The 238,754-nt window shown below is 39.7% G+C and overlaps 35 protein-coding genes and 1 pseudogene across 56 annotated transcripts; 20 read left to right on the forward strand and 16 right to left on the reverse strand.

Annotated features, from left to right (window-relative positions):
- The first annotated feature begins 12,622 nt into the window (after positions 1-12,622).
- On the forward strand, positions 12,623-35,130 carry LOC145897245 (sal-like protein 1). 3 transcript variants are annotated; one of them, XM_082985441.1, is made up of 17 exons: positions 12,623-12,753; positions 13,709-14,230; positions 28,631-28,707; positions 28,776-28,809; positions 29,048-29,185; positions 29,309-30,763; positions 30,831-31,094; positions 31,415-31,907; positions 32,053-32,188; positions 32,394-32,550; positions 33,147-33,214; positions 33,376-33,480; positions 33,572-33,655; positions 33,743-33,925; positions 34,117-34,270; positions 34,505-34,617; positions 34,775-35,130. In XM_082985441.1, exons 2-17 carry the CDS (start codon positions 13,765-13,767, stop codon positions 34,781-34,783), a joined length of 3,936 nt encoding a protein of 1,311 aa, XP_082841567.1. In that variant the 5' UTR covers positions 12,623-12,753; positions 13,709-13,764; the 3' UTR covers positions 34,784-35,130. The 3 variants fall into 3 exon arrangements, with proteins under 3 accessions (XP_082841567.1, XP_082841569.1, XP_082841568.1); XM_082985443.1 differs by having other exon boundaries at positions 34,514-34,617; XM_082985442.1 differs by lacking the exon at positions 12,623-12,753 and having other exon boundaries at positions 13,702-14,230.
- A 533-nt stretch (positions 35,131-35,663) lies between these two features.
- On the reverse strand, positions 35,664-42,560 carry LOC145898176 (uncharacterized). The gene is made up of 12 exons (XM_082986607.1): positions 42,296-42,560; positions 41,782-42,072; positions 41,499-41,647; positions 41,133-41,277; positions 40,954-41,056; positions 40,134-40,279; positions 37,294-37,647; positions 36,661-36,951; positions 36,410-36,552; positions 36,044-36,185; positions 35,884-35,986; positions 35,664-35,802 (listed from the first exon to the last, which is right to left on the reverse strand). The coding sequence occupies exons 1-12, from the start codon at positions 42,501-42,503 to the stop codon at positions 35,664-35,666; spliced, it is 2,214 nt and encodes a 737-aa protein (XP_082842733.1). The 5' UTR covers positions 42,504-42,560.
- An 8,519-nt stretch (positions 42,561-51,079) lies between these two features.
- Positions 51,080-52,989, reverse strand: LOC145898177 (uncharacterized). The gene is made up of 6 exons (XM_082986608.1): positions 52,380-52,989; positions 51,975-52,265; positions 51,715-51,860; positions 51,506-51,653; positions 51,344-51,446; positions 51,080-51,260 (listed from the first exon to the last, which is right to left on the reverse strand). The coding sequence occupies exons 1-6, from the start codon at positions 52,987-52,989 to the stop codon at positions 51,080-51,082; spliced, it is 1,479 nt and encodes a 492-aa protein (XP_082842734.1).
- A 1,344-nt stretch (positions 52,990-54,333) lies between these two features.
- Positions 54,334-58,014, reverse strand: LOC145898178 (uncharacterized; annotated as a pseudogene).
- Positions 58,015-60,511: 2,497 nt separating this feature from the next.
- LOC145898179 (uncharacterized) lies at positions 60,512-62,408 on the reverse strand. The gene is made up of 6 exons (XM_082986610.1): positions 61,799-62,408; positions 61,398-61,688; positions 61,182-61,327; positions 60,983-61,130; positions 60,820-60,922; positions 60,512-60,692 (listed from the first exon to the last, which is right to left on the reverse strand). Exons 1-6 carry the CDS (start codon positions 62,406-62,408, stop codon positions 60,512-60,514), a joined length of 1,479 nt encoding a protein of 492 aa, XP_082842736.1.
- A 1,137-nt stretch (positions 62,409-63,545) lies between these two features.
- On the reverse strand, positions 63,546-65,412 carry LOC145898180 (uncharacterized). Its single transcript, XM_082986611.1, has 6 exons — positions 64,836-65,412; positions 64,449-64,739; positions 64,201-64,346; positions 63,992-64,139; positions 63,829-63,931; positions 63,546-63,729 (listed from the first exon to the last, which is right to left on the reverse strand). Exons 1-6 carry the CDS (start codon positions 65,410-65,412, stop codon positions 63,546-63,548), a joined length of 1,449 nt encoding a protein of 482 aa, XP_082842737.1.
- Positions 65,413-66,028: 616 nt separating this feature from the next.
- LOC145898181 (uncharacterized) lies at positions 66,029-68,456 on the reverse strand. The gene is made up of 7 exons (XM_082986612.1): positions 67,829-68,456; positions 67,466-67,756; positions 67,257-67,402; positions 67,036-67,183; positions 66,872-66,974; positions 66,573-66,771; positions 66,029-66,226 (listed from the first exon to the last, which is right to left on the reverse strand). The coding sequence occupies exons 1-7, from the start codon at positions 68,454-68,456 to the stop codon at positions 66,029-66,031; spliced, it is 1,713 nt and encodes a 570-aa protein (XP_082842738.1).
- A 922-nt stretch (positions 68,457-69,378) lies between these two features.
- LOC145899082 (uncharacterized) lies at positions 69,379-71,885 on the reverse strand. Its single transcript, XM_082987793.1, has 6 exons — positions 71,045-71,885; positions 70,631-70,921; positions 70,374-70,519; positions 70,140-70,287; positions 69,755-69,857; positions 69,379-69,656 (listed from the first exon to the last, which is right to left on the reverse strand). Exons 1-6 carry the CDS (start codon positions 71,832-71,834, stop codon positions 69,455-69,457), a joined length of 1,680 nt encoding a protein of 559 aa, XP_082843919.1. The 5' UTR covers positions 71,835-71,885; the 3' UTR covers positions 69,379-69,454.
- A 1,436-nt stretch (positions 71,886-73,321) lies between these two features.
- LOC145898912 (uncharacterized) lies at positions 73,322-75,529 on the reverse strand. Of its 2 annotated transcripts, XM_082987576.1 has the most exons (7): positions 75,349-75,528; positions 74,830-75,271; positions 74,480-74,770; positions 74,265-74,398; positions 74,025-74,172; positions 73,864-73,966; positions 73,322-73,799 (listed from the first exon to the last, which is right to left on the reverse strand). In XM_082987576.1, the coding sequence occupies exons 1-7, from the start codon at positions 75,388-75,390 to the stop codon at positions 73,622-73,624; spliced, it is 1,338 nt and encodes a 445-aa protein (XP_082843702.1). In that variant the 5' UTR covers positions 75,391-75,528; the 3' UTR covers positions 73,322-73,621. The 2 variants fall into 2 exon arrangements, with proteins under 2 accessions (XP_082843702.1, XP_082843701.1); XM_082987575.1 differs by having other exon boundaries at positions 74,830-75,529.
- Positions 75,530-75,913: 384 nt separating this feature from the next.
- On the reverse strand, positions 75,914-80,976 carry LOC145897251 (formimidoyltransferase-cyclodeaminase-like). 4 transcript variants are annotated; one of them, XR_014402371.1, is made up of 13 exons: positions 80,414-80,790; positions 80,199-80,327; positions 80,018-80,112; positions 79,462-79,635; positions 79,271-79,408; positions 78,781-78,974; positions 78,521-78,650; positions 78,171-78,376; positions 77,831-77,969; positions 77,449-77,544; positions 77,123-77,216; positions 76,588-76,729; positions 75,914-76,159 (listed from the first exon to the last, which is right to left on the reverse strand). XR_014402371.1 is itself a non-coding variant. In XM_082985452.1 (12 exons), exons 1-11 carry the CDS (start codon positions 80,649-80,651, stop codon positions 77,130-77,132), a joined length of 1,626 nt encoding a protein of 541 aa, XP_082841578.1. In that variant the 5' UTR covers positions 80,652-80,790; the 3' UTR covers positions 75,914-76,729; positions 77,123-77,129. The 4 variants fall into 4 exon arrangements, 2 of the variants coding, with proteins under 2 accessions (XP_082841578.1, XP_082841577.1); XR_014402372.1 differs by having other exon boundaries at positions 77,108-77,216; XM_082985452.1 differs by having other exon boundaries at positions 75,914-76,729.
- On the reverse strand, positions 80,848-81,740 carry LOC145897252 (uncharacterized). The gene has a single exon (XM_082985453.1). It carries the CDS (start codon positions 81,649-81,651, stop codon positions 80,848-80,850), a length of 804 nt encoding a protein of 267 aa, XP_082841579.1. The 5' UTR covers positions 81,652-81,740.
- A 3,252-nt stretch (positions 81,741-84,992) lies between these two features.
- LOC145897727 (uncharacterized) lies at positions 84,993-100,567 on the forward strand. 2 transcript variants are annotated; one of them, XM_082986135.1, is made up of 19 exons: positions 84,993-85,166; positions 85,274-85,432; positions 85,623-85,685; positions 85,959-86,130; positions 87,551-87,768; positions 88,158-88,209; positions 89,196-89,309; positions 89,525-89,602; positions 90,157-90,309; positions 91,123-92,334; positions 94,652-94,683; positions 94,941-95,034; positions 95,664-95,783; positions 96,709-96,888; positions 97,903-98,001; positions 98,354-98,458; positions 98,711-98,765; positions 98,930-99,049; positions 99,247-100,567. In XM_082986135.1, exons 1-19 carry the CDS (start codon positions 85,075-85,077, stop codon positions 99,285-99,287), a joined length of 3,159 nt encoding a protein of 1,052 aa, XP_082842261.1. In that variant the 5' UTR covers positions 84,993-85,074; the 3' UTR covers positions 99,288-100,567. The 2 variants fall into 2 exon arrangements, with proteins under 2 accessions (XP_082842261.1, XP_082842260.1); XM_082986134.1 differs by having other exon boundaries at positions 98,711-98,761; positions 98,923-99,049.
- A 713-nt stretch (positions 100,568-101,280) lies between these two features.
- On the forward strand, positions 101,281-108,757 carry LOC145897500 (uncharacterized). Its single transcript, XM_082985816.1, has 16 exons — positions 101,281-101,515; positions 101,884-102,168; positions 102,736-103,002; positions 103,079-103,160; positions 103,227-103,315; positions 103,741-103,800; positions 103,881-103,935; positions 104,004-104,060; positions 104,165-104,339; positions 105,256-105,360; positions 105,876-106,009; positions 106,379-106,509; positions 106,677-107,174; positions 107,515-107,702; positions 107,856-108,046; positions 108,201-108,757. Exons 1-16 carry the CDS (start codon positions 101,467-101,469, stop codon positions 108,283-108,285), a joined length of 2,451 nt encoding a protein of 816 aa, XP_082841942.1. The 5' UTR covers positions 101,281-101,466; the 3' UTR covers positions 108,286-108,757.
- Positions 108,758-109,135: 378 nt separating this feature from the next.
- LOC145899571 (septin-2B-like) lies at positions 109,136-116,114 on the forward strand. Of its 3 annotated transcripts, XM_082988415.1 has the most exons (11): positions 109,928-110,049; positions 110,155-111,225; positions 111,404-111,463; positions 112,222-112,327; positions 112,504-112,714; positions 112,847-112,981; positions 113,212-113,431; positions 114,134-114,279; positions 115,011-115,103; positions 115,175-115,217; positions 115,433-116,114. In XM_082988415.1, the coding sequence occupies exons 3-11, from the start codon at positions 111,404-111,406 to the stop codon at positions 115,520-115,522; spliced, it is 1,104 nt and encodes a 367-aa protein (XP_082844541.1). In that variant the 5' UTR covers positions 109,928-110,049; positions 110,155-111,225; the 3' UTR covers positions 115,523-116,114. The 3 variants fall into 3 exon arrangements, with proteins under 3 accessions (XP_082844542.1, XP_082844541.1, XP_082844543.1); XM_082988416.1 differs by lacking the exons at positions 109,928-110,049; positions 111,404-111,463 and adding an exon at positions 109,136-109,621 and having other exon boundaries at positions 110,155-110,162; XM_082988417.1 differs by lacking the exon at positions 111,404-111,463 and having other exon boundaries at positions 109,932-110,049.
- A 41-nt stretch (positions 116,115-116,155) lies between these two features.
- Positions 116,156-121,199, reverse strand: LOC145897218 (pre-mRNA-splicing factor CWC22 homolog). The gene is made up of 14 exons (XM_082985412.1): positions 120,911-121,199; positions 120,517-120,645; positions 120,282-120,450; positions 120,003-120,125; positions 119,775-119,912; positions 119,442-119,646; positions 119,181-119,255; positions 118,965-119,116; positions 118,815-118,892; positions 118,632-118,742; positions 117,922-118,091; positions 117,698-117,799; positions 117,356-117,477; positions 116,156-117,225 (listed from the first exon to the last, which is right to left on the reverse strand). Exons 1-14 carry the CDS (start codon positions 121,105-121,107, stop codon positions 116,333-116,335), a joined length of 2,664 nt encoding a protein of 887 aa, XP_082841538.1. The 5' UTR covers positions 121,108-121,199; the 3' UTR covers positions 116,156-116,332.
- A 347-nt stretch (positions 121,200-121,546) lies between these two features.
- LOC145897080 (GATOR1 complex protein DEPDC5-like) lies at positions 121,547-137,263 on the forward strand. Of its 4 annotated transcripts, none has more exons than XM_082985248.1 (32): positions 121,547-121,643; positions 121,805-121,911; positions 121,979-122,095; positions 122,439-122,579; positions 122,947-123,129; positions 123,462-123,526; positions 123,620-123,789; positions 124,011-124,178; positions 124,404-124,554; positions 124,917-125,029; positions 125,308-125,477; positions 125,833-125,991; positions 126,433-126,603; positions 126,836-127,021; positions 127,621-127,760; positions 128,183-128,346; positions 128,951-129,043; positions 129,877-130,009; positions 130,442-130,689; positions 130,956-131,079; positions 131,155-131,326; positions 131,770-131,897; positions 131,975-132,095; positions 132,434-132,676; positions 133,228-133,340; positions 133,629-133,761; positions 133,963-134,068; positions 134,332-134,552; positions 134,834-134,992; positions 135,841-136,009; positions 136,273-136,339; positions 136,816-137,263. In XM_082985248.1, exons 1-32 carry the CDS (start codon positions 121,580-121,582, stop codon positions 137,243-137,245), a joined length of 4,929 nt encoding a protein of 1,642 aa, XP_082841374.1. In that variant the 5' UTR covers positions 121,547-121,579; the 3' UTR covers positions 137,246-137,263. The 4 variants fall into 4 exon arrangements, with proteins under 4 accessions (XP_082841374.1, XP_082841375.1, XP_082841376.1 ...); XM_082985249.1 differs by having other exon boundaries at positions 128,189-128,346; XM_082985250.1 differs by having other exon boundaries at positions 124,050-124,178.
- Positions 137,264-139,997: 2,734 nt separating this feature from the next.
- On the forward strand, positions 139,998-142,157 carry LOC145898182 (monocarboxylate transporter 2-like). Its single transcript, XM_082986613.1, has 4 exons — positions 139,998-140,329; positions 140,382-140,522; positions 140,585-141,376; positions 141,446-142,157. The coding sequence occupies exons 1-4, from the start codon at positions 140,101-140,103 to the stop codon at positions 141,601-141,603; spliced, it is 1,320 nt and encodes a 439-aa protein (XP_082842739.1). The 5' UTR covers positions 139,998-140,100; the 3' UTR covers positions 141,604-142,157.
- Positions 142,158-143,337: 1,180 nt separating this feature from the next.
- Positions 143,338-145,445, forward strand: LOC145898436 (monocarboxylate transporter 6-like). Its single transcript, XM_082986880.1, has 4 exons — positions 143,338-143,662; positions 143,732-143,872; positions 143,969-144,760; positions 144,828-145,445. Exons 1-4 carry the CDS (start codon positions 143,434-143,436, stop codon positions 144,980-144,982), a joined length of 1,317 nt encoding a protein of 438 aa, XP_082843006.1. The 5' UTR covers positions 143,338-143,433; the 3' UTR covers positions 144,983-145,445.
- A 1,942-nt stretch (positions 145,446-147,387) lies between these two features.
- LOC145898859 (monocarboxylate transporter 6-like) lies at positions 147,388-150,006 on the forward strand. 2 transcript variants are annotated; one of them, XM_082987497.1, is made up of 5 exons: positions 147,388-148,047; positions 148,096-148,215; positions 148,294-148,434; positions 148,551-149,336; positions 149,393-150,006. In XM_082987497.1, the coding sequence occupies exons 1-5, from the start codon at positions 147,987-147,989 to the stop codon at positions 149,545-149,547; spliced, it is 1,263 nt and encodes a 420-aa protein (XP_082843623.1). In that variant the 5' UTR covers positions 147,388-147,986; the 3' UTR covers positions 149,548-150,006. The 2 variants fall into 2 exon arrangements, with proteins under 2 accessions (XP_082843623.1, XP_082843622.1); XM_082987496.1 differs by having other exon boundaries at positions 147,388-148,215; positions 149,393-150,005.
- Positions 150,007-150,577: 571 nt separating this feature from the next.
- On the forward strand, positions 150,578-154,146 carry LOC145898916 (monocarboxylate transporter 6-like). 3 transcript variants are annotated; one of them, XM_082987585.1, is made up of 5 exons: positions 150,578-150,714; positions 152,420-152,708; positions 152,787-152,927; positions 153,049-153,837; positions 153,895-154,146. In XM_082987585.1, the coding sequence occupies exons 2-5, from the start codon at positions 152,480-152,482 to the stop codon at positions 154,047-154,049; spliced, it is 1,314 nt and encodes a 437-aa protein (XP_082843711.1). In that variant the 5' UTR covers positions 150,578-150,714; positions 152,420-152,479; the 3' UTR covers positions 154,050-154,146. The 3 variants fall into 3 exon arrangements, with proteins under 3 accessions (XP_082843711.1, XP_082843712.1, XP_082843710.1); XM_082987586.1 differs by lacking the exon at positions 150,578-150,714 and adding an exon at positions 152,308-152,319; XM_082987584.1 differs by lacking the exon at positions 150,578-150,714 and having other exon boundaries at positions 152,324-152,708.
- A 2,383-nt stretch (positions 154,147-156,529) lies between these two features.
- Positions 156,530-158,622, forward strand: LOC145898437 (monocarboxylate transporter 6-like). The gene is made up of 4 exons (XM_082986881.1): positions 156,530-156,856; positions 156,931-157,071; positions 157,177-157,962; positions 158,032-158,622. Exons 1-4 carry the CDS (start codon positions 156,628-156,630, stop codon positions 158,184-158,186), a joined length of 1,311 nt encoding a protein of 436 aa, XP_082843007.1. The 5' UTR covers positions 156,530-156,627; the 3' UTR covers positions 158,187-158,622.
- A 779-nt stretch (positions 158,623-159,401) lies between these two features.
- Positions 159,402-161,076, forward strand: LOC145897362 (monocarboxylate transporter 3-like). Its single transcript, XM_082985617.1, has 4 exons — positions 159,402-159,742; positions 159,813-159,953; positions 160,062-160,856; positions 160,913-161,076. Exons 1-4 carry the CDS (start codon positions 159,511-159,513, stop codon positions 161,074-161,076), a joined length of 1,332 nt encoding a protein of 443 aa, XP_082841743.1. The 5' UTR covers positions 159,402-159,510.
- A 127-nt stretch (positions 161,077-161,203) lies between these two features.
- LOC145897363 (uncharacterized) lies at positions 161,204-163,880 on the reverse strand. Its single transcript, XM_082985618.1, has 8 exons — positions 163,650-163,880; positions 163,477-163,594; positions 163,205-163,407; positions 162,877-162,916; positions 162,483-162,577; positions 161,981-162,171; positions 161,738-161,924; positions 161,204-161,680 (listed from the first exon to the last, which is right to left on the reverse strand). The coding sequence occupies exons 1-8, from the start codon at positions 163,836-163,838 to the stop codon at positions 161,555-161,557; spliced, it is 1,149 nt and encodes a 382-aa protein (XP_082841744.1). The 5' UTR covers positions 163,839-163,880; the 3' UTR covers positions 161,204-161,554.
- An 869-nt stretch (positions 163,881-164,749) lies between these two features.
- LOC145899774 (SET domain-containing protein 9-like) lies at positions 164,750-165,744 on the forward strand. The gene has a single exon (XM_082988677.1). It carries the CDS (start codon positions 164,838-164,840, stop codon positions 165,600-165,602), a length of 765 nt encoding a protein of 254 aa, XP_082844803.1. The 5' UTR covers positions 164,750-164,837; the 3' UTR covers positions 165,603-165,744.
- Positions 165,745-165,976: 232 nt separating this feature from the next.
- Positions 165,977-167,829, reverse strand: LOC145899773 (protoheme IX farnesyltransferase, mitochondrial-like). Its single transcript, XM_082988676.1, has 6 exons — positions 167,416-167,829; positions 167,223-167,347; positions 166,907-167,042; positions 166,680-166,847; positions 166,311-166,584; positions 165,977-166,248 (listed from the first exon to the last, which is right to left on the reverse strand). The coding sequence occupies exons 1-6, from the start codon at positions 167,741-167,743 to the stop codon at positions 166,092-166,094; spliced, it is 1,188 nt and encodes a 395-aa protein (XP_082844802.1). The 5' UTR covers positions 167,744-167,829; the 3' UTR covers positions 165,977-166,091.
- A 449-nt stretch (positions 167,830-168,278) lies between these two features.
- Positions 168,279-171,359, forward strand: LOC145899772 (uncharacterized). Its single transcript, XM_082988674.1, has 8 exons — positions 168,279-168,291; positions 168,583-169,092; positions 169,152-169,304; positions 169,646-169,888; positions 169,967-170,118; positions 170,540-170,605; positions 171,008-171,101; positions 171,241-171,359. The coding sequence occupies exons 2-8, from the start codon at positions 168,586-168,588 to the stop codon at positions 171,289-171,291; spliced, it is 1,266 nt and encodes a 421-aa protein (XP_082844800.1). The 5' UTR covers positions 168,279-168,291; positions 168,583-168,585; the 3' UTR covers positions 171,292-171,359.
- Positions 171,360-171,537: 178 nt separating this feature from the next.
- LOC145899771 (NADPH:adrenodoxin oxidoreductase, mitochondrial-like) lies at positions 171,538-174,360 on the forward strand. Its single transcript, XM_082988673.1, has 13 exons — positions 171,538-171,626; positions 171,683-171,783; positions 171,980-172,075; positions 172,133-172,255; positions 172,462-172,506; positions 172,568-172,636; positions 172,715-172,816; positions 172,985-173,092; positions 173,149-173,242; positions 173,420-173,604; positions 173,676-173,844; positions 173,905-174,072; positions 174,222-174,360. Exons 1-13 carry the CDS (start codon positions 171,563-171,565, stop codon positions 174,350-174,352), a joined length of 1,455 nt encoding a protein of 484 aa, XP_082844799.1. The 5' UTR covers positions 171,538-171,562; the 3' UTR covers positions 174,353-174,360.
- Positions 174,361-175,082: 722 nt separating this feature from the next.
- Positions 175,083-175,693, reverse strand: LOC145899775 (ER membrane protein complex subunit 4-like). Its single transcript, XM_082988678.1, has one exon. The coding sequence runs from the start codon at positions 175,635-175,637 to the stop codon at positions 175,098-175,100; it is 540 nt and encodes a 179-aa protein (XP_082844804.1). The 5' UTR covers positions 175,638-175,693; the 3' UTR covers positions 175,083-175,097.
- Positions 175,694-176,075: 382 nt separating this feature from the next.
- On the forward strand, positions 176,076-178,021 carry LOC145898905 (co-chaperone protein daf-41-like). Its single transcript, XM_082987566.1, has 6 exons — positions 176,076-176,225; positions 176,292-176,478; positions 176,633-176,728; positions 176,859-176,954; positions 177,128-177,212; positions 177,733-178,021. Exons 1-6 carry the CDS (start codon positions 176,173-176,175, stop codon positions 177,786-177,788), a joined length of 573 nt encoding a protein of 190 aa, XP_082843692.1. The 5' UTR covers positions 176,076-176,172; the 3' UTR covers positions 177,789-178,021.
- Positions 178,022-178,186: 165 nt separating this feature from the next.
- On the reverse strand, positions 178,187-184,828 carry LOC145897821 (uncharacterized). Of its 2 annotated transcripts, none has more exons than XM_082986269.1 (15): positions 184,557-184,828; positions 184,209-184,375; positions 183,800-183,914; positions 183,616-183,739; positions 183,314-183,479; positions 183,078-183,234; positions 182,701-182,793; positions 182,445-182,635; positions 180,612-181,189; positions 180,331-180,406; positions 180,162-180,272; positions 179,757-179,883; positions 179,570-179,690; positions 179,414-179,494; positions 178,187-178,842 (listed from the first exon to the last, which is right to left on the reverse strand). In XM_082986269.1, exons 1-15 carry the CDS (start codon positions 184,709-184,711, stop codon positions 178,636-178,638), a joined length of 2,469 nt encoding a protein of 822 aa, XP_082842395.1. In that variant the 5' UTR covers positions 184,712-184,828; the 3' UTR covers positions 178,187-178,635. The 2 variants fall into 2 exon arrangements, with proteins under 2 accessions (XP_082842395.1, XP_082842396.1); XM_082986270.1 differs by lacking the exon at positions 180,612-181,189 and adding an exon at positions 181,412-181,944.
- A 5,848-nt stretch (positions 184,829-190,676) lies between these two features.
- On the forward strand, positions 190,677-209,897 carry LOC145897265 (partitioning defective 3 homolog). 5 transcript variants are annotated; one of them, XM_082985470.1, is made up of 31 exons: positions 190,677-190,822; positions 190,963-191,102; positions 191,484-191,588; positions 191,661-191,787; positions 192,024-192,128; positions 192,765-192,859; positions 193,015-193,413; positions 193,966-194,123; positions 194,243-194,341; positions 194,883-195,009; positions 195,405-195,522; positions 195,590-195,722; positions 195,824-195,959; positions 196,020-196,104; positions 196,163-196,269; positions 196,351-196,485; positions 196,567-196,684; positions 197,105-197,608; positions 198,178-198,330; positions 198,492-198,662; positions 199,628-199,750; positions 200,180-200,407; positions 200,865-200,998; positions 201,254-201,353; positions 202,173-202,287; positions 202,731-202,859; positions 203,211-203,264; positions 204,166-204,247; positions 204,822-205,054; positions 206,733-206,782; positions 208,316-208,454. In XM_082985470.1, the coding sequence occupies exons 2-30, from the start codon at positions 190,983-190,985 to the stop codon at positions 206,767-206,769; spliced, it is 4,230 nt and encodes a 1,409-aa protein (XP_082841596.1). In that variant the 5' UTR covers positions 190,677-190,822; positions 190,963-190,982; the 3' UTR covers positions 206,770-206,782; positions 208,316-208,454. The 5 variants fall into 5 exon arrangements, with proteins under 5 accessions (XP_082841596.1, XP_082841592.1, XP_082841593.1 ...); XM_082985466.1 differs by lacking the exon at positions 206,733-206,782 and having other exon boundaries at positions 208,316-209,897; XM_082985467.1 differs by lacking the exons at positions 200,180-200,407; positions 206,733-206,782 and having other exon boundaries at positions 208,316-209,897.
- A 787-nt stretch (positions 209,898-210,684) lies between these two features.
- LOC145897498 (zinc finger and BTB domain-containing protein 8A-like) lies at positions 210,685-213,490 on the forward strand. The gene is made up of 7 exons (XM_082985813.1): positions 210,685-210,840; positions 211,161-211,381; positions 211,438-211,571; positions 211,652-212,061; positions 212,389-212,581; positions 212,923-213,054; positions 213,195-213,490. The coding sequence occupies exons 1-7, from the start codon at positions 210,771-210,773 to the stop codon at positions 213,340-213,342; spliced, it is 1,308 nt and encodes a 435-aa protein (XP_082841939.1). The 5' UTR covers positions 210,685-210,770; the 3' UTR covers positions 213,343-213,490.
- A 37-nt stretch (positions 213,491-213,527) lies between these two features.
- On the reverse strand, positions 213,528-215,778 carry LOC145897499 (metallophosphoesterase MPPED2-like). 2 transcript variants are annotated; one of them, XM_082985814.1, is made up of 7 exons: positions 215,409-215,778; positions 215,237-215,346; positions 214,924-215,113; positions 214,736-214,861; positions 214,496-214,611; positions 214,325-214,438; positions 213,528-214,257 (listed from the first exon to the last, which is right to left on the reverse strand). In XM_082985814.1, the coding sequence occupies exons 1-7, from the start codon at positions 215,489-215,491 to the stop codon at positions 214,109-214,111; spliced, it is 888 nt and encodes a 295-aa protein (XP_082841940.1). In that variant the 5' UTR covers positions 215,492-215,778; the 3' UTR covers positions 213,528-214,108. The 2 variants fall into 2 exon arrangements, with proteins under 2 accessions (XP_082841940.1, XP_082841941.1); XM_082985815.1 differs by having other exon boundaries at positions 214,169-214,239; positions 214,305-214,438.
- An 870-nt stretch (positions 215,779-216,648) lies between these two features.
- LOC145899028 (volume-regulated anion channel subunit LRRC8E-like) lies at positions 216,649-218,979 on the forward strand. Its single transcript, XM_082987739.1, has 8 exons — positions 216,649-217,198; positions 217,261-217,413; positions 217,618-217,716; positions 217,778-217,959; positions 218,075-218,179; positions 218,242-218,334; positions 218,409-218,545; positions 218,776-218,979. The coding sequence occupies exons 1-8, from the start codon at positions 216,707-216,709 to the stop codon at positions 218,904-218,906; spliced, it is 1,392 nt and encodes a 463-aa protein (XP_082843865.1). The 5' UTR covers positions 216,649-216,706; the 3' UTR covers positions 218,907-218,979.
- A 472-nt stretch (positions 218,980-219,451) lies between these two features.
- Positions 219,452-224,314, forward strand: LOC145898839 (ATPase family AAA domain-containing protein 5-like). The gene is made up of 11 exons (XM_082987473.1): positions 219,452-220,070; positions 220,131-220,301; positions 220,468-220,622; positions 220,728-220,851; positions 220,907-221,028; positions 221,288-221,446; positions 221,833-222,304; positions 222,623-222,985; positions 223,355-223,511; positions 223,683-223,835; positions 224,068-224,314. Exons 1-11 carry the CDS (start codon positions 219,584-219,586, stop codon positions 224,171-224,173), a joined length of 2,469 nt encoding a protein of 822 aa, XP_082843599.1. The 5' UTR covers positions 219,452-219,583; the 3' UTR covers positions 224,174-224,314.
- Positions 224,315-226,252: 1,938 nt separating this feature from the next.
- LOC145898183 (von Willebrand factor-like) lies at positions 226,253-237,284 on the forward strand. The gene is made up of 24 exons (XM_082986614.1): positions 226,253-226,335; positions 226,501-226,635; positions 227,909-227,991; positions 228,101-228,246; positions 228,446-228,644; positions 228,911-229,029; positions 229,367-229,444; positions 229,666-229,810; positions 229,891-230,019; positions 230,382-230,496; positions 230,561-230,666; positions 230,725-230,879; positions 231,201-231,393; positions 231,943-232,159; positions 232,449-232,756; positions 233,187-233,408; positions 233,767-233,978; positions 234,335-234,491; positions 234,750-234,809; positions 235,583-235,715; positions 235,998-236,229; positions 236,348-236,448; positions 236,677-236,855; positions 237,255-237,284. The coding sequence occupies exons 1-24, from the start codon at positions 226,253-226,255 to the stop codon at positions 237,282-237,284; spliced, it is 3,537 nt and encodes a 1,178-aa protein (XP_082842740.1).
- The last annotated feature ends 1,470 nt before the right edge of the window (positions 237,285-238,754 follow it).

Here is a 238,754-nt window from a genome sequence, read left to right on the forward strand (position 1 = left end):
ACTGTACATAAACAGACGTTTCTAAAACGTATTTGTGTGTATTGTATTTGGTCGCTTACTTAAACCATCCATTTTTATTGTCGTTTTGGCACTTTAAAATCCAATACAAACCACGAAGATGCCGCTTACACCATTTGTTTTATGCCCTTTTGTAACTTTGAAGTGTGTCATGGAAAAACATGTGATCAAGTTAAAACGCTTTTGCCTACAACTCCACCCTTTTCTTTGTTGGTTCAAAAAGTTATCTGATCAAAGTAGAATGCTTAGATATCATTTCGCATCACCATAAAACAGTGCTGTGTAAGATTTAGCAACATATCTCGTCAAAATTAAAGTGTTTTTGTTGCTCAATCCTATTTCATTTTCCCCGACGAACAAAATTTTCTTCATCCCGCCTCGGTACTCGCTCAGAACAAAGTAGTTTTAGAAAAGTTTTGAAGTGTATAATTGCTCTATTTTATATTGCCGTCCTTTATCGCAACCTACCGTTATTTCGTTGTAACATCCATTACCATCGAAGTTCAAGGGACAAGACAAATGATGGCGTTATTGAATTGTAGTTTTATGCAACGTTTAGTTAACATATGGCGCGTTACTTGTTTCTCGAATAGTTAACGTGCAAGTGCGAGTTTGCCGAGGGCAAATGCATCGCGACGGAGCCCAAAGAACAAATTTGTTGTGTTATTCTCGTGCTTGTATTTGAATATATGCTGCGCTGGTGACATATGTTTGTACGTTTGTCTCGGGGCGTGCTGTTCAACTTATAAGAGCGACTAGTTGGCAGCGTCACCACGTGAAAAGATAGATCAAAATTACAATTCGCGTGGTGGCGCTCCGTAACCAATACTTTATTATCTATTGTGTTAGCGCTTTTGTTTTTGACCACAAGCACGAAAACCGTCCATCAAAAGTGTTTTGTAAATATAACTGTATATACAAATTAGCACTTGTTTTGCTAAGCACACCTTTTTAACGTTCTTGCTTTCACAATTGTGTAACACATGCCATGCTTTATAACGCAGAAAGTGCTTCTCTTAGCCCGCACCGATGTGATAATTTTTTATACAATTAAACTTACTGTTTGCAAAATAAAAAAAATCCTAACAAAAAGATCGAAAATTCTGCGTTTTTTAAGTCAGGTATTTACTCTATTTGCCAGAAGACAAGGTTGTGGCATGTTGACCGGGAGATTTACAATAACCGCCGAAGCAAACTGAATAATTCACAAACAACTAGTAGGGAATGGTATGGTCGGGGCCCTGGGTTCAAATTTACCATGTCAATTGAAATATTCAGCGTAAGGTTTAAATTGTAACGTGCGAAACATGTTCTTTGGTCAAAAAGAATATATATATTTTTAAAAACTTTATGAATGTAGATTTCAACACCCTTTTTGAATTCCACATTATCGCAACAATGATGTAAACAGTGATTTTTTTTTAGTTATTCGTTATTTGAAATCCCGGGCAAATATCGATCAGAGGAGACGAAACAATAGAATTTCTACATCCGATGCAAAAATTCAAATTTGATTAACGTGGCCATCTTTTGTGGGAAGTTATTTGAGGCGACAAAAACAAACATGTTGGAACTCAACGAATGTACCTCAGCGTGTGTGGTAAAATTATTCCCACGCTGATGTTAATGGCACAAGGTTGAAAGTGAGACGATCACGAATTATCATTAATAGCTTGCGACAGATGTAAGTGACCGCGAAAGAGGATTCGATTTATTAACGAGCGCAGGTGCGGATCAATAGCACACGCCCGCAAGGGTCTGTTGCTCACAAATTGAATATTCCCCTAGCTCCGGTCCACAACGATTCGCGTGGGCTTCGAGAACTTGCCGATTCCCCAGTGCACCCGTGCGCGTGAAAACGGCACGAATTGGTGTTGTTTCGTGTGGCGCGTTATGCAGTCTCTACGACCCTTGCTTCGGTGGGTTGCATTCGATCGATTCGCGGACCGCGCGCGAAACGAAATTAAAACTTTCGACATGGGCAAAACATAAAGAGCTGGTGGAAATTAATCAAGTTTGTTCCCGGCCGACTTAGCGCACACCGGAGCTCGATCGATTCCATTCCTTGTTATTTCATTCGGAACATCGCGCATCGACCGGTCGCGCTAGGGGGGAGATTTCCAATGCCAATTTCCTCTTATGACATAAAAGTTTTATCACGGAGCAGGGGACACCGCAGGGATGTGCGGCCGCAAACCTTGCACTATGACGTAACTAATCTCCTCTGTCGCGTCACAATGCTTTTCAGGGTAATTGAAAATCGCCAAATAAATATGTTTTTCTCACCCTTTATCTTGTTTAATGGAGGGCTGAAATAATATCGCAATGTTAGAAGAATTGATAAAGCTTATGGGAGGCTTGAAGCTGCTGATCGACTTTTACTATTTCGTGTTATTAGGTGCAAACCTTGTGCGCCACCTACTGGCTCTTTGGTTGATTTTAAATTTAATGCTGGGTGCAACCAACTTTACTCCACAAAATGATGATGAAAGCAACGTGATTAGTGAAGCCGACACATGGGTGGACGTAAACGAGTTCAAGCAATACTTGGTCGATCTCTCCAGCTTTCCAAGTCTCGCTTTCGACGAAGTAACGTGGACGGCGAGACTAAATTGGAACGTTTCATTTGCACTTACATGAAATTGAAAAACTCTTTACGCTTTATTCAACAAATTCTTACAACGCACAAGTGAGTTAGGTACCTTACACTTTTGGTAGAAGGTTAGTTCTAAGTTGCGGTTGCAACAAAAATAAAATGCTATGGTGTTGTTTCCTCAAACAAGCAAGCGTTGGCTCCGAGTGTCCATCGTGCAAATCGCTTTATAAATCACACTTTTGAAGTGAAACTTTGGACAATAACAGATGAAAACATGCTAGAAATTGATCCGCCACAGTCAGTTTCCGTAGTTTACAAACTGGTAATAAATTCGACATTGGGTCGTTGCATTACCGACACCGCAGAAGGCTCGAACGCAATTCCCGCTACCCACCTTCCACGAAGTCCAAGGTTCCATTAGGATGTCGACGACACCCCCTGTCTTGACCCCTTCTAAATGGCACGAGACAAACACGACTATGTGCATTGTAATAGATAACAGACAAACTCTAAGTTTTCAGTCACACCAACGCCCGCACATTTTCGAAAGCTCATTTTATCGAATCATTGGCGCGTCAAATCGATACAGACGAAAGAATTTCAGTTTTCCTGTCGCTCACATTGAGTTCTTGTCGTCGCCTTGTCAAATTGTCGACGGCGCTATTAATTTTCTGTACTACGGCCCGGCAGATTTTTTGTGCAAACCTGGGGACGAAAATAAAATCTAGCGTCGACGCGAGGCTTATTTTTGGTCGCTGAAAAATTTGCGAAATGGCCGAATTTGGCGCGAGACACGTCGATGAACAAACAAATGCAACAAAAGGATTAGCGGTATTTGTTGTCACGTAAATGGCCGGAAAAGGAAAATGTCACTGTACTTCGCTGAAGCTGACTTTGGCTTTGTCAAAACAAGGTTTATAAAAGTTTCTCTACTTATAAAACAAGAATATTAAGTTATTTTCACATGAAACAAAATGTGTCTGAATGTTATCTGTGACCCATGTTTTTTAAACTTGCACTAGCAAATATTGTATAAAACTGCGCAGTAAAAACTTCGAAGCAATCCAAAATATTCTTGTTTAAGGTTGCACCCAGTTCAGCGTCGGGCGAGGTTAAATTTTACAGTGGTGGGTGTCAAAACTCGGTTATAACAACACACTCTGCTCTTTAATGAAAACGACAAGATAAATATAAAATATTCTCTCCTGCTCGGACCAAAGGCGTTTTGGTCCCATAATGACGTTGTTTGGCTGCTTCGCCAATAAGACCATATGTTTTGTGTCCAAGACCTGTGTTCCATATGTTCAAGGCCTGTGTGTGTCCAATTCAAACTGGATCAGCGCCACAAAAGTTTATCCGGTCACGTGCCACACATTTGTGTTCAATTAAATTGCTGGTATTTTAAAAACGACCTTCCTATACACGTTAAAAAAGCACTTTAAAAAGATCGTGAAAGATTTTCAACGCGTTCAACGTAAGTATATAAAGCCATTATGAAGTAGCAAAAGTATTGAACGCAGTTTAAGCTTTTCCGCTTGAACTGTGTTGTGCACCCATGCTGTAAATAAATAAATACTGATAATTAAAAAATGTTGGAAACCATTCGGGGTCATGAGCAAAGTATTCCACAAATTTGGACTCCTGGAAAAATACGTTACAACTAATTTCTTACTATATGCATTAACATTTTGAACTTAGGTTTAAAAAAACTATTAGGGGTACTCAGTGTTAACGTTCTCGTAAGTTCACATCCAATTATTCCTACAGAACATTGCCAGCGAATATACATAGCACAACACTCACCGACAGACGAAACCCCTTACCCTCGTTACGTCATCAATCACGTGACCACCGAATCGCAAAATGGATGCTCAGCGGGGCGTGATTATCGACGACAATCAAAACAGTGTCGTTGTTCGCAAATGGCACAATAAACCCGGACGATTGCAATGTGCGACTGTTGGTTTGTCCATCGTCTGGGGTGCTGTATAAAAATGCACAATTGTAATAAGGTCGCCTATAATGTACTCGCCAAGTTGAAAGCAATTATCCACGCCATTTCGCCACGAAATTTTAAATTATGCATCCGCTATAAAATCATTAGGCGTGGGCGCGGGCATGCGTTATTGACCGACACCGGGTCCTAATGTCGAAGTTAGTTCAGTTTTTCGCCGACCACTTATGTCATTAGAACCTTGTTGCAGTCGCGCGACGTCTGGAAAAAAGTTTCCGATCGACGAGCGAGCTTAATTTTAGCCTCGAAAGGGTCGGGCGGGGCATTTTTGTGAACGAAACCGAATATGCATCGACACGACGAAAATAAAGTCCATCAGCAAACAGAAATCATTGGCAACATCGAAGGCTATTACACGGTAGTGGCGTACGTTTTAACAAAAATACCCAGCGAAATAGTGTTCAACTTCCTGGCAATGGCAAGCACCCAGTGAAAAAGTTACTTGAATCTTGTTTGAATTTTCATACCTTTCGGCGCTAAAGAGCATTGGTGCAAGTGCCACAAAAGAATTCTTTTATTGCATGGAAACGCGGACCTTGTTATGTTGGGTTCACCTCTGTCATTCCCACCCTACATAAACGCGTATTTTGTTACACGAGAGGTAAAAATGTGCGCCCGAAAAAATGTATGTCAGCCCGAAAAATGTACTTGGGCTGACATGGGTAAATTGTGAAAACACTTTATTCCGAAGTGTTTACGAATCAGTGTACCCTCAAATAGTTAATTTTTCTCCTGGGATGCTTTCGGTTTGATAAAATTACAGAATTTCATCAAGTGTAAGAAACAAGTTCGTGGCCAATAGCTATCCCTGCTGGATGCCACGACGCCGACATTGCACTGACAGTGTGTTTGTAAATGCATGACCCAGGGATCAAGCGCGTTGGGAAAAGCGCGATTTGAATTTGGTCTCCCACGTCAGTCGGGTTGTCACTGGGAATTGGTTCGGTGTCGGAACATGGACGAACCTGGCGATCAATCACTGATCGTTTGTCGAAGGCAATTGTTTGAATCAAATCGCACTGTGATCAGATACGGTCGCGTTTGTGACAGATTAAAAACGCCCACCCCCCATTATTGGCTCTTGGTCACGGATAATATCGATATGCCGTTCATCGAAGACGTTGCGCGGGACCTGGCAGGTCGACCGCTGTTTGGCCGCAATCAAAATTCCATCCCTTAAACTCATTAATTTCCGTGACCGACCGCGACCCGAACTGCCAAAAAAAGAAACACAAAGGCCAAAGAGGGGGGTTGTCGGTAACGGCTTAAACGAAGCATGAATAACGCGTCGGTTTTCTGCGACATACGGCATCGCTACGACATAACTGTCATAAAATTTTTCTTGCGGTTTCATGAGGCGAGGTCCCAGTGCGCCAAGCTCGTAAATACGTCACCCACTCTCGGGGTTTATTGTGAAGCATGCTGCGTCATAAAGACACGGGCAATCATGACGTCGTACGCGAGATGACGTCGCAAGTATCGACCTTGATGTTTGACCTCGGCGCGTGGTCGCCGTTAACTGTTTTAAACACATCTTATCCATGATGTGACATGATAACTGTTACAATAAACATCGCCTATTCCACGTTGATGTACAGAAGTAGTATTAACATTGTGAAGCAAAATCTGAAATCCATTTTGGGATCAATCCAATATTTTACGCACAGAAGCAGTCAACGCGTTTTATGTGTTTTGAAGATATTCCTGATCTGTGTTTAGAAAAAAATAAAGCTAATTGTTGGATATGACAGCACGTACGGCTGTTTTGCAAAAACAGTACATCTCGTTTTCCCTGGGTCGAGTAAATATGAGGTGCTGTACCTTAATTTCACGTTTTGACTTAGTAATATCTTGAAGCAACAAGAAGAAGCTACAGGTTTCAAAATGTTTTAATTTATACGATCTTTTTCGACGTGTTAACCACGAAAAACAAGTAGCAACATTGGCAGTTTTGCACACGTCGGATTGCAATTTTTCCGGACAACTGTTTCAACTTGCATAACCTTGGCGGTTTATAATAACAACTTTACAAGGATTTTCGGTGGGCACGCCTTTGCCGCTAGATCGCAGTGCAGCTCGATTTCGTGGAAATCGTCTGAAAGTATGACATTTCTGAGAGGTATATGAACTCGGAAACAAAATGCCAAAAACCGCCGCAATGTACTTTTCAGCATTGCCTTGAGTGTATTGACTCCGAATTTCGACACATGGAAGTCTCGCAGCTTCGTTGTGGAGACATAAAGCCCCTAATGTGTTTTGACTTAGATTGCATTGATTTAAGTTGCCAGATGCAAATCTTCCTCCCACGTATTGGCGCGGAACGGCCTGGGACGCGTCGCCGAAGGAACCCAAAACGTTAGCATAATGATTTAGAAATGCATTAATCTCGCAACCGCCGGCCATGCGCGGTCCACTGCGGTCATTTATAATTCATAACAAGTCCTTATTACGTTAATATCGATTGGTCAGCGCGTCCAGGCAGCAAAAGTGCCCATTTATGATGACGAATATTCAGTGGCGGCATATTTGCAAAATCGCCGCATGGCTGAGTTGCCCCCAATGGCCGCGGGAAATTGGGTTTTGGCCATCCGGTAATCTTGTTAGCGGCCCGCTCGGACAAAAAATACCGGCACTCTGATGGCACTTGCCTCGAAAGTTTGTTGGCGGTTTAGGCGGGCCGTGCCTGCTTATGACAGGCGGCGCAGGTTTTATATCGGGTTTTCGCTTTTCATTAGCGCAACATACGTGTCCAAATGGAAGAGTTATGAATCTTTCATGCTTGTCGAATGCTATACCAAAACCGCCAGCGCCGTGCGACTGTCATCAAGAAATAACGTCAAGTTTTCAATAATCGTGAGTTTGACGGGAGAACAGAAATTACGTGACACAAAAGTTACGGTGAACACGTTCGCTATGAACATTCCTCAAATGTTGTCGCAGATATTCAATAAAAAGTTCGTTTGACCTACATAGGATATGTGTAGCAAAACTTTCAAGCTCTTTCTGTTGAATGTTTCCCATTGTGCTAATACAAATAATGTAATTATATTTGAATAAGCGTGTTTTCTGGTGATACTGGTGTTGCCGAATCTTAGGCGAAATATGTATATATAAAAGACAAAGGATTAAGATAACATGTAACCTAGTGTTTACACTTGTACAAAAAAACACTTCGCGATTGAACAGGCGTGTTTAAAGAAACATCGTTGGGTATATTGTACCTTCCAATACTCTTTCTCATCTTACGGAGTTTTGTAGTTTGCAGTACAAATTATGCGGCTGACTCATCACGCTGATATGATTACATGTTTTCTTTTATTTTATCCGTGTCATTGAAGACAGCAAATTTAATTACAGCCATGATGTACACGATTCAAGAGTGTAAATGTTTTGTAACTATCTATTTTGGGTTGGATTTTAACACCATTTACGTAACGAAAGACAGACGCAAGAAAAACTTTTCGAACATAAATTGTAACCTTGTCCATCTGTAAGAGTTATTGTTAGCAAATGACGTATTATTATCAGTATTTTCGCAGAACCCAATTCTCAACCGTAGCCATCGGGCAATTAGTCGGCAACCCGATAAATTGCACCTTGGAGCGAAAATTCGCCCCAGCTTTAGGGCTTGCAACCAGGACTGCGGGACGACGCCGGCAAACCGAGCTTCGTTAATCGAGTCCAAAATAAAGATCTAGATGACAGTTAATTTAACTGGGGCGGCCGGGCTCGGGCCCCGTTTTAATGAGGGACATGCGAGAGCGCGAGTTAGCACGCCCAACCAACAGAAATCGAATCGCACCCAATCGCTTAATTCTATTATTGTGACGTCACGCGCACCGAATCGTTGTCAATCGAATTGTCGGGGCGGTGCGCTCCGCTAGTTGTGAGCGAAAAGTTTTTTGGCGGCATGAACACGCATCGCAGCGAGCGAGCGGTTGTAACAGATTTACAGCGATATTGGGTTTGATCCATTTCTGATGGGCGGTCGAACTGGCACAGGTGGTCCGCTTCCACGCTCCATCAATATTAATTATGACGAAACAATGCATCGCTATTTGGTCGAAGGCTGCTCTTCAATCGCAACGCGACGAGCGTCTCTTTATGCAGCAGGCAAGCCCAGTCTAAAGCATGTATGTGAGGGGATAATGACCCCACGCGCACTCGTGGCTTTAAATATGCAAGTCGCTGAAAGGTTTAAATTGCGGAAATTATTTTATTATTCTTCAGTTTCGATTGAAGGAATGACGTACAATATCAGTCATTATAATGCTTTTAGCCTTGCCGTGAGCAGGCAACAAAGACACAGACAACCGCGTATTTGCAACGTCAATCTTGCACTATGTTCACTAACGTTGAATTAAATTTCATGCTTAATAACCCTGAAATGCCTTTGAAAGTGAATTTTCTATTGTAACCAGGTTATAAAAGTAGTGACCTCACGGTTTTGCAATGCGGCAATCCCAACGAGACACCTGTGCCCGCAAAATTACACCATCAAAGGGCTCATCTGAAGCGTCCAATGTCCACAGCAAGGTCCGAAATGTCGTGTATCGGCCAGGATCATCATCACACCTGCGCTGTCGTCCATCAACGATATAAGGAAGTGTCATGCGATAGCGGTGCGGTGCAAGTTATGAAAACACGCCGCTGCGCGATTGGTCACCACGCGACAAACGACCAACTGCACGCAAGTGTTTTTTTCTCGTTTTAACGCCTGCGCCTTGTCATTGTGATTAATGCGGTGCGAAATCGAGAAAATGGAAAGTGCCCTCTAAGCGCAGTTACGAGAAATTGGAAAATCTTAGTGTCGTTCATAAGAGGTATAACCAATCGTCCGGAAGCGATACCTCACATGTTGAGCGAACGATGGTAACGCGGTTGGTTTGTTCTTGGCTTATATTTACCTCAACACGAACATGCATTTGCAATGAAAAATTTACTTGGAGGGACTTTACAACACTGCATTTAAGCAAGCAACTTGTTGGACATCAATTAAAATAAAAAAAAATAGTCAAAACTACGATAGTGGAATTGAAGATCTATTGCGTTAGTCTGTGCAATTTAGGTCGCTTTACTTTTGTAAATTAGCACTGCAACTCATACGGGCATAAAATCTGATATTAAGGTCGCAAAAGCAAAACAAAAAAAAGTACTGGAAAAGCAGTTTTATCCTGTGGAAGTGACATGCATGAAAACCTCTTCTCCTCTCAAAGCAGAATTTTCCTGAATCATAAATATTTATTTGCGGAGCCTAAACGTTTATCGTAAGTGTGTTGGCTTTGCATGCCACATGAATGTGTGATCGCATTGAACGAACACGCAAGTCGCACACAATAAAACCATTTACGTCATTAGGATTGTTTGTTTTAAAGCGGGTGTTTCGTGTTATTGTTGGTTTACGGTATGCCTTCAGCCTCGTATAATTGAGGCAACCAAATGGTTAAAAATTAAACCAAATACCCATTAAGCTATGTTTGTTTGCTTTTTACAATTAATGCTTAGGTAAATTAGAATGACAGGTTTTGTTGAGAAATAAAACAACAGTGATAAGCTGCAACGCATTGGCATAAACACTTTGCTGGGAGCAGACAATATTTACCGGACAAAATAGTGTATAAAGCCATTAATCCAAAGCCTTGTAAGTAGGATTAAACCTTGTTTCACTCGTTACTCCTTTGAGTTGTCTTGTAGTTTAACATTTGTGGTTATTATCATGTTGGCCCTGCAAAAAAAACAAATAAGTAATATTTCCTTAGCTGCAAGATCATAAACAGTTAAGCAGCTACTGCTTGTATCCGTCAAATAACAGGGTTATCAAATCAATGTTTAACTCTTGAAAAAAACTAAAACAGTGGCTCTTAACCCAGGGGCGCGATATCTTTTACTACAGGGTGTGTGTGGATGCTGAATTATTAGAGTTGGTTGTGTCAATATATCAATACATTTTAATCATAAGGTTGGTTTGAAAAAAAGTTTATTTCAAGGGATTGCCGACAACGGATATAGTTGAGTATCGCCGATCCAAAGGAATGCTGCTTATTCACAAAGCTTCTTTCACTTGGCATGAACGTTACTTTGTGTCATTACAGTGCGCTTGGTTCAAGCATCATTTAAAGTTCAAAAATAACGACAACATCATGTGTTTGCCCAACTGCAGCATTAAAGGGAACAGAGTCGTAAAATCGTTACGGGTTAGAGCTTTTATGAAAGGCAGTAACTCGGTCAGGATCGCTGGTTTATATTTTCGTTCACATGGCAATATATGTAATCGCACAATAAGCGTATTTAATGGTCGCCCGCGACATAAATGTATACAACCAGAATTAACGGCCTTATGCAACGACCAGGTCGTCAAATAAAAATTCCGCAAATACTGGCTTGTCCACACCCTTCACTACTGTATTTGAGCATTTATGCCATTTCCGAAAGTGACATCTGTACATCTTAAGATGTCGCTCTCGACTTTTCTCAGCGGGCTATTTTTTCCACTCTCTGCGGCTGCAAAGACCTTGGCCGAAGAGTCATAAAGCCATAAAGATCACAAGCTCAATCGACGAAAATGGTGATTGGGTTTAATACAGTTTTAACAGCACTTCATTATACAAGATCTAGGATTCGAGCCTGGTGTAGGATTCCCGAAATGACTTAACGACTCGCAACGACAATGGTTCCCAAATCATGTTCGGCACAATTCGAAACCATGTTGTTAAAACTTTACGGCACGTCGTCTGTTATTCTCCTGTCCCTGAGCCTTAACGAGTGAAGTTAGGTGCACTTAATGACAGGATTTATGCTCTGGAATGACGGTGTCCTACCCAGGATTTGACGAGCGTATTGTTTTGTCATAATACGGTCCTATGTCGTTACAATCATAAATGACAGAGCTGGGTTGTAAAGAAGGGTGAACGGCCCTGCACGGCGCGACGATCAACTATAAGCCGCCGCACGCATAATACGCCATAAGCTTATCGTAAAATCATTACGAAATTTAACTGCCGTGCGCTCCGCCCGTCACCATTATTCCCTTTATTTACAGAAAAACCGTAAAAAAATCCATAAAAATTTGTATCGATAGCAACGAACCCGGTAGGTTCAACAGCCCACATAAGAAATGCTAAAACCACGGTTAAGATCAACAGCTCTAAGCACGTGATATAAAATGAGGAGCGAAATTCCGTTGCAGTTAACATTTATCAACTACAAAGAAATGTTTATGTCATTAGGGGTGTGTTCACTTTTGATCAAGATTGTTAATATTACATTGCCATGCCACTATCCTCTTTTCAATTTATAAATACCAATTTGAAGTATTGGCATCAATTTAATACCAACCAATAACGAATGCTCTGAAGGTACAGTCATAAAAAGAGGGTTTTACAGTTGCTTCAATGTAAACAAAAGCATTCACTTCACCATTCGCCGATTTCAGTTGAAAAAATTCCGCCAAGCAATGCACATTATATGAAACATCGAACAGAGCTTGCGAAATCAATGGGCGGCTACGTTGCGGACAACGGTGATGAAAAATAAGCCAAGAATTGTTGGCATCATTATGAGCCTCTGGCTTTGCTCTCTTCCACGCCAATTGGCTGCACCGGGGCACTTCGTTTTACAGCACCCAAATGGGAATGTTAAGGACGTCTGTTGGACAACGTCTCGTCTATGCAGGACGGCGTGGAGCGGGCAATATTCGAGTTTTTGCATTTTTTCGACGATTTTTCGCCAAAATTCGTGCGCGCGACGAAGCGAACAGATGTCGTCGCGGAAAGTGGTTTAGAATTGATTTCCGTCGACCGCTTTTCAAATTTTCTACCGCTCGGATTCTTGAAAAATAAAATCATTCCCAGGCGTCTCGGCCTGCCTGCGCGTCTTGCTGGTTATTGGCCGTCCAAAATCGTTAGTTAATATCAAAAGAAAATAGCGGGAAATTTGTCAGGACGCATCATGACGGAAAAGCGTCTTGAGGAAAAGATGATCTGGGCGGTAGAAGCCAGCCTCGCTCCAAGAGGGGCCGGAATTCGATGCTGCCAACACGGTGGCGAATGCTATTCGAACACCGACTATTTGTTTGGGGTTTTCCGTTGCAAAAAATTTAAAAAAGACTATTGAATCACAAAAGCAGGTAAGGTTTTTTGTTTCATATTTTGAGTGCTGTATAAGATTTTGCGAAATGATGACAGTATTGCTAGTTGCTTTTAACGAAACAAGTAATTCAAAGTTGCAACTACGTATCCCTTAAATGATATATAAGTTATATCCAACTTGTTTCCCTGATGAAAATTTAAGGCCCTGCGTTTAATTGCAAACGCTGTGGAAGACTCCTCGTTAATCAATCGCGCAGCTAAAGTTTACCAATGATTCAACAAACGTATTTCTGCAAAATACTGGACAAATAATTTCTAATATTTAGAAACGATGGGAAATATTTGATATGTTAACTATAGTTGTTGCCATATAAAGCTGTAGCTTTGCGATACACAAGGCACGTTGTGGGTTTGGATTCTTTAGTTGTGACTTGGCAGCCGCGCCCACGTGACAATTTGTTTCGCTCCCATTAGACAATGGGACACATCGATATATTTGCGCGGTCTGTGTGAGCGCGCGATTAGACCGAGCTTCTTCTTTTTCCGTCTCTTTGACGCGCGCCCCGCGAGCGAGTATAGCTGCAGAACGATTAGCGCGTTGTTTTTCTTGCGATGAAACTTCGCCAACGCTTCTAATCGCTGAGCGCTCGACCCCAACCAGTCGCGTTTTTACCCATTCTAGGAGGGTGCAAGATTATACTTAGGATCCAACAGAGTAACAAGTTTGTTGATGTTAATGGACGGAGTGATGTAAGTGTGGTGGTTGAAAGAGTGATCATTTGTATTTTCGCCGTAACAGACTGAGTGTAAGGGCGCTTTGTTCTTCGCCCAAGCAACTATAAGTGTGGCTTGTTTGTGACGTCACGCTTAGTGGAGTTTGTTTTTGAGTTGGTTCGGCGCTTATGTAAAGTGCCTTCGCGCACCGGCTTTGATTTATTACCAGACCGCTGAACTTTTGATTTGTGCTTACGCAGAACGCCCTTTGCTGTTTAGATGTTTTTGTCCTTGCGTGGACCTGAACCTGACAATTGGCGTTGGGCCAGCGCGCTATGTCTCGCAGGAAACAGTCGAACCCCCAGCACGTGAACGAACCCCCGATCGCGGCGACCCAATCCGAGTCCACGACACGCCCTGAGCTGTCGGAACAACTTTCAAAGGCGGTTGTTTCTAGTCCGGACGAGCCGGGCCCGCACCAAATGGACGCGAACGAGCAGCTGATGACGTTTGAGGGAGACCAGAAAAAGAATTCCATACGCGCGCGCTTCTTTGAAGGACGCTGGGCAACGGACGCTGCGTCTGCCGAAGAACGGCGCCGCCATTCCGGTGAATATTCTCATCACATGTCGATGTATCAGACTCCCGACGAAGGCGATGGCCATGAGGACAGGGGTGTGCCGAATTGGACGTCCGCCAACCGCAGACAAGCTAATGATGATTTTGTCAACAAAGTAAACGAAAACATGGCAGTAGACGTTGCAAGTCAAAAGAAAAATGGCGACCCGTCAATGAACTACGGTTAGTTTTTTGTTTTCTGGTTGTAATCTACACATTTGTTTTCAACAAACGTTTTGTTGTTATCTTTGAAGTTTATTACTGACGTGTTTACATGCGTTTGTCCCTTGCGACAGACTATTTGTAAACTCAAAGGCGGCGCGATTGACTATTTAACGAACGCCATGCATATAATCATTACGTTCCAGCAAAAGTGACGTACGGCTCGGCTGGATTGGGCGGTTGCCAGCATAGCGCCTTCCCTAAGCACGCCGTATATATTCGATCATATTTGACTAGCGCGACACCGAAATGCATGCGGGTTTTTGCAATCTTGTCGATGCTAATGTGATCAAAGGACAGCGATACTCCGTGTCAGAGGTGCACATAAAATAATCCATATTCATTACAAGTTTTGCGGCATACAAAGCCCAGCCATTCCTAAACCGGCCGTGACGTGTATATGTATTATTTTGCATGGAAATTAAATTTGTTTGTTAGGGACACTTCGCTCATGTAACTTGGTGACCCCGTGGCACTGAAATGCCGTCAAACAGGGAACGTTGTTTGCATGAGTTTAATTGCATTGGACTATTAATTTAATATGAATTGAATTCATTTCAAATTACCTACCTGACTATGACTAGTTTTTGATCTATGTCACGCAAAATAGTTCCATAGGAAAAGGTCAATTGCATTAGACATGATTAGAGGAAATTTTAGAGGAAAAACATCTGTCTGAACATACATGAGTGAAAAGGTCAAATTTGTTTTTGGCAGGCTAACTATCAATTGACTTTGTCAAATTAATTACATTTTTGTTCAAAGTTTAACCCATTTAGCACAAAAACATTAAAATGCACGTAGTCCATTCTTTTTCTCGTACCTGACCGGTAACCCGTAAACATCCCAATCTCGGCGCATAGTTTGACGGAGAGCCAAGATCGTCGTGCGATTTCACACATTACATGCCTAGCGAGGTACAATTGACCGCACCGGAGCTAGGTTTGCGATAGGTGTTATCGCTTTGGTAGCCTTTTTACTTACTCGGGCGCTGGTAATATGCAATCAGCTCGGGTCATCCGATGCGCAACAGCCACTTGCTTCATCGATCGTACAGGAACACCGCGTGTTATTTTGATAAGTTTGCCTGTGAGAATTCGAAGTCGCGCGATCGTCTTGACATTTTCGCCGATGTTTTGGCAGCCTTATAATATGTCACAGGATGGGCGCTTTAAGCGATCAACGAGTTGGTGGCCAAATGACCTGTTATAAGTGTTTGCCAGCGCTCGACCGCAAAAAAAGCAGAAGACATAACATGAATATAGGCATATTTCAGCAAAAAAAGACCATTTGTTATGATATAGTTTCGGCTGCCTTAACAGCAAGTTATCACAAAGGCAATGTCCAATATGGTTTCGATGTTACTGTCAGTAACTTAGGTATATCGCATCTGCGATCACCTGGGAGCGATTTGGTTACCGACGCCGATATAACGCGGAGATGGGCGCTGTAGTTTATCAAAAGGTGATTCAATATCGGCGTCAATTGACGAAACATGTCGCTATGAAATTGTGAATCGTAGCGTCGCGACACCAGTGATGACGCCCGATGCCGCCAATATGTACACAACACATAGGGAAGCGCTTCTCTTTAACGCACCCGCGACCATGTTGCCCCGTCGGCTCACTGGTCGAAATCGAACGATCGGCGGGCTACGATTCGGGTAGAAATGTAACCCAAGCTGACTCGGGCCATTCACGGACGAAACCCGGTACGCCTGGGACCGGCGGCGGGTAGTTATTACAAAAAACTAGTCGTGCATCGTCAAAAACTCGCCTTCGGTATATACTTGTCATTGCAGATGCCGCATTCGCGCGTGATCAACAGTAAGGAATTTCCTCCAAGGGCGCCTGTCTGTTCGTGCAATACTGTGCCAACAATGACGCGTTACCCCCGAAACCCCGGCGGGTCGGATTTAATCGAGATAAGCATGGGGTTGAGTGTATTAGCGCGATTCACCACGAGTAACTTAACACCGGGCTCTATTCAATTATGATAACGGTTATCATTCGACGGCGCAACTCGAAACCATCTTGCGCCTGTTAGCACTTCATCTAAGCGATCACTGCAACTTGTTAGGAGTGTAAGCGATTGGCGGGCCGCCATTTTTATTCACGACGCGATGATGGCTTGCATTGATGACACGCAAGAGCGCTGACCCGTTGTCGCGAGTATAGTTACGCGGTATCGAGTATCTTCTATTAAGTCGCTTTTGCGCCTTGGATAGACACGCGATGCCCCGCTAAGTGGATTGCTAAAATTAAAACCCAATGCAAAGTCTATATTTGATGCGAAAAGCCGGGTTTCAAAAAAGGTTTATAATATTTATTAAAATGTAAGGTTTTACATAATCTTTTTCTTTCAGAGTACAAAAGTGTTTGTCTGAAGTAGACGTGATGCAATTATTCCAATATTTGACGTTTAATGATACCCGTAAGGAGCAATTAAAATGCGCTTGGCTTTGATTTTGTGCGGCCAGATTGCAACACAGACTAATCAACCAATGACCTTAATTACTCACAAGTATTTGCAGTGTTGCAAAGTCCGACTTCGAGTTGATCCAATGTTCCTGTTCAAACCGACTGTGTTTGCATTGACAGTGGAGGAAAGGGGACTAAAGCTCATTGATATAGGGCTGTAGGCCATCAGCCTTGAACTTATCCGTTTTATGACGGTCCTGAATTTGTTTATCCCTTCTTGTCCCTGTTTCCACGCCGAGGTGCGATCTGAGCTTGTGGGTCGGAAGCATATTATTAGCACCTTGACACTGCACATAACGCGGTGGAGCGACCGCGCATTATTTCCTCGCAAAGGTTAACAATCTTGCATTGATTGCGTGTAGAAATGTCACCACCGCCACGCGGTGCGCTGATTGGCCGCGAATTCGCACTGGCTTGCCTGGGGTCGTTCTGTGGCCGTCGCTGGCGCTGGGAACATGCTAATTGTGACCGCTGACCACTCGGCAATAGGAAACAGCCTTATGATATCCAGCGCATCGACACCAATGCGCAACACATGCGGCGCCGCATAATAGGAAATCATAACATATCCGGCAACCCGAACATGCACGAAAGCGCGATCGGCCCGCTGAGCTTATTGAAAACGCGCCCAACACGCAGTTAGCGCTTGAAATACAACTGAGCGTTTTGCAATCCTGTCGCTGGCGTTTGACATTTCACGGCCAAGGTCACAACATAACGAGGAGCGGTATGATTTATCCCGCAGTAATAATAATCATATAGTTGCGCCGCCCTGTGATTGCGAGCTTGGTGGAAGGTCAGTCGCGTCTGCCGGAATATTCCACCAGTCGCCGGGCGTCCGATGAATTGATTGTCGACATCAAGGTGTTGTGACCGACCCGGTAGCTGGTAATTGTAATGCGGTCGACTCCGCTTTCGGCAATTGAACTATCACGTTCGGATGCTCAGTATCTTGCTACATTGTCATAGTTATTGTGTGCGTAATGCGCGATTACGCGCCTGGGTTCGCTTTTGGACTTTCCAGGTTTCCCGTCCGGTGAGTTTTTGAGTGTGGGAATCCATCGCAAGTTGTGATTATCCGCCAGACTAGACTAGGCATAAAATTCAAGTGTATAAATGCATACGTGCCCATTTAAAGGACTGAGTATTTTGTTACCAACGGAATGACATCGTGATTTAACTGGGTTGCCCAAAGTTCCGCGTTCCAAAACGTGGTTTGAATTGATAAACAACAAGAGGTGCATTTTGGGAGAATGATATGACCGCAAATTCTTCTGCGTGCGTGCTTGTAGGGTTTTCTGTCTGCTTCGCAAAAACGTCCTCAAACGGGCTAGACCAAAATAGCCCAAAATCTCCACTTTCCAGTGTCACAAACCGTAAAACAAACGAACTCCCGAATACATGGCGATTCGCCACAGCGAGTAGAAGTCAATCACGAGCGCATCAAAACGCCGCTTTCCGAATTGATGAACGCCGGAAGCTTCATCCAGCCGTCTTCAATGGGCGACATAGCCACGACCCAACTCTCCCATGAAAATGCACAAAGACGATAGAGCGCGTATGACAGGGGATGATGTTGCGTCAGAAATGTTCAAAGCATGACCGTGGGAATCAATCGCATAAAAAGCATGTATGATAGACTAATACGTTATTTTAAACGCCGAAAACAAAAGAGGTTTTCGACTCGTTTAATTGCCAGTTTGTTGCGCGTGTTGCAAGGTTAGGGATCGCGACGCCTGCATTTGTGCGGATCGACTTTACCTTGATGTGGGTCTTTGGGAGGCAGAGTTTTGTTCCGGATCGCATGTTCTCGGGTTTACTTCACCTACTTTACGTTTCGGTATTATGATAACGTTTTACATTGTTCACTAATTGCTGTTGGTAGTGCAATGGCGCGTGGTGGTATGAATTAGGATAAACATGTTACGTGTGTTATGTGTAGCTCTGACGTATTTGAGACCTACGGCTAAGTGTACATGTTATGCGATTTAGGTTCTTTCACTCAATCCAAGTTGTTGGTAGATTGTTTTAAGAAATGGGAAATGGAAAGCGAAAGTTTTATTTTTCGTTTTACGTCGCGCTCGTGTGAAGCAAGTCTCAACACGAAACGCGTACATTTAGCCATGCGTGGCGAAACAAAACACGTGTTTTCGACTTCGTGCCGAATGCTTTCGTTGGCGCTTGTGGGAGTGCATTGCTTCGCCCGGCACGTGATGGTTTTCCATGCAAGTCAACTGGAGCGTTATCTGAAAATTTCTGTCAAGTACGTCTTGCGTTTGAACCCTTTTGAAACCGTTTTGTTTTGAAAAGGAACGAAAACCATACACGCCAGCCTCGATAGAAGTGTTTTGAGTGTGTTCTCATGAGAACAGGTGTGCAGTAAGCGAAAATTACGCCCTGGCGATCCTTTAAATCGTGTTGACACGGCCGTAAGCAAGAATGTTAAGTTAAGCTGCACCGGGGCACTAATGGCAGTGCCATCAAAGCACGTGATTCGTCACGCTCGACTGCACCCGGCGAGCGCGAAACACAACACGGGAAGCAGGAAGGTGGAAGGTAGTCTGAAGCGCCGGGATTAATAACCAGGATGGCCTTGTTTTAGTCACGGCGCATTGGACGCATGTTGTTTTTGGCCAGTGGCGGGACCGAGCACATATGCGAAAGCTCTTGTATGGCGCGAATCATAAGAGGCGGAACAAGCGGTGCGTTTTGACAGCAAACTAGATTTAATGGCGTTTTGTGGCATTAGGCGACACCGCAACATCGCCGCAGGTATATATAGTCGCCTTCCGGGCCTAATTTGGATTGCCTGAACAATGCGTGGATTCAAATCTCGCATGTTCGCCCTATAATTCTGACAAGATGTTGGTCAAAACGTCCCCTCAAGCGCCTATTGTGAAAACTCTGACTTTTAAAACAACGTCAGTTGTCCACAAATCCACAGAAATATTTTTACCTACTTATCTCTGAATATACGTTTAGTCGAAGTATTTTGCATGGTTTTAAACTAAACTTGGTGCCAAAGACATTTCAAAACTTTTCACGGACACCGAGAATGGTGAGACCACCCAAGCCAACACAACTTTATCCATCAGCAAACGTCCCAGAAACGAATTATTATAAGCCATCAATCGGCAGATGCTTATCAAAAGGGGTTTCTGATATGTGCTTACAGAGCCCGAATAACCCTGTTCTGTTTCACTCTTATCGGCGCATCGGACAAGCATAATAAATTAGTGTGATGACGGCTGGGATGACAAATGTTGTATTTTCATGTCCAACCTGCAAAAAGGTTGCCTTTCATATTCATCGCGTGAGGAATTATAAGCGGGCCAGAGATCGATCAAAGGCCGTAAGTTTGTAATAGAAAACAAACGTAATAGAAAATTGATCCTAAAGAAAGTTCACGAGCAAAAAGAGACTTAAGGTTCGAATCATCGCAATAATCTGCCACATACAAACTTAAATCTGCGTTCCATCACCTAAGGGAGTCAGTTGAAACGACAGCTACGTACAAAAGCGGCAGATTGTCGGGGCATGATTTTTGCCCCAAAATCGCACGGCCTTATGTCGATGTAGCCTTATCGAGGGATTCGACGTCATAAACAAGGCGATTGTGACGCTGAGCAGGCCGTCGCACAATCGGGCGCCATATTTCCATGACGTTTATGACAAAACAGGGCTCCATTAGCTCGCAGAGGCACAGCTAGGTGGTGGCCGCACATCGACCCACCCTGATAAGCGCCGCGATTTCTGCGATATGCCACCAAAGCGACGAGAGACGCGAAAAATTCATTTCGCGTTGTGCGGTCGTTTAAGGGCTGCGAATATTCGGAGCATTTTCCTCCTAATAATGAAAACGCGGACACACAAACCGCCAAAAGTGTTGTCATTTTTCCAGGTCTTCTTGTTTGTTCCATTTTCCTTTAGTAGCCCAACTGCGTTTAAGTACAAAGAGGAGCAACTGATCCATAAAATTTCCCAGTGCATCAGCTTGTCTTGCACCCTCGTTATGCCACATGGGTAACACGAAATCTTTGTGGTATCTTGCACCTGCGACCCGCCATTCACACATCATATGCCTTCCTGTTTACGGTTGCAACTGAGCCCGTTCTCCAAATTGCACCCGGGACGCATAACGCAAATCTAACACCGAATTCAAGCGCCTTCTGACCCCGACGGGTTCTCTTCCAGAGCGCGACTTTGCTCCCCAACACAGAAAACGGGACCCCAGCTGACGAGGGTAATAACCGCGAAGACGGGTTATAACTGAAAGATCAAACGCACGCGTTTAAAGTGACGTTTGGCAGCATGGTGATACTTGTAGGCGGTTCACTTTGATGTTTTTTCTCATGTCGAAGCGAATCGGGGGCTACTTAGTGTTTATTTTCGCGCCTCGGGATGCTCTTCCCGGGGGAAATCTTATTACCGGGCGGCCAGCTGAGACGTTACTTGAAGCTCGCGTTTTAAGAGGCCGCTTATGTCACAATGCAGCAGGTCGTCGAGTCGAAAGCTCGCGTACTCGCGCATATTCGCCAATGACTCGAGTATTTGCCTATCTGTCGCTTGATGGGCACGCAGACTTCGAGATCTGTGCGGATTTAGCTGATCCGCAGGGCTGGGGCCCTTAAGAAAGGGGAGAGCTGGCCACTTATGTCTTGCCGCCGAGTACTGGACCCTAATTAACCATATTACCGAAAAACTTTCATACCAGCAATTGTTGAATGTATGAGGCAGGAAAGTTAGTTCACTCGTACTGGTGTTCTTGGGAACTAAACGCATTTCAATCGTTGTGAGGCAACTCGCACTCGACGGTAGCCGCGATCATGTCGACGATACTCGACGGAATGTTCGCGAGTACTCGAGGACCAGCTCGCGGCATTGTCAACAAGATGTGACCCGGGCTAATTATTGAAGTGTATATGATTCGCTTTCACTACTTGTGCACGAGTCCTGGAGCAGATCGGCTGAGCAAACAAACACAATTTCTCTGACGCGTCCCCACAACTTGATATACGAGGAATGGGAACATTTCGTTTCTTCGCACTTTGTTTATTCTCTCTATCCCTCGTCATATGAAATTTTGGCCTCTACTGGTCAAAACTATTAATCCAGCCAAACTTTGTATGTTCTGGTTGTTAAAAAGGGGTTTCTTCGCATTGTACAAAAATCTGTGATTTTGAGAACAATTTTTGAGAAACAATTTTACATTGTTTTATTTATCTTTTTGTCTACAAGGCTTGATATTTTCTTGAAATGTAAGTGGGATCAACTTGACAAGCTTGTCGTCGAAAACATATTTTTGTTTCTGATATGATTCGTTCTTTCTTTTGGTTTCCATTGGCTTTTGGACATTGTAATTTTTCAGTGAACCACTGACCTGGCCCATGAGGTCGTGAAGGAGAGTTAAAGATAACGAGCCGACCTTGTGTCTCGTTTAGGAGAACATAGGGTGTCGCTGATTTATGGCACTTTGCCAAAACAGCCCTCCCCTCCCCAAGCGGGAGTTCCTTATAAGGTCACGTTGCAGCAGAAGACGAAGCGATGTTGAAGACAAAGCGAAGGAGGCAGCAATATTCTAGCCTGTTCAAACATGAGGAAAGGTACGCTAGAATGAGCTGCCGTCATCGCTCATAGGGCAGGCATTTTAAGCTGACGGCCCTTCACACGAAACTGACCACGCCGTATCGCCAACGCAGGCTGACCAGCGCCGGTTGAAGCACGCACAACGTTGCCCCACGGGTTTAGCGCCATGAAGATCTAACAGAACGCGATTCGCAACCGCAAGGAAAACTTTGCAGTGTCCTTCTTCGCATGTAAAATAGACGTATGATACAGAGGAATTATTTTCACTACTTGGGCTAAGGTGACGCACCGGTGAAAATAACCCGTCGATATTATTGGATCCAATTGAAATCGATTGTTTGTACACAACGATTTTCGGACCGCCCTCTGAACTCTCCGGGTGTTCCAAACATGTTCAGCCGACGGGCGCATGTAATGGTCATCCGCGTCTGATCACCATGAAACCTACGGGTGGAGTCAAGCCAACTCGTCTATGGCTCGCTTCACACCCCATAATCCACCAGCACAAAAAGTCTCTCCGCTGCAATTTTCTGCGTCTTATCGCCGTTATGGCACGCATTGTTGAGAGGTTATATGGGAAGGCTTGGGCGCAGGGTTGTAAACCAAGCCGAGCGCGCGGTGTACACCTAATTTGACACCTAATAAGTTAAACCCGCGCAGTGAGCGGTCAGTTAATACAGCTCATTCACGGTGGACTGCATCTGTACGACGCAGGAACGCGGCCAGTCCTCGCGGCGCCTGGCGGTATCGTCGGACAGGCTCTTCATCTTCATAACTCTCCCTGGCATCATGCGAAGGATTTTGCCTTTCGTTTGCGATCGCTCGCTTTATCTATTCTAAGCCGTCATACCTGGGTGAGGATGCCCCTGTTTATATGTGGGCCAGAGGGACAGGCGAGCTATAAGCTGTGCGCGCAATTACTGGCAGCGATGATGGACGTATGCCCACGTCGGGTCGAATATTTCGGATGGCAAAACCCTTTCTTCTCTGTCTGTGTCGATACCACACAGGGGGGATGTCATAAACAAGGTTTGGTTTGGGTTTAGAATAAACCCCTCTTTCAATGCATTCGGATATAAATAGAAGAAAACGATGCATCATAAAATTTTAGATAAGGTATTCGGCCAAAAACCTTCCGTTATTGAAAAACTTAACATACAAAAAGTATTGTGTATCAATTGAATGGAATTATGATTGCCATATTACCCAGCTTTGGGTATTAACTTTTTTTGCGGCAGGTAAGGCAGGTTTAAGGTTTGGAAACAATCGAACTCGTGTATAATTCTGGAGCAATGTTCTAACCTTTCTTGTTGGAGTACAAAGTCTTAGACAGCAAGCAACATGAGTCGAAACTCCATATGAATAGCCAAATACACTCAAAACATTTGCAAATTACCATGTACAGGTTTTGTACACTTGACGCCGACCTTTTTCTCCAAAAGGTTGACCACTTTGTTCTATGAAACTTGGAAATTGCTCACACAGTGAATCAAAAACGCACGTTCGCATTAAAAAAAAATGCCGGCATTGTTGTTGATCCCTCAACGCTAGAGTCAGCCCGGCCCCGGCAGCGAATTTTTTATTATGTCATAACCTTTTTCGTCGTAATTCCACCACTCAGAACCTGACACCGAATTGAGAGCGGAACGCAATTAAATTTTGCGACCCACCAACGTTGACGCCGACAATATCTCCGATTCCTCATATTTTTGTGTCATCGATTTTTGTGACCCCTCTACCCTTGTGACGATCCGAGTCAAAAGACCGCTCGATGCATTGGTGCATAAATCCTTCTGTTGCGCAACAAGGGTCCGATTGTGATGTCACAATGGTGCCGCGCACCGTAGCGAGATATGACTGTTTGGTCAGCAGTGACTAACAATGGGGGAGGGCGACCATGCTGCAGCGACAGTTATGGATGCAAATAGTTTTTTATATGGATCGATTTACGAGTCCTTTCAAGGCTTTGTGCGTCCGTTTTTATTCGCCAACAAGTAACGTCAGAATTTGAAATGAGTTGCAAATCGCTGTTGGAGGACGCGCATGACTGAAATGTGGCAATTGGTTGACTTCAAACGACATTTTAAATGCTTACTTACAAATGCACTATTCAGTATAGGTTCGTTATATTGCGCACAAAAATCGATAAAGCCGTTCACAAAAAAATTCGCGAGCAAAGGGCGCGCTTTATTTTTATTCAAAAAGACAATGCAACATCACAGTCAGTTTAATAAAATTTCAAAGCGTATTCAAAATTAACTGCGAGAATTCCATGAACGACAGACAGCATCTAATGGAGGCAAGCACGTACGACCATTGGTGAAATCCCAACAAGCAGCAAATTGCTACAACATATTTTCTCACACCGACACTTCCTATACTACGCCACATGCGGTTAGAGGTCGTATCACGGTTCAAGCTGACTCGAGTGGCAGAAAGATCCCGAGCTAAGCGTCAGCTCCAACCCTGACCTTGGCCGTAATGAGCATTCGCATCATATATAAGTGCATGGTCCGGATTGACATTACAATTGCGTAGACTTCATCCGTAGACTCAAAGTTAGGCTGGACCTTAAGCCTTTTATTGACCTTTATAACCCGACAAATTCCCGTCTTGGAAATGGATTTGCCAGCAGATAATAGAGAGATCGTGGCCACACGTTCTGCCCCAGCCATTCTTGTTCAGCCATGCCATAGACTTATGAGTCGGTTTACCGCAGAAATCCGACACTGGCGCGGATTGATGATGGCATTTCTCGACCGTTAATCACCGACACCCGTTTGCGCAACTTATTACCGTCTGATAACTTGTTTATCTACGGTTGTTCCTGGGCTCCCGGGCGCGGGATGGGGTTTCATTTGCTTGTCGATATGTATTTAGTGATTCCACTCTATATTTCAAGGTGGAATAATATGATCAAAGTTTTATGACAAAGCAAATGAGTTGCTTACGTATCAGTCTTGTGCCTCTAGAAAACACCTTTGTGCTAACGGGACACAGTACGTGTTGAACCCAAGACGCCAGGAACACTGCAAAACAGCGCCGGGCGATTTTGGGAGATTATTCTCCGTATAAAAGGAAGCAATTGCGGGTGGGCAATTGCGACCCGCTGTCGAAATAACCAAGGCCCTTTCACAATGCAGAAACAGGGAGATTTCTGTCTCAATTAGTCAATCAGCTTCCGAGTGTTGCTGACGCGCAATTGTGGGAAAACGTGGAACATAACAAAGTGTTTTTTTCCAACGTAGCCAATATGAGAAATTTAGCTCTGTTTTAGGATTCGTAAATTTTGAGTCCATTCGTGCTGGAAGGCAGTGTGGTCAATGACTCAAAGGGTCAGACCGGTTTGTCATTGATTTTGATCTGGGTGGGGTAACGCGGGCGTTCCTAGTTTACCTGTGCGTTCGGGGATGGCGCTATTTTAAGTCCACGTCAACAGGACGATCCTTCATCGTTTCAGTCAAACTGTGGTTTCAATTACAAATGCCTCGAGTCAACGAGTTTGAGTGTCTTACCCGTTTTTTGCGGCTGCCGTGAGGTAGAACATATGCATTAAAGAGCTCTTTTTTTAATTGCATTAAAGGTCTCTCGAGTATAAAGACATTCGTTCTCCTTGAAATTGTATATTCTGTGACAGCAGAAATCAGCTCGGATAATAATCAGTCAGCAGATATTCACCATAAGGAACGATAATATTTAGACAGAAGGTCAAAAATACTAGAAAGAAATTTGACTGGAAAATAGAAGAAGTTGGCAGCATGGTAACGTTTGTACGCAGATATCGCATGCCAACAGTGGGGTTGTTTTTGCTTACAATAGACGCCAGGCTACAGAAGCAAAGTGCTGACCACATACAAAAATTAAGTATCGTACAGCAATGACGTGAGAGGAATCAATTAAGCTTGTCGGGAACAGGAAGGGCAGGAGTCAGGGGTACAATTTCAGATACGTTGACATCTACAAAGTGAACGCTGCCTCCGACCCCGAGCTCAAACAAACACAACGCAACAGTGCCTGTCGCAGGCGATCCAGTTCAATGATAATCCGAACTTTTGCGTGCACAACAACTCACCAAAGCGGTTTCGTCTTTCGCTAGGCCTCGTTGCGTTGAAGACGAATCGCTTGTTCCTTTAAAGCGCAGCCAAGTCGCCGCGGAACGCCACCGACTGACAGTTGGGGAGATTTGGCCGTTGGTCGTTTACAGAACTCGGTAATTGGCGCGCACTGGAACCCGCTCGCTGCCCTCGTGCCGGACCAGTTAAACGATGAAGTACGAGTTACGATTGTTATTCTTTTGCAATGTAGTTCTATATGATTGGCAAAGGTATGCCGCCGGACGCCCGCAGTTGAAGAGCTCAAGAAGTTTTTGAGGGAAGTACAAAGGTGCGCTTGGAGAGGGTTTACGCCAGCTCAACAAACCGCCGCAAAATAAACCGCACGTTGTTCAAGCTAATACGCCAAGAAAAATTACCACCAGTAGTCTGATCTACCCCCGCTTGCGGATTCTTTACAAGGCAAGACAAAATGGGGAAAGGTGAAATCAAAATGGCTTCCGTGATTGTGAGAAACGTGGCGTCACCGCAGATCTATTATAGAGGAGTCCAAAGTTTATTGGTGCACCCGTCAGACAATAAGCCCACAGCAGCATATGTCATACGGTTTAACAAATATCAAATACGACATTAAGCTGGTTTGTTGAAAATGGCATTTGGAGGATGCATGTACTTTAAAGTAAATATACATAAATAGAGCAGAGTGTTATATAAATGGCATACAGGTATAAGCGCGATGATTCATACGGCGGCTTATCGCATTACATCGTTGAACTTGTCGATGCTTATGCAAAACCAACAAACAGTGCAAAGGTCATGTTGCCTGCAGGACAGAAATTATAGGTCAGGGCCTTAATATGTAAAACGCGACCTAAAATTGCACCAACCTTCTCGGCATTTATTTATTTACTGCTGAAACCGTAAAATCGTGGCGAAAATATTAAAGACTGGCGCAACTCGTTTATTCGGTTTTCTGTCGTCAGTCCTCCAATTCAAAAAGTCAACGTCGAGTGCGGGGAAATGTCGAATGTGACCCGCGACGCAAAAGTTTCTAGAACATCGGGCGCAGCTGCGGCAGAAACGCACTTCAAACGAGGTTGCATCATATTCTGCCAAAACCGAAACGAATTTCGCGATGGCGAATGTTTACGGAGTTGCGCTAAGTGGTGGCTTTGATGCTCAAAAGCAAAACAGTGCGGACACAACCATAATGACACACGTTGTTTCGACGCGCCCAGACCCTTGTTTCACTTTACGCCGCGCTCCGCCGACTACGACAGTCATTTAGATTTGCTCGAGTGGAGCGTCGCGATAACTTACATGATGATGTGCACATTTTTGTCGCCCGCACGCGGCCCCGCTTTGATGCCTTGGTCCCCGTTCTGCCAGAAATCCCATTAGCCGGCGGCATGCGAAGTTTTCTTAGGTTAAAAGCGGAAAACATATGTATTATTGTATATGCCACTTGTCCCAACCAGATGGGTAGGATTGGTCGACATATGACGAAATGACCGTTTTTGGCGGTTCTTGGAGGCGCTCAATTTAAGCCCGGCTTATGGGAAATTTCACTTTAATAATAATATGGAGCACGGTTGTCACAAGTGCTTGCAAATATTGTTTCAGGAACAAGACAAGATAATGGCATATTGCAAGTACAGCGCAAGCTTTTATTGAAAATGTTTTGAACTGTGCTCGTTACGCTTGTTGCTTCGGGTCTCTTGTTTGTGGTCGAATAAGCTATCCCTCTTGAAAGATATTTCTTCGTCTGCAAAGGCCAGAACGAACCTGAAATGTCAGGCCGTTTAATTATCGACGTCTTCCTTAAATTTTTTGGTAAACGTCCTTTTCCGCCCTCTCATCATTCTGCGTTTCAGGCAGTCGCTGGGCAATTTACGACAGTTACATTTTGTTTCGCGCGAAAGCCGAAGTCAGTGACCCCGTTTCAAAGCATCTTCGAAACCGATGTAAGTCGCGCGCGCACGAGCCCTTTGAAACAGCGCCGCAAAATATGCAACCATGCCCTGGCGAGATCTGTAGTTTGGAAACGCACGACCGACTGTGCGAGACGCAAACAGTCGCCACACCAAGGCCATGTTTTTGTTTGCCTCGAAAACACGCGACGATTAATGTAACGACCGACGATTGTGACGATTGCTCCCATGACGGGGCGACGACATTTACGGGGTGGTCGTGATTCGTGTTGGAGGATTCTGTTTTAATTCGGGAATCTTTGTGTGTTTTAGGCTATAGCTGTACAAGCGACGAAGTTAGGCAAATGAGCGCAGATTCAAACGCGAGCACGGATCTAACGGAGAACATGGTAAGGAAAAGATAAGTGCTTGGTACGTTGAAGGTGTCGAAACTAACATTTTTGTCTGTGCAATTCAGGTCCAGGGTGTAGAAAATAGCAGCGTCGATGGAGGTCAGTAAAATCTTTTTGTCTTATTTGTGTTTGCAATCTAAAATTGCTCTACGAAGTTACGCAAAGAATTATTAGAAACACCTGATTGATTAATTCCGCCTGAAACTCTAAACGTGTGCAGAACACAGAAGAGTAGTTTTGCGTCTATTTTAGAAAATGGTTTATACTCGTAACTTTTTTGTTCTGTTTGTGGCCGAAAATAAACCTTTTTGTGTAAACAACTCGTTACTACACGCAGGTTCCCAAAGTCCTTCTGGCGAAAACATTGCCCGACATCTTGGAATTCCACCTCCCATTGTCGCCGAAAGCGGTTACTGCAATCGCCATCGAAGCAATGACAGCAGCACTTCGTTAAAAGATGATGTCGGAAATCAAGGTAAAACATATTTCAAGCCGTTGTTTGTTACATTAAGGGTGACTAATACAACAACACAAAAGACGTTGAGGCAGACACGTTGATCGTGCACGAAAATATCAAAATTTTGAATTGCATATACAGATGATCATCGAGCGACAGAAGAAGTTGTTCCAAGCCCGATGGAAATGCAGGCTCCCAACTATAAACAAGTTGCTGAGTATGAGGAAAGATTACGTCAAATTGCCGAGCAAAACCTGCTGGAGCAGCAGCGTAACAAGCAGCATCGCGAGGCAGGGGAGACAGAAGATAAAAACGAAGACATCAAGGAAATTGATGATATTAAAGACCAAGTAAGGCGCCTGCAACAACAGCAAATGTGCCAGATCCAGATGCTCAACTATCTCCACTTTCAACTCGCCATGTTCGCGTCTTCAAACCCACAGCCACAACGCCAGGCTCCTCTTTTCTTTCCAGGCGCGCAGCAAGCTTTTTCCGGCCTCAACGGGATGCAAATACAAAACATGTTGGCCAACGCAATGGCCAATGGACCAACTGCTCTGCATAACGGCTTACCGTCGATGCCCAATCTACCGGCACAACAGTATGGCGAACTCTTAGGGAAGAAGGAAGCTTCGGAGCTGGGCGATGACGACGAAGTTACAAACGAACGATCTGCATTATTTGAACAAAAACGTATTCCTGGGAGTCTTGAGTTTGAAGCAAACGATAAGATGCCAGACTGTGAAAGCGGCACCACAACTGCAAATCGACTCGACAACGACGATTCGACCACAAGACATTTGTGCCGGTATTGCCAGAAGGTTTTCGGGAGCGAAAGCTCGTTGCAGATCCATATGCGCTCCCACACCGGAGAGCGTCCCTATAAATGCAACATCTGTGCCAACCGCTTTTCTACCAAAGGCAACTTAAAAGTCCATTTCGTTCGGCACAAGGCGAAATATCCGCACATTGAGATGAACCCCCATACAGTACCCGAGTACCTCGACAATATTCCAACTGATAACGGTATCCCAATTGGTATGTCAGTGGTCCCTGACGAGTCGGATGTACCCGGCAACAACGACGGTAGTGACCGCGGATCACCCAGTGAGTTCCTAGAGGATAAGCAGCAACTAGAAGGAACACAATTTCCTGCATCCCAAAATCACAGAGAAGGGGAGATGGGACCTCCTGCAGCGGAAAACATCAGCACGAGGGATCAGTATGCATTGTCCACAAACGGAATGGGTGTTGAACCAAGCAATCCGCCTCCTATGTTTGCATCCTTCGCAATGCATCCAAATGGAATTAATGGTGAACATCACAGTGAAGAGGGAAGGAGTTTTTCGGAGACAGTTTCCCGGTCTCCGTCGGAGGTCGACAAGAACGAGAAACCTTTATCCAAGACGCCCAATACACCCATGGCCATGACACAACCTCAACAATCTAGACTTCCGTCGTCAGACACCAAAAAGCTTGAAAACTTGGTAAATCAAATTGACCGCGGCAAGGATCTGGAGAAAAATGAATGCCACATATGCCGTCGAGTACTCAGTTGTCAGAGTGCCCTCAAACTCCACTATCGTACCCATACCGGTAAGAATTAACAACTTGTCCAGTAATTCTATATAAAGCAGCAATACATTTGTGCGTTTTATCGCAGGCGAACGTCCCTTCAAGTGCGATTTGTGTTCGAGAGCTTTTACCACCCGTGGAAACCTTCGTACCCACTACAGCAGCGTTCACAGACAACAGCTGAGACCTTCGCCACCACAAAGCAACAATGCATCCCGCACCAGCGTTTTGCAGTGCCCACTATGTGGCAGCCGCTTTATGGACCAACAGTCGCTTCAGCAACACATGCAAATGCATCTGTATATAAACAGTCAGCAGCAGCATCAGCAACAGCAGCACCACCACCAACAAAGTAGGTTGAAATGCTTAAATATATTCATGAAAATAGACAAAATCTTTGGACATCGAAATAAATAGTTGCTATAAACCTCATTGCTGAATACTGCCCTTTTCTCAACGTAAATAAAATAAAGTTTGTTAGTAGGGCAGTATTCAGCAATATAACATGCCTGGCAGCATGAGTAACTTCTTATTTAGACTGAAATAAATAGGTTTATATTAATTGTTTTTCACAATAGACTGTAATTATCTTCTGACCACTTCGTTGCGAAACTTTAAAATGTGAAACTCCTATTTGAAATCAATTTTTGACGTGCAAATCTTGTTCAACAGTTGCTCGTCTAATAGCCGGACAACAACCAGGCGTCGTCAGTCTTCCAGGCTATCCACCAGTAAGCCTCCCTTCCTCCAAGTTAGATAGGAAAAGCGTGAGTCCAGCTACAAATGACAACCAATCTTCAGTCGTCAATGAATCCAGTGATCAACCAGAAGATGAATCGTGGCGCAACAACGACGTGTTCGAAGAGCGATCGCCGGCCCCAAGCATCGGTGCCAGAGGCTCCCCAGAACAGAATGGGCCATTACCCGATAGTGCCCCTAATGGATCCCACACACCTCCGCAATCGGCGTCGCCAAGAAACGAAAGTGGAAAATTTGAAAGAGGAGCTAAGCAGCCATCGGCTCTTGATCTCACTCGTCAGAACTCTAACACTCCAGTTGAAGGTGTACGGACTCCAGATGATGCGCAAAACGAAATGCAAGTCGTTTCTCCCATGAAAAGTGTATCTAACCCGTTGAGCGAGCTAGCGCACTTGGCATCCAGTAGGTAAGCGAGTATGCCAAACCAAATAACTTACTGTGTACCCAATATTCAAATTGTTGTCAAAAAACAGTACTGTTTCAAGTTGTTTCAACTTAATTGCGCACTTATTTATGTCCTTTTGCATTAAACGGCATATTTTGTACTACAGTGCTATAATGCGCCCTGGTGGAATGGCAATGATGAGTTTGCAAGCATCCCCACCGAGCGACGATGCACGTCAGAGAAAATTGTCAACGGCTTGTGAGATTTGCAACAAACCGTTCACGTGTCAAAGCGCATTGGAGGTATTTGGAAAACACAAGTTTATCACAAAATGTGCTTTTGGCTGTGTGCAAGTTTAATCTTCATGACTAGCTAAAACGCTTGAGGGCGACTTTTAAAAAATGCACGGCCTTTTACTGACCAAGTAGTATGCTTTTTGTTTTAGAATTTTGCATCATTTTTAAAAAACAACTGATATTTTAAAGTTAACAGCCACTTTTTATACAGATTCACCTACGCAGCCATACCAAAGAGCGCCCTTACGTGTGTCGTATATGTGAACGCGGCTTCACAACTAAAGGAAACCTAAAGCAGCATCTGCTAACCCACAACATCACGGAAGTGGACGACGACATGTTAGAGCCCGTTTCCAGCCCTGCTGCAGGTACACGGAAAAGATAATAGGCACCAATGAGCAACGGCATTAATTGCATGCATAAATTCAATATTGCCCCAGGGCAATCGTACGTAAGCGTATCGTCGAGATTTGAAAATGTCATCTTGAACCAGATTTACAAGACTTAAGTTCAAAACATTTAGTTGGCCGAGAGAAAGGCAAGCGCAAGTGATCGTTAACATTATCGACTTGGCGCCCGTATGGGCTGTAAATCACTGCTTGGCATACACAAGGTTTGCCTTGGGATCGTCTGGCTTGGCAATTTGGGACAAAACAAAATGGCGTCTAGATCGTTGTTTCGAAGGAAAACTTTAGCAACTGTTAAATGCCGTACGAATGACACAAATTATACAGTGAGCCGTATATCTCCTGTCACTTCTGCTCCTTTCGAGTATTGTTTATTTCAAGTAAAGATGCGAGTACCTCACGAAAACTTGCGTCAATAAAGTTTAAACAAAACGTTTTTCTCAATATATGTCAATTCACTACCTAGAAGCATAAAAATGACGAACTTCAACTATTGCCAAATACTGTAAATAAAAGTTGTGTTTATTTCGTTTAATTATGACATCTTTCACGTGCAGTCTCGATCACGGAAAGTCCAGTCAGTTCACCGTCCATGACCAACGGAGTGCAAAGCAACGGAATGAAGGTTAGCGTAAAATCTATGTTATATGGTACATAATCGGTAAGACGGCACTCAATGATACAACATACAAATATAGTATTACCATTTCGAAAATCGATATCCCCTATGGATCGCCGTGTATTATTATCGTCGACGCCAATTTTACCTTAGAAATTGATTTTTAGCGTCCATTGGAATCGACGCAAACACAGCCTTCAGCCAAGCGGACGTACCCAAGGCATTGGTGTCACATCTGTCAGAAACAGTTTTCGTCCGCCAGCTCTCTGCAGGTATTTACGCCGTAATCACTTTAGAATCTGAAAAAGGGCCGTGTTGTATTTTTCGCTTGGTTAAACATCAATACATTTATCAACGTTGTAGATTCACAACAGAACACACACCGGGGAAAAGCCATTTGCTTGTAGCGTATGCGGACGCGCATTTACGACGAAGGGAAATTTGAAAGTAAGTGTCGCACTTATAGTTGTCGCCCTGCCAAGGCTTGTGGTCTCTGTGTGGTTTTGTATGATGGTAAATGTTTTTTTCTTCCAGGTTCACATGGGTACCCACGTTTGGGGAGCTGGAGGATCGAGAAGAGGACGTCGCATCTCGATGGACAACCCTCTCATCTCCCCGTGGATGCAGAACACTTCCAACACGGCCTCAAACCCCGGGATTCGACCAAGGGCACCTCAAGCCATTCCCGGCGTACCGGATCCCGCTATTATTTACCAGGTAAAAAAACTCTTAACTTTGTCTCACACTGCGGAAATTCAACACGCCAGATTGACATTATCAAATCACGCTCTAATAGAACTTAATTGTTTGCGTGCCGGATAAGTTTTGCCTTAACTAATGCAATAAAATTTATGTAAATTGGTACCATTTAACTGATATAATCTAATAACTTGTCAATAATTCCTTAGCAATATGCTGCTCTTGCCTCCGCCGGCCTCATGGGGGTCAAGGCCACCGCCGATCCTCGTTTCCATGGCAGTGGTATATTAAATCTCAACAACTCTGCTGCTGCGAGGTTGCTGCTATCGCCTGGAAATGGACACGTTACTCCACCAGCTACAGGTAAAAACATGTTTCCTTTGAGATTCAGTGGTTCCACGAAGGACATTGTGTTTAAGGGCAACCTTTTTGTGTCGTAAAAACTGCATAAAAAGTAATAGTTGTCTTTTGTCAAACCTTGTCAACAATATTTCAACACAAAATATTCACAAACCCAGTTTATTTCATTTATGGATTAATTCATCTGTTACTCAATTGAAAATAGTTATTAAGTATCAGACAAATATTTTCTGTTAGTTCCATTAGTTGGACAAACGCTCAGTGCGATCGAAGCCATGAAGGCCAACGACAACAAAAACGTATCAGCCGCCGAATGGTTTTGGAAGGCATATCAAAGAACGCAAGAACAGGTAAATGGTTTGTTTTTAAAACTGATACTCATATTGGTCAATGGAAATGTCACTCAATTAACTCATACAATGTCATTACAATTTCGTTGAAAAATAAAAATGGCTAAAAATGAGACATTGTAAATTTTTTTATATAAACAGAGGTTTTTCTTTTCAGGTGAACTAACCACCTGCTGATTGATTGCTAATACGTTTACGCGGGGATGTTCATCAAATTGATTTTTTTACCCTTCAATTCTTCAATTTACTTCAACGTCAGTTCGCTAGCTTGCTTACCCTTGTAGATGCTGTCTAATGTGTTATGTTGTGCGAAAAGCATTTGCGTTGATAGTGCGTAGATGCTGTTGCTGCTGACAGCCAGACTGTGTAGTTTTCGACAAAGTAGCGCAGTAAATACACATTTTTTCCACAATGCCAGACTTTTTTTGTCGCTCAACGTCTCCTATCAATGTAATGTGATTTTGTGCGTGATATCGTTTAATATTGCAGGTCGTGGCATGTTGTCATTTCATGTACCGTCGTCAGATTAAATAAACCATTGATGTGCGTTATCAAGTTCTGCAAGCCTTTTTAAAACCTTCGTACAGGATAAAGTAACAGTTACATAAGAGGACGATGAATTTACAATTTAAACAACCATGCACAATGAGAAAAGTGTGCTTGTTTGCCAGTAAACTATTTTCACTGCAGTTATTACTTACAATGGCGCTAATTTTATGGCCACATTTTAAAGGAAAACATTGAAGGCAGTCAAAGTTGATGGAGCTCTGATCACAGTGATATCAGAGGCACAGTTGTTTGCAAAGCAAATTCGTGTGGTGCTTTTGTTGTTGTTCCAAGTTGAGCACTTGTCCGTTAGTTTCGGTTTGTTTTATTGGAAAGCAGCAGCGTTCACCTTGGTATTTTTCAAGATGAGCATTGATAAATTGTGTTGAGCTAATCATCAAAAACAGAAAAAAATGGATTGGAAATAAACAGGCTTGAAACAAAGAATGTTGAACGATCACGGAATGTCTGTTAATCAAATGGCAAAGTGTCTTTCCTGTTTAATGATGACTACTGTTTTGTTGCCTCATCTGAAAGGAAATTCTATCTTTCTTTACTCTGCATGCAATGTGGAAGTAGTGTTTCACCGCCTGACGAAACGTATCGTCGCGGAAGCTGTACACCAGAACATTAACCAAGCTGCAACGACAAGAACATTGCATTAGTTAAGGCCAATATCACTGTAGATCTCTAAAATAGGCTATTCGAATTACGACTGACCTGTTGGATGTGCTGAAGTAGAAGCATGTTGCATATGGGACTGAAAAGTTGTTGCAATCAACAACCCCATTGTACGACAGTAGAAGCACAATCACGATTGGTACTGTAATAAATACATAAAAAATGAATAAAAAAAAAATTAAGAAACGATTGCACTCACATAGTGTAATAGTGAAGCCGGTTTGCATCAGTGCCAGTGAAACGAAGATGCGTATCTCACGTTTGTTGTTATCCTTAACTTCCTGCCACTTTTTTGCCAGTTTAAATCTTACTATCAATGCAGTGGAAATGGAAATAATAGTCTAAATCAAAACATAAACGGTGTTGATTCTGAGTGCAATAGTTATTTACATTTTGTTGAAAAATATACTGTGAAATAAGGTTTACCAGGCTTAGCAGTCAAGTGGGGCGATCCCGCCTTGCTATGCGAAAACATGGTATTATACTTCTGCGTATACTGTGAATTATATTCTTAAGAAGCACATAAAAACACTTTTCAACACATTCCATAGGCCTATATTCTCACCATGATAATAAAAGGCGAAGCGTAAATGCTGAGAAACAAGTGCAAAAGTTGCTTATAACTGCTGTCTGAATAAAGTGCCAGAGAAGCGCTGTACAAGAAGATTGGACTGGAATAAACGAACATGTAGACGTTCGGAAACCACGCTAAAATTAAAAGTGCAGGAATTATGGTTTACAATTGATTGTTGTTGAACAATTCAAGTTTTATGGCCGGTTAAAAAACGTTGTGACACAAGGAGAATTATTTCTTACCTGGTGCAGTTGATGAGATGAGAGCAGATACCCACACAAACGCCAGTAAAATAAAAATTGTCCTCCACGTTTGCAGTCTGTACCCAAGCGGCCATCGTATTGCATACAAGCGTTGTTGGCCCATCAGAATCAAGTGGTGAAGGGACGACGTAAAACAAAACACGTAGAAAATACCACCAAAGTTTGCCTCCGCTGAACCGCACAATTGAATAGCTCTGTTGTTAAGTTGCTCCGGAGTCGAAACAAGTGACCATACAAAGTTGAACATGACCATCGTCATAATCTGGATGCCTGGAAAGATTTAGTATAGTTGTATAGTTTAAGACAGACAAAATTCATCTAAATGACATGGCGGTATATAGTACCGTACAAGAGCGGTATATAGTACCGTATAAGCATGTATGCTATAATACGTTTTCGCTCTGTGGCCCTATTTTAACAAAGAAATTTATATGCGAGCGCTAGTCGGGTAGAAATTATGTCCCAACATTATGTCAGATAAGATTTTTGTTTCTTTATCCACATGGTTTAAGAGGTCTTGTGGCGCAGGTGACTATTCAAATGGTTTCTAAACAAACACAACAAAAAATAAGAAGACAGCATTTAATGTGCTACGTCGGTTGTTTATTTTACCTGAAAGAAAATCTGCAACTGCCAAGGATGCTTTGATCGCATTGTGTTGCCCCGTAAATCCAGTTCTTTTCATTGCGGTGCAGAAAATGACGAAGCCATTGGAGATTAATATGGCTAAACCAAGCAGAAACACAATCACACCAAAAAACGCAGCTCCAACCATGCTGCATCTCTGACATGACCCCAGGCTCACGTTGGAACAGTCTGTGAAGGCTGAATTGTCACAAAAGGGCGGAACTCCACACAGAAAGTAAGTGTTGTTGGTTTGATTTTGGTTACCGACAGATGAATTTGCTCCCGGCGGTTGGACGAACAGATAGAACGGTGAATTCGGCTGCATTTTTATTATATTGACTGAAATATTATCAACCGTTTTACCAAACCTACTGAAAATATACGCATCTTCAAACCACCAAAAAAAGCTTTTATCTAAAATAGTTTTCTAACTTTAGCATGCCAAGATTTATATTATTTTTTGAATGTACAAACTAACATTCTTACTACCTTGGTTGCCCTGTGGTAAAGTTGATGTCTACACCTCTGCAAGTATGATATTTAACATCGGGTGCTACATCCAGGACGTTTACTGTATTCAAAGGTGCATTTTAGTTTGTGCCTGGGGTGCCAACACAGGATGCAAGATAGTTAGTCACACACTTCCTTCAGCAAGTCGTTAATCAGACACCACGGCCAAAGTGCCAACTAAGACGCGCACACCCCATCACCAAACACCGCGTTACTTTTTTTTGCATTATCGTGTCCCTAAATATATAGACTAAAGCTAAACTGGTGCTGGTAACCGGAGTGTACAAAACAAATAATTTAATAGCCTATCAGCCTATCAGCCTATATGGCTTGTAATGTGAATTGGTTATATTATTACAAACTTAATAAATAAAAATACAACGTGGACATATAGGCTAACAATATCCTACGTTAAAATGACCGCTTTTGCGTCCTGCGCACGCACCTTTTGTCTTATACAGATAGTCAGTCTATAGAGCAGATGTCACCAACCCTAATGCCCGGTTGCCGTTGAGTTTTCTCTTTCGCTTGTGGGACTTCTTCTAATATAATAGCAAGTTGTGTTTGGGGTTCGCAAGGTGCGCTTTATGTACATTCTATTGAAAGTAATGCAACACGTTTATCTAACCAACTTTGCACCACTCTTTAATTGATCTTGGTTTTAGTAACCCATAACATACAAATGAACATCATAAATCACCTCTGTTTCCTTCTCGGAACTAGAACATTCACGGAACCAGATTGTAAATGCATTTGTAGAAATAACGAATCATAAACGAGCTCAACTATTGGTATCATTTTTGTTGTAGGCTACATATTTTGATGGGATTATACTGTTCATAAAGTGGCCAAATATAAACAACAGTGCAAGCAACCAGAGACAGATATCATTACCCAGTATTTCAAATTAACTGCGTGGTATGTTTCAGATGGTGATACATATGGACCTGGCGTGGGCGTTTACCGCAAAGAGCATTGTTAGAGAAATACAGAAGTAAAATATACTTTTTATGCAAATCAATTTGAGTGGGACGGTCGAATAAAGGTGTTCTATGTACATGTCATCGCCATGGCTTTGATAGTTTTGCTGCTTTTCATAGTTTTGCTTTCCATACTTGCATACTTCGTAATCAAAAAAGTGAAAATAATATTTTCTGTACCAGCAACAAGTCATCGTCAAGACATGTACACAGAACACCATCATTACAATGAAGTTGTTACTGGTTAAATTGTTAATGAACCCTACTGTGAATCATTCAATGACTTTTATGGTTTCAATGAGCAATCCGAAGTAGACCTTGTGGCCAAACCAACATTACCAGAGAAAGAGGATTATACTTTCCACTTGAATGAGAGGGACGTACTTTGCTACAAGTTTTTGTGAAGAATAAATGTAACACATATTTATTTGTTTATTTCTTTTTCGAATTTCCTCAAATATAGAGGTTTGGTAATTACGTTGGTGAAAAGGCATTTAGAGTTGAAAAGTGTTGCCTTTAATATTGTCCACTTGCTTAAATATGTTGTTCGCTCCATGTGTTCATTCAAAATGCAGTATATGTTTGTTTATTTGTTTGATATTAAATTGGATTTTTGCTTGCTTATTTCCTGTTAGAACAAAGTACCACATACTGCTTTTTTTTATCCCAGCAGGCAGTAAACGCACTGTATGCGCACCAGCATTGTCAACACGACTGTTGTGCAAGGTTTATTTTTAAAACCATTTGATACTCACGATTACAAATTAGAATATAATAAAAAAAAACTTTTGACCGGGTCGCTGTCTGCGTGCAACATAACCCATGCATTATGTTATGTGCACAAGTAACCCTAAGTCATAATCATACTAAAGGCTTTCCTATCGTTGTTCCGATAAACCATTCGACAGCTGTGTTGGTAGCCCCCAAACTCCACTGTGGCGCACTAATAAACGACGCTCCTCAATGCACGTTACTAAAAATAAAACGCGCCAAGAAATGCGCGGCAAATGTGGAAAACAAAGATCTTAAAACAGGATGTTTATCAAATGTCAAAACAAATGTCGTGCAACCGCTTTTTATTTTTCCTACACATTTAGGAAATAATTTTGCATAAATTCATGCCAACTATTTTAGCTTCAACTGTAGTTTTTTTAAAAAATTTTGACGCCATCGTTGACAACATAAAGTCCGATCTGTAAACTTCACAACGCGAATTGAGAATCATGATTTTTGCATGTTGCTTCTCATATCACACATTCGCTTTATACAGTTTTGCAGTATATGCGCAAAACAAACACAAAATATTCTAAATATAAGTTGTCTGTTCTTTGCGACTGCTGGGTCTGGAGCTTGATTTGTTCGGTGGTCTCTGTAAGGCTCCTATCATCTCATCTTTCTTATTAATGCACATCTTCCCATAATAACGAACAGCATTACGGAACTGGTTGTCTCTCGCGCTGTATATGACCACGTTCACAAAACTAAAATACAATAAACACAGGTGATTTAATAACACATATATTTAACTAGGTCAAGAAAATGTGGCTTGGATTCAGTTTGGCTGCGCTGCCACTGTTACCTTACAACAGGGCCCACCAAACTTACAAATCTAGTTAATCCGGCCAGTCGGCCTTGTTCCAAAAAAACAAAAAAAACGTTGTTTACACAGCATCGCCAGATAAATCCCTTGTGAGAAATTTTTCTTTTTGTTTAGATCCTGCTTTCTTGACACTGCAATTCTATATTAATGCTTTTTCAAGGAGACCATTGTAGTAAAAATTATCTTGTATTGAACGATTATGCGCTCCCCGATTGTCGCTGTTTACATCTTTATGACCTGTAATAAAAGATTGATTCCTGCCTTATATTGAGGCAAAAGTACGCATTTCGCATTTGAAAGAAATCCATTTTACATAAAATTCGCTGCTCTTTCTAATCCAGTCTTCTTGATAAAACAATAATCAATGCAAGCCAAACGGGGCGATAAGGCGATTTATAAAGCGGAATATATTTACAGATCAGTAAAGAACTAACGCTGGCCTTTAGTGGAGAAACATATAGAGTACAAATGATTATGTGACATCTAGATATAATTGGCAAGCTGCTTAAGAGAACTTTAGGTTTTTAAACTTATTTTATGTTCTGTTGCAATTACCTGTTAGACACACTGAGGTAGAAACAGACTGTATATGGAACATTCAACTCGCTGCAGGAATACGACTTGGAGTAGAGGAGAATGGTCACAACCACGAGTGGAACTACAAACAAATTTAAACCAATATATGAGACATTTTGCCACAAGAAATAAGTGAAATATTTTCAACAACAACCTACCAAGAGTGATGGTGTAACCGATCTGCATGAAAAAGAGGGTATAGTAAACCGACTGTTCGCGTTGTTGATCGCTCGGGTGCAAGTTTTTCCATTGCTTCGCTAGTCTTGTTTTCGTAAAAATCGCTGTAATGATTGTGGTGAGAGTCTGCGAATGTAATGCGAGTCGGAAATAAGTGTCAGTATTATCGATTGACTACACATTACGACCCAATTAAGTTGGTTGTTTGAAATAAATAACAAAAAAGTTTCTTTCCATTAAGTATGTAGGTTCAGATTCAAGTCGATTTTCCGCCTTGTGACTTGCAAGCATAGGCAATGGTTCAAACACTTAATACAAACACAGGAAGGCCGTTGGAAGCTTCTTACCATAATAGAAAAGGGGACCAAGAAACAGCAGATAGCGAGGAAAAGAAGTGCAGTTGCATTGGCCGTTTCCAAGCTTTTTGCATAAACAGCAAGCCCGAAGTTGAGAACTGATGGCATGAAGTTAGTGACAAAGTATTGAGGAAACCACACTGCGTGCAATATAAGTTCATACGGAAATGAAACACGAAATTTTGTATCGACAGTTTACAATTAAAACCGACCTTTACATATAGATTTAGATATTTAGTAACATTTTTGCCGTTGCTTTGCACGTAGTTCTTACACATAGCAGAAGCTGTTAAAGTTGATAAAACCCAAGTGCATGCAATCAGGGCGTATACGGTTCTCTTCTTCTGGAGTTTGTACTTCATCGGTTGCGTGATTGCGTAGAGGCGCTGGGTTGCGAGAAGAAGAAGGTGATCAAGGGAAGCACAGTAACCGAGAAAATGTAGGAAGCTGCCAAATGAGACCGCAGGCTTTCCGCGCAGAAATATCTCCTGCTCTTCGAGTTGGCGGGATGTAGAGTTGATCGACCAACTGAAGTTGTAGACAATTACCATCAGGAGTTGAATTCCTGCAAAACGTTAAAGGGTTCAATATTTTATTTCACTGCGATATTTATGAAACTTTATAAATTATTGTGTTACAAAGTCCACGGTAGCGTATTGGCCACTGCTTTCTCTCAATCACAATGTTTAACAAAAGTGAGCAGTTGCACAAACGCTATTCATCATTACCTTAAACATGATCAAAGCTGATGGAAATTAGGCGTCATTTAAAAAAAATATTCTACAAACCTGTGATCATATCAGCACTAGCAAGGGAAGCCTTTATTATGCTGTAATTGCCTGTAAATCCCGGCCTTTCAACTACAGTACAAAATATGATAAAACCATTGGCAATTAAAATGATAATGCCCAACAGTATGACTATAATCAAAAACAATGAAGCGGCCGCCATACTGCATGCAGGGCAGTATTTCAAGGTAATATTTTCGCATAGCATTGAGACATTTTTCTCACAAAACGGCAATCTTCCACAGTGAGGCAGAACATTTGAGTTCGTTGGATAGACGAAACCTCCTGAGGTGTTATTAAAACCCGCATGATGTACTATAAAAATTGAATCCATTTTGCCTAAAACATTCAAGCAGCACAAAAATGAAAGAAATTGTTATTACTTTTACTTTGCGTTAATATTTTTAATTTTGCAACACACAAACTTTCTGATCTAGAGTTCAAAGTTAACTTTGATACTAAAATGTTAAATTGGCGTAAATTCCTCAAGCGGTAAACTTTGATAGTACTCCAGTCTACTAGCACGCTATTTAACATTTTACAACATAAATTTTCTTTTCTTTGAAACTCCACTTTCTCACCTAAGGGTCGCGAATAAGTTTGTAGCATCCCATTTTGTTACCCACAGCTGTAAACAAACGACTTAAACAGCGAATACAACATCCTTTATTCTACGACAAATAGCAGTTAGTGATTTACAGTTTTCGTGCTAAGACAAACTTCCGACAAGGATGTTCATTGACGTAATACAAACAACAAAATGTCCTTCCTCTTAAAAGGGAACTAGACCTTCCCCTTTAACGAAACCACAACAATCTTTATGATTTGAGGAAGTCAATATCGCCAGTAAAACCATGTAATATTATTGCGTTGTGGACTCCCGTATTTGTTCTTGGCCATATATAACATACGAACGGAAACCTTATACAATAACGATCAAAGCAAAGTGTGTCATTTAAGTGAGTGAATATAGACTGTAACTTAATATACTGTGGTTAAACAGAGAAACAATGATTTTTTTCAAGTGCCATGTACGGATTAAAGGGCCACATGCACAAATCACTCAAATATTGCATTGAATCGCTTTACTCATATCCCACAGAACGCTTTTGTAGAAAGAATGGCTGCTGCAAAAAGTAAACACCAAACAAATGATCAGTATTCACACGTGAAAAAACTAAACATATCTGTTAACGTTTATTAATAACGATATCACTATAAAAGATTGGATGCACTTTTTTGCCTTTCGATGTTCGACCCTTCGGGATGTTGATCGTTTACTGGTTTTGTTTTCCCCTTTACTCCAATCTTTTCCCTCTTCGGCAAACACTTGTGAATGTAGTAAATTATTGCTTCTCGAAACCGACTGTCCCTTGCACTATACGTTAGAACGTTCACCAAGCTGTAATCAACGACAAAAGGTATTTTAGTGAAGAGGAAGCAATCAAGTTTCTGTTGCGACCGAAAACATGATTGGTGAAAACTTTATCCCAAAATAATTATTATTCAATATGGTCCTAAGGCCCTAAAGCAGATATTAAAGAATTCAAACGATCTGTTTAGATTCAGAAGACACTCGAAAGAAAAATTGCATCCTATCGTCACATAATATTGTAGCAAATATTTCCTGCATACATATTTATTTTGTATTTTGAGGATACAGGAGGTGTGTTTATTTCATAATTGTTCTGAGTAACTAACCTGTTTGTCATGCTCAGGTAGAAGCAAACAGTAAGAGCTCTGGTGTTTCCATTGCAGATGGTGTTGTAGGTGATTAGAGCGACAATTAAAATGGGTACTGCAAACCACAAAAAATGTGATTGGTAACTTTCTGGGAAATAGCAAAGTATTTACTAAAACATGCAACTAACGCCGCGTGATGACGAATCCGATTTGCATCAGAGCAAGTGTAATAAAAACAGACAACTCGCGCTTTTGTCGGCCAATTCTCATTTCACGAGTTGTCTTTGCCATTTTTTTCCTCAGCACAATTCCAGTTGCGACGAGTATTGTTGTCTGCAATTACACAAAGAATTGAAGGCTTTGGAAAAAATATGATATCCAAACAGCAATGAATCGCACAATAGAAAATGGACGTATATTATACCATCATGATGAAAGGAAGCAAAAATACAAATGTAAACAGCAGGAAGAGCAACGTCTGGTGTGCCTCCGTGTTTACGAACGCAGTGAACCCGTAGAGAAGTATAGGTGGGGCATATCCAAGTATTAACTGATTAGGAAACCAAACTAAACACAATGAGCAAAATTATAAAACAAGACTATTTTGTAAACACAAATTAATATAATAAGTGATGTTCGACAATTAAATTGTAAAATATATTGCAAATTATCTCACACAGAACCGATGCGGTGACGACCGACATTGCCCAGAAACCTGCAATCATGAGGTAAACTGTTTTAATGTTTTGTGCTCGGTACTCGATTGGCCGCACGATGGCGTACATGCGCATTCCCGCCATCAACAAAAGGTGGTGCATGGTCGAGGTATGACCAAGAAGATACAGAAATGTAAACATCGCCGTTTCAGCGCTGCCTGTAAGTTCGGCACGACGTTTTGCGAACTGCAAAGCCGTCAGATTGATTGACCAGGTGAAGTTGTAGAGCACCACAACCAGAAGGATTACGGCTAAAAAAATTAAATATCCGTTTTGCTATATGTGTACTTAATGTGAAACTTGTTGCTAATTTAGTGTTAACTTATTCTAATTAGGATACATCCTATTAAAAGTCTGGTCGATTGACTTTTTATCTAAATATAGCGTAAAGTTATTCTAAATGGGAGGCAGAGCATTAAAAGTCTGGTATTGTCTAGTAGCTTTTGATATGGATTCACCACTGCGGCAGTGCAGCAATTTGCCACCTTTCTGATTATTTTTCAATTCTTTGTGACCGATATAATGTTTTCAAATCAATTAAATCACATTTCAGCCAAAATCTCGCTTCCTTCCCACCTGTGATTAAATCTGCTCCAGCCAACGATGCTTTGATGGTGTTGTAGTTGCCAACGAAACCTGGCCTTTTCATCACGGTGCAAAACACAACAAAACCGTTGCTAATCAAAATCGCAAGACCAAGCAAGATGATAAACATTGCAAATCCCGAAGCATCCGCCATGTTACATTCAGAGCAGTGTCGTATCGAGATATTTTCACAAACAGGAAACATTGTTGATTTGCAGAATGGCAGGTTACCGCAAAAAAAGGAATAGTTGAAAATGGTTGAATTGGTTGAAGGATCAAGCACAAAACCCGTGCCAGGTATTATATTATCTATGTTAGCCATGATCTAAAAATAGTTCATTTAACACGTTTGTTTCAAATAAACATCATATAAACCAGATAGCATGTTGTCAATATAAACTTAACTATAGATTTTGTTTTTAGATATGTCCTTCTGGCATTACCGGTACATAGATTTTATTTTAACCGTCGTATTGTCTGTCATTCGGCGAGTCTTCTTCCGGATTATAATATCTACGCAACTTTTATGCCAGGAGGACTGTTCTTTTAAAACTATAACGCCTGTCAACAAAATCACTATAAACATTTTGTGTTTCAAAGTTACGAAACTGGATAAAACAGATTTTTGTTCCATTGCACAACAGATCATTACGGATACAAACTTTATATCAGATGGATCTCCACACATAAATACCCTCCAATTTACATTTAAAACAACAAATCGTATCAGTATTGACTGCTCTTTTCTAATGCTTGGCTTGGCCAAAAATAAATGTTACTTGTTTCATTTAACCGCAAAGCCTTTTAACCTGTGTGCTGTTAATCCATGAAAGTTCAACAAAAATATCCTCGTGCGCTGGCCTGAACACAACAGCTTCCGGAATAGTTCACACAGGCTCGCTTTTTTTACTTGAGTAATAGCAGATTTACATCCGCGAGTCTCGCAGTGAGAAGCAAGTATGCTTGGGAGTTTGAAGGCTGCGCCATGATTCACTTCTTACGTCACTCTCATGAATGTGACGGGGTAGTCCAAAACCGGGGCTACGAAAGGGAATAACAGTTTGCGTAAGTAAATGTGTAGAGTAATTTCGCCATGTTTATGTAAACGCCTGTTGTTCGTTTTGCTGTTCGCACATTTTGTTTGTCTATCTTTATTCTTACCTCACCTCTTTGTTCACTTATACTTGTATATTTCTTGTTTATTTCCCAAACCTTTTGTTTGTGATTAGTTGGTTCACCCAGCATTTCACGTTTAGTTTTAAACGCCTGAGTGCTGATTGGTTGGTAGAAGATGTGTGTCACGCTGATTGGTCAGGATGCTGACAGTCAAAATATTCAGTGGCATGCCCCAAACTGGCGCAACGTTATCACAGCACGATATCTTAATTCACGATTAAGCGTTAAACGTTGTACGTAATTTCGCTTGAAGATAAATAGTTAAAGGTCGACGCACGCTAAAACCAGGCTGCAATTTCTTAGATACCATTGCCTTTTTTTTCTTTAACACAATTCCTTGCGATGAGTACCATTGTCTGCAAATACAGAATGGAAAGGAGGTATCAGAAAAGAATCAACGCAAACTTAGCGCAATAGTGAATTGTTGCAGGAAAAGATACCACGCAAATAATGAACATTCAAATGTGCAAAAATATATCACATGTATCAAGCAATTACTGACAATTGTTAAAGGTTAGATATTTTTTGTTGGTTTTCCATATTTAACCCTTCGGGATGTTGACCGTTTACTGCTTTCGTGTTCCCTTTTGCTCGGATCTTGTCGCTATTTGGAACACACTTATGAACATAGTAATATATTGCCTCTCGAAACCGACTGTCCCTTGCACTATACGTCAGAACGTTCACCAAGCTATTAGTAACAACAAAAGGTGGTTTCAGTGTTATTACATTTCGGAAAAGTCAGCATGCGAGAAAAGTTACAAAGGCAATAAATAACAATTCGATTTGTCACGTCCTGGAGTAGACCATTGCTATTGTTATTTAACTTAAGCCGAGGCCCTAAGATCCAGTGGAGGTTGCATAAATAAGTAGAAGTCAATGTTAGGTAAGATTGATTTTATTCGCATTTCCTGGGTGTAGGAAATGCGTTAATGTTGGCGGGCCGGGCGCTCGTGTAATGATAAAAATATATGTGGAACTAACCTGTTCGTAGTGTTCAGGTAGAAGCAAATTGTAAAAGCCAAGGAATTGGCACTGCAGATCGTATTGTAGGTGATTAGAGCGGCAATTAAGATGGGTACTGCAAAAACCACACAAAAAATCTAAATAGTTGCGTTGTGGAAAATTCGAATATTTTCAATAAAAATACAACTGACGCCGTGTGACGGTAAATCCGATCTGCATCAGAGAAAGTGTGATAAAAACAGACATTTCGCGCTTTTGTACACTGGTTCTTATTTCCCTGGGTACATTTGACATTTCTTTCTTTAATGCAATCCCAGTTGCGATGAGTAGTGTTGTCTGCAATCACACAAAGAATTGAAGGTATCAGAAAAGTTATGATATCGAACCAGCAAAGAATCATTCGTCAAAAAATGCATCTTAAGTAAACTTAAACAAAATGCACGTATATTACCATTGTCATGAAAGAAAGCAAAAATATGAATGTAAACAGGATGAGCAACGTCTGTTGTGTCCCCGTGACGCCGTTTATGGACGCAGTGAACCCGTAGAGAAGTATAGGTGGAGAATATTCAAGTATTAACTGATCAGGAAACCAAACTAAACACAATAAGCATTAATGTGCAAAAATCATTTAAATTTAATAGTACTTCACAAAACCACCTTATCTATTAAAATTAACAAGCAAGTTGTGGAGTCCAACACAAATAACAATACCTATAGTCGATGTACTGACGATCGAGATTGCCCAGGTAGCTGCAATCATGAGGAAAACTGTTTGATAGTTTTGTGCTCGGTACTCGATTGGCCGCACGATGGCGTACATGCGCATTCCCGCCATCACCAAAAGGTGGTGCATGGTCGAGATGTGACCAAGGAAATACAAAAAAGTAAACATCGCCGTTTCAGCGCTGCCTGTAAGTTCGGCACGACGTTGTGCGAACTGCAAAGCCGTCATGTTGATTGACCAGGTGAAGTTGTAAAGCACCACAACCAGAAGGATTACGGCTAAAAAATTAAGCTTTAGGAAGTAATTCGTCTCTTTTTATTTTTCCGACGCTCTTGCTAGCTGTGTACATAACGTGAAACTTGTTGCTAATTAAGTGTCAAATTATTCTAATTAGGATACATCCCATGAAGAGTTTTGTAGATTTTATTATTGTTAGATTGATGTGGCTTGTCAAGCAACTTATTATTCAATATCATGTTACTCACCTGTGATTAAATCTGCTCCAGCCAACGATGCCTTGATGGTGTTGTAGTTGCCAACGAAACCTGGTCTTTTCATCACGGTGCAAAACACAACAAACCCGTTGCTAATCAAAATCGCAAGACCAAGCAAGATGACAAACATTGCAAATCCCGAAGCAGCCGCCATGTTGCATTCAGAGCAGTGTCGTATCGAGATATTTTCACAAATAGGAAACATTGATGATTTGCAGAATGGCAGGTTACCACAAACAAAAGAATGGTTGAAAATGGTTGAATTGGTTGAAGGATCAAATACGAAGCCTGTACCGAATACTATATTATCCATGTTGGTCATGATCTGTGAAAAAATTTATTCAGCGTATTTATTTTGCTGTTGTATTGGTCCAAACCACATGAATTAACATGTTAGCCTGGCGTCATTATCAACTGCACCATAAATTTTATGCGCATAAGAGCCGTAATAATCAACGAGAGCTGCAGATAGGGTGTATACACGCACTGTTTCGACCTGTAAGGTCTCATCAGTGCAGCAGTTGATGTGGCACTGTGCTAGCTGGTAGACTAGCAGGCACACAGATTTCCACTTTGTGGTACCTTTCGGTCAATCATCGATATGTTGGTTACCAAACTAGGCAACAATCAACACAGACGAGACCTTACAGGTCGAAACAGTGCGTGTATACACCTGTCTGCAGCTCTCATTGACCATAAATTTTGTTTTTTGATGTTGTAAAAGTGTTTTAAATGTTTTTGTTTTTATTGTGTACAATTGCAAACCATACGTTAAATCAGCAGTGCGGCTCAGGTTTATGAGAACAAACATTCCTGCGTAAATAAACTGTAAACTATGTTTTGCTTTATTTCCTGCAAACATCGAACCTGTCACTCTACAACACACACGAGAAAGCTGGGTCAAATAAATGTGTGTTGTATAGGAAATTGTTCATACTAAAGATTAATGCAATATTATTTATTTTTAATTTTAACTGTGGCAAATAGCTTAACTTATAAACTTAAGTGTAACCTTATTAGAACAATTGAGCTATACCTGATGTAAAGCAATTGAGCTATAGCTATACACAGTGGTGGGATTCAAAATTTTTTGTCAGCCGGTTTTATTACAAAAGTCGTAATTTTCTGCAGGTTCTGTTACAAAAAGTCTTATTGACAATAATCCTAACCAGTTCGCTGATCGATTCTATAAAACCGGTGCAAACAGGCTGAATCCCACCACTGGCTATACCTGATGTTGAACAATTGAGCTACATTTAGCTATACCTGATGTTTTAAATGCATATTCTTATATTAGTTTTGCCCAACCTTTCAGAAAACAACTTCCACTGTCTGTTGTTACCCACGATTATTTGACCAACACTTAAACGATCTGTTAGACGATACAGCTGATCGATCACTTCTTCCGACATAATAGTTTCCGATACTATCTACGTAACTGCATGGATTGTTCGTGTTTCTGCGGGCGGATTTTAAACGCTTGATGACCCCTAACATTGTTTTCTATTTGTACAGTGTTGGGAGGGTGCTTCTTAGTGTAAACCATGCAATGTACATTCTTGTATTTTTTGTTGTGAAACAAAAAAGTAAAACTTCTGATTAATCTAAAAACAAAATATTTACTGATGCTGTACAGTTGATGTTTTTAGGTGTTGCATTATGACAAAAGAAGAAACCCGTAACTGTTGCAGCTTACCGAAAAGTTTTTGTGTAGTAGGCTATATTCAGAGAACAATTACTTACGTTACTCACGTGACTACAAATGAGCAGTTAAAAGCCATGGTGCAAAACAGCGATCAGGTGACAGTTTGCGATTTCGCCTTGTCCATACTAAGTTCTTTCAAGAGTGATTTTTACAATATGCCATTTTGCTAGTATTTGTGCAATTAACAAACACAATTTTATTAACACAAGAAATTTACATTTCGCCTTATATACAACAAATGCAAAAATCTTTTTCATGTGTAATATATGCTACAGAAAAGAAAAAAATTTTGCCTGAAGGTAACAAGAAACAAAATGCATGACTCCTTACATAGATCGCTGTAAGTCATGACGGTTAAAAAAGGTTATTTCAGGACAACAGAAAAGCAAATTTATCATTAACGTCATTTCCGAAACGACAAAACATACTGACGCTGTGTAAGCACGACGTTTTAAGTTGATTTAGGATTACAACGTTAAACGTCGTCCGTCATACCGCGTATATACGTCCGTATTTGCTGTTACTCAAATTACTACAAATCAAAAGATAGTTCCGGGTGCACGTGCATTTTTCTGTTCTTCACGATGACTTTGCAAAACCAATGCTAAAACAGAAACACAACAGGAAATTCAAAATTCAGAAAAGATTTACAACCTGGAATGTTCAGGAAGTCACCACACTGCACACTCATCTGTGTATGGTGTAAGACCATAGAATGGATCTAATTTTGCACTACACGCTCTCCATGTCCGTCACTTTTCTTGATATAGCTTTCTTCGTATTCTGCTGTGAAGCACGTCCAGTGGTAAACTTCATACGTTCGCGCACACTCTTGTGACATGCGCAGAATAGTTCACTCACCGCTTTTCTAAACTTGCTATCAATAGTGCTGTACACCAGTACATTTACCAAGCTGAAAAAGAACAATTTTTGACTTTATTCTGCAATGTACCCTACTATCGAATAATAAAAGTGACATTACTTGAAAAACCGTACCCATTTGACATGGAGATATAAAAGCAAACGATGTATGGAACTGATATATTGGTGGGGTTCAAGGCTCCGGTGTAAGTCATTACCACTACCACGATGACAGGAACTGGAAACAAGAACTTTCCGCTACAAGATGGTAGCAAACATGGCATGTCCTATACTTACGAAGAGTTATGGTAAACATGATTTGCATCACAGCCAAAGTGACAAAAACCGTCAGTTCGCGCTTATTTCCAGATGCAGTTGATCTCAGTTTGTTTGATTTCTTAACATGTTGTGATACGTAATATCCAGTGAGAACAGAAAGAAACATCTACAAATACCTTCCTTAGCAGGCAAGATTGCAGTCCAAAATTACAATACACACTACTTACCATGAGAATATAAGGGATTATAAAGACCACCACTATCATTGCGATAAATGGAGAATAATCTGGCTTCAGGCTTACTTCGGTCAAGGTTAGGTTATAAAGAAAAATCAGATGTTGGTAGCCGAAGCTGAAGACTTTTGGAAACCAACCTACAATATTATGAACGTTGAACTTCAGTCTCCGCACTTTGTGAGGAAAAATTTCCCGTTTAAGTTATGCGCGTGTTTATAACGACGGCGTGCAATACTGGATGCTTTACTCACGTGGGGACACGGCACAGACCACAGCAACAGACCACACTACGGCTAAGCCAATGCAAACGTTTCTCATCGGCTGATGCTTGTACAATAGTGGCCACTTAATGGCATACAGCCGTTGCTGTCCGAGGAAGACGAGATGGTAGAGTGATGAAGTGTAAATGAGAAGATAGAAAACACCTCCTGCTGATGCAAGCGATGATCCTTGGAGTGAGATCGCGTACAGGAGGAGTTCATTTGCAGTGGAGTTGAGTGTATTGAAGATGTTTGGCAGAACGATGACAAAAAGAATCACTCCTGCGTTTATTTCCATAAAACGATCACATATTAGAATGACTTTATGAAGTGCCATTAACAAAAGTTTATAACCTTTCAAAACTATCATAGTATTGTAAGACTCTGCTGATTTACCTGTGAGCATGTCCGTTACCGCTAGAGAAGCTTTAATTTTACCATAACTCCCAATGAAAGAGGATTTCTCTCGAGCGAACAAGACAACAACCAGTAGGTTGCTAACAATAATCGCCAACGCAAGAACGACTACCACAAAAATTAGAAACCCAGCGCCGACCATGCTGCATTGGGCACATTGGTTCAATGGTGTATCTGCGCACACAACAGGAGCTGAGTTTGAACAAAATGCCGGAAACCCGTAGAACGTCCGGTCGATTGCAGTGTTGGTATTTACACTCGTGTTCCCGATTGCGTAAGCTGTGCTGTTTCTTAGCTTCACTGTGGAGTAGTTCGAGGCTGCTGCAATCTTGGGTATGGACCCAGGGTCTGTCGATGGCATCGAGATGCGTGTTGAGTTCAATTCTGCTAGTTGCCAACTGGTTACAGAGTTTAGCTGAGTTCTTGGATGAAGCAATGTTGTTGTCGTTGTTGGTCGAATGGTTGTCCGTTTACTCCAGGCCAGATTTTGCTGTGTTGCTAGTTTAAAGTTTTGTACGAATGCATTTCCTGGCTTTCGAACTTGAATCGTAGGTGTTGCATTTACAACCAATGGAATAGTGGAGTTCATGTTTTCTAATTTGCGGTTCGAAGAACGTTTATGTTACGTCTGCAGTCCTGTAAGTTAAGATACTAAATCTTAAAATCAACATTTTTTCTTGCTCATAATTATCGCATTGATAAGGATTACAGGTTTATTGCAACGACTGTAAGTAAAATATTAAAGACTATGTGACCGTTCTATATATTGGCCCAATGTCTTTCATAGGTCAATTACAACAAAAAAGCAACAGTAATTAGTTTGTTGATGAGTCGCATCCTTCCTCACGTAACATTGTCCAGTCTTTATGAAATAAGATTGTATTCCTGCTAATCATTTTTATGTTGGTTTGGTAACGTTCAAACGTTTACATAAGCTGCAAAAATGCCCTAAGATAACAAAACGCTTTAATATTTTTCTCTTACATATGCAACGCGACCCTGCCTATATCCCGCTTTGTTTCTAAAACTCAGGTGGAAGTCAAATGCGCTTAACGGTTTTGTATATTATGTTAGCTGCATCATCACCCAAACATCCCATAGCTAAAATATAGGTTGTCACAAAACTTTGATAACCGTCTTCCTGTCATGAGTAACGTAGCTTTTACGTGTGTGCCTGAAAGCTACGCTGCCTAAGGTCAATTTTACTTCCTCAGTTAATGTATTATCGTGCAACAATGTTAGTAGTCAAACACGAAATCAGCAGATTATACAAACACTTGCGGCACCCAATAGCGAGTCCACGAGTATTCGTATCGAATCTTCGAATCTGTGCAGAAAAATTGATGTTGTCTAATTCGACGCGAATTAGCGTAAAATGTTGGCAAATCATTACCATTTGCAAAAAGTGTTTGTTTAAAAAAAGTGATGCAAGAGTGCACTTTTCCACACCAAGCGTGATGAGAAGAAAATGTGACTTTTTTTTAAATTCACATATAATTTTGGTTTTCTGGAACAATGTTTGATAGACCATGGTTAGTTGACTTCTCTGCGAGGTTTGTATCGGGCGGTGGTTGCAATATACGATTATAACATTTCTCATCATTGTCCCCGGAATATCCGCACGCGTTTTCGCCACTGACACAAATAGAAAACATACAACTTCGAAAAAGTAGAAAAGAGGATTTGGGTAAAATGTCACAAAGAAAATAAACTAAGTAGCAGTTGCGAATTTGTATTGTTTTAGTTAAATGCCTCAATACTGCAACACTGCAACACTGCGTTTTCCAACAGCATTCTATGCAATGCATCTTTGTGTGGTTTTGAACAACAGTAAGGAGAAACGGTTGCACTACACGCTCTCCATGTGCGTCACTTTGCTTGAATCAATTTTGTTAAATTTCTGATGCAAACCAGTTCCAGTGGTCAATCGCTTTTATGCACGAACAGTTGTGGGGTGACATGTGTAGACTAGTTCCCTCACAGCCTTTCTAAACTAGCTGTCCATAGTACTGTATACCAGCACAGTTACCAGGCTGAAACGAAAGTATATGCACTTCATATACCGGCACATTAACCAGGCTTTTTCATTTATGAATTGAATATCACACAAGACGTTACTTATACAACCGTAGTTGCCAACAGACCCTGGTCTTTTCATCACGGTGCAAAACACAACAAAACCGTTGCTAATCAAAATCGCGAGACCAAATAAAAAAAACAAATATTGTAAATCCCGAAGCAGCTGCCATGTTGCATTCAGAGCAGTGTCGTATCGAGATATTTTCACAAATAGGAAACATTGATGACTTGCAGAATGGCAGGTTACCGCAAAAAAGGAATGGTTGAAAATGGTTGAATTGGTTGAAGGATCAAATACGAAGCCTGTACCGAATACTATGTTATCCATGTTGGTCATGATCTGTGAAAAAATTCATTCAGCATATTTATTTTGCCGTTGTATTGATTTAAAACCATATGAATTAACATGTTAGCCTGGCGTCATTATCAACTTCACCATAAATTTTGTTTTTTGATGTTGTAAAAGTGGATAAAATGTTTTACCTGATATAGCTATACCTGATGTAAAGCAATTGAGCCATAGCTATACCTGATGTCGAACAATTCAGCTATATATAGCTATACCTGATGTTTTCAATGGACATTCTGATGTTAGTTTGGCCCAACCTTTCAGAAAACAACTTCCACTGTCTGTTGTTACTCACGATTATTTGACCAACACTTAAACGATCTGTTAGACGATACAGCTGATCGATCACTTCTTCCGACATAATAGTTTCCGATACTATCTACGTAACTGCATGGATTGTTCGTGCTTTTGCATACAGATTTTAAACGCTTGATGAACCCTAACATTGTTTTCTACTTGTATAGTGTTGAGAGGATGCTTTTTTGTGTGAACCATGCAATGTACATTCTTGTATTATTTGTTGTAAACAGAAAAGTAAAACTTTAGGTTAATTAAAAAGAAAATATTTATTAATGCAATACAGTTGATGTTTTTAGGTGTTTCATTATGACAAAAGAAGAAACCTGTAACTGCTGCAGCTTGACGAAAAAGTTTTTGTGTTAGGCTATATTCAGGGGACAACCTACACCTGAGCCCTGTATCGAAAATCTATTGATTTTTACGTAAAATTTATGCTTGTCAAGTTGTCTGTTCGCTCGTATCTTGCACAAATACAGCCATTTTGCACCGAAGTTGGTTTTACATGAAAATTCATTTTGTTTGTGACGTAAATTCTTAAAAAAACATGCAGAAATAATCGTACATAAACAAATTGGAGGAACGTTTCACTTCCTGCACTTCGTGATGTGCTCCAATTTATTGTATATGGTTCATTGATTTTACGCGCCCAAGAAAGAACACCACCCAATCTCTTCACTGCACTTTATTTCGAAAGGATCGGATATTTAGTCTACGGCTAACAACTCAAGAAATGGCCCCAAGACGTCAAAATAAGACAGGAAAGATAACGCGCATCAAAAAAAATTAAGTTTCTTTAAGTTCTTATAATAAACAGTCATTCAAACGTTTCGCTGTGTGATTTTGTGTGAACCTTTGTAGTTTTATGAAGGACCGTCAATTTAGATTTGCTGGAAGGTGGCTTTGCGTGATGTGTTCTTAATCTTTCATTCCAACCACAGAAAAGCTGTTTGACGGAATTCCGAAACTTGTCGTCCATTGCGCTATACACCAGCACATTCACAAGACTAAAATACACTTTAATTGTAGCAAAACTTCAAAAACGAACCAAAGGTAATACCTGTTTGCCATGGATAGATAGAAGCAGATAATATATGGAGTTGCAATGTTCGTGGAATTAAGTTGTCCTGTGTAACTCAGTATCACCACAACAATCAGGGGAACTAAAACAAAGGTTGGTTCAAAACCAACAAGAATATAATTTGGAATGTCTTTAGGTTCTGATCACGATTTACCCATGGTCAGCGTAAAACCGATCTGCATGGTTGCCATAGTAGCGAATACCACGAATTCTCTTCTGCTGTCTTGGTCGGTAGCTTTCATTTTCGCGGACTTGCGCAAATGCTGGTATACGTAATATCCGGTCACAAACGAAAACAAGGTCTGAAACAGAAATAAACGGACACTTTTGTCAAAAGGAGTCCAGCAGTGTCTGTTACGAAAGCAATAAGGCAGTAAATGTACTGTTGCATTGCTTACCATTACGACGTAAGGCAGTATAAATACGATGACAACCATCACCACCAGTGGAGTGTAATCAATCACAGTTGATGTTGTAACGAGGGATAGATTGAAAAGGAATATCAAGTGTTGATAACCGAACACGAACGAAGGGAACCACACTGTGAAAACAAACAGCGAAAATAAATGCTTTTTGCAGACAATTAGAGAAAAAATTACCACTAGGTGGACTAGAAAGGTGTACGTGCTACACAAAAAATGCGCCAGACCCATATACTAAGACGAAAACCTGATCGGGATTCGTAGCCAAAAAATCCTGGGTTCAAATCGCGGTGTGGTAAAAAAAAACAATATCAGTCGATGAAGATGGGAAACAGCCTTTCTCGCACTTGATACTTACACGGGGAAACGGCACAAAGAACAGAGAAGCCCCAAACGACTGCCAAACCGATGTACACATTTCTAGAGTTCTGCTGTTTATATCGTATCGGCCACCTGACAGCGAACAGTCTTTGTTGGCCGAGAAACACCAAGTGATATAAGGATGCTGTGTGGATGAGGAGGTAGAAAAATCCTCCTGCGGAAGCAAGGGGTGATCCTTGAAGCGAGAGGACGTATTGAAGAAGTTGATTCGATGTTGCGTTGATTGTCCAAAAGAGGTTTGGAAGAGCAACGACAATTAGAAGCAATCCTTTAAAAAATTCAATAAATGGAGGCGACAAAACATTATTTGATTGCTTATCATTAGTTTTACTTTAAGATTTTCATTTTAGATATGCTAAATGTAGTCGTTAATCATTACTGCATGTTGACATCATAACATTTTACGTAATTTATACTATTTGTCATCACATTGCAGATTCGTTGGATAGCCTAAATTAAATTCAGACATTTGTAATGTGATAACTATTTTACGAGAACTTTGCAACATAAATGAAAATCACCACTTGCTATAAATTTAATAAGGGTTTACAAACTACCTGTAAGCAAGTCCGCGACCGCCAAAGAAACCTTAATTTTTCCATAGCTTCCTTTGAATATCGATTTTCCTTCGAGGAAAATAACAATTACCGAGAGGTTGGCCAACACTATCGCAAAAGCAAGCAACAGAGCAAAAGCAGCAAAGAAACCAGCACCGACCATGCTGCACTGGTTGCAGTCCTTCAGGCTGGCATTAGAACAAGCCGATATCGCCTCTGCGTGGCAGAACGCTGGAAAACCGACCAATGTGTCATTGGTTGTGTTCAGTGCTGTGGCATTTGTGGTTCGAATCACATTGATGACGAATTGGACTGTTTGTGGTGGAGTAATTGACGGTTCTGTCATCGGTAACATTATTGTTGTTGTTGGAGTTGTCGTTGTAGGGACCAGATCGAACGGAGGTGTTTGAAGTGGTGCCATAGAAGTGGTGGTACTTGATCTAGACATAATTATTCCTTCAAGCAATTTCCACGCAGTTTCAGCAAATATTGCCAACTTCGATCCCTATTTTCTGGAACACAGCAGGTCAGTTGGGTTCGGTAAAATGGCTGCGTTTTAACTACAGCTGCAATACATTTCTGTACAGAGCTACCTACAACACATCAAAATCATGGCAACTTGTGTATAGCTGTTTGCGATTTTATATAGGTTTCAAAATGGGTTTTAAGTGGTGAACAGCTATACAGATTCGCCCTTTATTACATTTGCCGTGTTGTTTGCACTCATGCATTTTATCCTAATAAAGGTCAATTGTATGACGACCGAAACGTCTATCAAATAAATAGTTTATTTTGCCAGAAGAGAGTTGACACATTATTAGGCCTGGAACCGCCAGCAGCAAGTTGTACAGGTTCGTGCTAAAAAAAAACAGCATATGCCTGAGGGAACGGAGAAGCAACGGTCATTTAATGCTTGGTTCATCAACTTCGCGCTCTCTTACATTTACCGTGTTGTTTGCAACCGTCGGTCAAATAAATAATTTATTTTGCCAGAAGAGCTATAAAATTTACCAAACTCAACAACAACATACGAATGTAGTGCTGACTACCTTGTTAACTGTATGTATTGATTCACACGGAGGAAACGTCGCTTTTTAAACATACAATGTGTTTAAGCGCGATGCTCATTCATAATTCATTCATCGTTATTCACTGCTACCGTTTACCGAGGTTTTATGTTGTACTGCAATATTTGTCTAAACTTTCTAACTGTTGCCAAAATTGTTTATCCGCTGTTGATCTGCAGGTTGATAAATTGGCTTTACTGATTACAATACTGCCTGCATTTATCACTTGAATTGGTCTAAAACGATGTTATTTGTTTTATTTAAACAAAAAGCTTTTCAATCTTTCATGACCTGTTCAGTCACGACATCTCCTCAAAATTGCCCCAAGCGCTGGCCTAAACACAACTGCTTCCGGACCAGTTAACACAGGCCTGCTTTTATTAGGTGAGTAATAGCAGATTTACAACAGCTCGTCGTCGCATCCGCGAGTTGCTCAGCAAGGACAAAGTAGGTTTGGGATTTAACGTCATATTCGCTTCTTACGTTACTCACGTGACTACAAATGAGCAGTTAAAAACCATGGTGCAAAACAGCGAACAGGTGACAGTTAGCGATTTCGCCTTGTCCATAGTATAAGTTCTTTTGGAAGTGACTTTAACAATATGCCATTTTGCTAGTATTTGTGCAATTAACAAACACAACTTTATTACCACAAGAGAGTTACATTTCGCCTGATATACAACGAATGCAAAATCTTTTTCATGTGTAATATATGCTACAGAAAAGAAAAAAGTAATATTGGCTGAAGGTAACAAGAAACAAAATGCATGACTCCTTACATAGATCGCCATAAAGTAGGTCATGGCGGGTAAAAAAGGTTATTTCAGGACAAGAGAAAAGCAAATTCATTAAACGTCATTTCCGAAACGACAAAACATACTGACGCTACGTAAGCACGACATATTAACTTAATTTAGGATTACAGCGTTAAACGTCGTCCGTCATACCGCGTATATACGTCCGTCTGTGCTGTTACTCAAATTACTACAAATCAAAAGATCGTTCCGGGTGCACGTAAATTTTTCTGTTCGTTACGATGACTCTGGAATATTAGTAAATAAATATACAAGCAAAAGCAAAAACAATTGTAAAACAGAAACACCACAAGAAATCTAAAATTAAGCAAAGATTTACCAAATATAATGTTTTTGTTGCTGCCAGGCATATTGTAACTTAATAATCTGTTCTACTGGCATATATAAAACGTAACTTTATTCACCGACGTTTCGCCTGTTATTCAACAATGCTTCCTCAAGTTAATGAGACAGGTACAGCACACAACTAACGCCAAAAAACGTGCCAACACGAAAAAGGGGATAACGCTAACACCGCTTGTGAAATCATGTGATGTATAAAAAATGGGCGGGAAAACTACAGTTACAGTAAGTTGTTATACAGCACCGGGAAGTAAACGCACTGTTCCCTATCATTAACACAGCGATTGTTCTTGTGGATGTGGAGCGCTTCTAGGAAGAGGCGCTTTGTATGATCCACCTCCTTTTCCACAAGAACAATCGCTGTGTTAATGATAGGGAACAGTGCGTTTACTTCCCGGTGCTGTATAACAACTTACTGTAACTGTAGTTTTCCCGCCCATTTTTTATACATCACATGATTTCACAAGCGGTGTTAGCGTTATCCCCTTTTTCGTGTTGGCACGTTTTTTGGCGTTAGTTGTGTGCTGTACCTGTCTCATTACCTTGAGGAAGCCTTGTTGAATAACAGGCGAAACTTCGGTGAATAAAGTTACGTTTTATATATGCCAGAAGAACAGATTATTAGGTTACAAAGAATTACCGACTGTAATGTTCAGTAGGTCACCACACTGCACACTCATCTGTGTATGGTGTTAGACCATAGTATGGATTTAATTTTGCACTACACGCTCTCCATGTCGGTCGCTTTTCTTGATAGAGCTTTCTTCGCATTCTGGTGTGAAGCACCTCCAGTAGTCAATTTCTTTTGTTCGCGCACACTCTTCTGGCATGCGCAGAATAGTTCCCTCACCGCTTTTCTAAACTTGCTGTCAATAGTGCTGTACACCAGTACATTTACCAAGCTGAAAAAAAAACAGTATTTGACTTTGTTCCGCATAATGACTCAATAAATATTGAGTAATAAATGTGACGTTCTTTAGTTCATTTATGAAATCAACATCACACAAGACGTTACTTAAACAACCGTACCCATTTGACAAGGAGATATAAAAGCAAAACATGTATGGAGCGGATATATTGGTGGGGTTCAAAGCTCCGGTGTAAGTCATTACCACAACCACGATGACAGGAACTGGAAACAAGATCTTTCCGCTACAAGATGGTAGTAAAACATTGCATGGTCTATACTTACGAAGAGTTATGGTAAACATGATTTGCATCACAGCCAAAGTGACAAAAACCTTCATTTCGCACTTGTTTCCTGATGCAGTTGATCTCAATTTGTTTGATTTCTTAACATGTTGTGATACGTAATATCCAGTCAGAATGGAAAGAAACATCTACAAATACCTTCTTTGCAGGCAAAATTGCAGTCTAAATTGAATACTTACCATAAGGATATAAGGGATTATGAAGATCACCACTACCATTGCGATAAATGGAGAATAATCTGGCTTCAGGCTAACTTTGGCAAAGGTCAGGTTATGAAGGAAAATCAAATGTTGGTACCCGAAACTGAAGACTTTAGGAAACCAACCTAGAATAATATGAGCGTTGAACTAGAGTCTCCGCCCTACGTGAGGTAAAATTTCCCATGCTTTACTCACGTGGGGATACGGCACAAAGCACAGCAACAGACCACACTACAGCCAAACCAATGCGAATATTTTTCTTCGGCTGATGCTTGTACAATACTGGCCACTTAATGGCATACAGCCGTTGCTGTCCGAGGAAGACGAGATGGTAGAGTGATGAAGTGTAGATAAGGAGGTAGAAAACTCCTCCTGCTGATGCAAGCGATGATCCTTGGATGGAGATCGCGTACAGGAGGAGTTCATTTGCGGTGGAGTTGAGTGTATTGAAGATGTTTGGCAGAACGATGACAAAAAGAATCACTCCTGCGTTCATTTCCATAAAACGATCACATATTAGAATGATTTTATGAAGTGTCAACAACAGTTTATAACCTTCGAAAACTAACATATATTGTAAGACTTTGCTTATTTACCGGTGAGCATGTCCGTTACTGCCAATGAAGCTTTAATTTTACCATAACTCCCAATGAAAGAGGATTTCTCTCGGGCAAACAAGACAACAACCAGTAGGTTGCTAATAGTGATCGCCAACGCAAGAACGACCACCACAAAAATTAGAAACCCAGCGCCGACCATGCTGCATTGGGCACATTGGTTCAATGGTGTATCTGCGCACATAACAGGAGCTGAGTTTGAACAAAATGCCGGAAACCCGTAGAATGCCCGGTCGATTGCAGTGTTGGTATTTACACTCGTGTCCCCGATTGCGTAAGCTGTGCTGTTTCTTGGCGTCACTGTGGAGTAGTTCGAAGCTGCTGCAATGTTGGGTATGGACCCAGGGTCTGTCGGTGGCCTCGAGATGCGTGTTGAGTTTAATTCTGCTAGTTGCCAACTAGTTACAGAGTTTAGCTGAGTTCTTGGATGAAGCAATGTTGTTGTCGTTGTTGGTCGAATGGTTGTCCGCCTACTCCAGGCCAGATTTTGCCGTCTTGGTGGTATAAAGTTTGGTACGAATGCATGCCCAGGCTTTCGGGTTTGAGCCGTAGGTCTTGCATTTACAACCAATGGAATACTGGAGTTCATGTTTTTGCAATTGCGGTTCGGAGAACGTTTATGTTATGCCTGCAGAAAATCAACTTTTTACCTGCTCATAATTATCACATTGATAAGGATTGCAGTTTTATCGCAACGACTATAAGTAAAATATTGAGGACTATGTGACCGTTCTATCTATTTGCCCAATGTCTTTCATTGGTCAAATACAACAAAAAGCAACAGTAGGAAGTTTGTGAATAAATGTATGCTTCTTCATGGCACATTGTCCCGTCTCTATGAAATAACATTCGTATTCCTGCTAATAGTCTTTTCTTGGGTTTGCTAACGTTCAAACGTTTGCATTAGCTGCAAAAATCCCCTATGGTAGCGAAACACTTTAATATTTTTCTCTTGCCTTTGCACAGCGATACCCTGTCTATACCCCGCTCTGTTTCTAAAACTCAGGTGGAAGTCAAATGCACTTGACGGTTTTGTATATTATGTAAGCTAATCACCGCACAAACATCCTACAACTAGCTACGTTTTGTCACAAAACTTAACCGTCTTCCTGTCATGTGTGGTGTAGTTTTAGCTGTGTCCCTGAAAGCTATGCTGTGTAAAGTTAATTTTATTTTCACACTCATTAAATTATCGGGCAACAATGTCAGGAGCAAAACACGAAATAAGTAGATGATACAAAGACATTGCAAAATTTGCAAAAAGCAGTTTTAAAATGCGTTTGTTCCAAAAATGAGTTTCTAGGGTGCATTCTACCGCACCAAGCACGATGAAAAGAAAATGTAATTTTAGTTTCACATACATATATTTGTTGTCTGCTGGAACAATCCACAAAAGACCATGGCTAAATGTTAGTTCCTCTGCAAGGTTCGTATCGGGCGGTGGTCGCAATACACGATTAAAACATTTCTCATTCTTTCCCCCATAACATGTGCACGTATTTTTCGCCACTGACACAAATACAAACATATAACTTCAAAAGTTCAAAAAGAGGATTTGGTTAAACTGTCACAAAGAAATCAAACAAAGCACTAAATCTTAGTTCGTAGCCAGCAGTTGCGAATTTGTATTGATTTAAGGTCTCAACACTGCAACACTGCGTTTTCCAGCAGCATACTATGTATATCTTTGTGTGATTTGGAACAACAGTAAGGAGAAACGCTTGCACTACACGCTCTCCATGTGCGTCACTTTTCTTGAATCAATTTTGTTTGATTTCTGATGCGAACCCGTTCCAGTGGTCAATCGTTGTTGTGCACGACGAGTTGTGGAGTGACATGTGTAGACTAGTTCCCTCACAGCCTTTCTAAACTTGTTGTCAATAGTACTGTATACCAGCACATTCACCAGGCTGAAAAGAAATTTTTGCACTTAACACACTGGTAAATTTACCAGGCATTGTTCATTTATGAAACGAATTTCACACAAGACGTTACTTAAACAGTCGTACCCGTTTGACATGGAGATATAAAAGCAAACGATGTAGGGAATAGATATATTGGTGGGGTTCAAAGCTCCGGTGTAAGTCAATACCACTACCACGATGACAGGAACTGGAAACAAGATCTTTCCGCTACAAGATGTTAGTAAAACATTAAATGGCCTATACTTACGAAGAGTTATGGTAAACATGATTTGCATCACAGCCAAAGTGACAAAAACCATTGTTTCGCGCTTGTTTCCCGATGTAGTCGATTTTATTTTGTTTGATTTCTTAACATGTTGTGCGACGTAATATCCAGTGAGAACAGAAAGAAACATCTACAAATACCTTCCTTAGCAGGCAGTATTGTAGTTCAAAATGACAACGCACACTACTTACCATGAGAACATAAGGGATTACGAAAACCACCACCATCATTGGGATAAAAGGAGAATAACCTGGATTCGGGCTTACTTTGGCCAATGTCAGGTTATAAAGGAAAATCAGATGTTGGTAGCCGAAGCCAAAGACATTCGGAAACCAAACTACAACAAAATGAACGTTGAACTTCTGCTTTTTTTGTACACAATAAATCTTTATTTATACAACCAGTGTTGTATTCGTGGAATGTAAATTGCTTTACTCACGTGGGGACACGGCACAGACCACAGCAATTGACCACACTACGGCCAAGCCAATGTAGATGTTCCGCAACGCTTGATGCTTGTATGCCATTGGCCACTTAACCGCATACAGTCGCTGCTGTCCGAGAAAGACCAGATGGTAGAGTGATGAAGTGTAGATGAGGATGTAGAAAACTCCTCCTACTGATGCAAGCGGTGATCCTTGGAGTGAGATCGCGTAAATGAGGAGTTCATTTGCAGTGGAGTTGAGTGTTTTAGAGATGTTTGGCAGTACGATGATTAAAAGAATCACTCCTTCGTTTAACAAATAAACTTGTTTTATAAAGTTAAACAGACAAAGAAACTATATGTTTAAAAAATGTCACAATATTGTCGGGCATCATTACTAACCTGTGAGCATGTCCGTTACTGCCAGTGAAATTTTAATTTTTCCGTAACTCCCAGAGAATGAGGATTTCTCCCTTGCAAACAAAACAATAACCAATAGGTTGCTAACAATGATCGCCAACGCGAGAGCGACCACCACGAAAACGAAAAAACCGGCGCCGACCATACTGCATTGGGCACATTGGTTCAATGGTACATCAGCACATATAACATGAGCTGAGTTGGAACAAAACGCCGGAAACCCGTAGAACGCCTGATCGATTGCAGTGCTGGTATTTACACTCGTGTTTTTGTATGTATTCGGTGGTAAAAAGAATTGTATAAAACCAGTGCCTGGCGATAGCATCGGAAAGCGCGTTGAATTCACTGCTGGTGTTTGCCAACTGGTTTCGTTTGCAAGAAACAATGATGTCGTTTCTGGTGGAATGGTTGTCTGAATGAGGAAGGGATCTGGTGGAATGGTTGTCTGAATGAGGAAGGGATCTGGTCGCCTGATGATAAAGTTTGGTATGAATACATCCGCAATTACTGGCATACTCCCAGTTGTTGCATTTTCAGTCAATGAGATTGTCGAATTCATCCTTTTGGATTTGTGGTTTATCGAAAGTTTATATTGTGTCTATTAGCTCCTGTATCTTAACCAATGAACTGACACATTAACGTTTCCTGACTGGCAATTTTCCATAGTTTACTTACACATTTCTCTCATCTTTTCAACTCATCATCACAGCTCGTTATAACAGCATTGATAATGACTGATAGTCATAAACGAAACGACTGTACGGAGAGTATAGGCATTTACGGTACACTTGTGCTGTGTATAATCTAAAACTATACGTTTCATATTTTTATTCTTTCGTAATGATACAAACGTTCGCAACAGTGTGTGCCACTCTTTAAATTTTGTTCTCTTGGCCTTGCACGCCGATACTATCTAAGCGCTGCCAAAACGGCAAGGTTTAATAGTTTCAAGTCAAATGTGCTTGAGGATATTGTGTATCACGTGTACTACGCAATTACCCTAAACATCCTTTTAAGTATATGTTGTTTATTACACCAAGCAGCTTTGATAACGACTTCCTGTCATTCCTGTGTGCGTGGCTTTGAGACACATCGCGTTGTGCAAACAAACTGAGATAATTTATGTGATCGTATCGTTGAAGTATGTAAATTGCTGTCGGTAACAAAACACAAAATTAGCTCTTAAAAAGTTTGAACTTTGCTGGTTGGTCAACACCCCCTATTTTTAAATAACATTTTCCGTTTATAACCAAGATAAGGCGGTTCTTGGTCATTTCATCATGGTAGATAACGGGCGTGCTAAACGCATCCATTTCACGTTGGTCCCGACCTACGAAAAACCTTCCATCAGCGCTAATTGGTGAATAAAACCCCTTTGAGAAACGTTTGTTTCAAAAAATATGCGCTAAGCATTTTTTCGCAAAGCAGTTTTGGTATAATCTCTGTCCCGGTAATGTGATATAGTGGACAAGTAACTGGTGACTTCTTAAAAACAATGTTAACAGCACAGTAACTTAATGCATATACAAAAGGTGTTTGGGAGATTACACATACATAATAGAAAGGCACTTACTGCACTAAAATACCAATTATACAGAAACCAAGTAAAAAAAATATGTTTGTCCACAATTCGCCTGCGTATGCTCACTGGTTTTGTTAAATCTGTGAATCAAGGAGTGTGACGATCGTAACAATAAAACAAAACGAGATTTGTCACACACTGGCGACTGGTGAGGATTTGGAAGATTGGCCTTTCTTGGACAACATAGTACTTTGCGTTGGTTTGTGTCCGTACGTTCCGACGGACGATTCTGCAACACGCTTGCGGATGATTTCCGGGCAGCAGGCACAAAACAGTTCCTTCACCGATTTCCTAAACTTCTTGTCCACCACGCTGTACACCAGCACGTTTACCAAGCTGTAAATTGGGGGGGGCATGGGTAATAATTTGTTTTAAACGAAATGGTGCATGGTAGGTAGACGTTAGGTTTCTCATAAAACACACATTATGTCGATACCTGTTTGACATGGAAACGTAGAAGCAAATGACGTAGGGAGCCGCAATATTATCAGTATTTAAGTCACCACTGTACGTCAGTATCACCACCACGATGAGAGGGACTGTGTAAAAAGTATAATTAACCACTTTGTTATCATTTACTCCAGTTTGACCGAAGCTTACCCAGAGTTAGAGTAAATCCGATCTGCATTGCAGCCAAGGTGGCAAACACCATCACTTCCCGGTTTCTCGCGGCGGAAATCGAGTGAAGTTTGCTGGATTGTTTCATGTGTTCCGCTACTTGACATCCGGTAAATGCGGTCAGAATTGTCTTAAAATATAAAGGATGTGTTTAAAATGGTGCGATATAAACTATCGTGGTAATGTAATTTTGGATTACTCACCATCGTCAGAAAAGGGAGAATGAACACAAGAACGACCATTACAATCAACGGTGAATAATCGGGCGAAACGGTAATTTGGGCCAATGTGAGATTGAAGAGAAAGATCAGTTGCTGGTACCCGAAGGTAAAAAACATGGGAAACCAAACTGCAATAAAGCAATAATCACGAAAATATTTCGCAATAAAAAAAATGTTTCCAATCAACTTACGGGGTGATACAGCACAGGTCCCAGCAATTGCCCACACTGCTACCAGGCCAATGTAGGTGCTGCGCATAGACTTTTGCTTGTAAGCTATGGGCCATCTTACGGCGTAGTATCGCTGTTGGCAGAGGAAGGCCAGGTGGTAGAGTGATGAAGTATGGATAAATACGTAGAAAACTCCACCTGCTGAAGCCAGTGGAGATCCCTGGACTGAGATGGCGTACTGGAGGAGATCGTTAGCCGTGGAGTTAAGCGTCATAAGAATGTTTGGCATTGCGACGCCCAGCAGAAGCACTCCTAAAAATGTTGAATTGTCAATGCAACAGGATAACAAAATTCACACAATTTATCACATACATCTTTTCTTACCTGTTAGCATATCCGCAACAGCTAGAGATGCTTTGATTTTCCCGTAACCACCAGTAAAAGCGGATTTATCTTTGGCAAACAAGATAACGACCAGAAGATTGCCAAGGATAATTGCAAGAGCCAGGCCAACCACAATAAAAATAAAAAACCCGGCAGCGGCCATATTGCACTGGTTGCATTGATTTAATTGCACGTCTGCACACAGCACGGGTGCCGAATTGGAACAGAACGCAGGAAATCCATAAAACGCCCGATCAATTGGTTGATTTGTCGAAATAGTTGAGTTAGGTGATGCTGTGGCGTTATTTGTCGATGCATATGTTTTGTGTGTCGTCTCAAAGTTTGGTATGAATCCAGGAGTTTCAGGCAGAAAAAAAGCAAGACTTGGCTGGGATGTAGTTGTCGTCAGAACGGGTGCAGGGAATTCCAGAGGCGTCGCGGGTGTTCGAGTTTTTTCGGTTGTTGTTGTTGGTAATGCAGTTACCGGTACCGCATTTTCGGGCGCCATAAACACCGGCCCAAATCCAACAAAGTTTTGAATGAATGAATGGCCTTGGTTGGAAATCATTTCAAGGGAGATATTTAAACTGCTGGCGTTCATCACTTTAGTCGTAGCAGAAATACTCATGCTCCTGGTCTTTAAATGCGTTTCTTAGAAGCAGTCTGCTGGCAATTTTGCAAATTCTGCTCTCCTAAAATAATACACTTGTTGCAGTGATTTGGCAGCAAAGATAAAGTTAATTATCAATTAGGTTTCTGATGGTGTCACGCACATTTATGCAGCGTCGCTAAAACTAAAATTGCAAAAACTTTCGTCAGCCTCGCTAAAATGTAAACATATCGAAACAAATCTTTAGTCTCATTCTTTATTTCCAGCTTATACTGCGGTAACAGCTCAACGAAAACATCACGCTCTGCCATAACATCCCTGTGTTCCTTGCATTTAAAGCAAACCAAATGCATGTTGGGCAGCACGTAGTCATATAGAGATCTGGGGTCGGAATGGGTTATACGCATGACCCATATCACGCACCCACAAGTAAAGACAGAATTATATAAGACTGTGGTTTGTTATTGGCTTCATGCAATGTTTCTAACAGGCGATCTGTAGTAACGGACATAATATTGTTTTACTGTACACCTTGTATTTTTCTAGCAATTCCTTGGAGAATTTGAAAATGAATGGTTTATTCACAGGGTTATATTTTGTTTTCTTACATGACAGTTGCTTACATGACCAAAGTAAAAAAAATGTATAGGGAATAGATGTGCTACAGTAGAATACAGCGGAAGGCAAGAAAAATAAAAGGAACGTGCAACATAAGCAGCAACCAGGATGTATTTAGAACAAACAAGTCGTTCATCATCCACGCGTGATGTCATGTAGCTTCTTCGTCTGGTTGCTATATGCAGCCACGTATATACGTCATTGCAAAAAACGTTTCTACGTAAAAAGCCCCGGTAATACGTTTCTACGCAAGTGGAAACTCACCATTTGTAACTACAGATATTAAAGTTCGACGATTACAAAACAAACCCAAGACAATGACTAAGGGTTCGCAATGACGTATATATACGTGGTAACATACGTATATGTATTTATATACAGACGATATAGTTGCTCCGTCACACAGTGTCGGCTTGGGAAGATTTCGACACTTCCTTTGATTTGTTGAAAAGGGTACTCTGAGTCTTTTTGACTCCTGACGATCCAGCGGTTGATTCCGTTTTTTCACGAAGAGCTTTCGGGCAGCAAGCACAGAAGAGTTCCCTTACCGAGTTTCTAAACTTTTTGTCAACCACGCTGTACACTAACACGTTTGCCAAACTGTAAAAAAACGTGTAAATAAGTATGTCGTATCTCGGTGAAAATTAAACATTGCAAACCAAAAATACCGTAAAAAATCACGGATTTAGTTGTCTCACCTGTTAGACATAGAAATGTAGAAACAAATGACGTAGGGCGCTGCGATGTTGCTTGTGTTTAGCGCTCCCGCGTAAGACATAACCACAACCACAATTAAGGGAACTAAAAGAAAAACAATTTTCAATATCGCAGACCAAGTAAGTATAGGACTTGTTGAATGTTTATCCAACGCACAAACTAAATTTGCACGAAATGAGGATTTTATGCATGGATTTGTAGTTAACGTAATACTCAGGACAAACCACCAAAGAGACTCCAGGAATCAGCCTGTTCAGCTTGGTGGTGATCGACTAATAATTCTTTAATTCGTAAAAAATACTTAGGTTGTTTGTTGCTGACAATGGAAAAACATTTTGTAAAAGTATCTTCCCTTTTTTGACTTACCCAGAGTTATTGTGAAACAAATTTGCATGGCAGCCAGCGTAGTGAATACCATCACCTCACGGTTTCTCGCAGATGAAGTCGATTTCATTTTGCTGGACTTTTTCAGGTGACGTGCGACGTAGCATCCAGTTAGAACGGAGAGAATGGTCTACAAAGGAAATGCTGCTACACCCACTCCACAATTTGTTTCTCAAAACATATTTTTCAGCATAATATAGTTCGTTTGTAACTTACCATAACAACATACGGGACAACAAAGACTACGACCATCATCGCTATAAGCGAAGAAAAGTCGGGTGTTCGACTGACTTGGGTCAAAGTGAGATTAAACAGGAAGATGAGATGCTGATAGCCAAACGAAAATACGTTAGGAAACCACACTGTAAAATAGAAATCGAACCATCACAAAATAACAAAATCTGAATAAATTTTAAACCGTTTGTTGAAGAAACAACTAAGAAATTGCGAGAACAACAACACTTATTACTCACGTGGGCAAACAGCACAGAGCAGAGCAAAGGACCACACTACGGCCAAGCCAATGTAAGTGTTGCGCAACGGTTGCTGCTTGTAGGAAATCGGCCACCTAATCGCGTACAATCGCTGCTGTCCAAGAAAGACAAGATGATAGAGGGATGAGGTGTAAATGAAGATGTAAAAAACTCCTCCTGCTAATGCAAGCGGTGATCCTTGGAGTGAGATCGCGTATTGGAGGAGCTCATTTGCGGTGGAGTTGAGTGTTTTGGAGATGTTTGGCAGCGCAACGATTAAGAGAAGCACTCCTGCATATGCAAAGCACTACTTCAAAATGTTGCCTAATTGAATTTGTTATATGCGCCCAATTTTGTGTTTCAAAACTATCATGTATTTTCCATGAGCTTTTGGTCTTATTTAAATAAGCGTACCTGTCAGCATGTCAGCCACCGCCAGAGACGCCTTGATTTTGCCATAACTCCCGGTGAATGTGGATTTGTTTTTGGCAAACACGATAACAACCAGGGCATTGCTGAGAATGATTGCCAAGGCAAGAGCCACGACTACGAAAATGAAGAAGCCAGCCGAGGCCATGTTGCACTCCTGACAGTGACTAAGAATTTCGTTAGCACATGAAACAGGAGCAGCGTTGGAACAAAAAGCAGGAAACCCGTAAAATGCTCGATCAAACTTTCCAGTTGTCGGGAAACTCATGTTTCTTGCGGTGAAGGTTGCATTGTTTACCTCTGGATCAAACTTTCCAGTTGTCGGGAAACTCATGTTTCTTGCGGTGAAGGTTGCATTGTTTACCTCTGTCATGATGGTTGAGCTGACCGTTGGTGAAAAGTTGGTAATAAACCTCGAAGCGGTAGAATTAAAATTTGTAGCGCCGTGTGTTGAAGTGCTACCTGGTGTAGATAATGGTGATGATGAACTAGAAGCAGGTATCGGGACGAAGTGGGGGATAAATCCCTGAATATCTTCAGTTTTTTCAGTGGGCGGTTGCTGCGTAATTGTTTTTGGGGGCTCTGTTAACAGAAGTTCTGGTATCGCAATATCCGGCACAAAGTATTCAAAACTAGGTTCTTCTAAGGGTACGAAAGTTTGAATGAAAGCTTCGGCAATAAGTGGTTCTTCAACCTCTAGCCAGGGTGCCGTAGTTGTAACATTGCCTGATGTACCGTTTAGAAAGGTTGCAGACGCTGTTGAAAAGTTCATCATCTCTATCTTTTTTCTTCAACCAAAGCACAAGAGTTCGTTCAGCTACTAAACCTTATACCTAAACAAATATAACATAGTATTATTTCTAGCAGTAAACTCAACCAGTTGTAATCTGCTGCTAGTTTAAATGTCTCTTTTTCTCAACTGGGCCTGTCAAACACTGCTACTTCCTCATAACCCAAGCGACGAAACCACAAACGACCAAGCGCCACTCAGCTGAAAATTCAACTTAATCCAAAATTGTTCACAAAGCCCATTTTTGCATAGCCATGGAAAACCCTGGTATAAATTAATCAAAAATATACCAAAAAACGTGATAGCTGGCACAAGATGCATGTAAGTAAATGTGGTTAAATCGTGTTGTGATTCACGCCTAAATTAAAAAAATTATGAACCCTGATTGCCCGACACGAGCTTCTGTTAAAAATTTCGTGACTAATCTTCTGTGTTGGTATCAACAATGTAAGTGCAAATACTCATTTCAGATTTTACATCGGTCAACTCGAGACAAATGTTTGCGTACCTTTTCAAAAAGGTCCAAACTGTTTTTGTGTTTTAATCTATTTGCTCTTTTACCCGAATAAATGGACGTGAAAGCTAAGGTTACCGCAGGCGCATGATTGGTCATTCTAAACATTCTAAACAGTTGTCACAGGATCCCTTTCTTGTTTCAATCAGCTTTTCTTGCCTTGAAGGCAAGAATTAATCTGGAACGCAATCGTGCGAGATAAATTAGTCGGAATATACTGATGTGGAATGGTGAACGCATGTGAAACTGGCACGGCCTTTAAAGGATTTGGTGTCCTACATTTGCATGCACCGAAGTTTTTTGAGCAAAACCTAACTAGACCTAATTATTTTAAATATAACACATAAACACCAGAGGCAACGATAATATTCACCAATCTCATCACCCTGTACAGTTAACTCATGATTGAGCAACAGCCCCAAACAACTAACAATCCATTGTTTTATAGTATAGACGTACAAGTCTATGCACATATTTTTGTTACACGCGTACAGAAGCACTGCATGAAATATGTTACGCTTGAACCTTTTATGTCTGCCACCTTGATGTTTCAAAGTGTGACGCACGTCCGAAGCATAGTGAGCAACGTACGGAAACTCTGTAGGGATAACTTCATGATTGATAATTCAAACAAGGACGTACTTTACTGTGTGTATATTACGTCACTTGGAAATGGGAAACAGGTGTTCAAAACAACCACTGAGGCGAATTTATATTTAAATATTACGCAACATTGGAAAATCTTTGCCGTTATGCATCCTCCTCTGTTTACTTGCTTGATCGAATCACAAAAACAACAGACATTTTCATTGGTGTATATGGACATTCGAGCCTTTGCACACACCTTGTACAGAAACATGTCTGTGATCTGCTCAAACAAAAAATAGAGTTCGGACAGCCTGGTGTCACTTCGCATATGTAATATTTTCAACTATCTTTACAAACATTCTTAACGCACTACCACTAAATTAATCTTCTCATGAAGTTAGACGAACAATAAAAGTAGGAACATTTGCGATTGCAGCACATTTTTTTGCACAACACGCATACATTTAGATACAACCGAAAACAAACATGTCTGTGGTTTTCAAGAGTTGTCAAAAAGTTATGTACACTTTTCTGGTCTTGGTAAAGTTAAAACTACAGATTTTTAATTTTTTTCTATCGCTGCATCAAGTGTTAAGCACAACCCTTGGGCTGTTTTGCCACAACAACACTATGTACACAAAAAAGCAAATGCACACACATAAAAAAAAGATTAGGGAACGTTGACTTGCGATGATTTGCTGTAAACCCCTTTCCTTGATTTTTCAGCCGCAGTGCTTGAAGTGTTGCTTTTATTCTGTTTTGTCTTTGGGCAGCAAATACAGAAAAAATCCACGACAGATCTTCGAAACTTTTGGTCCGCTACGCTGTACACCAACACATTCACCAAACTAAAAATACAACAATCAAAACAATGCAATCTCGATTGTCATAATTTGTAATGTATCTCCGTACCTGTTAGACATGGACATGTAATAGCAAGTTAAGTAAGGCACTGCCACATTGTTGGAATTCAAAATGTCGGCGTAACTCATGAATACAATCACGACAACAGGAACTGGAAAGAAGATATAAACGTTACACCAAGAGCAGCATGTTATATCATTAAGAGGTACCCAATGTGATTGTGAATCCAAGTTGCATCGCTGCCAAAGTAGCAAAAACTATAACCTCCCGCTTACGTGCGGACAACGTAGATTGGATTTGACTTGATTTTCTTGCATTCTTGGCTACGTAATATCCCGTAAGAGCAGACAGGATCGTCTAAAAATATATTGATTGATGTTTCTAATTATTCGCATACATGCAAGGTGTTTACTTAATTAATGCTACATTTACACATGAAACACGCTTACCATTAAAACGTAAGGAACAATAAATATAGCCACGAACATTGCTACAAAGGGAGTGTGATCGGTTGTAACCAAGGTAACATTAAAGAGGAAAATTAGATGCTGGTACCCAAATGTCAGTAGGTTTGGAAAGCAAACTAAAACAATAAAAAATATATGATTGTTAGGCCTACATTATTACGGAGGTTGTATTATTCATAATTTTTACTGAAACTTACGGGGTGACAAGGCACAAAGCAATGCTATGCTCCAGACAATGGCAAGCCCAATGTAAGTGATGCGCATTGGCTGATGCTTGTATGATATCGGCCACTTGATGGCGAAAAAGCGCTGCTGGCAGAGGAAGGCCAAGTGGTAGAGTGATGAGGTGTATATTAATAAATACAAAACACCACCCGCTGAAGCCAAAGCGGATCCTTGAAGGGAGATTGTGAACCGAAGGAGATCGTTTGCAGTAGAGTTGAGCGTCATGGCGATATTTGGTAACGCGATACATAAGAGTAGTAATCCTGTATATGTAAACCAAACTAGCAACGCGAAAAGTCGAATGAAATGGTGAATTGCTTACCTGTCAACATGTCAGCCACAGCCAGTGACGCCTTAATTTTGCCGCAACTACCGGTAAAAGAAGACTTTTCTCTTGCAAACAAGATCACAACTGCCAGATTGCTGAGTATGATTCCCAGCGCCAAAGCTATAATAACGAAAAGGAGCAAACCGGCCGCTGGCATGTTACATTCCTGACACTGCATTATGGGAACGTCTGCGCATAACTCTGGTGCCGAGTTTGAGCAGAAAGCTGGAAAACCGTAAAACGCCCAAGCAAACGTCACGCTTGGTGTGCGACTGCCGTTTGCCATTGCAAATCTTGTGAATGTTGAGTTGTCTTTCAACACACCATCGAAAGTCTCATCAACGTTAGCTAGGTTTTTCACTCCGAAAATATTGTCCACAATCGGATGTGTGTTGTTTTCCATATCTGGGCTTGGAAGCAAATGTGATGTGTTTTCCTGCGGTTTTGGGTACAAATTTCCCTCTGACTTTTCGACGGGAATCAAGTTTTCCATCAGAAAATAACTATACATACCAGGAAACAAACCTGACGACTCCTCCATATTTTCCATGCCATCGGTGTCGTTGAAACCACTCATGGTTTCCGTCGATTAAATACGTGTGATATAGAATATGTGCTTCGTTTGATTACGTCACTAGTTGTGCAGAATATTTAACTTTGGTTTTTATCGCTGATTCAAGTAAACGTAAATGCTTTAAAACTCAAATGTAAAACAAGTTATTATAGGAACTAAACTGTCGATCGTGAACCTATCGCAAGCAGTAAGTATCTATGTTAAAGTTCAAAACGTCAGTCGTTCAGAATCTAGCATCTTTCACCAATCCAGTCGCAGAAACTGACGTCTGAATTAAATCCCGTTTTTAAATTTGTGGATATTTACATCAACTTTTCACAAGGGGAAAATTTATCACCATAGTAAAGCAAATTATTTTTTTGTGTTAAGCACAAAAATTTAAGAGGTAAATATGATAAAAATTCAAACTTATAAACAGTATGTTATTAAAATCGACAACATTACGTCTTCTTCATGTTTTTAAAACTATTAAAAACCTACTGTATTGCCCAAGCGTCACCACGCATATACCTACCACGACTTGCTTATATGTTTAAATCTAAAACAGACTCCTTAACATTCAGTAATGTAATGCATTTTTTTATCTCATGCATTTGTCCAAAGATGCGACAGGGCCTGATTACTTCTGCACTAAATATAAGGAAGGAAAACTTTGTGCTGCGAAGTGATTTGAGAGGAAGCAATGCAGCCGAGGAAGTGTGGTGGTTGTCGCTTGTGATTGACATGCAATTGTTTTAATACTTAGGTCGCCTAAAAAGCACATGCAATATTTCCATAATCATCGCCAACAATATTTCATTGGAGATTGGGGAAAAGGTATACGTAAATGTACGCAAAGTGTAAAATAAATGTTATTTGTGTTATTACTGCGATAAATGTGTTTTTATTTTTTTAAACAAGTTGAAATAGAACTTCCGAGGAAAATGGCTGTCGTACTAGTCGTTGTAAAATAATTCTCCAAAATGTTGTTTGATAAAAAAGAGAATTTTAAGTGCACAAGGAATCGAAGCTGTCAATTTGAAATAAAATTACAGGACCATTTCTCATGCAAAGTTTTTCGCAATGACAACCAACCTCGTCAGCCGATACTTTCCTGGCAAACGCCATTAATGTCAAGTAAACTAGTGGTAAGTTAGTAATATTTCAGCATAAACAAGTGTGCATGATGCCACTACCACCTGCCCTGGTCCATTGGATAACTCTCGCCCCAAAGCAACACGGTTCGTGCTGCTGTCAATCGAGGGCGACAGGAAATACCACTGGGCATCAAACTATCTCTTACCACAACACGTCAATCTTCATTCGGTATATCGGGTTTTGCTGCATGACAAAAAAAAAAAAATTTCGTAGGAACCAACACAGACCCACCAGTTTATTGGGAAGTAGGAGTAAACACACCGATATATATTTTGCATATTAACAGTCTAAAAGCTAACACCTCACACAGAAAATCATGCAGCTTGCACAACTTCATAATTATTGCACGCACTATATCGAAAGGACGGTGGAACAAGCACGATCGAAACTTGCATGATCAGCACATATTCCAACATAAATTATGATTGTAACGAAGCCTTAAAACAACGTAAACAGTTTACTGCGCAATTGAATATAATTCTTGCATATTTAAGAAACGCGTAGAGCAAAGCATAGGCAAATAGTTAAAACCACAGGTAAATGCATACGAATAATACAAACCCGCTGTAAGCGCACTTAATATCTAAGAATTTCTTTTCTCCAAGCTTTCCAGCACATCCTTGCATGCTTTCTCGGCAACTTGCATTTTTTCATGACATTCCTGTTCAATCTGCAAGAATTAAAAGATGTTTCAATTGTGTTGATGACGCTTCAGTGCATATTGCTAACTCAACTCATAAAGCTCTTGTGGCAAACATGTTTTGATCAACTTTCGATCGTAAGCCAACCGATGTACGTTAGGACCGGAAAGTTGATTACAATGAATAGTTTGTTTGCCAGAAGTGCTTTTTAAGTTATGTTAGGAAGAGAAACAGTAAATTATTCAGTTAGCTGCTACAAACTTTTCTTTTTAAGTTTTCATCATTGATCTGTGGCAGATTGATCAGCACATTCTGCAAGGCTCCCCAAACGCCAAGCTCCAAACATCTTGCTCCAACCTGAAAACGAAACATACTTTAAATAGGTGGTATTACACTATTACTATCCATAATACTAATACCAAGCTGAAATATTAAACGAACCAAGAACGTCATGCAAGAAGATATTAGCAAATAAAATACAAGGTAAGATTTGAGGGATTTTAATGTAAAATTTAAGACACAATACTTCTCAATTTCTAGCCTGTACAAATTTACTTTGTTTCAAAATTTGCAATGTATTGCAATGTGTTAGGTGCCACTGAATATTTTGTTACTTGCCAGCCTGAACCACAGAAACACAAACCTGTATGTCTGAAAGGCAGGTCTTGTTTCCGGATTGAGCGATCTCTTGCACTGCTTGCCAGGCCTGGTTAGATGTGGTCATTACCTGAAGAGGAACCTCAATGGCTTGCAGCATTCCTTTCAACATTTCTTCCTCCCTTCTAGAATAAAGAGCGTTCACAATTTTAATCCGTTATACTGGGATTGGTTTTATTTTACAAAAATCTCTCGTTGGTAACATAAAATCCCAAATGAAGTGTGGAATTCATATGCATTTTAAAGCAATATGGAGCCAAGGTGGAAAGAGTGGCCGACTGTCCGCAGAAAACATATTTAAGTATTTTTTACTCATCAAGTTGTACATTTTAATTTCTTCATCTGTTCCCTTTGGCAGCTTCAGAGCCCGCATGTAGGAGTTGAAAGCAGTGGAATCACGGTCAATCATCGGCAGAAGTTCCATCATACAATCATACACAGGGGGAATGTTTTTTCTCATCACATTCTCCACAGACTCCCATTGCTTTTTACCATATGACAACTGACCTGCCATGGTACACAGTGCAGCACCCTTGCAACAAAAAATGGCGTTGGATTACACAATATTTGCTTCAAAATTCCAAATAAAAGCTACACGAAATATTTTGTATGCACAAATCAAAATTTAATAAACTTAAATGTGTTGCAGCGTGTTTGCAATAATTTACATATTTACCAAAGCAGCAACAAGTGCAGATACAGACCCGCCACCAGGGGCAGGTGTTCGACTTCCAACAGATCTGACAAACTGCTTGACGGTCTGTGAGACCAATGGAAAATCTTTGGCATCATTGGCAACAGCATACCTAAAAACAGAACAAGTTATACAATTGTTTCATTTCAAACCAAACACATACAAAGTTTCACTACAGTAGTTTGTATCAAAAGGATTTTTTATCATGTAAAATTGTAGAGAAACAATATTTTACATCTTACTCAATGATCTTCTTTTGTGGCTCAAATTTCCCAAGTGAGTCCAGACCAAGTCTACTAATGGCAAGTTGTACTTTTGAAGATTCATCCAATACAAATAACTTTTCTTTCTCGATATAAAACTCTGCTACTTCCAGGATGGCCTGCAGTGGAACAAGTCCAACAATCTGGGACCCAACCACTGGAAGATTATATTCCTTAAAAAGACACAAGACAAATGTTGCTTGTTTTACTCTTGTGACATATGCAGTGTACCGAAGTGTAATTCACAAAATGACTGCACTAGGAACACATTTACAAGAAAGGTTAAGAAATAATACATCACACTTGTATTGACAATATTTTAATATATATTATAAGGTAAGTTTGGTGTCTGCTTTGATACTTACTTTTTGTGAGCAAAAGAATATGTTTAAATGTATATAATAACCAATTCACATTGACTAGAATAATAAACCATGTTCAATATTTTGTATCTCACAAACTTCCCCACCTTAGCATCTTCACAAACTTCCTCATACAGCTCATGAACTTTAGTTTTACTGAGATCAGTGATATTGGCCGAAACTTGAGCAAGATTGTGTTCACCCAAATACCACCCAATTGCCTGCACACTTTTAAGTCTTCCACGCTGAAATATAACTACATTAAACATATAATGTAAAAATAAATAAGCTTTGGTACCAGTTTTGGTCCTCTACCAGTCTCTCGGACATTGAGTGCGATTTTGTGAGCTTGCTCTTTGGTGCTAATCAAGTTGATGTTGTATGCAATTAGAAAGTTACGCGCCCCAACGGCTGTGGCTCCCCACCTTGGCACAAATTCCACTTTTCCATAATCAGGAGACCAGTTTGGGTCCTATATCAATATGATGAATACATTATTGTTTCACTTACAGTACTCTTTAAGTAGGTAGCTCAAAAGAGCAATAATAACAAAATTCATTTCCATTTGCTTTAATGTTTTGCCACATCAATGTTTAAATTTGCTGTACACATAAACATAGAAGTCTTGCTGTATTGTCGGAAAAACTATGGTTTGAAAAGCATAAATCGATTAGGAAAAGTACATGAATTGAGCATGCTATACAAAACTATGACTGTGTGGTGGGCATATACAAACAGAGCTAATATACAGAGATAACAAAACACAAGTGCATATACCAACTGTTTCTATATAATCACACAACTTGTTGCCAATATTTAAAATGTTTCCATTACCACCATTAAAGATTAATTACCATCAGTTTTTGTGGGAGGTTTTCATACTCTCCAGAACGAATATTAGGAAGCAACTTTCTTTCATCGCATCTAGCAGCTTGTGCATACAAATAAACTAAAAAAATTTCAATTGGATTATTTGTGAGTAAAATAGAATAATTTATGGGTGGGCAGGTGTGATTTTTAAGTCATTGTGCAAACCTGGAACTTGAAGTAAATCCCCCAATTTCTTGGCAAAATTATTAGCACATTCTATGCATTCGTCCATTGTGGTCCCTCGAACAGGAATAAATGGACAAACATCCATAGCCCCAAACCTGGGATGTTCACCTGGTAACAATAAAGGTGGAGTTACTTTTGTAAGAAAACATGAAATGGTAGCTTTTACTAATTTAACATTCCACCATGTGGGTTACCTTTGTGTAATGACATGTCAATATTGTCATAAGCAGTTTTTGCCGAATTTAAAGCGCCTTGGACCACACTAGATGGACTTCCAACAAATGTGTACACAGTGCGGTTTGTTGATTCCCCAACATCAACATCAAGCAAATAACAACCATCACTATCACGAATGCTTTTTGCAATTGCTTCTATCACTTCAGACCTTCGCCCCTCCGAAAAGTTCGGAACACACTCAACTAGCTTTGACATTGGAAATTAATTTTGTAGTAGATTCTAAAAGAAAAAGTGGTTCAGCAACAAACATCTCCAAAACTTTTTGTGGTTTAAGGTTTGAACAAAGATCACTTTTCTGTTGCAAATAAAAAGTAACCACTCGACGCAATTCCGTAGTGTTTGAAAAACATTAAAACAATAATGAAAAAAACATAACATGATCGCATACTGTTTACAAATTTGGTGGCACTGGAATAATAGAACTCTGCGACACTGCAAGTGGGTTAACTATGCTGGAATGAGTGTTAAGCTGATTAATCACTTCTTCTTCATCTTCTTCAGCAGCATCAGCCGATCCCTTGATTAAATATAAGTAAGTTGAGCGAAGATTTTTTCTTAAATCATTATCATCAAGAGATTTAATTTGTTCTGTTAACGACTGCATACACTCCTCAACTACTAACGCTGAGACTGGAGACAAATCAGGCAAAGGTTTGCTTGCAATGGCACATGCCAAATATTTGTATATTTCTCCATAATCTGGCTCCGGAAAGGCCTTGCTTGTATTTGATTTTGGTGTTAATTCGGGAACATCCTCTTCTATTGCCGCCATTATTGTTGAAATCAGCTGCTGTTCCACATCAGTGTGGTCTGGAGTTACTGCATCAATAATTTCTACCCATTTATCTATGGGTGTGTCATGTCGTTTTCGGTAATCCCGGACTTTTCCACAGTTTTGTTTCAAATAATAATGAATTCCCCTTTCGCCATGGGAGATACTGGGAGCAAGTGACTTAATCTTCTTCGCAGTTTCAATACTGACGCCACTGTTACTTACAAAGTATCCAGGCTTTAGTACTTTTTCCATTGCTGAACATAATTTTTGTTTATCTTGGACAGTCCATGAATTTTGGTCGAGCTTGTTTATTTTTCGTCTGAGTTGGTAGGGGGCAATGTTTGCTTTCGTCTCAGTGGAAAGTAAGGCACTGTTTGAAGTGCGAATCGATTTTCTTCCTTTTTTCATAGTTGTTTTCATACTTTAAGAACCAAACAACGCCTACTTTGTTCCGTCAACACTTCTTGTAGCTCTGCGAACAGTGCAAACAGCTATAGGACATTGGCGAATTGGCGATTGTTTTGATTTTCTCTGGTGCCAGTGGTGCCGCGCATGTTTATTTGGCCACTACACGATGATAGAGCGCCATAAAAAAACTTTACACTTATTACCTTTATTTTACAAAACATAAGATTCTTTGAAGGGTAGAATCAGTTCAATCTCTTTGGCGCTACTACTCGTTTGCAAAACAATGCGCTTACAATTTAATGAAACTATTAATTTTGACGATAGTATAAATAATAAACAAAGGTAATATTGTGACTCTCCCGTTATAGCGCCTATAATGTAGAAATATAGGCAGCAGCAAGTTCAAATCCAACAGGGTTAAATAACACGAACGCCGGCTTGTTTGCCATTTCTTCGGCGCAAACGGGGGAAAATGAATGATGTTTCATTTCCGAAAGTTGTGTTTCAAATTTCAAGTGGCGTAAAGTTTGTTTGGATTCAGCGCATTGTTTGCAGGAAAGTGGGTTTTGTTCAAGTGTGCTTTTTAAATCAGTCGGTGTAATGGTCGACGTTGTGCTGTAATGTTGGAAATGGGTATGGCTGTATGTCATATTGGATTTCGAGTCTGAAAAATGTTTGCCAGATTTTCATTCTAGCTCTTGAAAATGTTGCCTTACACTGCATAAGTTACGATGAAAACCTAAACCATGTTATTTTTGTCAACTTTATCGGAGATCAGAGCATGTAAGTAGTCGATTTGCTTGTAATTTTGATTGTGTAGGCTATAGATTGTTGTCTGTTGTATTATTTGTTATTTCTCGTAAGTAAGCCATGCAAGGCCTACTACCCTGTTCTTCCCAAAAAATCCCAAAAATTGCAGTTCATGATTTTCAGCCATGGTTGTATAGTCTAGCCTATACGTTTTAGTCTTACAACAATAGCTTATAGAGCTTCCTGCTTTTATTGTTTCAGTAATTAGTAATAGCCCAGAGTTGCTCTTCGAGCTTGCGTTTATTTTTGTTGGATACGCTTTTGTATTGAATGTGGCAACATAGTAAGAAAATACGTGCCAGCGACGTATGCTCGATAAACGTATATTTGCGCTACACCTTGAAAACTACGTTGGAGTTTTTTATTTGTATACTTGGAGCATTGGCAGTAGTTTTTTTGCCTTGCGCAGATCGAGCATTGCTCGCAGCATACTTGGCATTCTTTTCGCTTGACAAAAGCGTCTAGCGATCATCGGCGACGAAAAAATAAGGAAGATATAAGTGAAAATGAGGCGCTCGTCGAGCACGCCCGCTTTTGCACCGAAAAAGGCAATTCGTTTCGCTTCGTCTGCCTCGAACCCCTCTGGTTCAATTTACGAGCACTTTATCACTGCAGAAGAGAAGATACCAAGTTTCAACGACGCTCTGAGCATAACGTTTTAAGGCAGGACTGCCTGAAGCTATTTTGTGCTGAGAGGTGTGCTGCAAAAGTTTACTGTTGTGTTGGCGTGTGGGCATCAAAATTTAGCGCCAGGCATAAATTAGTTCATGATCGATATTGTGTCAACTGAGTGCGGAAATCGATTATCTGCGAACGAACTTAAGGCGGTGACGTAATTTTGTGGCAGAATGGTTGAATGACCTCGAATTACACATCCAGAAAAAATGCTTCCAGTGTTCCAGTTTCTTTTGAGGCTTCTCGACTGTGCCGAATATTTTGTGTAGTCAGGTTGTTTTGTGTTAAAAAGCTTAGTGTAACGCTATAGTGTATGCAATGAAGCATCCGGAATCTTGTACTCTTATCCATCGTGCTGTGACGTGCATTAATTGACATGTGAAGCACGGCGTTGCAGCAGGAAAACAAACAGGCTGCATTACATGCGGTAATAGCCTACAAGTTGTTCGAGTAATGTAAGCAGTTTCGCAGTTGTTGGACCTTCAAGTAATTGCCCAATTGAAGAGTAACAATGAACGCGTGCTGTGTACAAGAACAGATTAGTTGTCTTGGCAGTGCAGTGCATTTTACATTGTAGCCTACTAGAGTTATGTTATGGAAGGGATAATCAAGATAAGACCGGAGGTGGGCTGAAAGGAAATGAGACACGCATGTTAAGCGTGCGTACGGTACAGGAGGTTTGGCCTGTGATTGTTTTGAAATATTACTAGAAGTGCTTCAAGCGCTGCTTCAGCTTCCGCAATATTTACCAGAAGAGAAGTTAACCTGATTTTATTTGAGGGTAAATTTCTTCACAGATTTGGTAAGGATGAGATGTTGTGTGCATGACTGCAATTAGTGATTCACGGAATATCACGACAGGGTCCATTTAGGCGAGCATGCCCATAGTTTTGATTAACGATGTCGTTACGAAGTCAAGACAGGAAACTGCGGTTGGAGGTCCATAACGTTATGTCTCGAAGCCACAAATTTCTCCAAATCCCTCGGGTTGAAACTGCGGCCCATTAGTCCAGAAAGAAATACAGTGGAGTTTTTATTTTAACGTTTCAAACTACTGTTTTGGAAGTGTGCAGACTTGTTTCGATATTCCTATGCCACCACTCTGGATTTTGAAATAACGCAAAAATATCGGAATTTGATGACGATTATGTAAAAGTGCCAACCAACATGTTCTAGGCCTACATGTTTCTGTTTGTGTATCAGAACTGTGTGTTAAACTTGGCTGTGCCTAAAAGAGAAATGTGCGACATTTCCGGTCGCGCCTAGCACTTCGATTGCGAAGCGCTTTAAGCAGTTGTGCGCAAGTAGGAAATCACGTTTAGGTGCAACGTATTTAGCAACGCGCACAAACAGCCAACTGCGCGCTTACATGAGTTCATAACGTGCAGAACAACAGCGGTTACCAAGCCTAATTGATATACAAGTGACTTTAAATACCGCAAAACGGCCACTTGCCCGTTGCACCGCTTGTTTCTGACTCTCATGTTACACAAGTGCTCGCCACACGTAACCTGTGCAGCAGAGCGAAACGAAGGCAAAACCTGGCCTTTTCATGTTGCGCCGTGTTTGCTTTCGTATACGTCACAAGTTTACAAGCGTAGCCCAGTTCTATGCGGCCTTGTAGCGTTGTTAATAGTGGCGGACAACCGCGGGCGGTTGGCGCTGGCATCGTTCGAGACACTCGAGACGCAGCGGCAGAGCAGTAGCGTCACCGCTGCTGACTGGAGACAATTGAACAAGTTTCTTATGGGCCCGCCCAGTTGCCCGAAAGTTAAAGCAATATTCGCGTGAAGCGTGTTCATTGTTTGCACGAACTGTTTGCATTTGTTAAGACTCCTCGCATTAAGCCGTGGCTGTTTTTCAGGCCCTGGATGTAAATGAGGCTGGCATAAATTGAGGATAGTAGACAATAAAGCCCCTTTAGGTCAGTTAAGATAGTAAACCACAATCATGACTGATGTAATGGACGACTCGGTTTCTTGGGAGCAGAGACGTGAAATGAGAAGAAAAAAGAGACAGGAACTTCTTGCTGAAGCAGACAGGTAACATGCATGGACTTTGTCTGTCATGTTTTACAAGCATACATCATGTAATGAAATCAATAAATTACCATGCTTTATGTTCTATAAATAACTTGTAATTGGTGTAGATTGGTCAAGAAGACAGACGATGTGGCCTCCTCTAACACAACTTCAAGATATTCCCGTGACAATGCACAAATGGATGAAGAAGATGACTTTGAAAAGGAAAGACAGCGACGCAGACGTGAACGAGAAGAAAGGCGAAGGAAGGAACGAGAGGAGCTTGAGTATGTTAATTTTGCATTGTGTGTAAACTGAACTCCTTTGTATTGCTTATAAAAATATTTTGTAGTAACTCCATAATGTATATATTATATAATGTAAAAAGTTTTGCTACATAATATGTGCAACATTTTTTGTTTGTAAGTATATGCATTGAGATTATACACGAGTATGTAATTCAGTGTTGAATTGCAGGAAGCAATTGAAAGATGAGGAAGAATCAAGACTGGAGCGTGAAAGACGCAGAGAAGAGAGACGGTAAGAGGCCCGCTACAGTTTTACTTGCCTAACGTACAGTACAGCCTTGCCCTCACCAGAAAGGTTTGATCAAAAAAGTTGCCTGTTTGTAAACGAACTTCTCAGGTTGATCTAAAAGCCAGTAACATGAAATCTGTTAAAAGTGATCAACAAAAGAGGTAAATCAGTTTGCGTTGTTGCGAATTTTGAGCCGAAATAAATCAAACTTGATGTTAAAGTCAGCTACATGCAGTGACAGTGAATACAAGTGTGAACTTGTATTTAACTTTCTAGGCGTCTTCGAGAAGAGTCCGAGCGAGAGATAACTGAAGCTCATGTGCCAACCACAACATACACCTCAAGCACTGTGATTACTAAAGAGGTGGAGTCCCATGACGACTACAATGGGGATGAAGTCACCACAGAGACAACTGAAGTTGTACAGGAATACACAATTACACAGCAGGTATATTGAAAAATTGGAATTCATTCCCATTTAGTTGTGCTGATTTGTGTAATTAATGTTGTTGACATGATGTTTACATGGATTTATTGGACCAATAGAGAAGTAGAACACCAATGTTATAGTAACAATAAACGTTTTAATTTTATTGCCCCAGGCCTGTCATTGCATAAAATGGTATTTTACTACAAATTCATGGACATAGTGCTGCCCACACTTTCACTTTCAAAAACATAAAATAGAGAAGAAATTAAAAATGTGTTGCTGTGGAAAAAAGATTGATGTGAAGCTTGGGTGATGTAAAACAACTGGCACATATGTGCTATATTTGCCTAAAGTGCAATTAACTTTTGTTAGAATACTAGTTAAATGTTTATTTGTGTGGCTTCAACCCCTTTCCGATGAAAAAATTCTTACCAGTTTTTTTTAGTTTAAATGTACTTGGACAAAATAGGATTTTTAGTAACAATGAATCCATACAAAGTTTTGTATGTATAATATACCTTTTCAAGTTTCGAGCTGTAAACTGTTCAGTACATTCATCATTATTACACAATGTTCCAGCTAGGGATGGGCAATTCAGAATAGTGAATCCGGAGGATTCGAATCTTAAACTATCCGAATCCAAATTGTCTTCAAACCGAATAATGGGTTGCGTTATTTACCTTCTATGTACGGTAACTTTCCATATTTGCACATGCGACGGTGTTAAAAAAATAATTTAAGCTGCACTTGAATGCAAGCCGCACGTTTATGTTAAAGGCAAACTTTGGTGCCCTACTATAATTGTCAACAAATCTGTTGTTTAAAATGGTCAGGTACACTGACAACTGTGTTTGATAAAAAACGTATTGATACGGCAGAGCGAGTTAAAGATGAATTTCATTAAAACTCAAAACCGTAGACAAAATATCATCGCGACATTAAATAATGCAAGCCGCCCTGTATTGTAAGCATCACAAACGGTAGGTTAAACATCTTTATAAGCTGCTGCTTACTATCGAGTAAATATGGTGCTTATCTTTTTTCGTCAATCTTCTGCTGCGGTTGTGATGTGCAGGTTTGACAGCCACAAAATTACGTTGTCGTTTGGCAGGCAAGCACATAGAAAGCCTAGATACATTACAGTGCAATATATTTTTTCTTTGATTGTGCTTTGTTGTTGGAGTCATGTAAAAAATTTTTATATGTTTATTGTGCTTCAGTGTACAAGCTAAAACAAAAACAGTATAGGATTCAGTATTCTGGATTCGATTTAACTATTCTAGAATGTTCTAGAATAGTGTGTTATTCTATATTGCCCATCCCTAGTTCAAGCGTATGATTCTGTCAACTGTGACAGAAAACATCATTTTTGCTTGAAGTAGTGTGTCTCAAATATAACATGTACATTTACATTGGAATAATATTAAATTTCTGTTAGAATGGGCACTATGAAGAACCTGATCAGCAAAATGAGGAAGCTGAAGAAGAAGAAGAGGCAGAAGATCTTCACAATGGAGTAAATGAAGATGATGGGGCAGAGGAAGAAGAACCTGAAGAAGAGGAAGAAGAAGAAGAAGTAGAAGAACCTGAGCCAGAAGTTGAAATCAAACAGACATACAAAAGCTCTGTTACAACTGTTACTGTAAAAAGCAAACCGTAAGTTTAAAAATTCTTATTTTAATGCTTTGATGATATACCAGTCTGAGTGTCTTTTCACATTAAGTGTGTGATCCTTTACATTGGTTTAATTAACTGCAGTTTTTTATGTGAAATTTTTGTCTATGTGTGAAAATCCTGTCATAGGAAATTCTGCGGCCTATTTGGAAAGGATTTTTTTGGTTTACATATGTCTATTATGACGTAGGATTTATGCTAAATAATACTGTTATGGTAAATTTAAGAAATTTGGCACTTTTGAAATTGGAGGACCTTTTACCACCATGAACCTGATTTGATTAATTCATTAACATGTTTTAGGGACTGTTCATGCCTGTGTATTATTGTTGGTGAATTGATTCTAAAAAATGGCAATGTGTTATGTGCAGAGACCATCACGATGAAGATAATGAAGTGGATGAGGTGAAACAAAAGCTTGATGTAAGTATTTTGCAACATTACTTATAAGCAGGGTGTTGATTTATGCCTTTTTCGTCGTTTAATTTTTTTGAAATTTGTATTTCGCGTCACTATCAAACAACAGCATTTAACTGAACGGTTACGTAGTGTTGAAAACTTGGCATCATCGTTTGGGATCCCCACCCAAGATAAATTTGACTGTTTAGATGGCTAAATAAACGCAACCGCAATAAATTTTTGGACCAAATCCATGCAAAACCAGCCAGCACATGCTTTAAGTTCAGCGAATAAGCACGTTAAACTGACCATTGTTTCCAAACATAGTGCATTGTTACCGAACACATGGCATTGTTACAAAACAAGTACTATTTTTCGTTCAATCAAAAAGAGACATAGCAGCCTCTACAACATGCATGGTTTTTGATTGTTTTGTCATTATGCCAACATGTACAAAGTAAGTACAAGAATCATGTAATCTAAATATGGTTGTTCTCATGCTTTAGTTACCAGATACGACATTTTTACTATTCGACACGCACAACCATTTTTCTCAAGATGTCCGACACGCAATAAAAAACGACGCCCTGCCTATAAGTAACTGGCACATCAATTTGCCTTGTTAATGCATTGTTATGATGCAAATATGCATGTGCAGTATCCACTAGATTGTGCAAGAGATCAAAATTACATGTTTTGCTCATCATAAATGCAAATTGTCAAACTGATCGCTGGTGTTTACAGAAATTAAAAGCACATTGAATTACACTCCCTTGTATGAATGTATTAAATAAAGTACACCTTTCTTTGCAGAAACTTTTCTCTTTCATTCTCCAATATCTTCTCTTTTTCACAATTTCTTTTCTTCTGAAGTCTTGTTGACAAGAGGTCACAACAGTCTTGGTATTTGTAAAATTATGGTAATAAACACATTTTTTACACTTACAATGGTATACTTGTGATTGTAACAATGGTATACATGATTAATATACAAGTTTTTTATTGAGCAGGAGCTAAAACTCAAAAGGGAAATGTCGGACAAACATCGATATCAACCAAAAGATGATTCTGATGAGACAGCAGATGAGAGAAGCCAAAGACTTCAACAACTTGAAGAAAGGAAAGTAAGTAGCATTGTGCAGTTGTATAAAATATGAACTCTATCCTCATTTTTTGCCCATAAATGTTTTCCCATACAATGTGTGGAATTATTTATATCTTATGGTTTTATTATTGGGATGGATAACATATCAGTAAACTGTTTCCTTTTCTTTGCCTGTTGACTGTTGCCTTAAAGGTGGCTTATCACTCTAACAGTCTCCTGTAATTTTGTTTGCAGAGAGTAAGAGAACAGAAGAGACTTGAAGAGGAGCAGAGAGAAAAAGAGGAGGCAGCCAAGCGTGAAGCAGAATACCAAGTAAGGCGTTGTGGCCTGGTTGTAAATTTAGTTATTGCTGAATAACTCTTGAGATTACTTACATCAACACAACTGTCCTATGGGTCTCATTGTACCATATATCTGCCACTTCAATGCAGGGATTTTTAAAAATTACACTAACCTAACAACATTGCCTGGCATACTATTGTTTGCAAAGCAGGCGAACTTAGATACATTATTGTTCATTCAATGTTTTGATGTAGGAAACTTTTTATGTTGGAGAATTTCTCATAAAACTTTTGTCACCATTTCTCATAAATTCTAAACAAAAACAAAAAATTTATAAAACCCTTGACCCACCCCAAGGGTAAAATTGTTTCAGATAAAACTACTGGTTTTGTTTTCTTTGTTCCATTTTGAAACATACTGATGAATAGAATTTATAAACTATCAATAGTGTTCCTAATTCCAACTATTTCTAAATGTTTTATTGTGTATGTTTTTCAGGCACAATTAAATTTATAAATGATAGGGACCTGCATGTTTAAATACCACCAAAAATATATTTTAATATTGTTTTTAAAAAATTGTAGGAGCGATTGCAGAAGGAAAAGGAAGACAGAGAACGGCGACGTGCAGAAGCCGAAGAGAAGAGAAAGGAGTTCAGAAAAAAGCTTTCCCAGTCCGAAGAGGAGGTTGCTGGTCCTCTCAGTCCTAAAGTCCTTACCTCTCCACTCGTGTCCAAGGTTTTTTTGCATGGCAGTTAAAGTGTGTTTTGCATAAATTTCAAAAACGGTGTTTTAAGGATGTTGTGCTTGCATGTTTTGTTCTGATGGGATATATGTGGGGTTGCTTCTAAACAGTGTTGTGCTGGAAGTCAAGGACCGGAAGAGTTTTTGCAGTTGTCGCTGTTTGGTTGTTTGTATATTTGACAGATTTAACTTTTTAATTATGTTCATGTAAAATGCCACAAACAAAGCATTTTTTATTAAAATTCAAGTGATAAAAGCAGCACCTACAACCCTAAATTCATACAATCACATCACATTTATTGGCGAACAGCGATTAATTACTTTCTGACCAGCGTTACCATTAGTTTCATGCTGCCATGACGTTTAAATGACGCAGCATGCACTTTTTTCAATGGACCCCATGCGTCTCGAGCATGAGCCGTTTCCTGGGATGTAACAGGAAAACTACTTGGCATTTAAAGGCAGTGCAGGCAAACTATCATTGCCACTTTGATATCGCAGTATCTCTGCGACATGCGGCGGGCAGTGTTGGTACGTTGACATGCTATGTTTGCTCAATGAAGTCAGAGCTGACATGTTATGGACATCAACTACTTCCTGTTTTAGTTTTTTTGGCCTTTTTGACTCAGTTGCAGATGTCGCCGCTTTGTGAGAGCATGGTGTTGTTGTCAAGGTGTACGTTGTCATTGGCTGTCGTTAAATGCTGTCACAGTTCAGACACAGGTCTGAGATAACATGTGTAGGCATGCACATAAAACAGGTATGTGTAGGTTAGGGCCATCATTTATATCTTTACTTTGTTTGCAGAGCGTTGATTCACTCACAAATCGAGACAGCGATTCCTCAGTTGACAGTGAGCTGTCGAACAGTGGCAGTTTAACTTCTGTCGATAAAAGCAAAGAAATGGAAGGAAGTCCTAAATCAAGGCCACCAGCTGTGCCCCGCAGAACTCAGAGCACAAGAATTAGACTAAGTGATTATAAGCAAAGCGGTTTAAAAGTTACTGATGGAACCAGTGACAAGGAATTGTCCTACCATCCCAGTCGTCCTGTAGCTAGGAAAAATCGCACAAGGCGCTCTCTTGATGCAATGGAAAAACAAGCAGATGATCTCTATGATTTTCTTTCTGAGCTGGAGACCAAAAAAGCTTCTTGCAGTGGAAATGAGTTGCTGAACTTTTTGGAAGACAAGCCTGATGAGAACAAAACTAAAACCTCTTCCCCTGCTAAAAGTTCATCATTGTCAAAGCGGGCCAGTATCAAGGACAGGGCCAAAGTGTTTTCTGCAATCAAAGAAGAGAACACAGAAAATGCACGTCCAGCTGTCAAAGCCTCCAAACCACCTAAACCAAATGAGGTTGCCAAAGTGTTGCTGCCAATTTCCAATGACAGGCCGAGGAGTGTCATTAGATCAGAAAAAAGTATTTCACCAAACCGCCAGACAGCCAATAGAAATTTAAACAACAATAACCTGCAAATAGAACACCTTCAATCACATGAAATTGTCAAGACTTCCGATGAAATGGAGAGCAATGTCATAATTGAAAAAGAAAACATTATTGACACTATCAAGATTGATGTTGAAAATATTGGCGTTACACAAAAGGAGAACAAATGCTCAAAATCACACACTGTTAAGGAAGTATCTGTGTCAGTTGCTACAGTTCAAGTTAAATCAAGCAACACACGCCGAAGAAGAAAACCCGATATCCCAAAGAAACCAACTATCCTCCAGGTGAATGTTGACGCAGAAGAGACTTCTTGTGATACAGCTACATCCAACCACAAGCTTCCTGTTGAGGATGACAAGGTTGAGATGAATAGCTGCCTCGACATTCCTTTAGCACAACCCACAGAAAGGACTGATGTTGATGTGGTATTAAATACAGACACTGAACCAGAAGAAAAACCCATATCCGTTGATATGATCAGTAAAACTGACCAGTCAATTTGTGATGAAACCAAGAAATCTCTTTCTCAGCCTGACACCACACAAGACAGTGACCTCTCTGATGAAAGGGTTGGTGCAGTATAATTAGGGAATAGCAATCTCATACCTACAAATAATTTGTGCCCCTATAGTTACTACCCAGTTAACTTCTAATACTTTTTTGCATGGTGTACTTTTTCTACTACCTTTACTGCAGCATGGTTTGTCCAATTTGGATCAATTCGCAAGGAAGGCTGTTTAGGAAAATTAACAATGCTTTATTCCCGTGCGATAAATGAGCATGGAAGCATGTTTGGGCAGACATGCATTTTTATGTTTAACATACCATTAAAGCTGGGCAATTAATGGCCATTTGATGTCAGATTTATCCAACTATTCCAATAACAGTTGTCTGCTGTGCATGGGTCGCCAGAATAATTTATCTGGAATTGCAAACTAATTGATGTTGCATGTCTTTTTATCATAATTACTGCCATCATGCACAACTGAAAAGGCATAACATTAATTTAGCATCCGTATTTCAATAGGGCGATACTTAACATTAAGTAATACAAGGTCAAAACAAAAGCAAACATTCACCTTTTATACAACACTACAATTATGGATGAATTCAAAAAGTACATTTAATGACAATAGTAATGCACAAACACTTGTTACATACACTTTTTCTTTCCAGGCATCACTAATGTACATTCCAAGTGCACGTTTTTGGTTTCCTTCATTTGATTAGGATGTTCGATACACATTCATTAATGTTAACTTCCTTAGTGGTACAAAAGATGATATTTGATAGCTTTTATTTAAAATTGATTTTTTTGGCATGCTAAAAGTTTGTTTGATGCAAGTTAGCAGTTAATAGGTTTGGTGAAATTTGATACCTTGTAAGGTAAATAGGGTTGATTTTGGTTTGGGTCATTGTTCGTGTCACAAAAATGTGTTCTGTCAGGACCGATTTAATTTGTAACTGTTCTGGATCCCTGTATCAGTTTCTTCCATTATTTTTTGCCTAGAAAATGCATGAGCATGTTTGGCATGATCTTATTATCTTGGCATGCTCAGGCTGGCATGAGTTTCATTGTTGAACAAGTGTAAATCTTAATACTTGGGGCCGATATAATGATAGATCATAGTTAAATTACAGACTGGGCAAAACTGAAAAGTTAGAAAATCTTCCAATCAGTTCCAATCATGCATGAATGTTCAAATGAATCTGAATCTTAAGAGCTTAGAACTTGTGCGACTGTTCGGAAGGCGTCAATTGCAAGGAAGCCAACATCCAGTGTCACGTTTCCTCTGAATTCAAAGCGTTTGCTTGTTTTGAAGCTTGCCGCGAGTTGGTCAAAGCGGCGAGCGAGCTCAGCCCTAAGCCGTTACCGCATTAGATAAGTCTTGTTTGCATGACATCCATTGCCCGTGGGCTTTTGATCCCAGCGTGTTGTTTAGTGTGGCCTCATTGCCTCTTGCTCACAACAATTCCATCTTTCTCCGCATTTCCATACATGGCTGTAGCCTGAAGTGCTTGTGGCCGCTTTGTCTTGTGGCGCACCTCAAGCAACGTTCGTACGCCGACACTCAAAGATTGACGTGGGCATGCGTACGAAAGCGACCCTTTGCTTTTCACTGTGTTCACCCGACCGTAGTAATGCGGTTCGACGCATTGCACACTCTCTATTGACTGCGCGGTTTCGTCGAGGTTTGTCTTTCTCAGGCCGCTTGTTGTGTTGTCTAGAGTCTTTGGAATTGTGTACTCCTCAACAGCCATTCTTAGTGCTAAATATGTTGTATTTTTTTTGATCCCATCACATACAAACGATACACATGGACCATTTTCACGTCTTACACACAATCAAACCCATTTTTGCATTGGTTTGTCGCCAACACAGCGATACTGCAAAGCGAAGGTCCCCGACGAGATTCTGGCATAACACGTTTCGATGTTTAACTACCGGGAATGTGTTTTAATCCATGCATGGTGCCGTAATCATCGCTCACGCAGTGGGTGAAATTTCAATGAGTGCGACAGTTCTGGGGCGTGGCATGTATGGCGCTACTTAACCTGCTGGGCTTGGCTTGTGAATGTCTCCTGTAGTAATCCGACTTTTCAAACCTGTTAACTCAACTCACCCTCGTGTGTGTGTGTGGGAATGTGCTGTGAATGTTAAACGTACCCTATATTTCTTGCAGTATTAACTGGGTAATTTATTGGACGCAATTCGCCAAGCTGTGCACCACACCCGATGTCTGTTGTAATGGTTTAAAGATGCTGGTATTTGTTAAGATTTTAAATAAAATAAAACATACCGAGTGTGGTTACAGCTTGGCAACCTTCCGGTTACATAAACAAAGTTGGTCTTGTAAAAAACTGATTTTTTGAATTTGTTGGCAGGTCGAGCAGCTGAATAAGCACCTCACCGAAACGTAAGTATTTTGAACTGGAAATTTGCCTATTGGACACAAGTAGTCTTATATTCCTTCCGAGCTGTCTGCATTTGTATAATTTTAAATCTTTTACCCTTTAGATAATTTTCAATAGATGTGTTTTCTTGCGGGCCAATTGTTCTTATAAATAAATAAATAAATAATGGCAACCCGTCAATGACCTATAAAACTTTGAAATGTAAATACGCGTTGGTGTTGGTTCAAAAGTTTATCTATGGTTCATGCATTGTGCGTAGGCCGAAGCATAGCGCAGTGAACGACACAAAAGTGGCACGTGCCGAAGGTCTTGACAGTCGCTTGGAAAAGTACACCAAACAAGCAAAGAAGCAGGTACGCTTTGAATGCTCTGTGCTCGCATATTTGCATCAAGAGAGGTCGTCACCTGAAATGTATGCCAATCATATAGAGGTTTTCATAATGCTGTAGGTGTGGGTGTCACCTTGTAACAAGCGCCGGGTCAATCTATAAGCATTATGTTGTTGTGTAGATGTAACACATGACTACATGCAAATGACCTAAGTTTATGTATATATATATTCATATATATAGAAATATTGATATATTATATTGTTGTGGTCAGATTGGTCAACTTATATTATATGCACTAGAAAATGTAGTTAGAGTTATGATGGTGCTCTCAGCAAAAAGAAAAACTCACTTGTATGGTTTTCAGCACGCTTTTAATCGCAGCGCTGCAGTGGAACTTGCATGTATGAACATTTAATTACAGGTCGCTACTTGAACTTCGCGCCAAGACGTTAAAACTGCCGATGACCACGCTTAGCACCCGTCTGTTACTTGTCGAAACGTGTTCAAAACTCGTCACGACAAATTCAAACGCAAACTTTTAATGACGTATCACCTATTCAATAGTTAAATGCCATCGCCCTGTGGCTGTGTCAATTCCTTCAATGCTATTTCCCTTACGTATCCACCAGACACTTTTATCTCTCCCACAGGAGGCCAAAAGGACTCCATCATCCGCGGCGCCTGGCGGCAAAATCGGTCATGACGTCACCGACCGACGTAACAAGTGGGAACGTGGAGAGGTTCATAGTGCAGAGAAGTCCGTCCGCAAGGTTTGTTTTTCTCAAGCATGTATTTTTATGATACTTGTTTGTTACGTCACAACGGTTTGTTTGTGGTTGATTTAGTGCACTTCCGGTTTCTGCCGATGCGTTTGTTCTGTGTTTTTAGTTCTTGCGCCAGCAACTGGGCCACATGTCGACTCGTTTAAACTCGTGTGCTGTACTTCCGCCACTATACAAACCCAGTCAACTAAGTCCGAACAATTTAACGGGGTGACACAACTGCTTGGTGGGGTCCACATTCCTGCGTAACAATCCATGTGTTTTACGTCATACGGGGTGACTGTCGCGTCACAATGCCCACATGTAAACCAACTCCTTAATTCGAACCCACGCTTGCTCCATTGTATCGACACCGGCTCGTTTGTTTGACAAATAGGTTTGGTTCGGTCGCTTGTGATGTAACCGAGATTATTAAAAAACATGCATCACGCGTGGGTGGTATTTTGCAAACCGCTATGTTATGAGGATGTGGCATTTAACTGCAGCAACAAATTATTGTTGCCTGTTGCACTTCTGTCTTGTAACAACTGAATTTAAGTTAACAGTGTGTCAAGTAGTATGTGTGGATTTGCCCAAAGTAAATGGCGACCTCCTGAACACCCAGTAACTTGGTGTTTATAATACCTACAATAAAAGATGTAAAGCATCCATCGTTTGTTAGCGTCGAAATGATAAAATAAGACAGCATAAATTGCTAATTTATTCATAACCGAGAATTTGCTTCAACAGAAAGTCGCAGATATATTTTAATCATTGCTGTGATCGTATTTCAGATTTTCAACTCCCGCCATGAAACTTCCATTCCTAATTTAAAAATGACGTAATCGTGATCCCTGTGGGCCAAACATTCCTCATTCCCGCAGATTTCAAAATTATGCGTCTGTTCGTTCTAATGCTATTCCTCCGTTTGTAGGAGCACGTGATTGGAGCGGGAGGCATTTCGTCCCGCAAAAACCTCTGGGAATCTGGTCGTGCTGGAGGTTCGTCCACGAAGGCAGCCAAGGAGGTGGCAGAAGTAAAGGGTGCCGACTTCTCGAGCCGCAAGAACCTGTGGCTTAAGGTCTCGCAGCAGCAGGGCGCCGCAAAGAAATCGGTACGTGCCTACTTGCCACACCATCTGGTCCAACATATGGCATCTCGATATTGGACTAGACGGTGACGACTTCGGGTCGGATGCGTGCTGCAGATTTGCATACACATGTAGACCGCTTGCTTCCTCCTCGTGTGTTTTGTTTTCATTCAGTTTTTCCTCAAATGCCGTTGTTTGACTAGTTTTTTTAGTTTCTTATCCAGGTCAGAGTCTTTTAGTAGTTTTAAATTCTCAACCAGAAAATGCAGAAGTAATGACATCACACCCCCGTTTGTGTTTCCCTTAGTTACTTGATCATGTGATCCGATGCCTATAAGCAAATTTTTCCCAAACACTTGCAAGCGATTTAATAAAACCCCTACTTGGGTGAAAGTCCCGAAAAATGTTTTCCGAATACGGAGAGTAACTTCCTTCATACCCACATCTGTCACGTAGAGGATCCGCACGTCAATCTTGTTTACTCCAAAGTTGATGCGACCCGGACATGTAAAATGCGACAGTCGTTGCGCCCCGAGGCAAGTTCGTCAAGCCAGTCGCCCATCCATTAGCCAAAAATTCTCATCGGAAGCTTTGCAGTGGGCTGACGTGGCGATTGCTGGTTTCTTGTACAAACATTAGGGGGAGCGCCAACAGTTGGTGTAATTACAAGTAGCTAAGGGTGCGAATAGATACAGTGTGTACCTCTCAAAACTTTTAAACTCACGACTCGCTGGTTTGTAAGAGCAGACCAGAGCACTAATGCATGAGTTAATGTTGGTGTTAAGATTTCAATCACTGTACCGTATCACTGTAAAAACAAAAGTTTCTAAAGTCCATATTTTATTGTGATTTACCAAGTTTGGTGTTAAAAATACATCGCTTCAACATTTTCCGTTTCTACAGCACTGGTCGTAAAATCATCATTCCCTTTCGTGTGAAATCCCTTGCGATAATAATGCTCACAAAAATCTTACAGTGTTCTCTTTAAACTAAAAAAAGCTTTCGGTTTACCTTTAAAGCCGCGTTTTCTCATTTCAGGAATCTCCGGTTGCCATAAAAACGGGCGTCGCAAGCCGCCTCAACCAATGGGAGAAGGGCGCCGTGAGCGGACAGACTCACGATAAGCCGAAAGCCAAGGTGAGTGGCACGTTTCGTTGCACAGCTTGAGAGTAATTGCCTGGCGGCATGACACAAACCGCTGGAATTTCCGTCAATGGAAGTTAGTTGTGTGGAACGCGCTATTTTGTTCGTCTAAAAACCACATACTTTTGCGCGTTAGTAAGACTTCCTGCAACACTTTTGAGTTTAAATTGTTTTTTTTGCTGTAAAGTTCCATCGTGTATAAAAATATTTCAACCGAGTTTTGATAGGAATGTCTGTTCAATACTTGTGTAAAGTCGCTGTGTTGGTAGTTTTCTATTGATATGTTCGGGGCTAACTCAAATAAAAACTTGTCGCCATTAAATAGGTGATTTGTTTGTGATTGCAGAGTGATGTTCCTCATGTGGGGGCCGTGGTCGGTCGTCGTGCAAAATACGAACAAACCGCTGCAGGAGGCGGAAAGACAGTCACCAGCAAGCAATCTGTGAAATTGGTAACATACCGATATTTGCTTTCTTGACATAACTTCATACGAACAAAGGCACCATTCCACCCTTATAGGCTCATCAAATATAAATGCACCAAAACTGCATTGCCCTGCAACGAGAATTACGAAATATTGAGTTTCTTTGAAGTTTACCGCAATTATTTGTCAAGCGGACATGACCTTGAGTTCTTAAAATAATTGCACGACTTTTTCCCAAAATACAACTGCATGACGTAATTGTGTCTTTATTTCCCACAGCACAGCGACGTGTCCGACAAAAAACAACGCTGGGAGAGCAAATCACAAGAGGTGAGTGGTTTGTACACCGAAATACACGGCCTAGAGTGCTGATTTTCAAACCAGCCGTTATTACCACTGCGCCAAATTGCATTAACGACATAAAGCGAACGCCCTTTGTCCAATATGTTAGCGGTTCATTCCAAGTCACGTAGTTGTCCTTACTTCCACAGCAACAAGCCAAGTCGACCCCATCGCGCCGAGAGCAATACGGAGAAGATGAAAGGCCAGTGAGCAGTGCTTCCGATCGAGATGGATCGTATGACGGCAGAAGGTCATATGACGATGACAGCTCCCAAGGTTCGTTACGTAAACAAACTGTATGCTGCACTTTGCCTTACTGGCCGCATGAACGGTTGTATTGTAATGTACAGCCATAAAAGCAAAAATACCAAACGCAGTTCAAGCGCAGATAAAATTGTCTATTACTCTAATTAATCCTTATTGTATAAAAAAGAAAAAGAGGCAACTAAAATATTGAATTTTTGTTTCTGCAGGTCGCTACCAAGACGAGCTCGATGTGTCAGATGAAGAGTAGGACTTAATATATGAGCAGGACCAATCAACAAATAGAAACCACACCAGCTGCAAATGACCTTTCAACTCTCGCTACTATAACGCTCGCTCACGTTTGCCCATCAACAAAATGCAGTATCGTTGCTTTGCCTTGTTTGTACAGTTTGAAGCTGCGAGAATCATCATCAGACCGCCTGCACTGTACATTTCGCCCTCGTAACCGTATTTGCAACCAGTTGGCCAGTATACTGTATGAATTACGGTCTGTAATGTGTAATTTTGTGGTTCATTCCGTAAGTGCCCTGTCGTTATAGACCTAACTCATAAAACAGACCAAATATTGTACCCCTCTCTGCTTGCGCGTATAGCTGCTGCCGCCCTTGTTTTTCATGTATATAGACCGAAATTTAGTATTAACAAAGTTTCAAGTTTCGGCACGTTCGTGAATGTTTTTTTGTTTCTAAATGCATGCACATCCGTGTGGTTTGACTTTCGTCGCCTGGTTGGACTGGGACCAAAACGCACGTGTGGCTTAAAACCTGCGTCGTATTCTGTACAGAGCACTCTGCTTTTTTTTCTTTTATAACCTGGCTTCTTTTTTAACGATTGGCTAAGTATCGTTTTTACCTTCGTTATAACGGATGAGCGAACGACATACCACAAATTCAGAAAGAAAAGTGTTTATTTTAAATTATTTTCCAATCAATTCAATGCACAGACTTGTTTCTTAGCCGGCCTTGCTTTTGTTTGGTTTTAAACAATCCGTTGCAAATAATCAAGTGATTGCCTTTTTGTACATTTAAAACGTATGTGCACTATATTGTCTGTAGCGGCCTATTACTGTCTGCAGGACCTTTTTTCGTACAAGTGTTAGAAAGTCTTTGGGTTCGACATATTTCCATCCCTTCGTCATTGGCCGCCTTTGATCATACGGGTGTTAACCCAATCAGTGCCGAAAAATCACGGAAAAAAAAACAGCAAATTCTACAGTGATCTTTTTGTGAACTGATGTACAGCGAGTGCTTTGCTCTCAAATTCTGCATCACGCATTCGAGAATGCCGTCGTCTCTGTTGCAACAACGTACATGTTTCAAAAAGCTCTAGCAAGCCCACCCTCGTTGTGCCTCTGCTCCTTTACACACAATATTTCGCTGCTGGTGGTCTGTTGTTCACCAATCAAAATGGGTCTGTCCTTCTTCTTGGCCTTGCACCCTTCCGAGTGATTCGTTTTCGGTATACAAAGTGTAGTTGTATCAACACTCGCATTTTAATCGTGAAACAAAGTTGAATAAAATTATGTAACCGCGACAACTGTTGTAAGTTTGCAGAGAATAATTGTATGAAGATGCAGGTTACCGAACAATCTGCGTGCCAGCAGGTTAAGCGAGTAGAGACTGATCCGGCATAATGTAGAATTTAAACCTGCGCACTCTAAGTTGTTGCATTCTCTTGCTGCCGAACAATGTTTGAGTGAATTTTCGTGTTACCCGAATATCTAGCCCTGGCAAGCGAGCAGTTATGTATGTCTTCTACGTTACGATGTACAATAGGTAAAGCTAAAAATTTGGCACAAACAAATAAAGTTCTGAAACTCTAATGTATTCCTTACATAGACAAAGTTCCACGTGACATTATTGTCGGGCGCTGTTGCCAAGTTATTTGCTCTTCTGGGTGAATATCCGTATTTCGTCTACGCAACGTGCCAAAACGGTGTAAACTACACACATAAAGGCATTTTGGCGAAGAAGGATCTGTGAACACTGAGCCACAAAAAAGAAAAACCAACACGTAAATATAAGGAAATATTCTTTTGTACTAAGGGAAGGAGGGGTAGTATCAATCCCAGAATTTTTTTTAAATATCCTTTTTGTGTGGGGACGTATGCATATGTGCCGTAAATGGGGAAAGTGTAAACGGAAGTAGTAAAAATAGTCTGCTCTTACGCCCTCTTGTAAACTTTTTTCGTTACAGTTCATTGAGCATGAGGCTGAAGGTTGTTTCAAAGAAAAGTTGATGTGCGTGGGACTATCGTCTTTTTTGTAAATTTACATCTAATTTTTCTTCTGAACTCTGATCATGAAGACTTATATTTAGACTATAATTTTGCCACATATGATTACTTTTCAGCGGTACTTTACCACAGCCCCAGCAGAGTTGAAATTGTCACATGAAATTGCTTTCTTCTGTCAGAACACTTCAGCATGGCGAGACGAAAACCAACGCTGCAATTAACCGGCAACGATGACAGAAGTATGTCATACTGCTGACAAGTTTTTTGTTTATTTCATAAGAGAGTATAAAGTTGACGATAAATTGTTTCTTTTTGTTAGAAATGCATGCAAAAAAATAAACAAATACGTAATATTTGATAATAAAAATTGGCTAGTTCGCTCTGGGGTTGAAAAAATAATGTTGGCGAGCGTCGTTTGTGCTGATTTTGCTTAAACAAATTGACGTTTTTTTGCCAATTATTTCAGCAAAAATGACAATAAAATTGTGAAACGCATCATTTTTTCTAATAAGGCTACAATCTAGATGAATGGCAAATGTTTTAAAAAAGAAGTATGTATATATAAATACAAGTAGTGCAACAGGTTTGACTATATTCAATTTTTCAGATTTTGGTCGTCCAACTAAATTCAAAGGTGGCGCAGGATTAGGACTGCTTGGACACTATGATGACAGTGATGATGAAATAGAAAATGAAACAGATAAAGGTTCAGATGACGAACAAACTATCCCTGTCAGCACTCTTGATTCAAAAGTTGCTGACTTCCTCAAGGAAATTAATGATCTTGAAAATGATACTCCACCGCCTTCGAAAAGGTCAACCAAAGATGAACCAGCTGCTGTGAAAGCAAAGGAAAAGGTCACAGATGATGAGGATTCACAGGACTTCAAAAGTATGTAACTGTCAGTTGACACATTTGCGATTTAATTGAAAATAACACATTACTTGCTTGGAGGCAAAACTTAATAATGGTTCCTCTTAAAACCTGTTAGCTTTGTTGACATTGCACCTCTAAAACCTTACTGTAGGAATTGTAGCTCTAAAAATCAACACAAACCCCAATCTAAACCCCTAAAATCTTTTCTTTGCAAGTGTGCAGAGTAAGATTTTTCACAAAACCTGCAGCCCCTACAATAGGGTTTTAGAGACACTGCTTCAGGGTTTGAAATAGCAGTTTCGCAAATTGCGAACTGTTTTTGGAGTCGTTGCCATCTTTCTTTATCTATTCATTTATACAAGCAACAAGTGCTAAGGCAAACAACATTGTTAACTTTTTTAACGAAACAAATTTTAAGTCAATGAATTTAAAACAGCAAGTAAAATTTAAGTATTGGAGTTTAGGTTGTAACATTTTTGTGATCTGTGCTTTTACCGCTAATTCGAACCCTGTGATTAATAATGCAACAGGACAGTATTCTCATGTTTTACCCATAATTACAGTTGAACATATTTGTTGCAGTTGTTTGGGGACCATGGAAGCAATGCGTTGATGAAAACACTAACCATCCGTATTACTGGAACACAAACACGAATGAAGTATCCTGGACTCTACCAGAAGATGTTATGAAGCAATATGAGGGCCAAACGGCTGATAAATCACAAAAGGTTGACAAGCAACCAATTGAGGTGAAAACAAAACCCAAGACAAAAGAAATCGAGGAACCGAAATCTGAAAAGCCTGCCCCAAAAAAGGAAGACTTGCTTATCTCAAGGACATCGCTCAAAGGTTGAATAATGGTTTTTGTTTGTTAGAAAACCACATGGCCATGCATGCAAAGTATTTACTAATGCTATTGTTTCAGCTGTTCTTGAGGAAAAAAGAAGGGAACTTGAAAAACGACAAAAAAAGACATCTTCCAAGCAATCTCTTCCGCAGTCTGAAAGGTATTATTTTAAGTTAGTTAGTAGCAAACTGGTTACTACATGGTTAATATTGTCAATTTGCTTCAGAGCATCAAGAAAACTAAAAAAGCATTCTGAAAGTGGGACAGATAAATTTGATATTGATGCGGAACTCGACAATGCCTTGGATTCATCAGGTATATCATAGTTGTATGTTATATTATTTTCGGATGTTTTGTACTGATTTGTGTACATTACCGTGGCATAATTTACATCCCCAAACAGCTCTCTTGGAATTTTTGCTTTGTGTTGCAAAATTTTTTTTGATGTGATTGAAAAGTTTACTGCATCTTGTAAATTAGTCAACCTCTCCTGTGTCATTTGGAGGCCAAGGAATAAACCCAACCCTGGTTTATAGCCACCAAAGTCATAAGTTGATTTCTCTTCAGAATGCCACTTAACCTATACCTTATTAATTCTCAATGGAGAAAGTGTATTGTATGACATGGTAATGTAAGGCTCTTCTGGTAAAAAAAGAAACTAGTTGTTTTTTATATGCCTGGCAGCATCAGCAACAAACTGTATTGTATGACAGTTCACAATTTTAGTACACTTTTAACAGAGATTCCTGCAAAGCGACCAAAACAGGACAAAACTGAAGAAACTTCCATTTTAAAAGAAGGTATGTAATGGTGTTATTGCACAAACAAAGATATGCTTTATTTCTTATTTTAAAGTGTTCTTGCATGATTTTTTTCACAGATAAAACATCTCTGTTCAGCACAACGCAGGACAAAGTGGATAACAAATGTTCTAAGTATGTGTAATGGTTTAGTTATTGCTATCTGTATTATACCAACAATAACTTGATGTTTGCATCTATAGAACTGACAAGCAATCCGACCATGAAAGTGATGACATGGATATTTGTGATGACCTAAGGTATGTAGTTTGAAGGTTTTGTTGATTAAACACACAGTAAAAATAATAAGACCAAGTGAATTGTTCGTCACATGAAATTTACTTTTCACAAACTGCGTTTTTAGCAAATACGACATGACTGAGTTGCTGCCTGGGGGAAGTACTTTGTCACCTGCTGTGTCACGTTCACAATCGCCTTTTGCAAGCAAACCTATAGAACAAGTGAAAGAAAGCAAAACACCAGTCCCGAGCCCCTTGATTGAGGACAACACAAGTAAAATGAATGATAACAGCCAACAGGTATATATGTGCCAAGTTTATTCTTTACTGAGCACTTTGTATTTTAATTTGATAGTATAAACCAGATGGTCTCAGATTACCAATATATGTACCTGGCTTTTCTTTGATATGTTACTTTTTCTGTTTGGTTCGTGTCTATTCTTCTAACAGTGATTAATTGTTTTGCTTAACAACATATTGTAAGCACATGCAGCATACCGATTTTCACTTGCACAATAAACGTCTCTTAAAACAGATGATATTCTGATTAAGTAAATGTGGATTTGTTACAGCTGGGCAAATTCTGATTCAAACCCATATTATTAATAAAATAACCACTACTTCACAAAAACAATGACAAACCTTTTAACCACCTTTCTAGTTAATCACAATCATAACCTTGTGCTCAAAAACAACTTATTGTTGTATTTGGACATATTGGATAAATGAAAAAACTGAAAACCCCAAAAATAACCTGGCAATTACTTCACTTTCTATTGTATCGCACATAGAGAACTTGCTTAAAAACATCATTAAGTTAACAGGTCATCATTGGCAATTTTAGTGTATACTGATCCAAATACATATGACAACAAGTCATCCAAGAATGAGTATCTATTTATTGGTAGTAGCCACAATGTAAAAATGCCCTTGTTAATTGAAAACATTTTCCTCCATAAAGTGTTGGCTGGTGTTGCATGTAATTGATTAGTTTATGTTTTTGTATTAAGAGTTGCGTATTAAAGAATCTTTTTATACAGCCTCCTTTAAACTTTGGGTTGGAGTCATGGAGGTTTGTTCTGACCTTTTTAGTGCTCACAATGAAACTTTTGCAGCATATAATACTGTAGCATTTACTTATAGAGCTAAGATCTGGGCAACTGATGTACATCATAGTAATTATAAATGTTTTGATTTATTTACTTTTGCTCTTCAGAAGGAAATAGAAGAATTGACATCCACCCTCACAGGCAAGCTTCAATTTCTGGATATTTCCCAAAATAGCCTCACCGATTTTCACAAGCTCCTGATGGAGATTGAGGTGAAAACAGCAGTTTGTCTGTGTGTGTGTGTGTGTGTGTGTGTGTGTGTGTGTCTGTGTGTGTGTGTGTGTGTGTGTGTGTGTGTGTGTGTGTGTGTGTGTGTGTGTGTGTGTGTGTGTGTGTGTGTGTGTGTGTGTGTGTGTGTGTGTGTGTGTGTGTGTGTGTGTGTGTGTGTGTGTGTGTGTGTGTGTGTGTGTGTGTGTGTGTGTGTGTGTGTGTGTGTGTGTGTGTGTGTGTGTGTGTGTGTGTACAATATCTTTCACATATATCAGTAGTATCAGTTTTTTGCTATTAAACCCATTTCGTCCTTGACATACCAGAGTATTTAAGTAAAACCCATTGACACAGCAGACATTTATTGCCTCAATGTATGCTGCCTTAGCAAGAGCAAGCAATTTACATGTGATTGTTGATTCGTAATGCATCTTTAAATACTATGATTTGCAGTTCTGTTAAGTTACTTTTGCATCTCAAATGTGTTGAAACTCCATTCTATCAAACTGCTTGTATGTAGGTGCGAAGTGTTGATTGGAAAGCTGGAGAACTTTCAAGCGATTATTACCAGGAGAAATTAAAGCAAGCCGAACAACAGCTTGAGAAGTACGAAACCAACGCAGTGCCTGAGGGGTGGTCGTGCCAGTGGGACAGGTACGGTTGGGTCCTGTGCTGGATTTGTATCTCGCTAAGTCAGACAGTCAACCTTGATGTCAACACAATTTGGAAGTGCCCATGTAGTTAATTCGCCAGCGATAAAGGTATAGTGCTCAGCTGAGCAAACTTGGGATGTCAGGCAAGATTTCTGTAGTGTAAGTATCCAAAAAGAGCTTGCAGAATGTTAAAATCCATTTTCCTGGAGGATGTGAATGTTGAAGCAGGAGATTTATCAAATTATGAAACTCGGCTGTTCAGGTATGTCACTTAATTTAATGTACCACCCGATATTGTTCTTATGTCTCCAGGTGGTGTGTTTTTGAATTTAAATACAAGTTTCTTACTTGTTTTGTTGTCTTTGTGCAGCGAATACAGCCGCTACTTCTACAAAAACAAGCTTACCGAAGAAGTGCAGTGGTCCTTCCCTAAAAATGTGTCAGACGAAAAAGCTGGTGATTCAGTGTCCGATACTAGCAAAGAAGCTGATACAAACAAAGGTAGTAGTTTAACATTTATTTTTTTCCCAAATAGTGGATCAGCCCCTTTATCTAAAACAAACTTGTACCTGAAAAATAAAACTGGACTTTATGAAATATCTAAAGGGAAGGTTTTTGGCTGCAGATACCATTTTAATACACTGTGTAAGTAAAGTACGTTGTTGTAGAGTCGTCTAAGAAATCGGACAACAACAAAGACAACCCATCTGGCCGGAAATCACCAACTGAAAAATCAAAGGAAACCAAGGATTCAGCAACTGCCCAGAACCACAGCCAGAATGACAAGAAACCAGTAGGAACATTCCCAAAACCTGAAGGTGGCCCTGGAGCAATGAACTGTCCTGGTTTCAACAACTACCAACAATACTGGAACATGGCAAACCAATATGGAATGCACTACGGGCAGCCATACGGGATGTCTGCATACAACAATTCATTCAGAAACTCACCCCGCAGGACAGATGTTCCTCTTCCACCTGGAGAAGATACAGCACCACCTCCACCCACTGATGACATTGCTAAGCCACCACTTCCACCTGCACCTCCTGCTGATGCAGAGGACTCCATTCCACCACCACCCCCTCCTCCTCTTGGTGATCCGGATGTTGATGATGGGACTGAGATGGAGATTAGTGATGTGGAGAGTTCTGAAACACTCACCACTGGTATGCACAGCTTTGAGATGAATCTTTTATACACATTATTGATTCTGTGATGAATGTTGTGTTGTTTTTTACCATCATTGCTATATGAAAGTTAAAACTGAAAGCATGTTATGTGCACATAAAGTATACTTAAACAAAACTTCTAGAGGTTTCTGATTATTTTGAAATAGTTATTTGTGACATATTTCCAAACAAATACAAACATGAATTTTGTTATCAATATGTCTGACAATCAATAATTAAACTTTTATTGGTTTTTAAAGTTTTTTTATCACTGCCTTCGGTATTAAAAAGTATTAAAAACAAACAATTTACATCAACATACAAAATGTATTTGGAGGTACACCCAGCTTACAAGTTACAGCTGAACTAAGGAGAGCTCCGGTAGAGTATAGTTCACTACCCGCTCCACCTCTGCCTACTGCCCGAGCAACAACATTTACAACTAAACCACAGGAACCACCTTTTTCCAGCATTCATACAAATATCAAGGATTCAACAAGTGAAAAAACCAAAAAGTTAAAAAAGGTATGCAACGTCCAGAGGGTTAAACGTAGATGCATAACAGAGATGAAGTATTAATTAAAATTTTTTGCGTAAAGTCAAACAATCTTGTCCCAGTTCTTTGGAACAACTTTTTCTAAAATGTAATATTTAAAGTTGTTATGTCGCTAAATGCAGACAAAGAAAGACAAAAGCGCTACGAAGAAACCACCCCGTGAGATGGTGGGGATGGTTGCCAAGTGGCAGAAAGCAAAAAAGGAAATAGAAGAAGAGGAAAAACGGTTGATCATGGAGAGCGAGGAGGAGTTAATCAAAGAGTCTGATCCCAAGTATCGAATTAAAAAATGGCGAGAGGAACAATTCCAAAGGTGAGATGATTATTATCACGCTTGTATCAGTGTCGTGTGCATTAGTAAACCATGTGAAAGTTTTCCTGTTACGCCGGAGGCAAAACGTGCCTTAACGCGTATTGTTTTGCACTTCGTTTTGATGCTTTTTCTAAACGTAGCGTGATTTCTACAGCGGAAAAGCAGCTTCCAACGCTAACTTTGAACCAATCAGCGACGACTGGCGGAAACGAATAAAACAACGGAAGAAGGTCACGTGACCGCAAACTCAAATCGCTGTGTCGTGTAGCAAACCACTAGAGAGAGCAGCGCTCACATCATTTGAGTGCCAGAGGCTGACGCTCGTCGAATAAAGAAGTTGTTTGTGTGGAAACGACGTCAAGCTCCTTTGCGCACAATGGCGCCTTGTTGTGTTGGTCTTCACGCTCTTAATCCTGAAGAATATTCCTGTGCGTAATTGCCAACTGCCTTTTCTGCGGATTGTGCTTTCAAAAATCTCTTCGCGTGTTGTCGTTTTGCTGAAAGACCTCATACATTGTGTGCTGTGTTGTGAACTTTTATCAAATGGTTTACCGCATTGACATTTTCCATTGACCGTTTGCAAAATCACCGTGCACTCTTCCACTGTAGGTGGCGAAGGAGTGCTTTCTGGCAGTGGTGGTTGGTTCTTTTTGTCTTGCTCGCGCATGTGCTGGCAGCCTGGCACGTCAATAAATCGGCTCCTTACACGAACTTCGAGCGTTGATTCGATCTGCCATGCAGTGACTGTGTATTAAACAAATGGTAACCAGCGGTTTCTGACAGACGTTCACTGGGCCGTATTTCCCTGACGGGTAATGCTATAAGGTAGCTTCGGTGTGACGTCATCTAGTTGTCTGGCCGCGCAGTCGGCCATGGAGAAATCACGGCGATGTAGTTATAACATCCTTCGTTTCTGTTATCCATTGTAAAATAGCTTGTAAAAAAAGATAGGTTAAGAGGAAGTTTACTGAGGAAACCGTTGAAAAAGGCAGAGCGACGTTTGCATAAAGTGAAAGACTTATATAATTTGCTTATGTGGGGAAAGGGTTCACAGCAGTCAATCATTATCCATGAAAGGCGAGTTTCATCAGCCGTTTTTTATATTAACGGACACCGCCGCCTTTATATAAGCGTGCCCGAACCCGGCGGTTGTTTTGATGTTGACTCAGTGGCCCGAATCGTTAAACGTGCAGGAAGAAATGGCAATTAGAGAAAAGGGTCGGTCGCAACTTTGTGTTTAGTAATGCGTGCCTTTTCTATTTGCGGAACGTTGGGGCTGTGCAGTTCTGTATAGATCAAGGTATACGAAGTCAGTAGCGAAAGCGGATAGCCTATTCACTTTTATCCCATTGAATTTATCGAATAAGATATATACGACGTGCCAATTTACAGAGCGCGCTCGTGTATGTGCGTGCGTACCGAGCTCGTTGAGCCAAGCCTGTCTTCCACAGTTAACGTCATAGGAGATTTCTTTCAGAAAAGATTCGGACCTCAGGGAACAGGCTATGGCTAAGCAACTGGAAAGGCATCGTTCTATTCGGAAAAATGCTCGAATAATATCTCAGTTGGCGCCAGGTACGTTGTTCACGGTGCAATATGTGTGTTTGTTATTATTCTTAGATAAAATAATCATATTTCAGCAATATGCGCTCAGCTGCTCAAAAATCCCTGCAGGCTAACATGTACTTCCTGAAATTCTACTGGTGTGCAATTCTCTTGTCTCTCATTGCTAAAAAAGTATTACGGTGGTCACGCATCATTGGTTTCAGTAAAAGGGTGTGTTGGGTTTTGTCGAAGCTGCGGTTAATAATGCAATGCAAGTAGTGCGAAAGGGTTTTTGTAGGCTTTTTTGCTATTTTGGGTAATGTTTTTAGTGCAAAGGTGTTTGTTAGTTAGTTTAAAGGAACCTTTTTTGCGTTTCACAGTGTTTGTTTGAGTAATTTAAGGTTTCGGCTTCTCATATAAAACAGCTTTTCCGTTAATTTGGAACTTGATCATGTCTGGTAAGTTGTGCCAAATAACAGCAGTTAGTACGTAATTAAGTATGCTTTTTACAATGCATAAATATGTATATATATTTTTTGTTTTTCATGTTCTTCTCTGCCCAGATCCCAAGGTTAGTTGATTTTTACTCTGTATGAAAACTCTTTTGTTTGTGTTTTTTCCAACTACAACAATTTTGTTTGTAAGCACATTTTTAATGATTTTGTGAGCTGTTGTTGTGTGTTGGGCTATGCACAAGCACATAGCACCCTGGCTGGTTTGTTTGTTAAGCGCAGAAAAATTGTGCTTTTATATTTTGTTTGCATGTGTATCTGATAAACCAAGTGAAGGCTTTGGCTGGCAACATAGTTATGCAGATATTCTTTTTCTTATTAAATCGAGAGTGTTATTGAATCTCTGTCGCTCACAATTAGGGAAAATAACAGTAAGCATTTTTGCCATGATTTTTGTGAGTGGTGTTTTACCCAAACAACAGATTTATCTGGCAAAACGTTACATTTTGCACCATAGAAGTGAATTTCAGCATGCATTTTAAAAGAATGGCTTTGGAATTACAAGAATGCATCCCATGACTTGCAGGCATCAAATTGGTGTTTTGTGTATGTTGCCTTGTGCAGTGTTATGTTAAGCTACAAAAGCCTTGCACTGAACAAATTGTCTAAACCATTGTCGAAAACAATCTAAACCATCAGCAAAATAAAATTGATGGTAATCTGTAATTTTAATTCCAATGGAAGTTTTGAGCTTGGCAATTATATTATCGTGTTGTTGGATGTGGATGTCTACTGTTTAGTCTTTTTGTTGAAATATCTTAGATTTAGCATCATGTAACATTGGTTTACTTTAACAACTGCAATAGGCCATCATGCAAACTTCATTTACTTACAACGTTTTTGATTCTTCCCCCTTTTAAACTCTGATTTATTCATAGAAAATATGATAAATCAACTTACCAAATGGTATTTTCCTAAATACTTTTGTTTTGCGTCTTCTAAAATTTGTCCTGTTTGGTGTCATGCCTATACCAGTAGTTTAGACTTGTAAACAATAACAACCTGCCCGAGCCTTATGTTTGATTTTCCCTGTACCAGTACAATCCTTCAGAAATTCGAAAGAAATATGAGGGTTACACAAGCCCAGTTCCAAAAGAGAGAGAAGAGCAAGTTAAATTTAAGGTTGGTCTTTACACAGCACTACTACCAAGCATCTTGTGACCAGTAAAACATTTTATCATTGGGTTTGCCCCAGGCAAACATAAAAAATAACCCTGCTGTGCAGAAGAGATGTGTAACTGCATTTTTCCATATACACATGGCAGTAACATACACAGAAAAGAATGTTACATTTGTCTAGATGCCAGCTGATCGAAATAGAAAACCTGTTCACGAGCCTGAACAGAAAAAAACTTTTGGGGTAGGAGTACACAATCATTGCCTAAGTTACGCAGCACATTCTGGGATAGAACATCATTATACTATATACACACCAATTGGCATTGTGTAATTTGTGCACAGCAATACGTGTATATGTTTACATACATCTTGCACGACAGTGTCTGCCTTTCATAATTCATTCATACTCTACATTTCAGAAGTTTTCAAAACTGCTTGAAAAATGCCGGTCTCACTTTCATACTTAATTAGTTAATTGCCATTGCTGAAATCACGTTTGTGCTGCTTGTTTGCATGGCTCTTTATTTTCAAGGCAATTTTGTTGTTACATCCTGTAAAAAGGAAACAACATGCCATAAAACACAATTAGCATGTTAATTTTTTGTTTGAGTTACATGCACGAATTGTTCATTGTTTAAATCATCACCATTATAATGTGCTTGTCGTTTGTGACCTGTTTCATTCAACATATTATTATCTACTTCCTTATTAGCCACATGCTGTATCCATTACCATTATTGCATGTGTGATGTCCAATAAAACCTTGGCTATGTACTGTTAAGTAATGCGTGATTGTTACACATTTAAATATCACTGATATGCTATTCATATTTTAGGTTAATAACTGAATTAGAAAACAAATATTATTATTTAAACCATAATTATACAGTCTCCGAAAGGCGTCGCACCTTTTACCACTGTACTGGGCTATTGGCTGTGTAGTAAAGTATTATGTAGGATTCAGTTTCATTGTAATTTCCATCAATCTTCATTTACCAGTTTACAAATCCTGAAACTCCTGGTTATGTTGGATTTGCAAATCTTCCCAACCAAGTGCACAGGAAGTCGGTAAAGAAAGGGTTTGAGTTCACACTGATGGTAGCTGGTGAGTGCCTTATTTAGTGTTGCCTTGTTTCTATAGTGGGATACATTTCAATGTTTATCGTCGTGCCAGCTGTTGTACTACAACACATAGTATGAAAAGGTTTTTGTATATCTTGTGAAAATTTTAGTAGTGAAGTAATATGGCACAATAATGTATTAATATATGACAATCTAAAGGTGAGTGTGGTTTGGGAAAATCGACACTGGTAAATAGTCTCTTCCTTACTGACCTCTACCCTGAGCGAGAAGTTCCTGATGCTGCAGGCAAAGTAAAGCAAACTGTGAAAATTGATGCCAGCACAGTTGAAATTGAAGAGCGAGGTGTCAAACTACGCCTAACTGTAGTTGACACCCCAGGTTATGGGGATGCCATAAATTGCTCTGACTGGTAAGTTGACATTTTCTTGCCTTCAAGTCATACGCCAGGCCATAAAATGAACATGTCTATAATTTTTTTTCTATGTGTGACATTCAACCTGCTTTAACTTTTAAAGTCTTTAATATTATTTCCTTTTCTTAGTTACAAGCCCATCATCCAGTATATCGATGACCAGTTTGAGCGCTACCTTCATGATGAAAGTGGCCTAAACAGACGGCACATTATTGACAATCGAGTGCATTGTTGTTTCTACTTTGTCTCATCAACTGGCCATGGGTAAGTAATTAAAATAAATATACGGTTAATCGGGAGTCTTTGTTTTCTTTTTCCTATTAAAAATTCGATAGTAACATTTCGGTTACAGAGATATATTACAAGAAAGGTTTTTCACCCCTTGATGTTGTCTATTTTTCATAACTGCACAGTGTACATACATTTAACTAGTCGAACAATGAATGTTACAAATTGAATTTTGATTTCTACTTGAAGTTTGTGATTTTGTGCAGACTCAAACCATTGGATGTAGAGTTCATGAAAGCACTGCACAACAAAGTAAACATTGTCCCTGTGATTTCAAAAGCTGATACCCTCACCATGCCCGAGGTGAAAAAACTCAAAAAACGGATTCTTGAAGAGATTGCTATGAATGGAATTCAGATTTATCAACTTCCTGATGCAGATGATGATGAGGATGAAGATTTTAAGGAGCAAACTCGCTGCCTGAGGGTAAATTTACAGCCATGTTGAACAACTCAACCCAAAAAGTAGTTCTCACACAATGTGTTATCACTGAAATATATTGTTTCTATGAAATGAAAAAAGCAAATTGGATAATTCAAACAGTGGTTTCAAAAATGGGTTTCAATTCGTATAACTTAATTTGTTGTGAGATATCTAGGTACATTATGTAGGGTTCCACATACTTAATGCTTTTATAAAAGGGATATGTGAAATAAAAAGGTTGGGAACAACTTATTTAGTATAAAGCTAGTGTTCTAAATGCCTTGTGTTGCATCCTAAATATATTCCATTTCTGTTTTTTTGGATAAATGGAAACACTGCAGGAAGAGGTAACAACAGTGTGTTTGTCAAGTTTAAGTTCTGTCTGTACTTGTGAAATGAAGGCGTCCCTTTATTCAAAACAAATACAAATTTGTCATGCAAAAACAGCTATGAAACAGCTTTTTACCTTTGTTTCGCATTTAGATAAGTAGTGGCAAAAATAACCCTTTCAGATGTGATCGTCTTGCTTTTTTTTTAATTATTAGTTTGTTCACCAATTTTCCATTGTTGGAATTGGATATCAGTATTCTTTGCACACTTTACCTTGATTAATACTACTTTTCAGTTCCTTTTCAAGCATTTATTCATGACAAATATTGTCACAACAGAAATGTATGACTTCTGAATCACTTTTTTTTAACGAAGGAAAGCATTCCTTTCGCTGTGGTTGGGTCAACCCAAATGATCGAGGTGAAAGGCAAAAAGGTCAGAGGTCGTCTTTACCCTTGGGGTGTGGTGGAAGTGGAAAACCCCGACCACTGTGACTTCCTTAAACTCAGGACCATGCTCATGTAAGCTTTGTGTGGCATGTTTAATATATACACACAGGGGCGTATCCAGGAATTTTTAAAGGGGGGGTCCAATTTTTTAAGGGAATTCCCCGATTTTCAGGTATAAACTAAGTGTAAACTATTGTGGGAGAGAATCGCAAAATACGAGCGCCGGTGTTCGCGCCAATCGTCATATAAACGGTGGCTTTCCGGCTTGCGCAATTGTGTAACGCTATGGAAAGTTTAACAACTAAACTAATTGACTTTCACGCAAATAAACCGCTTGTCATTACAACGTGGCCACTGAAAAACGACGTTTCGTCCGTGAACTGACGAAAAATGACACTTGTTTCGTAACAATGCAACATGTTTGGTAACAATGCCAAGTGTTCGGTAACAATGCTCCCTGTTTGGAAACAATGGCGAATGCAACACGATGCGGTTTTTAGGTCAACGTCAAAGAAAATTTCTGGTTTTCACGCGGATTTTGACAAAAAAATACAGTGGCATTTGTTTAGTTATCAAAAAAGACCAAAATATTTCACAAAAGGGGGGGGTCCGGACCCCTCGGACCCCCCCCCCCCTGGATACGCCCATGTATACACAAATAAGTGCGCCTGGGTTCATAATCCTTGTGGTTATATATGTGCCCATGTCATTGCATATTTATTTTTGATATGAGTTGAATCTGCATTTTTGCAGCTAAATGAAAATGAATTAAAATAAATAAATATTGTGTTTAAATTTCACAGCACCCATATGCAAGACCTTCAGGAAGTTACACATGATCTTCATTACGAAAACTTCAGAGCTAGAAGACTTCAAGGCAAAGAAGGAGAACCTCCGTGAGTAACCCATATTTTTAATGCCAAGCTTTTTTTATTATTGTTTCACACACATCCGTCAACTTTTGTAGGATTGATGCAAGCGACCGTGCACTGCAAGAAAAGGATGCAGAGGTTTGAATCTTTGAATTTGTACTCAATATAAATTAGGTTGGACTAGGTTTTCTACTGTATGAAGGGCTTACTTTACATCATAAGCACTTGCAACCAATTTTACTGTTTGCCTCGGTCAGTCAATAAATTTGACAGAATGGAACTAAACGAGCTCCAAATTGAAATACCAGTGCAAATTAGAATTCTTGCTAACTTGTCCAATTTTACTCATCCAGCTTCGAAGAATGCAGCAGATGGTTCAACAAATGCAGGCACAGATGAAAGCGCAAAACAAAGGAACCTCTCGAATGTCCGAGGAATTGTGATTGACCTTGTTTACCATATAGTGCCTCTTATACCGAATTGCACGTTCATCAACCCCTATTACTATAACATGTTACCCTTTACGAGTTGTATGTATGTCGTATGATTCCAGATGTCATGACCAAAATATATACATATTGCTCATCGAGTATTGATGGAAATAGCGTTGTTCACAATGTGCGTTCAAGCTTACCTAAGTTAAATGTTTATTATATTGATACTACTAATAGCTAAATTGAGATAACATACCGCTACTGTTAGTGCAATCGGAGCGCACTTTCTATAGCTTCTGTAGCACTCGCCTACATTGCACTGCCCAACTAAACTTCGCGTCCCAACAGGTGGTGTATTAATCTCGGCTTAACGAATGTCCTTTCGCTTTGTACTGAAGTTTCTTATTCCAACGCTTTGCAAGCAAGAGACCAATTAACTGATTGTTGCTGAGGTTTTTGGCACCGTTTACGATTTTTCCGGAGTTGTGTTTCTGCATGTTTTTCGCGTTGGATTTCACAGATCTATAGCGAATATTTGCCACTACTTACCCTTCATGTTGTGCCTTGCTGTTGCTGTAAATAAAAGACTCATCCTTTCTCACAGCTGTTTCAATACAATCAGCCAAGAAGCGCATGGGGGTGTTTTTGTATTCGCGGCTAAAAGTTCAAAATGGCCCGCATATGTACAGCACATACACGCGCATCACAATAAAAACGGCTTTCAGCAGCAGAGGAATAAAACCGGCAGTCGACGTTTTTTACTCTTCAGTTCGTCCATGCTTCCATGTGGCATTTTTAAAAATCAACAACGTCAAATCTTCAACGATGTCTCCGTCTAGGAGGTGTCACGCTGCGCCGACGCGAGGGAGAAGACAGACTTTGTGGAGGCCTCCCGGCTCTTTCAGCGGTATCGCTGTCGCTTGAAGAGCTGCTGCCCGCTCCTGAAGATACACTAGCAATTCTATTTTTACGTTCCAAAACCTTCGATTCCAGTCTACGCGGGCGCGCATCTTGATTTTCCCTTTGTGGGCGCTTGACGTCGTCGTAGTTGTAGCGCGAGGGTGGAGAAGGAGATCGGCGGTTTCGTTGTCTCGAGTCGTAACGACGGCGCTCGGGGGACCTTCTGTCCTCGTAACGCCGCTGATTTCTGTCGTTTCGACGATCCTCAACCCGCCGGTCTCTGTCCCTATCACCCCGTTCGCGCCGTGGCGAGTGGCTGTTTTCACGCGTAACCTCTCCTCGCCTCCGAGGTTCGGGGATAGAGCGGTCGCGATCAAAATCCTCCCTTCTGCGACCGCGATCCTCATCAAGACGTCGCACATCCTCCCGCCTGTACCTGTTGTCAACCCGATCCGAACCGTTTCTTTCCTTGCCCTGTTTACGTTCGCGTTCCCGGTTGTCTTCAGGCGAGGAATCGCGAACCTGGGTTCGTTTTTCAGGTCTGCGTTTGGCTTCCTCCCGAGCATTGCTCAATTCTTCGTCGTCGGACTGTGGCTGCGGGGCTGCGTTCTTCTTTGATTTGGAATGCTTGTTCTTCTTTTTCTTTTCCTGTACTTCCTCTGAGTTGTCATCCGAAGAGTCTTCCGAGGACGAGGCAACTTTCTTTTTCTTGTGCTTACGTTTCTTTTCTTTCTTATGTTTTTTCGACTTCTTGGATGATTTCTTTTTAGCTTTCTTGCTTTTTTTCTTGGATTTTTCTTCGGAACTGGAATCTATAGCAAGTAGTGGATTGAAACCTTAGAGTAATATTTCGAATTGTCGAGACTATGGCTTAAATATATAAATCGAACAAATAATCCTGAGAAAAATAGAACAATTGTTAACCCTTGAAACTGAGCTGACCTTCATTGGACGAAGAATCAGAATCTGAAGAGGATTCGTTGTCAAGGGCGGCAAGTTGTTCTTGTTGCAATTTTTGTGATAGAAGCTGTGAGGAGACACGCAAGTGTTCACGTAACTCGTCCCTGTGTTTAAAAAGCAATAAGATATGTTAAACAAAGAAAACTACGACAACAAAAGAGTCACTTCTTACAGAGAAACGGCGTTGGCATTCAAAGCACACAAAAAAATAAGTTTTGACTTCAACTTCAGATACATTTATTGTTACCCTCTGTCAATGGTCTTTCTACTAAAGCTTGATCAACTTTTTATAAGATGTGTCGCAAGGTTTGTCTTATTACTTACGTTATGCCGCCAAGGCCGATGGACGTAAAAAAGTTGATGGCGAATCTGGTGTTTTTCGGGTTGTCCCTGGGGAAAATCCCTTCAAAAAAGGGCGACAGCGTCCTGCAAAGAAAAATAACGCACTGTCCCAATCGTTTAACACAGACACATGATAGAAATAACAGCACTTACGGGTCTGCCAACCTGAGGACTAGATTCTGAAAAAACTAAGGAAACACACTTACGGGTCTTTGAGCCTTTCGTTAAGTTTCGTGATTCCAAGGTACTCCGTTACTTCTTGGAAGAGGATTTTGATGAAGATACGCGAGGAAGAAGTCGTTGTATCTTCCGAGAGGACAATGTGTGACAGGACACTCCACGGGATGGAGTCAGAGTGTAGCAGGTGACCAAAAAACTGAAGAGAAAAAGGTCTTGTTTACAAAAAACATGAATTATGTTGCATGTTGGCAGTTGCTAAGGTTTAAGATATTAGCTTTATAATTGAAATGCTGGTGATAAAAGATCAGAGACTAATGTAATTTCCAAATATAGTTTCTTGACACCTGTTTTTTTTGTGTCATTTGTAGAAATTTTTTTGAGAAATTTTATCTACTGCAATGCCTTGGCTGCGAAGCCTGTGAACCTTATGATCAGAATATTAGAGGTGTCATCGCCAAATATAAAGGGCCTGCGCAGTGGGGCAATCCTGCCTTGCTATGCGAAAGCATGGTATCACTTTTGTTTCATCCACTGACTGATTTTTTTGAGAAATTTCAGTAAAAATTCAAGACATTTAGGACATACTGTCCTAATGTATTTTGGCAATAAAATTACGGCGAGCATAAACTGTGTCCTAACATACGCCAAAATTTTTACTGGCATTTCAAACATTTGTCAAAAAGTTTTTTATTGAAACATAAAACCCAGCTTGCCATTCTTCTTTGTCATAAAATACCTTTGCAACATTCCGAAGTTTGTTTGTCTCAAGTCTGTGGATGGTGTCGTACTGCTGGGCAAACAGAATCTCAAAATGCTCCATAAATTCTTTCTTAAGCAAGCAAAAGCGCTGGAAACAAAACATCACACTGATTTTTTTTTAATTTTTGCTATATTTAATAATTTCTATCATTGTACTTACACCACCCAAGAGACCAAAGAACTTCTCATATGTTCTTTGCTGTGAGCAGCAGTCAACAATCATAGCACAAATTTCTCCCTGAAATGAAGGCCACAGGGTTCACTTTTCTATAGAACTTCATTGAATGTTTGCAAGTAAAATATGAATTACATAATCTTTTTCAGCAAATTCCATCTTCAGTATTTTGTGTGCACACTCCTCAAAGGACAAACTTGATTGGACGGCAAGATAAATAGTTCGACGCAAAGCCACAAGATTAGTCTCAGTCTTATCAGTAATTTCCATGGCTGCCTGCTCTTCCTCTGTGAAAAAGGTGATATTTGACGCTTGTCACCCAATAAAATAATAAAACACAATGTTTTGTACCTTCTTCATCATCATCAGAGTCAGATGAAGATGTTCCACTGCTGTCTGAATCATCACTGTCTTCAGCAAGGATGTCTGGTAGGGAAAGTGACCAAGTTTCGAAAATTGTGAATAAAAACTTTTTGAATATTTGGGCAGCCATGTTCTTTACTATTTTGACTGCACCAAAGTTTCATAAACAAATCCAAACAAGAAAGTTGGGAAAAAATATATATAATTATTACCTCCTATCCAGATTTTTTTATGGTGCATGAATTTTACCTTTCTTGACTTTCTTATAATTTTCTTCACTTTGTTCAAATTCTGGGTCAAATCTGAACACATTTATTTCATTTTCCAGGGATTTCATGTTGTCATCATCCAGTGTAAGCATATGTGTAAACTGATCACTTTCCTCCACTAAATCCAAATTCTCTAAAACTGATGGGTGTTCCTTGAAACCGTCTTTTCGAATTGCAAACATGACCTACAGAATAATATGGATGCTGATCAACACATCCAAGAACAAAAATACAGATTTTTTCAAGGCATAGAGAGCAATTGGATTATAACATATGTTATGATAAGTTTTGCTTTGCAAGAAAGCACAATCACCTCAATCATGTATTGGACTCTTTTCTCCAACTGCTCTTCATGAAGAACAACCCTAAGTCTTTCAAAAACTGCAGACAGTCCACGGGGAGACACCTCACCTAGCTTTTGGCCACATTCTTTTAGAAAACCAACCGCAACCTAAATGAACAATCATAACACACATCAATACACCATTGAATAATTTGATTTGTGACTAAATTTCTGATATATACACTAAACATCACCAACCTCAACAGAATCATCACTTGGAGTTTCCAGTAATAAAGTCAGGATCTGCAGCCCCAAAATCTCATGGGCCACTTGTTGGTTAATTAGATGAGCAACAAACTGAACTGAGTGAAGACAGGTATCCTGAAAAATAAAACAGCATGTTCAAATTAAAGAAATATATCACAACAAACATGCAGTTTCATTATGTAGGGGCACCATGCCCCCAATGATAGAAATGAATAAATAAAACAGGATATCATGAATCCAAAACGATATTGATGTAAAAATCCTTGGTACTTTTTGATTTCTTCTGTAAGACCTTCGAAACTGAGCCACCACTCTCCTCAAAATTAATTCACCATTTTGTGGAAATCTTGTGTTTATAATCGCAACAAGTGCAGCATAAACATGAGTAAAAGTTGGAGAAGCATTCTGTGCTGTTAAGATGGACCTTGCCAAAAGACCCCTGGGATGGATAAAAAGATTGTTTGGAATCACATCAACATCCTTCAAAATTTTAGGATTGTTTTACCTTCCACGAACAATATTTTCTTGGAACAACTCTTGGACAATCTCCTTGATGTTGGAAACGTTGACTTTGTTAATCAGACCATTTATGCTTTTTTTCAGAGCTTCCCAACTTAACCTTTGAAACGGCTCACTGAAAAGATATATTGGAATTTAGTGCTATGCGAAAAGTCAGGATTATGTTTGTTGTATGTTAATGCAAGTTAAGGCATCTATTTTTATTATGCAGAATATCGGTCAATTTTCGCGTGTGCTAAGGGTTTATCTTCCATGCATGACATTTTTTCAAACTAGCACAATCAAGGCAGTGTGCCTATTTTTGAGCCCTGGCAGATGGTAACCCTGCTGGAAACCACATAAAATTATTGATACAATTCCTATTAAATAATTAAAAACACCTTGACTTGTCAGTCATTTGTTGTTGCATCATTCTGAGCCTAGCAGGAGGAATGTAGGCTCCTCCCGTTTTAGTGGACAGCATATTTTCAGAGTCTGGTTTCTTTTTCTTCATGGGTGGTTCTTCTTTTCTTCTGTGATCCCGATCGTGTCTTCCATCTTTCTCGGCATGTCTGGACCTTTTGGACTCTTTTTCCATTATTCAGTTAAACCTTCTAAAACCACGAAGCTGGAAACTGCGATGTCGATGAAAAACGAGTTGTAAATGATTAGCAAACTTATAGAATTCAATAAAATACATTTACACTTCAATATATTTGATTCTTACGACATGCAGCAGAGTATTTAAACTCAACATAAATGAAGTTCAAAAACAAGGCGCCATAAAGTACAAAAGCCGAACAGCAGTCCGACTGAAAGCTAATACTTACTTTCCTGTCATCCATTAAAACTCAGTAAAAATATCATAATAAAATATTTTTATTACACAAATATTTGTTGCTTTTTGTCTTAAATATTCCAAAATCTTTTAAAGGTAAGAGCCTGATATATTTGATATATGATATACTTTACATCCCAAGTCTCAAAATTTGTATTGCATAAAAATCGTAAACACTGGGGCTTCCCCTTATAAGTAACACAAATGTAATTGTTATTTCTCTCATTTGTCAATGCATGAAGTACTTGAAAAAATGAAACAGTTCAAGCTCAAAATACATTCTGACGATTTCAGTGGTAAGCAACAAGTGGTACTGGCAAAAACTTGCTTTTTGTACATCTATAAAAAGCATATTTTTTATGATGAAGTTACTCTTATTTGTGAATATTTGTAATTTGTGCAGTACATAAATCTCATTAGATTTATTTTGTTATCATACATAACTGTTTTCATGCAGATCAGCTGCTTGTTTTTAATGCATCAGAGTTTCCAGATGTGAATCTAAATGACCTCCTCAAAATTAATCACTGTAACAGCAATGTTTCAAATTTTATCCTTGTCCAGGTTTGTCATTATTGTAGACTAATCCTTAATATTGATCCTTGTTAATAGATCCAATACATTGTTACAGGTAAAGTCATTAAAAGGGGAAATTAACAAAGGTGCTATCAGTATAAAGAAAAGGCTTGCAACCTGCTTCAACTTTCAGGTGTTTCAAGATGTGAATGTTATGAAAGTAGAGCCAGAGGTAATTTTTGTATTTAGCATTTGTTGTTAACATCGAATAGTCACAATATTGAAGCCAATTTAACCATTTGAAGTCTCTAAACTTTGACACAGAAAAAGTCCAATGAAAGCATTGGGGTACTATATGTTCAGAAATTATGCTCCGGTAGAAATTCTGTGCAAATACCAATGCAAGCGAGTTTAGCAATTTTAAATCATGAAACAGTTTCCCAATACCAATCACTAAATTCATATGCTCTATTTTGAAAACTGTATATCATGTCATTTTTGAGATATAAACTGTTTGGTCAATAGACATGTATGCAGGATTAACTAAACTAAATTATTTTCACTTGTTGCTCAAGGATGTTACTGTGGATTTACTGGAAGTTTCATTCAAAGATCAGTACATCAGTCGCAGTGACATGCTTAGGATGAAGAAACATCTCCTGAACTCATGTGTTTATATTGATCACCCAGTGGAGTTTTCTGATATTAGAGCACAAGTAAGCAAAGATTGTTGTTACTGGGTGTGGCATGGTGTGAATTCATTCTGATTAGTTGTCAATTACTATTTATTCAAAATTTGTTTTGTATTATATGCCCCAAACCATAAAAATCAGGTTAATGCTTAAGGTTAATACTTTGCAAAATTTAGGCCTAAAATAGAAAAATAAAAAATGCATCGGTTGGCCAGACTATCATTAAAGTGCTCAAATACTGGATGCTGTTATGTTGAAAACACTAGGATGTCTCTCTGCTTTTGAGTCGAAATTTGTGTCATATCACCTTCGGCTTAAAGACAATATTTCACTGCAGTTTGTTTGATCTTGGGCGCTATATTCGTCTTCTAAAACTTTGTTTTGGAACAAGGTGAGTGAGATGTGGGCAAACAGTGTCAAAGTGAAGTGTGGCTTCATATCCGATCACACCAACTTCGTGCTTCGCTCCTTCACCGCCAAAGTCTATCTATTTATTCAAATGAGCGCCGAGATGTGGGAATACGACGCATACGGATACTTGCAGTTTGAACGAGCAGTCAACGGATTTTTAAAGGTGAGATTATGTAGTTAGATTTGAAACAATAAAACTATGAAAAGAAAAGCATTTATTCTTCACAAACACGCTCTCCACACGTTATTTCATTGTAGTTCAACAGAATATTTTAGTTTAATGCAGTAGTATTTAATGTTATTGATGTCATGACTTAATGAATTGGATGGATCCCTTAAAGTTGACAGAACCTCTGGGAGTGATTCCCGTAACACCAGGGTTAGATAGTTTAGTAGATTATGTTGTTAAGTCAATAACAATCATGTCGACCACATTGCTGTAATACTGGATATTCCTACAATCAGCGCTTGTGGTTAACATTTTCGTTTTCATAGGCTTTGTTCACCAAATGGAAGGAAAAGAAATGTTGTCACGAGCTTACTTTGGTGTTATTTTCGAGGTAAATGGATATTATAATTCTGTGCACTGAAATATGAAACATATCCCTGTGGTTTTCAATCCCTCTGTGTAACGTATCACCACTATTTGGCAGAACTTTCTACGACACAAAATTCCTCAACGATTTTCCTCCTGATATTCGCGAAGTCGTGCGGAAGAATTATAACGGCCAGTATTACTTGGACTTCTACAAGTGTGTGGTGCAGACGGAAAGAATGGATGATTGCACTCCGCTAATAAAGACTCTCAAGAAGTTGTTCTACAGTAAGTGGTGTTGTGAAGCTATCTCAGGAAGTTTTTGAAATGTTGTAAAAGTGAAAAGTTTTTCCTAAACTTCTACTGGTTTTGAAACACGGTTTGTTTGTATTTTTCAACTTTATGCACGTTTGTTTCTTTAAATCCTAAAGTTTTGTCTGCCTTTAGATCACTGAAATGTATTCCGCAATTGTTTCTTCTGGGTTCTCTGTTTCTCCTGTTCTTGGCAGAATATCAATCTTTTACCGAGATACCGGGTTGTCCACCAGGCAAAAACTCGGCAGCATCGGAAGGCAATTTTCTTGAAGCAATCAACATGTCCCTCAACGTCTTCGATCGACATTACGTGGATCGCAACTTGGACAGAACTGGTCAAATTGTGGTTTGCATTACGCCAGGTACGATATAACAAAACACCTGACTTGGATAAAATCTCTCTACAGCGCGGGAAAGTTCACACAAAATTACAGTTTAAACTATTCTCTTTGCTATGTATTTTTACTTTTTTGTACTTGTGAATGATAAACGTATATAACTGTGAGTTCGCCAAGAAGTTTAAATTTTTCTCAAAGACTACCAGGTTGGCCGACAGTAAAGATACAGCTATGGGAATTTGTTTGTAGGTGTGGGTGTGTTTGACGTCGACAGAGACTTGACCATCCTCACGAAGGAACGTATGATTGACAATGGTATTGGCAGTGACCTAATATGTCTCGGCCAACAACCTTTGCATGCAGTTCCACTCTTTAAGTTCCACCATTCGACAAGCACCGGGTACGGTTTTTATGTATTATGTAATTAGGGTTGTTTTGTTCTGTATAACATTAAGCCAGATGACCATATACGGATGAATACTTTTCGGGTCAATATTGTGTGCCGTTAACTTCAGCTTATTTTCCCTTCATGGCATTGTTGGAAAGGTTAAATTTGTTGGAAAGAGTTTCAAAAGCGTCAGTCTACTCAATAAAATAACATTTTCGTGGTGTTGATTTTCTTAATGATGATTAGTTTATGATACAGACATCTGTAAGTTGCGGTTTGTCCATGTTGGTCGGAAACCGCGGACTTTTGTCGGTTAATTCCATTCAAAATATAGTTTCAAGTTTTCCTTGTGCAAATCTGTTTTTCTGTTTCAGAGGATCGTCCACAGACCTTGGGCTAATGAAGTCTACCCTACCTGTGCAAGACTTTAACATCCCACACTGGATCAACCACAGCTTTTACGCCATCAACCCGTTTTCTGACAAAGGTTAGCAACACAAGTTTTAAAATGCAACTATACCCCAACTGTCTCAAATTATCGCAATGGTTGGAGTTGTAACCGAGACTCCTAAATATACCGTCCTTTGAAACATTGAGGATTTTACTTTTATTCCTATGACAACGTCTAATTAAAATCAAATTAAACCATTTTTTTTTTGCTCGCAAAAGTACCACGCACATGACCCATGAATATTAAACAATGAATAAACGGTATGGGTAACAACCTAAGGGTTACCAAGACAATTGCTGTAAAATTGCATGTAGGCACAACCAACATCAACTACATACCCCGAATTCACGTTGCCAAGAAGAAAAAGAAATCAGAACGCAAGATTTCAGCATCGTTCGTCGCCAAACCAAAGCGAGTGAGTAAGGAATCGGACTCTGATCTACCATCACTACAACAACCCAATTACGCCGAGTTCGACAAGCAGGTGTGTTATTGACTTTAAATTTCTCTGCTCTATAGTTGTATTGTCTATATATACTAGATATTTATTTCCAACGAAGCCGTAAATGGGAATGGCCGTGGCATTTTTATTGCTTGTTTTCCTTATTCTCTCGCTTTTATAGTCGTTATAAGCGGGTGTTATGTGCTTTTCTGTGTAGATTTCCACGAATACAGTACATGTCTTATTTAATTTCTTTTTGGAGCAAAATATTATATGGATGGTCTTTTCCATTCAGATGTGAATAGACCACAGTGACATTAATTACAGACCTCCTAAAAATAGATTCCAATTTCTTTACACTAAATTGCGTAGACTTAAGCAATCGGACTCTTTCTAGGTATTTGGGTTCCCGCGCCTGTCGGACACGTGGAAGCAACTTGCGAACGACTCTACGTTGCTACAGAAGACTTCGACTGCCCGCGAAACGATCGTAAAACGTCCCAGCAAGTTTAGCGAGGAATGGCCACCAGCCGCCAAACAAAAGTCGTTTGAAATGGTTCGTTGTTTAAGCTTAGCTGAATCAGAGATATTTGTGTGTCTAATGCGTTTTGAGGGACTTCGATGTCGTGAAAGTCCAATAGAATGTGCATTCCTACTAGAGTATTTCAGTACTATGTCACCCGCTTATGTATTGTCAGCAAGTACAATAAAGCTCCTTTATACGTCCAACTTTTACCTGATAAACATTCAGTTCCACACAATCAATGGCCCTAACAAATTAAACGTTGCATGATGACAAGTTGGTGGTATTTGAGTAGGCCATGGTTGCCCATAGTTGAAAACAAGCATGGTTGTGATACAGATCACATTTTTATCCAAAGCAAAAGACTCGTGTAATTATGCGTATTGATTATGTCTAACAAATGTTTAATGTGAAGTCACTTGTAAAGTGGTATGAGAATGTCCAAGTAGTAATAATTCATGATTTCTGTTACAGAGATATTCTCCTGATACGGGTAGTTTGGCTTCCCAGACCCAACCTTCGCGACCAGTCTTTATTCCACTTTCAAAACCTCACCGCCTCGCCCATGTCCAACAGAGCCAGGGTGGTTTGGCAAGTTCTGTTGGAATGACGGCCAATTTAGAGAAATACTACCAGACCGAAACGGTAAAGTATGTGTCTGTAATGATTTCCAATGAATGAATGGCGTAAGTTTCTTCTATTGTTGTTTCCTGAGCCTTAAATAAGGATGTTGAGCCGAATTTAGACTTAGGTATTCGGAATCGGCTTGATCTAAAATCTTTTTGATGTTGGTATATTCCTATAGCCGTCAATATTATCATTTAGACAGCTGCAAAGTTTCCTTTTTGGAGTAAACGTTCTGACTGTTTTTTCACAGAACCTTTCCGCCGAACCACAGCCAGTTGTGGGAAGCGCCAACTTACCTCAAAATTTGTTGAAAGATCCGAGCAACAAGGCATTGCAGAGAAGAGCTTTATTCAACCCCTTTAACCCCTCCCACATGTTTGCACCACTCACAGCAAACCGCCGTCGGTGGGTGCATACTTATCCCAGAGGTCCCCAGGTAAGAAACAGCTCAACTTCTACGCTTAATTCGTGTGGTAGCTTCAAATAAATGGGATGTTTTTTGCACAAAACAAACGCTTATTTTGGGAGTAATGTTTTACATGATTGGCAGGATCGCCCCACTGTGCGGGTCCTTGCTTGACGATCACAGCTATCATATCGCGATCATTAGGTTTACAGGCTTCGCAGCCCAGCATTGCAACCTAGCTGGATCAGCCACTTTTTCCTGACAATTCGAAGTAATTATAGTGGTCTGGCATGTTGTGATGATGTCTTTATGTGAACACGTTTGGGAAAGCGTATTTTTTTCATACCACCGAGCCCACATCTGCGTGCCTTCATAGGAGAGCGTCGTGTTCAAACGTTTTGCATACAAGGACTAATAATTCATTAGTGCGGAATGAACAAATCCCTATTTTTTATAACTACGTAACAATTACGAAAAAAGAAGCAAAACCTATCATGTAATTCATTGCATATCATGTAATTCATAAACCGCAGCAGTTTGAGAACCGTTGTTGTTTGGCCTCATAAATAATTTTGTTGACGGTGTGCGAAAGTGGTTGGCACCGATATGTCAGATAAAGTACATTGTAGGGCGAGGCCTTGGTCCTTCACCACCAAAATCCCTTGACAAGGTCAATTTCGAGGAGCAGACAAACGTCGGAGAGTGCAGATGATGAGAGTGTCGTTGCATCAGTAGGATTCAGCCCTTCTCGTAATTCACCTTCCACAAAGTGTGTTTATAGATTTCCGGGAAGTTTGTAACTTTTACGCTAAACTGCATGTTTCGCAAATCAGTTGGATTAAACAATTCTTTATTGTGACAATGTGATTAATAAATAAAAACTGGATCAAAAAACCAAAGGCCCCTGGCAGGCTGTCGATCGCACACCGTATCAATAATTATGTATTAAAATCCCAACAAAGCGATCTTTAGACAGCTCAGATAGATTATCCATCTTTATTGTGACATTTATAATGTTAAATTCACTGTACATAAATCGCGTGTTTTGAAACATTGCCACTTGATTTAATTTGCAACTCAAAATGAGCCATAGATTGTACATAAAGGCACATATGAAGGTCTTAAATTGCAGTATAATCACTTTTACATAAGGATTAACGCACACAGTTTCATTCTGCTCGTTTATCTCAGTTCCAGCTTTCACAGTCATATCGTTATGAAACCGGGCTCAGTGGATTCGGGAAGCGGTTCGGCAAGTTCAAGTCCATCGCCTGCCAGAAATATCAAACATTTGATGGGAAACGAAAGCATATCTTGGTCACTGAATCCCAACCCGGCCGAACAAGGCGCAAAAGGTACTCGGTATCGGGTCGTGCGAAACCTTTTTAGTTGGGCTCGGTATAGTTGATTATTTTTACTGTGTTGTAAACTTGATGTTTCTTTCTATGGGTTTCATTTTGCTTTTTGCTGGATGTGTTTGGTGTCAGGAGAATAAACAGGAACCATTCGCAGACGCTCGCGGAATGGAATAAGACAAAGAGACTAATGTATTCTTTGTTGCATTAATTGCCTCAGATCCAGGCCTGACATTTATGTATGGCGTAAATGTGCAAAAACCGTACGAGAGACTGGATAGAAATCTATATTTTTGCAGGGCTTTAAACTAAGAATAGTGTTCAGAGGCAGTTACGTAAAACGACTACAGCATTGGACGATTATGCTCTAAACTTTATATTTTGTGGAATTGTACGCTTATACATTCAAACTTAGACTCATACAGTCCATATCAAAAACTGCTTCTCTGCGCTACGTGCATCGTTGTAATTTGATTTCACGTAATTCCTATCATCAACGGTGTGTTCATTATACGTGTGTACATCCAGCATGGCCGCTTCCTCTTCGGTGACATTCCTCAATTCAGTGTGAATGTCTGTGTCGCGAGCTTCTTGTACACCACAGGTTCTTACGTCTCGAGACCGATCGCCAGTTACGGGCTCAGCTGGATGTGGGGCATCGCGGGCGACATCCAGTGGACGTCTGACACGCACACGGGCATGTTATGTTTTACGTTACCTTGCACTGCATTGTGGTTTGTGCATGATCAGGTCCACAAGTGTAGTGAACGTCGACCTGTTCCACTGATGCATGCCCGGCGATGCCTATTGGCTCATTGCCGTCACGTGATTTTAACGTTCGAACGGTCGCGTAATTTGCATTGGAATGTATGCCTGTAATTTCCAATCCACGGTGATAGCGTTGCATGTTGCACTACGTTGCTGTTTTTGGTGGTATTTTTGTTTGTCATTCTGCCATATTAGTCACAGTTGCCTCAAAGACCATATCAGTATATTTCTCACCTCCTAATCTTTTTATTTTTAATTGTATTGTTTTAAATCACCTTTCATAACAATTTCGAAAAGTCGATCGTGATTTACTGTCACCAATCTCGATTATATGTGGTAATGGAATTTCTGAATATTTTTATCAAACATTCCGGTGAGAAACATGAATTAACAAAATCAATTTTTTGATAGCGTATCGCGCAACAGTTCTATTGCAAAATGTCACTTACGTTCAAAAACATGACATTTTGAATAAAACATTAAGGAACAGTTTAAACTATTTTGTACACATAACGTTAATTTAATGTAAAAACCTCAAGGTTTGGTCATGGGCACTTTAGGTACAACATCAAAAAATCAAACAATGTCTATTCGGTGCACTAAGAACAAATAATATGGGAAAAAAACTTCGGCAGTTGACTCATCATCTCCATCACGTTTTTGTGGCTTGCAATATCGCATGTCTCATACCTCGCACGCAGCGTTATACCTAGAATTAATGAAGGCCGGAGTGGACGCTTACAGTCGGTGTAATATGTTTAGGTTTGGACTGGAAGTCGCTTAAATGCCCTGCGTGCCTCCCCATCACCACCGACTACCACCCCACCTACGCCCACCTCCGCAATGCTTGCACCGAACAATCCTATTTCCTGGTTCCGGACGACGGCGACATTTGGTAGGTTGATGATTTCCTGTACTTGATTTTGAATTTTTTACTTCTCACTTGTGTTTACCCTGAAAACGTAAACTACATAACATACTTAAACTTTGTCGTTGACTTAAGACCACTTGCATATATATGTGTGCTTGTATCGAATGTAGGTCTTAGGGTCAGTTTGATCATCGTGTCGTTAAATTTCTGAAATTTGTTGAAAGAACCTTGCAGGTGAGAATGTATGTTTTGAACAAAAAGGGTGTTTACAACACGAACACGTACAACGCAAACGCACAATATCTTATTTCGTTCCAATCCATAGCACTCGTTTAATAAATCCCGTTTCAAAACTATACCACAAAAAAGTGTTTTCATTCTAATTGTCACGTTAATTGCGGCTTTTGGGTGTCGAGCCTTTTGAAACAAACACACATTCACAACCCAATTCTACAGCAACGAAGATGAAGACGAAGTACTCAGGACGAAGTCAGAACAACCAAGTCTTGAGATTCGAAGTTCCAAAGAAGTATTTCAGGAGTTGATCAATCAAAGGTTGTGTCAGGGATTCCAAATTATCAAGCAGACCAACCGCATGCGCACCAACGACAGCTCTAGTAGTGTGGTCACTGTTATTAGTCCGAACAACAGCGAGGTGTCGTTTATTTCCCAGCTGTGTGGTACCAGCCCCATGTTTTCTTCACGTAAGTGGATTTTTTCTTTTCTTTATTTGACGTTTTGCTGTTTTTACTGGGTTGTTTTTAATTGGTCATGGGAACTTAGAGTACCAAGTAATTACTACATGTGTATTTATAAAGTAAAGCTGGTGACTGCTATAGGGGTGACTTGCATGACATGTTGGCAATATTAAACATTTGTCTCACATATTATTTTCTTCACGCCATGTTTTTCTTTGCTGTTGTTTTTGTTGGTTATAAATTATACATCTGGTTTATTTGACGTTTTGCAGCTCGCGGGCTCGACGAACTAAAATCATCCCCCTACAGTTGTATGTTGAGTCATGGACGCCAATATCACTTCGTCCGGTTTGTACAGGACGACGACAAAATTGAAGTCATCATATTCAAACCGCGGTACGTATTCTAGAATTTGTTTCGTATACATTTAGAAGTAAGCACGTGAATGGAACGGATGGTATTTCTTGACAGGCACCCGTTCGACACAGTGACAGTTGAATACAGCTACATGTTATGGCCGAAAACCCGGGGTCAGTTCCAGCCGTCCAGATGTTCTTTCGCTCATGAAAAGGTGGAAGATTATCAGTGGAATCACCATGACAACTATGTGTGCTGTGTAGATAGTGAACTGCAGATGGCGATCGTGAGTAATTCCCAATTGAATTTTACAGTACACAAGATTGGTCATATGTTCTGCAATGTGGCACATTTTAATTTCGTGAATGTGAGCATCATTTTATGTTGGATCAATAGTTGTGTATCTTTGTAATTGTATGTGATTTTAGGTCTCGTGAATTTTTGATATTCTGTTTTTATTGCGTATAACAGAGCAGTGGTTCCCAACCATTTTACTAGTCACGCACCCCTTTTACGAAATCTTCTGCGGACCCATGTGTAGATTTACCTCGACGTCTTGTCATGAACCAAGTTGTGCCACTAAATGATGGTTGCGACTTAAGAAACTGGAAAGTTTAGGAACAAAGTTTACTTTCACGGAGCTCAGCACTTTGTAGATTGGAAGCATGGGCCTTTATCTGCATGGACAGTATTTTTTTGGCGTCTATAACCCTTATCGAACACACACAGGGCTTGAAATGCTGGAAGGCAAAGTACGTGGTCTTACCGAATCCAACCAAGAGACTACAGGCACTCAAACGATGCACGGAAACTGGGCAAGTGCGATACGACTCTTTCGATGGGTGTCACTGCGATAAGTAAGCGTTGCTCGGTTCTTATCTCACTATACATTCGACACAAAGTGTCCGAATTTCACGTTACGACGTCGCCACAGATCCCATGAGAGTAATTTTGAAGGCGGTGAGTGCGGGGTGATGACCGAGGGATTCATCAGGTTCCTTGAGCACATCAACAAAATAAGACGACCCAACTCGCAGGCTTTCAGAAAATCATGGGTGAGCTTTTCCTTGCATTTTAAGGTTTTCTTACTGAAATCAGCTTTTTTCTAACGCCACTCGTTGTGCGTGACACAGATGGAAACTTGACATTTAAAATTACATTACAAAAAGATTTTTCTATGTTAAAACACATATGACCCACTAACTCAATAATATCATGTATAAACGCAGTTTATTTTGCTTTGTTGCGAACTTGTTAATAGTTTGCCTAAAATCGTTGTTGTTTGTTTGGCCTTAAACATTTAAACAAACCACAAGAAACTAAACAAAAAATGCCACACTCACTTCGCTATTATTTACATTGACGAGAAGAAAGCAACAATTTTTTTATACAGAAGTCGTTCGCCAACTTCTCACCGAGCTTGTCTAAGTCCTACACATCGCTCTCAGCGTTTACTCAAAACTCGAGCGTGTCCAACCATGCCACGCCCACTCCACCAGCAAGACCCACCTCGGACACGCCAACCAGCGACCGGTCTACCCCGACAAGCCAGCAACTGAACGACAGTTTTGCTCCCATCTCCACAATCACGACGAAGTTGTCGCACTCTGTCGACGCCAGGCCAGTGGCTGTAAAGGTAATATGTTTTTGTTTGAACTTTATGTAGAGTTTTGTCTGATGCTTTTTGACCGTTGTATTTGTTCCTTTCCATAAATATAATAATTTTGTTCTGCTGTTACTTCCGGGCATAACATCATTACTGAGAACTGACGTTCTGGCAAAAATACATTGTATATTTTACCAGTAAGAAAAAAGCCTCGTCGTATTGAACGCAGAAGTAATGCCATGCTTACGCATGACAAGGCGGGATCGCTCCACTGCGCAGGCCCTTTATATTTGGCTATCTGAAAAATCAAGCTCCCGGTGAGGTTTGAACTCACGACCCTGGGCTAACCAGGCCCAACGCTCTACCAACTGAGCTCGTTCAAACCTCACCGGGAGCTTGATTTTTCAGATCTCGCTCCGACTTGTCGGGAAAAGTGGCTGATCCAGCTTGGCTGCGAAGCCTGTGAACCTCATCGTCGTATTGAAGGCCCAAACAGGGTGTTTATTTTCCAAAAAATATTGAATGAAAGTGTTTTTCGCCTGTTGCTTTTTTACATAATTGACGTACAGTTGTATTCCCAGACGACGCGCACTGACAAGCATGGAGACGGCAAGCAACAGGGAGAGCCTAGGCGTCATTCTCTTACCTGCAATTCTGAACTCACAGACATCCTCGCAGCGCTATCCCATCCAGAGTAATCACTACCTAATGTTAAAACGTTGCAGTGCACACCGTTTCTTTGTCAAGCTGCCTGGCTGGCAAAATGTCGCTGGTTAACGCAAGCTGCACTGATGCGATAATAGATCGAAACAATGCGCTATGTTTATAGCAAATAGCTTGTTGTAACAAGTACTAAGTCATCTTTTACATCTAAAATGTTCATGCTACATATGAGCTATTTTATATGATTGATACTGGCAATACCTTAAGCAAAGTAACTGTCCCAGGTGTTACCATTTAAACCTAAGTCAATTTTCTTCAGAACGGGCCTCAGCTTCCTGTCCGAGTCCTACGGATTTCCAAGCAAGACGTTTGTAAGTCTTGAGGCGGTGCATTGGGCCCTGGCCAACGTTGGCGGGCTCGAAAGTATAAAGGATGCTTGTCGACTATTTGAGGTAACGTTTATCACGTAATCACGTCTATTACTTGCTATAGAGTTTAAACGCCGAAGCTGTATAAAGAAATTGCTCATTAGCATGATAATTATACTGGCGTTTCAAACACAATTGTATTTATCATCAGTGCGAAAACAGATGACTGTGTGGGCTGTGTTTATCTTTAAGCACAATAGGGAGGATTTATATTTTGTGTTGCAGACAATGTGCAATTACTCCCTGATCAACCACGCGTCTGGCAATATGACTCATGGATTTGTTTATGGCTACGTGTTCTATTCGATGAAAGACGAACAGCAGAACGACCGTGAGTGGATCGGTTGTAATTGTATCCGTAGTCAAAGTTTCTGTGAAGTTATTAATGTTGAGTACTTACTATTTTCGCTTAGGAGTTTCCGTACTCGCATTCTAGCGTCGGTTGAAGTATACATATGTGAACGACACATTCATCGCGGTGTAAATCTTTTTTGTCGTTGAAACACCCCATGAATATCCTTTAGTTTTTTTTTGTTCATGATTTTTAACGCACACACTCTTGCATATCTAACTGAATAGTTCTTTTTTTTCCAGTCGAGGATCCGACAAGTTACCAGTACATGTCGACCTTCTCCAACACTTACAACTCGCGCTGGTTCGAAGTTGCCATCAAGAGGTGGGAGTTGTACAATAGATCATCGGGCGACAAAACGCCTTTCGGAAATCGGGAAACTTCATCTGAGGGAAAATCTGGGGCATTTTACGTTACCGCGAATCGTGAAAGCCCTAGGGCTGATCGAACATTTCCAGCTAAGGTAACTCTTGCTGCGCACTTTTGAGGCATTGTGCAGTTATTTGTTATGGAATAGTGGTTTCATGGTTAAGTTGGCTAAACAACTGCTTGCTTTTGGAGGGATTTGGTAAAACCATAAATATTTTGTCATCGTGATTTTTCTCTTCAAATTATCAAGGGAAGTACAGTACATGTTTGTTTAACCTCTAGATTATACACTATAGTTCCACACCTAGACATTTCTACTCGAAACCGTCACCCTGTTTATGTATCCGTTGTTAAACACGCTTTCTTCTGTGTCAGCAAACAGTGCGAATCCCACTTGTAAACAAACAGCGCACGAATCGCACGGAGTGGGCAGAGGTACGATATTCGACCGGGGTGCGGGCAGGTGCCGACTCCTTCATTTTCTCTTTCGAGATGCAGTGGTTGGTTGCAACTGCTTCGTGCGTATCTAGTATGGTAAGAATATGTTTTTTTATTTCTATCCCAGCATTTTTCATTTGTTATCCACAGAAAGTATTGAGAAGTGTAACTGTTTATTAAAACTATTGATATTTACATAAATGTTTGTGCATGAACTTGCTTATAATCCGTTTTCAGACAACTCCTAAATTGTAGCATGTTTGAATTCAGATATAATTGGTCGTTTAACTTTGTGAGAACGAATATTCAGTCAATGCCTTTGTTTTAACAACAGTGATTTTTAACCATTTTTCTTGTCAACACCTCAAATCATGCGAGCACCCCTGGTTAAGAACCACTGCGGTTTAGACGTATTTTGGATTTTAATTAAAACTTACAATTCTGTTATATAAGAGCAAACCTGAGTCCTTTGGCTTTCAGTTGTTTTTGATACATACATTTCTACTAAATTCGGCATCATCAGTATCACTTAAAACAACTCTTTTTTTAAAACAAAATTAGTAAAACAATACAATGAAACTGACATGAAGGTCTAAGGTATGTACATTAGTATACATTCCTTCAGTTGCTGCAGACTGGTAAAAACGTGAAAGCACAAACAATTCTAATACCAGCACAAACGGGGAGTAACAAGCAAGAAAACAAAAGAAACATGTTTTGAGAGTTCTGTTTACAATTCTTTTGTGTTAATTTTGTTTATTACTTATTAAGAAACGGGGATGCTCTTAACGCTAGCAAACTAGTAATCAGCCACCTTGTGGTAATTTTTCCTATAGTTGCAAACACAGTTCAATTTGACATGACGTGTTCACGTGGGAACGCACTTTAAAGCAAATTATCGTTTTTGGTAACGAAAAAACACAAACATCTCATTCTTGGTTTAGTTGCAACTCTGGTACCGAAAGGCGACGTCCAACTGCGACCTCTACCTTTTCCCTGTGCCCAGCGACCCCTTCTCTTTCCCCCGAAGTGGGGCAGGCGGACCCCTGAGAAGCCCCCTCTTCGTGCCCCTGAACGTGAAAGCTCTGCTTGACACCAAGTCTGAGTTTAAAGGTATTTGGCCATCATGGTTGGCGGTATTTTTTAAAAGGTTGACAAGGAGCGTACACATATTCGTGTGTGAAATATGACATTTCCTAAATTGTCATTCATTGTAAGTCCATTGTATATGGTATAGTTGTCATATTGTGGTAAAAAGCCCACAACTGCACAAACGCTGTTTCGTAAAAGTTTGCGTTTTGTAATAAGAACCCTTCTGATAAGCCAGACTATAGTGTGGAATGAAAAAAACCTTCAACAGCTGTTTATAAACGTAGATCTTTCGAAGAACGTGGCGTGGTACCGGGATACAATGATATCTTTCATGGAGGCAATCTTGCGCAGGTACGTTTGTGTTTTGGTCAAGAGCCGTATCATTATGTTGCTATACATCCCACGTATTGCACACTTGTAATCGACGTCTCCCATTTGCATTTCCTTCCTAACGACGCAGTTTCCCAGAGATGCTTTCTATTATCGACTGCTTTTTCAGCATAAGCTAGTTTGTCAGGTTTAACGCTTCTCGGTAGACAGAAGAGAAAGGACACGAGCTTTTTCGTATCGTTTGACCACATACGGGTGAGTTCAGTTGCTGGGTTGTGTCCAGAAAAGTTTTACTGTCGAGGAGAAAGCAGTGTAAGCTAGTCAGTGTAGTACACAACAGCTTGTTGTGTTACTTACCAGCGTTTTGGGAATACCGGTGCTTGCTGAGTTTTTTTGTGAGAATGTAGATTACAAAGATCTCAACCTGTGTGAGAAGTTAGCCAGGCAATCAATAATTTCATATTATCTATGTTTATTTTATTTGGGCATTTTTAAAGGTTCGGTTTCGCGCGCGATGACAGCGGATCCCAGAATCTTGATCCAAGCGCCAGATACACCGTGTCACAGAACTACATTCACTGTACGGGACAGGCCTTTGCTCAAATACCCCTGCACAATCGTGCCGTACAACGTCACTCAATAAGCTTGCGACAACGCGCACATTCGACACGGCGTTTACCGCTTCAAGATGATGGCAGGGACTCCCCATCTAACGTGCTTGGCTTCATCAGCCAGTCGGAACTTGATTCAACCGGTTTTTACTGGTCGACGAATTACATGCAGACCAAGCGATGGCGTCTGTCGGTGCTCGACGATTTTCCTGTGCAGGATATTGAACAAGACTTTGTTCGTTTTTGCGCAAACTCAGAGGACAGGCTAAACGATTTCTTTTCGTGCTTTTTGAGTGAATATGTTGCCAAAAACTAAAATCATGTCATTGCAGTATTGCCCGTCATTACTATTGACCAATAAAAACGTCACTTATGAAAAGTTGATCTTGTGGTATAACTGGAAAATGCATTATTAGCTCCAGCGAGTTTACATACATTTTGGTACATTTGTATTTTATAGATAGGTGTACATGTAGTGAAACTTTATTTTATCCTTAGTTCACTATTTTTTTCGGGGGTCAGGTATATTTCCATTCAAAACCGAAAAAGCATGTTTTTTCCTCATTAGAAACGGAATGTTGTTGTATGCTTTCTGTATAGCGTGCTTAATTTGCATATTGAAAAAATTCTATGCAGCCCCTTGCATGTAAGATATTGGCGCGACGCGTATAGACAAAAATTATATCCGGAGTGCAAGAACTGGAACAGGTAGGACGCGTCAAAAAGACTGGAAAATTAAATTTCAATTGACCAATGTTGTGGTTTCACCAGAGCTTTCTGAAGATCTTCTTGAGCTCCCGTTTGATTTACTCGTTATTGAGTTAATATTCAACTAAAAGTGTCACGGACGAGTGAATAAACGTCCCATGAGCCCGGTTGCAGTGCAACACTTCTTTGCAATCGTCTTTCTGCAGCAGAACGTTTTTCTCCAGAATTTCCAGAATTTATCATCACGTGGGCGACTGAATCGATAACCTCTGGGGTTTTCAAAACATGAATCTCCCAAAAAGGCATCACCATTTTATGCGACCGAAAAAGGTGTAAAACTGGGTTACTTTAACGCAAAAGTCAAAAAGTTTAAAGGAAAACCCGGATAAAACAACTGCGCATAACTTACATATGATAACAATGCGCCTTTCTTCTCTTTTTGACGAGATTTTTTGCTTGTTGCTGTGGGACCCCCCGAGAGTTTTGTCAAGTTTTAGGTTTGAAGATCCCAGGGTCGTTAGGCCAATATTGCTGTGTAAGTATAGACGTGTCATTTATAATTCTGAGAATAAAAAGACTGGCCCATACTGTTATTAACATTGCCATGATTTATAAGTTATTGATATGGACTTTTGCGCAAACGTATATAACTTACCTTCTAGTTCTATTTTACATTTGTTTTTAATGGACGGTTGCAGAAACTGATGGCTTTGTATACGATTGTTGTTTCGTACCCTACAAAGAAATGCTGCGATAGATGCATGACAGCCTCGTGGGAAACCTTAGTACAACTTGATCCAGTTTATTTTTTCGCAAAAATATGTTTCTGAACATAATAAAGCTCGATGTTTAACCCATAAGGATGCATTTACTCAACAGAAAACACGAAGACGTCAAAATCGTGATACAAGAAACTGCCCTGTGTTTCTGTGCTATTCACCGCATGCAACGATTGGTTTGGCACAAATGGCCGTCACAGGACTTAATAGGTTGACCAGAGCGTAACATTGCCGCTTTACTTTCTTAAAGGGCCTGTATAGTTTTAGCTTTTCGTCATCAATGGATTAGTTCTACATCGTGCACTATCCCTTCATTTATTATCGACGGGTAGAGGAAAACATCTCCTATAACTATAGAAGGGAAGGAAACGTCTATTACTATGAAAAAGCGTTCAAATAAAAAAGGAAGGATATGCAATGATCTGGTATGGCCTTCGTTGGAGGCAGTATATTTTAACATTTTTTTCCACCAACAAATTGCGAAACTTTTTCAAAAAAGTGACCGATATTAGATGATTGTTCGACGATGGCGGTAGCAGATGTGTTGTGAATTGGCATGTGACAACACTTACTTTAGTCTTTAGTCATTTACGTTAAACTAATGGGTAAACTCATGTAACCTTGTAATTGTTTTCGGCCTAATTATGTTTGTTGTTAAACAAAACGAAGTCTTGGTATTCCGTACCTCATACAATTGTGGAACAAATGTAACTGTTATGGTCGAATAATCGCGTTGATGTTCTGCCTTTTTTGCGAGGTGCTTGTCAACCGAGAAGTGTGCCCTCATTATCAAGAGTTGCCCCTGCATGCTGCGTGTTGGTTCAGCGCCAAGAAGTGTTTGGATGCAGTAGCAGACCAGAACAGACTGCCAAAGTTCAGTGTTTGGATACATCATGTAATAGATAAGCGTACTGCTGGAAACAGGAAAGAGCTTGCTACTGTGTGTGGTATTCATTACACTGTGCCACCTATGGTGTCGTTATACAAGTTGTCGGCACTGTATTAACACACAGAGTGCTGACAAGTATCAGGGTTTATGCAGCTGTGATTGTCCGTTGCGTCAGTGTTGTGATCAAATAGCTCGATAGGTTAATAATTAACGAGGTAATAATAAGACCAGATTGTTTCAGTGGACGCTGCGACAAGCTTTACCATGCTGCATGGATTGTTGCACCTGGTGAAATTGAAATTACTTATTCCAAATGGCACAAACCTAAGTATAGATGCAATATACTTCGTAGTATTTGGTGTTGTTTAATCGACGAGAAGACCATAAGGTATTGCGGAAAATTAAAACTCAATTCGAAGCTTTGTATGTTGTACGCCTATCAGCATCTGTCAGCACGTGGCATGCGGTGCTGTATGCGCGGTTCATTGAGACAGTGAGCGCTTTGTTTATTTGGTTCTTTTGCTTGGAAGGCGATGCAGTCAATTGTTATTGCGGTGTGGCATTTTGGATTCATAGCAAAATTGTAACACATTTTTTTGTGCATTTAACTGTATATTTTTTGCAAATACTCATCGGCGGTGACTATAGGCGTTGCGCACTAAACAAAATATCTGTGTTATTGCAGTGTTAGCAAAACAGCAAACTACTTTGCACTGAAGGTGCAATACAAGGGTTTGCTTAAAAGTGAAATCATATCTCTTCATTAATCAACATTGCGGACTTCGAGAGGTTTTAATGGGTTTGAGAATCAAAACATTGAATGGAATACATCACGTCGACCGTCCTCCCAATGGTGGGTGGGCGTGGGTCGTTATGTTGTCAGCTTTTAATAATATGGGAATCGGATTTGGAATTCCCAAAACAATGGGAGTGTTCTTCTACGAAATGAGAGAGGATTTGAAAGTGAGCAACGCAGCGATTTCTTGGTTTTTGACTGTCATCATGAGCGTCATCACATTAAGCGGTTGGTGTTACGAATTAACCCTAGACTGATTTTAAAATTTTCTCTTTTACAGCGCTAATGGGTGAAGTTTTGAGAAAACGGCTTGATGAGAGACAGATTGTAATCGTCGGCGGTCTACTGTCTTGTGTTGGTATGGTGACATGTTCTTACGCCCCCAATATATTGTTGATGTATGTCGGAGGAATATCAGCAGGCAAGTTGTATAAATGCCAAATTTCAGCAATCCAATCACTATTTAAACAAAATATCCTTTAGGTTTGGGGTATGGAATGGCATGCTTGACTTACATGTCACAATTGGCACTATATTTTTCATCGTACTTTCCGCTTGCAAACGGTATCACGTTAAGTGGATCTACTTTGTACGGCATAGCCGCTCCGTACCTTGCACAGTACCTAATGGACTTATACACATGGAGAGGTGCTCTTTTCATCCTCGGGGCAATAAGCTTAAACACGTGTGTGGGTGGAGCATTGCTGCGACCAATCAGTGTCGATAAAGTATCGGTTGAGGGAGAAACCCTGGAACTCACAGAAGTAAACCGGGATAAACAGAAAAGAGAAATGAACTCAACGTCCAGTTTTCTTAAAAAATACTGGCTGGGTTTTGGATTTTTGTTCACAATTATTTTAGACGCTTCCGTAATGTATATACCAAACATATACATTGTGCCGTACGCCATTGAACTGAACCTCACCGAAACGCAGAGCGTTATCCTGTTGTCTGCAATATCTATTGGAGATTTTGTGGGAAGATTTTTTGCAGGCGTGATAATTTCAAGTTCCAACTTCATAAGCGGACATCTGCTTCATGTCTCTTGCGGGTTCCTTTGGGTCATGTCGACTATACAACTTCTTCCAGCGCTAAATTCCGATTTCTTGGTGCTGGCATTGTACTGCAGTGCATACGGACTTGCATTTGGTGCCATATCTACCGCATTGTTTACAGTGGTCGCAAAGTATTCCCCACCTGAAATTGCTTCCACTGCATTCTCATGTTTTTTCGCCGTCGGTGGGATAGGTACTCTAATAAGCGGCGCGCTGTCTGGTAAGTATACTTGAGTTGTTTCAGTGGTAATAACAAATACACCCATAACGTATTGTGATTTCTGTCCAGGCGCCGTCGTCGACTGGACCGGTACCTTTGTTAGTGTATTTTGGCTCACGCTGATTTCCATGGGAATGGCGGCATTATCCGGTACAGCGTTCACCGCAATTGCCGTTATTTGGAACGGTGGTAATATTATTATCGACAACAACCACCGTCCTGCATGAGGTTGTGTAGCTATTTAACTATGCTTTTCAAAATTTGCGTATTATATTAAGACAATCTATTGACTGCTACCTCGAAAAATCGGGTACAAACAAACGAAATAAATGCATATGTTCATTCCAATCATGAAATGCTATTGCAAATTGAAATTACTGAATGAAAAAACCTTTTTCCAGGCGATGATAATACTGCACGTTATTTAATGCTGCGACCTCCAAGAGACGGCGTGCAGATTTGTATTTAAAAAAAAAAAAATTAAGCAGCCGTCAGGGGCAGGTGACATGCGTTGGAGGTTGCTGGCAGTAACTTCGCCTTGCTTGGCCTATATTTTCATGTAATTTTAAACAGTTGTAAACATTTGTTAAAAAATGACCAAACGTTGAAATGGAATTTGTGGAAGAAAGCTAGGCAAACATTGATTGATGATTTAATGGGTTGAGGCAAACAAACACTTTTGTCATAACATGTTAATTGCTTCCATATCTCCTGTGCACATTGGCATAAAATCAGTTGATTACTAATTGCTTTGGCTGCCCTTGAGTGAATGTTTGCCTCGGGTCGGACATTCTATTTTGACGTAAAAAGCAAATGTTGTAGCGAATTTTTGCAGAAAATGTGTTTAGTGCAACCATCGCATTAATAAACTTGCTTGTTAAACAACCATGACCTTTTATTTGTATGACGAAAAATTGTTAAACAGCCTCAGGGAATTGATGCTTTTTCGTAGAATAAGACAACATGCCTTACGGAAACAGCAGCCTTTTACCCCTCAAGCGTTTTTTGCGGCAACATCTACTACTTACCGAGTATATTCCTTCTCTTTTACTTTCATTATTCGCACTAGACCTGGATATAGGTATCAAATACAGGTAGTAACAAGACTTCGTTTTGTGAAAGACTGAAATCCTGTTGCTATGGATCAGTTGCACCGTTTTGTGTGCATTTAGGCCTAAAGTAAAGTTGTAGATGTGTTTTTGTAATATTGGACTGAATGTAAGTCAAGTGTGTCTCACTGTGACTGTAGGTTGACGAAACAAAGTTAAATACGAGCATTAAAAAGAAGTTTTGAACAAAACGTTCAAAGTCAGCTTCTTGCAACAGAAGTTATTAGTTTTTTCGCGTCGAAATTACGCGCGATTTGGATGCAGGTTTTAGCATCAAAGGCCTCAAACGCCACGACCAAGCAAACAAACAAACAAGCAACAGTAGTTTTGTCTAGACTTTAATGTTCTTGCACATAAGCACGCATTGTTTTATTTGTTACCCACAATCAACTAGTGTTAATATTGATCTACAGGAAGAAAGCCAGTAGTCAGTCTGAGACTGAGCAGTTGCCTATAATGCATTGGAGAAATTAACTAGTTATAATGATGATGCGTCTCGTCATATGTATATTCCTAAAAGGTTTTGAGGATGTGTGCTCTTTGATAGATTTTGTCTTACTTACCAAAAAGGGTCCACCTTACCTTTTCTGTACTGAAGGCTGCTAAGACCACGGCTTCTCAAACTAATTCTCAAATTTCAATACGACCTTTTTATGGTAGGTATGCCTATTGTGGTACAAGTAAGTGATATCAAGTACAAACTATCCTATTTCTAAAATTCTTAGTCGTATTTTTTTATGGCGAACCTAAATTGCTTTGCATACACACTTTTAGCTTTGGGCTAAATTATATCCAACTGCGATACCAACTACTGTAATCCACGTTCTTTTCAGGTGTCTATCATGAATTAGGTGTTTTAGTTGCTACTGTAACAATACGTGATGCAAATAACTGGTAACAAAAAATTTTATAAGTTCCAAGTATCGAAGTGGGTGATATTAAAATCAAATGAAATTTAAAATTAAAACCCTGAATGGAGTACATCAAGTTGATCACCCACCAAATGGGGGTTGGGCATGGGTTGTAGTATTTGCTGCATTTAACAATCTTGGATTGGGATTTGGAATTCTGAAAACAATGGGAATATTTTTCAACGAAATGAAAGAAGAATTTGAAACAAGCAACACTTCTGTATCTTGGTTTTTAACCGCAATGATAAGCATAATGACATTTACCGGTTAGTGGACTTCATAAGGTTACAAGTCCGGCGCAGTGTTTGCCAAAATATATTTGTTTTCCAACGGAGGTTTGCTCGTACAAGTTTTGACCAAATGGTTCGATGAAAGGCAGATTGTAATCATTGGAGGTTTGCTATCCTGTGTTGGCATGGTAACCTGCTCTTTTTCTCCCAACATCTTTGTGATGTATTTTGGTGGAATTATCACAGGTGAGTTTGAATTTCAACATAATTATGAACGAAACAAGCGTTTTATGTGCTACTTCAATAAACCTTCGAATTAGTTCGTAAACCTGAATATTACAGGTTTGGGATGTGGAATGTTATCATTGTTGTGGCTATCACAAATAGCACTTTACTTTTCCACCAACACCGCTATTGCCAACGCCATTGCACTTAGCGGTTCCACTTTGTATAGTGTGGCTGTGCCTTTTCTCTCCAAGTACTTGATGGACCGATACACATGGAGAGGTGCTCTTTTTATATTGGGGGGAATCTGTCTGAACGCATGTGTATGTGGAGCATTGCTTCATCCCATCACCTTAAACAAAGATCAAGATAAAAACGAAGAGCTTCCGTGTTTACATTCAAAAGAAGACAAACCAAAAAAACGAAGCAGCGCATTATCCAAATTCATTAACCGATATTGGCTTTGCCTTTGTTTCTTGTTCCTCAGCTTTCTAAATAGTACTTCAATGTATTTGCCTAACGTCTATATCATTCCATACTCCCTCGCTGTGGACTTCTCAGAAACTCAAAGTGTTATGCTGCTATCTGCAATATCTATTGGTGATTTTGTAGGGAGGCTTTCCTCTGGGGTTGCAATTTCAAAGTTTGCATTTTTGTACGATCACCTTCTTACCCAGCTGTGCACTTGCTTTTGGGTAATGTGCTTGGTCCAGCTTATTCCTGCTTTAAGTGTCGACTTTGGAGCACTGACTTTTTATTGTCTCACATACGGACTCGCTTTTGGGACTATTTGTACGACGACCTTTACGGCAATATCAAAATATATTCCTAGAAAAATCGTGGCAAGAGCATCTTATTGGTTTTTCGCTTCTGGTGGAACTGGAATGCTAATTAGCGGCGCGATGGCAGGTGGATATGTGACCTTTTATGTAAAATATGTGGTATTCACGTCTGCTCTTTTGTTCCAACCATACAGGTGCAGTCGTTGACCTGACTAGAAACATCGTCAATGTATTTTGGCTGACTATGATTGTTATGGGATTGGCAGCAGCTTCGTGCACAACTTTTACCTCACTAACAATATGTCGGTTTGGGGACAAGTTGGTATTTGCCAAGCAAAATCCCACATAATGTTTGTTGTTAATGGCATCTTAAATACTGATACTGCAGCGTTGTGGTATATTACTTCTCACTTGTACATGTGTTGACTTAAAACCTGAAATTAGCTACTGACGCAAGACCGTCATTAGCAAATCCTTTTAACGCTTCTTTGTCTAACTCCATTCCAAGCCCATGTGTTTCGATAACCTTTCCTGCAGTATGGTCGTTAATATTTGATTTTTAATTAAAATCAACACGTCGTATATTCCCATACTCGTTCAAAACAGCGATTAATGAAAGATATAACTGTGCAAGGCAACATGGTTTTCAATATCTTCTGCCTTATCTGTGGGAAGGCGTATTTTTGTGCACTCGTGCCGGAAAATGTATAGCAAGCTTATCTCACATGCCGCAATTGGCGCTCTATTTGTCGACTTATTTTACATTGTGAATTACATGGGGAGATAAACATTGTGCGGCATAGTTGCTCCGTACCTTACCCAGTGCCTAGTGTATGTACACATGCAGAGGACCTTTTGCCTTCGGGTCATAAAACAATTGCGTGGATAGGGCATTGATGCGACAATGCTGACTAAGCACACTTTATGTTGGTGATTATTGGGGATATTTTCAAAAAGCAAAAGTCTGAGGTACTACTCATGTATCTGTTGCAGTCATTTTTTCCGAGTTTCAGGCTAAAAATTACTCATAGTTTTGCTGTAAATAATCATTCGCTTTAGTATTATGCGTCCATGCCTCCTGTGTACGATTGCATTAAATGAGTTGATTACTAATTGCTTTAGCTGCTTTCGAGAACTCTCTGATGTCGGACAATTTAATTTGACGAATACGAAACTTAATGATGTAGTGAATTTGGAGGAAAAGGTGTTTATTACAACAGTATTGCAAAAGCAGAAATACTTTTCTAACTTGTTGAACAACCACGAATGGACCTTTTAATAATACGTTAGGATCAGTCGTTAAACAGCCTCAGGGATTCAATTAACTCAATGAATGCCTTTTCGCAGAATATAATAACACGAATCACGGATCCTCAAAGTTTTATTTCTGTCCCTGTACTGTCAGTTCGCTTAGAATTTTTCTATAGTAGCCCTAAGTTTAGGTCTAATATAATTTGGTTCCTGAAATATTCCAGGTAACAAAGTGTGTTTATGTGGCGAAAATAGAAATGTTTTTGCGCCAACAGTTTGACTTTCAAGCCCCAGACTAGACTTTCAGCTGACGGTGTGGTTGAACTAATATTGTATGACCACCGCCTCACTGAAAGAAAATGGAAGCTCACGCTTGGATGGTTTTATTAAGCTGTGCGAGGATGGCGCAGTACAGAAAGCAAATACAACAACAAGATTTTGATAGATGATAGACAGATAACACAGTCGGTGTGGTTTGGTCACTCAATACAACTGTTTGTCGATCGAAATTGATCAAAACAATGGCAGGAAACGAATGTTGTTCCCAGTTACGTCAGTTTGCAGTGTTACTTTCGAAAGGACGTAAGCCATAAGCTGATACAGCTGTACTTTTGAGGCTTAGCCAGATTAGAACTTTGCAAGCTCAAGTGTGTGTCGCTGAGAAAGTGTTATTTGTGATGACAATGGATTAGGTGCCCCTTGCTTGTGTGCGTGTGGGTTTGTAAAATACGAGATTGTTCTGTGATCTGCGCTCAATCCCATATTATAACGCTCTATTATTGTATTAGGCGTAATTTAAGCCAAGTGTGTCTCACCGCAACAATAGGGCAAATCAGTTGAATTCAAGACACAAAAGGTAAAAGAATAATTCAAACACAGTTTCTCGCAGAGGCAAACACACAAAACCCACGTAACTGCGGTTTTAACAAACCTTAAATGTGCTTGGACATGAGCACGTAGTTAACTTATCAATATCCACAACGAACTATGGTAGTGACTCGAAATAGTCTAGCAACACGTAAAGCACAGCAGACCATACGGACAGCACAAGCCACGCGCTAAACATGCGAAGGCCGCCATCAGCCTGAAAAAGCGGTGACGTACAGCGCATTGAGGAAATATACTGCGGTAAGGTTTGTGATGGTTTGCCCGGTACGCGTTGGCGTTGGGACCAATCCATGTCTGCGCGCAGAATCCGTATTTGTCTGTCAGGACGAGGCCCGACCTATATACCTAGAACAAAACCTGATTGGGACTCGTGGCCAGGATATCCTGGGTTCAAGACCCGGTGTGGTCAAGCCAATCGATTCAAATGGAGTAGGAATGTGAAAGAATTTGTTTTGCTGTTCTTCATTTTAGTTGGTCTTTTACTTTCACTTTACCCTTTACATCCACTTTTCCTCAAATATGTTTCAGTGTATATTGCACACGCAAACAGTTGTATAATTTTTGTTTGTTCCACCATTTTACATTTCACTTTGTTTTGGAAGTCCGAGTAGTTGTGCCTGCGTGGCGAGTGTGTTGCCCGCTGATTGGCCGGGATGCCGCCGGGAGAAGCAAGCGGTTGAGGTTCTCTGGAGGTAGCGGTGTGTGAGTTGTATTGATGGTGGCACGCTGTATTCTCTGTGGAGAAATTTTTCGTTGGACACCAAGCTTGGCTAATTCAGTTTAGTGCCCTTTTGTGCCAGCTTACCCTTTGGAAGCAAACATTGTTTTAGTAGTGCTTTTTTGTTTTTTTTCTTCGTTTCTAGACACTTTTTTAACGTTATTGTCCGTCTTTTTAAATGCAAAAGCCTTGGCCGCACGGCCTTTGGTCTTGGATCGTAAGTGTTAAGGCTGCCAAGGTAGTTAATTTTTATTGCAAGAGTATATGCTTCAGTTTGCAAAACGGATCCAACTGGCTTTTTCTATCTTAACGTTTCTGGTCCGTAATCTACTATAGACCACACCCAACTATGTTATGAACTTTTAACAAGGTGCTTTTTAGGTTTTCGTAAATTAGAGTGTATTAATTTCAAGTGTAGTTGCAACGTAAAGATAAAACCCAAACTCTGTAAAACAAATGCTGTGCACCATAAACACAAACTGACTGATATTATAAAATGGAACTCAAAATTAAAACTCTGAACGGAGTACGTCAAGTTGATCACCCTCCAAATGGAGGTTGGGCGTGGGTTCTTGTATTTGCTGCCTTTAACAATCTTGGATTAGGATTTGGAATTCCAAAAACAATGGGAATATTTTTCAACGAAATGAAAGAAGAATTTGGAACCAGCAATACAGCAGTGTCTTGGCTGATAACCACTATCATCAGTTTTATGACATTTAGCGGTTAGTGAATATAATGAGGTTCCATTCGGTTGAGTCTTGGCGTAGATTTTGTCAAAATCTATTTGTCTTTCAATGAAGGTGTGCTCGCACAAGTTTTGACGAAGTGGTTCGATGAAAGGCAAATTGTAATCATTGGAGGTTTGCTCTCCAGTGTTGGCATGGTAACCTGCTCTTTTTCTCCCAACATCTTTGTGATGTATTTTGGTGGAATTATCACAGGTGAGTTCAAATACAGTTTTACTGCTCGAATAAGCATTCCCCATGATAACACCTATTCAAACATTTTGTCTGCAATGTATCAGCTAAAAACGAGTTCGTAAATCTGAGTTTTACAGGTTTGGGGTGTGGGATGTTATCTTTGATATGGTTTTCACAGTTGGCACTTTACTTTTCCACCAACACCGCTATTGCCAACGCTATTGCACTTAGCGGTTCCACTTTGTATAGTGTGGCTATGCCTTATCTCTCCAAGTACTTGATGGACCGATACACATGGAAAGGTGCTCTTTTTATATTGGGGGGAATCTGTCTGAACGCATGTGTATGTGGAGCATTGCTACATCCCATCACCTTAAACAAAGCTCAAGATAAAACCGAAGAGCTTCCGTTCTCAAGGCAAAACAAAGCAAAAACGCAAGGCAGCGCACTGTCCAAATTTATGAGCCAATATTGGCTTTGCCTTTGCTTCTTATTTATCAACATTCTGAATAGCATGTCAATGTATTTGCCAAACGTCTATATCATTCCATACTCCCTCGCTGTGGACTTCTCTGAAACTCAAAGTGTTATGCTGTTATCTGTGATATCTATTGGTGATTTTGTAGGGAGGCTTTTTTCTGGGGTTGCAATTTCAAAGGTGGCATTTTTGCACGACCACCTCCTTACCCAGCTGTGCACTTGCTTTTGGGTAATGTCCCTGGTCCAGCTTATTCCTGCCTTAAGTAACGGCTTTGGGGCACTGACTTTGTATTGTCTCACATACGGCCTCGCTTTTGGGACTATTTGTACAGTTACTTTTACGGCAATAGCAAAATACATCCCCAAAAGAATCGTAGCAGGAGCTTTTTCATGGTTTTTCGCTTCTGCTGGAATCGGAATGCTGATTAGCGGTGCCGTGGCAGGTAAATATATTACGTTTCAGAAAAATATAGGGTATTTATGTTTGATTGGTTTGCAGGTGCATTGGTCGACCTGATTGGAGACATCGTCAGCGTATTTTGGCTGACTATGATTGTTATGGGAATGGCAGCAGTTTCGTGCACAACTTTTTCCGCACTTACAGTATGTCGGTTTGGGGACAAGATGGTATTTGACCAGCAGAAGCCAATTTAGTATTTATCTCATCTGATAATATACGCATCGTGAATAAACGCGTTTAGCGTTTCTTTGTCAAACCTGATCGTATGCCCTCTTCACAGAATAAGTTTTCACCCTTCCAGTATATGGACGTTGTATGCAGCGGTTAGAGAAACTGTAACTGTGGTAACAGAGGGATTTATGGTCGCCGTATCTGTAAACAGTAAAAAAAAATTCAGCCAACAAGAAATACCGACTGCGTAGAAGAGGTGCTGTATAAACAAATAGACAAGAAACAAAAAAAATTGCCTAAATTTCCCAAGTCAACTCGCAATGCAACTTCCCACAGACAGAACTGCACAAAAATTGAGCCTTTTAACAAAAGAAATGAGGACTGGGCTTGTTAAGCTTCGATCAGTGTTTCTGTGTGCCTTGAAACGGACTATAAGGTGTGTCGCGAGAGTTAAACAGGAACAACTGCACAAATGCAAGTGAAAGTGACAAGGTAGAGGGGGAAATGACTTCCGCCAATCTTCATCCAAACAAAAACACAACCGACAAATTCTCTTTGTGGACAACTGGGTAAATTAGTGCACAGACGAAATCGTGCTGAAAAAAAGTATCCTCACTAGCAAGGCCCTAAAAATTTGTTATTTTCTTGAGTTTTAGTTGTGTCGCGCAAATTACCGACTGGATAAGTCGTCCACACTTACAGTTTCGGTGCACTTAAGTGTAAACGTATTCGTAATTGAAAGGATTTTTTTCTTCACCCCCGCGCCTGAAGATCTAGCAACAGCAAAAGTTCTATTTATTTAGATCTTTAACATCTTTTCGCAGTTTCGCGATAAGTTCCATGCAGTTGCTTAGATCAAAAATCGAGTCCGTTGTTGGACAAACCAACGCCAAAGTCTCACTTTGTGGATCATGCCGAGGTTTTCCACCCCAAACGCGACATATCACGGGTTAAAATTTTGAAATGTATATTTTCCTTTTGGGACATGGAATGAATTTTGTAACATAACAATTGCATTGCGCTTCATTATTTTATCGTATTTTCCACCCACAAGCGGTATCACATAGGGCTCCGATCTACTTGTACGACATTGCTGCTGGTACCTGGCGTGTTTCACCTAACCGGTTTCCACACATGGAAAGGAACTCTTCTTACCCTTTGGAAATAAGCAGTGGAGAAAATTAACCGTGGTAAATCTGGAGGATTTTATTTGCAATTTATAATAACTCAACAACAACCACGTCTGACTTTTATTCTACCTAGAATGACAATCCAACACATATCAGGTTTTCTGTGGCCCCGTGGATAACGCACCTTTGTATTTCAGAAACATAAAATCCTTTTTTAAAACTAGCTTAACGGAACAATGGTTTAGGTTTGGGGTACGCCACGCGTGAATGCGTTTTAAGTTTCTGGCAACAATTTTGTGATGTTGGTTGACTAATTGCTTTAGCGGGTTTCAGGGAGTGACGGCACAAGGCATTATTGTGACGAACGTTCAGGTCGATTTTGCGTAAAAGGTGCTTGGGAGGACATTGGCAATAGTTTTTGATATCATTTGTTGACCAACTGCCAATTGACCTTTTGAATGTATGTGAAGACAAACGATTAACCAGCCTGAGGGAATCAATTGTGCCTTATAGCGATTATACAGTTTGCACCGACAGTCTCCTTTTTGCAGACAAATTCCGCGTTAAACCCACAAATATGTAACGTTACGCTTGAATGGTTACGTGTCTGCTTGTCGAGCAGTTGTTAGGATGAGCAACAGGATTTCGTTCTCTACAAGTCAGATTACCAATAGAGTCAGTCGGATTGCCCCACATGTTTGTTTGTGGACCGAGATTGATCAAAGTAAGAAACGGAAAAATGTTGGCCGTTGACGTGAACCTAAGCACGTAGCCTACATTGCATGTAAACAGTAGACTTTTTTCATAGTCAATCAGGACGCGGTGTTGAAAGGTTTCTTTAGCATAATAGCACCAGCGTTCTAAAGTATTATTAAGTTAGTTTTGTGGCACGCCGCATGTATCCCGACTTAATTCCTCACTCAACTGGAACGCAGACGGAACAAAGGATGCAGACGGAGTTGGGCTGACCTGCAGAACTTGCACAGCCTTCTGACAACCAGCTCGAAGAAAAAACCCTTTTTCGCGACTTGTTAACAACGTGTTACCCGTTCGCACACCACTCAGCCACCGAACTAGACTTTGACACCTAACCACAACTAGCACTGCAGTTACTCGATTAGACAGTCTAGTATTTCTCGTTATCGCGCTGTTAGGCAAGTGCGGTTATTGGTAATTAACTCGTTACAGTTCAGTCACGTGGTGTAATAACTCGCTTGGTCAATTCTGTCTCGCAACATTTGAACGCTGTAAGCAACCTCTATCGCAGTGTGGTGTGTAGGCCTAAAAAGTAAACGTTTACTGTAACAGTCACGTTATGACTATTTGAACAACTGCGATAAAAAAAACGCGTACAAACGCAACAACATGCAGCAGTTATATTTGTTTTCAAGCTTGCCCTGATGTGAACTTTGAAGGGAGTGGAATTAATTGCACCACCCTTACTTACATTATCCCCTTAGTTGTTATATTATCCATAAATTAATGTACGTTTGTTGCACTGTAAATATAGGGCAAGCAAAGCTAAATATGAACATTAAAACAATATTTAGAAGAACGAAGAACACCAATGGTTTCCCCACAAACAACAATATGCCTCTATTTAATTTGAGTAAATCTAGACTACACGCAACTGTGCCACTAACTAATAATCAAAGTGCTTTCCAGGTAATAGGGTGAATTGATAGTTAATATTTTTTTCAATTCAGACGTTAAAACGTGCAAAACAGCTGCAATAACAGTTTTCATTATTTTAAACTAACTTTAGGTAGAGTACAGACAACCATTTTCCTCATGTTCGAACTATCAAATTGGGTTATATTGAACAATGGAACTCAAAATTAAAACCCTGAATGGAATACGTCAAGTTGATCACCCCCCAAATGGGGGTTGGGCATGGGTTCTTGTATTTGCTGCCTTTAACAATCTTGGATTGGGATTTGGAATTCCAAAAACAATGGGAATATTTTTCAACGAAATAAAAGAAGAATTTGGAACCAGCAACACAGCAGTGTCTTGGCTGATAACCACTATCATCAGTTTTATGACATTTAGCGGTTAGTGAATTTAATGAGGTTCCATTCTGTTAAGTCCTGGCGTAGGTTTTGTCAAAATCTATTTGTATTTCAATGAAGGTGTGCTTGCACAAGTTTTGACGAAGTGGATTGATGAAAGGCAGATTGTGATCATTGGAGGTTTGCTCTCCAGTGTTGGCATGGTAACCTGCTCTTTTTCTCCCAACATCTTTGTGATGTATTTTGGTGGAATTATCACAGGTGAGTTTAAACACAATTTTATTGCATGAACAAGCGTTGTCTAAATGTGATATTGAACTGTTCAAACATTTTGTCTGCAATGTATCAGCTACAAATGAGTTCGTAAACGTGAGTTTTACAGGTGTGGGATGTGGAATGTTATCTTTGATATGGTTTTCACAGTTGGCACTTTACTTTTCCACCAACACCGCTATTGCCAACGCCATTGCACTTAGCGGTTCCACTTTATATGGTGTGGCTGTACCTTATCTCTCCCAATACTTGATGGACCGATACACATGGAGAGGTGCTCTTTTTATTTTGGGGGGGATTTGTCTGAACGCATGTGTATGTGGAGCATTGCTACATCCCATCACCTTAAACAAAGATCAAGATAAAAACAAGGAGCTTTCGTATTCAAGGCAAAGCATAGCACCAGAAAAGCAATGCAGCGTACTGTCCAAATTCATGAGCCAATATTGGCTTTGCCTTTGCTTCTTGTTTGTCAACATTGTAGATAGTGCTTCAATGTATTTGCCAAACGTCTATATCATTCCATACTCCCTTGCTCTAGACTTCTCAGAAAACCAAAGTGTCGTGTTGCTATCTGCGATATCTATTGGTGATTTTGTAGGGAGGCTTTTCTCTGGGGTTGCAATTACAAAGTTTGCTTTTTTGCACGACCACCTCCTTACCCAGCTGTGCACTTGCTTTTGGGTAATGTGCTTGGTCCAACTTATTCCTGCATTAAGTGGTGATTTTGGGGCACTGACTTTATATTGTCTCACATACGGCCTCGCATTTGGGATTATATGTACCGTGACTTTCACGGCAATAGCAAAATACATCCCTAAAAAAATCGTAGCAAGAGGCGTTTCATGGTTTTTCGCTTCTGCTGGAATCGGAATGCTGATAAGCGGCGCTATGGCAGGTAGATATATGTCCGTATTTTGTAAAATATGTTGTATTTACGTTTACGTTTTTCCAGGTAGAGTGGTCGACTTGATTGGAAACATCGTCAGCGTATTTTGGCTGATAATGATAGTTATGGGATTTGTAGCAGCTTCTTGCACAACTTTTTCCGCACTTACAGTATGTCGGTTTGGGGACAAGGTGGTATTTGACCAGCAGAAGCCAATTTAGTATTTATCTCATCTGAAAATATACACACACAGGAACAGAAATTTCGCTGGTGACGCAATATAGCCTCGTGAATAAACGCTTTTAGCGTGTAACAAAATGTATGCCATTTTCGCAGAATATGTTTTCACCCTTCCAGTATGGACGTTGTGTAAAATGAAACGGGTTAAGGTGTGTGTAGCGAGAGTTAAACAGGAACAACCGCACAAATGCAAGTGAAAGTGACAAGGTAGAGGGGGAAAATGACTTCCGCCAATCTTCATCCAGACAAAAACACAGCCGACGTTTTCTCTTTGTGGACAAAGGTGTGCACAGACGAAATCGTGCTAAAAAGTATCCTCGCAAGCAAGCTTGAAAATTTGTTATTTGCCCGTGTTTTAGTTGTGTCGCGCAAATTGACGATTTGAAAAGTCGCCCATACAAACGGTTTTGGTGCATTAAAGTATAAATGTATTCGTAATTGACAGGATTTCAATGAAATTGACGTAATTGTAATTGACAGGCAGACATTCTCAAGGCTTAAAATTTAAAAATGTATATTTTAGTAGGGTTTGGGACATGGAATGACTTTTGTAACATAACAATTGCATTGCGCTTCATTATTTCATTGTATTTCCCACCTACAAGCGGTATCACATTGGGCGCAAATTCACTTCTAGGGCATCTGCTATTTCCACACATGGAGAGGAGCTCTTCTTATCCTTGGGAAATAAGCTTCACTTGTTTTGGTTGGCAATGGTAGCAACTCATCAGTGAGGAAAAAGAACCGTGGTAAATTTGGAAATTAGGATTTTATTTGCAATTTGAAATGACCCAACAACAATCGCGTCTGCCTTTTATCTAAGTAGAATGACAATCCTACACATATAAGGTGAACTGTGACCCTCTGGAGAACGCATCTTTGTATTTTCAGAAAGGTAAAATCCTTGTTTAAAATTGGATTCACGGAACAATGGTTTAGGCTTGGGGTACGCCACGCGTGAATGCGTTTGCAGTTTCTTGCCACAATTTTGTGATGTTGGTTGACTAATTGCTTTAGCTGATTTCAGGGGGTGGCTGTCCCACTTGTTAGGCATTATTGTGACGAACGTTCAGGTGGATTTTGCGTAAAAGGTACTTGGGACGATATTGGCAATAGTTTTTGATATGATTTGTTGAACAACTGCTAACGGACCTTTTGAATGTATGTAAAGACAAACGATTAACCAGCCTTTGGGAAACAATTGGTCGATTCTGCCCTAGCCCTTAATAAGGCAACTCACCTTATAGCGATTATAGAGTTTGCACCGACAGTTTAACTTCGACGCTAGATTTTCCGTTAGTGACAATGTAATTGTCCCTTTTCGCCGAAAATTTCCGCGGTAAACCACTTTAAACGTGCGATATTGTACGCTTTACCTGCTTTTCGATCAGCTGTTAGCATGAGCAATTTTCGTTCTGTAAATTTCAGATAACCCATAGAGCCAAAGCACATTTTTCTAAGGTCAATGTGGACGCGATGTAGAAAGGTTTCTTTGGTATAACACCAGCGTTCCGAAAAGTATTGTTAAGTCATACGGTGTGCCAGTCAGTTTTGTAGCACTACGCATGTTTTCCGACTTAATTCGTCACTCAACTGGAACGCAGACAGAACGAAGAATGCAGACGGAGTTGGGCTGTCCTGTAAAACTTGCACAACCTTCTGACATCCGGCTCTGCGACTGACCCTTTTTTATCGTAACTTGTTAACAACGTGTTGCCCGTTCGCACTCCACTCAGCCACCGAACTTTACGTTTACACCTAACCACAACTCGCACTGCAGTTACTCGATCAGACAGTCTAGTATTTCTCGTTATCGCGCTGTTACGTACTTGCGGTTTTTGGTAATTAACTCGCTACAATTCAGTCACGAGGTGTAATAACTCGCTTGGTCATTTCTGCCTTGCAGCATGGTGTGTAGGATATAAATCAACAGGCCTAAAAAGTCAACGTTTACTCTAATGGTCACGTTATGACTGTTTGGACAACTGCGGCAAAAAAACGCGTGCGAGCGCGATAACATGCTAGAGTTATATTTGTTTTCAAGCTTGCCCTGATGTGACTTTGCAAGCAGATAGTGTGGTGTTGTGCTGGTAGTGCAGTTTGGAGGGGAGTGCATTAATTGTACCACCCTTACGTACATATAGACAATTAGGGATTGTTGGTGATCTGTATTTCAGCTCAGCTTACATCGCTTTAAGTTTTTGTATTATGCATAAATTAACGTACGTTTGTTGCACTGTAAATATAGGACTAGCAAAGCTAACTATGAACATTAAAACAAAATTAAGAGAACGGAGACGCCAATGGTTTCCCCACAAGCAACAATATGCCTATATTGAGGTTAAGTAAACATAGACTACGCGCAACTGTGCCACTTACTAATAAGCAAAGGTCTTTTCAGAAATTGGGGTAAAAACATAGTTAAAATTTTTTTAGTTAAGAGGTGAAAACGTGCAAACAGCTGTTGTAACAATTTACATTATTTTAAACTAATATTAGGTAAAGTACAGACAACCATTTTACCTATGTTCGAAGTATCGAAGTGTGTGATATTGAACAATGGAACTCAAAATTAAAACCCTCAACGGAGTACGTCAAGTTGATCACCCGCCAGATGGGGGTTGGGCATGGGTTATAGTATTTGCTGCTTTCAACAATCTGGGATTGGGTTTTGGAATTCCCAAATCAATGGGAGTTTTTTTTAACGAAATGAAAGAAGAATTTGGGACCAGCAACCTAGCCATATCGTGGCTTTTAACCGCTATCATAAGCATTATGACGTTTACAGGTTTGTGGGCAACCTAAATGTAAAAATCATCGCAGTCATAATATACATATTTTATGTGTCACAATGCAAAAAAGGTTTGCTCGTACAAGTTTTGACGAAGTGGTTCGATGAAAGGCAGATTGTAATCATTGGAGGTTTGCTCTCTAGTGTTGGCATGGTGACCTGCTCTTTTTCTCCCAACATCTTTGTGATGTATTTTGGTGGAATTATCACAGGTGAGTTTAAGTAAAATGTTACTGCATTTCAGCTTTCTCAGTACTTTTCTTAGTAATGTCTACGAATTAGTGTTGCGAGTAAGTTTTTTTACCTTGATTACACAGGTTTGGGATGTGGAATGTCATCCTTGACATGGTTTTCACAGTTGGCACTTTACTTTTCCACCAACACCGCTATTGCCAACGCCATTGCACTTAGCGGTTCCACTTTGTATAGTGTGGCTGTGCCTTATCTATCCCAGTACTTGATGGACCAATACACATGGAGAGGTGCTCTTTTTATATTGGGGGGAATCAGTCTGAACGCATGTGTTAGTGGAGCATTGCTACATCCCATCACCTTATACAAAGATCAAGATAAAACCGAAGAGCTTTCGTGTTTACATTCAAGACAAAACAAACAAAGAGAGGGCACAATAGTTAGATTTGCCAGCAAATATTGGCTTTGCGTTGGCTTCTTGTTCACCAACTTCGTTACAAGTATATCGATGTATTTGCCAAATGTGTACATCATTCCTTACTCTTTAGCTTCAGACCTTTCTGAAACTCAAAGTGTTGTGCTGCTATCTGTAATATCGATTGGTGATTTTGTAGGAAGACTTTTCTCTGGCGTGGCGATTTCAAAGGTGGCATTTTTAAACGATCATTATCTCCCCCATCTTTGCATTTGCTTTTGGACATTGGTCCTGGTTCAATTGGTTCCGGTTTTGACTACGGACTTTGGTTCACTGACGTTGTATTGTCTCACTGACGGTCTTGTCTTTGGGGCTATAGCTACATTTTGCTTTACGGCAATACCCAAATACATGCCCAGAAAAATCGTAGCAAAAGCATTTTCATTGTTTTTCGCTTCTGGTGGAATTGGAATGTTGATAAGCGGAGCGTTAGCAGGTAAATATGTGACCTTTCATACAAAATATTTAATATTTACGCCTACGTTTTTTTGTTCCAACCATACAGGTGCAGTCGTTGACCTGACTGGAAACATCGCCAACGTATTTTGGTTGACTATGATTGTTATGGGATTGGCAGCAGCTTCATGCACAACTTTTTCCGCACTTACAGTTTGTCGTTTTGGGGACAAGATGGTTTTAGGCCAGCAGAAGCCCACATAATGTTTATTGTAGATGGGTGTCAGTCGTCGGCGTTATTACGGTTGATCGAAACTTTGAATCAGGAAATTACTTTTTATTGACACATAATTTTGCACTTAATTTGAATATTTACATTAATACCAGAAGCATTTAAATGAGGAGGAAAAGTGCCTGTACAAAAATGATAGTGTTTTTATTCCACGTCTTGTCGAACAGGCGCTGTGGAGCATTTCATGCATGAAGTGACAAACAAGAGTTTTCGGCGCAGTTTGTTTACTGCCATCTTCAAATTTACAAAACTGCTTATTGTGTTAAAAATGCAGTTCTTAAAATCGTGACAGCCCATAACGCAAAGGTGTGCATGTCCTGTTGATGTTTCGTGGTTTCGCTCAGGCTCAAACTGCTCGTCACGTTGATTTAAATAACTTGAAATACAGGTGCTCATTCAACCTTTAAATTTAGCGTTCACGCACCAGTTGCTTTCTGCATTGTGACTGAACTAAAGTGTATTTAGAATGGCGAAAAAAAGAAACACAGATATGAGGCCCTCAACACTTTTGAGTTGCGAATATTAGCAGAGCTTGCAGTCCATGCAGTTAAGTAGGTAAAACATTGTAAAACATTGTCTGACCATCGGTTGACTTTAGTTATATGTAGAAATCTCCTTTTCTTATTGCAGTAAATACATTAGCGAAACAGCTGATAATCGAAGACTCTTGAATACAGGGTTTTAAAATCTTGTCCTGGCGTTAATGAAATGTTTACCAGTCATTATAAGGGCATGCGCCGTTGAAACAACTAATTTCTGATGCATTGTCTGTATTGAATGTTTCTGCAGTAAAGCGTACAACAACCCCAAGTCAGAGGATCGTGTATAGACTACAGTAACGTACATAATATTTTGACAAGTGATGACGCCAACCATTCTAAAATTCTTTCCACGTGTAAAATTAGCGTTACCAGCATGTTGATTTTTCACGTTTAGCATGAAACTTGTTTGCTCAGTTGTGGTATGTAGTTTAAAGTCTGGGAACACTTTTGTGCCACAAAACGTGAGTAGCATATGTTGCCGAACCAGACGAAATAATTGTGGGAAGTTTATAATCAACATTGTGTTAGTGGCGTGGAGTTTATGCAGCATGTATAGTTTTGAAATAAAAAAGTAGCTCTTAGACCAGAACAAACCGCGACTGCACAAATCAAATAAGTTGATGTACGGAATGTAACACATAGCAAGTTAAGGTATTACAGACCACAAGTTCGGTGTGTTTGTGCAAAAAGGCCCTTCTGTGGGCCTATACACAGCGCACATCAACATTATAACGCTGCTGGTTCTACATTAAAGATGGGACTTAAAATTAAAACACTGAACGGGGTGTATGTAGTAGATCAGGCCCCAAATGGGGGGTGGGCATGGGTCATTGTATTTGCAGCCTTCAACAACATGGGGTTTGGATTTGGAATTCCTAAAACTATGGGGGTGTTCTTCAACGAAATGAAACAAGACCTTGGTGTGAGCAACGCAGCAATATCCTGGCTTTTGACGGCCATCTTGAGCGTCATTTACACGTTTTCTGGTGAAAAGATAGTCATGTGATTATATCCTCATGCAATTATACTATGTTTTCTTTTCATTTTTTTGCGAAGGATTTGTAGCCCAAGTGCTGAAAAAACGTATAGACGAAAGACAAATCGTGATGATTGGAGGCATTCTGTCCTGTAGCGGCATGTCAATATGCTCAATAGCCCCCAACATTTTTGTCATGTACTTTGGTGGAATACTAGCAGGCAAGTTTCTTAAACAGGCTGACAGTTTCATCTTCTGTCCACATAAGAATTGTCATAGCTTTGAATTTATAATGAAGTTCATCGCGTTAACTTACGTATATTTTGCAGGATTGGGTTATGGACTTTCTTCATTACTGTGTTTTTCGCAATTGGCTCTCTATTTTTCTTCGTATACAGCACTTGCAAACGCAATTGCACTGAGCGGGTCTACTTTGTACGGCGCAGCTGCCCCTTACCTTGCCCAGTACCTTATGGACTTGTATACGTGGAGGGGTGCTATGTTTATCTTGGGAGGAATTGGATTAAACTCATGCGCATGTGGAGCGCTACTTCGACCAATTACCCTCGAAAGAAAGTCACATGTAATTGAGGAGGTACAAATATCAGAAGAAACCCATAATAAGACGGAAAATACACAACCGGAAAGGTATACTCATTTTGCAAGAAAATACTGGCTGGCTATTGGTTGTTGGTGTACCATGTTTTTGTACTCGATAACAATGTACCTGCCCAACGTTTATGTGGTCCCCTTTGCCCTTGAACAAAATCTTGCTGAAAATCAAAGCGTCGTTTTATTGTCCATCATATCCGTCGGCGATTTTGCGGGAAGGTTCTTTTCAGGCGTGTTGATATCAAATTTGGATTTTATCAACAAACGCCCGCTTCAAACAACCAGCATTTTCTTTTGGGTGATCTGCGTCATCCAGCTCATACCGGCAATGAGTTCCAACTTCGAGATCTTGGTGTTGTATTGCTTGATATACGGCGTTGCTTTCGGAGGAATATCAACCTGTACATTCACGATAGTTTCTAAGTATTTTCCGAAACAAATTCTGGCAACCGCATTTTCTTGGTTCTTCGCCGCTGGTGGATTTGGTTTGTTGATAAGCGGCGTTTTGTCGGGTGAGTAAATTGTGATCATATATTTTCATAATTCGCATATTTATTTTTTCCCGTAGGAGCAATCGTTGATTGGATAGGAAACTTCAGAAGCGTGTTCTGGCTTACCATGATATTCCTGGCGTTGTCGGCGCTGTGGTGCACTCTGTGCGTGTTTATTACTTTGTGCTGGAACGACGGAAATATAGTGATCGAAGTGAAAGAGAAAACCTCGGCTAAATGAGTTGCGCGAAAACCTCAACTAAAGACGTGTGTTTGTAGTTGTGTTTCTCGAACAAAACGGTGTTCACCTTTCTATTTGAAACTTTTTTGATATTTTTTGCTAGTCTGCATTTGACGTCATATTTGTGGCTTACGTCATTTTTCTTCTTTCAAGTTAAATCGTCCAGCCCATTTTCAACCTCTTACTCTGTAGATGCTCTTTTTACTTGTGGGGCGATCCTAACGCCATGCTACATTGTTAAACGTTGTTTTAATTCGCTGCACCGATCTTACACGACCTCTGCGATGTTTATTGCTTTAAAAACGACACACGTTGAAAGGTAATTGCTAAGTTACAATTGCATAAATGTACAGTAAACGATTACAAAAGTGCTGCAAAAACCATAGGCACATTCTTTCAGAGACAAGCAACCAATTAAAACAAATGAACTTTATGACAAAACAACCGAAATTACACGCTGCATATCTGAACAAACATATTATGCCTTATGCCAGGAGGATGATATACCAGACATGGTTTCAGTATGTCTGTTATGGTGGACAATATCCCACCGTCTCATCCATGGACCGCCGATCTCGGGTTTAAGTTCGTCAGAATCTTCATCCTAAAACAAAGTTCCGTAACTTTTTATAAATTCTGTATAAAAGGATTTTTTACAAACCACTGTTTTCATTTGCAACTTTGATCGGTTAGTACCAGCCATTTGGTCCCAGTTAATTTCGTAATCTTTATCCTTGCTCGTTCTCATCAATACACAATCTTTAAGGCCATAAAATCCATTTGGTTTGTCAGGCCTTTGCCACCTCAAATCTAGGCTCCAGCGAATAATATCAGAACGGTTTTCCAAACTATTTCCAAACATGCCATCAATAAATGCAAAAAATTCCACATACAAATGCTTTACCTTTGATGGGGAATGGCATTGTTCAAAAATAGAACACCTCCATATGGAACCTCACAAGTAACTACATCCTTTTTGAAGTCAGCACCCAACTCCTTGGCCAATGTATCTTCACTCATCTCTACATACCAGGTACCCCCTGCACAACATGTGTGCTGAAATGTTTTTCCCATTCTGTGACCACCAGAGACAACCTGTAAACAAAGACCCTTTTCAGCTCACAGCCCAACTTTCAGTGACAATTTTTTAACAACCAATTGGAGAAAAATGCTAAAAATCTTTTACAAACATGAAATTTGTTTTTATACTGAGCAACCTTACCCACCCTTGGAATATATGTTAAAGGTTAGACTTTAAAAGATGCGATCACCTGTGAAACGCATCTTTCAAAAAAAAACTGTGAACATCTATCTGGCAGACCTATCCATATGATAAAATGCTTTGCAGTCCACTGGTTGTGAAGCACAGTTTTAAAGCAAGAAGTGTTATATAGCACAGCACATACCTGCATACATCCATTGACCAAATTAGCATCAATCAATGGAATCCAAGCAGTGAGCTGCATTACTTCCAAGCTACATGGTTCCAAGTAAGCATTGTCTGCAAGCAGTATTGGTACAAGGTACATTTTTTCTATACTAGTTGAAAATACGTTCATTGAAAGTCAAGAAATAGTTCACTGCCACCAGGATTATTATTACTGGAGTAAAAACTGTTTTTTTCAAGTATGAGACTTGTATTTTAGTTCCTTTAAAGCAAAAGAATCTGTACTATTAAACACAATAAGTTTTGGTTTATTCCTGTATGAACCTATCACACAGCTTTATATAAATAGGCACACAATGACATTTATGCAACCTAACTCACGCACTAACAGGATATTTAAACCCAAAAGGTACCTTGGTGCCATGGTACAGTAGCTTGTTCATTGTATGGCGTCTGCAAACAAACACATGGAATGTTTAAACAACCAGTCATTTATATAACATGCCAAACTATGTAAGTTTGTAGGCCAACTCTACACTCCTTGCAATTAATGGTTTCATTGTGCCAGGATACACTTGGCACAGACCCAATGAGCAAACACACAAAGTTTACAATCACTCTTTAAACAACATTGCACACAGAAACACAGGTCCGTGGGTTTCCTTTCAAACAATATCTTTATAACATTTGTACATGCAAATTTATGGTATTCCTAGTGATAATTCAACTCTCCTTTTTTACCTTGGTTCTTAGATTCCATACTGGGTGACCAGCAATATCTGGCCCAACAAGTTGTTCTGCCACATTGAGTAATCGTTCATCAGACCACAGGGCCTGGAACTCTTTTGGCAGTATGCCCATTTTGTGCATGATAACTGAAGTGCCTTTAAACTCTTTTTCCAAGTGGGTTAATCTATTGTAAAAAGTCTTGTCTTCGTGTTTGTCTGCATACAAAAACACACAAGTTAATGTTGAGTTGAATAAACCTTGAGAATGTATAACATTAGTCCCACTTTTAATTTTTCCAGCTTTGAACAACTTGTCAGCTATCACATCGAGAAGATTATTGACAGCTTCCCGTACAATGTCCAAGCGCTCTGGCTTGAAAAAATCTTTCACCAGAACAAAACCCTTAAAAAAATTGGTTTTAAAATCATTAAGTGCAATAAATTGCAACATTGCATACTTTGTCAAAAAATTGATCAACTTGTTCTTTTGTGAATTGGCCTTTCTTTTTTTCTGTTGGTTGGACTGGTTTTTTTGTATACACATCTGGTTTTGGGTCTTGATTGGCTCGCAGATAAGCAAATTCATTTTCTGTCTTCTGCTTTTTTGCTTCTTCTATCTTGACAGCATTTCTTGTGCGCTTAGCCATTGTAAATATGGAAAAAAACTATACCTGCAGTATCAGATACATTGACCTGAGTTCAAAGTTGAAAGAAATGAAAAAAATACACTTACTATGTAGGTTACATATTTTTTTAATGAAAGCATACAGCAAGTAACAAGCAGTCGGTGTTCTAGGTAATACGTAACATGGTCAAAGTTAAAAATGTAAAAAATACCCAAACATCAAAGCCTTGCGCCCAGCAAACACCTGGTAGTGATTGATTTAAGCATTTAATTATTTAATATAGTTAACAACAATTCTCAGAAAACGCTCGTACAGTTTAGGTTTATACTTACTATCAAAAGCATAATATGTAAAGATTATACCGTGATACATGCATTGCATGAACTCCGTCGCCACAAACAAAACTACTTTCTAGTTACAATGATGGAAATGCAATATCAACGCATTTACCATTTCCTCAAAGTGCACGCTTCACTGATTTTGCTCAAAGTCACCTGACTTTCTGGTCGACAATTGTGGTTTTTCTGAAATCTCAACTGTGGTTGCTCTTTCATGGCTATCTACCATGCATTATATCTGTATACAAAATAATAAATATAAACGTCAGGATATCACCCAGTGACGCTTGGTTTGAGCTCTTTTTTTCATGAGGTTCACGAGCATTTGCGAACGCGAAACGCACACATTAAATACGCCGCGAATACAGTAATTACGATTTTCAAAAATGATTCGAAAACTCGATTTCGATAGGATTGGTTTCAGGCAAAACATTGCTATCTCAAGGTGCGAATTGGCGTGGACATGCATAGTCATTCATATTTTGTTCCCATTAATTAACATAGGTTGTTGCAGTTGCGCCATGCTAAGTAAGACTTCAAGAAGAAAAAAAATCTCGTACCATTGTTTCGTAAATGGATGGTAACAGCAATTAAGAAGATTACACTGTGTGTCCAATGTTTTGACTCCTGACATTGCAACTTTTAAGGTAACTCTTCGGTTTTGTAAACCAGTAAGGTTTTAATGGGAAATTTGGTGAAATCTTGGGATTCATACAAGAAGCGACTTCTTCCTTGGATATTGTTAAAATACAGGCTAAATTCTGACACATTGGCCACAGAAGCCGTATTGTCAGATGATAAGACCATACTGGAACAAATCTGCAGAACGTTTGAATCACTGCATTTACTTGACACCAAAAAGGAAGAGCTTGGAAATCCTGGACAAGTGCTTTATGATGTTCAGGGTTTTAACATAGAACGACAAGAGAGTCAAATTCCCAAAGCTGGGCAAGGGGTTTTTGTTACTTGTGGTAAAATATGTAAAGGCCAAGTTGCTGCATTATATCCTGGAACCGTCTATACCCCTGGTAATGCAATATTTTTTCAATCTATTAGGAACTCTTTTTTATTTAAATGTAAGGATCAACTGTACATTGATGGCAAAGATTGTGGATTATCAAAGAAAATATTCAAATCCTGTGCTGGCAGAGACCAAGTTGGTCCTTATAAACTTTGTGATGAGACCTGGCTATCTGAAAAATTGAGTTCACCTCTTAATGTAGGACAGTATGTCAATAATCAAACTAAAGAATATCCAGCAAATGTTCAGTACCAAGAGTTTGACTTCCCTAGAGAATTTCCAATTCACCTCCGACGCTTTATACCAAATATTAGTATCAACGGACTTAGCTGCCACACTTCACTGAGAACTGTAGTCTTGATCGCAACAAAAGATATTGAAGAAAGTGAAGAACTTCTGTCAACCTACCTGACAGTAATAAGTTGATAATGAGTCTTTTAAAGCTGTTGAAGCCCTGCTCTGCATTGTTGCAGGCAGCGAGTTTGCGCAATATACCCCATCACTTTACTGCAAGTAACACCAGTAAGCCCACCTTAGATGGATCAGTAAGCCCGAATGCAAATGTTGTTGGCCCTCCAACCAAACCACTAGGAACTCTTTGTTGTGGATCAGGGTGTGCCAACTGTGTGTGGATACAACATGCTGAGGAGCTGCTAAAGTTTTATGAAAATTCCAGTGATGCAAAGGAAAAAATAATGGAAGTTATAGAAAATGAGGTTGAAGATGAATGCCTGAAAGGATTTCTACGGTTAGAGGTTGCAATAAAATTTAAAAATAAGTGACATTTAACAACAGAATTAAACTGTGTGTAAACGTCTGTAAGTTTTTGCAACCTAATGAAAATGTTCATAAACTTTGTTGTCAATACAAGGAATACACTTTCTATGAAGATTTTGTTTATTGGAACAAGCTAGATCACATATTTGATACTGTTAATTGATGTTCTTGTGATGTTTTTGTTTCAATATCCATGTGTAGCAGCTTTCTGTCCACAGTTAAAGCAATTGAAATTAGTAAAATGTAGTACAAGCTGGTCTTGTACAGTGTCTGTGCACTTTTGCTATTTTTCTGCCTGCAAAAAATACATGTGATTAAAAGTTGTGAAATACAACATGTCAAAAAAAACAGATTTACTTGAAAAACTTGTAAGAAGAGTATGTCAACCATATGTTCATGGGAGCAGACATTGGAATAAATAACATTGATGTAACTCCAGTAAATGGTGAGGCAAAACAGATTCCCCACAACGCTAAGGCATGGGTCAGAACAACATATCTAGTCGCACCAGGGTAGGACAATGGTAGCATATGGTAGGAGCCACGAGCATAATCACCTCTTCTCCTCCAAGCAAGGGCATAAAAATGAGGAAATTGCCAAGCATACAGTATGCCAGCAAACACAAACGCGCCTTCACAGAAACAAATAATTTTATCTCACTGGTTTTAATTTATAAATTTTAAACTTTTTAAAGTAGTGATATTTTTGCATTGAAGCTATACACACCTATATCAAGCTTTCCTGTTGCTGCTGCCCACCCCATTAAAGGAGGAATAGCCCCAACAACTGCACCCATCCATGTGTTAAACCAGTGCCGACGTTTCATTGGTGTGTAAATACCGGCATACAGCAAAATATTAGATAAACCAAGAGCAGCAGTTGTCAGGTTTGTTCCTTCAAATAGCCAAGCATGTTTACAACAGAATTAATTTTGCATAATTTGGAAAATTTACCATAGCTTAGGCAAGCCACACCAGTTATTCCAGCAAAAGTAGAAAATCCTAATGCATGCAAAGGGGTGATTGCACCTCTAACCAAAGGTCTGCTACGTGTTCTGTCCATTTGGGCGTCATAAGGAACTTCAGCAATCTAGCAAACATTAAAGGTGCTACACATTTCTTGTAAAACAATTTAAATAAAATATTGTCATTGTCAAAAAACACAAACTCCAAAAAAGTTTTTTTCCACAATAATTATGAGCATGGACAAAGGACTACCTTAAAAAAGTATTGGTAAAGCATTTATAAAGTACTGACGTTCAATACCAACCTGATTTAAAGAATTGGCACAAGCCGAACACAATGTGGTTCCCACGGTGACCATTAAAAATGTGAAATGATGAAACTGCACTGGAGCCAAGCAGTACCCGGCATCAGCAGTCATCACCACAAAAACTACAGAACGCAAAAAGCATATACAGTCAGCAATTGTACAATTGTATTTAGTTATTTGCAACACATACGTGTGAGATACCACTTGGAGAGAGATGCATAAATCCCGGGCAACTTTAGCAGTTCAAGTTTTACCAGAGCTTGTCGAGGTACATTTTTTGATTCCAAACTTTCCTTTTCACTGTTTGCAAGGAATAGTCTGCTTGTTAAAGCTTTGGCGTCACTGTGCTTCAACAGACAAGTTTGTTTAAAATGTTCTTTATGTTTGTGAGAAAGCCAAATGGGCGCATTAAAACCCACGATTGATGACCGTTTCTGGAGAATGCCATGTCTCCCAAGAAAACTTCTATGAGCACACCGGTATGCTACTGAGGTAAAGTTTTGGCATATCATATGCATCTTGCAATACCATATGTTACAGATTCACAGGCTACACCATATTCTACCATTTGCTATTGAATCATTTCATTACAAAAACTTTCACATTACCTGAGCACAAAACATTGTTGTTTACTACCAAACAAGCCCTGCCAATGTTTTAACACAAATTGTTGACCCTATGAAAGTGTAAAGCCTATTATGAAACAATCCCTAAATTTATCCTAAATGTCTATGAATACATTAAAAAACTGAGTATATCCCTATTCTATATCCCAACCTTGGTAACAAAAGTCCAAAACGGTTGCGGTTGGTCACGTAGGCAAGGACATAAAATATGGTAAAATCAAAATAACCTTAAGTAAACACATTTCGATAAAATTTTGTAATATTTTGTCGATGAGCTGTGTTTCTGCTGAAAATATTTTACAAACAAACAACTAATTTGACACAAGGTCACAAATGTCGCGTGTCGCTTGGCAATGCGCATGCGCATCATGCTTTTAGGGAGGGAAATAACCGTTGTGGAAATCACCGCTTTGTGTCCACTGTGAAAAAAATTCAAACAGGTGAGTAGAGTTAAAACTTTTTTGAACAATAAAACCTTTTTTATCAAAAATTTAATACTGTTTCTAGACTGGTGACAAGTTTGAAAAGTAGCTACATTGCTTTTTGTTTGTTTGTAAATTCCTTTAATGGTCCATAAGTTATTGCACTGCAGTTATTTTTGTTTGCAAAAAAATAAAATATAATACAAGTTAAAATAAATTGTGAATTTTGTAACGTTATTTTAACTGTAATGATACTATATTTACACATTAAGCACATCTGCTTAAGTTATAGTGATTTGTTTGAATTAGATTATGCCCAAAGAAAGAAGACTCACAAAATCGTTCACAGCTTCAAGGCTGAAAGAAGTGTCAGTAATTCCTCTGGCATGGCATGTGAAGCGTGTTTTGGATCACACATACTGTGAGCTGGATTTGAGGGTTGCAGAGCTAAACAATTTCAAGAAGCAGTGTGGTTATTTATTTGATGTGTCCCACTCCAGGAACATAACCCAAGATACCAGCAAAGAAGAGTTAGTGAAACCAAACACTTCCACTAATGAGGAGACTACAGAACAGTGGTTTAAAAATTCTTCTTCAGTTCTCAAAATAGATCTATCACTAAATAACCTAGTTTTACTGGAAATCAGTGATCTTGAACTATTTACTGAGCTAAGAAGTTTGGATGTCTCACTGAATAAAATAACACACTTTGGTGGGGTGATGGCATGCTCTCAGTTAACAAGCTTATGTTTGGCCTACAATGATATTAGTGATTTACCTGTGTCAGCATTGGAGCAATGCAAGTATCTTTACAGTATGGTAAGATGGTTTCACAGTGTGGTTTGTTATTTGGTAATAACTCACATATATTTTTCTAGGACCTGAGATCAAATCAGATCAGTGACCTTTCCAAGTTGCCCAACATGCCCAGCCTGGAGATACTTAATATTTCGCACAATGCATTGAAAACATTGGATGGCCTACAAGTGCTAAGATCAATTCGAAAACTATTTGCTCAAGACAACAAATTGGTATGTTATGTTTAGTATGTTTGTAGTAATTCGAGTCCATACTGCATTAAAGTTCATCTTGTCAAGTAAAAGAGATAGAGACAACAAGATTGTGATTAATTTGTTTGTTATTTATTAATACACAAAATATTCCCATACCAATTAAGCTTATCTATCAAGCTTAAACAGTCACAAAATTGCTATATTGTTATAACAGTTAGGAAGGTATTCCTAGCTAGTCTACCAGCTAGCACAGTGCCACATCAACAGCTGCACTGATGATACCTTACAGGTCGAAACAGTGCGTGTATACACCCTGTCTGCAGCTCTCATTGATTATTATGGCTCTTTTGCGCATATAGGAAGGTATTGTCGAGGTCGGTGCCTGCAGTAGCCTGCAAATAGTTGATTTGTCCCGCAACCAAATTCCCACCCTCCACAGCCTGGTTGAAGTAATGAAGCATTTGCAACAAATGCAACAACTGAATGTGGATGAGAATCCATTTGTTGAAAGTGAACCAGCAAGTATAGTGCATGAAGAGATTTTTGAAAAAACAACTGTCATATTGCTAAATGGCACAAACATCCGATCTTTTCAGAAACAGGTTTGTGGTTTATGGCTAACTGAGCAAAACTTTAAATGTTGAAGTGTGGTTACTGTGAGTACCATTTATGTGTTGCAGTTTTCAGGTCTGCCACTGAGCAAGCCACCACCTGCCAATGAATCAATAAGGTTATCTTTGAAGCAGGCAGTGCGTGATGTGATGTGGCAAAACCTCAAAACAATGGAAAAGAGACACGAAAGCTATCTTCAATACCTGCACAAAAAACTTTTGTAAGATCTAGTTAGTTGCTTGAAAACTAAGCAAACAAATGTTTTCTGTTTAAAAGTTGGTTGCTTAGTTTTAGCAGTATCTAGCCCTCGATTGGGCATTACCCAACTATTTTAAAAGTTTATTTTTAACTAAGATTATATTATATTCCTGAAACTTCAAAAGGAGTAAAGGATGATCAGCACCAGTGTATGCACTAATATTTCATGCAATGGCATGATTGGCAGGATCGGCAGTGTATGATCTTTATTTGTAACAGATATACTAATTTCACCTATTGGCATCCTCAGTATGGCTGTAGCCATTTTTGACATTTTCTCTAGTTTTTAACTAAGAATAACTGATGCAGTTATTCCTTTTATTACATAACATAAACTTTTGTGTACTGGACAATGCAAACAATGACACAGCATGACTTTACAGGAACATGATTGTGGATATGGAAGAATTTACAGAGCAGACTGAGTTGGACACTGAAGCTTGGTGCACGTAAGTTGTGGCATTATACCCCCACAAGTTGTTGATGTTGGTAAATATTTAATTGTGTATGCATGAGCATGAAAAAGTTTTCTTCAAGAAATCACCCTTTTTCCAGTAACACTGAAACTCCATTGCCAATTTCAAAATATTAAATAATCTTGTGTCAAAACTGTTTGATTTTACACATAGAGCAAAACTGTAAGTCATGTAGTTTTTGAAATGTAAATTTAGTCTTCAAAAGCTTCCAGGGGCTAAATTGGAGAAAAAGAGTTGGGATCCTAGATTTAGGCACAACTTGTGTCTCACAAGGTATATTTTGAAATTGATTGTGTATACATGTACTACGCCAATCATGGGAGGGAATATATCTTTTGTGATCATGTAATTTCAAATAATACTTTTTTTGCTCAGTTACATCGACACCTTGTCTCCAGAAGAAGTGAAAGGTTTATCTGTCAGCAAAATCCGTGCATTGGCATTAACTGGTCCTGATGGTTCCACAATGGTAAAACTGTCTTGTAAACTTTGTCTGATAGCATTATCTGTATATTGCTTTCAATCCAATCACCTGATATATTATATTACTATTTAATTTTTATATTACTATATTTATATTACTGATTAATATTCCTATTTTGGAACAGGCTCTTGATGATAAAATTATGAGAAGAAAGCCTCCTCATCACAAAAAGTAGTATCAGTTTTTGAGAAAATGTGTGAATTTGCTTCTGTCACCTCATCTTTCTAATAATATATACTGTAATTCTTCACTGTTTATTTTTGTACTACTTTTCACTGTACAATGATCTGTTGTTTTTTATTTGGTGATGTTATCAAACGTTACTGTGCTCTTTATTACTGTGATAAAATGCCTTTTAAGAATGGTGTTCTACAGTTTTGGTACCTGTACATAATGTGACAATAGATATGTTTTATTTTGCAGACTCTTGTTAAAATTAGTTTATAATGATAAGAAATGTTTTACAAAGACAACTGTGCACAAAACAACTTGAGAATGTTCTGAGTGGAGGTAATTGAAGCTGAAATTTTGAATAAATGTGGTTTCAATTACTTAACTTTTCAAAGCTGGGATTGGCTTATTTTCTACCTCGTCGCCCAAACAACCACATGTATGCATAATTGGCAGTGGCCCAGCTGGATTTGGCATTGCACAAACTTTACTGAAGGTACAATTTTGATTGGAAACTATTTAAAGATTACATTAAGTCTGTGTAGTCCAAATATGTCAGGAAAACTACACAGTTGTCTAATATTTTTTGTCTAAAGCACTTGTTACAGTTTGCAACCACTGTTTGTCAATTACTTGTTACAAAAAAGCATGGACAAACCATTTTATTATGACTATTTATGTGCATTTGACAGAATCATGACCAAGTGCAGGTTGATATGTTTGAGAAATTGCCAATTCCTTTTGGTCTAATTCGATATGGAGTCTCTCCAGATCATCAGGATGTGAAGGTTGCGTTTTAATCTTTCGTCACTTTCTGGAGTAACATTTGTGCGACCTTTTTTAAGAATGCAATAAATGGGTACAGCCAAACTGCAGAGTCTGGGCGATTTGATTTTTATGGCAATGTGAATGTTGGCCAAGACGTCTCTCTTTCTGAATTACTTGAAGCCTACCATGCTGTGGTTATGGTATGCCATTGTTTATATTTAATTAAATACTGTAGATAATTAAGTTTGCTGGCATCGCAGTCAAGCTGGATTAGCTTTTTCCTGACAAGTTTGAACTCACAACCCTGGGCTTACCAAGCCCAAAGCTCTTAAAACTTCGCTATAGCAGTTCAGAGGTTGAACATGGTGTATCGTGGTGTACCACAACATAAGATTTATTTTTTCAGTGTTATGGGGCACAGCAAGAAGCCAATTTGGACATTCCAGGAAAGGTGACATGCTAGTGTCTGCTAAGTGTTTGTTACAAATATGTTAGACAAATGCTTTTCACAGAATCTTAAAAACGTTTTCTCCTCAAACCAATTTGTTGGATGGTACAACGGAAATCCTGAATTTCAAAATGTATGTAGGCATAATTTTGTTGTTGATTATTGTATAATCACACAAATGAACATTTTGTAACATAATTTTTTCTCACAGCTTGAAGTAAACTTATCAGGAAAAAGTGCAGTCATTATTGGTGTAGGAAATGTGGCACTTGACTGTGCACGAATGCTTCTCAAACCAACCGACCAGTTGAAGGTAACTTCATTTTAAAACGCTTCCATCTCAACATGAAAATTAAAGTGTTCCTAGATTCACGTTAGTTATCTCTTCATGACATTATGCAATTGTTTCAAAATTGAATAATTTCTGTGCCCCAGTGTAATGCTGCTATAAGATTTTCATTGTGGACATAACTTTTTATAGGACACGGACATTACAACAGATGCGCTAGAAGTGCTCATGCAGTCAAATATAAAAGAGGTCTACTTAGTTGGACGAAGAGGACCAATGCAAATGGCGTGTACCAGAAAAGTATTTATTTTTACACAATATTTTGGTAAACTGTTATCATGGTAACATATTTGTAGGAACTGGCTGAGGTAGCTGGGCTTGACTGTGTCAGTACATTGATTGATGATGACTGTTTTCCAAAATCAGTAGAAGACGCCCTAAAAACTAAAGGTTAGTGTGGTTATTACATGCATTTAAGTTTAGTTAAGTTATGTTGCACTGTTAAAAAGTTTTGCTTACAAATCGTATTAGTAATTTGGTTCAACTTCAGCAGTTACATGAGTAATTATTAAGCATGATGTAAATCAAATTATTTCTCTGGCTGCAAGCAAATATATTTTGTTGCAGATTTACCAAGAAGAAAGCAAAGGAGATTAATTACTTATCTGCAGAAAGTTTCACATAATTCTAGCAGCGCCACTGTAACAAATACAAAAAAGCTTCACATCAAGCTACTGAGATCGCCAACTGAAATCTTGTCAAACGAATATGGCCAAATTTCTGGGGTCAAATTAAAACAAAGGAAAATGACTGTCAGTTTTATCCTATTGATGTGTAATGTTCTTTAATGACAAATAGGAACTACATTGTCTTTCTTTCCTAGGGTGAAGATGCATTTAACCCAGAGTTCTTTGACACTAACAGTTTAGAAGAAATTTCATGTGATATGGTAATATCATGTATTGGATATCAAAATGACGTGCTTTCATGTGATATTCCTTTCAAAAATGGAAAAATTCTAAATGAAAATGGTAAAGTGTTGGACAGAGAAGGTAAACTAACTGTAGTACATCTTACAACTTCCCTATCATAACATGATGTTTATTTTGTAGACCTTTATGCTTGTGGATGGTGTCGACATGGTGCAAAAGGTGTTCTGGCTGATAGTTCTAACGACAGCTTGATGACTGGAGCAACATTGCTAGCTCATATGAATGAACTGCTGCAGGAAAAGAATTGCCAAGGGAGCGCCAAAATTCTTCCAAAGATTTTGCAAAAAGGTCGAGACAGCATTTAGGTTTACTGAATAACAGACTGTAGTGAAAAACAAAAATGTCCCTTTTGACCAGCGCTGGTTTGAAAACTGTCATGCCAACACTATTTTAGATATTTTTTGCTATTCAACAATGTAAAGCCATTTGTCACACAGGAAAACAAATTACAACTTGGTTGGATTGGAAAACTATTGATGCTTATGAAATCAAACAAGGAAAAGAACTGGGAAAAGTTCGTGAGAAAGTTGTCAGCTGTGAAAGAATGCTCAACATTGCAAAAACCTAGCATGTATGATAGACCATTAGTTACATATTATTTAGGAAAAACTATGCAATTGTGTTGTGTCTCAATATTCAAGGCTATTGTCAACTCTCCGTTTTTGAATTTACAATACCGAGAACTACCCTGAAAAAACTTTATTTCCTCTGAAAAGAGACATGTTTCAGTGTATCAATTCTTTGTTTAAACAAGTTTGTCATTTGGCCAACAAAGTGACTTAAAACACTGCCCATCACTGACTTTGTATCGCCGCTTTTAACAGGTTTATGCGTTTACATGTATGAGCTCACAGCAACCTTTACGGATTCCAGGTATGCAAAATAATCATGCATCAATACATATTGCCAGAACATTCCTAGAAAAGTATTTTTCCATAAATAATGACCCTAATATGTCAAAAACAGATTCACTGTTATTGACCTACTTTAAACCCTCTTATTAAAAAAAAATGTCAAACACAGTTGATCAGAAACACATTGTGCCAGTTTCAATAATGCAAGATCATTAAGTAGAACCAGTGGATGGAACATTTCTTTCAGGTAGTAGGGCAGATTTGGAAGTGTAAGGGATGTGGAAAATTTAAGTTCAGTGCACCAAACTATTATATTTATTGTGATCTCGCATAATATAAAGTGTTTAGAATAAACTTTGTGAATGGCATTGAGGATATTTTACAGTTAGCACTGCATTGCACAACATAACAATTTTGAAAATCATTTATAAAACAAAACACACAACAACTGTATTAATTTTACAATGTGAATCCACCCCCAACATGTTCCATAGCTTGCACAGGATCAGCAAAGGCGAGCCAATCAGAAGAGTACGTAGGCAAAAGACCCATGCTGTTACATTTGTAAACAGCCAGGCCCAGTGCCAGACAGTTTCCCAGCAGATAAACCAAAGTCTGAAGAATGTACTGTCTTGACTTCTCCAACATTCTTGTTGTGGCCCTAATGCCCATCAGTGCTTGTATTGGTCGAAAGAACATCATTCCCACCATCATAATAGGAAAAATGGATATGGTGTTGCCAGCCATGTACATAATGAAGATGTTCATTGGCAATCCCTTGATTGGTGCCAGTGCAATATCCCAAGAGCGCTTATCTACCAGATCTACATGGCTTCCTTCTTGTGTTGCAGTTGCCTCTGCTGCTGGAAGTTTTTCTGTGAGATATCCAGGTGGTGATGGAAGTTCATTTCGTGGATCACCCTTGCGAAATGATAAATCTAATGACCACTTTTCCTTTCGCTTTCCTGCTTTATGCTGGCCAGACTGTGCCACTTGCATTGTAACTTATAACATAAATTTTAAATATATATATATATAGAACAAGGGGTTTAATATTTTCTGAAAAAGAGATAATTGTAATTCTTATATAATTTACCTACAAACTGGTTTTTAATAATCATATTGAATAAATCTTCTACTTCACTTTCCACTTCCAGCAAGCAACATAGCCGAAGAAATTTGAACTCTGGTAAATAACGCCAACTCATTCGCCTAATTCCTGAATATATGTAGATTTTCTAAGGACGATATTTTTTAAAAATACTGTCTATTTCCAATCGCGTCTTAATTGTTTTTGCTTACTAGATTTTTTACTTCTTCTGTACTTTCTTATTTTATTCAAAACTACAAATACAACCAACGACGATCAAAATAAAGTAACAATTAATTTGGTTACGATCATTGGATTTATTTTCGGCACACGCTTTTTACAGTTTTTGATTTGGATTTTTTTTAAGTTGTATATTTCAAATAGTTTGTGATCTATATTGACATATTTTCTCTAGCTTATTGTCCAATAGTTAGTGACTAATTTATGTGCACCGCAGCTATGACACAGGACACAAATTGCCGCGGAGACGCAAAAGAGTAAGTTTAACATGTTGTGATAGTTACATTGCATTTTTATTGTTTCACGTTGTTTATGTTGCGCAGTGCAAAGCCAGCCCCGGCCATTTGGGCGCAAAGAAACGACACCGTATTTATCACTTTCAAAGTAGAAGACTCCCAAAACACTGAAGTTGTGTTTAAACCTGAAACTGTCGAATTTTCTGGAAACAGTACAAGGGGAAGTGGCAACTTTTCTAGCAATTTAACACTTTTCGATGAGATTAAACCTGAGGTATGATAGGCATTATAAAGATGTAAATAATAATTGTACTACAATACTTTAGAAAATGGCTGTGTGTTTGTGATGGCACGCTGTGAACTATGGTCTTTTACTGATGAACATGGTTAGGTTAACATGCTAATTTTTTACTTTTTGTTTCAAACAGGGTTGTAGTTGGTCAAAGAAAGGCTTTGGTGTGGAATGCAAGTTACAAAAAAAGAGAGCTGGCTTTTGGAAACGATTATTGAAAGACTCGGCCAAGGTGCAAGATGGTTTTTGACTGTAAAACTATAGAAAACAATCTTTAGCTTGTTGCAACAAACATGTTGCTTGATAAAATAATATGCTCATGTATAAAGGCTATAACTGCTATAAAACATTGTATATTTTAGGCCCATTGGTTAAAAGTAGACTTCCAGAGGTGGAAGGATGAAGATGAATCATCAGAAGATGAGGGAGTGGGTGGAAATGAACCAGACTTGTCACAGGTTTTCATTTTAAATTACTTTCTGTGTTGCAATGATTATTTTGTCATCAACTTTGTGTGTTCATGGTACATTTTTGTCAAGTAAATTGTATTGGTGTTCTTTTGCAAAAATTCTCCTTTGCAAATTTTATTTATGTGGCCTTGTTGTTTCTGAATGATTGATGTGAATTACAGATGATGGCACAGATGGGCGGAGGTGGAATGCCGGACATGGGTGACATGGGAGACGATGATGAGGAAGTAGACAGTGATGATGAGGGTACATAATATCAAAATATTGTCCATGTAACCTTTTCAACAAGTCATTTGTGTATCTATTTATGTCAATTTTGTTTTGTTTGACTATTTTGTAACATATTTCATAACGTTTTTCTCCTTATGGTTTGGGCATGTTTATTACCATTGAATCAACAATTTCCAAATCTCAAATCAATTAAACCTAATGACTGGATTGGTTTTTCCTCCTTCATCTAATCCAGCAGGAGTTTGCTACGGTCAAATAATAAAAAATGTCACATTGCAAAGTTTAAAATGGGAAATTTTTTTAAGGGCAAACGCAATCAAAGGGGACACTGACAACAGTGTTGTAAGATCTGTTCTATGAAGACCAATACAATGTCTTTAAATAAATTGTTATACCATTTCAAAAACAATCTAGTACATAATTGCAAGTCAATATTGAGTTGTGTAAAGACATCACAATGTTGCATGTTTATCTTCTTGCTTAGGGAATTTCGTTTCCTCCCGTAACTAACTCCATAACTTTGTGGCCATTTCAGATATTCCCGAACTTGAAGAGAACCCAAGCAAAGATGAAGAAGTAGCAGATGCGTGATCGTTTTGTAAACCCCTGCACAATTTGTTCCAACAAACGCGCGGCGCCACAAAGCGCAATGAACAACAAACTTGTTGGTGCAGAAACTTTATCGCCCGAGCAGCATCTACTGTTGCATTTGATTTCACATTTCAAGGAAGATTGCAATTGTTTCGCCAAACTGCTGATTTGTTCTCCTGGCTGTTGTACAGTGTCGCTACTGTCGAGTAATAAACAACGTGATTGTTGATTTAGCACATGCCTGTTTCCTGCGCACACAGTTGGGCAACTGAGGTTTATGTAGTGCTGGAATTAAACAGTCACCCACAACTTTTAAGGCTCCATTTCGAACGTTTACACCTGACTTGTCTTGTTTGTAATTCAAGGCGATTTGGCAAAATGACATATATTTATTGTACCATTTAACAAGGCAAACCAGAAACTAGTTTCGCTTTCCCGCACCGGTTTATCTCAGTTTTATGATATTGGCAGTTCAAACAAGTTAAAATTTAGTTTGGGATAGTTGACTGATGTACTGCGTGGAGCGTAGAACAAATTATTCAGACAAACACCATATAGTTGAAATCAATACGTGGCGGTTTTTGTTTGTGTGGTCCTTTTTGAGTCTTAAGGTATCAAAAAATGCATCATTCGATACAATATAGCGACGAAAAAGTTTTATAGTGTATGAACAAATAACGACAGAGGCCGAAGTGCTTTTCTCACTTCTGCACCTAACGTCTGGCACAGAATACACATTATGCGTAAAATGCCTGCCAGACAAACCAATAAACCGCTCGAAGCGGCTACAACTGTTCCGTACGGGGAATTCCGTCTTTCAGGTATTGCAATGATATTGATATTGTATCTACGACTTGTCCTGTTCTCGAAGGTGTCGCGGCAATGCCGGGTGAAAATGCTTGCGAACTGGCGCAACAGTCGACACTGGACGGTATTTTCCTTGGATAACAGGAGCTATCGTTTTCGACGGATCAAACACCTCAATTGGCAAGGATTCCTTTGGCCGCCCCTCGTATTCTCCATCCTCAATGTCCTCTCTGACGTTGCCCTTGCTCTACAAAAATGCATTGCTTGTTTACGTGTTCCGAAATGATGGATAAGTTATGTGTCCTGTTACATCGGCAAAAAAATTAGGGGGTATTTTATTTGTCTTTCCAATTTTGTAAGTACCGTATGTTTTTTTTCCACGGGTGAGGGCGAATGCCCTCCCCCCTGGGGACGCACATGTACAGTCCAAAAGTTTTGACAAATTAAAGCTTTATAGTCAACAAAGACTTGGTAACAGAGTTTTTTCAACAGCTTTTCTACGTACGCACTAATATTTCATGCAATGGCATGATTGGCAGGATCGCCCCACTGGGCAGGTCCTTGCTTAGCGATCACAGCTATCGTATCGCGATCATTGGGCCTTGGCTGCCAAGCCTGCAAACCTAATGATTTCTTTTCTACATACAATATAATTTTTCTTGTGACGTCGTTTGGTAGGCTGTGGGCCTATATATTACGGCTAATTAAAGGCATCAACGGTATCGCTTATTCAAACATAACACGTATAACTCAAACAATTGCTAGTAAACATTTATACTGGATGGCCATCAATTAAATAAAATAACGCAATTTAATACCGGGTATTTGTTTTTTTCCTTTTCTTGTTGTCTGCTCTTTTCTCCCCTCACATGTCTTTCTTGGATTCTCAAATCGTTGCGCTTCATAGTAAAGTTTGTTAGAAAATGTAGGTGACGTCAGTCTGACCGAATAAGCATGACACGACATGAACTTACATGGATTTCTGCCATTTGTTTTTGGAATTCCATCTCACGCTTTGCTTGTTTGGCTTCTTGCTTCCTCGTATCGCTGAGTTTGGCGTTTGCTTTCTGCAACGCGTTTTCGCTCATTTGTTTTCTAGCAGAAAAAATGTATTTGTACTTGTAGTCCTGGTGAACATCGTTCACTTTCTAAAGCAAATACCTCCAATACACTTCCCGTGTGGCTGCGTCAATTTCCCGATCGCCTGTTGTTACTTCAAACCACCAGTTCCACTGGAAATACGGTTGGTGGTAACGGTCCTGAATCTTGCTCTCTATGGCGTAGCACCCTAAGCAAAAACGTTTACCGCTTATTGGTTAAAATCACCAAGGAAATATTTAGCAATGTCCATCTATTTATACTTTTACGCAGCAGTTTGTCAATTAAGTGATTGGAAGTGAGGTAACGCAAACCTTCATCTCACAGAAACAGAAACAGATGACTTGTATGACGTCACTGTCGCGGTGTTATCAGTTGATAGCAGAGTAACAAAGAAGAGACTTGTGTCAAAACGAATGAGTGTTGGCAAATATTTTGTACACCTATAACGAGGAACGAAGAACCAACCTGGAATATTGGGCAAAGTGAACTGGACTGTTTTGAAACGAAATTCTCGCGGTGTCTTTGGATCGGCGAAGTTCGGTGGACTATCCCCAGGCCAATGAAAAGTGTAGAAATCTAAACAAGGTTTGAGTTACATTACTCTGCTTTGCTATCGTTAAACCTAAACACTTACTTTCGCCCTTGTTAAGCTGCGCTTCAAAGTGTTTACTGTCTCTGTAGTAGAGGTATTTTGATGGATTCAAAAGGACCTGCAACGCGAAAACAGTTCAGTTGTTTTTTTGTCCAATGCGATGGTCCCCAATTATATGTACGTTACGAAGTACCCAAGACTGTTTCATAACATTTACATTTATACAAAAGATCTCTACTCTGTTAAATCACAGTCAAAAGCTTGTAAAAGGTCAAATATGCCGCCATGGTGTTTGGTGTTGTGCAAAATGCCTATCTTGCTACCTCAAGCTCGATTTCGTACGAAAAGTAGTGTGAGCTTCCTTTTGTAAACTGCTCGTCCACCCAGTTCTGAATGTTTTGTCCAACGAACACCTGGATGGGCTCGGGCACGGCTTGGTATGCGCCCAGTATTGAAGGACAATACTTTATGTAAGCTGTTGGTTTGTCCTTGTAGTTATGGTAAGGTAGCATGTATTTGGAAAACTCCTTTTTGGTCAGTCCGTTTCTGGTGTCATTATTTTCAAACCGGTGTTCAATCTTAATCTCTCCAAGTGCCGCCATGTTTTTTATTCTCAACTGTGCACGACGAAGGTCGTTGCCGAGAGCCCCCATCGGCAGTTTTCCGTCATTTTCCTTGATTAGTCGCTCCAATGTGTTTTCGCGGTGTCGCGGTATGGCCGCCATATGGAGTGTGTAGTTTTCATCGGCGTCCTCCTTTACAACGCCACCGCATAAATGTCCTATTTCCTCGCATTCGCTTTGGGCGTGTTGCAGTGAATGATACACGGTGAGCTTATCGAACTGGTAGACGTCCTCCAGGGTGATTTGGTCATATTTCTTCCAGGTGCACGACCCTTTGACTGTTTTTCCACAGGATCAAATGCCAAAAAAGGTCGTGTTAAAGTCAGAAAAGTTGCTCAGTTTAAGTGCACATGTACCAATGGTGTCTTGTTATTTGGCACATGTGTTATATTTCTATTTAGGCACTCAACATGGGGATCAATGCTAAATAACTCCAAATTCAAACTTTTGGCGGCATATTTGTCCCCACGCTATTTATAAAGCACTTCTGCAATACTTACTGAAAAGTGAACTTCGAAGCTGTATGTGTGGTTGAATTTGGGAGGCAGCTGCGTGCCAATATTTAAAGGCGTGTTGAAAGTCTGATAGCTACCCGAAGGCCCCGGGCAATACTTGACATACGGCACCTTTCGCGGAAAGTAATACTTTTTTTCAGGGTTTTTCTGTGGCTCGGGCTTGGGCTGGTTTTTCAGCCTCACAGCTGGGTGGGCTGGGGCTGATATCACGATATTACGAGGCATGTTACTACGCCTAAGCGAGTACTTCTCCTCGCTGTTTTCCTTTTGAATGCCCTGACATTGAGGGTAGAGCTTTTCGCAAAGGTCTATCGCCTCGGTGAAGTTGTCCACGAGCGAGTAACGCACTTTAGGCGCCGGGGTTGAGGCCATTTTCTTTTGTATGTTCTCGGGAATCGGCGCAACGGCTTTTTCTTTTTCCACACGAAGCGCGGTTAGGTGGGCAGCCTCCTTAAGTTCGGACAACTCTATGTTGTAGTCCAAATATTTCCCATCGTAGCGCTCCCACCGACACGGCCCTATAAGGATACAAAGGTTTGCGCGTGTTTAACGTTAATGTGCCAGGAACTATAAAATATGCACTCCTATATACAGCGTATTGCACGAACCTAGAATAATAACCGGTTTTGAAGTGTTTTTATATTTGCCCAATGAATTTACTCTGCTGTTCCACTCTTTAAAATTTAGCTTATTGCCTAGTACACTGTTAGCCATTATGTTATTTTTCTATTGCACGATTTTACAAGCAAGCGAGCGTTACTCACGAATTAACATTTTTCGCAAGTTTTTAAACTGGATCAACCGCTTATACGAGGTTACGAGTGTACACGCAAGAAACCGCCGCAACGTTTATCGTAAGCTGCTTAATTTGCATGAAGTTCACTTTTCAAGTGCTGTGCCTTCAATTATACAAGGAGTAATTTCACAAAGAAAAACATCTTTTATATTTCAAAAAATTTTAAAAACAACTATTAAAAATTTTACCCAGCAATAATAGCATATCACACCAGCCTTTTACCTGGTTTGATGTCTATATCCATAGCAGGCCGACCGTCCATATACAAAGTTACTCTCTTTACTTCGATTCTTCGTATGTCAATGATGAATTTAGTGTACGTTTTTTGCCTTTCTATGTCCACCATGCGATATTTAAGGTCGGAAAGTCCGTCTGTTTTAGCTCGAGCTTCTCGCGTTTTGTTGAGGCGATACCTGAACAAAGGGCATGTTTGTTATTTACATGAGAAAAAGCAATGTTGGAAAGACTTGGCACTTACGGAAACTCGTTCGGACTGAACTTCCACGGGTGTTTGTGCACTATCATCTTGTATCTCCCGATTTTCAGATCTGACGGCACGATCTTCATGTTGCTGTTAAAATGCCATTGTTGTTAATTCGAATTTCGAACATATGTACAGGGCCCCTGTTTCGACCTATTAAATGTCATCAGTGTAGCTTTGTGGTGATTATACGGCGATCTTGTGCGCCAAACGTCTAGGCAAAGACTCCACTTTGAGGTGACTATTTATGTAGGCATTTAATCGTGCTTTTGTAAGATATGTAGTAACGCTGGCGGTTTCTTTCTTTTTAAAACAACTTCTTTTTTGTATTTTAGTGATGTTTGACAATTTGGAAATGTAACAAAATAAATTACTTGTAAAATATTCTAAACTCCATGTCGTTGTCTTCACCTCCCCAGCCCCAAAATTGATTTGAATGTCCGTTGGCTTTTCGATATTGCGCGGGGCTGATTCCGGTCACACCACCAAAGTCTGTGCCGTAATGAGGCTTGTACTCGAATTTATCGATGGCTGCACAGATAAAAGAGTGTTTACGATAAAAAATACAATCTCTCCAGCAACCACCTCGTAGTTCACTGCAAACAATTACCAGGTGATAAATGACGTGGCTCACTCCCGCACATGTACAGGTTTTTGTCGTTTTCCGGTATCATGTCTACGTCGTGAAAGACGATACAGTCGTACGAATCAATTTTCATGGCCTCTTCGAACGCTGCGTTCATTACCATCGCTTTGTTAAACTGGCCGTTGTCAAACTGGAAATATATCTTGTACATCACATTTTGGTGAAGATAATTTATGATTATAACATTAGTATTTTGCAGCCCGATTTAACCAAAGTTACCATACAGCGGAAAAAATATGGCTATACCAATATGGAGACTTTGGTACCTGCTCAGCCACATAAATACAGTAGTGGGTTTTCTGGCGCTTTAAAATAGGATGCAAATAATACAAGAGTGTTTTGAGATGAGCATCTCTATCCTTGAAAGGGATTATGACGGCCACCTTTTGTCTGAAACACAATAGGACTGCATATGAATTTTGATGTAAACTTAACTTTAATAAAACTTACAAAGGTTTGCAATTTGCAGGAAAATAGCAACCGCCTTTCATTAGCTCAGGACCTGCCATTTTCCATACTTCGGCGTATGAAGGAGTAACATTCGGATTGATGTAAACTCCGCCCGCTGTAACAAAACAACTGGGTTTAAACTCATTGTTTAAATTTAAAATAATGACGTAAAACATGAAACAGGCAACTTTTTGTGTATTTTTTTGAACACCGTCAAACAGCTCAGATTTTTTGTAAAAAGCAATTCGCTGTGTCGATCATGGGATGCAGGACTGCATCCTAGACATTTTTGTGATTGCTTATTATATACGTCGTGAAACATACAGTTTATTCTTTGTAATCAAAATAAATGTACTTTCTGCATTGCAGTCACGATACTTTTATGTAGCAAGTACATTACGATGCTCACTTAGCGTAGACGGTGTTTCCGAGCAGTTTTTTAATCCCATAAGATGACGAGAGGCTGGTTCTTCTTTGACGTCGTATTCAACGCTTTTCGGAACTGCTGGGTGATGCTCGTTCACAAAACGGCGGGCCTCCAAAGGAACTGCTGGTATGTTCCTGTTGTGATTGTATCTGCCGAACCAATAACACTAAATGGAACTGCTAAAACGAACAGGCTACAATTTTTCGAAAGTTAAGGGTATATTATGACCCAAAATGCTGCAATTGTGATGGGCGAAAATAGGTCAATGTACACCAAAAAGCTGCAAACTGTGATAAAAAATACCTTTCGTTGTTCATCAAATTGACTTACCTATTTGATCGACGAAACGTAAAAGAAAATATGACAAGCACTATTGCGGCGACCGATACAATTTTAATGTATTTCCTTTTGCCCGGTCTTATCCATCTTGAAGGAAGGATCCCACATGTTGAAACATTGCGACTGATCCTTTGCAACAGTGTCATTTTCTCGTGCGAGTTACAGAAGCTGCCAAAGCGAATGCTTCGATGACTGGTGAAAACGTCACCTTCACCGACATACACACAGACTTATATCATAAGTTGGGTCTGGCTAGCATTAACGTTTACGGCTTTTGGTAATAAAATAGGTTATTCTACTAATATAACTCAGTAAGGTGCGTAAATAGTTGTCTTCGCACCACAAATATGACCAAAATATCCCGCGAGCTTTTCCGTCTGTTCGTGCTTCTAAACTAAAGTTCTGCGTGAAACATGAATAACGCTGATTGAATTGCAACGAGACACGTAAGTGCTGTACGAAGACAGGTTTCGAGAACGCGATGGATTGGCCCGAGGCTATGTACGGAACAGACGCGAGCTTTCCTCCTCTTGGCAGCTCAATTTAATGAAGTAAAATGGAAATATGCTGTTTCACGATCAAACATTTTTAGGCCAAGATAATTGGCCAAATTCGCTGTTGCGGCTGTTTTAAGTTTGTTTTGCCTGATTAGGCATTTAATTATTTTTTGTGTAAAACTCCACATTAGGTTCTGGTCTTAACGACGTTTACTGTGTAGGCCTATACTAAATTCATACGCCTCGACGTCATCGTTTTCATGCATTTCAATTGTTGGTACGTATTAATGTAACGAATACAGGCGGTTTGGGTGCGCTGGAAATTTGTTTCACAATAAGTGATATATTATACTCAGGCTACATAACATTTATATTTCTAAATTTAGGTAAAGGGAATTAATTTTATATGACAATACTTTAAGGCGGTTATTGCGTGTGCTTTAGGAAACCGAGCACACATCAACAGCTTATTCGTTGCATTACAAGGTTTGCATGGCAACCTTATAGATTAAAGCATAGAATACTAAAACATGGAATGGAAACTCCGCTGAAAGTGCGCCGTCACGCATGAGTAACACTTTACGCGAAATGAAAAATGCATTGGGTTAAATGCGATTTTGGTGTTTTGTAAGGGGCTTAAAAAACCATTAAATAGAACAAAATTTAAAACTTTTTTAAAAAAACAAGAAGTTTGGTCCCTCGTCTTTTGAAATATGTGGATGATTTTGAATAAATCGTGTCGCATCATTTTTTACGGCGATTTGCTGTCTACTACCTTTTGGGTCAAAATATGAACAAATAATTGCGCGCTTTTGCTGTTTGCAAGCAGTGGGAGGCTAAATCGAGTAATGTTATCAACTACTATGCTTGTTATGTAAAATCAACTACTTGCTTATTATATTTTTTTCTAGGACAGTATCTCTGCACACAGTAATGCGGTTGTTTGGGAATATTTATTTTGCAAAAACGGCATTTGACAAACAGTTGACAAACGATAGTATGGCTGCTTTTTTCTACGATTTCTGTATCTTGATGAAGATGGAGAGGAAGATATTATAATAACCCAAATTATTAAAATCAGGAAAAACCTCGCCAACACCATGTTCATACTGCTGAGTGCAAATGTTGCCAGTAAAGTCCAACACAAAACAACATTTTTGTGCATAATATGGGTTTGAAAAAGTTAAGCCTTGACAAAATATATGTTGATTGCTTGCAAATACTCAAGGGCAGTGGGAATACTTCCAATATAAACCAACTTAAATTTGTATATAAGTGTTTGCATACGAGCAAATTCTGAAAACTTTCATCTTTTTCTTCAACATGACATGTCTCCTCAGAAGCATTTTAATACATATCTAAATCAAATTCTGTTGTGTTTTACTTAAAACTAATCTGCGAAGAAAAAAAATGACTAGTGAAAAAGGTTATTTTTAATATATAAAGGTCCAATTTGGCTGAAACAAAAGGCAATTATGTTTAGTTTAACAAAACATACATATTTTCAACTGTGTCATGAGCATTCAACCAAATGTTATAATAAGAGTAAAAAAATATACTTCTGTTATGTGTGCAATAGTTTGACAAAAATAATTTCCATCAAATTTGATTTGTTTTCTTCTCAGGGATATTGTACTATCAACACTTAACGTCAGACTTTCGGACAAAAATGCCAATATACAGCCATATATTTACAATGAAATCAAATAGAAAACTCAGTGATGTGTGGGAAAAATGTATAAAGTAGATTACTAGTACAACAAAAGCAGGTTCATTAATATTCACAGAGCATCGGGCTCATATGTGGCATGAATTGCTCAAAACCAATGGAATATAAAAAATGACACAAGAATTTATTTGATTATGTCAATATTTTTTAGATAGTTACCACTATTTATTTAATATTTAATATTATTTGCAGAAAAGATGAAAAACGGCCAGATTTAAGTATGGTTAAACAAGTAAATACAATCTTTAAAATTAAAAAGCAAAATTTGGCCCCATGTTATCTGGTTTACAAAGGCTACAATCTCACATTTTGGGCCAAAAACTACTTCATGTAGTACTGCACTATCTGTCCAACATATGTCTTTACAAAAAGAGGAGTTATGAAACATTTTGAAATAATGACTGCAAAAATGTGACCTCTGAGTCAGACTGTTTTGTTCATATATTAGGTTTCTGAATCCCATGATTGCTTTTTAGGCAGATATGCAAATCTAAAACATTACGTCATCACTTGTATGACGTAATTACATGTCTTACGTCATCTTTGAGGTTGACGCGAAGACGTATTAACAATTTTTTAGTCTGTAAGGTGACTTGTAACACACGGTCAAAAAGTGCATTATGGCGCGTCATAATTAAAATCATCCACATATTTTAAAAGATTAAGGATGAAACTACTTAAATTACATTTAAATAAATTCCTGTGGTTACATTAACTTAGAGTTTTTCTCCGTCGAAAAGCGCCAAAATCGCATTTAACCCAATGCATTTTTCATTTTGCGTAAAGTGTTACTCATGCGTGACGAAAAGAGTTTCCATTCCATGTTTTAGTATTCTATGATTAAAGTAATATGGATTTAATCTGATTACTCAAATTTAGCCTTCACTCAGGTGGGCTATTAGCCGACACACCGTTCAACTAACGTAGGGGTCAGTAACAAAGTCGTTTGGATTGAAAAGTTTGATGGCTAAGATAAAATGCTATTTTTATGACCCGCAAGCATGACCGCTAGCGTTTATGGAGTGCTTATACTTACGGGTCGCGTGGTGCGGATGCAAACGAATCTGCCTACATTCGACCACATAGTCTGAATTAAAGAAATCGTTTTTAATATTTATTTGCAAAATGTAACTGCCAGAAAAAGAATTTCTTCATCATTTTGGTGCTCTGCCAAGTATGGTGCACATCTGTCGTCGTCGCAACTTCGTGTGTTGTTTTTACGCTAGGTGGCGATACAGAACCGCATTGTTTGAAGAAGTATGCGGTTTTGATAGGACGTTTGATAACTTGACCAGCTCGAGTTTAGTATTTTTTCGTGAGCACGTAGAAACACATGATAAAAAATTAGGGGATTTTATTCTGTAAGAGGTATTTCTGTACTTTACATAAACCATACAGTGCCTCTAAAGTCATCAATATCAATTCTTTTGAAAGGGTTTTGTGTTCAGAAAAAAAGCGGGAGTCGTACAATTGAACTGTAGTTTAAAACTTTGTCTTCACAAAAGGTTTGTTGTAACATAACATTGCTTCGTAAAATACCTATTTAGCATTTAACTAATTTCAGTCGTAACTTTTTTACACATAGCATTTAGCCAAGAGTTTGCCTTGGTCTCCTATATAGCTACTAAGGCATTTGTATTTTTCCTGAGACTTAAAAAAGTGTACAAGAACATGACCATCCAGGCTCTGTGAAGGAGGTTGAACAAAATGTAAAATTAGTCTAAAACTAAATTATTGTATTGTGTATAAGCTGCAGACAGATGGCCTAAATTATTGTAGTTGATGTAAGTTATTGCGAGATTCTTGTTGACTAAAATCATGCTTTTTTAAATCGGAATAAGAAAATGGCTGTTTATAATGATGTGCACACTGTAAAAATGATTATTTGTAGATGCTTTAAGTCAATATACTGATATTGTAGTTGGAAATGATTATTTGGGTGGTGTTATTTTTTACCAATGGATTTATATTGTCACATTTTGTGTGTAACATTTATACAGATTGTTTCATTGACATTTTTTATCAACAAACTTTTCAATTACACAGTTTACCAACTTACAGTGTATTTTGTATTATATACTGTATATTTTTGTGCAAACTTAACATAAATAGGTGGCAAACACAAAATTTAAAATTCAAAATAAGGGTTTCGAGGTTGTGTAAGCATGTGGAGGATTTTTTTACTCTGCTTACATGATGCACACATTCTTAACAAGCTTAAATAAACACAAGATTACATCTGTATAGTGTCCCAGTCAGTAACTGAGTCATGAAGCCAATTGAAGTTTCATTGGGTCCTTTGAATGATGTCACCGTGTTATGACCCATGCCAATCAAACCATTCATGTTAAGCCAGGAAATCTATGACAAAAAAACAGTTGTCAGATAGTTGTATGTGTTTGTTATGTTCAAGCCCTATAGCTAGTTTTTGTTCTTCTGTAATTATATGCAATGCGCAAGGTTATGAGAAGCCAATATAAGGTCCTCTATAATTACACCATTGGGTACTTCAGAACAGCGCAAGACATAGTTTCCTCTTGACATCATTTTGTCATGTTGTGTGCTTACCAATCTGAATGTATGCGTTTATACGTAATCTTATTTTCTGTATAAGTTAGTGATTTCCACCTTTATTTTACAATGTATTGTTGGTGACATTTATTGCTGATTTGGATTATGTAAAAGCTTACAAGTTTAAACACCATTGAGGTATACAACTTTTTAAATTGTTTCTTTAATTTGTTTTTGAATCAGCATATTTTTTGGGGGGTTAAATTTTTTTAACCAATGTTTCTCAGCAGTGGCTGTATTAGGACGTGTTCCACCACAGTTTATGAGTGTTCATGTATTAGCCTCCATTTATTTGCCATTTTTCGGCACAGAAAAGGACTTCCTTGCGTGAAGCTGCTCAAGCAATTTTAACACTTTTAGTTGGAGCGCAATTGAGTAACCAACAAAGCAGCGGTGTTTTTATGATTGCTCGCGAAGCGTCCAAACAATTCCAAGTAGCCACGGGCAAGCGGCTTACAATCCTTGTTTCGGCATAGCTTTATGACGCAAGCATTTGGGCGAAAAATCCGCAAGCGCGCCTTCTGCTCAGCGGCCCGGATTAACGGCGATGGATTTCTTTTCACAGCTGACTCCGAGGCCACACCAATTAGCGCCCCGTCGCGCGATTTCTCCTTTAGATCGCTTGGCGTCCATCAATGTCGATGAATTTAAGGGGTGTGTAACGTTAATACGCAAGGCTGGGCTGCACGTTGTTTACGGCCTGTCCGCGGTTCCTCCAGTAAACGGTAAACTGGATCAGGACGGAAGTGAAACGTGTTATCCTATGTAATTTTCACTCTCGCTATTGTTTCCACCGCGTACGCCGATGGTCTGCTCGATACGACCATTAAACAAGGAAGGCGATTAGAACGAGAGGTACAATTTTAACAGGAAACCTATTATCAGCGCTGAGTTTGAATGGACTTGGACGCGCCGATTGTTTCTCGGTCCATTTAAAAGTTGACTTGCAACGTCCTGTCGGCCACGCATAACCACACTTCAGACGCGCTCTTTTCGTCAACTGTCGGCAAACGAAGCCTTTGTGATCGTTTTTATGCATCGCTGCTTCTAGATTGTGTAATATTACGGCAGTGATGGGCAAATGTGACGCTCACTCGCTGACCGCAAAGCCAGATAGAATTCGTGTCGTATTTTTGGAGTCTCTCACGGCAATTGGGAGACAATGATAGTCCAGTGTGTAGGCGTCAACCAGTTTGGTCGTTATGCTGGTGCATTGTGCGAATGTTGTTATAAGACGCTTTGGATTCGATTTTTGTAGAGGAAGAAAAAACAAATTTACCTTTTTACCCTAATCGTGTGTTTTTGTCCAGGTACCATCGCTGGAAATATTTTTTAGGTTTGTACACAAGAATTATATCTGTATTTTTATAACCATGTGCTGACGTCTTTTTGGTTTGTGTGTGAAAATGCTGGATTATGTCTTGAAAATGAAAATTTTGGCAATCATTATCTATAAACAGGTGAGAATACTATTTTTTGATGCAATTCACTGTTAACCAACTGCCAGAAAAACAATAAATTTGACAATAAGACATTGTTTATATATATATATGTTATGTTTTTTTTTAACATATGTTGTAATATTTTATTTTTTGTACAGGAGTAGTTGTTGTAGCAACAATGAAAGTGACTGTCTGCTTTGGAAATATTAGAGTTGTGGTACCTTGTGGGAAAGATAACCTAACCGTTGCAGACCTACAAAAACAAGCATGTGCCAGATACCGCAAAATTATTGGCAAGGTAACATGTTCAAATGCTCAACCCCACTAATCACCGACAAAAGTGTTTGTAACCTACTTTCAATTGATAGTGATATCCACTGTTTCTCTTTCAAGCATGAATGGAAGTGGTTTAGGGGCGACTATGATCTGTTTTTTAATAAAATTGAACTGATGCCTTTGCCATAGCAACAGGCTGGAGTGAAATAGACAAACTATAATGAGAAAACTCTTGTCTAATAGGTCCTTGAGAAACAAGTGCCCTTTTAGGTGATCCGCGGCTTTTGAAACGCGGGCAGTCGACAAAATATTGCCTTGGTTGTGGTGTGGCAGTAGTGTCATGTGTCATTTACATGTATTTTTGTGTAAAATAACCTGTTAACCATCTGATACATTTATTCAGAACTCAGATTACTGGGTACGAGTGCTACAACTAGGAAGTGCAGTGGATGGAGGTATATTAGATTGGGATGACTTGGTTCAAGATGTTATTGAAGACAAAGAAAAGGTTTTTAAAGGACCCTTCTTTCTTGACCCACTTCTGTGACTTGTGACAACTTGGCACTCTGTTGTTTTGCAGCTGATTGCAGTATTTGAAGAAGATGAGCCTCATCACACAGACTGGGACTTGGGTAGTGTAGCCAGTTCAGACGACCGCAGCACGCCGCAGAGACCAGCTGTTAAACATTCATATGACCTTCCCAATGGTATTACATGTTTGTTGTATGAATAGATAGGCCACTATAATTTGTTTATATTCAGATTGTTATTTATTTGAAGCATGTTTATTGTGCTATATCTTTTCATCAAAGGCTAATTGATTTTGTGGATGTATGACGCTAGGTATATGTATGTGTTAATGTTATGTTCATGAGTAATGTAAGTAATCTTCATTCAACTAAGGCAAAAGTATGGAAGCCAATTGCATTCTATGTTTGCGCAGGTGGCAATCGACAAAGATACATTGACCACGGAAGTTTAGGAAGTTCATTCTATAGCCGAGACAGTTCACTTGAGGTGGATGTTGGCATTGAAACATTGAAATCTAGTAAGTGAATAACTTTAAACCATGCAATCTGTGCACATGCACATAAATGCCCTGACTGACTGCTGTCTTTTTTTAATTTATTGCTGCAGTTCGTGATGCAGTGCATGTTGTTTGCTTTTACTGCAGTGGAGGCTAGTTGCTGTGTGTTGTTAATGGTTGGTTCAAATAAGCTGCTTTGATGACTTTGTAAACAGTGTGTGACTGGAAGCAAGTGGCTGTTGATCCGTTGTTCAAGATGCTTTAATGTTATTTTTAAAAGGCAATAGTTAGTTTATTTAAGTGGCAATGTCAGCAAAGGAAAGTTCAGGACCTTCCTGTTTAGAATACCATCGTAGAAACTGTTGTATTTGGTTGAAGTTATGCGAGTGCCCAGTATTTAGCAGCAGTGAAGCATTAAATGTCACAAACACACCTACCCCCCCTGTATATACACCCAAAACTCCCCAAAGCAGAAAGCTATTTTTAAATGACCTTAATTAACATTAGGTAAAAGCTAGTTAAACTTGCGGTATACACAGTTATTTTAATATATGATTACTTTTGTTGCAAAATATTTGTTCCTTGATTGTAAAAAAATAACATCAATTGCATCAGTCAGTACCAGTTGTTTGTTGCAATAAAACATTTTATGTTTAGATACGCAAATAGTGGTGCGCCGAGAAAGTGACCCTTCTGTGATTGGTACAGGTACTGTTAACAACCATAGATCACCACTCAACTCAATGAGTCAGGTACCAACAGCTATTTACTTATAAATGTGTCATGATGTATTACATCACTGCATGCAAAATATGAACAAAATTTTGTCATAACTGGTGCAGCAGATGTTTTGTTTGACAGTTTATTGCTTGCAGTGAGCAATATTAATTGCCTCCATTCATTTTAGAGAGACCCATCAAGTTTCAACGGATCAGACATAGGAGAGTCGCGAAGACCATCAAGATACACCAGGAGGTCACGGGATTCCAATTCCATCCAGCGGGAGGAACCGAACAATAACAACAACAAACCACCGGACAACGACTCTCGGATATATTTTAGACGGGACAAGTTCCGCCAGTCAATGGCCAGTGGATTATCTGAGTCGTTGGAGAGTGAAGGCCCACCATACAACCGAACAGAAAGGGAATATTATTATGACAGTTCTTACCAATCAGACTTATCTGCCAACCTGGCTGACAACATGAAGCAATTAAACTTTTCCGAGCGATTAAATTTGCCTTGGTATTACCGTGAATCTCAGGAACTGGTGCTTGTTAATGACGGAACGCCACTAGGTTTTCAGGTATATATATATTTATATATATAAATGAATGTAAAATATCAATTGTAAATTAAACAAGAAAAACATTATACATAAGCATGATGCCAAAAATAGGAATTCTGTGAGCTTCATACAAATGTCACACCTAGCTGCACTGTGGAGAACTTATAGATGGAAACAGTGGGCATCTGTATACATATTACAGAACCAAAGTTATATATTTTCAGTAACAAATAATTCAATATTGTCTTTGAAATATATTTTTGATGTTTTCCAATATATATGAAATATAGTTTGAATCGTATGTTATAACATTTGTGTCAGAATTAAAACCATATGAAATTCCATCCTGATTAAAACAATCACATGTGTATAAATGTTTAAATGAAATTTGTATATTTAAACAAACAACAGTTCCACATATACCTTATATATTAATATAAACAAAACACTCCAACAGTAAACTTTTGTCATATATTGTGTGTAGATTGGACATTTAGCCATGCCAGACTTATGCAAATTTAATTGACATTCCGTTTCTTGCAACTGAATGCTAACACAACAATAACTTAGGTTGGATCTTACTTTGATTCAAAAGCAAGCAAATTCATCGGCTTGGTGGTGGAATCCATCATACCCGGTTCAAGGGTGGATATAGAGGACCTGCTGCAACCTGGTGATGTCATTGTGGAAATTAATCACCGTGTACTGCTGGATTTGACCCCTGATGTGTAAGTCTTCGGTTTTGCTTCATGATTGCATGCTGTCCACCAGTAACTATATTTCCCGTTATAGTTCATATATGCCACGGAACATACTCATTATTAAATGCCGGGGTGTTTTATTACAGAGCCCATGCCATTCTCAAGGAGTCCCTTTATTACCCTGAGCTGCAGTTTAGGATACTTCCCGTCGAAGAAAGAGAAAGGCACATTTCCACTCCTAGCAGGTATGTGTTCATGTATATTTGGTTGAACAATAGTTTGCTGCAGAAATGTATTTTTAGGTAACTTATACAGCACCTGAAAAAAATAATTAGACCCACTGGTCTGAAAAAAGACAACTTGAATTATTTTTAAATTTACTTCAAGTGCAGTTAATGAACTTGTAGTTATTTTTTAACAGTTAATTCAATGAAACGAGTATTCACATTTGAATAAATCCTGCCTGTTTGCAACTTGTATAAATACCAGCCCCTTTTATGAGTGGATATAAATTGGTTTAACTATCCAGACCACAATGGATTTTTTCTCCATGTCTGTTGTCTGCGTTACTCCTAGATGAACATAACAATCTAACCACGAATCCATGCAACAATGTGGTTGAGATCATTCTGTTATCAGTTAAAGCAGTATGTATTGCCTGATAGTCTGAAACTGTGTTGTAACTGCCAGTACTGTGAGTTAAACTACTAATGACTTTATCAGAATGGCGATCATTGATTAATACTGATTTAGTTTTCGGGGTCTGACTCAGGTTTTTATTTTTAGAAAAAAGCAGTCCTCTGTACCACCAGCATTAACTCTCACAATGCCATCACCGCAAGGTTTAAGTGGTAGCAATTCTGCACTATCTGCATCTCAGCTATCGGCCTCTGCATCTTCAATGTCGACTCATGTAAGTTGCAGTTGTTCGATTATGTTGACCACAGCTAGCGGTTTAGTATCAGTGGGTCATGTTGCTTAAATACTGCAGTTTTTAAGGCTTACTTTATCAAGTTATTTTAGGCATATCTTGGGAAATATAGTATGACACTTTTGAATATTTACTAAACAAAAATTGTCTGTGTTTTTCTGTCTTAAATTATATGTTGGGCATAAGTTTTTTGAAATGTATAATAATTTATAATTGTGTTTTAAATAGGCTGAAAAAGTATCACATGTATGTACTGTACAACACAATATGCTCCACTTCCTAGTTTTGAATATTTACTTTTAGTTTTGTTTCCTTGGCAACAAATAATGTTTGTGTAACAACGTCTTAAAAGTTTGTGTGTATGTTTTTGGTTCCAGGAGTCTCCCACTGGCTCACCCCTATCCAAAGTTCCATTGATTGCCCAGCAGTCATACGACAATGTAAGTTTGTATACACGGAAAATTGGTAATCAAATTACCATCTGCTTGAAGAAAGGTGAGTGGCTTACAGCATTGATTAAACACAAACACTCTATTTTATTGACCGGACTGTACAAATTTAGAAGCACAAGGCCTCGGATTCAGCATCACTGCCAGGGATACGACAACAATCGGGGATCCGGGGCCTATTTACATAAAAAATATTTTGCCAAAGGGCGCAGCAATTGTTGATGGAAGGCTTAGGGCGGGTGACAGGTAATGTTGTTTATACTACCTCATTCTTGATAAAGCTTAGTTTATATTCCATATAGTAAGTAAATACCTCTAAACCATGTTTTTATCTTTTCTATCTACAGGTTATTAAAGGTCAATGATCAGGAACTCAGCGGATTGTTACAAGAAGAAGTTGTGAAAATCTTGCGAAGCATCCCTTCTGGTTCTATTGTCACCCTTTCAGTAAGCCGGCAAAGCGAAACTCTGCCACGGAAATTGGTATGTACACAAGTAATAAGTTAATCCACCTACAATTTTGTCATGACTGTTATTTTACAGCAAGATGATCCTGTAACTGATAAAATTATAAGTGAAGACAATTTGAGGGAGTATTTTATGTTCGAAATTGCTTTAAACGATACAGGTATGCAAAGTTTCCAAAATCTAGTAATGTAGGTAACGCACATTCATTTTTATTGAAGGTTCAGCAGGACTTGGTATAAGTCTCAAAGGTAACCAGAGTAAGAAAACTGGCCAGGATCTTGGTATCTTTGTTAAATCAGTTTTCCATGGTGGCGCAGCTTGGCAGGTACAACTAACTTACATGCTTTGAGTACTTTGTCAAAATACATACACAGAACTCTTAATACAAATAATTTCTTTACTTCAGGATGGTCGTCTTAAGGCCAATGACCAACTGATCCAAGTAAATGGTCGTTCCCTTACTGGCGTCACAAACCATGAAGCAATAGATGTCTTAAGAGGCTCAATGTCTACAGAAGGCAATGTGCGTGGCATGATACAAGTATGTCAATATAACAGTTCCCATACATTTCACGCAAGTAATGTTTGCACACCTTAAAAACATGTTTACTGTGTTTCACAGATGGTCATCGCCCGTCGTAAAGCAAATCCAGATGGAATGTTATCTCATGTTTCATCAGAAGCAAGCAGCGATTATTCCGATTCCATTTTAGATCAGTTTCACAACCTTAATAGAACAGGTACATAATGACGTGTGTGCAAAATATCATTGCAAATTAATCAGCCACTGCTGAAGCAAAACCATTTTTATCCATGCTGTAAAAGTCCTATGGCTGTATTAACTGGCTACTTGTTTTGTTTTGAGCAGCGCATGTGGCTGTGTACTCGTAAGCTAACTGCTTACCATGACTACATTGCCGGGCAAACTGCTCTTAAAGTTGTGTGATGTGGACCCCAATCATCCGTTTTTGTGAAAACCTATTAACTCAAAACTAATGTAGCCCATAAATACTAATGTGTTCTAGTGTGTACAATGTAGTGTAACTTCATCATTGACCGAATATAAGCTATCTTGCAATTCATGATGACTTTGCTGTGGAACAAGCAGCAGGCCTTTTAAGCTTTTGTGTCATTGTCCCCTTTACTCAAATTTACTGAAGATGCTCCGAAACCTGTACATGTGAAGCAAGTGTCTATGCCTTCACTTCTAATGGAAACTTCTTTTGGATCGGAAGACATATCTGAAGTTAACACATCATTTCAATGCACAACCCTAGATCGGCCGCAACGCCGTGGTCGGTCATCTGCAACTGGGGCAGTGGCCAGGCGTATATCCAATGTAAATCCAAAAAGATCGCGCTCCGTGAGCAATGACACAGACAAGCTGGATGTGGAAGTGGTTAGCAAAGTCCGAGAAAAGATTCTCAACTCCTCGTCATCTAGTTTCCTCAGCAATCTCATTCGATCTTCCGTTACTTCCCCAACACCTTCATCTCAGTCAACGACCCAGGGAGCTTATGCCACTTGGACTATCCCCAGAACGCACCGTGTGCCAAAGCGATCCTTGTCTTTAAAAAACATCAAAAGTGATGTTGATGCGCTTACTGACTGTACCGTACCCACTTCTGAAGATTCACGAAGGCCAGTTTTCGAAGGCCTTACAGGTAGATCATTACCCTTTGGCTGCACAGTCCTTTTATCGAATGGTCAACACTATTCTTTGTCTGGTATGTTTGAAACTTTCTTCCTCTGCTCTTGGGCTGTCTCCATTAGTGAGTGGTACTTTGTGCATGGTCTGATCAATTCTTCATCTCATGCTTATGACTCTTATGTCTGCACTTATACAATACATTATGTAACTCTTCCTCTAACCTCTTCATGCATACATGCATTGAATGCAAGTAGCTCATATTTGTATAGTCTTAGTGTTTGGAAAAATATCTCTTGCAGTGGTGAACCCTAGCTGTAGCACTAGTAGTACGTCGAGTTGTGCAAGGCTAATTTTAAAACTATTTACTTCTCCACATGATTCATTATAAGGTTGTTCATCAGTTTAACTTTTCCTCTTCAGGTTCTTTGCTATAAAGCATGGTCTAATAAGGTTTCAATTATAAAACATGGCCTACAAGCATGGTGGTGCCATATTTGCAAATGCATGTGTTTCATATGCCCTAAACCCTACTAACAGCTTCAGAAGTGCAAGCATAATATTGACCTAGATGCTGTGTTGTAGCAAACGAAATCACAGATACAGAAGCATCCGCTGTAAATCGCAACCGTGTGGAACAATCAAATTTACAACGACGAAATGATGGCACAATCAGCAGTGTTTCTAGTACTGACCATTCCTCTGGTAAAGGCCGGCCTATCTCTCCCGATAACCCAGGTACAGTATTTCCTTTTATGTTATAGTATAATTTTTGGTTGTTGTTAATATGTGTGCCTCAAGTTGTAATATTACCGTATATATGTATAACTTTACCGATTTTTCTGAATAATTCAAGTAAAACATCAAACAACCTGATTAACCAAAATGATATAATTTAGATGTAGTTGTAAGTGAGGATGACTGGCCCATATCACCCGGCTATGACCCCTTCAATCGCGAATCAGCAATACGACAGTCAATATCAGAGAAACGGAGGGACGCAGTCACAAGGTTTTTCCCCAATGGAGATGGTCCTAAATCCCAAAAAAGCAAACAAACTGCAGAAATGGGTAAATATCAAATCTTTCTTCTGGACAAATCTTTGAATATTTTTGGTTAAAATGTGTTGAAGGAAATGATGATGTTACATAATTCAAAGTATCTGGCAACATATTTTGATTGTATAAGTGCTGTTTTCGCGAAAGATTTTTTGTAGTAAACTTCACTGATTTGAACCTTGTACATAAGCAATGTCGCCCAACAATTTTTTTTACTTTTGTGAACAACAAACTGCTCTGTTTCTTACCAAAAACATGCACATTACCTGTCTTAAAAACACAGACTTTCATCCAGCCAAACTGGCAAAGGCAATGTCTCTGTGTTCTATTGATATTGACGATGGTCCTTCTGCAGTTGGTATGCATTTCATCCCCATGATGCTTCTAGATTGTAGACTGTCTGTGTCTTAGTTTCATATGAGGATTTATCATCCATAGTGATTTTTTCATGATAAATTCATTATGTGTTGTCATATTTATCGAATTGACAGTAGTTTCTAGAGTGGAAAATTGTTGCATCTATCCTTAGAAGTACCTGCTTTAATTTTACTTATTTATTAACTGTGTCTTGGTTGATAAACTTGCTGAGTTGAATCCTTCAAAACATTTCATGTTGATAATTTCCATTCAGGTGTAGTGAGTATTTTTAGAGGTGTTGGACATGGTAAATAATTCATGTGGTTTATCTTAATTTTACATTCCAGCTTGTATGTTTGTAATAATATTGTTTCGTTCACATTGTCTCAGATTGAAGACTTCTGTTAATATTTTTTTATTACTTCTTTCTGTCCTTGTTAACTGCAAAGTTGATTGAAAACCAACCTTGCAGACACTGTTCTGACCTTTTTTAGTTTTTTTTCTTCTTTTAGGTTTATGTCCTGGCTTTGATATCAACATTTTTCTCAAAACAACATTAAAAACAAATTGCCACATTGTGATGTTTTATCTATATATTCCCTCACCATCCATTTTCTCAGGTAAAAAAGACACAGAGCCGAGTAAGAAAACTCCATCCCATGTAAGAAACCTATCCTCCCCAGTACCTCTCAACAAACCCAAGTACACTCTGACCAAAAACAGCAACAACTCCAGTTCTGCAGGTATTTAATTGGATGCAAATATATGTTTGGATTTTATTTGACTGGTTTGTGAAGAGTGATCTTGCATGACAAATTGTTTGCAGTTTGTATTTTTTGCACAAAGTTTTTTTTTAATTTCTAGACAACTTTCTGAGTAGGTAGTATTTAGGTATGCGATGATTGGCATTTTAGCAAACCAACTGCCAAAATAAATTCTTTTTTGTGTATTTTTTTCTGTGTAACTTTAGCGTCATATTGATATAATCCTTCCCAGGGTTGTGTTATTTTTTTTTGGTACTTACTTGCACTGCCTAACATTTTCAATGCAAAAAAAACAGCGGCACTTTATGTGGCACAAGCCCAGCACTCAATGTCACCTTATTTGCATGTCAATAACGATAATTTGCTGCATGCCAATAGCAGACAACGAAACCCTGGCATGTGTCACAGACGCTCATCTTAACCCGTCGTCGCCCACACAAGCCGGAGGGCCCGGCAAAAAGCCCAATACAAGTGTCCAGTTTGAACCACTGGCGACCGACAACGGCCCACAGTTCCACAACTTTCGCAAGTCGATTTCCACAGAATCCCTGCTTGCCACCGGGGCCACTGCGCAGTCCGCCGCACCTATTTACAATGGAAGTAAAAATTCCTCTTCTCAGTATCTCGATCTTCCAGGTAGAGTTTCCTTCTCCTGTTTTGCCAGGGCCTAATTACGCACTTGAAGTTTGTGCTCCGCGTCTATGCTTAAAATCGTCCGTATGGTAATTTGCATCGATGTGTGTGTACGTGTGAGTTTATGACTAAGGAATGGTTTGTGGCTCAATGAATGCAATCTAACTCAACTATTGTAAGAAGCTCCCACCATAGTTTCAAACCTCTTATGTTTGGTAGATATTTGCTGCATGACAACCTGTAGTTTTTAAAGTAAAGAATTTTATTATCAGTTATTATTTGCTACACAAATAGCATAAATGCACGCTTTAAAGTTTGATGTAAAACTTTTTATTGCTTTGTGGTAAAGTTGTTTGTAATGCTCAGTAAAAGCTTTCCTCTGTCATATTTAGCCCTTTATCCAGCCAGACATGCTTTAGTTTTAGTCACCACGTAGTTATTTTGCGTTTGGCTTGCCCAGGTCGCAATGTAGACGTCGGGCCCACGCTTGGTATCGCCAAATCCAGTTCCCTTGAAAGCCTTCAGACGGCCGTGGAGACTTGTTATGCCTCTGAGAATAGCAAAGAAAATCCCTACCCGCGTCCACTGCCAAGGGTAGGATATCAACGAACATTGCGTAGCACAGTGTTTCCCAAACATTTTGTGTATGTTTATGAAAAATGTTTAAAAACACTGTATTCCTCGAAGCAACTGAGGGTGAGGTTTTACTGGAAACAAAGACCCAGTCCTAACTAAAAATCACGTAATAGTATAAAATAAACCAGACTTCGTCCCTTTTCCGATAAATGATTGGGAAACACTGCAATTAAATACCGGCCTAAAAAACTAGCAATGCGGTTTTGTGTTAAGGTGGTTCGCGGGAGAGTGCTTAACGACAGCTTTCGAGCTGCCCTCGACCGTTCGTATGACATGCCGGGCGATTTGCCAATGGTTAAACAAATGGAAACCGGTAAGTTGACAACGCCAGCGAGTCGCCTCTCGTGCATGTAGAAATCAGTAATTAAATATTCAAGACACCTTCCAAATTCCCCGCCTACAACATGTTTCGGCACCCCACGCAGTAGAAGATATCTGTCTTCAGAAGATATCGTTAAATTGGTGCCATGCATTCCGCGGTGTATTAAACGTGATTTTTTTTAACTTCACACACACATACCAATTTTGTACATTATACTCATATACATTTTGCTTTGAATGTGTTTGAAATCTGTTCTGCATGCCTCAACTAACTAACATCACCATGTTTTTGGTATTTGCTTTTGTGTGCTGACGTCACTCCATCGGATCCAATCGAATCGCTTCATTCAGATAACAACGGTATGCCCGGTGTTCTTGTCTTGTTTGCGTGTGAAAAATCGATTTGCATTTTTTTCTTTGCTTTCGCCTGCATCACGTGACACTGATCACCACCCCTCCCTCACAATCACAAACGTACATTGTGTTTGCTTGTGGGAAGGTTTATGTAATACGCACATGGTTCAAATGATCAAATACCTTAATTCTATTTATATGTAAGGTGATTACTGCTTGTTTTTCTCAGTACTGAGGTGGCTTATATCTCTCATCGCACTAACAACAGTCAGTAGTCAAATTCCGAACAGAAGTAATTTCAGTTGTTCGCGAAAAACCTAAGTAGATCTTTTCCATCCACTAAAGTATTCCAAATTTCTCAATATGATTCCCCTTGTAGTACTATTTACTGATTTCTGTAGCACTAATTACTATCTTCTCATACTGACATTCACTAAACGTTTGTGACGACACGTAGTTCACGAAGAGGGAGCACAGAGAACCTCGACTGCATCCTCCAGTGATGACAGCGTTTTGAAGCAAAACAAAAAACGCCAAGCGACAAAAGGGACCAAGCTCTTTGGCCTGTTCAAGTAAGTATACTGCATCCCGAACTCTCTCTTGTACAACTCTTGCGTGGATTCTCTAATTCCACTTTATCAACAATATACCAACAAGCTCTTTTTTACATTTTCCTTGTGCTGGGGCAACCTTTGTTTTATTTTCAACCGTGGAATATTTTCAATCATCTTTGCAAAGCTGTAATCCTGTGTAATCAATGGAGCGAATAATATTTGTTTACTGTGAGCTGCAGACAGGGCCACAGGTTCGACCTATTATGTCTCATCAGGATCATTGTAAGTCACACCAAGACTGCACTGCTGAGATATATTACGTCGAAACAGTGGTATTGTGGTAATATTGGCTGCCCTTTAATCAATGCCTGCCTACATCCAGCCCATTCGTGCAGTTAATTTGATAATGGCGGTTGCATAGCTACAACACAAATTTATTGCGTATTTACCTGATTTCCAAGAATTAACAAAACCAAACGATCGCCCGACCCTTTTGCCAAATCACGAATGAGTGAAAATGAACTTCACAAACAACATCTGGAAGCTCGCCGGGAGAGGGATTTCGAACGCATGAAGGAGGAAAACGAAAGGTGAGTTCGCTGTCTTTGTTTGTTCCGATAACGTAATAATAGTGACGTATCAGTGGGCGTCGCTACCTTCCGGAAACGGTCGAGTGGGTTTATGACGCCTGGCTGTGCCGTTATGTTGTGTTGAGCCTCAGGTATTTGTGTGTTGTGTGATCACGTGTTAGTTTGCCTACGCTCACCTGGCTAAGTTATCTTATGACATCATGGGAAGTATACGGTTGCTGTTGTTCTTAGCGCTATGTATTTACATAAAGACGTATTTTACTGGTCTGTGTCGTAAAACCAAGATTGAGTCCGTATTATCCTTCTTTAAATCGTCAACGTTCATCTAAAACCCTATTTTTTGCCTTTTAGAATCCAGGCGAAGGCACGGGAACTTCGCAACAAACAGGCCGAGGAACAAAAGAGGTTGGTGTGCGATGAGGGTTTAACTTGACAGCAAGTAATTGTATGTCGAGTAGTTGCCATGTCATTTGACCTGAAGTAACGCCAAACGTTACAGCCAGTTTAAAATAGTTAGTGGGTTTCGACGGTCCAGCTGACAAAATGCACCAACACGGGTGTTTTTCCAACTAACTATAGTATGCTTTGTGAAAAATCTTGACCCAAAAAATTATGCTTTGCAAAAGCATAAATTCATGTGACTATTCCGAAACAAGTCGAGATATTGATCTGTAGGCAAGTTTTTTTTTCATTTATAACCTCCAGTCCAACCACCTGGATTTCCGAAGTTACAATAAGGTACATGTTGACATAGAAGCATTGGCGACGAGCGAGTCACCACGGAGCGAAACCAGACTATAACGCGGATTTGAATAGATTTTCGCGCTTCTTGACAAACAACCTAACAACAGGGACGCAAAAGCTGGCGTATTTGTCGAGCCACCGAATCTTTTATAACAGGATGAGGCGGCAGGCACGCGCGGGCAAATATTGTCATGTAACTGCGTAAGCTTGTGATCTAAACCCACAGGCGTAAGCTTTCCGATTGTTTATTCTGGCGCCAGTGTCTCTACGGAGCTTAATTTAACCGTCCGATTTTCCCGAAACCACTGTTGAAAGGCTGCGACGCTCGCTTTGAAATGTTACAAAACGTGCCAAACCGGAAACTTCATAGCTCAAGTCACAGTGCGGTAACGCTGTAACTTGACTCAGTCAATCCCGTGTGGTTTAGTGCAATAGGATTTGTATCTCCCCCTCGAGAATATCGCTTCCCCGATAAAACTCTCACTTGCCGAGTTAAATTTCATCTTCCCGGACCAACACCCATCTTTATTGCAGCAAGCAACCCATCTGTTTGTCATTGCAGGGTGAACACGAATTACGAGAGACCTCGTCCTCCTAGCGTCCCAGTCACAGCGATGCAGAGGATCAAACACGATGACCCCATTGTACGTTGTTGTCAATACGAGTTTTGAAAAAGAAAAAGAGTTAAATTCGGACGCGGTTTCCACCGTGTTAATCACACACTGTGTTTACTTCATGCGTAGGGTTTAGGTCGGGGTTTCTTAACTAGGGGTGCATGGAGTCCCTAAACTTCCACAATGACGTTTCGAGGGTGTCCGCAAACAATGATAATTATAGTGTTGTAAAGGTTATTTGTGTAGGGACATCACAATTGTCATCGGTAATGGGGTTCCACATAGTTTAAAAAATTGGCCAGCAAGTACCCACGGACCCAAACGAGTTGAAAAACGCAAGCTTGCGGTCTTCAATTTTTGCAACATGATATTGTGTTTCCGTAATTTTCTTTACCGTGTTTGTTTGTCACACTGTCGCAAAATAATAATTCACACCGTGTGGTTGCGTAATTTTTTCGATTGGTTGATGTCGCACATTGCTTGTGCAACACATCTGTTATGGAGTAAAATCGTGTTTACTCTGTTTCCTGGTTCGAGACCCCTCTTATTTATGCACATAGCGCGCCGTTTGCACGCATTTTGATATGTTTTGATCTTATGTCAGACCTGGCACAAGGAATCGGCTTCTGGCCGCCACTCTGTCGACCCCACAGCGATGCAGAGTCACCGCTACCCAACAGGAGCCGCTGGACGCCGACACGAGCCGACTTCGCCCGACCCGCGTTACAACAAACACGAACAGATTCCCTCCCCGCCGCCGCGCTCAATGAAACACTTGAAGAAAGACGAACATCGGAAGTTCACGGAGAACGTGAATACGTACAGTTCGCTTCCCAGGTGGGTGGTCTTGGTTGTCGGAAGTTTTTTTTGACGTTTTTGTGTTCGTTGCAAATGCACGTAGTTGATAATTTTGCATATAGGTAAAATATGTTGCTTCATCCGTAGTCTTCGTTTCATCATTTTTATTAATCACATTGTAGTTTAGTTTCATCAGCCACGGTGTTGACCCAACGAAAATCGCATCCCAGCGAAACTTAATTCTTCTTCGCCCTTCGATCTTATGTTATGATATGCAAAACCTCCACCTACACTGCAGCAGTTCATCGAAAGCATTTGTTCCACAATCCCTTTCTATGGCAACCGAAAACCCGCTTGTTACCACGTAAACATCCCGTGAAACGTTTATTGCGACAGGGAGCGTCCGAAACTCGCTACTACAATAAAATTGCCACCGACTTGTTAGGACCTGCCCCGCACCGCCGCCCACTTATTGTAGCATCCCATTTGAACCCTATTTATTCGCCACACAAGAGGTCGCATAGATTTGATCTACGTCATATTGAAGCCCCGGGGTGGTCCATTAAGTGTTTTATACCGGGGCGTCTCCCGCTTATTGAGTGTGCGTCGCCACGCTTGACATTATTGTGTCAGTTGGCGAGTATACGTTACAGGGAATGTGTGGCGTTTCGTGGTGGACCTTCCGCACTATAATTAAGACAAGATTACAATAAGCCATTCAAGACATAAATAGACTGGAAGCAGCTACAACCCTTTGTTACTGGATCGTAGTTTTGGCAAACAAAAGGTTGTTAGATGTGTAAATGCTTTTTTCCCTAAATACTCTTCCCCCAACAGCAATGGTAGTGTTATAACCATGCAAACGGTTTACTTGTTAAAATAGCGAATATATGAAACTTACATAAATCACAAACGCTGTAATTCCAAAGCTTCCCGCTAACGTCATTTCCTCAAAGGTCCGGTCTACGTGTTTCCACCACTACACAAGTGCTTTCGATAATTGCTGCAGGAGGCGACGTGTTCGTGTAAACTCCCCATACCACGTAATACCAACATATACGTATATACCTGTACTCTATCAACGCATAACGTGTGTCTTCATTCCACGCCAGTTTACTGGACATAGATTCGCTGAGTGAGAGCGTGCACGAAACCTCCGTGTAAGTAAGAACAAGCATTGGCAACCCGCACCCAACGAAATAACCAGGTCTGGATACGCGTGTTGAACACACACGCACGTGACTACGTTCGGGTATAATGTGTCCGTCCTCGATTGACTGACGCCGTTAACGGCTGGGTGTGAGCGGTGTTACAACTGATGCACGACCTACTGTGTGTAGCGAGGCGGGTTGGTTATTCCAGCTCCGCAAATAACGTCGTCTCTGTATTTCCGGTTGTGGGTAGCTGCAGGCTGGAGCTGAACCATGATTTTGCTTACATTTCATGATGGGTGGTTGGGTTCAGAATTCCGGGGCCAAAACAATTATCTGGACAAATTGCTTTTGCAACAATGTTGCACTACAAACACCGTTGGACTTCAATCGCATGGTCCCTAGGGCCATGGTGAACAAGTTTTTCATGGCCTTAATTGGTATTAAGCACCTAAACAGGATCCATCTTTCCGCCTGCACGCTGCTCCACAACCGGTTAAATCCTGTACCGGGCATATCACTACTACCCCATGCACTACTACAGTGGTCGGTATTTACCTTTATAGACACTCGAGTAGTAATCGGAAGGGGAAGAGACACTAAACGCGCCCTAAAGGTATGTTGCGAGTCGACAACTGCCTTGATTGTTGCACGCCCGTGGATGACATCACTAGGGGGCGCCGCATCATAACACAGGGCCCCTTAACATTGTAGCCTGCATGTACTTAGCATTCTAACCGGTTGTAACATCTAAAGGCGGCATTAATGGTGACTAACTTGCACGGTAACCGTGTACTATTGACCGGGAACTTTAGACCTAGTCAACAACGTGTGAATCTGGTCGTAAGTCGTCGATTTTCGATTAATCACTCTTCACTAGAGTGTGTCGTCGACATTGTTTTGACGGCAAAGTTTGTGACCACGATCGGTGTTGTTTTTAGTTGCTTTGACAACTTGAAAGTTTTTGCCATGTATAAACCTATTGGTATTTTCGATAATATTTAATTGTCTTAATATGCACGCCTCGTACTCTGCCAGATGCGCACCGCCGTGGTGCGGATAGAGTAATTAATGTTGTAGAGCTCTGTATTAATTTGTTTTAGATCTGAGATGCTGGTAGTAGGAAATGTCGGAGTTGTTTGTCCCTACAGGTAGAGTGACGTCACTTGAATCGCACGTGTGCAGTGAAGCCACAAACATATAATGTGTTACAAAGCAAAATAAATAAATTTGTTTGGCCAATTATTACAACAAACGTTAGTAAACCGATGGATTGGCGTGGCAAGGGTAACATTTTTTAAGGAAGCCCTCGTCGGTTTGTTTTCATCATCATAGTTTAATGCCCTGTTTTTTTAAATTAACGTTTAGAATAAAATTGATTGTAACGTGTTGATTTCATTCGTTTCGTTTGGTTTGGTCCTTAACATGTATGCGGCCTTCATTCCCATACTAAAACTACGCATATTATCTTATGAGGAGCACGGCTTTGCCATGAAGTTTCTGTTGCATTTACAGCATTTCACAACACATATCACGTTAAATTGGTGGAAATGCGTTAACGGCTTCGCGCCTATTCACTAACTGTCCAAAACACAATTCACTGCTTCGTTTCATTGCGGGCTTCGTGTTACGTCACAAGCATCGATGTTCGTTGCCATCACGTGACAAGCACAATTGCATGACGACGCACTTTTCTTACTATCCAGTTTCCACTTTATTGTTCACAGGGTGTTCTTGTTGTTGTTTTGGACCGCACCTATTTTCTATTAGTCTCGTGGTTGTTCCCCTTATAAATCTTCATGATTTTGAGGCTGTGCCGCAATTGTAGCACTCTGTTCCATGCTGTAACCAATTTTGGCTATTTTTGTAGGACTTGTCTAGCTCTATTTTGTATGTAAATGTAATGCTGTTGAGCAACAACCGAAAACACCAACTCTAATTTTTCCCGTAAATCTATAACAAAAAAAACCGGCACTGCTATAACCAATGCTTGTAATTAAAGATGGTGGTCACTTTTCTCTTTCTATATTATTTAACGCAAGGCATATTTTGATAGACGTTGGTGAATCAAATCCCTGTTTGCTTACACGCAAAAGGATCATACCTCTATCGAATTAGTTCTACTTTAACATACTTCGCTGTGCGACAGACAACCCCGCCGTGGATCCCGGTCAACCGACGACGAATCGCAACAAACCAACACGCGGAAACTTTCCTCCTCAGCTGCTAACGATTCAACCCCAGCGCTTAACTCAAGTCTGAGACATTCCGGTCCAGGTCGTGTCATAAAACAGACCAGTTCGTCTCGCTTCGACAACTTCGAGTTTTATAATCGGCAAAAGCCGAACAGCACACGTAAGAAGTCGCCACCGGGGCCCTCCCCTCCAATTCCCGCGACTCCCGTCTCCACTGAGAGCAGGGTTGTCAAAAAATCGCCATCGAACGTTGAAACTTCCACCTCCAACCAGCAACGAAAGGGCAGAACGTTGTACTACGACGACACAGCGGAACAATCCGGCCCGAAACGTTACGGCGCAATGGGACAGCATGGCTACCACCGGCGGGAAAAGAGTCCCGAGCCTCCACCGCAAAGCTTCTACGTGATTCAGACCGATAACAAAGACGTAGGCGTGCAAAATAAAGTCTCGCCGGCAGTTGTGGTTCGCAGAAGTGCCGTATCGCCAGGTGGCGTAAGAGGGCCTCGTTGGATTCAGCCAGTCAACCATCGCCACAGCGTGTACACAGACACGCCGTCCAAGTTTTACACCGCCGCAGCGCCACCTCGTGTACGCTCTCCTTCTTTTCAAAACGCCCCTCTGAAGGCGAAAGAACTTTCCCCATCGAATCGTAGATGGAATGAAGGTTACGATGATCGCGGTTCCTCCTCGCCATCCGCGTCTGAGATAGCCAGTCGAAACCGCGAGGCCTACCGGAAACTCATGCAATCCCAGCCCAACGAAGGCACCACTGGAACGTTCGAGAAAATCGAAATTTCGGCGCCGTATAACTTATAGATTGGCGTCTTGCAGTGCGTCCACACTCCGCGGTGCCCTAAAACCTATTTTTCTACACTGTTGTGTTTATTTTTACCGGATCTAATCGAGCAACGAGGCAATTGCTGTACTTGTCGTACAATTGAAACAGACAACGTCGTTCTACTGTAAATCCTCGCATTTTATGCAATTGACACCTAGCCTTGTACTTACTCGAGAACATCTTTTTCTATCTTTCCACATACCAATTGACTTCGTTCGTTATTTCGTTTGCGATTCTTTGTGGTGCGCGATTCATTTCGTGCCCTGCTTTTTTACCCAATCGTGATCCCTGTCAGTTCCCGCTCGCAATCGCCCTGTATGTACGTGTTTGTACTTGATCGTCCAAAACCTCAGTCATTTCCCTCTGTGCGGCGACAACGCGCCTTATTGGCGTCCAGTGAACGCTTGACGACGGTATTGTAGCCACAAGGTACAGCATCCAGCGCACACCAAATTTTTCTGTACATCTCCAAGTCGAGTGTGTTTTATGTACGTGCGATAATCGTGTCGATCCTGTCATTGTTATACGCCGCATTTGACACTGTCCGCACGCGGTAAGCAGTTTGCAAATGCAGTTTTTGCGGTGGTTGTTTTTTGTATGAAATGACGGTGTGATCAGACCGGCAGCCCCAATTCATCGCTTGTGAGTTACGCCGTGATCAGTGTTGCAGCGAGAATAAAGTATGATCTGTTGGCTGTTTTGTAAGAAGTTGTTGTAAACACGTGATTCGTTATCAGTGGTTGCCAACCTCGATTACGCAGTGTTCTAGGAGGTCCATAGGATGATACTGGGCAGAGGTGATCGCCAGCAGCTCGAAGCACTGAGAAAAATCACTGCAGTGGTGAAACGCTTTTGTTATTGATGCGTCATAATGAATTTACCAAATTTGTTTTGGGCTTGTAAGTGCATCAGTCTTCGTCATAAAAGATATTTTTTCATAAGTTTCCGACATAAAAGATTTTTTTGGAGGTTTTTTTCATAATGATCGGGAAAACATGTTCCGCTTGTAGTTTCGCTGTACCGACAGGATTCCTTCAAATACCACAGTACACCAGTGCATCTGTAGAGTTTTTGTTACTTCTAATTTTGTTTTCGTACCTATCTGCCCCACATACCGCAGTACACCATTGCCACCAGTGCATTCAGCGCCTCCAGTGCCCCAGCGCCTCTAACTGGCCTACTATTCCACTAACTTACCAACTATTCCGAATATTTGTTTCGACACATTGTTTTTTGTACCGAAGTCTTGAATTAAAACAAATTTTACTCATGAATAAATACAAATAAATTTTAAGATAGTATAAAACAAAAATGACAAGAAATTCAATTCGTTCCCTAAATCATGTGCAAAATAAGGTCCACAAATAAAATGCCTTACGAATACTTGAAAAATTGTGAATAAATGGAAAAACTTTACACAACCATGCAGCATAGCAATGAACTCACTTACATTTTATCCGGATCGACCGGATGCAGCCAAGCGGCAACAACAACAAATTGACAATTGTGCCAAACGGCAGTTGCGCGTTTTCTGCACAATTCGTTCGTTGGTTGGTTGTTAAACACTAATGGTGTCGTTTAAAATGTCTGCATATGAACAACTTTTGGCCACAAGTTTGAAGCAGCAAGTGAATGAAGGTGAGTTGATCTCTGTTTGCGTTTTGCCTGTTTTAGCTTTCAAAACACTAACGGAAATTGTATTATTCTTATTTCTTTTGCAATATTTGTGTCTTCAACTTTTCTCACAACGTGCCATACAGCCTTGACACGTCCAGAAGCAATTCTATAGATAATTAACGACCTTTCTATGCTATAATTGTGGGTTCTTGAGTTAAGCAAACCAACACATTTTAGATTTATTACGTATATAAAGCATAAAGAAATAAAAAAATATTGACTTAAAAAGTATCGTTTATTCAAAATACTGAGCATGATTAAAATTGCAACAATATGTTTAGGAAAATATTGTGACATTGAAATATTTGTTGAGGACAAACAATTTAATGGCCACAAGTGCATATTGGCTGCCCTCAGTCCCTTGTTGGAGAAACACATCGAAAATGCGGAGAAGGACTACTATGATACCAGCATGCCACACAAATCCAAAATTGAACTGTCTGGAATTTCAGCTACTGGTTTTAGTGCTTTATTTGAATATATGTACTCTGGAAAGCTGGATGTACGTACATATGCAAGTTAGCACACTGGGCAAAATCCAATACTCTTGTATTTTAGATCAATGATGAAAATGCTAATGAAGTAACAATAGCAGCCATGATTCTTGAAATAAAACCTGCTATTCAGGAAAGTGTAGAATACAAGCAAAAGCAGTTTGTTGCCAACAGTTTGCCTGTCAACCGACCTCTGAGGTATTAGTATATCTATGTGATAACAACTTGACAATAATAATATATTTGTAAAATATTGTGTGAACTTGGTTTTCTTCCAGACCACGTATCATGGACACCCCATCCACTTATATTGAACATCCCGATGATACTGCTACCATGGATGTATCACACAGCAATTCAGATCAACAGCCTACATCATCAGTGGAAGGCTTGCAAATAACCAGTGTAATATCAACATCTCCATCAACTTCATTGTCTAGACTAGAGCCGGAAACTCAGCAAAGTGTTAGTTTCCAATCCAGTTCCAGTGCTCCAGATATGTATGATAGTATTTTGCAATCATTTGAAGCCATGAAAAATGATCCTTTGGCCCTTCCAACACTTCTGTCCTTCAAACAGTCACCTCATACCTCAAGTCAGATGCAACAAAGCACTAGTCCTGAACATGCACCATTTGTAAAAGAAATGATACCACAGACTGTTTACCATGATGATGACATGTATTGTGGTATGTAAGAACTTTTCTTTGCAATGCAGTTTCGTCGATTAAAGAAATGAAATTTCCCAGTGCTACATTATATAGAAATTGTCAAGAAACTCAAATGTATGATACAATTTATTTTGGTGGGAAAATTAATACGATTGAGTAATAAAATCGGCTTTAAACATATAGCATTACCTTTGTTGTAGTTAAGTTATGTGTTGAACTTAACTTTTTTGTGTCAGTTCACTTCAAAAAGCCTTGCTTGGTACATATGCATAAGCATTGTTCGATTGGTGATTCACTGCACAATTTTGCAAATGTGATAACCACATATTTCCTGTTTTATTGCAGAGGAAATTGATGACAATGGAGAGCAAATATGGAGGTGTAAGATGTGTAACAAATTGTTTCGGAAACTCTCTTATTTAAAGTATGTGCATGTTCGCCTCCATAATGGAAACAGACCATTTGTCTGCAACCTTTGTGGAAAACAATTTGCAACCAAAGGCAATCTTCTGCAACATCACAAAGTTCATCTTGCAAAGTAAGTTTAAATCACATATATGTGTCAATGTGTGTACAGTGTAATGTGTGGTGCAAGATAAAACGTGTAAATTGTTTTACATGTTTTAGCATAGTAACCACACTTCACACTTCTTGGTCAGGACTCAGTATTGATGCATTGTTCTTTTCTAAAACAATGCTTTTAAATGGTCTTAACCAGGCCATTATATTACATGCTCTTTAGCAAAATGTCTGCTTTTAGTATAAAAGTAAAAAGAGTTGCATTATCAAAAAGCTGTCAAATCAGTGATGTATTTTAAAGCGTGATCTTGTGTACCTATTCTCAAACAATTCATTGTGTACAATTTGACAAATTTTTAGAAATGGCATACTCCCTCATAAGTGCAAGCACTGCAAAAGGGCATTTGCTCTGAAAGGGAATTGCCAAAAGCATGAAAAAACCCACACAAAACCTTATCGCTGTGAATACTGCCCACGATCGTTTGCTTTAAAGTAAGTACCCCACAATACTGCTAAATGCTGAACAAAAACATCCATCCAATAGTTTGTACCTTGTTTGTTATCAACAACCAGAGGTCAAAACAGTGTCTGCAACATCTGAACATTTTTACCAGCTTTACAATTTTTTGTAGGCATGACTGTTTGCAACACCATCGGAAACACCACTCTGGTGCAGACCATGCAACCATTGGCCTAAAATGTGAAAAGTGTCTCAGTTTGTTTCCAGAGCGTTTTGGAAAGGATTATATGGTCCACCAATGTCCAAACCCTAAGCTATGAAGTCTTGAACATTGATATTTATCAGCTCCCCTTTTACACTTCGCTGTAATTTTGTCAACTCTCCTGTTTTTTATTGCTTGACAGTTTATGTCTGCTGTTAATTCACTGTTGCAGTATGTCATGAACTTAATAAAAATCATTGCTTATTGATCGGATTAAACACAGTCATATAATAACAAATCATGAGGCTTGTAGTTGCCATTTATTGTGCGAAGTCAATTGTTTGAATGTAGACAAGGTGGCTACCGAGTTTTGTAGCAAAAACAGTGATTCAAAAAACACATACAATTAAGCTTGTTTGGTCTTACCACTAGTAAACTTGTAAATGTGGTTCAGTTTTTCACATACATGAAAAAGGTTTGGACACGAAAAGAATTGATAATGTAACTTCATAAGTTTTTGCTGCCAAACCAACTTTGAAACTATAAAGTAAAAGAATTGTTTCAAAAATCCAAACACAACATTTCTTCAAAATAATCAATAAAACCTGATTACACAAAAATTTCACAAGCATAACAAAATATCGCAAATGTTTTTGCAAAACTTAACAAAGAAGTGCAGAAATGCATATTTTTGAAGTGACTGTGTGACCTTCAGTGCTAAACTTATCTTGTCTAATGAAGAATTGCATTTAATGTTACCGTATATATATATATATATACAGTATTTCACAGTAATGTGCTTGAACACCAAACAGTTTGAAGAAAACAGTCCCACACCACATGACAAAATTACAATGAAGTAAAAATTATGAATTAATATGCTTTCAATGCTGAATAATAGGACCAATGCCTTCTGGTGCTCCATCTGGTGTAGGATAGTCAATAATAACAGGTTTGTTGCATGGATTGTGTCTCCTATCCACTGTAGTGCAGTTAATAAAGTTGCAACTGCCATCTGTTGTGTAACCATATGCTGAAAAAAGTTTGTTTTATAAGAAAGTATTGGAAATGTAATTATACCCGAATTTACTGAAGCTAACCTTCATGGATGTGTCCATATACATGGTACTTGGGTTTTATTCTTTGCTGGACTGCATTTATCAGGTCAACATCTCCAACACACATGTCATGAGGATCAACAGTATCATTGTAACCTACATAAATTCATGTTTAAGACAGTAGCTCTTATGGACAGCTCGAAACAAGGAAACCTGCTGGGGGTGAATGAGTAATTAAAATATCAATTCCTTCTGGTATTTTGTTCCAGCATTCAAGCATCCTTGGACCTCTTCTCACGTTAAATGCCCACCCTCCAAACTCTGGGTTCCTGTGTGAGTAGTTGAAATTATGGAGAAACAGCAAAATATTGCCATGTAAATAGTACTATTATTGTAGAATTAAAAAAAAGTTTTATTTTGTGTTTCACAAATACACTGTTATCAATGCTTGACCAAGAACATCCATGGAGCCTTATTCCATTCACAGATATTTCAGCATCGTGAATGAATGTGCAGTTGGAAAGAACCTTGGTCCAATCTTGGCAAATGTCCTCGGGAATGACATGCAAAAACTTAAACCTTACCACCAAAAAGATATTAGATTCAGTGAGTTCAAATGGATGTTTATTACACCAGCTTACCGGCAGTAGGAACCATCAGCTTTGCTCTTTCTAACATTCTTCATTATTCTTGGGTCAAAAGACAGCTCATGGTTTCCGGCAATTACAATTTTGTGCTTGTGAGGTAAAGTAGCGAGCCAGTCATTAAATGCCTTTACCTCTTCCAATTTACCCAAGTCAGTAAAGTCCCCGCAATGAACTAGCACATCACCTAAAAAGAATAATTATATTCAATTGGTGTGCATCTTTGTGTCTTTCTTAATGCTTCCACCATAGTTTCACTTCATGAAGTTTCACTTCAACTACAATATTAAAACAAGAAAGCAATTCTAACCTTTTGGAATGTTATGCGACATCTGGTCATGCAGATTGTGAGTATCAGATATGCAAACAAAGCGTGTGTGGCCTTCTGGTTTTGTTGAATCTAGAGGGATTGGTTCAACTCTGCAGCAAGATGGATTGGTCGATTTTACACTACATCTTTATGCACATTACTAACAACCCACTTTTCCGAGGGCAGTCTGCCATCCCTTCGCATTTTTTCCACAAAATCTTCAGGTGATTGAGATAAGGGATGGGAAAAATTCATTTTGTCAGTAACTTTATGCAATTTTACCTTATACCAGCTTAGCTTACAAACAAATTTCACTCTAGAACAGCCAAATCCAACTACGTTTCTGTTTTCTTGAATAAGAAACACTTTCTATTCATGGTTCCGACCGACTTCGCGGCAACAATGGGTCTGACGTCACAATGCTGCAGGTAAAGATTGACTGAAAATACATTGGTACAAATACATTTACGAAAACGCGTGTAGCGAAGCCCTAAATCCTCTTGTGGAAAAAAAATTACGCCAAGGCAAAGCAGAAATTGTTGAAAAACATTTAAGTACCAAGCACCAAAAACGACGCGAAGACGGAACCATGAATTGTAATACTAACCCGCTGCAACGAAATCCGGGAGTTTCCCTGCCTACAGGGTTTTGTCAAGGGTAATTCCCGATTTCATTTCCCGAATAATTTGGATACAATTTCAATATATTGTTTCTCGTCCTAATAAACAACATGGTACAAAAGAAACTTGTTTAACCAGTCGAACATTTATCACTTTTTTAATATTTAAGGGTATAAACCCGATCAGGATTGATCACACACTATAAGCCTCGATGTGATACCGTCAGTGCTCTTTAGCACGGCGTATGGCTTGGTCGCCTGAGCGACACCACAGAATTTAGGGATGAACCTGTTAAAATTTCCTTTTATTCATTTAATGAACTTTAAAAAAGTAATAAAATCAAAAACGCACATCTGAACAGTTACAATAGCCTACGGGTGCTTTCCATGTCAGCAGTTCATCACTAATGTCAAGATGAATAATTTGACGAACGGAGGTCGATGCAGAATTGCCTGTAGATTCATAGGGTTTATGGGACACTTTAGCAACACATTGTTAAAAGTTTCATAATTGTCATAGACAGACTTTACTTGCAGCATTGTGACGTCAGAGATCAATGTAAAAGTCGAACCATGATTAAACCAACTTTTTAGTACAACTGATTTTTGAAATTTTACAAGACAATAACCCCGCCTAACTACCTTACTACTGAAGTTATGTACGTATATCACTACATCATTGTTCACAACCACAAAATTAAATTCTTCGCTTTTTGACGGTTGACTGAGCATGTGATTGACGTCTGATAAATGCACAGCAAATGTATGCAAAACGAGATTACGATGGCAAGAAATGTTTTTACTTTTACATTGAGTTTAACTGCATTGCTTTTCGTTGCATATCTAAGGAAATGGGATCTTCTTGGGCGTTTAAAATTACTGCGTCCTTAATAAAGCCTACAAGAGAATCACTATTGGACTACTGTTCCTACATTCTGCTGATTATTGCCCTGATAAGCATAGCGCGTGTAATAATAGGAAGAGAAGGTCTTCGAAAAGATTGTTATGAACTGGATGGAAATGTGTCACAAAAGTTAAACACTGCAGTGGAATTGCAAGACATGCTAGATGTCAATGTGCCAGATAACTTAAGTAGAAGAAATGCATCAGATGACATCAACTTTCCATCAGGTTTAGAACCGCATGTTATTTCATTAGAGCAACACTCAAGTCCAACGAAGAAAACAGTTTTCAACAATAGCACTCCAGTGTCAAATATCTCTTCACCACCTATTGTTGCCATCCAAAAAGAAGTCTGTGTCAAGCATTACCAAACATATTTTTCATATTTCATTTTGGTTGAAGCAATAATTTTGCTACTTGTGGGAATTTTGTGGGTGAAGGTAATAATTCTTTGTATTTTTTTATTTACACACTGTTATTTAATTAAATTTGGTATTTTTAGATGCCAAAGGTGCTGTCAATTGTTAATGACTTTTGCAACTTATTCAAAGATTGTCAAAATTCATCCTGGTTGTCAGCTGCCTTTAATGAGTTTCAATTTTCTCAGACAACTAACTCTGGAAATCCCTTGTATGCAATCATCAAAAGTGACAGTGTAAGATTGGTTTGTTTAAGAGTTGCCTACATTACCCAACCAACTACAAGAGACATAAGAAAGTGTCCAGTTGCATTACTTGTCTGTTATTGTCTCCATTGATCTGGGATTAAAATGTTTATTCACCTTGCCTTTAGTGCTAATTATGTAGTGTGGTGCATAGATCCATTAAAATATTTAGATTCTAATTACTGTGCATATCAGGTTAACATGGAAGTAGAAGTTCTCCTTGCATCCCTTTTCCAAAACAACACATCATATCACGATAAGGCTGAAGCCAGGCGTTTGTATGAACGAGTACAAGTAAGAACATTATTCTGTTTAGTACCTTTCCAAATGATTTTATCTAACATTTTTTGTGCAGAAATTTTGCTCACAAAATGATACTTCAATTGTACTTTGGCAATCTTATATCCAAAAGTCCATATACCAGTGTATATTGTGGATGACATGTTTTGGGCTAAACATGTTGCTGTTTATAAAAATGGAATTTTATATTGGATGCAGCTCTTCAGCAACAGTTTGTGATCATGACACATTTTTAAGGTATTGCTTAACAACAAGATATACATGCTAATTTTCTGATGTGGGTATTGACACATTCTTTGTGATAAACATACTATTTGTTAATTCAATTAAGAAGTTGTTTGAATTTATGCAGAATAGCATGGTTTATGGCCCAGTTGACCATTATTATTTATGGAATATTTAATTTTGCTTCATTGAAATGGATAAATGACAAGTCAACTTCTGAAAGGTCAAACGGGTATATACTTTAAACTGATAATTTTTACTTGTGTAGTTTTTATCGTTGTTTAATGTTTGTAGTACTTTACTTTCTTCGGTGTGTGGCTGCTTTGTGTATGCAAATCCTATTGCAAAACAGAAGAAAAACTATGGTTTTGTTTGTCTTCCCTATAGGTAAGCCTTTTTTGTGCCAGTTAAAAAAAATACTACATATTTTTTTTTCATGTTTGTCTGTGCTCATATTGCAGTGTTGGAAAACAGCAAAAACGTTTACACAATGATGTTGCATTACTTTTTCACTTAGTCTCATCATCAAATGCAAAAAAACTTCCATTATTTACCATATTTCTTTTTAAGCAATGGGAAGAGAAATTCAAACAAGCTGGTAAGTTATGTAAAACAAATCATGGTGTAGGCCATGCCATTGTTTGCAAAATAATGTAACCAAAATTTGGTTTCATTTTGGAAAAAAATTGCATTAGTATGAATTTCACAATAAAAATATTTTAATTTAATAGTCTGTTCTTCTGGCACAATAAACATTATATAAAAATATTTGTTTAAATTCACCATCGTTATGTGATGTAAAGACTATATGGCACTTTTGTTGAACAGGGGAAACAGTTATGATGCCACGTTTGAAAAACCTTGTTCATTGCCAAACTGCAAACCAATTTAGGAAAACATCATATGATGATCCAACAACTTCCTTGCTTGGTGCAGCAATAACTGACACAGTTGTTTAAAATGTCCAGTACCTCAATATGTTTGTGAATTGTGATTCTCTGGTGCCTTGTTACCTAACCGTGTTATTTAATTATATCTGAAACGTATTGCGTCTTATGCAATGTTACGCAATACAATGTATGTTAAATAGGTGTCCATTCCTTCATTCTGTACTTTGAGGAATTACCGGTAAAGTTTTGGGGAGTTTGGATGTTATTTAGCCAAATAAAATAATGGATTATCGAGCCGATAAAAGTCAATGAACAAATTTTTTTCCCCTTTTGATGATAATTCTACCTCTTCAAGATCTTTTTTATGATTTTTCCCACGATAAAGTGGAAAAACAGAGCAACGCGACTATAGAGACCACTGATCGTCGTCCATTGACCTTAGTTTTGTCCTCGTTGTGAAACCGTAGTAAATTTGGGACCTGCTCCCTGCATTAGAAAATAGTTTTTTAGCTTTGCCGTTAAATTTTACAGCAAATTTATGTTTTAAAATTGTTTGTGCAAATATTTCCACATAAAAATCTTAAATTTCGCGGGTGAAATCAAAGATCGTTGAAACATTTTGGAAATGAGTAATAACCAACAACTGCAAGAAAATGTTTTTTAGTGAATAACTAGCGATTCGGCAAATCACTTTTTGTAAATCTCACGCTTAGTTCACTTAAAAGCGGTGTTGCATTGTTGGTAATATGATGGCAACTTGCAAAGTAAAGAAAGCGGAGGCACCAGTTGTCGTTTCATTTATGGACTTTGTCAACGACGACGCAGATTCTAAGTCAATGAAACAGGCAAGCATCATGAAGCACAAAAATTCCAAACAAAAACAGACAGATCGTGAAAAGAAACAACCAGCTCAGTATGGAATTCAATTGCAAAAACGGAAACACAATGGTTCACCATTTGACAACAACAAACCAAGCAAAAGGAAAAAGTCTGATGAAAATGATGTTGTTTTTATTGGGAGTGTATCAAAATCCAAACAGACAGAATCAAAGATAAGCAAATCAAAACCCAACCTTGGAAATACAGTAAAAAAAGCTAAGAAAAGCAAAAGGAGGAGATCATCTACAGATGTTATTGAAATTAAAGTCATAAAACCACCCCAGCCTAATTTAGTAGGACCGAAATCTTCTAGCACAAGCTCCCAAAATCATTTGAGTAATTTTGTTCAAGAGGGTAGGTAATACAATAATTTAAGAAGCACATGCGATTACTGACCATTGATAATCATTTTAGAAACTCCTTTGTGGGTTGAAAAGCACAAGCCCTCGTCACCATCGAACCTCCTAGTTAACCAAAGGATGATTAATAAACTGCAACTGTGGCTGCAACAATGGAAATTAATTATTAAAAAGGAGACTGTTTCTTTGCAAAGACAAGCAGAAAAAGAACAAAACAAGAAAAAAAGTGTGTTTTTATTAATCATAATACATACTAGTGTATAAATTGTGTAACTGTGTTTGTTCTTCTGTGGATAGCAAACTAAACAAATTTTAAACAAAGCATTCCTGTATGTGTATTCAAAATGGTGGTCATGTTAAAACATGTTATTGATTAAACAATTCTTACACAGAGAAGTCAAATGGATCTTCATCTGACAGTGATTTTCAGTTGTCAGAGGAAGACTCCAGGGATGTGGGGATACCCAACACATTTGTTCTTATTGGACCAACAGGGTGTGGAAAGACTGTTACTGCGCATACGTGTGCAAGTGCTGTTGGCTTCAAAGTGTGTAAAACAAAATGACTACCCATTAATCCATGAATTTTCTTGTAACATTAAGCTTATAAATTCCAAGTACATTTCAAAACAATTCAAATCTATTTCAAACAGGTTTTGGAAATTAATGCTTCTTGTCATCGAAGTTATAAGCAGATTATGTCACAACTTCAAGAAGCAACACAGTCACACTTGATTTGGAAGCAGTCCAATAAAGAAACCACAAACATGAAATCAAGTATATAAATTGTACTGTTTTATCTCATGTTGTTAAATCACGCAATGCATTGCAGATTTGGGGAAGAACTCCTCTTGTAAAAGTGTGGAAGGTTTTTTTAGAAAGCAGTCTTTTACCTCCCAACCAAAAGCACAGTCTGCTGTAAAGGATCAAAACTCACTGATTCTCTTTGATGAGGTATTTTTGTTGAACATGATCAATTAAATAGTAGTAAGTAAGTTTTTGTCAAGTTAAACTGTGCCACAATGCCACAAAAGACTGTAGCATGTATCATTCCTGCATAAAATAGTGTGATGCAATTGTTGCAATTTCATACAAACTGATCCTAGATAATTTTGCACTAATTTATTGCACTGTAATAAATCATAAACTTATACATGGACCAATCATCCTATATCAGTTTGAAAGGGTTTTTGATTGTGTTTTTGCATGACAGGTTGAAGCCATACTGGAATGTGACAAAGGCTTCTGGTCAGCTGTTCAGTCTTTTTCAAATATGACCAAGAGGCCCATATTATTGACTGCCACAAATACATCAGTGTTGGATAATCTCACAGGCAATTTCATTACAGCCAAATTGAGCTCTGCTTCCAAGGTTTGGTCATTTATAAGTGCCCATGTATTTATGATGTTTTTGGTCTCTAAAAAATATATAATATTAGTAGGATAAAAGTATACATAAGTCCCCAGAACAAAGGTTGGCAACCTATGGCCTGTGGACAGCATCCAGCCCGCCCCCCCCCCAAATCATTCGGTCTGCTGGCTTTTTTCCAATTGCAATAATTCTGTGACTCGTGGAGTGGTTCAACCATATTATAAATAACTATGTGATTCGCATGCTTCAACCACATTATAAACAGTAAAAAGAATGATATTCTTGGTGGAAAAAATATTACAGCCCGGTGATACTTTGTAGAGTTGTGGCCCACATTTAGGTAAAGGTTGCTTGAACCTGCACTAACACTTTGCATTTTTGTGCAGCAAAAACTCTGTGATCTTATTCAATCTATTGGTGTAAAAGAGGAGATTGCATTGGATGCCAAAGACTGTGAGCAAATGGTATCATGCTTGCAGTGTGATATAAGGCAAGCAGTAATGTCGTTACAGTTTTGGACACAATCTGAACTGTCAAAAGCAAAGTCTGTTTCTCCAAAGACTAATCGACAATCCAAATCCAGCAAGCGAAGAAGTTCATCTGCATCTACATTGACTTGTGGTGTGAACAAGATAACGGCTAAAGTCTGGGGTACTCAAGACATTTTGCATTCCTCAAAACCTGTTCATGACCATTTTACTGAAACGAAGGGAAGCTGTCTGAAGTCTTTGGAAGATTCTCTTTCTCATTTGTTGGCATTGAAATTGCCTAATATTATTTTACAAAAGCGATTTGAATTAGTTGGCGCTGAACCTCAGGATAGTCCAAGTTCCTCACTTGTGATCCATGTACAAAATGGTAAGCAATATGTTTCGTAACTTATGTGTTTTCCCAAAATGTCAAAAATATCCTTGCAATTCCTCAATTCTAATGTAATTTTGTGATAAAACTAAACACTTGTGATCCATGTACAAAATGGTAAGCAATATGTTTCGTAACTTATGTGTTTTCCCAAAATGTCAAAAATATCCTTGCAATTCCTCAATTCTAATGTAATTTTGTGATAAAACTAATATATCACATTTGAGTGGATACTGAATTGAAGGTAAATGATTACTTTTTCTACTACTGTTTGATTATTGTATAACTACGTATAACTTGGAATATTGCATTCAGACACCTTTCCAACTTCAGAACAACAGATGTTTGGACAAACTCATCCTGACATCGATTCGGATTTTTTGTCTCTTGCTTACAATCGTCCACTCATGCCAACAAGTTCCATGCCATTTGCCTGTAGTGAGGATAGTTTAGAAAGTAATAAATCCACCTCAATGCCTCCTCCAGTGCCAAAAAATGACAACGAAATACCCAATTGTAACGAATCGTACAGTAACGCACAGTTAAGGGATTTGTCTGAATACTTTGACATGATTTCTATGTGTGATCAGTTTGATCACCGTTACGTAGATAGATACCCCTGTTTGTCCTGTGATGCTGGAGAAGCACGACTTTTGGATGGTTTGTCAGATAATATTGGTGAGTAAACAAGTAGTGTTTTAGCAGTATTATATGATGCCACAGGTGACTAGGAATGCTCTGGCCTATTGAAACAGGGATTGGCATTTCTAGTGTAATTGTAATAACAATGTTGCTAAAACAGCAGACCTAAAGTGTTTCCAAGTGTTTTTTTGCTTTAATTCCTATTTTTAACAAATTTCTGTACCTTCTAAAAATCTTAAGAAATTTAAATTTTAAAACATTTTTAAGGCTTGCTGCATTACTGAAAAAAGTGACTTTTCCTAGTAATCATAAAATATTTTGAAACGTTTTTCATAACCCTACTGTGCTAGTCATGTTATAGTTGGTATTTACTCATCAGAAATTTTGTGTTTAATTTTCATGTAGTGACCAAGGTATGCGAACCTCCTGCATCTGTTGCTCGTGTGTTTGTTGAGCTCCAGGCTTCTCTACATGTTCGCAGCCTCCATAAAGCACAAAACAAGATCAGACACCAACCAGTCCCTCTAAAACCATTGCCCAGTGCAAGCATTGATTCGAACAGGTTATTAAAATGACTTTTATTCTGTCTCTGTGTTGAATATCCACATCCAATCTACATAATTTTGTGCCTTTGCTGTTTAATCCTGTGTTGCTGAGCTGCGATGGCCTCAATAAAATTGTTTCAAATTCCTTCCCTTATTGAACCCACTTGTCTTAATTTTTATGGTGATAGGTACAGCAAGGAGCTTTTTGAGCGCCTGTCTTTCTGCAGCGACGCTAAACCATTCCCGAACGCTTGTCGGTCGTTCAACCTCGACTACCTCCCCGCTCTCAGATCCGTTTGCCGTACCGAAGAAAAGCGAAAAGTGGCCAAGACGTCAAGGAGGTAAAATTTCTGTAGTAGTAACTTTGCAGTGAGCACTACACGGCTATCTGTCATAAACGTGTCATTGGGGATTGGGTTTATAATTTAAACAGTTATGTGTGGGTTGCTCTGGTAAAACTTACTCGAAAGGAAAATAATTAGCCATGTTTTACTTGTAAAACACTGTGTATTGAGGGGAACGCCCCAATGTCGAAAACTTTAACCACATGTCAAAACGTCGCTTTAACCGCAGGTTTTTCCACTACTTCGACCACATCCAGCTTTTTGCACCCCCTGGTGACCTTGCAAAACTTGCTGGAGAATTTGTGGAGCAAATCGTTGTAGACAAAAACAACTGACCTTTTTGGAAAAATGCAGCCTGCACCGAACAACGTCGCAATCGTGTACGACAGTCACGTGTGAAAATGAGGAGAATGTCGGTTCATGCAGTGCCAGGAAGTCTTGAAGCACAGTGATTTGGATCACGTAGATCATTTTTTAAAGACGTATTTTATGAATCGTTGTTTTAAAGAAAATACAAATGTTGTTTCTGAGAGTATTCGGAGGTAATGGCGATGCAAGAATCGCCGCGACTTGAAGTACAAAATTCTCCTGATGCCCAACTAATTAAAAGCATTTCATTACTTTTTTTTCCTCAATAAAAGTTATTTCGTTAGGTCGAGGTGGCATCGCAGCCATTATTGAGGGAGCAGAAAACAAAATCCTGCTTTGTTCTGAAGACCCACTTTTCACGGCCTCCTTTTGTTGATGGACATCCGATCTTAATACCATGGAGCTTAAATAAGTTCGCATGTAACGAGACAGCTGCGATCGGCTGGAAAGGACCTGCACAGTGAGAGGATCCTGCATTCCAGGCTCAAATGAAAATATATATATTTCTTTCCTGGCTGGAAATGTGTGAACAAAATCATAAAAAAAACATCTGACCGAACCTAAGTTGATATTCAGGCTATGCCTAGTCATTCATCAAAAGTGGAACAAGCAGACAGCCTATACGTTTTCAATTGCCATCACATCAAAGTAAAGATCTTGCAACATATTTTAGTTCAATCAATCAATAGTTAAATGTTTCCACTTCACTCACGATGGTCACTATAACCCTATCCATGGTCAATTGCTAACCATGGCCACCATGTGGTGTCCTGCGCACCTGCACACCCGCAATTCTGCAAGGGCGTATAGCCCGTTCTTTTGGTCGGGTGATTGGTAGCATTGGTCAAGCGCCCGACCCGCATACCAAAAAGAAAACCTGATCGGTATTCGTGGCCAGGATATCCTGGGTTCAGATCCCGGCGTGGTAAAAAAGGGCGTAGTCCGTTCTTAAATGGTTTTGAAATTGTTGGTATGAATAGACTGTTGTATTTTAGAAATATTTCCCAAAATGTCGAGTTCATATGAGCTTGTTAAAATTAACTGTATGAAATTAAAAAAAATATGATGTTGTAACTCGCATCCGGCTTTTAAGGTACGCTTTAAAAATATTGCTTTGGAAATATGTCACGAAGATACCGAGAAATCCTATCCGTTGTCGTTTTACAACACCGTCTAAAACGATTTGACCCCTAACGTATTGGATCTTGCCCACGCAAAAGCTGGAAATGGTCTTTGTGGTCTTTACAAATTTGCACCCACTGTCTCCAGGACATTCACCAGGATGTCGAAGGACTGTTTCACGGGGATGGAGCCAATATTCTTGGTTCTTGCGTCATTGACGTCTCGCCTTTGCCACTTTAGCGTTGCGCGGTTTACGCTAAAAGATATGCACACAATGCGCCTTTTTTGTGCTTTTAATATGACCATAAAATGTGCATTCAATTTGGTTCTATAGCCAAGCCTCAGTGCCATACAACACGTCTAGACGTCAAAGCGTCTTTACATTAATTGACTTCAAGTGTGTATTTCTTAAACCGAAACACAAATGATAGTCTGTGCGTAAACGAGTATAATCGACAACAAAGAATTAATAGGCCTGCGTCGTATGGAGTAATGGGATACAACGTATAAGTTTTCTTTACCTAAATTAGGCATAAAATTATTGTTTGCTTTTACAAACCGATCTGACCGACCAAAAGTAGCCGATATGGTTACTTGGTTTTGTATGGGCATAGAGTAGCCTAAATGTGCTTGCATGGTTTTTATTGGAACTCATTTTTCTTGAAAAAACATTACACACTGACGCAACTGCATATAGTTTACGAATTATGTCGTATATACCTGTTAAGGTGCGTAGCAACCAGTCGAGATTGGCGTACATTTTACCCCAAAGGATGTCGCGCTGAGGTTTATGACGTAATCCGGATGGCAGTAAAACACTTTTTTCGTGTTGTGTCTTTGTACCTATATAAATTCCCCCTGGCGCCGGGATTTTCATTTTGGACCCTCCGTTGTGAAGAAATTGTTAGGGTTGGTGACGCACGATGACTTCGTGTAGTCACATTCGCGCTGTCGTTTTCTTCCGTTTTATTATTTGTGTCTGTGTTTCACTTGCTGGGACCGGAAGGTAAGTCGTCGTTTGAGCGCAATGTCGCACAAATGTAACCCTATCCTATTAGATGACCTAACAGACATACTGATGTGTATACGCCAATTACCTTAGTAATTATGATGACATTTACTCAAAGTAAGAATCGTTAAAACTCATCAGGTAACAATGTGTTGTGCACAGGGCTGAATACTGCAAAGTTTCTCATTCGGTTTACGAAGAACAGATTGGAGTGTCTTGCATCGCCAAAAGTGAAAACGACATCTTGATCAAACAGTATGTCGGGAACGACGGACACCACGCCTGCGACATTCTCAAGTATATAATTCTGGCTACTTGTGATTTTTGATTAAACTATGTTATGTAAGTATTTATACGACAACAGGCAAAGTTGGATGTCTTGCGTCGTATGCATTTCAAACAAACTTGCATTGGCGGTGTGCGTATTTAGTTTGTAGGCTGCTGATGCAAGTCTGTTTGCTTTGCATTATTTTCATCGACAATTACACAGTTCGCATGCAATAGTTGGGAACTATTTAAAAACAGCACTGAGGGTTTGAATGTGACAGAGGTTGGGCAAAGTTGAATTCCTGATCTGTGGAAATAAACAGCACTTCATTGCAAGACCAAAATTCGTTGCAAGGCACATTTCTTCTATTTTTGTGTAAACTTCACCCACTTATAAGCGCGGTACGACTTTGGAAGACTATTTTATGAAAATAAATAATACAATTTAACACACCGGGATACAGAAGTTTGTGAAGAATCTGTGTCCCGGTGCCTTAATATTTGCCTAGATGTCGCTGTTTTGACACGTGCTTAGGTGGTAACACAGGAAGAAAGTGCTTTGCTTCTGTCGGCGACGATACGTTTCGCTGACAGCATGAATTTTATACCTGTGTATTTATTATCAAAGTAAAAATGCATATACTTAATACCTAATACGAAACATAACACGTGACATTGTTAAACATGCAGTAAAGTTCATCGTACCATTTTGCTGGTTCGCCTTCACTTTACACTGAAAATGATTGTAGTACAACAATCGAAACGTCTGTAGCATGAAATTCTCAACTATTGCATTGGCTATTTTGTTTGTATTGAAGATATATAAAACCGTCAATTATGTTGCAGTAAAGTCTTAAGCCACTATTTCTGGATCTCTTGGTCAAAGAACTGATGCTTGTTGGCCTGATAAGTCTTCTGATTGTCACAATTCATTTGTTACTTACATATTACTGCTGTGTTCATTTGTGTTGTAAACATACAGTCAGGCCTCTGTAACCACAACTACCCGGTTTCGTTAATTAAAGTCGGCTTGGCGGGTAGTAACGAAAGATATTTGGTGAACTGCATTGGAAGAAAACACCGCTAGAGGTTTTTGTCCGATAACGTGGTTTACGGATAATCGGGGTTTGAAGCAGTAGGTGTGAATGGACTGCAGTTGGTAATTGTGCTACCAGCCTGATAACGGCAATACGCAACCACCTACGTTTTAGTCAGGGGGATTAAATTATAATTACACTTAACCACTCACTCCTATAAATTTATTGTGACTGATGAAAATTTCCATGTGTATATTTATGTTTAGGGATCCTGTGCAAACCAACACCACAGAACACAATAATGTTACAAACTGTTGTGAAGGCTGGCAGGGTGTTGATTGCACCAAGGGTAAGACTTACAGAATATGTAAGATATCAGTCATGTTATGTACTTGTTGTTCTAAATGAATGCCAACATAAATATATCAATGTGTTTTATTCTGAAATCTTATGTTCAGCCATGTATTCCCGTTATCATGATGAGCTGATCTGCTCCAATTGGGGATATTTTCATTATGAAACGTTTAATAGAAATTCTTTTTATTTTCCTGGAAGTTGCACTTACAACTTGGCTTATGAATGTTCGGGTGTGTTTTATGTGCAAGTAAGTTACAACATTCTGGTTTTGCCTAAAAAATATGCAAACTAAACACAAATATTTTGACTGTGTGCATTCAGGCAACTCATTTTACTACCTAAATAAATTTATAAATGACATTGCAACTTTTTATTGAAGTTAATAATTGTTCAGATCTTGGATAGTGGATTGATGCCTGTGTCCAGTGTTTTAAAACCATTTGCAGGTTGTCAACAACTTTGACTGCAACGATGGTTTTTGCAAAAGAGCAGTTCGAATCATACATGGTAGTTCACATAACATAATGTTGTATCCTAACGGGACAGCAACATACAATGGGGCGTTTGTGACCATTCCCTCTGCATTTAGCCAAACAATGACACTTAAATCAAGTGGAGTGTATACCATAGTGCAAATTGCTGGAGGTATGTGACTATCCAACACATGTATTTTAATCTTTGCGTGACTTGACTGATATCAATGTATAGAATGGGACTTAAGGACATAATTGATTTCCTTTATACCATGCATGGCCTCTCTAATGTGTAAAAGTAGTATTAAACAAAAAATTTTAAGTCTGTTTTCTTCTTGACTTGTTTGTATGATTTATGAGACAATAATTTGCATCAAAACTCTCATGGAATAAAAAATACTTTGGCTAAATGGATTTTCTAATCCAAATATTTGTAAGATATCCGAGTGTCCTTTGACAATGATGAATCTGTGTATGTTGCTGTCTCATTGTCTTATGATGGGGACATGTGCGGCCTGTGTGGACATGCAAGCCTGGACTCTTCTGAACCTGAAATAGTAATGCATTTTCAAATTGTTATATTTCAGAACTATGTTAATGCAAAAACAGTTTAATTCTACTCTCAATCTGCAGTACATTTAAATAGATTCAATAAAATATTCGTAAATATTTTGGTATGTAGCACAAAAATGTGATTGTAGTTTATGACATAAACCCCCAAAGTAAAATCAAGAAAATAATATCGGGCCCTGCTGCATTTCTTAGAATACATTCGATCCAATGCAACTTGAATTTGATCATCATGTGCAAGAATTCGATGGTGATTTTCCGATCATATGTCAAACTGAAACCACAGCTTTTGAATCACCCTGCAATCATGTTAATGCAACACAGTTGCAAGCTATAAAGGCCCAGTGCGAGTCACTAAACTCAAAGACTTTTGCAGCCTGTCATAGCTTCGTCCCAACTGAGGTAACTTTAAAACATTTACAAAGCTTTTCATCACATTTATTCTAGCCAGTAATATTTTTCTGCCAATAAAGTTTTTAGTGTTAACAGAATGGGACGGTAATCAAGATTACAGTGTGATGCCATGCAAATGAGAATCACTGCCTTTTAAGTTATTGTCATATACAAAAAATTGACCTGCTTAAATAAATTGCCAGCAAGTTGCTAACGCCATCCTAACGCAGGTATTGATTGCAAATTGTATGGAAGACGTCTGTCATTGTGGGTCTGACGACACTGCTGGTTGTGCTTGTGAGGCGTTCACGCATTATTCCAGATTGTGCGCACACCATGGCGTTGTCCTAAACTGGAGAAACGATTCGTTTTGTTGTAAGTTGCTATTGGGTTTGTTGCTAGGAGCTGATATGTGATAGTTTGTTTGTTTTATCACGTGATTCTTGTTTATGCAGCCGAGGAATGTCCTTCAAACCAGCAACATTCGGAATGCCACTCGGCGTGTGCAAAGACATGTGAAAATGCTGACTATACTCCAACCTGCGATCTGACTGTCTGCGTAGACGGCTGCTTTTGTCAAGAAGGTCAGTTAAATATTATCTATAGGCTGATATCTTCCATTTTAGGTGGAAACACTGTTGGTAGGAGCCACATAAAGCTGGCTTAACCTCTAGTTTGCGACACTGAGCGTCCCCACCAGAAATACTCATCTCAAAAGATTTTTTTCACAATATAGCAGTGTTGGAAGCCGGATTTAAAACTGCGCATAACGGCGCACAATCACCTAACCTGTAAAATAAAACTGCTGCCTGTATGAAAAACGGCAGCCATACTACATAGTGTCGTCTATTCCAACAACTATCCCAGACGTTGACCCCAATAAAAAATTTTGTTTCGCATATTTTTTAGGTTGTTTTGTTGCAAAAATTTGTCATTTTTGTTTCAGGAACGTTTTATGACCATACCACCAAGGAGTGTGTACCAAGAGAATTTTGCCCGTGCAAAAAATCCGATATCAACTACGACCCAGGAAGCGTCGTAACACAGGGCTGCAACAACTGGTAGGATGCAGTGTCTGAAAACCTTTTCATTTTTTTTCACGATCCCGTGTTTTTGGTTCACCAGCACCTGTATTAACGGGCGTTGGGAGTGCACTACGAATTTATGTCCTTCTAAGTGCAAAGTCATCGGCCAGGACCACTACATCACCTTTGACGGGAAGCAGTACAAGGTTGAGTGCATGTCTTGCCGCGGTTTGGATTTGGCCTTAAATTATCGATGTCTCGCAGTTTTCCGGGGGTTGCGAATATGTGCTTGTCCAGTCCACGTATCCCGCCCCGAATCCATTCACAGTTTGGATTCAGAACACAGGATGCGGCTTTCTGGCAAGTGACCCTTGTCAAAGGACTTTGAAGATACGACTATGGAGTGGGGAGGCGATCAGGTGAAGTGTTTTTATTCATTGGGGGAAATACTGTCACTAAAACTGAAATTTTCTTCTGTAGAAAGCTCTTGTGTGTACATTACGTTGATTAATTTGTTTCAGCAATCTTGACTTTGAATATACATAATCATAAAATACGCTAAATTTAAAATGCGCTTATTAATTCAACAAAATTGTTGATGCACAAAATCAAGCAATATATGTTATTTTGGCTCTGATAGCTTTGATCTTGGACTGCGTTCCCAGTGAATCTCATGTACAAATATTTTAAAATTCCCAAACTTTGAAACATCGTATTGTAGTAATCCTCGATGCTTGTAGGTTTACAGATAAAGGAAACGTTCGTGTTGGGGAAATTGAAGTGTCCCTGCCTTACAAAAACGACGAGGTCGGTTATCGGGTGCAGAGGTTATCGTCCACTATCGTCCAGTTTGTGGCAGACAACGACGTGACGATCACGTGGGACATTGAGCTGCGCATTTACGTAAAAGTGCCTGTGGAATATCAACACCATGTTAGTGTTTTGCTCTACTTAATATTTTTTAATTTGTGAATTTGAGACACCTACCTTTAAGAAAAAATTTTAATTTCTGGACACCTACCTTCAAAAAAATTGGATAAATGAGGAGAAATGTAACTCTTCATATTTATTCGGCGGCTATTATCCTTGTAAGCTAGTCAATAAGTGTATGGCAAATTGGGCTGTGAAAGTTATTTGTCCCCAATTGTTGTTTTATATGTTAATATTATAGATATGGACGCAACATCCAATTCAAATTTGTCATTCGTGAACCACATTACCGTATCTTGCTGTGAATTGTACAACTAGGTCCTCGTTTCCTGTGTCATTACTTCACATGCTTTGAGCAATGCAAACACCTGAAATTGCGCATTTGTTTACACGCAAACGACTGTATAAATCACCTTAAGTTGGACATGAAAATCATCGAAGCCAACAAAGCCTATTACGTTTAAGCAGTGGGCCGTGTAGCGCTCTGAAAAGACATATTTAATAAATACCCAAAATGCCGAAAACACGTACTAGAGGCTGTTCCTCTTTCAGACTCTCGGCTTGTGCGGAACAAATAATCTTAAGCAATACGACGATTTCACACTACCAACGGGTGACGTCAGTGCTGACGCAATCACGTTCGGCAACTCCTGGAAAGTTAACGCCAACTGTCCGGACTTAGATGAGAGCGTAGCGCATCAGGACGCTTGTACTTTGGGCAACGACTATCATAGCCATGCCCATGCAATCTGTCAGGCTCTCTTGGATGGTAAACCCTTTACCTTGAGTTGCAATTTTGTTGTTTTGCGATGTTTGATTACTTAACCACTGCTGTGAGTCGTATCCAAGTCATTAACAAACCCATCGTAGGAATCGCCCTTTTAGTATCATAAACTAGTACATAACAAATAGGTCTTTATTCATAGTGTAAATCGTTTTTGCGAAAGGAAGGAATTTAAAAACAAAATCACCGTGAGTTTGTTGCCGCATCATCGATGGTTTTAAATATTTTCTATCTACGTTTCGTTTTTCCATATTGTTTTTCGTCGTTTACGCAGAACCGTTCAAGTCGTGCAACTTAGTGGTGCATCCCCAGCCGTACGTCGAAATGTGCGAGCACGACGTGTGCCACTGTCTGCACAAGGAGGTTTCGACTTGGAAAACGTGCGAGTGCACAGTGTTTAGCGCTTACTCCCGCGCATGCACTGAAATGGGAAAGGCGCTAAATTCCGTTCCATCGTGGAGGGAAATCTATAGCTGTACGGTCGGGTGCTGGCAAGGGCGTGAGTGGTCGGATTGTGTGGAAACGTCGTGCGAGACCACATGCCGTATGCTGAGCGAAAACACCGAGGATCAGTGTCAAGCGGTGAGCATTTCTTTATCGGTTTCAACGGCGTTTGTCATCAGTTTAATTTATCACCAAATTATCCAAAATCGTCAATAATCTCGTGGTAAGCAACCGAGGTTAGCTCGAATGATGTTATTTGAATGAAAACTAAACCAGCTCCAGGTTTTTCATTTCACTTCGGGGTTAATTTAGTATGCTTTAAATCTTAGTGGTCTTAAAAGGACCAATTACCTGTTTCTAAAATCCACACCCTAACAGAAAAACAACCACTTGACTTACAAAATATGTCTGAAGCCAAACAACAATTATAATCGACCGGTGAACTTCATACAAGCACTCGTTTATTTACACACATGATTACTAGCAAACATTTGACGAGAAAAAATCAAACGTGCACGACGTACCGTAAAACCCAGAATGAACTGTTAGTTTCGTTATTTTTGTGTAGACCTCCGAATGCTTCGAAGGGTGCACATGTCCAAGTGGCTTTGTATTTGATGAGCTGGTAGGTAGTTGTTCCATGGTGGAAAACTGCCATTGCTACTATAACGGTGGCGACTACGCGGCTAACTCCGTACGTCAAGACAAGTGCGAATTGTGCGTCTGTCAGAGTGGAAAGTGGGTTTGTGAATGGAAGGAAGGTTGCAACGAGACCACCTTGTGTCCGTCGGTAAGTTATAGGGCGCCTGAAAGTTTCTTTGCTGTTCTGCAACCGAATTGAACTTTTCCGACAGTGTTTTGTTTATAAATTAAAAAAAATTATGTTGGAAATCGAAGTTAACATTAAATCTTCGAGTCAATTAATGTAGTCTTAGTTAACGAGTTTGAAATCTATCTAAATGTTTTGTAGCGGACGTCTGGCCAATAACGTCACCTCTCCTCGTAAATAAGTTGCCAAAATAAAACTTATAAAACATGATCTGCCATTGCAAGAAAACCCCGCTGTTGCAGCTTTCAAAACACTAAATGGAGCTTTTCATGTTGTTCTGTGGGAGTATTCGTTACTGATCTTCCACATTTTATCCCAGGGCCGTGAATGGAACGACTGCATTGAGTGCCAGCGTACTTGTGGCAACATGAATGTGCCATGCGAGGAGTCGATATGTCACAGTGACTGTGGATGTCCAAAGGGCACTGTGCTCAATGACAACTCGTGCGTTCTTCCTGATGAATGTCCCTGCCACCACTTGGGCATAAGCTACGAGGCTGGGGACGTGCGCATGGATGATTGTAACGAATGGTGCGTTTTTAAATATTTCAGAAGCAAACAAAATCACCTTATTCGACGGGTACAACCGTAGAACGTAGTGCAATAGTTGGACAAACAGCTGTTTCGAATTATAAAGTTGTTATGCAACACATTTGGTTACATATATGAAATCACGTCCTACATAACCATAAAGTTTACCAACTCAAACCAAAAGCCACTAATCACATAACAATCCCACTTTCCCACTGATTTATTTCAGGCTAAATTCCTTACTGGTAAATGTTTGGTTTAGAAGGGTATTCAAAGTAAGCTTCAGTTGTAATTACGCACTTAACTATAGTCACTGTATCATCACTACACAACTATACACGCGCTTTGCTTTATAGCACGTGCAAGTCTACGAGTTGGGAATGCACTCAAAGATCCTGTTCCTCCATGTGCTCGGCGACTGGCGAACCGCATTACGAGACTTTCGACAAACTCCGCTACGATTTTTTCGGTGTGTGTTCTTATGTCTTGGTGGAGGACTTCTGTGCTGACAAGGTGGGCTCTTTCCGGGTCGTGGTGGAAAATGTGCCGTGTAGTACAGGAGAGGTTATCTGTTCCAAGAGACTAGAGGTATGAGGATTTTGGTAGCTGTAAGACCATTTTCATGCAAGAACCGGCGGTGTGTCTCAATAAAAATTGTTTTGTTGTGCGGACATTGATATGCACTCTACGATAACGATTTTGGCAAAAATTGCAGTTTTAGCATAATTAAACGTCTCTCTATTCCCTTTACCATAATTTGGACATTTTTAGATTACGATCAACGACGTCATGATTGAGTTGGTGCGAGGAGACAACCAATATGAAGAGAAGGCAAACCCGTATGCAATACCGCTGTCGTGGAAGTTTACAAATCGGGCATATTCGTCATTGTGGCCACGCAGGTAGGTGTAAAATTCCGAGTGCACGAAACAGAACAGCTACTGGTAAAAATAAATGCACTCATATCCCTATTTTTGTTTGGGCGTGGTAGAAGTTCAGGTATCCGTTGTTAGCTTTATTGCGCTGGAATATAATCACTAAATGTCAATCCAAGCTTCTTAATTTCGGTACCGTCTAAATCAGTGGTTCTTAACCTTTTTTCTTGCACGCCCCCTTTTAGTAACGGACGTGCCTTACGCCCCCCAAACTGTAAATAAGTTTCAGACCAAAAGCAATTGTGTTTTTGTCGATCTACGTAAATAAGCTAGCTAGATAATCACTGCAACACGATAAAAACATTATATGAATTAATTTAGGCTTGCTTATTTAAACTAAAAAGTTACGGGACCAATAAACGGTTTGTGACGAAACAGATGAATCATCACAAAGGTATTTTGTGACGCAATGGTTTCTTTGTGACGTAACAGTAACTTAACTGCACTGGCGGATTTTTTATTTAAAGTAAAATACTTTTGTTCCGAAACTGCAAGAAAAATATAACAGACAGCATAGGACATTAAAGTCACTACAAAAAAATAAGTTTGGCTATAGAGCTTGCGCCCCCATGAGAATCGGTTGACGCCCCCCCCGGTTAAGAACCACTGGTCTAAATGCTTAAAACGTTTTCAAAATTTCAGATTCTATGTCACCTGTTTTTAATATAGATCGGCCTGACTGTTATGTGGGACGAAGGGACTCGAGTATACGTGATGCTGGAACCCCAGTACATGAGCAAAGTGTGCGGCTTGTGTGGTAACTTCGACGGAAACGCGCAGAACGATTTTTACACAAGACAAGGTTAGAGATTCCATTTCGATTAGCTTGTAATTACACGGGCCGCTTGGATCATACGACGATCTGAAAGTTACTGTTTTTCTTGTGGAGCCTGAACCCTATTTCTTGACAGAAAATTAAACGGTTTTTTATATATATGTTTGTTAAAATAGATTAAGTGAGCGTTGCTCCTTACAAAACTTCGTACTGAATAGTGCTGCGACCACTAGGTGGCACTATAACCCCAACACGAAACAAGCGTTGTGTGTGTAGCTAAAAATTACGCCCCTCTGGTATTGACTTCAGGTGACATGGAAGCTGTGCCGCACTTGTTCGGAGACAGTTGGGAGGTGTATGGCAACTGTCCGAACTCCGACGCGAGTCGTCTCCACCCGTGCGAGTCCCACCCCGAACGAAACGACTGGGCCAAGTTTAAGTGCAAACTTCTTAGGCAATATCCCTTCTCGGTTTGTCACGCACACGTCGACCACGAACCGTACTACAAGAACTGCTTGTGGGATTCGTGCGAGTGCAACAGGTAAAGTGAACCACGTCATTGTTATGGAAAAACTGTCCATCAGGTTGTTAAGAATAATTTATATAATATTTTTGTTTTCGTTAATGGTTTGCCTAAAATGTCGTGCTTTCTCGCAAAGGGGTGGTGACTGCGAGTGTCTGTGTACGGCACTTTCCGATTATGAACGAGCCTGCAACAAGCTTGGTGTAACCATTTCTTGGAGATCAACGGAATTGTGCGGTATGCCATTGCATCATAAAAAAGCACTAACATTTTAATGTCCCCATTATGCATATTGCCTTGTAGGCGACTAAAGTTTAAAGCATGTAACTTGCAAGCTAACGACATATTGCAATATTTGCACATGATAGTTTATCGTTGAACCCTCGATATAAATATCTGGGGGTACGCGAGTAGCATCTAAAGAACCTACGCAACTAACTTCTACATTAACATATACTTACGCAGGCATTATGTGCGAGGAGCCGTTCGTCTTCAAGTTGAATGGCACCACATGCCCGGCAACCTGTGATTCTATAGACTGCTTGTCAGAAGCAGTGGAAGGTTGCCACTGCCCCGAAGGAACTGTTGTTCGAGACGGAAAGTGCGAGCAACCTGAAGAATGTCCAACAACTACGCCAGCCCAGGTACCAAACCAACATATATATAGGGCGATTTTTGATGTTAGTATAATTCCAAAAGAATTACTTTTAATTGACAGTCCAGCAAATCTATAAAAACACTTGATTCACGACGTCATAATTACGAACAAAAGTGTATATTCTTCTTCCAAATGAATGCCATACACATAACCCAGTGCCAAAAAGCCATACAAGTTAAATCAGATATGGGTAATCACCGCCACGTGGTTTCAATCTTGCTCATGTGGACTTTAAATCCCAACAGCCATGAGTTGGTATCAATCAACGTCACTTGGCAATGTTTGTTTAAAAATTTAATTTTAGTGCACGTTTTTGTTCTTTTCGGCTACAGCTTTTCAACTGTAAATTATTACAAACACGTGAGTATATCAACTTCTCCGTAAGGTTGCACCTAGTTTGGTGTCCAACGGATGACAGTGATTGTATAGTCACCACCAAGTGGAAGTCTTTGCTTGGCCGTTTGGTCAGCAACGTCGTATGAATGTCACACCAGCTGCACTGATGAGACCTTTTAGGTCGAAACAGTGGCCATCTGTCTGCAGCTTATACACAATTCATATTATAGCCTCCACTTTGCTTATATCTATTATAGTCTGAAACCACCTTATACGCGTCTAAGTTTGCCAAAAAAACAAGTTAAATGGTCTTGCAAACAAAATAGAATTTTAAATTCTGCGACTAAGAAGTGAATATTTTAACATACGAAAAGCTTGAAAATTTCGAAATAGAATACCCCCCAAAATACTCAAATTGATGATCTAAAGTACTTTTTATGAACTGATTCATTATATGGGTTCATCATCAAAAGTAAAACTTCGCGAAAAAATATAACTTTAGAACAAAATTTGCCTTACTCACAGAAAGTACGATTGTTAATATTGCAGACTACAACTGAATTCATCACCCAACTTACCACTTCAAGCAACGAAACCTGCGAACATTGTCAAACAACGATTAGCCCCGGAGTAACGTCTGCTATTGCCACTGGAACACCAATTGCAGTAACTGGTGGACCTGGTGTGACGTCCGCTGTTGCCGGTGGAACATCAACTGGAGCAACTGGTGGACCTGGTGTGACGTCGGCTGTTGCCGGTGGAACATCAACTGCAGGAACTGGTGGACCTGGTGTGACCTCTGCTGTTACCGGTGGAACATCAACTGGAGAAACTGGTGGACCTGGTGTGACGTCTGCTGTTGCCGGTGGAACATCAACTGGAGCAACTGGTGGACCTGGGGTGACGTCGGCGGTTGCCGGTGGAACATCAACTGCAGGAACTGGTGGACCTGGTGTCACGTCCGCTGTTACCGGGGGAACATCAACTGGAGCAACTGGTGGACCTGGGGTGACGTCGGCGGTTGCCGGTGGAACATCAACTGGAGCAACTGGTGGACCTGGGGTGACGTCGGCGGTTGCCGGTGGAACATCAACTGCAGGAACTGGTGGACCTGGTGTCACGTCCGCTGTTGCCGGTGGAACATCAACTGCAGTAACTGGTGAACCTGGTGTGACGTCCGCTGTTGCCGGTGGAACATCAACTGCAGTAACTGGTGGACCTGGGGTGACGTCGGCGGTTGCCGGTGGAACATCAACTGGAGCAACTGGTGGACCTGGGGTGACGTCGGCGGTTGCCGGTGGAACATCAACTGCAGGAACTGGTGGACCTGGTGTGACGTCCGCTGTTGCCGGTGGAACATCAACTGCAGTAACTGGTGAACCTGGTGTGACGTCTGCTGTTGCCGGTGGAACAACAACTGGAGCAACTGGTGGACCTGGGGTGACGTCGGCGGTTGCCGGTGGAACATCAACTGGAGCAACTGGTGGACCTGGGGTGACGTCGGCGGTTGCCGGTGGAACATCAACTGCAGGAACTGGTGGACCTGGTG

This window comes from Ascidia mentula, chromosome 4, assembly GCF_947561715.1.
Source record: "Ascidia mentula chromosome 4, kaAscMent1.1, whole genome shotgun sequence".
Classification (NCBI taxonomy): Eukaryota; Metazoa; Chordata; class Ascidiacea; order Phlebobranchia; family Ascidiidae; genus Ascidia; species Ascidia mentula.

What these genes read in the sequence shown, in the direction of transcription:
- LOC145897251 (XM_082985452.1), bottom strand. Translation starts at nt 80,651, where the DNA reads ATGTCAAAGCTAGTTGAGTGTGTTCCGAACTTTTCGGAGGGGCGAAGG. An exon ending in CTGGTAGAGGACCAAAACTG is followed by an intron (nt 79,409 to 79,461) that starts GTACCAAAGCTT and finishes GTTATATTTCAG; the next exon opens with CGTGGAAGACTTAAAAGTGT. An exon ending in ATGAAAACTTAAAAAGAAAA is followed by an intron (nt 77,217 to 77,448) that starts GTTTGTAGCAGC and finishes TAATTCTTGCAG; the next exon opens with ATTGAACAGGAATGTCATGA.
- LOC145899771 (XM_082988673.1), top strand. Translation starts at nt 171,563, where the DNA reads ATGATAAGAAATGTTTTACAAAGACAACTGTGCACAAAACAACTTGAG. An exon ending in AACCAACCGACCAGTTGAAG is followed by an intron (nt 172,817 to 172,984) that starts GTAACTTCATTT and finishes AACTTTTTATAG; the next exon opens with GACACGGACATTACAACAGA. An exon ending in TCCAAAGATTTTGCAAAAAG is followed by an intron (nt 174,073 to 174,221) that starts GTCGAGACAGCA and finishes TTTGTCACACAG; the next exon opens with GAAAACAAATTACAACTTGG.
- LOC145898180 (XM_082986611.1), bottom strand. Translation starts at nt 65,412, where the DNA reads ATGAATTCGACAATCTCATTGACTGAAAATGCAACAACTGGGAGTATG. An exon ending in AGTAACGGACATGCTCACAG is followed by an intron (nt 64,740 to 64,835) that starts GTTAGTAATGAT and finishes TGTTAAACGAAG; the next exon opens with GAGTGATTCTTTTAATCATC. An exon ending in TATATCTCCATGTCAAACGG is followed by an intron (nt 63,730 to 63,828) that starts GTACGACTGTTT and finishes ATTTCTTTTCAG; the next exon opens with CCTGGTGAATGTGCTGGTAT.
- LOC145898859 (XM_082987496.1), top strand. Translation starts at nt 147,987, where the DNA reads ATGGAACTCAAAATTAAAACTCTGAACGGAGTACGTCAAGTTGATCAC. An exon ending in TTTTGGTGGAATTATCACAG is followed by an intron (nt 148,435 to 148,550) that starts GTGAGTTCAAAT and finishes TGAGTTTTACAG; the next exon opens with GTTTGGGGTGTGGGATGTTA. An exon ending in GATTAGCGGTGCCGTGGCAG is followed by an intron (nt 149,337 to 149,392) that starts GTAAATATATTA and finishes ATTGGTTTGCAG; the next exon opens with GTGCATTGGTCGACCTGATT.
- LOC145898176 (XM_082986607.1), bottom strand. Translation starts at nt 42,503, where the DNA reads ATGCTATGCGAAAATATTACCTTGAAATACTGCCCTGCATGCAGTATG. An exon ending in TACCTCAGTGTGTCTAACAG is followed by an intron (nt 40,280 to 40,953) that starts GTAATTGCAACA and finishes ATTGTATTTTAG; the next exon opens with TTTTGTGAACGTGGTCATAT. An exon ending in TACTTCAGCACATCCAACAG is followed by an intron (nt 35,803 to 35,883) that starts GTCAGTCGTAAT and finishes TTGTCGTTGCAG; the next exon opens with CTTGGTTAATGTTCTGGTGT.
- LOC145898436 (XM_082986880.1), top strand. Translation starts at nt 143,434, where the DNA reads ATGAAATTTAAAATTAAAACCCTGAATGGAGTACATCAAGTTGATCAC. An exon ending in TTTTGGTGGAATTATCACAG is followed by an intron (nt 143,873 to 143,968) that starts GTGAGTTTGAAT and finishes TGAATATTACAG; the next exon opens with GTTTGGGATGTGGAATGTTA. An exon ending in AATTAGCGGCGCGATGGCAG is followed by an intron (nt 144,761 to 144,827) that starts GTGGATATGTGA and finishes CCAACCATACAG; the next exon opens with GTGCAGTCGTTGACCTGACT.
- LOC145897498 (XM_082985813.1), top strand. Translation starts at nt 210,771, where the DNA reads ATGGTGTCGTTTAAAATGTCTGCATATGAACAACTTTTGGCCACAAGT. An exon ending in CCTGTCAACCGACCTCTGAG is followed by an intron (nt 211,572 to 211,651) that starts GTATTAGTATAT and finishes GTTTTCTTCCAG; the next exon opens with ACCACGTATCATGGACACCC. An exon ending in CACAAAGTTCATCTTGCAAA is followed by an intron (nt 212,582 to 212,922) that starts GTAAGTTTAAAT and finishes ACAAATTTTTAG; the next exon opens with AAATGGCATACTCCCTCATA.
- LOC145899082 (XM_082987793.1), bottom strand. Translation starts at nt 71,834, where the DNA reads ATGATGAACTTTTCAACAGCGTCTGCAACCTTTCTAAACGGTACATCA. An exon ending in TTGTTTCACAATAACTCTGG is followed by an intron (nt 69,858 to 70,139) that starts GTAAGTCAAAAA and finishes TTTTTCTTTTAG; the next exon opens with TTCCCTTAATTGTGGTTGTG. An exon ending in TACATTTCTATGTCTAACAG is followed by an intron (nt 69,657 to 69,754) that starts GTGAGACAACTA and finishes GTTTTTTTACAG; the next exon opens with TTTGGCAAACGTGTTAGTGT.
- LOC145897500 (XM_082985816.1), top strand. Translation starts at nt 101,467, where the DNA reads ATGGCGAGACGAAAACCAACGCTGCAATTAACCGGCAACGATGACAGA. An exon ending in TCTCTTCCGCAGTCTGAAAG is followed by an intron (nt 103,161 to 103,226) that starts GTATTATTTTAA and finishes AATTTGCTTCAG; the next exon opens with AGCATCAAGAAAACTAAAAA. An exon ending in AAACCAAAAAGTTAAAAAAG is followed by an intron (nt 107,703 to 107,855) that starts GTATGCAACGTC and finishes CGCTAAATGCAG; the next exon opens with ACAAAGAAAGACAAAAGCGC.
- LOC145898916 (XM_082987585.1), top strand. Translation starts at nt 152,480, where the DNA reads ATGGAACTCAAAATTAAAACCCTGAATGGAATACGTCAAGTTGATCAC. An exon ending in CAGTTTTATGACATTTAGCG is followed by an intron (nt 152,709 to 152,786) that starts GTTAGTGAATTT and finishes ATTTCAATGAAG; the next exon opens with GTGTGCTTGCACAAGTTTTG. An exon ending in GATAAGCGGCGCTATGGCAG is followed by an intron (nt 153,838 to 153,894) that starts GTAGATATATGT and finishes ACGTTTTTCCAG; the next exon opens with GTAGAGTGGTCGACTTGATT.
- LOC145898177 (XM_082986608.1), bottom strand. Translation starts at nt 52,989, where the DNA reads ATGAACTCCACTATTCCATTGGTTGTAAATGCAACACCTACGATTCAA. An exon ending in TAATCCCTTATATTCTCATG is followed by an intron (nt 51,654 to 51,714) that starts GTAAGTAGTGTG and finishes AGGTATTTGTAG; the next exon opens with ATGTTTCTTTCTGTTCTCAC. An exon ending in TATATCTCCATGTCAAATGG is followed by an intron (nt 51,261 to 51,343) that starts GTACGGTTTTTC and finishes GTTCTTTTTCAG; the next exon opens with CTTGGTAAATGTACTGGTGT.
- LOC145897245 (XM_082985441.1), top strand. Translation starts at nt 13,765, where the DNA reads ATGTCTCGCAGGAAACAGTCGAACCCCCAGCACGTGAACGAACCCCCG. An exon ending in AAATAGCAGCGTCGATGGAG is followed by an intron (nt 28,810 to 29,047) that starts GTCAGTAAAATC and finishes TACTACACGCAG; the next exon opens with GTTCCCAAAGTCCTTCTGGC. An exon ending in CGTTACTCCACCAGCTACAG is followed by an intron (nt 34,271 to 34,504) that starts GTAAAAACATGT and finishes ATTTTCTGTTAG; the next exon opens with TTCCATTAGTTGGACAAACG.
- LOC145899775 (XM_082988678.1), bottom strand. Translation starts at nt 175,637, where the DNA reads ATGCAAGTGGCACAGTCTGGCCAGCATAAAGCAGGAAAGCGAAAGGAA.
- LOC145897499 (XM_082985814.1), bottom strand. Translation starts at nt 215,491, where the DNA reads ATGAATTTTTCCCATCCCTTATCTCAATCACCTGAAGATTTTGTGGAA. An exon ending in TACTCATTCACCCCCAGCAG is followed by an intron (nt 214,439 to 214,495) that starts GTTTCCTTGTTT and finishes GAATTTATGTAG; the next exon opens with GTTACAATGATACTGTTGAT. An exon ending in ATATGGACACATCCATGAAG is followed by an intron (nt 214,258 to 214,324) that starts GTTAGCTTCAGT and finishes AACTTTTTTCAG; the next exon opens with CATATGGTTACACAACAGAT.
- LOC145898181 (XM_082986612.1), bottom strand. Translation starts at nt 68,456, where the DNA reads ATGAGTATTTCTGCTACGACTAAAGTGATGAACGCCAGCAGTTTAAAT. An exon ending in GACCTGTGCTGTATCACCCC is followed by an intron (nt 67,403 to 67,465) that starts GTAAGTTGATTG and finishes GCTTTATTGCAG; the next exon opens with TTTGGTTTCCCATGTTTTTT. An exon ending in CGGATTTACTCTAACTCTGG is followed by an intron (nt 66,975 to 67,035) that starts GTAAGCTTCGGT and finishes CTTTTTACACAG; the next exon opens with TCCCTCTCATCGTGGTGGTG.
- LOC145897363 (XM_082985618.1), bottom strand. Translation starts at nt 163,838, where the DNA reads ATGGCTAAGCGCACAAGAAATGCTGTCAAGATAGAAGAAGCAAAAAAG. An exon ending in TATGGAATCTAAGAACCAAG is followed by an intron (nt 162,917 to 163,204) that starts GTAAAAAAGGAG and finishes GTTTGTTTGCAG; the next exon opens with ACGCCATACAATGAACAAGC. An exon ending in AGTTGCAAATGAAAACAGTG is followed by an intron (nt 161,681 to 161,737) that starts GTTTGTAAAAAA and finishes ACTTTGTTTTAG; the next exon opens with GATGAAGATTCTGACGAACT.
- LOC145898839 (XM_082987473.1), top strand. Translation starts at nt 219,584, where the DNA reads ATGATGGCAACTTGCAAAGTAAAGAAAGCGGAGGCACCAGTTGTCGTT. An exon ending in AGAACAAAACAAGAAAAAAA is followed by an intron (nt 220,302 to 220,467) that starts GTGTGTTTTTAT and finishes ATTCTTACACAG; the next exon opens with AGAAGTCAAATGGATCTTCA. An exon ending in TGGTTTGTCAGATAATATTG is followed by an intron (nt 222,986 to 223,354) that starts GTGAGTAAACAA and finishes ATTTTCATGTAG; the next exon opens with TGACCAAGGTATGCGAACCT.
- LOC145898183 (XM_082986614.1), top strand. Translation starts at nt 226,253, where the DNA reads ATGACTTCGTGTAGTCACATTCGCGCTGTCGTTTTCTTCCGTTTTATT. An exon ending in AGACCACCTTGTGTCCGTCG is followed by an intron (nt 233,409 to 233,766) that starts GTAAGTTATAGG and finishes ATTTTATCCCAG; the next exon opens with GGCCGTGAATGGAACGACTG. An exon ending in CAACAACTACGCCAGCCCAG is followed by an intron (nt 236,856 to 237,254) that starts GTACCAAACCAA and finishes CTTCTCCGTAAG; the next exon opens with GTTGCACCTAGTTTGGTGTC.
- LOC145897252 (XM_082985453.1), bottom strand. Translation starts at nt 81,651, where the DNA reads ATGAAAACAACTATGAAAAAAGGAAGAAAATCGATTCGCACTTCAAAC.
- LOC145898182 (XM_082986613.1), top strand. Translation starts at nt 140,101, where the DNA reads ATGGGTTTGAGAATCAAAACATTGAATGGAATACATCACGTCGACCGT. An exon ending in TGTCGGAGGAATATCAGCAG is followed by an intron (nt 140,523 to 140,584) that starts GCAAGTTGTATA and finishes AATATCCTTTAG; the next exon opens with GTTTGGGGTATGGAATGGCA. An exon ending in AATAAGCGGCGCGCTGTCTG is followed by an intron (nt 141,377 to 141,445) that starts GTAAGTATACTT and finishes ATTTCTGTCCAG; the next exon opens with GCGCCGTCGTCGACTGGACC.
- LOC145898437 (XM_082986881.1), top strand. Translation starts at nt 156,628, where the DNA reads ATGGAACTCAAAATTAAAACCCTCAACGGAGTACGTCAAGTTGATCAC. An exon ending in AAGCATTATGACGTTTACAG is followed by an intron (nt 156,857 to 156,930) that starts GTTTGTGGGCAA and finishes AATGCAAAAAAG; the next exon opens with GTTTGCTCGTACAAGTTTTG. An exon ending in GATAAGCGGAGCGTTAGCAG is followed by an intron (nt 157,963 to 158,031) that starts GTAAATATGTGA and finishes CCAACCATACAG; the next exon opens with GTGCAGTCGTTGACCTGACT.
- LOC145898905 (XM_082987566.1), top strand. Translation starts at nt 176,173, where the DNA reads ATGTGCACCGCAGCTATGACACAGGACACAAATTGCCGCGGAGACGCA. An exon ending in TGCCGCGGAGACGCAAAAGA is followed by an intron (nt 176,226 to 176,291) that starts GTAAGTTTAACA and finishes TATGTTGCGCAG; the next exon opens with TGCAAAGCCAGCCCCGGCCA. An exon ending in ATGAACCAGACTTGTCACAG is followed by an intron (nt 176,955 to 177,127) that starts GTTTTCATTTTA and finishes TGTGAATTACAG; the next exon opens with ATGATGGCACAGATGGGCGG.
- LOC145898179 (XM_082986610.1), bottom strand. Translation starts at nt 62,408, where the DNA reads ATGAACTCCAGTATTCCATTGGTTGTAAATGCAAGACCTACGGCTCAA. An exon ending in AGTAACGGACATGCTCACCG is followed by an intron (nt 61,689 to 61,798) that starts GTAAATAAGCAA and finishes AAATGAACGCAG; the next exon opens with GAGTGATTCTTTTTGTCATC. An exon ending in TATATCTCCTTGTCAAATGG is followed by an intron (nt 60,693 to 60,819) that starts GTACGGTTGTTT and finishes TTTTTTTTTCAG; the next exon opens with CTTGGTAAATGTACTGGTGT.
- LOC145897362 (XM_082985617.1), top strand. Translation starts at nt 159,511, where the DNA reads ATGGGACTTAAAATTAAAACACTGAACGGGGTGTATGTAGTAGATCAG. An exon ending in CGTCATTTACACGTTTTCTG is followed by an intron (nt 159,743 to 159,812) that starts GTGAAAAGATAG and finishes TTTTTTGCGAAG; the next exon opens with GATTTGTAGCCCAAGTGCTG. An exon ending in GATAAGCGGCGTTTTGTCGG is followed by an intron (nt 160,857 to 160,912) that starts GTGAGTAAATTG and finishes TTTTTCCCGTAG; the next exon opens with GAGCAATCGTTGATTGGATA.
- LOC145897821 (XM_082986269.1), bottom strand. Translation starts at nt 184,711, where the DNA reads ATGACACTGTTGCAAAGGATCAGTCGCAATGTTTCAACATGTGGGATC. An exon ending in CGTACGAAATCGAGCTTGAG is followed by an intron (nt 180,407 to 180,611) that starts GTAGCAAGATAG and finishes TTCGCGTTGCAG; the next exon opens with GTCCTTTTGAATCCATCAAA. An exon ending in ACACGGGAAGTGTATTGGAG is followed by an intron (nt 179,691 to 179,756) that starts GTATTTGCTTTA and finishes TTTTTCTGCTAG; the next exon opens with AAAACAAATGAGCGAAAACG.
- LOC145897727 (XM_082986134.1), top strand. Translation starts at nt 85,075, where the DNA reads ATGACTGATGTAATGGACGACTCGGTTTCTTGGGAGCAGAGACGTGAA. An exon ending in AGCGTGAAGCAGAATACCAA is followed by an intron (nt 89,603 to 90,156) that starts GTAAGGCGTTGT and finishes AAAAAATTGTAG; the next exon opens with GAGCGATTGCAGAAGGAAAA. An exon ending in AATAAGCACCTCACCGAAAC is followed by an intron (nt 94,684 to 94,940) that starts GTAAGTATTTTG and finishes CATTGTGCGTAG; the next exon opens with GCCGAAGCATAGCGCAGTGA.
- LOC145898912 (XM_082987575.1), bottom strand. Translation starts at nt 75,412, where the DNA reads ATGAGTGGTTTCAACGACACCGATGGCATGGAAAATATGGAGGAGTCG. An exon ending in GCTTTGTGCCTTGTCACCCC is followed by an intron (nt 74,399 to 74,479) that starts GTAAGTTTCAGT and finishes TTATTGTTTTAG; the next exon opens with TTTGCTTTCCAAACCTACTG. An exon ending in TTGTTCCTTACGTTTTAATG is followed by an intron (nt 74,173 to 74,264) that starts GTAAGCGTGTTT and finishes ATATATTTTTAG; the next exon opens with ACGATCCTGTCTGCTCTTAC.
- LOC145899774 (XM_082988677.1), top strand. Translation starts at nt 164,838, where the DNA reads ATGGGAAATTTGGTGAAATCTTGGGATTCATACAAGAAGCGACTTCTT.
- LOC145899773 (XM_082988676.1), bottom strand. Translation starts at nt 167,743, where the DNA reads ATGCATATGATATGCCAAAACTTTACCTCAGTAGCATACCGGTGTGCT. An exon ending in CTCCAAGTGGTATCTCACAC is followed by an intron (nt 167,348 to 167,415) that starts GTATGTGTTGCA and finishes TGCGTTCTGTAG; the next exon opens with TTTTTGTGGTGATGACTGCT. An exon ending in AACAGGAAAGCTTGATATAG is followed by an intron (nt 166,585 to 166,679) that starts GTGTGTATAGCT and finishes GTTTCTGTGAAG; the next exon opens with GCGCGTTTGTGTTTGCTGGC.
- LOC145899571 (XM_082988416.1), top strand. Translation starts at nt 109,552, where the DNA reads ATGGCTAAGCAACTGGAAAGGCATCGTTCTATTCGGAAAAATGCTCGA. An exon ending in GTTCACACTGATGGTAGCTG is followed by an intron (nt 112,328 to 112,503) that starts GTGAGTGCCTTA and finishes GACAATCTAAAG; the next exon opens with GTGAGTGTGGTTTGGGAAAA. An exon ending in AGCAAACTCGCTGCCTGAGG is followed by an intron (nt 113,432 to 114,133) that starts GTAAATTTACAG and finishes TTTTTAACGAAG; the next exon opens with GAAAGCATTCCTTTCGCTGT.
- LOC145897218 (XM_082985412.1), bottom strand. Translation starts at nt 121,107, where the DNA reads ATGGAAAAAGAGTCCAAAAGGTCCAGACATGCCGAGAAAGATGGAAGA. An exon ending in TCTTTGGTCTCTTGGGTGGT is followed by an intron (nt 118,743 to 118,814) that starts GTAAGTACAATG and finishes TTTTGTTTCCAG; the next exon opens with CGCTTTTGCTTGCTTAAGAA. An exon ending in AACTTCGGAATGTTGCAAAG is followed by an intron (nt 118,092 to 118,631) that starts GTATTTTATGAC and finishes TTTTCTCTTCAG; the next exon opens with TTTTTTGGTCACCTGCTACA.
- LOC145899028 (XM_082987739.1), top strand. Translation starts at nt 216,707, where the DNA reads ATGGGATCTTCTTGGGCGTTTAAAATTACTGCGTCCTTAATAAAGCCT. An exon ending in TGGGAATTTTGTGGGTGAAG is followed by an intron (nt 217,199 to 217,260) that starts GTAATAATTCTT and finishes TGGTATTTTTAG; the next exon opens with ATGCCAAAGGTGCTGTCAAT. An exon ending in ACTTCTGAAAGGTCAAACGG is followed by an intron (nt 218,180 to 218,241) that starts GTATATACTTTA and finishes TAATGTTTGTAG; the next exon opens with TACTTTACTTTCTTCGGTGT.
- LOC145897265 (XM_082985466.1), top strand. Translation starts at nt 190,983, where the DNA reads ATGAAAGTGACTGTCTGCTTTGGAAATATTAGAGTTGTGGTACCTTGT. An exon ending in ATGGTGGCGCAGCTTGGCAG is followed by an intron (nt 196,270 to 196,350) that starts GTACAACTAACT and finishes TCTTTACTTCAG; the next exon opens with GATGGTCGTCTTAAGGCCAA. An exon ending in ACCCGCGTCCACTGCCAAGG is followed by an intron (nt 200,999 to 201,253) that starts GTAGGATATCAA and finishes TTTTGTGTTAAG; the next exon opens with GTGGTTCGCGGGAGAGTGCT.
- LOC145899772 (XM_082988674.1), top strand. Translation starts at nt 168,586, where the DNA reads ATGCCCAAAGAAAGAAGACTCACAAAATCGTTCACAGCTTCAAGGCTG. An exon ending in TCCGATCTTTTCAGAAACAG is followed by an intron (nt 169,889 to 169,966) that starts GTTTGTGGTTTA and finishes TATGTGTTGCAG; the next exon opens with TTTTCAGGTCTGCCACTGAG. An exon ending in TACCTGCACAAAAAACTTTT is followed by an intron (nt 170,119 to 170,539) that starts GTAAGATCTAGT and finishes ATGACTTTACAG; the next exon opens with GAACATGATTGTGGATATGG.
- LOC145897080 (XM_082985248.1), top strand. Translation starts at nt 121,580, where the DNA reads ATGCATGAAGTACTTGAAAAAATGAAACAGTTCAAGCTCAAAATACAT. An exon ending in CAGTCAACGGATTTTTAAAG is followed by an intron (nt 123,130 to 123,461) that starts GTGAGATTATGT and finishes TCGTTTTCATAG; the next exon opens with GCTTTGTTCACCAAATGGAA. An exon ending in GACGTCTGACACGCACACGG is followed by an intron (nt 129,044 to 129,876) that starts GCATGTTATGTT and finishes TAATATGTTTAG; the next exon opens with GTTTGGACTGGAAGTCGCTT.